The sequence below is a fragment of the Candoia aspera genome, chromosome 3 (assembly GCF_035149785.1).
Source record: "Candoia aspera isolate rCanAsp1 chromosome 3, rCanAsp1.hap2, whole genome shotgun sequence".
Classification (NCBI taxonomy): domain Eukaryota; kingdom Metazoa; phylum Chordata; class Lepidosauria; order Squamata; family Boidae; genus Candoia; species Candoia aspera.
Genome location: NC_086155.1, coordinates 9412 through 250957, shown reverse-complemented (window position 1 = coordinate 250957; position 241546 = coordinate 9412). Strand labels below are relative to the sequence as shown.

Here is a 241546-nt window from a genome sequence, read left to right as displayed (position 1 = left end):
TTTGGAGACCCCCGCCCTATATCTTAAGTTACTACTTGCTCGCATACACTTAGTTACTAAGCTGGTTACTGTCTCAAAGAAAAGAGTGGGCTTTGGCTGCACTTTCCTGACCATTTTCAGAGGCAGCTCTGGCTACAATATGTCTTAGTGGAGTTCACCAGAATATAGTCCTGTGGCCCAGCTTTAGCTTTAGCTGGAGAGAGGCGATAGTGACCCCCCTTGCCTCTTCAGAAATGAGTGGTCCTGGGTTGTTCTCCAGCAGCCTCTCCTGCTTGTCAGGATTTAACCTTCCAAGCTGTCCCTGCCTCTGAAGGGAATTCGGTGCTGCTATTGCTGCCTCTAACTCTGGACAGAGACCAGATCGAGGGTTCTTTGCAGTTACGTTCCTGCTGACCTTGCACACCAATCTTCCAAGGATATGTAGGAGCCAGTGGGATTAAATATATGGGAGGTGTTCACCAAAGCAGCTAAAAGAAGAGGAGAAATTGCTGGGCTGTGTTCCTCCCATCTTCCCTTTGCTGAAGAAGTTATCCACCAAGGCATCTGCATCAGTTTCTGCTGGAACCAGCTCTGAAACCTGTTTGAAATGGGCTGAGATAATCATTTTCCTTCAAGGAAGTTTAGGGTTGCACCCAACTGCTCACTCAGGTACTTCCCAGAAAAGGCTATTTGTAATTGACCACTTATTATTAAATGTCCCAAGGTCCAGATAATTTGTTTTGGAATAACCTCACAATTAATTACCTGCATCAAGGTGAACAGAATGTCCTAGTCAGTCAACTTCCAAATGCTGACTTTAACAAGGCAACGGTTGTGAAAGCATAGGTGTGTAGCTCCTTGGCTAGGCTCCGTGTGACACCTGAATTCAAGAACCTGTGCCCAAGGGACGCTCCTAGCCATCACCCTTGGGCGCCCCATGCCCTCTTGGCTCCTCCCATGCCTTACCCTGGGGGACTGAACTGCCAGCTAATCCACCTGCCTTGCACCCAAACTTCAGGCAGGCACTCCAGTAGGACATGGAGAAGAGGGTTCTCCCTTCACCTGCTGCTCTCAGGGAGTGGACCCTCCATCTCCCGTCTTCGTTGCCCTGACACATGAATAAACTTTTTCTCATTTTAAGGCTTTGCCCCCTCTTCCCAAGACTCTTCAGATCTCTGGCTCCCCTTGTTATCTTCTCAGGTTGGCTCTCGTAGCCAAAGGCCTCCTCTTCTCATTCTTACTCATGGCTTCCAGGCTTGGTCTTCCTGGGTTGAGCTTGCCTGCATCACACAGAGGTGCACATACCTTCCTCCAAACGGTTTCTCCAGATCCTTGACCACAGTAATTGAAATGCACGCACAACCAAGACTATGTGGTTTCTGGACACAACTGCAGCCTGCAGGGCCCCTCTGCGTGGTGGAGTCTAGAGAGACTTCCAGGTAGGGAGGCTGTTCCTGGGAAAGCCCTTCATCTCAACCATATGAATTTTCTGGAGGGTAAGGATGATGCCACCTTCCAATTCTAACTTCCATGGTTGTCTTTTAATTTTTTCCACCCCCCACCCCACAAAGGAGGCCAAAACACAATGATAAATTTGCAGGCTCAAATTCTGTCACAGGCACTAATGAAAAACAACAGCTACTTGGCTGCTTTAATTCCACCAAATGGTGTGCAGAGGCAAGTGGCAATTAATCCTGGAGATGCTATAAAACTATTATGCATATTAGCCAGAGTTAGCCCCTTCACCCATAAGTTTCCCTTTGGAATTGATTCAGGATTGGTGACTATCACTGCATGTTGTGTTGCAGATTCAGGTGCTGAGGCCTTTTATTGCTCCTATTCAACTTTTTTGAATGATTTCAGATCCTATTTTTTCCTGAGGGGAAAAAAAATCTCCCTTTCTATAATCCTTTTTTCCAACTTTTTTTTTTTTCAGGGAAGATCGTTTTATTCCTGATTCTGTGGCCTTTCTCTGTCCCTTTCTTGGCCGTAACATCATCTTGGTGAAACTCTGAAACCCAAGGCAGGGCTGGAAGGGAGGGTTGCGCGCTGTGTGGCAGAGTGCTGGAAAGCGTTTAGCCCGAGAGATCAGAAAAAACACACACCAGGCATTTCTATAAAAATAAGTGTATTTACAGAAAGCATAAAACATAAGCAGTTTCCATATCCATAGGTGGATAGGCTCAAAAAGCTTCTTACATAAACATATTTACAACCTCATGTATTCACACGCTGAGCTGTGAGGGAACGAGGAGGTGCTGGAGCTGCTGCTACTGCGCTAAATAGACACTAAAAACTTTCTGGTGGCAAGCTTCCCCCCAGGCAAGTCAGCAGCTTTATCTTATATGGTCATCCTTTTCACACCCAAACCTGAGGACAATTAAGTCTGACCTGTTCACCCTGCAGATACTTAAGAAAGTATTCAATTACCATGGTAACCAGGCTACCTGGCCTCTCTGTGAATTGCTTCTTGCATAACGACCTGACATACCAATACGCTGAAGGGGCCAGTTCTGGCCCTGCGTGGTTCAATATATAGAGAAATGACTTGGAGGAGGGGTGGAAAATAGGCCATTAAAGATGACAGAGGGGGAACAGCAAAGCCTGAGAGGACATTATCAAGATTCAGGAGGATCTTGATTGCTGGAATATTGGGCAAAATGGCAAGATTAATATCAGCTGGGACAAATGGAAATTCTTATATTGGGGGAGGAAAAAAATGGTTGGGGAAAACCGTTCTAGGCAGCAGCACTTGCAGAAGGGGTCTGGGTGTCTTGGGGGATGGCAGGCTGAACATAAACCAGCAGCTGATGCAACTGCAAAAAAAGCAACTGCAATCCTAAACTACACCAGTAGAACTGTAGTGTCAAAATCAAGAAAAGGGATTATTTCTGCCTACTCCATGCTGGTCAGGCTGCACTCAGAATATTACCTTCCATGCCGGGCACTGCATTTTGGGAAGGAAGCGTGGTGGAAAACTCACCCAAAATTCTCTAACAACTTGAGAAGATCCAAAAGATCATTTTACTTTCCAAAGACAGCAGGTTTCATAGAGTCCCTGGTCCCTTCCACCCAGTCAAACCAAGATCAAGCACCCCAAAGCTGATAGGACTTGTGTAGAATGTCGACACCAGACAGTCTGAGCAGGTCTGTACATTAATGGGAGACTTCAGTAGAGAAGGAGTTGCTTTATAACTAACTGTTAAGGAGACAAAATCCTTCTAAGGGAAACACGGGCATTAGTCATGGGGTGAAGACGTTACTGATGCATTCTTTGGAGCGCAACACAGCTACTTTGATGTACGAGAGATGTCAAGGCTCTAACTGTTATTCCAACAAGCTGACCCAGTAAATCACTGCAGAAGGAGGGGGAGAAATAAGGAAGCACATGGATGCAGCCTTGAAGCTACTGCCTCTGCTTAAGGCATTAATTCTAGAGCCATTTAATAACAAAACCAGCATCATAATAGGAATTCCCTATTTAAACAAGTCATCAGAGAAACAACTGAAACTATTAAAAATGATTATAAACTACTATAATTAATTAAAGCTAAATTCTTACTCTACATCACCGCATGAGAGCAACCAAGGTAAGTAACTTTGAAGAAAAAATCTTATGAGAAATGATTGGAAGTTGCAGGTACTGGGTATGTTTAGCTTGGACAAGAGAAGACTGTAGGGAGACGTGATACCTGCCTCGAAGTATCTGGAGGGTTGCCATGTAGAAGAAGGGGCAGAATTGTTAATGTTCTTATAGAAGACAGGACAAGAAACAGTGGGTTTAAATTACAAGGAGGTAGATTTTGTCTGGACATCAGGAAGAATTTCCTAATTCTAAGAATTGTATACCAATGGATCAGACCTCCTTGGGAAATGATTGATTGATCTATTTAACTCAATTTAGGAGTTGCCCAACTCTAAGTAATTCTGGGTGATTCACAATTCGATACCATAAAAACCAATATAAACCAAAAACAAGATGGGCACAATATACAGACAAAAACAAAAATAACACACTATGCAAGAAGGGGTCCTTCCATCTCAGCCCAGGGCCTGGGAGAACCACCAGGTCTTCAAGCTTTATGGAATGCCAACAGGGTGGGAGCCACTTGGATTTCAATGGGAAATCTCAATCCAAGGGCAGATCTACAACAGAGAAGGCATGCTTCCTAGGTCCCAATAGATGACACTATTTAATTGAAGGGACCTGGAGCACATACTGGCCAGGCAGAAAGCATGGGAGATGGGCAATCCCTCAAACAACCTAGCAATGTGAGTCTGGATAGTCACCCATCAATTTCTTCATTTTCCTCTTCCCTTTGAGCCATTCATTCTTCCTTCATATCCCGTTTTCCAATTTGATCCTCATTCATTCTTACTATATGACCAAACCACCTCAACATACTTCTTTCATCCTAATCACTCACTTTCCTATTCTATCCACATTCATTCCTGAGCTTCTCTGTTCTTGCTTCACCACACACACTTCTGCATTCAGTTTACACTAATGTTGCTAACTGCATCCCAGAACCATGGTCTTCTATGCAGGCATTTTCACACATTCGGTCCTCACCACGCACCCCATGCTATCCACTTTTTTCTACCAGCATTTCCATGCCTTAATATTTCTCCATCCATTTACCATTTACCAATTTATTCTCAGAGCCGTTCCTTATGGTATCATACAGCCGTCACGGGACACGTGCAATCTTCCTGAGGCCCCATCCAGGGCATGGTGGGTGCCATTCAAGATGCTGGTTATTTCTTTGAGAGCCCTGTTGGTATTTCCTTGTTTTTTTGCAAGAAGCAAGCCACTAAGTTACTATGGTCACAAATCACTCTGGCAGAGTGAACAGGTCAAACTTAAGTATCCTCAGGTTTGGGTGTGAAAACAATGACCATATAAGAAAAAGCTGCTGATTTGCCTGTGAAAGGAATTTGTCTGGGCTTGTTACAGTTTCAGTTTCCTTTTACACAGCCTCTCCTTTCAGTCCTACTCAGAGCAGGTGTGCTTGTATCTGCACTTGTAAATATGAGCTTGTAAAGCTTTTGTGCCTATCCAGGATATCTGGGTATGAAATTGTTTGTTTTTGTGCTTTCTGTAAATACATTTATTTTTATAGAAATGCCTGATGTTTGTTTTTTCTGATCTCTCAGGCCAAACGCTTTCCAGCACTCTGTAACAAGCCCTACATGGCATGGGACCAGGCTACTTGCAGGGCTGCCTCTCCTTGAGGGTATCTGCCCGCCCCACCAGGTCAGATAGGGTGGGCACACTCCGGTCTCCTTCCCTTAAATGTGGCCATCTAGCACAACCAGGAAGCACACCTCCTCTGCAGCTGCCCTGGCCCCGTGGAGTGCCCTTCCCTGTGAGATCTGGCCAATTCCCCCCCAGCCTTCCAGAAGGCCCTGGAGGGCTGGCTCTTCCCACAAGCATTGGGGTAAGATGCGGCTGGAGCCCAGCAAAATGGGGCATGGGGAGAGGGGTGCCCTGAGGTGCATGAGGTTTTATGGAGTTTTTTGCTGATTTAATTTTTGGTTTGGGGGTTCTGTTGTTTTTATTGTTTTGTGCACTGCCCAGTGTTCTTACAATATGGGCGGCTATATACATCTTTTAAAATAAATGAATACATAAATACATAAATACATAAATAAACGGTAGAATGACAACAAAGTCTCATCACATTTATTTATTTATTTATTTATTTATTTATTTATTTATCTATGTAACACAGTTTCACTGCTGCCCCAAGGTTAATTCTGGGGCAACCACAGGGAGCCCCAAGATCCTGGGCCTGGCTCCCTTAGCTGCATGGTGGTAGGGATGCCTAGCACGTTTTCTTGATTCAAACGTGCAGGTCTTCAAGGGCAGCCCCACGCAGAGAACATTGCAGTAGTCAAGCCATGAGGTGACTAGGACACAAGCGTTATCTGATCAGCCCCCCCGATCTAGGAAAGGGTGCACCTGGCTCACCAGATGAAGCTGGGCAAAGGCCTTCCTGGCCACAGCTGACACCTGCTCTTCAAGCAGGAACTGCGAGTCCAGGAAGATCCCCAGGTGACATATCAAGCTTGAAGGGGGAAGTGCTACCCCTTCCAAGCAGCCCAAGCACCCACAGCCCCTCCGTCTTGGCAGGAGTGAGTCAGAGATGGTCCTCCCCATCCAGACCCGCGCAGCCTCCAGGCACCGGGGCAGAACCTCAGCAGCCTCGCTTGGCTGGCCCAGGGTTGAAAGGTGCAGTTGGGTGCCATCTGCGCACTGATACCTGCAAGCCCCAAAATGGTGGATGAACTCACCCAGCCGTTTTTAAAATCAAACAATTTTTATTGAAGACATTTTTTACAGAATAAAAACAATACACACATCAAGAAAAGGGAAAGTAAAAAGTAAAAGAAAAGAAAAGGGATAAGTAAATAAGAAAGAAATAAAAGAAAAAGGACAGAAAAGAGAGAGAGAAAAGAAAAAAAGGGTAAAGGAATGGCTTCCGATCTTCTTTGCAGCAGTTACGAATGTGTTTATATTCTATCCTCTCTCTCAAGGTTGCATCGTGGCTCCCTCCTGTCCATATTCTACCCTTTGCAATCATCAAACCCATAAATCGCAAGTTCATTTTTTTCCATTTTTAGCAAAAAAGTCCATAAAGGGTTTCCAGGCACTGACCAATGTAGTTTTTGTCTTCTCCCTAATCAAGCAAGTCAATTTTGCCCTCTCTGCCAATTCCGTCATCTGCACCAACCGTTCCTCCATTCGGGGTATTTCAGAGTCTTTCTGTTGTTGTGGCCCAAACCTGGCTCATCTAAAGCAACCAAACCAGGTTGAAGATACAACATAATTTTATTTGCATGCCTACAAGCAATAATACAGTATATCACGGACCCCCAGCAAAGCTTTGACATTTTCCTGAGCGGCCCTGAGCAGAAGCAGAACCAGCGCTTATGTATCTTTGGGCCACTGCATTGCAGAGGCAGGACAAATTAAAAGGCAGACGCAGGGGCAATTACAGCGTGACGTTGGAATGTTTTGGGTAAGTGCATTCGAGTGACCGTATTATTATTCATCCCTTCCTACTAGGTCAGCCTGCTGGCCAGACTCTCCTTGAGATATGGGCAGTGAATAGAAACAATTTGGTTTACTGGGCCAGAAGTTCCTGACTGTGAATGTTTTCTTACAAGGACACTTTAAGTAGTTCATGTGTGTGTGTGGGGTGGGGGTGGGGGTGGGGAAATCATAGGTTTGGCAGTGAATGCAGCCTACATGTGTACAGGGAGGGGACACCACACCATATCTGTGCATATAATAATCTCACTGCAGTTACCATGTACAAAATCTTCCATGAGTTCTTGCTGGTTTTCTGAACCAGCAAAGAAAGTTCTGGTTTCAATTGAATATTAATTTTAAAAATTCTTTGTATCGCTATATGTATCTGAACCCAATTTTTTCTAGCTTTTTTACAAGTCCACCAAGCATGATAAAATGACCCTTCATGTTTTCCACTTTTCCAGCATAGATCTGAAGTACCTTTATACATTATAGACATTTTTTCTGGTGTCATATATCAACAGCACATCATTTTATAAACATTTTCTTTTAATTTGTAACACAGTGTGAATTCAATCCTTTCAGCCACATATTTTACCATTGCTCCATCTGTTTGTTAAAACAAAGTTCTTAGTCCATTTCATCATACACTCTTCAACTTGTTCTTCTGTTTCAAATTTCAGTAAAAGTGTATACATTTTAACAATTAGATGTTCATGCACATAATTCAGTTTCAAAGTCTGTTTTATGTTGCTCAATTCCAAATGTCCTTTTGTCAATTTTAAATTTTTCTCTTAACTACATATGAAAACCACTGAAAACTAAATCCCTCTGCAGTCAATTTACTTTTGACTTCATCTTATATTTTCCATGTTCTTGTTCTAGCAACTCTTGATATATCAACCATTTCTCCTTGCCTGCTGTTTCTTTTCTATAAAATGCTTCTTGTGCTAGGACAAAACAAAGGTGTTTCAGGGCACTGCCTGGCTTTGTATCTATTCCATATTCTTCATATGGCACTTCTAACATTATTTTTATTTATTTATTTTTCAAATTTCTATCACTGCCCATCTCTCCCGAAAAGGGGACACTGGGCAGTTTACAATAAAAAATATTGATTTTTTAAAGTCTACATTAACCTTAACTTTGTCATACCATAAAAAACCATGCCATCCAAACCTCAGGCCATCCAAACCTCTTCTAATTCTAAAATTCTCTTATTTGTCAGTAACACCCACTCCTTCATCCAGACCAAACAGCAGGCTGCAAAGTACAATTTCAAATCAGGCAGTCCCAATCCTCCTCATTCCTTTGCATCTTGAAGAATTTTAAATTTAACTCTTGGTTTTTTCCTTTGCCATATAAACCTAGATATATCTTTCTGTCATTATTTAAATGGTGCATCAGTTGTCGAAATAGGTAGTTTGAAACAGAAACATCATTCTAGGTAGTACATTCATTTTTATCACAGAAATTCTCCCCAATAATGACAATTGTAATTGTGACATATCCTTCCTGATTTCATTCCATATCTTAACATAATTGTTCTGAAATAACATACAATTCATATTAGTCACAACAAGACCCAGAATAAAAATTACGTTTTTCTCAATCTTAAGACCAGTTTTTTCCGTCAATTGTATTTGGCCTTCCATTTTCATATTTTTTGATAACACCTTTGTCTCCTGACTATTAGTTTTAAATCCAGCTATCACACCAAAATGATTACTATTTCTATTAATATTTCTATTCCTTCCAAGCCAAGCATGGGCAAACCCCGAGGCACTGCAGCTCAAAAGGCTGGTACGGCTGGGGCTGCGCGACCAGAGCAGGGGAGGCAAGGCTTCCATCGCCCGCTGTGCTGGCCGGGCTGCACTCGGAAGCCTGAGTCCGCTTCTGGGTGCCAACACGCTTCCACGGGGACTCGGAGAAGGTGGAGTGGGTTCACCCTAACCCTAACCCTTGACGTGCCTTTCTGTGGCCCCTTATGGGTCATGGAGGGTCAGCCACTAATTGACACTCGGTCCCTGCAGACAGAGCAGCAGGGACAACAGTGGGGGTGGGCTTCTCTTCAGCAGCAGCAGCGGCAAAGATGGCAGTTCCATTGGCCAACAGATGAGGGTCCCCACTAACTTCAGCCATGTCAGCAGCATCGCCACCACCTTCCCAGGCCAGAGTTGGTGAAGGGGAGCCTAGGGCAGCTGAGCAGCCTAAGCATCCCAGAGGAGCGATGTGGTCTCTGTAAGAGCAGCAGCAGCAGACCTGGTCTGTTCCCTGGTCCACGATTCGCCTGCTCCTGCTCCTGCTCCTGGTCCTCTGGATGCTGGTGGAAGTATGGTGTGACTGTCGCCTCAGCTGACCGGCTGTCATGTTCACTGATTTAATGTAGTTTATACATCATAACGTTTCACATGCCATGGCGCTGACGCGCATTTCTGTTCGGGAGGGAGCTGCTGTGAGACCTTGTACCAAGCTCTGTATGTGGAATCAGTGCAATGGAATGTGTTTGGGTTATGTTCTCTGCTCAAGGCCTTTTCCCGCAGACCATCAGAGACCGTTAGGAGCACCTGGGATTGTGGACTTGAGAAGATTCTATGGGGGGACGGATTTCATTTGCACCGAGGGTTTTTAGTTTGAATTTGGCACGCTTTCATCATTCTCAGCTTTCTCTGTCATCCTGCATACTATTCTGTAATAAATCAGATATCTTTGAATTCCTACTTATGAGTCTGATGGTGTTTTAGAATAGGCAACCATTACATAAAGCTGAGAATGATGAAAGCGCACTAAATTCAAACTAAAAACTGGGCTTGGTTGCTGTCACTTGGAGCCAGACCCATGCGCAGGCACCCCTGCCCCCAGCACAGTCTGGGAAGCGGAAAGTGCAAGTTCCTTGTCAGTTACAGAAGGACTTTCTCCAGGCACTGAATTCTGATACTTGGTTGCTAGCTAATAGAGACAATGTTTCTTTTGAGGATGGTCTCGCTTGGGTGGAACACCACCTTTATGTGCCTGAAACTTTAAGAGCTGATGTTTTGCGGCGCCCCCATGATGATAAACTTGCTGGACACTTTGGTTTTGTTAAAACCTTGCATTTGGTTCGCCATCAATTTTGGTGGCCAACCTTAAGATGTGATGTAAAAGACTATGTTGCTTCCTGTCCTGTTTGTGCCATGTCTAAACGAAAAGGGGGGAAACCACAGGGGCTTCTACAGCCAGTGGCCAGCCCATCCCGCCCCTGGGACCAGATTTCCATGGATTTCATTGTAGACTTGCCTCCCAGTCAGAAGAAAACTGTCATTTGGGTGGTAAAGGATTTTTTTTCTAAACAAGCCCATTTTATTCCCTGTGCTTCGATACCTTCAGCCCCGCAATTAGCGCGCCTATTTCTCCACCACATCTACTGCCTCCACGGTAGCCCCTCCCACTTAATTTCTGACCACGGCACACAGTTTACTTCCCAATTTTGGAAATCATTTTTAAAATTGATTGGCACTAAACAAGCACTGTCCACATCGTCCCATCCACAGACTGATGGTTCTACTGAGATTTTAAATGCCACTCTTGAACAGTTCCTTAGAACATACATTAACTACCATCAGGACGATTGGGTGGAGTTGTTACCTTTTGCTGAAGTGGCTTACAACAATGCTGTGCATCAAAGTACCGGGCAAACCCCTTTTCGTGTGGTTTCTGGTCACGACTTTGTTCCCATCCCTGAACTGCCACAGCCCCCTTCTCAAACATGTTCTGCATCTGACTGGGCTGTTAAACTGGATGATTCCTGGCTGGTAATTCAACAAGCTTTGGCTGATGCCCAGGCTGCTTACAAGTCTCAAGCTGATAAGCATCGCTCTTTACAACACGACTTCAAAGTTGGGGATCAGGTGTATCTATCTACTAAATTTATCAAATCACCTCAACCCTCTAAAAAATTTGCTCCCAAATTCATTGGTCCTTTTCCTGTTGTTCATATTGTCAATCCAGTTACTGTTAAATTGGAACTGCCTCATAATTTGAAGTGCTTGCACCCTGTTTTCCATTGCAGCTTGCTTAAGCCTGTGCACCATTCGCCGCATTGGCACCCTCAACCTCCTCCTCCTGCTCCAATTATGATTGACGGCCAACAACACTTTGAAGTCAAGGGCATCGTTGATTCTCACAAGCTTCGAGGCACCCTGCAGTATCTGGTCCGATGGAAACACTTTCCTCATCCTGAATGGGTGTCTGCCCACCATGTTAACACTCCTGATTTAGTTAACCGTTTCCACCTTGCTTATCCTTTGAAGCCTGCTGCTTAATGTATTCTTCATTTTGGGGGGGCAGGATGTCATGTTCACTGATTCAATGTAGTTTATACATCGTAATGTTTCACATGCCATGGCGCTGACGCGCGTTTCTGTTTGGGAGGGAGCTGCTGTGAGACCTTGTACCAAGCTCTGTATGTGAAATCAGGACAATGGAATGTGTTTGGGTTATTTTCTCTGCTCAAGGACTTTTCCTGCAGACCATCAGAAACTGTTAGGAGCACCTGGGATTGTGGACTTGAGAAGATTCTACGGGGGGAGGGATTTCATTTGCACCGAGGGTTTTTAGTTTGAATTTGGCACGCTTTCATCATTCTCAGCTTTCTCTGTCATCCTGCATACTGTTCTTTAATAAATCAGATATCTTTGAATTCCTACTTATGAGTCTGATGGTGTTTTAGAAGAGGCAACCATTACACCGGCCTCCCTCCCTCCTGCCAAGACCCAACGCCCGGGAAGAATGGGTTGGTGTTCTAGAACCGCTTCCCAGATCCTGGAGGGGTTTTGCAGACTTTGCCCCTTGGAGAAGGGCTGCATGGCTCACGCGGGGTGGCGCTGCCTTGGGGAGACCAAGGATTGACCACAGGATGGTCCGTCAAGGACTCGCATCTGGGGCCCAAAAGCCTTAGGCAAGTGGGCTGGCATTTGCTTGGAGGGCTTGGACTCGGGGCACAAGGGAGAGGTAAGAGGCTGGTTAGGCTACCTTCTGAAGGTTGTCTCTGCACCTTTGTTAGCTTGCCTGTCTCCACCTTTTGGGGAGTGGGCAGTGCACACATAGGAGGGTTCTCATTTCCAAATAATAAAATGTTTCCTAAAGAAAATGCTGTGCCCAAACCCTAACCTGATGCATGGGTCAGGGGGAATGGGGTGGGGGTCAGGACTAAGGGGAGGGTCAGGGCACCTGAGTGGTGTTTTAGGGGCTTGGCTCACCTGTCTCCAGTTTTAGGGAGCGGGCATTGCGTTTGTAGCAGGGCTTCATTTCCCAATTTAAAAAATGTCTTTTCCTCCTACCCCTCCCCACACCAGCTTGCTTCAGAATTATTTATCTATTTATCTATCAAATTTATAAGGCTGCTGAATGCATGGCAACTCTGGGCAGAGTACAACAGCACTACAAAAATTACAGAAACAACCTAATTAGAAGAAAGAGCAATGATGCCAGAGCAGTAAAACCTACATATCCACATGAGAGGTCCATCGCTCGCCCGGGCCAAAGCTTGGGGGAAGGACATGTTTTTACACCCTGTTTGAACAAAGGCAGGGGAGGGGCCCTACACATCTCGGGGGTGTGTGCGCTCTGGCAGAGATCTGAAGCACCTACAGTAGCTCCTTCCAGGTAATGCATTCCATGATTCCTCTTCTGTCCTCCATTTTTTTCCTCACTGGCATTGTTGGCAATGGTGCTTTTAGTCTCTTTCTCTCTTCTCTCTTTCCCTGCTGCCCCCCCAGCAAATTAAGAAATCACAGTTTGGATCCCTTGGCCAAAGTGCAGGCAGGCCTTGGTGCAAGCTGTGCATCCCTCAGGAACTATGTGAAAAAGATGCATCACCATGCAGCACCACAGTCAACACGGTATGGACATGACGACATGCACACGTCACCTCCTCCCACCACATCCCCCAGCAGACCCCTGTGGGTGCAAACCCACTCACTCACCCCTGCCCTGTTTGCCTTTAATATTGTATCTACATGTTTTCCCCTGCTGTACTGAAGACTTTCATAAAATCCTCACCCTCCAGCATTTTTAAAAGACTGAGTGAAGCTGTGGCTGAGGAGGAGCTGGGTATTACGCCAGGGAGCAATTGGCACCGTCCTGAGGTGGAAACAGCCCCTTCCTCATTACAGTTTAGGAGGGGGTTGAAACATACTTGTTTGCCCAAGCTTTTTAATGTCTCAGTATCTATCTATAAACAAATAATGAATAAAGGGAGCGCACAACCCTTGCAGAGCTGAAGCTCTTGTCTGGTCAGCGTGGGAGAAGACAGGCTGGGCAGTGTTTGAGTCTTACCCACCAAGAGCTGTTTTGGGGTTTATGATGAAAAGGGACTCGGTTGTCTCTGGAGACTGTGCTGCGGGAGAAGCCTTTTCTATGCCATCAGAATACGACTGACTGTTGCACCCCTGCTAGGGAGAGGAAGCTACTGGCAAGAACTCAAATGCAGACTATACAGCCTGTAATAATAACAACCACTGACGGTGAGTTCGAGGCCGGCCTGAGGCATGAAAGCCGGCTGGGTGACTTTGGGCTGGTCCCTCCCTCTCAGCCCAACTCACCTCACAGGGTTGTTGTTGTGGGGAAAAGAGGAGGAGGATGGTGTATTACGGATGTTCCCCACCTTGAGTTATTTATAAAAAAAATAAGGTGGGATAAAAAATCTAAATAATAATAATAATGCTAATAAAAATGAGTTTGTACCCCACAGCCATTTGCAATCATTGGTTTGCCAGGAACAGCCACAGGAATAGAACAGACACTCAATGAGGAACCAAGACATTTAGGATTCGGGAAGAAAAGGTCTATTCAGCGTGTGCCACTCAGGCAGGATGTCCTTTGCTGCCCCTGAAGGATCTTCCTTCCTGGCTGCAGGCTCTCCACAGCCCCCCCTCTTGTGCCTGGACAGGGGCAGCTGGAGGGCCCAGATCAGTTGGCGGCCACCATGATGGTCTCAAAGGCCTTCACATCATGGAATTTGTTGCAGGAGAAGTTGATGAGCAGCTGCTTCGTTCCACTTTTGCTGGGGCTGATCTTGAAGGGGATGTGCACGTTCTCCTTGGCCCCCAAGGGGGGCACCCTGTGGAGAAGGGGCACGGAGGCCGGTCAATTTTGCTCTGGGCTGGGCCGAGAGGTCTCCTCAGTAGCCTGCCCTGCCTCTGGGCATCCCGTCTCAGGCGGCTCTCCCCCTTTCCCGGGGTGCTGAGCACAGCTGCTGCTGCTGAAGGGAGGCCCTGGAGCAGAGCCGGCGGTGCTCCAAGGTAGGCTGAAAGCCGGGGAGGGGGCCTGAGGGAGGACCGTCAGGGCAGCCTGAGGGCCTGTCCAGGCTGGGGAGCCTGGGTCCACTGCAGCTTCGGGCAGGGCGCAGCAAAGGCCTCTTCCACATAAGAGGGGCACCGGGGCTGGGCACGGGGGAAGCCACCTCGCTCCGAGGCCTGGCCAGGCCAGGGGGAGCTCTCTGGGTGTCCCCTCTCTACAGCCAAAGTGGTGGAATCTCAGCCAGGAAGGGAAGGCTGCAAGGAACCCTGGAGATCAACTAGTCCAACCCCCTGCCTGGCGGAAGAGTCTGCTTTGCAGCGTCCCTGACAGACAGCCGTCTGGCCTCTGCTTAAGCACCTCTGGCAAAGAAGAGCCCCCTCCGCAAGGCTGTTCATCCATCTGAGGAGAGGGGAGGTTTGGTCTGGAGAAGGAAGGCCGTGGGGGGGCATGCAAAAGAGTGCCACACAGAAGAAGTTCAAGGACTCTTTTCCATCGTCACACAAACCAGGACCAGAAATAATGGGCATAGATTGCAGCTACTTAAAGAGTTTGTGGAAGCAGAAGAATAACTTCCTGGTAGTAAGATCTGTTCCACTCGTGGAGGCTGTGGTTCCTCATCTTGGGGGTCCCCAGGGGAGGCTGGACAGCCACTTTCTCACGAGACCTTAACTGAATTTCCTGCCCATTGCTGAGGGAGGATGAGACGATCTGTGGGTTTCATTCCAATTCCACAATTCTATAACTTACTCCTGCCCCTCCTTTCACACAACATCCCCTTGGTACCAAGGACTCAAAATTCTGGTCCTGCCCGCTCACCACAAGCCCGCAGCAGGCAGGGATTCCCCACGGAATCAGGATCTGCGGGCACCGTTGCTTTCTCCTCTGCAAGCCGCCTTCTGCTGTCATATCTGCAGACCCACTTGGCTTTGTGAGTCTCTGGATTGGGGGGGGCCCTCTTTAACACACCCCGGGCTCAGTCTGAGCCACCACAGCCGTTCAGCCACTGGGGGACCTGGGGGACCAGGAGGACAGGCACTGCCCTGGAGCCAACCTGTTCCTTCCAGAGAAGCAGGTGTTCATCCTGCACTGGATGGCTCGCACCTCCCTTCTTCCTGACCCAAGTGGCTGGTGGGGGTCTCAGTCCGAGGGAGCACAAAGACCCCAGAGTCATCTTTGCCTCCGTGTAAGCTGTCTGGCAGATTCTTCGCTTGAGAGCCATATGTGGGGGAGACACCCCCTACCCACCCCCCATTGGGACCAATAAGTAAGCAAGCTGAAAGCAGGCCGTGAGCAGCCAGGGGTAAGCCAGAGCATCAGTCTCCATGTAGGTGCCGGTCCCTCCGCCTTGCGGTGCAGTGGGATAATCGGAAACTCCACCCTGGCAAAGCAGAGCAGTTGCCCTGGAGCCCCCCCTCGACCCCTCTCCCCGTGCCTCCCCCGGACTTACTTGAGCTGGAGCTTCTCTGCCAGCAGGTCGTTGCCCTCTGCCAGCAGGATGCAGTCCTTCAGCTCCTCGCCCAGGGGGTTGGTGAAGTTCACCTCCACTTCCACTGTCTGGCCCACCTTGGCCGGGCCCAGCACCTGGCCCAGAGCAAAGCCTGGGTGAGTCCCCGAAGGTGTGGCATGAGCTGGGGAGCCACACGGACACTCCTCATCTCCCCGCCCCTTCCCAAACGAAGCGGCCCCTTTCTGGCAGGGCCCACTTTGGTTGTGGCACTGGCCAGAGGGGGGTCCTGGCAAAAGCCCGCCCACATGCCCAGCCGAGCCAGCTCACCTCTATGACGATTGTGGGGTTGTCCAGAGTGATGTCTCTTTCCACCACAGTGTCTTTTCCCTCACCAATCTGGCAAAAGGCAGTTGCGCGGAGCATGTTGTCTGTTGTGAGGTGTTGCTGGTATTCCGTGTAGGGAATCTTGATGGGAAACGATTTTTCTGGGAGGAAACGTCAGGGACGTGACCCTCATTCACCAAGCTCTGCTCAGAGGGCCCAGACCCGGCTGGGTGCTCTGGCCCATCACCCCCCCACCCCCATGCTCCTCCTTTTGTGAGCGCGTGCACAAGGGCTCCCCAGAAGTGTGATCTGGAACTGCTGTGTGTGTGTGTGCAGCCTCTCTGTGGATTAAAGCTGCCACGTGGGGAGCATGAACACATTCTCCCGCACCCTCTTGAATTGTTTAGCTAAAGGGCACAGACCTTTTTAAACATCCTTTTTTTAGGCTGCAATTCTTGAAGCTCAAAAGTTCTTTCCAGCCCCATCTCTGGCAGGCTCGCCACCTGTATCTTTCAGGGCAGGGGTGGGGCCTGCCTGCCAGCCCACAGGAATGGGGGATCACCCACAAAGGAGCATTCTGAGGGACCCGAGGGACCGCCCTGATTCTGAGGCCTAGCAGTTGCCCACCTTCGGCAAGATGTGGTCTGATATCCTGCCCCCCAGGACAACTTTTGCACACCGTGGCCCTTCACTGGCAAAGAGCAGCTGCTTCATTCGGCCCAAGCACAGCGATGCCAACAGCATGAAAGGAGGACTTGGCAAGGCTGGTGCTGACCTGCAAAGATTCTGTAGATCTAAAGCTCTGGTATGATTTTCGTTACACCTGCACACACCCACAACTGCAAGTGGTGGACAAATGCACAGAAGTCCATCTCCACATGAGCCATCGTGCAGGGCAGGCCAAGGAGAAAGGCATGAGGAAAGGGCCCCCACACCGGTCAGAGTCTGAGGTGCTGCTTCCCTTCCTGTTCTGGGCTGTGCTGAGAATCGCCCTCTGGGGAACCAGGCCACGTGCTGCCACCTGGCACGAACTCCAGCTCTCTGACCTCTGTGGTGGAGGCTTGGATGTATTAACCAACACAGTTCTGGGGGGGGGGTGCTTTGTGCATGTGCCCTTCTCTTGTCCCAATGCACTGCAAGTGGTCAGTTGGGGGGCTCAGCCCTCCTGCAGCCTGGGGGCTGGGCATGGGCTGCAGGCCCAGCTGCGCTGCTTCTCTCCCCCGGGACAGGCAAGGCTTACCTTCTTGGGGCCCAAGGTCCACCTTGACGGTGTTCTTCCAGACCTCGTGGACTGGTTTTCCAGTATAGATGATGGTCCAGGCAGTCATGTTGGCTGTCAGCTTCCTGGCCTTCGAAGAGAGGTTGGTCAGCTGCAAGACCAAGTCGACATCCTTGCCAACCTCTGGGGGGTTCTCCACCTTGAACTTCCCTGAGATGGGTTTTTCTCCTTCGGGCAGCTTGGCAGATGTGGCTGAGAAGGTGTCGAGGTTCAGCTTGCCACGTGCCTTTTTGAAGATTTCCCTTTCCTTGGGTGAGCCTGAGAGGGAACAACAGAAAAGGGGGGCGGGGTAAAGAGAGGGTGCTTTGTGCCAAGAAGTCTTGATTATTCTCCTCGATTTCTGTGGGGCTGAGCTGCCCAGTTGCCTCTCTGGCCCACTGCAGGAACAAGGGCTGAGGACCAGTTGTTCTGGTGCGGGACCATGTGGCTCTCGCTCTGTGCAGCTAAGAAGGCCATCCTGCCTTTGCAGCTCTAGCCACCTTCTCAGGAATAACAGCCAGCATTCCTGAAAAGGTTTCGCTCTGTGGCTGCTTCTGCAGCCACTGGCTTGGTCTTGGATTGGCCATCAGCCCTCCATCAGCTCCAGTGGCAAAATCCATGATGCAAAGATTTGGTAACTCACCAAAGAGCATTAATTGCAGTAGGTGTGACTTTAATGCCTGGCATTAATCATGCAGTGTTCGGTCCACCAGATTTAGCCCCAAATTTCTGCAAAGCTGAAAAGGGAACTCCTACTTCATCTGTCTTACCTTCTGGATATTTATAATCGTTTGTGACATCCCGGCGGGCATAGCTGCCAATGGCTTTTGTGCTTGTGTACTGGCCAATCGATTTGGTCTCTGAGTAAATGTTCCTTTTTTCTCCGGTGGTGGTGTCATACAGCCAGGTGACCCGGTCAGCATTGACCTCTGCAAAGATGAATGGGCAGTCGAACACCAGGTTCACATCACCCTCCTTGATGGCTGTCAGGGATCCTGGGCCACACTGGAAGATGCCTGGAGAATGAAAGAGAAGGAAATGAGGTGCCATGCATGGGATTAGGAGAAGCGGAGAAGAAACCCCCACCAAAGGCATGGGGTGCAGAAAAGGGTGTTCCCCCATGCCATCCAGAGTGGGGCAACAGGAAACCCAAGGGAACTCCAGAGGTTGGCACTTACGCCAAAGGATGGACACTGCTGGCCACTAGCTTTGATGGTTTGGGCAGGGAGTAGCCTTTCTCCTTACAGGAAGGAGAATATTATCAGTTCATTCTCTGAACAGCTGAACATAGAATAAGGGAATGAATTACTACCTGTGATTGTTCAGTTCACAATCTTTCATAAAAGTATCCTGTACAAACTCAATTCTGGCTTTGCAGAAAGCCTTGAAGGCTTGGATCATTAGTTGAAGCCCATGGGGCTTTGTTTGATTTGGTTCTCATGATATGTACTGTGGTGTTATGTTATTTTATTATGATTTAAAGAGTTGTTAGCTGTGCAGAGTCGCCATGGTGAGATGGGCAGCCATCTAAACAGAATTAATGAATAATAAAATAAATGTCTGTTCTCTATGTAGCCAGGATGGCACCTCCTGCCCACCGAAGGGAAGCCTCATCACCAAGGGAGAGTCTTTGCAACTTTACAGTCAAAAAGCACAAAACACTCTACAGAAAAAAGGGCTTAAAGGGACCCCCCCCTCCAAGAGCTAAGGAGTACACTTAGCGCCACAGCATGTCAACTGGTTATTTGGGGAGACTGGAGAACCAATGGGGAGGAGCGATGCATCCCAAAGACCAGCCCGTTCACCCATTGCCTGGACCAGGCCTGCTCTCCCAAGCACTCCCCCCACCCGCCGAGGAGAATCCAAAGCAATTGTGAAAGCTTTGGGCCTGGCGGTTCCCTGCCCCGCCTCCCGGGGAAGGACGTCTGGCCTCCTCCCTGTTAATCTGCAGGCTGGGAGAGCAGAGCAACCGCAGCCCGCGCCTCGCCGTTGGCTGCGGACAGACGCTGGGCGGCCATGCCAGAGGCTCCCCGGATGATGGGGGAGCTGCCCTGGCACCGCAGGTCCTCCTCTGAGCAGGGAGCCTGACCTGGCAACCCGCCCAGTCCTCAGCCGTGGAGACAGAGGCTCCCCGTGTACCTGAACTCCTCTCCTGTGGAGTGGCATCCAAAATTTGCCAGCCACTGTAGGTGGCACCAAGATCAGAGCGCATAAACCAGCCTTCATTCCACACGTGGAAGTTCCTGCAACCGGGAGCAGCCCATTGGCAAGGAGGTGAGAGCAGACGCAGCCCCTCTTCCCCCCTCCCTGCCCCACTTCTCCAGAGGGGCGGGACTGGCTTCCAGGTAGGGCCTTCCTGTGCTGCCTCCTCCCACAAGGATTCCCAGCCCCTGGTGTGAGGCATGCCCAGTGGGCATAGAGATGGACAAGGGAACAGAAGGAAATTCATTGTGGGGGCAGGGAGTGGGGAGAGAAATGAGCTCCTCACTTTCAGGAAAGGGGGGGGGGGCTTCTGCAAAAACAAAAGATCCTGGTGCAAAGGATGACCTGAAAGGCCCAGGAGGGCTGCTTCCCTCTCTCTCTCGCTGCCACCTAGTGGCCATTTTTCAGAAGGGGGTTGCCCTTGCCTCTTCCTTCCCAGGGCTGGGAGAAAGTGACCGCCAGGGGTTGCCTAGCTGGCTTCCCGCCTAAGGTGGGGCTAGAACTCGGCCACCCAGTTTCTAGCCCGGTGCCTCCACCGCTAGAGCACACTGGCTTCCTAGTGGCCATTGGGACTTTGCAGTGCAGATACAGTTCCCCCGCCCCCTGAAAGTAGCTAAAGCCATTGCCTCACTAGTGTCTGTAGCACCTTCCAGCGGCAGCCAACCACTGTTGCATCACTACAGCAGCAGCAGCGAAGGCAGGCTGTGTTACACTGCTTCAACAATGGCTGCCTCTTCCTCCATGGCCAAGCTAAGGTGCTTGAGGAGGCGGCAATGTTTGCTGTTTAACCACTGCCCACTCTGGCCCCCAGCCTAGGCTGACTGGTCGGGGCCGGGCTGGTGCAACTACGGGGCGGGGGGGGGGTGTCACCTGTCTGCACCATTGATGGAGCAACCTGTGAAGGAGGACAGAAGATCTCTCGGATACCTGTGCTGGGGCAAGAGGACAGGATGCCTTAGGCTGCCTCTGGCACAGGCGGGCTGGGGATCGAGGGAGGTTTTCTCCTGCGGCCCCGGCAGGAGAAAGAGGCTTCCAGGCGGAGGCGTCCCTGGGTGGGAGGGCCCAGTGTAAAGACGGCCTCAGGTTGCCCTGTGGGGAGCTCATCCCTGGTGGTGCCTGCTTCGGAAAGCACAGCGTTCACTTGCCCCAGACCCCTGCAAAATCATGGCCACCACCTCTTACTGCAGGCAGGCAAACGTGCTGCATTTTTGTCATGCTGTGGGAAAGGGCCTCCCCTCTTCTGCTTCTCCCTCCCCCAGAAAGCCCTTTGCCAACCACTTGCTGGGAGATCCTCTTCCATTGGCTTGCCAACCCGCTTGCAGGGGAGGGAGCACTGCCCACAAGGCAGCGGGAAAGAAGCCACAGGGAGGAGGTGGGTAGCTGGGACATGGGAAGGGGGCCCAGAGAGGAGGCCTCCTCTGAGACCTTCTGTCCGTTTGCCCAGGACATGCAAACAGCAGGGGAGACTGAGATGCCAGGCTCGTTGCCTGCAGAGAGGAGGCTGATGCCAGGGCTGGGCGACGCAGGGAGGGCAATTACCAGACGCTGTCGGTGGCAATGTTCAGAGGATTCCCATCAGAATCATAGTACACGTCCACTGTCAGGCTCATGTCTGTGTCGTGGGCAGAGTTGAAGTTTGAGATTGTGCGACTGGGCATTCCCAGGCATCGGAGGACTGCAGGAAGGAGGAAGACAAGATGGGAAGGGTGGCCGCCCTCCTGGCCACCCTCTCCACGGCAGGCAGGTCTCCTGGAGCCAGGTCCTCCTTGTTAGGGAGCAGGAGCTGACCTGAGGACTGGTCTCTTGTCTCGGCTTCTGTGGTCCAAAGGGGCTGCTCGGCCTCCACCTTTCGTGGTTCCTGAGGTGGACCGGCAGAGGGACTGGCGAGCAGCCCCAGGGCTTGACTCAAAGGGATGTGGTCAGCTGAGAAGGGAAGCTCAGCCGTGTCTGGCCTTCCCATTGCGCTCGTGGCAGGATAGTGGGGATGGCACCCGCTCCGAGTCCCCACCCTGCCTGGGATCCGGAGGAGTGAACCAGGCACCCTCTCGGCTGGCTTGGGGCTGACTTACTGTCTTTCGTGCCTCCCAGCCTCTCTGCTGCTCACATTGAGCTCCTGTTCCCGCCCCCCCCCCCCCAATGGCTGCGACCAACTTTCCTCCCCGGCTCCGCCAGTCCTCCTTGCCCCTGCCCAGGCTCAACCACTGCCTGAATCTTGCTCCAGGCTTCCTTCCATCATTATTTGGGAGGCCAGGGGCGGGACCTGCTGGAGTTCAATTCTGCCCCTCCTCTCTGCGAAATGCCCCTCATCCCACTCACCAGACCACGATTCACAGCTCGATGAAACACCTGTCGGCCCCAAACCCCAAAGAGACGCAGACCCGGCAGCTCCTTCCACCGCAACCAAGGCCTGGGCTCCACCTGGGCAGCCGGGGGGAACAGCTCTGCTGCCCAGAGGCAAGCCGGGGGCCATGGGACCAGGGGGGCCAGTTCAGCGGTTCCTGGTGCCCTGCACTCACAGCTATGCTCGGAGGGCTGTCTAGTAGCCCCTCCTGCCTCTCTGCTGCCTTCCAGCTTCATACCTGGCACCTGCCGGGACGGACAGACTCCCGGGGCCCGCCGGTTCTCGGAGGACTTACCCGTGTTCAGCACTCCAGCGAAGACCCAGCACTGCCCATAGCGGACGGGCCTGAAGCCGGAGCTCTTCCACCTGCGCAGGATGTCCACGCTCCCCGTCCAGCTGCTGGGGCTTTCCCCTCCGCTGTAGTTCCCACTCCAGTTTCCCTGCAAGACGCCGCTGTCGTCGTTGCTGTTAACCTGGGGAAAGCCCGGAGGAGAAGCTGCTGTGGGGAAACACCTCTGCCCCGCGAGCTGCGCGGCTGGCCAGTCTGCCTCTGAGTGCCATTCAGGGCGCTGGCTTAACCCCTGGCGTCCCTCATGGCACGGGGGGGGGGGGCTGCTCAGAGGCCACCTCTCCCCAGCCACATCTGCCCGGCCTGTGGCATCTGGCAGAGGAGGCATGCTCGGGTGCTGCCTCTTAAGGGGTGTCCCCCGGCAGGCCCTAGAGGAGAGAGAGCCTCCTCTGCCGTGGTGCCCACTCTTTGGAATGTCACCCCCTCCCCGGAAGATGGGATTGGTCCCGGCCCTGTCAGGCTTCAGTAAGGCCTTAGAGGCCTGGCCCTGCCACCAGACCTGGGAGTCAGGAGGGGGGTTGACCCCCTGCATTGGCTGTGCTAATAGGTATGGATGGATCTGTTCATGCTCATGGTATCTCCCCTGCCAAGTAAGTTATGAATTACTTTTAAAACCTTTACAGGGTAAATATCCGCTAACCACTGTAAACACTGTACTATCCTGTCAATATCTCTTGAGAGATGTACCTGAAACTACCAGAATTGTTGCTAAATTCTTGGATGAAGTTCTTAAAAGTAAACGTAAACAAATTTCTCATTGAGTATGGTCTTCCCTGTGGTTAATCTCATGATATGTTAATGGGTTTTGTACTTCTTGCTCTTTTAATGCCAGTAAAGGTTTATGTATATTTGGATGGATCTCTTTTTAACCCGGCTGCTATTTTATGGGTTGGGGTGGGGGGTTGTCTTTCTGTTTTTTTATATATATATATATATATATATATAACATTCTTAGCTGCCCATCTTAGCTGCCCAGAGTCATTAACTTGAGATGGGCAGCCACATAAAGTGAATCAACAAACAACAAACTCTCCAGGTGGTCCAAGGCTTTCTGGTACAACCAGAGTGGGACTCATGCGGCGGTTCTGGAGCAGACTGAAATGTTTTCTTGCCACCTTTCTTCTGGAGATGCCTCCTGTCAGAGCACACTTTTGTGCAAAACAGGGAATCCCACCACAACTGGGGAAGCACTAATGGTGCACCCACAGTGGAAGGGGGCTTGTGCAATGCTCCCTCCCCAGTGAACAGTTTCGCCTGATCACAAACACACTTTCCCTGCAGAGAAAGCTGAAAGATGATCGACTGGAATCACCTGAAGCCAGAAGGTTCACCTGACAGAGGGACTTCTCAGACTCCCTTGGCCGACACTGGAGATGGGGCGGGGGGGCAGGCTCAAAGGAGTCCCAAAGGAATGAGAGAGACACCAGAGGGCTCATTTTCTCCCCCCTGATTTCCATAGAGGAGGGGGGCAGCCTGCAGAGATGTCAGGGGGGGGAATGCTTTGGCTCTTCAGCAGGGCAGATTCAGAAGGAGATCATTTTGTCCCAATGTGGACATCCAAATGTGCTCCAAGGAAGCCCACAGCAAGCAGGCATTTGTGTGGGCATCCAAACCACTGTGAAGCAGTGAAATGGCTGGGTTTACTGAGGATGCATTTTCAGGGTGCTAAATAAAACAAGGGATGAAAGAGGATCTCTTAGGGATGCAGTTCAACTCAGAGCAAATGCAACGTCAGGTCCTCTGGACCTGAAAATGGGATCTGAGCTGACTGTGAGCAGCCAAGAGGGGGATCTTGGCATCCAGGTGGGTCATCCTCACATCCTCCCAACTTCAGCATGAAGATGCCTGCTGACTGCTTTCAAATAATGCCACCAGAGGCTCTATATGTCACATGTTTTCCTCCTCACCTGGGGGAAAAGTGGGTGCCTTAAGTAATACCCTTGGTATTCCGCTAAAATCCCAACTGGAAAAATTGGACCAATGTGTTTGTGTGGGGGGGAAAGAAGATGGGGTCTTGAGCCTCTGCAAAGCATCCAGCTTGCCCCCTCCTGCCTTCACACTCCAATGGAGCTTCGTGTTTAATTGTTTTTGCCTCATTTCCTGGGCCACAGTGGAGGGCTGGAGGTGCAGAACACTTTCTTACAATCTCTGTTGGATGCAAGCACTCTCATACCATGGCAGTGAGCACCCGTCCAATGTATTTGGGGTCATTCCGGCGGCGCAGATCAGCAGTTGGATCCTTGCGGTGGCTTAAGCTCCGGTCCAGAATGATAAGACCAATGTCCAGAATGTCATCTTGAAACTGTTTGCAGAGGAAGTTATCAGGCAGGCAAAATACCACCCCCACCCCCTTTTAGTGGCAACAATTGCTGCAGCTGCTTGGCCACTGCCATCTGATTCTTGGTGTGGGTAGGCATTCTGGAACCACCTTCAGATGCCACCAGGAAGGAGTGCCAGCCATTTGAGGGTCTGGATTTCATGGGCAGGGTTGTCCATTTCAGCTTGGCCTTCCTTTTGGGGCAGGGGGGCATCTTGTCAGAAATTTCCCAAAATTCTCTAAAGGCTGCTAACAGCCTGGGGGATTCCTTCCTCTGCGGCCCAAGCTGCTTCTCTTCCCCCTCCCACCTGCCAGTTCCCTGAATGGAGAACTTGGGATGGCAGGGAGAGGGCCCTCCCACGTAGCCAGTGGGGGGTCCTTTCTTCCTGGTCAAGGGATCGGGAGGAGGCATGTTTGGCATGTTTTCATGTTTGGCATGTTTTTCAATGGTCCTTCTCTGCTGCTGCACAATCCCCTCCAGCAAAGGATTCGAGGCGGGGGTGGGGGGAGGTGCCCGGTAGTGGCTGTGGGATGACAGCTAATTGAAGAAGTGCTGCTGATGAGCAGCGACCAAGCAAAGGGAAATTGGGAAAAGGGTTAGATTGACTCGTAGCATGCTCAAAATGGTTCTGGATCCCACTTGAATTTACATCTAAATGCTATGTCCTTTCTGTTTACCTGGCCGTAGTTCCAGCCAAACTGAGAGATGCGGTTTGTGCTCCCCACAAAGATAACACCAAACTCCGAGAGGACGTATTCCTGGCATTCTGCATTGTCTGGCATGAACACTTCATCCTCTGAAAGCCAAATATCAGGCAGATATCGTGATGGTGGGGTTTTCTCCCCCTGGGGAAGCATGTGTGTGCTGAAAACCCTTCTGTTATGACCCCCAATACCTCTGGTCAAACCCTGTCCAGAAGGGCACAGAAGCATCTGTGTCCCCAGGACGGGCTTATTCTGAGCCTCCATTCCATGGATAAACACTTGCTTGGAGGTGAGAGTCTGGGCATTCAAGGGGTGTCTGAAGCCACCCGCAGACCAAGGGGTGCAGCCCCAGTTTTGCACCATAGCCCCCAGCCTCCATCCTCTTAAAGTTGGAAGGGGCTGAAAGGATCCAGAACCAAGAGGCCCAGCAATTTTCTGTCTTCGCTATGCCCACCAAAAAAGAAGTCATGGCCCCGGCCGGGCCCTTGGGGTGACAGAGCTTTGAGCCTTGCCCTCTCCGCCCCTCACTGGGTGGGCAGCAACATTCTCAAGGGTCAGACCGAGCACTCCCAGGACTGATTTTGTACCTTTCAGCCAAGGGTTGAACAGCAGCACGAAGGCGCCCAGGATGGAAAAGCTGCTGCTAGAGCTGCTCTTGATGCCCAGCCGGTAGCGTCCGATGGCAGCATTTGCCGGGCTGATGATGGAAATGTTCAAGGAGCCTGGAGAACCCGCAGTCTGCACTGCACCCCAGGAGCCCCTGCTGGGAGTGCTGGAGATGCCAAAGTCCACGCGGGTTTTGGCCTGCAGGGCAGGGGTTGAGCCTGGGGGGAGAAGCAGCCATGGCTCAGGGGGAGGCAGTGGGGCTGGTTCCACCCCACAACTGGACAGCCCTGCTGCTGCTCCTGCTGCTGGCCGGACCCAGCCAGTGAGCCCTGATGTAGGATGGCGGCGGTGGCGGCGGAGGGGCTGGCCATGGGGTCTGGTTGCCCTGCTGAGCCGAGAGGGACTCACCTGGCTGGGCCGGCACTCTTGTCCGTGGGGCCCACATCAGCTGGGGAAAAGGGGGGACCCGCTGATGGGGGGGGTGCTTCTTGGCAGGGCCGGGAAAAAGGACATATCCTTACCTCTGTCCACGGTGAAGGTGATGCCATTGTCGGCTGGAGCTCCGCTCACATAGTTCAACTTCATTTTAATCGCTTGGCCCCGTCGCAGCACTACTTCAGTGCCGCGGTACTGCTCGGTGTGGTGCTCGCGGGCATTCTCGTCCCGTCTCCAGTCGATGTTGACTGACGCTGTCAAGAAGGAGAGACGTCAGCAACTCAGCCATGACCGCAGCTTCCCCACAGCTCCTTGAGGGAGCAAGCATGGCCCCTCCCTGCTTGCCTGAGGGGCACCAATGGGGCTGGGGGGTTGTGGAACTGAGCTTGCCGTTTGCTTGGCTTCTTTGGCCCTGCGCGGTGGCTTTGCACAGGAAGGCGAGCCACCCCAGTCAGTCAGGGGACTTGAGTTCACTGGACACCTGACTCCTCAAGAAGAATCAAAGCCTGCTTAACAGCTGCTGCTGCGTTTTGCTTGGTGGGCTTTTGGACTTAGGGGCTTGGGTGAACTCTGAGGATCTTGGCTGCCTGAGCCTACCATAGAGTAGCAGGAGCCTCGTGGACCTCAGACTGGGGGCTGCTGGGCATCAGCTCAGGGTCACACTTTGAGCTTTGCTTGATGCTCGGGGCATTGTGGGGAAATCCTCATGATGGAGGCATCTCTCCTCGCCACAACAGGCAGGCAGTGACCGAAAACAAACCTCGATAAGAGGCAGCGCTCAGTGCGACAGGAGCCTGGAAGGTCTTGGAGGAGCCCGGAGCATATTTGGGCCAGCTGTGGTGGAGAAGGAGGAGAGCCACAGACAAGCACCGGCAGCCCCCGGACCTGCAGACAGGACTTGTCTGCCATTCCCCGAAGGGAACACTCCGTGCCGGCTCCCTTTAAGTGTTGGGGGTCAAGTCTAGGATGCAGATGCCCAGCAGCTCCTGTGGTCTCCAGCCCCGAAGGTCGTGATTCCCCAGGCCCTCAGTAAGGGTCTGGATTAATGGGGACCCACGACTAAAAGCTGGCAATGAATTGGGGGGGCAGCAGGCCCACAAGCACCCCAAGGCACCCCAGCACTGCCCAGGCAGGGGCCCTTTCCCAACAGTTCCAGACTCTTCTTGACTTAGACCAGGTGGGGAGGGGGAGGGGGAGGGGCTGCAAAGCGGGGAGAGCTGATCTCGCACGCCCAGCCCAGCCCAGCCCAGCCCAGCCCAGCCCAGCCCAGCCCAGCCCAGCCCAGCCCAGCCCAGCCCCGCCCATCCAGCAAGCGCTGGCTTGCTTGCAGGTGCTTTGCTGCTGCCGCCTGCTGCCTCCCCTCCTAATTATGGATCTTTCAAGGCGAAAAAGGCTACAATCCCTGCAGACAAGGTGCTCCCCTCTCCCCAGCTCAGTGTGCACGCACACACACACACACAGGCAGAATATCCTGCATAGACAGCAGCCCCGGGTCACAACCCAGGAGGCCTCTCAGAAGCTGTGGCTTGGGGCTCATTTCCTTAAGAGCTAGATTTCACTGCATACAAGCGCTTAGGGGCTGGTTGCGCAGCAGAGCTCGGGGAACACGTGCTGCTTTCCTTCTGCGACTATGGTAGACTTTGCTGTCCCCAAACAGTGTCCCCACCTCCTTCTCTCCCTTCTGTGCCAGCAGTGCAGGGGGCATTCAGGTGGTAGAAAGAGCCCTCTAGGTCCCAGGGTGGGGAAAGGCAGGGAGCTGGAGATGCCATGGGTGCCAGCTCCACCCCTGTGCTGAACAACCCTGGCACTCTGCCTGCTGGGTGACCCTCCAATTCTCAGAGATCTACTGGAGGGAAGCCCAGCTTCGAAAGAGCCTTGGTGTCCCCAGCCCAGCCTGCTGCTACTACTTACTGGCCATGGTCTCTCTCTCTCTCAGCTGTTTGTGGGACCCTGGATGTCTCTGAACAGTTTACTGGGATCAGATAAAGCTCCAGGGGGTTTGGGGATGATCTTATATAGGGCACAGCAGCTCCTCCTCCTCCTCCTCCTCCTCCTGCCCAGGGGGTGAGGCTCATGGGTCACCCCAGTGGTGCTGCAATGCTCCCTGGCTGTCTTGCCCTGATGCAAGAGGAGGGCAGGGGAGACACGGGCAGCTCTCCTCACTTGGGAGGCTGATGACTGAGTGGCTGGGAAAGAGTGCACGAAGGGAGTCACTTGCCAAGGAGGAAAAAGGAGCATGAGTCAGCCAGCTCTACCGATTGCCCTTGCCTGGTGCTGCAAAGGCTGCAGGCAGGCAGGAGGGGCCACACCAGGCTCCCCAGAGACTGCTTGGCCAGCCTGTTCCAGGAGCTCCCTGGCCTCCCCTCCTGGCAGCTGCTGCTGCTGTTCCTGTGCGGGGCAGAAGAGGCAGTGCGCGGTGGCTCCCTTTGGGAATGGGTGCCGAGAAATCCTGAGCAGAAGGGAAAGGCCTTCCGGGCCCCATTCCTTCCTGGACCAAGACTGGGGCCCTTTCAGCCCCATACACATTGCAGCAGGGGTTCTCAAGTGGCGGGTCTGCAGCTCTCTGGGGTCACAAGTAGGACAGAAGAGGGGCTGTTCCTTGTAAAGCCGACCAGCCTTTTGCAGGCCAAGTGAGGGTGCCGTCCAACATCCTCGTGTTGCTGATGGGAGCTAGCTTTGAGAGATGACTATACCTGTGAATTTGGCCGTCTGTCAAAATCACCCCCTAATCACAGCAGTTTATTATCTGACTTTCTGTGAGGGGTGAAGAAATTCATTTATCGTTTTAGGTGGTTATGGACTCCTTTATTACAGGCCTGTGTGTGTGACTTTGTCAGGGTTGACTCCGGGAGACTGCCTGGACAAGTCCCTGCAGTTTTCTTGGTGAGGAAGTGGGTTGCCCTTGCCTGCTTCTTCCCCAGGCTGGGAGAAAGTGATCTGCTCAAGGTCACCAGCTGGCTTCTTGCCCAAGACGGGACTAGAACTCATGGCCTCCCAGTGTTAGCCTGATGCCTCCACCACTAGACCAGACTGGCTCTCTATTACGGGACTGCAGTCATTCAAACCCTTCCAAAATTATTCCAGGAACAGTTAGTTGCCAGAGCAGAAGCTCAACCTTGCTCATACTGACAGACCTTAGGCATAAGCTAGGAAGATTCATGCACCATGTTTGCTTCTGCAAGGGCTGGTTATGTGTGCCGCGTTATGGCTTTTCTATGGTCAGTCTCCTCAGGCTGAAGAGACAGACAGACGGACAGACAGACTCTCAGCTGGCATTTTTTGGGGAGGAAACCCACAAGGGAGAATATTGGTATTACTTGCAGCTTTCCATCTATCCATTTCCCTCCACCAGAAGTTGGGCGCATTTCTACGGGGAGCCCTGAGGTGCAGTGGCTCAACACCTAGCCCCAGTCCCTGTTCCCAGCATCATACCCCCAGTGACCATGACAGACAGCCTTTCTGGGGTCATTCATCGCCTTTCTTTTAACCCACGGAGGCCTGTCTTAGGGATGGGAAAAGGGTCACTGCTTTCAAATAGCCGAATGTGCTGTATTTCCCAAGGTAGAACTCATGATTCCCCCTCCCCGATATTGTCTGAGCTGCTCGAGCCTCTGGTGGACTTTCCCGTGAGTCTAAAAAACTTCCAGAAGCATTTTTCATCTGGTGTGCTGGTGGCTGTCATGGGGTTGACCAAGAAAGTGCTTGTCCAGATGTGCACTGACCGGTGGGTCAGGCGAGGCTGTGAGGAGATACTCCTGCACTCGGGACAAACTCTTGGGCGTGGCTCATGAGCAAGGCAAAGAGCAGGTGCTGGCAGGCCTTCTTTTCCTCACCCCCTCTTGCTATTCTCTTCTGCTGCTTCCACCCAATAATTGTCCCAAACAGAAGCCCTCCAGATGAGCCCTGAGCACCTTCTGAGAGCCTCCTGGGATTTGCCTGCTCTGGCTTCCTTTGCCATACGGCAGGCAGCCAACTAAGTCACTGCAAGTCATTGGAAAGAGCCCGGAGACTATTATTTTCCCTCGATCAGTCTGTAGCCTAAATATGCAAGGAATCCATGCATGGAATTATAACATGCAGAGGAAGTTTATGAATATGGGACTCTACAGAGTAAAGCAATGAAGCCTCCAGATAGTCTGGATCACAATTACCACTAGCTTTGCCACCAGCATAGCTCGGTCACGCCCTGACCTGACTGCTCTCTTGCCCAGGAGGAACATCGAGTTCTGCATGTTCACAGGCCGCCACAGTGTTTTTCAGAGCTGCCTGGGGAAGTGTGGGAACAATCATTCCCCAAAAGTATGGCCTGGCTGACCGAGGGGAGGGAAGCGTGAGGGACTGCCTGGAGCCCAGTGCCCTTCTCCCCCTGGGGCTGCCGGGTCTCATGCCACACTTGGTAGGCAGTTTTGAGCCTGTCTTGCTCTGGCAGCCAAGGAGGAAGCTGCTTTTCTGGGCCACTGGTCAAGCCTTTGCTTCCCACCTCGCAGAGACCCTCCCAGCCCCACCCAACAGAATGGCCTGGCCTGCACTGCCCCCACTACTGTGCCCCCCCAAAGCAGGAACTGGGGGGGCATCTCTTAGCTATTGCTTCCCATACTGTGCCTTAGGGAGCCTGTCCTTGGGATCCACTCACACCGCTCCCCCAAGCCATGGAAAAATAGTCTGGGAGGCCTGCCAGCAAAGTGAGGGACCCCAGTATTGCTGCACTGCTGGGTGCCCTGTGACTGTGACACAAAGAGTTAGGAAAGTTGGGGAAATGCTGGAGCAATATGGCCCACAAAGTGAGCAAGAGTGAGGCAGGAAGGGCTGGGGCAATGCAGGGGTATTTGCCAACCTGCCAGTTCCTGTCTTCTGTTGCACTGCCGGGTTCAGCCTGCCAGCCACACACATGCCCAGGGGATGCTCCTTGGCCCAGGATTCCACCCCCAGATTGATCTAGGAGCCTGTATGTTAACACCGCTTTGACGAAATCTTTAACCACAGAAGAGTTTCAGTTGCAAAACAGCTGAAAGAAAGTGTGCCTGGTGTAAGGAAGTTGCCATGGGCCCGGCAGCCCCAGAGCTGTCCACAGTGCACCAGCTGGTTTCCAAAGAAGCCCCCCCCCGGGTGGTTTTTGAAGCAGGTGACCCTAAAAGAGATTGAGCCAGTGGACAAGGAGGCCTCTCCAGCAAAGAGCAGCCCTGCAGAAAAGGTCTAGTTAGGGCTTGCGCTGAATCCCAGCTGGGAAGGGAGTGAATGCTTCTCTTCCTGCCTTGTTTGGGGATTTCCAGAGACCTCTTCCTGGCTGGAGAGCTAGTCTGGTGTCATGGTGAAGACACCAGGTTAGAAACTGGGAGACGGTGAGCTCTAGTCCTGCCTTAGGCATGAAGCCAGCTGGGTGACCTTGGGCCAGGCCCTCTCTCTCAGCCCTAGGAAGAAGAAGGCAACCCACTTCTGAAAAACCATGCTGAGAAACCTGCAGGAGTCTACATTGACTTGAAGGCACATGTGCAACACACCCACACCCACACCCACACCCACACACACACCTTCCTGGCCACTGGAAGGATCAGGAGCTGCTGGACTTCTGAAGCCCTTTGCTTTGCCCCGCATGCCCTCAGCCTTTGGGCAGATGGGAGTACGTGCCTAGGATTCAGCAAGGGGGAAAACTGGGTATGCATTTCACTGCATGCATCCAGTGGAGAGTCACTGCCTTCAGCCCTTGGGAGGCTCTTTAGCAACACAGTTTGAACATTCTGCGCTGGGAGGCAGAGTGTTGGGAAAACACCTGCAACATCTTTCTCCAGAAGCATGGGAAAAGGGTGCATGCCAGGTGGAGGGATGGTTGCTCTTGACAACATGGAGCTCCAGGACTTGCTAGCATTCTGGGCTGAGAAGGGTTATCTAGGTCCTCTGGGCCCTGGACCTGGGAGAGATCAGCCCTACCCTGACAACCTGGTCCTAGAACTCTTGTGTTGCTTCGAAATTATTTATTTTGCTGCAGCAGGTGGAGAGAGGGAGTTAACAAAGTCCTCTGCAGGGACAGGCTCTTGAGCTTTGCTGCTGCTCGCTCTGCTATTATCGGGGGCTGGGGCCTCTCTCTCTTTGCCTTTCTCCAGTGCCTGGACATTCCCCTCAGGACTTAGGGCTTTCCAGGACTGCTGCTGAGTGCTTGAAGCTGAACAGATATTTAGGTGGTTGTTAAAAGCCTTCAGCCATTATGTTACTGTTTCTACCTCACGGTGCTCTGTAGTACATAATATCCAGGCAGTGTGGGTGTGTGGAATGGAACAAACTGCATGGGAGAGTGAGGTCATTCACCCTATCACACATCACTGATGCTTCACAGTCAAGAAGAAGGGCTATTTCTTCATAGCTCATTTTTAAATGACAAAAAAACATGGAAGCCAACCAGCTGTATATTAATCTCAGAATAAACCTCTATGGAAAATACAATCTTATACATGTCTTCCAAGATGTGAGTCCCCCTGAGTTCACTCCCTTTCTCAGAAAAGCGAGAGAAGGGCTAAGCCACTGAGATGGCAGGTGGAGTCAAGACTAACTCATCAAGGCCCTGCCGACAGTGATGGATTCCAGGCACCAGGGAAGTTTTATGGCAGTGCTGCAGCATGTTTACCCACCCAGTTCTGGAGACAGAAAACCATGGCTATTCGTATGGCCCTGCAGGTGCCAAACCTTTCTATGGAAGACCCAGAACAAGGCTTCCTCACCCCCAAAGTCTCTTCTCTGCCTGACAGAGAATCGTAGAGTCTGAAGGGGTCCTAGTCCAATCTCCTGCTCTGGCACAATCCAAATAAAAGTATTGCTGATACCACACCATCATTTTGGATCAAGGGTTCCACTGTTGAACTGCTCTTATGTTAGGAGGTTTTTCAGAACCCTCAGCTGGAATCTGCCTTCCTCAACGATCTTATCGCCTGCCATCATGCTCTGACAGAGAAAGCTATTGGCAAGACAGGCCAACATTTCCTGGAAGAACTATGCTTGGCAGAGTTTGTCTCCCAACAGATGTCTTGATAACCACCGCTACAACTGCTTCAGTATGCTTTGAAACATCTGCAATGGCTTTTTGAAGAATTATCTTCCACTGCAGTGGAAGTGACTGAGGCATATCCTATCTTGGTTATCTGGGAGGAGGTCAATCCTGTCAATCCTGAGGAAGTGGTGCTGTGAGCTCAGCCACCTGTATTCTGAACCTTGTCCCTCCTGGCTCATTAAGACCTCCTGGGATGTGGCATGGGGTTGGGTCCAAGCGGTGGTTAATGCCTCTTTGTGGGAGGGGATGGTATCTGCGTTGAAGGAGGCAGTGGTGCACCCCTTTCTCAAGACCATCAGTCCTGAATAACTTTTATCCAGTCTCCAACCTTCCTTTTCTAGGGAAGGTTGTTGAGAGATAGTAGGGTCCCAGCTGTGGATGATGCAGTTTATCTGGACCCTTTTGAGTATCAGTTCAGGCTAGGGTACAGAACTGAGACACCATTGTGACACTCATGGATGACCTCTGAAGAGCAAGGGAGGGGGTTGGTATGTCCATCCTGGACCTCCTGGATCTCTTGGTGGCTTTTGATGCCATCTACCATGGTATCTGTTGGCAGAGTGCTAGAAAGCATTTGGCCCAGGAGAGATCAGAAAAGTCACACAACAGGCATTCCTATAAAAATAAATTTATTTACAGAGAGCACAAAAACATATTGTCATGTTCACTGTTCCGATGTTTCTGCATCGTAACGGTTCGCTTGCCATGGTGCTGATACGTGTCCTGGCTGGGAGGGTGCTGCTGCGAGCCTTGTACTGAAGACGTGCTGATCTGTGCCAGGAGGAATGTGTTTAGACTATCTCTGAAATGTCAAGGTCTCTTTGCCCGTTGAGCAGCAGAGCTCGTTAGGAGCACCTGGGAATGTGGGGTGAACTGCATGTAAGGGAGGGGCTGGGCTGCTGTTTGTAAGATGCTATTTAGTTTGGGTTTAGGCGCACTTTTCTCATTCTCAGCTTTTTACCAGTTTGCACCCTTTTCTAAATAAACTCAGAACCTGAACTGTTCCTTTGAGTCTGAGTGTGTTATTGGAATTAAGGCAACCATCACATAAAGCTGAGAATCATTTTCCAAACCAACCTCGCTGCTCTTTACCGGAAAATTTTCTTGTGCAAGAGGATCCAGCGATGGCTGAAGGGGGAGAGGATCTCACAGAGTTCGATGAACAGGCGGAACAAGCTCCAGAGTTGACAACCACGAGCAGGGACCTGAGCCCTGTCCCCGCCTGAGCAACCTCTCAGTCGGGGGACTCCTATTCTACAGCAGGATCAAAGAAACCCCCACAGGACGACGGAGTGGGACAGGAGCAATTTCTATGGGATGCGCTGGTGGACCCTCAGCCCGGGCCATCCCGCTCGACATGGAAGCTCCACTGGCCAGACACTCCGCTGGGGGTGGGCCCCGAGGTGTCAAGGAGCCCTCTGCAGGAGGGACTGGGGCTGGAGGACTCCGCCACGCCAGACCGAATTAGGGTCCTGGAATCCAAGATCGAATCCATGGAACACGTCTTGCGCTCCATGTTGGCTGCATTTGGGGATCTTGTAAGAATCGTCAAAGGTCCCGGGGCGATGCAGCCGCCCAGCCTCCCGCCTTCCCCCTCACAAGCTCAGGGAGGGAGCACCCCACCACAGGGCTTGTTAGCGGGTCCGCGGGGATCCACTCCCATAGTGTAATGATTGCCCCAGCCCCAAATACTCAGACTCACAAGAGGATGCTAAATGAAATCTGATTTATTAGAGTACTAAAAGCAATTACAGAGAAAGCTGAGAATGAGCAAAAGCGCGCCAAATACAAACTTAAACCCTTGCTTCAAACGTATCCCGCCTCCCTCATAACAGCCCCGCCCGGCACAGGTGCTAGCAATCGTCAGAGTTGCTAGCCTGGGAAAGTAACCTTGAGCGCAGTAGATAACACAAACACATTCCAAAGCAAAGCCAAAATATAATCGTTCCCATCCTCCCTAGACAAATGCAACACGCATCCAATTAATGACATGCGAAACGTTACGATGCATCGAATACATTGAAACGGCGCACATGACATACCGCCCTCCAAAAATACCCCTAGGGACCTGGTTTCGAGGGATAAGCGGAGTGGAAACGGGCCACTAAAACCGGGGAAGCCACATCTGATGCAGCGACCCACTCAGGATGAGGGAAATGCTTCCAACGAACTAAATATTGCAAAGTATTGCGAAGGCGTCTAGAGTCCAAAATTTCTTTAACTTCAAAGTGTTGCTGACCATCAATCATGATGGGGGTGGGAGGTGGAGGTTGCCGATGCCAACGATCAGAAGGAATAGTCGGTTTGAGTAAGCTGCAATGAAAAACAGGGTGTAAGCGTTTCAGGTTATGAGGCAAATCAAGTTTAAAAGTCACAGGGTTGATCTGAGCTACAATTGGGAAAGGACCCACAAACTTAGGTGCAAGTTTCTTGGAAGGTTGTGATGACTTGATAAACTTGGTAGAAAGGTATACTGAGTCCCCAACCTGGAATGCAGGTTGGGGGGCCCGCTTCCGATCAGCATACAATTTATAATCCGCTTGAGCATCAGCCAATGCATTTTGAATCATTGGCCAAGAGTCAGCCAGTTGTGTTGACCAATCATCTGTAGTGACCGCACCTGCAGGAGGTTGTGGGAGATCAGTGATAGGAACAAAGTCTTTACCCAGAGTCACCCGAAACGGGGTCTGTCCAGTGCTTTGATGCACGGCATTGTTGTAAGCTACTTCAGCAAACGGTAGAAGGTCTACCCAATTGTCCTGCTGATAATTCACAAAAGCGCGCAGGTACTGCTCTAGAGTGGAGTTAACCGCCTCAGTGGCCCCGTCCGTTTGAGGATGCCAAGCCGTGGAGAGGGCTTGCTTCGTGCCTAACAGCTTGAGAAACGCCCGCCAAAACTGAGAGGTAAATTGTGTACCTCTGTCTGAAATCAAGCGGGAGGGACATCCGTGTAGCCTGTACACGTGTACAAGGAATAGGCGGGCTAATTGACGCGCTGACGGAATGGACACGCAGGGAATAAAGTGGGCTTGTTTGGAGAAATAATCTTTGACCACCCAAATGACCGTTTTGCGTTGGCTGGGTGGTAGCTCTACAATAAAATCCATGGAGATTTCTTCCCAAGGGGAAGAGGGGGCTGCTACCGGCTGCAACAGCCCCTGGGGCTTGCCCACCTTGCGTTTGGACATTGCACAAACAGAGCAGGAAGCAATGTAGTCTTTGACATCTTTACGTAATGTGGGCCACCAGAATTGCCTCCGAACGAGGTGCAAGGTTTTTACAAAACCGAAGTGACCCGCGAGTTTGTCATCGTGTGAACGTGTTAACACGTCTTTTCGGAGGCTTTCAGGAACGTAGAGGCGGTCGGACTTCCAAGCGAAGCCTCTGTCAAAAGTAACATTGTCTTTATTCGCCAGCAACCAAGTATCCGTTTTTAATTCTTTTAAAAACTTTTGTTGCAATTGGGAGGGAATTGACAAAGAGCTTGGCTGAGCAGCGCTTGTGGTGGGCGGTTGTTGCGCGCGCGTTTGGCTACGCGTCACAGCTTGCATGCCCAATTGGGGCGCCGACCATAGGGTGCTCACCACATCTGGCGCCGCCCCAGAGTCTTGAGGTTGCCTTGACAAGGCATCAGCCAAGAAGTTCTTTTTCCCTGGAATAAATTTGAACTGAAAATTGAATCGATTGAAAAATTGAGCCCAACGAACCTGTTTAGGGCTCAGTTTTCGAGGGGTACTAAGTGCCTCCAAGTTTTTATGATCAGTCCATACCTCAAAGGGGTGATTAGCCCCTTCCAGCAGATGCCGCCAAGCCTCTAATGCAGCTTTCACTGCAAATGCCTCCTTTTCCCAAACATGCCAACGCCTCTCAGTTTCGGAGAACTTGCGGGATAAATACGCACAGGGCTTGAGGCATCCTGCCTCGTCTTTTTGCATCAACAATGCGCCAATAGAATAATCGGAGGCATCAGCCTGTACAACAAAGGGCTTTGAAGGATCAGGGTGTTGTAAAATGGGCTCTTTGACGAAAGCTGCTTTCAGCCGCTCAAACGCCGTCTGACAAGCAGGCGTCCACCTCAACAACGCTCCTGGATTCTTGACTCGCCTAGTATCTCCCACCCCTTTCGTTCGAAGCAGGTCCGTTAGGGGCAAGGCAATCTCAGCGAACCCCCTTATGAATAATCTGTAATAGTTGCTGAACCCCAAGAAACTTTGAAGTTGCCTGCGGGTACGGGGACTCTCCCAGTCCATGATAGCCTGTACCTTGGCAGGGTCCATTTCTATACCTTTATCAGAAATCCTATACCCCAAGTAGTCAATTTGGGTCTGATGGAAGGCACATTTGGATAGCTTTGCATACAATTCAGCAGATCTGAGTTTACACAAGACTTTCTTTACCAGAGCTACATGCTCTTTCATGGTTTCCGTATAAATCAATACATCATCCAAATACACCAGTACACCTTTAAACAGATGTTCATGCAAAACTTCATTGATTAATTGCATAAATACCCCAGGGGCCCCAGCCAACCCAAACGGCAACACCTTATATTGGAAGGCTCCCAACGGGCAATTGAATGCAGTTTTCCACTCATCACCCTCCTTGATTCGTACACGATAGTAGGCTTCTCTTAAATCCAGTTTAGAGAAAATCTTGCCTTTGGCCAGATGTGACAACATGTCCTTTATCAATGGCAAGGGATATTTGTTGGAAATTGAGACGGCATTTAATCCGCGGAAGTCCGTACAAAGTCTCAATGTCCCATCCTTTTTTGGGCGGAAAAGAACCGGCGCCCCCACGGGTGAATTCGCCGGCTCAATGAATCCGCGCGCCAAATTTTTGTCCACAAATTCCCTCAACAAAGTCAGTTCCTTTTGCGTCATGGAATAAATTTTTGGTTTAGGCAATTGAGTGTTGGGCAGCAGTTCTATGGCACAGTCCGTCTTTCGATGGGGGGGCAACTGGTCAGCTTCCTTTTCACCGAATACATCAGCAAACATCCTGTACTCGGCCGGCAAGCCCTCCAGAGGAGAGGCCGGGTAAGGCGGAATCGCAGCTGCCGCAACCCCCACCATCTCCTCTGGGGCACCCTTCCCCTCTGCCGCTTGATAAAACCCATCCCTAAATGTGATGGTCCGGTAGACCCAGTTTATTTGGGGGTTTTGCTGCACCAACCATGGTACCCCCAACACCACCAATGGGCCCCCTACGGGAGCCACGACAAAAGACAACCCTTCCTGGTGACTGCCCAGTTGCAAGGCTACCCGCCCTGTAAAGTGGGTGACCGGTTTGCCCCCTGCCATGGACCCATCCAATTGAGTAAATGCGATGGGTCTTTGTAGGGGAAAAGTGGGGAGCTCCAAAGCCGCCACCACGTCGGGGTGCATCAGACACCGGGAACACCCCGAATCAATCATGGCCCATACTTCCACCGTCTTGTGAACCCAATTTCAATTTCACCATGAGTATGCGGTAAGTGCCACTCACCGCTGGAGGCTCGCGCCCGTCTTCTACCACCTGCCCAGCGGCGCCCTTTAGAGCAGGTGGCTGGCGTTTCCCGCCGGTTGCGGGATTTCGGTCTCCCCTTCAATTTCATAGAACATCACATCGTCTCCCTCGGTCTCAGCCACCGCAGCTTTCTGTTTCCTCGGCAACGCAGGGGACTTCGCCGGCGGTTTTCCGGGCCGTTCCTCCACCTTTGCCTTCGGGCATGCTGCCACTCTATGCCCCTCCTTACCGCATCTCAGGCACAATCCTTTGGCATACCGCTTCTCACGCTCCTCGTCCCAGGGTCGCTGTCCCGGTTTTCCCCCGGTGGTCGATGTGCGGCTGGGCTTCATCTCCCGCCCCGACTTGACGGTCTTCCGCTGGGCAAAGACCTCTTGGGCATGTTCAGCCCTTCCTGCTAGCAGGATCCACTCATACAGCGTGTATGGGTCGTCCCTCCCCAGGGACCAGCGCAGCACCTCGGTATTCAAGCCATCTTTGAAGAGCTCGATAATGGTTGCTTGGGACCAGTCATCCACCTTCCCAGCTAGCGCTTTAAACTCCAAAGCATAATCGGCCACTGATCGGAACCCCTGCTTGAGTTCCTTCAGGGCTCGCTTTGCTCTCTCCTTTGCTAAGGGGTCCTCGAAGTGTTGCTTCAACGCCCAGAGGAACTCCTCGAGATTTTCCAGTTCAGGCGCTTCCGACTGGCACATCTGGACATACCAGTCTGCCGCCCTCCCCTTCAGTTTGGTGGCAATGGTGATGATTCTTGCCTTCTCCGATTGGAAAACCCCCCCCCATTCTTCCATATAAGCTTTCGCATTAGTCAGGAAGAACGAGAGTTTGGTCGGGTCCCCATCAAACTTGACAGGGAAGTCTCGCATACCGCCTCCCGCCGGGCTGCGCCCCACCACCGGGGCTGCAGCGGCTGGTGCTTCCCTGACTCGGAGCGGCACGGGGCCCCGGGGCGATCGCCCGGGCGCTGCTGCGATTTCCATCTGGACCGACTGGTCCCCTTCGCGCCTCCGCACCACCCGTCGCCGTTCCGGGGTCAGCCCCTGGGAGGAAGGGGTTGAATGCCTCTGGCTGGATTCTTCCCGGAGCTCTCGCATCGAGGTTACATCCAAGCTCAGCTGTTTCAGAATAGCCTCCAACGAATCCATTTTCGACTCCAGCACTCTGATTCGATCCGGAGTGGGTGAGCCCTCCGTTGGCTGCACCTGCACCACGTTGGGGGATAAAGGGTATCTCTGCCTCCAGGATGGGCCCCCCGCTGCTGTGGCATCTCCTCGGGTCTCATCCCAGGTGAGCAGCTCACCCGGAGAATTCACGGTGGTCTCCGGGGCCGTTTTCAGCCCCCCGGCTTCGCTCTCCGACCCGGAGCTCGCCTCCTCTCTGATGGCGGACAGCTCCCCTCCTTGGGACGGTCGGCCGGACGGCCTCACGGTCGAGTCCGGTTCCCCTTCCTCCATCATCACGATTTCGGGCTCGGTCATCGCGGGCTCTCTCCCTCACAAGTTAGACGCTTGTCTTCCTTGGACAGGGGCCAGCGGAGTTAGGAACTGAGATTCTCAGCTTTATGTAATGATTGCCCCAGCCCCAAATACTCAGACTCACAAGAGGATGCTAAATGAAATCTGATTTATTAGAGTACTAAAAGCAATTACAGAGAAAGCTGAGAATGAGCAAAAGCGCGCCAAATACAAACTTAAACCCTTGCTTCAAACGTATCCCGCCTCCCTCATAACAGCCCCGCCCGGCACAGGTGCTAGCAATCGTCAGAGTTGCTAGCCTGGGAAAGTAACCTTGAGCGCAGTAGATAACACAAACACATTCCAAAGCAAAGCCAAAATATAATCGTTCCCATCCTCCCTAGACAAATGCAACACGCATCCAATTAATGACATGCGAAACGTTACGATGCATCGAATACATTGAAACGGCGCACATGACACATAGGGGTGGCTCCAAGGCAGCCACCCAGTGGGATTCAACAGATTGGGAGAACCCCCTGGGACTTCCCGGTGAAGTTTGATGGTGACCCTGCTAATCTGTCCTTCTTTCTCACCAATGCCGCCAGCTTCATGAGACGGCATGGCCACCTCTTCCCTTCGGAGGAAGAGAAGATAGCAGCGGTGGCCACAAAATTGAAAGGCAGAGCTGCTGACTGGTATGTCCAGCTGTCAGAAATTGGGGCTCCAGCCCTGGCCTCATTCGATGCCTTTTTGGCTGCCTTGAAGCACTACTTTGAAGATCCCTTGGCTAAAGAAAGAGCTAAGGACGCGCTTAAAGCACTTGTGCAGGGGCAAAAGCCTGTTGCTGACTATGCACTGGAATTCAAAGTTTTGGCAGGCAAAGTTCCCGAATGGTCCGAGGCCACCTTGATTGATTGCTTTAAGGATGGCCTCAATCGCGAAGTCTTGTGTTGGGCTCTTGGGTGAGATGATCCCAACTCATTACATGATTGGATCTGCCTCGCTGGTAAAGCAGAACATGCCCAGCGCACCTTCATGATGGCCACAAGAGAGGACAAGCCTGTCACCTCTGGCCGTGCTCCGGTTCTGCCGTCTACCTCGAGATGGGATACGGAGAAGCAGCGCTGCTTTGTCCGGGGGCAATGCATCACCTGTGGTAAGCCTGGTCTGTTGACTGCCCCAAAGCTAAGGTGGCAGAATGTCCTGCAAAAGTGCTTCAGAAGCCAACCAAGAAAGCCGTCAACCCTACTCATCAGGTGACAGGAGCGTTGGCTACTGCGGACGATGAAGACGTCTACACCCCAGGAGAAGAATTAGACACATTGGAGCAGTTGGCGGGAAACGCTTTCCACCTGTCTTAACCGGCGCCGCGGGGCAGGTGGTACAATCTGGGCGCAACTCTAACATGGTGAGTGCTGATTGCCCTATTCTTGCTGTCAAAATTGACTTGGGCTTTCAGGAGAAATCTGTTGAGGTCTGGGCTTTACTGGACTCCAGCTGTTCTAGGTGCTTGATCCATCCTGATTTAGTCAAGGCATTGGATTTACCCTGCTTCCCCCTCCCAAAGCCACTGCTTTTCAGCAGCTGGATGGCTCTACTGCGGGGGGGGGGGGCCGGCAACCCACTTTACGGGGGAAGTTGCATTGCGCATGGGGTCCCACTTCGAACTTATCCAGTTCATAGTGACCCCTGTGGGGAATCCTTTGGTGGTGTTAGGGATCCCATGGTTCGCTTCCCATAACCCCTACATCAATTGGCGCTCCCGCTTCATTACCTTTGAGGATGGCTTCTATCAAGCTCCTCTTCTGGGACGTGCCATGCCTCCAACGGCAGGGCAAGCAGAGATTGTGGCTTCCCTCCCTTCCCCGTCCCCCTTGGAAGGTCTTCCAGCCACGTACTCGGACTTTGCTGATGTTTTCAGGGAAGAGGAGGCTGACCAGTTACCCCCCCATTGCAAAATTGACTGTTCCATTGAACTTCTTCCTGGCGTTCCCTTGCCGAAACCAAAGATTTACCCTATGACTAAAAAGGAACTCTCTGCATTGCGGGAGTTCATTGACAAAAACCTCGCTTGAGGCTTCATTGAACCGGCGAATTCGCTGGTCGGAGCGCCCGTTTTGTTTCGAGAAAAGAAGGATGGCAGCCTAAGACTTTGCACGGACTACCGCGGGTTAAATTCTGCCTCCCTTTCCAACAAGTACCCTCTGCCTCTCATCAAAGACATGCTCTCACATCTGTCTACAGGCAGAGTTTTCTCGAAGTTGGATCTTCGCGAAGCCTACTATTGCATTCGCATTCGGGAGGGGGATGAATGGAAAACTGCTTTTAATTGCCCATTGGGTTCTTTCCAATATAAGGTTCTCCCATTTGGTTTGGCAGGGGCTCCGGGTGTGTTTATGCAACTGATCAATGAAGTTCTACATGACCACTTGTTTAAAGGTGTGTTGGTGTATTTGGATGATGTTCTCATTTACACTAAATCCTTAAAGGAGCACAAACGACTTCTGAAACAGGTTCTTACCAAGCTTAGAAATGCCAAGCTTTATGCTAAGCTGTCTAAATGTGAGTTTCACAAGTCTCGCTTGGATTACCTTGGTTACAGGATCTCAGCTAAGGGCATTGAAATGGATCCTGTCAAAATTCAAGCGGTGCTTTCTTGGGAACGCCCCAGAACCCAGCACCACCTTCAAAGTTTCCTGGGATTTGCCAATTTTTACAGATCCTTTGTCCAGGGGTTCGCTGAAATTGCTCTGCCCCTCACTGATTTGTTACGGACTAAAGGGGTGGGGGAGACCCGCAAGGTAAAAAACCTGGGGACCGTGCTCACTTAGACTCCTGCATGTCAGGCTGCTTTTGATCAGCTTAAAGCTCTTTTTACTGAGGAGCCCATCCTCTCCCACCCCGACCCAGACCTTCCCTTCATCGTTCAGGTTGACACTTCTGACTTCTCAATTGGGGCTGTGTTGTTGCAGAAAGATTCTGCTGGGGTTTTGAAACCCTGTGCTTATCTGTCCCATAAATTTTCGGAGACGGAAAGGCGTTGGCATGTTTGGGAAAAGGAAGCTTTTGCGGTCAAAGCTGCCTTGGAGGCTTGGAGACATCTTTTAGAAGGGGCTTCTTCCCCATTTGAGGTTTGGACGGATCACTGCAACCTCGAGGTGCTCCACGCGCCCAGACGCCTCACCCCGAAGCAGATTAGGTGGGCTCAATTTTTCAGCCGTTTTAATTTCCAACTCAAATTTCTCCCTGGAAAGAAGAATTTTATGGCTGACGCTCTTTCCTGATTGCCTCAGGATGAGAGCCCAGTCTCTGATGTCGTCGGCACTGTCCTATCAGGGCCGCAACTGGGTTTGGTGGCTGTCACCCGCAGCCGCACACGGGGCCAGCCGCCACCTCCTGCCTCACAGGTTCACAAACCACCTGCTTTGTCCACTGCATTGTGCTCTGCTTTTGTGTCGGCGCTGCACTCTGATCCCTGGTTTCTGGCTAACCCGGACAAGGTGTCCATTGAGCACAACCTCGCTTGGGTCAAGGGGCGATTGTATGTACCTGACTCGCAGCATTCCGCTGTGCTGGCACATTCTCATGACAGCAAACTGGCTGGTCATTTCGGTTTTCTGAAGTCCCTCCATCTCACCCATCAGCAATTCTGGTGGCCTACTCTCCGTAAGGATGTTAAAGCTTATGTAGCTTCTTGTCCTGTCTGTGCCATGTCCAAACATGCTGTGGGTAAGCCCCAGGGGCTGCTACAGCCGGTGGTTGACCCTGCACACCCTTGGGATGTGATTTCCATGGATTTCATTGTGGACCTACCCCCCAGTCAGAAGAAAACTGTCATTTGGGTGGTTAAGGACTACTTTTCTAAACAGACGCATTTTGTGCCCTGCGCTTCTATTCCCTCGGCTCAACAACTGGCAAAACTCTTTTTGGTACACGTGTACCGCCCACACGGATGCCCCTCTCGTTTGGTGACTGATAGGGGCACACAATTTACCTCCAGGTTTTGGCGGACTTTTTTGAAACTGATTGGCACTGAACAGGCGTTGTCTACCGCGTGGCATCCCCAGACTGACGGATCCACTGAGGTCCTTAATGCCACTTTGGAGCAATTCCTCCGCTCCTACATAAACTATCATCAAGATGATTGGGTTGACTTGCTTCCTTTCACTGAGGTGGCTTACAATAATGCTGTCCACCAAAGCACGGGTCAAACCCCATTTCGCATTGTTTCTGGTAGAGATTTTGTTCCCATCCCAGAATTTCCCCAGCCGCCTGCTCTGGCTGTTGCCGCCTGTGATTGGGGCTCCCGGCTGGCTGATTTCTGGCCAGTCATTCGCACAGCTCTTCGAGAGGCTCAGGAAACTTATAAAAAGCATGCGGATCAACACCGCTGCCACCAGCCGGCTTTTCAAGTTGGGGATTTGGTCTATCTTTCTACTCAATTTATAAAGTCCCCTCAGCCCTCTAAGAAGTTGGCTCCTAAGTTCATTGGTCCCTTCCCAATTACTGTAGTGATTAATCCTGTCACTGTTCGTTTGGACTTGCCTCATAATTTGAAGCGTTTGCATCCTGTTTTTCACTGCAGTTTGCTCAAGCCTGCTCAGGATTCGTCCCGCTGGCATCCTCGCTCTCCTCCCCCTCCACCGATCATGATTGATGGGCAGCAACACTTCGAAGTTAAGGAGGTGCTGGACTCTCGCAGGCTGCGGGGAGCTCTTCAATACTTGATCCGCTGGAAACACTTTCCCCATCCTGAATGGGTTGCTGCCCGAGATGTTCTTGCACCTGATTTGATACGTGCTTTTCATGTTGCTTACCCTTCTAAGCCCTCGGTTAAGTGATTTTTTTGGGGGGGGCGGTATGTCATGTTCACCGTTCCGATGTTTCTGCATTGTAACGGTTTGCTTGCCATGGTGCTGATACGTGTCCTGGCTGGGAGGGTGCTGCTGCGAGCCTTGTACTAAAAACGTGCTGATCTGTGCCAGAAGGAATGTGTTTAGACTATCTCTGAAATGTCAAGGTCTCTTTGCCCGTTGAGCAGCAGAGCTCGTTAGGAGCACCTGGGAATGTGGGGTGAACTGTGAGGGAGGGGCTGGGCTGCTGTTTGTAAGATGCTATTTAGTTTGAGTTTAGGCGCGCTTTTCTCATTCTCAGCTTTTTACCAGTTTGCACCCTTTTCTAAATAAACTCAGAACCTGAATTGTCATTTTGAGTCTGAGCATTTTATTGGAATTAAGGCAACCATCACACATATTTACAGGCTTCTGCATTCTCACACGCTCTCAAGGAGGAGATATTTCTCCCTCAGCTGCATACTCTCTACAAGCCTAAAGAGAAGGAACAAACTAACAAGCAAAACTGTCCTCCCTTCAGGCAATTCAACTATTAACACCTGAAAAGAGGATAATTAAATTCAACCTCTTCACCTGGCCAAAATGATTAGTTACCACAGTAACCTTAATCTGTAGCAGAAAACAACATACCAAACACTCCCCTTTTCATGCTACAGAATGAGACACAAACCAATTTTCTTTGTCAATTTGTCATGTTCACTGTTTCAATGCGCACTGTACATCATAACGTTTCACATGCCATGGTGCTGACATGCGTTTCTGTTGGGAGGGAGCTGCTGTGAAACCTTGTGCCAAGCTCTGTATCTATGTTCATTTCAATGGAATGTGTTTGGGTTATGTGCTCTGCTCAAGGACTTTTCCTGCGGACCATCAGAAGCCGTTAGGAGCACCTGGGATTGTGAGCCTGGGAAGATTCTACGGGGGGAGGGATCTCATTTGTACCGAGGGTTTTTTAGTTTGCATTTGGCGTGCGTTTTCCATTCTCAGCTTTCTTTGTGAACCTGTATACTATTCTTTAATAAATCAGATATCTTTGTGATCCTGCTTATGAGTCTGATGGTGTTTAGAATAGGCAATCATTACATAAAGCTGAGAATCACCAAAGTTGTACTGTTAGCTCCTACCAAGTTTGGTTTCTTGTGAGGGAAAACAGTTAACGATGGCCAAATCCAAACCCATGACTGGGAGACTTGAGGAGCCGACTGGCTTGATGCCTGAGTCAATGGTCGGGAGCAGAGAACTGAGCCTCACCCCAGAACCTTCAGGTTTATGGCAGGATTCGAGTTCCAGCCCTGAGGGAGAGGAATCTGAAGATGGGAGAGCACCAGAGCAACCGGCACCCAGCGAATCACCCGCAGAGTTGATCACCTGGGATGAAATGGGAGAACCCCAGCCAGGGACGTCCCAGGCGTCCTGGAAGTATCAGTTCCCACTGACCCCAAATGTAGAATCTACCATGGTATCAGCAGGGAGACAGCCTAACGCACGAGGGAGGGAGGAATCTCAAACCCCTGAAAGGCTAAGAGTGGTAGAGGCCAAATTAGAATCGATGGAGTACATGCTAAAAGCCCTGTCTCTGTCATGGGGGAGGGGGCAGCCAAGGCGTGAAGGAGATTCCAGCTCCACGCAATCATCCTCCATCCCCTCACCTCCCACTGGTGGAGTGGGGCCGGAAACGGCACCAGGATGAATCTCCACCCCGCAGAGTTTGTCCATCAGTGTCCCCACCCCGAGGAGGGAGAACTACTGTAACCTGGGGCCCAACCACTCAAGCAGCTGCTGATTCAGCTCCAACAGGAGCAGGGGTGAAAGACTTTTCTGTCAAGTTTGATGGGGATCCAACTAAGTTGTCTTTCTTTCTCACTAATGCTAAAGGTTATATGAAGCAGTTTGGACCATACTTCCCTTCCAAAGAGGCTAAAATAACTGCCATTGCCACCCAGCTGAAGGGACGAGTGGCTGACTGGTATGTTCAATTAAGTGAGACTGACTCCCCTGAGCTTGAGGATTTTGAGGAATTCATGTGGGTGTTAAAGCTGCATTTTGAGGTTCCTCTAGCCAAGGCAAGGGCTAAAAAGGCACTGAAGGATCTTACCCAGGGCCAACTGTCTGTAGCTGATTATGCCCTGGAGTTTAAGGCTTTAGCTGGGAAAATCCCCGACTGGTCTCAGTCAACCTTAATAGAACGGCTTAAAGAGGGACTCAACAGGAACGTCCTGCAGTGGGCGTTGTGTAGAGACGACCCAGAGACATTGTATGAATGGATCTGTCTGGCCAGCAAAGCTGAGCATGCCCAGCATACCTATGTGCAAACCAAATGACCTGAAAAACAACCAGCCACCATGAGGGGACCCCGAAGTGCTGCAACTGCTACCCAGCCAGGCTTTAGAGCCTGGGAAGAGGAGAGAGAGGCGCTATGCGAGGGGTCAGTATCTCTGATGCGGAAAGGAAGGGCACTGAGCAGTTGATTGCCCAAAAGCCAAGGCTGGAGACCGAGTAGGCAAACTGCCGGCCAAATTGCCGCCCCCAATGCGGCGGATGACAGCAGCCAAGGGGGTGGCCGACGCTGAAGAAGTACCCTACTTCTCGGGATAGGCTGAAGATGACTCTAAGGAGCTGGCGGGAAATGCCAGCCACCTGCCATGAAAAGCGCCTGCGGGCAGGTGGAGGAGGATGGGTGTGAGGATGCTATGGTGAGTGCTGACTGTCCCACTCTAGCAGTGAAAGTGAAATTGGGCTCCCGCACAAAGACTACAGAGGTCTGGGCTTTAGTTGACTCTGGGTGTTCCAGGTGTCTGATTCACCCTGATCTGGTTGCTGCTTTGGACCTGCCTAGCTTCCCCCTCCAGCAGCCTTTGATCTTCACACAGTTGGATGGTTCAATGGCGGGGGGGGGCAGTGACCCATTTCACTGGAACCGTCACAATGCAAGTGGGCAGCCACTGTGAGACTTTAAAATTTATAGTAGCACCTGTTGGCAACCCTTTGGTAATTCTGGGAATTCCCTGGTTGACTTATCGAAGCCCCCATATAAATTGGGAACACAGAACTCTGACTTTTAAGGATGGGTTTTACCAAGCCCCTACCGCGGAGAGGGCTTCAAGCGCGGGGGTTGGAAGGGCTGCAATTGCCACACCGCGCCCTAGTTTGGCACATTTAGAAGGCTTGCCCAATCGATACCAAGATTTTGCAGATGTTTTTGGAGAAATGGAAGCAGATCAGCTACCCCATCAGAAAACTGTGCCATAGAGTTGGTTCCTAACGCTCAATTGCCCAAGCCATAAATTTATCCAGTGACTCAGAAGGAGCTTGGGGCATTACGGGACTTTATCTACAAAAATCTGTCAAGGGGGTTTATTGAACCTGCAAATTCCCCAGTTGGGGCCCCTGTGCTATTCTGGGAAAAGAAAGATGGCACGCTTAGACTCTGTACGGACTATCGGGGGTTAAATTCCATCTCGATCTGCAACAAATACCCTCTACCACTAATGAAAGACATGTTAGCCCATTCGTCAAAGGGCAAGGTTTTCTCCAAGCTCGATCTTCATGAAGCCTATTTTCGCATCCGCATATGAGCTGGAGACGAGTGGAAAACTGCTTTTAATTGCCCATTGGGTTCATTTCAGTACAAAGTCCTCCCTTTTGGGTTAGCAGGGGCACCCGGAGTCTTCATGCAATTGATTAATGAAGTATTACATGATCATTTGTTTAAAGGAGTCCTGGTTTATTTGGACGATGTGCTCATTTACACTGAATCTGAGGAGGAACACGAACACCTTCTCAAACAAGTGTTAAGTAAGCTTAGAGATGCCAAGCTTTATGTCAAGCTTTCCAAATGTGAATTTCACAAAACCCAACTTGACTATCTAGGCTATAGGGTATCTGACAAAGGCATTGAGATGGACCCTGCAAAAATTCAGGTGATTTTAAGTTGGGAACGTCCCCGCACCCAGAGGCAATTACAAAGTTTCCTAGGGTTCAGTAATTATTATCGGCAGTTTATCCAGGGATTTGCTGAGATTGCTTTGCCCCTTACTGACTTGCTATGTACCAAGGGTTTGGGAGAGACACGCAAGGTAAAAAACCCTGGGGCAGTGCTGAATTGGACACCTGAATGCCAGGCAGCATTTGAGAAGTTAAAAACCCTCTTCACTGCTGAGCTATTCTACAGCACCCCGATCCTGAATGCCCCTTTGTGGTCCAAGTTGATGCTTCTGACTCCTCGATTGGGGCTATATTGTTACAGAGAGATTCTGAAAATCACTTGAAACCCTGCGCTTATTTGTCCAGAAAATTTTCTGAAACTGAACGCCAGTGGCATGTTTGGGAAAAGGAGGCTTTTGCCGTAAAAGCCGCTTTGGAAGCCTGGCGTCACCTCCTGGAAGGTGCTAAATGCCCTTTCGAAGTTTGGATGGATCACAGGAATTTGGAAGCCCTCCACACGCCCCGGCGTCTCAGTCCTAAACAAATTTGCTGGGCTCAATTTTTCAGTCGCTTTAACTTCCAGTTAAAATTTATTCTGGGAAAGAAAAACTTTCTGGCCGATGCTTTGTCACATTTACCTCAGGACTCTGACCACGTGGCAGATATAGTTGGGACTGTTCTCACTGAACCACAACTGGGCTTGGTTGCCGTCATTCGGAGCCAGACCCGTGTGCAGGCAACCCCGCCCCCAGCCCCGTCTGGGAAGTGGAAAATGCAAGTTCCTTGTCAGTTACAGAAGGACTTTCTCCAGGCACTGAAATCTGACACTTGGTTGCTAGCTAATAGAGACAATGTTTCTTTTGAAAATGGTCTTGCGTGGGTGGAACACCGCCTTTATGTGCCTGAGGCTTTGAGGGCTGATGTTTTGCAGCGTTCCCATGATGGCAAACTTGCTGGACACTTTGGTTTTGTCAAAACCTTGCATTTGGTTCGCCATCAATTTTGGTGGCCAACCTTAAGGCATGATGTAAAAGACTATGTTGCTTCCTGTCCTGTTTATGCCATGTCAAAGCGTAAAGGAGGTAAACCACAGGGGCTTCTGCAGCCAGTGGCCAGCCCGTCCCGTCCCTGGGATGAGATTTCTATGGATTTTATTGTGGACTTACCCCCCAGTCAGAAGAAAACTGTCATTTGGGTTGTAAAATATTTTTTCTCCAAACAAGCCCATTTCATTCCATGTGCGTCCATCCCGTCAGCCCCACAATTGGCCTGCCTATTTCTCATCCACATCTGCCGTCTCCATGGTAGCCCCTCCCGTTTGGCCAGTGACCGCGGGACACAGTTCACTTCCCAGTTTTGGAAATCATTTTTAAAATTGATTGGCACCAAACAGGCGCTGTCCACATCGTCACATCCTGAGACTGACGGATCAACAGAGGTTTTGAACTCTGCCCTTGAACAATTCCTTAGAGCATACATAAATTACCCTCAGGATAATTGGGTGGACTTGTTGCCCTTTGCTGAGGTGGCTTACAACAATGCTGTCCATCAGAGCACCGGGCAAGCCCCTTTTCGTGTGGTTTCTGGTCACAACTTTGTTCCCATCCCTGAGCTGCCACAGCCCCCTTCTGTCATGTTCACCATTTCAATGTGCTTGATACATCGTAATGTTTCGCATGTCATTTGCCTGATACGTGTTTGATCTCAGGAGAGAGGAGGATTCCTCGTCAGGGAGTTGTTATCTGTTGGCCGCTGGGTTGGAATGTATTTGGGTTATCTCATGTGTTCAAGGTTGCTTTCCCAGGATGTGTGGAAAATGGTTACCAGCACCTGGGAGGGGGGTGGTTGCTATGGCTGGTAGGGGGGAGGGATTACGTTTGGAGCCAAGGGTTTTTAGTTTGTATTTGGCGCGCTTTTAGTCATTCTCAGCTTTCTCTGTATCTGCCATAATTTCCCTAATAAATCAGATTTCATTTAAGTAACCTCTTGTGAGTCTGAGTGTTTGGGATAGGCAACCATTACACCTTCTCAAACATGTTCTGCATCTGACTGGGCTGTTAAGCTGGCTGATTCCTGGCCGGTGATTCAACAGGCTTTGGCTGATGCCCAGGCTGCTTACAAGTTTCAAGCCGATAAACGGCGTTCTTTGCAACACAATTTCAAAATTGGGGATCAGATATATCTTTCCACCAAATTCATCAAGTCCCCACAGCCCTCTAAAAAGCTTGCTCCCAAGTTCATTGGTCCTTTCCCTATTGTTGGTCTTATCAATCCAGTTACTGTTAAGTTGGACCTGCCTCACAATTTGAAACGCTTGCACCCTGTTTTCCATTGCAGCCTGCTCAAGCCTGTCCACCACTCTTCCCGCTGGCATCAACCTCCTCCTCCTGCTCTGATCATGATTGATGGGCAACAGCACTTTGAAGTCAAGGAGGTCATTGATTCTTGCAAGCTTCGGGGCACCCTCCAGTACCTGATCCGCTGGAAACACTTTCCTCATCCTGAATGGGTGCCTGCTCGCCACGTTAATGCTCCTGATTTAGTTAACCATTTCCACTTGGCTTACCCGTTAAAACCTTCCACTTAATGCTTTCTTTCTTTTGGGGGGCAGTATGTCATGTTCACTGTTTCAATGTGCACTGTACATCATAACGTTTCACATGCCATGGTGCTGATGTGCGTTTCTGTTGGGAGGGAGCTGCTGTGAAACCTTGTGCCAAGCTCTGTATCTATGTTCATTTCAATGGAATGTGTTTGGGTTATGTGCTCTGCTCAAGGACTTTTCCTGCGGACCATCAGAAGCCATTAGGAGCACCTGGGATTGTGAGCCTGGGAAGATTCTATGGGGGGAGGGATCTTGTTTGTACCGAGGGTTTTTTAGTTTGCATTTGGCGCGCTTTTTCCATTCTCAGCTTTCTTTGTGAACCTGTATACTATTCTTTAATAAATCAGATATCTTTGTGATCCTGCTTATGAGTCTGATGGTGTTTAGAATAGGCAATCATTACACAATTCTGTATGTCTTTCCATTCACAATATTTTAACATTATCTCCCCTTTGGTTTAACAGAAAGCTACCATCCTTCTCCCTGTGTATTTCCAAACCTAGGTAATTTGTTACTGTTCCAAGGCTTTTTTTTTTTAATGTGAAATGGCTTTTCATGCAGGCTTCAAAATCAAGCCTTTTTCTGTTGATGTGAACAGCAGCAAATTATCATCATAAATGCACAGATACATACAGCCTTGTTTGTCTTTCTTCATATATACACATGGATCTGCTTTTCCTTTTTCAAAACCAAAATTCTGCAGTTTTTCATCTAATTTTTGGTTCCAGGATCTAGCAGCTTGTTTTAACCCATAGATTGATTTCTGCAGTTCACAGACCAGATTCTCCCCTTTTTCATAGCCAGGGGGTTGCTTCATGTATAATTTGTGGTCTAAATCACCATAGAGAAATGCAGTTTGAATGGTGGTGAACTGACATTCCTTTGAGTGCAGCAATTTTTAACAGTAATCTAATTGATTCATCTTTAGTAACTGGTGCAAAAGTCTTGTCAAAGTCTAAATCTTTCCTTTGAGTGAACCCTTTTGCAACTAACCTTGCTTTATATTTTTGGATTTTGCCCTTAGCATCCCTTTTCAGTTTGAAAACCCACCTACAACCCAGACAGCGTTCATTGGCAGGTAGATTTACCAGTTTCCATGTTTTATTTTCTTTCAAGGATGCTAACTCGTTTCATGGCAGAATGCCAATTTTGTGCAATCTCAGGTGGTAAAGCATTCACTTGTTCTAAAGACTTTACTGTTTCAGCCTGAAAACGTGATGGAGGAACGCCTTTATTACTTTTCTGAGATCTGCGAGGTAATACAGGGCTTAAATTTTGACTCCTATCACTTTCCTGAGAAGCATCTGTCTCATCATACAGATCTTCAGTTTGCTTTTCTGGCTTAATGTCCTCATCAGGCAAAAGATCACTATCAGCAAGTCCTTGCTGTTCTCTTGTGGTGGTGAGATCAACTGGAGAGCTAGAATTTAATCTCCCCCAGTTTTGTTCAGCAAAAGAAGTGCTTTTGCTAATTATTAATTTCTCTCCCATTATGAACCTGTAGCTCTTTTCGCTTTGTTCATAGCCAACAAAGATGGCTTTCTTTGTTGTGGGGCCTCCTTTCCTTCTCTGTTGTTTTGGAATATGAACCCATGCAGTGCTACCAAACACTCTTAAGATGGTTTACCTTTGGTTTCACACCATAAAACAAATGGAATGGAGTGTCCTGAATCACAGAGTTATACAATTTGTTTTGTACATAACAGGCATTCCTTCTGCCCAATATCTGAATGATAACCTGGAATCTTTAAGCATGCATTCCATTGATTCTTGCAGTGTTCTGCCCTTTCTTTCAGCAACACCATTTTGCTGAGGGGTGTAAGGGTTAGAAAGAATTTGTTCTATCCCCTTTCCTGCTAGGAACCTTTTGAATTTGTGAGAAAAGTACTTTCCTCCTCTATCACATTGGAGTGCAAATACAGGCCTAGGGAATTTTCCATTTGCCCATGTCACAAAACCTTTAAATTTCTCAAATGCCTCATCTTTATGTTTTAAGATGTAGATAAATGTGTATCTTGAGAAATCATCAATGATGGTCATTGCATACCTTGCTTGTCCAAGACTTGGAGCAAAAGGACCAATAATGTCAGAGTGTACAATTTCCAAAGGTCTAGTTGTAACTCTGTCACTGTGCTTACTCACAGGAGCTTTTAGTGTTTTGCATTCTTTGCAAACTACACAGTCTAAGTATTTGTCACAGGGTTTTATCTTTAGGTCAGCACACAGCTGTGGCATTTGTGCTATATACCTGAAATTAGCATGACCAAATCTCCTGTGCATCAGGTGTACACATTGGTCATGAGTTGGAGTGTTGCCAACTGCAGCCTTGCTGCAGCTAATTGTGCCACAGATAAACGGTTTGATTGTAAATTTGGCACATACAACACACCTTTCACAGTTTCTCCCAAGCAGGATAAATACATGTCACCTTGTCCCATAATTCTGGTCACAGACCCATCAGCCAAAGATACACTTTGTCTTTCAGTTTTAGACAGTGACACAAAAGAGCTTTTACAATTACATAAATGACAATTGGCCCCAGAATCTAACACCCATACATCAGAATTACCCTTCTCAGCAACCTGTGCCATTTGGGTTGTCTGAAGAGCCTTCTTCTGTGTTGCCCTTGTGTTCTTCTTCTCTGTCTTTCTACCCTTGGGTCTCAAGGCACAGTCTTTCTGCAAATGTCCAGCTGAACCACAAGTGAGCATCGCTGGCTGGCTAGCACTGTGGCCTCAGCTTCTTTTCCCTTCAGTTTTCTGGTACTGCAGCTTTCCAGAAGAGATGGGGGGATCTTTCCTCTCTCTTCTCCCATTCAGCGAGTAAGCACTGTGTAACATATGATGGGGTGAGGTCTGCTTCAGGCACAGCCTCCAGGGTACAAATCAGTGTGTCCCACGTTTCATTCAGTGAAGACAGGAGGATATAGGATTTTGTGAGAGGTGTAAATTCCATTCCTCTCTCCTGCAGCTCAACAAACAGCTGCTGAATATAATGCAGGTGCTCAGGAAGGCTATCTCCTTCTGCAAGGTAGGCTTTGTACAGCTTTTTTGTCAGGGTAACTTTACTCCCTGCTGTTGCCTTTACATACAAGTCTCTCAAAGTGTCCCAAAGTTGCTTTGCAGACTGCATAACTCGCACGTGGACTAGCTGATTGTCCTCAACTCCCAGGATAATGGTGGCTCTAGCCCGCTCATCCTGTCTAAGCCATTCAGCACTGGGATTTTGGGGGGTTTTCTCACCAATTGGCAGCCAAAGATTCTCTCTGCGAAGATACATTTCCCTCTTCAGGGCCCAATTCAAATAGTTGGTCTCTGATAGGTGCTCCAGAGGCATCGCTGAAGGCTGGGAGGTAGCCATGGCTTCTTCCTTTGCAAGTCATCTCAGCTGGCTTCTTTGTCCTGTAGACCGGCAGTTGCTGGAAAATCTCCAGGCGGCTCCAAAGAAAATCTTCACAGGTCTTTGCTACCTGCCTTTAAATTGTGCATGAGGTGTGGAGCTGATCTCTCTATTCTCTCTGGGGTTTTACGGGGCCTACTAGGTTTACTGGGCTTACTAGGTTTACTGGGCTGCTTACTGGGCCCATAACCTGTTGGCAGAGTGCTAGAGAGCATTTGGCCCAGGAGAGATCAGAAAAGTCACACACCAGGCATTTCTATAAAAATAAATTTATTTACAGAAAGCACAAAAACATATTTACAGGCTTCTGCATTCTCACAGGCTCTCAGAGAGGAGAGATTTCTCCCTCAGCTGCATATTCTCTACAAGCCTAAAGAGAAGAGAACTGAAACCAAGCTAACTGCCCTTGTTTCAGGCTATTAACACCTGAAAAGAGGACAGTTAAATTCAATCTCTTCACCTGGCCAAAATGATTAGTCACCATAGTAACCTTAATCTGTAGCAGAAAACAATATACCAAACAATAGGACAGGAATACCATATGGATGGGAAGGGGAGTGACACACTTCGTGGGAAAGGGGACTAGCTAAGGGAATGTAGTTTAAAGTAGGTTTTGGTGGGAGGTCTTTATTCGCAGCTTGCCTTCTGTACCGTTCATTACGCTTCAATTTGTTGTTTATTCGTTTAGTCGCTTCTGACTCTTCGTGACTTCATGGACCAGCCCACGCCAGAGCTTCCTGTCGGTCGTCAACACCCCCAGCTCCCCCAGGGATGAGTCCATCACCTCTAGAATGTCATCCATCCACCTTGCCCTTGGTCGGCCCCTCTTCCTTTTGCCTTCCACTTTCCCTGGCATCAGCATCTTCTCCAGGGTGTCCTGTCTTCTCATTACGTGGCCAAAGTATTTCAGTTCTGCCTTTAATATCATTCCCTCAAGTGAGCAGTCTGGCTTTACTTCCTGGAGGATGGACTGGTTTGATCTTCTTGCAGTCCAAGGCACTCTCAGGATTTTCCTCCAACGCCACAGTTCCAAAGCATCTGTCTTCCTTCTCTTAGCCTTCCTTATGGTCCAGCTCTCGCAGCCATATGTTACTACTGGGAATACCATTCCTTTAACTATGCGGACCTTCATTGTCAGTGTGATGTCTCTGCTCTTAACTATTTTATCGAGATTTGTCATTGCTCTTCTCCCAAGGATTAAGTGTCTTCTGATTTCCTGACTGCAGTCAGCATCTGCAGTAATCTTACTGCTTCTACGTTTTCTCCCTCTATTTGCCAGTTATCAATCAAGCTGGTTGCCATAAACTTGGTTTTTTTGAGGTTTAGCTGCAAGCCAGCTTTTGCACTTTCTTCTTTCACCTTCATCATAAGGCTCCTCAGTTCCTCTTCGCTTTCAGCCATCAAAGTGGTATCATCTGCATATCTGTTTCTTCCAGCAATTTTAACTCCAGCCTTGGATTCCTCAAGCCCAGCATGTCGCATGATGTGTTCTGCATACAAGTTGAATACATAGGGTGAAAGTATACAGCCCTGCCGTACTCCTTTCCCAATCTTAAACCAGTCCGTTGTTCCATGGCCTGTTCTTACTGTTGCTACTTGATCATTATACAAATTCTTCAGGAGGCAGACAAGATGACTTGGTATCCCCATACCACTAAGAACTTGCCACAATTTGTTATGGTCCACACAGTCAAAGGCTTTAGAATAGTCAATAAAACAGAAATAGATGTTTTTCTGAAACTCTCTGGCTTTTTCCATTATCCAGCGGATATTGGCAATTTGGTCCCTAGTTCCTCTGCCTTTTCTAAACCCAGCTTGTACATCTGGCAATTCTCGCTCCATGAACTGCTGAAGTCTACCTTTCAGGATCTTGAGCATTACCTTACTGGCATGTGAAATGAGTGCCACTGTTCGATAGTTTGAACATTCTTTAGTGTTTCCCTTTTTTGGTATGGGGATATAAGTTGATTTTTTCCAATCTGATGGCCATTCTTGTGTTTTCCAAATTTGCTGGCATATAGCATGTATTACCTTGATAGCATCATCTCGCAAGATTTTGAACAGTTCAGCTGGGATGCCGTCATCTCCTGCTGCCTTGTTATTCGCAATGCTTCTTAAGGCTCACTCAACCTCACTCTTCAGGATGTCTGGCTCTAGCTCACTGACCACACCGTCAAAGCTATCCCCGATATTGTTATCCTTCCTATACAGGTCTTCTGTATATTCTTGCCACCTTTTCTTGATCTCTTCTTCTTCTGTTAGGTCCTTGCCATCTTTGTTTTTGATCATACCCATTTTGGCCTGGAATTTGCCTCCGATGTTTCTAATTTTCTGGAAGAGGTCTCTTGTCCTTCCTATTCTATTGTCTTCTTCCACTTCTGCGCATTGCTTGTTTAAAAACAATTCCTTATTACGCTTCAATAAAACAGTTCAAAGAAATCCAGTTTCTTGACTGTGTGTGTGAATGCTTGAATGAGCAGGGGCTGGCATTAAGCTGCAAATCCATAATTTGAAAACTCTTCCTGAGAAAGCAATCAGCTGAGAGTTGACAAACCATGCCTAAACACATGGAAAATCTCGGGCGAAGCAGCCATCGCCTCTGCTGTCTTCAGAGAGAATGGTGCTGTATGCTAAGGTGGCAGAAGAAAAAATTGAGACAGAGGAGAGTTTGGGGAGCGGAGACAGCGAGTGCGAGGTGGAAACCCAGCTCAACCAGACGGAGTTGGAAAGTGCCCTCCACTCCCTAAATTTTGTGACAGAACCCCGGACGCCGAGTGTTATTATTGAAGAACCACCGGCGGCACCTTCCCAGGTAGGTGCCAGGGAAGGCGAGGCAAGAGCTCCCCCACCTGTGGACACGCAAATAATAGTGTGAAGCCCGGGGTCACATGGAACCATTCCAGATCCTAATGGAACTCCCCAAGACCTCTGCAATCTGGAAGCCAGGATGTCTGCCATGGAAGTGGTCTTGCAGCAGGTATCGAGAACTCTGGAGACCATGGCATACCCATTGGCAGAAATCTCGACTCAGCTGTCGAAAGGAGAGTCGCCAATCAGGCGAGGGAGACGACGTACCCTAACCCAACCAGGGATTTCGAATCGCAAGACGCAGGCGGAATGGAGGCCACCCAGAGAGCCAAAGAGATGGAAGGAGAGCGCTAGCCAGCGGGGCAACCCAGGGCACAGCTCCAAAGGATATACAAGTCAAGTTTGATGGAGACCCAAGACAGTTGGCGTTTTCCCTGATCACCGTTTCCACATACATGAGAGAGTATGGTTCCTGTTTCCCCACGGAGTACAAGAAATTTAGCCAAGTGGGTGCCAGGCTCAGAGGGCCAGCTGCTGAGTGGTTTGTGCAGTTGCACGATGCAACTGGGTAACCTGCGGGAGTTCATGAAAGCCCTGAGGGACCGGTTTGAGGACCCACTGGATGGGATGAGAGCAAAACCCGGCATCCAACAGCTTAGGCAAGGGGGGTGAACTGTGGCGGAGTATGCCATGGAGTTCAAAGCCCTTGCTGGAAAAGTTATGGACTGGTCTGAAACCACTAAGATTGACTACTTGAAGGGGGGATTGCAGCCAGAAATCCTTAGGTGGGCGCTCTGCCGCAGAGACCCCCCCCCCTCTGAAAGACTGGATCTGCCTTGCAGGGGAGGTGGAGAACACCCAGTACCAGTTCCGCCAGCAGCTTCAAGCTCAAGCAATGGGAAAAAATACAGTGGCGCCAAGTCAATTTCCTTTTGCCCAGCAAAGACCTTTCTGCGAGAGAGAGGATCAAAAAGACAAAACCGGAAAGAAAAGAGCCTGTTTCAAGTGTGGGAAGGACACACACAGAGAAGCCGAATACCCAGAAGCCATAAAAGGAGCAACTAAACCAACTAAAACCCCATCGCCCAGACGCAAGGCAGCAGCTGCAAGCACAATGGCTCGCAAAGAACCCGAAATGGAAGCTCAACCGGACTCCGGAGAAGACTCCGAACAAGAAGTCCTGGAGTGGGCAGGAAACGAATTTCACCTGTTCTAAATCCCACCCGCAAGCAGGTGGCAACTCCAGGGCACAGCGCACCTACTTCTGACATTGATGACAAAGAAGACCCTTTGGTGAGTGATGATTGTCCCACCTTACTGGTGAAAGTAGAGTTAAAAAACTTAAGAACCAGGCACAAAGCCATTTTGACTGCAATGTTAGACTCTGGGTGCACTCACATTAGTGACAAGTCAATATGCTTGACTGAAGGTTCTTGACAGAACCTGCCATGGCCCCATGAAGAACAGAAGCAACAGGAAGAGAAGAGGGGTTATCTGTACCAAAGCAAAAGTCTAAGTGAATGAGCTTGGCAGTACTGCAGAGTTTGGTCTAGTGGTTAAGACAACCGGCTAGAAACCAGGAGGCTGTGAGTTCTAGTTCTGCCTTAGGCATGAAAGCTGGCTGGGTGACCTTGGGCCAGTCCCTCTCTCTCAGCCCAAGAGCCAATCAGGCATGGTAGGAGAGTTCTAGTCCTGCCTTAGGCATGAAAGTCGGCTGGGTGACCTTGGGTCAGTCACTCCCTCTCAGTCAGCCCAACTCACCTCACAGGGTTGTTGTTGTGGGGAAAGTAGGAGGAGGAAGGTGTATTTGGTATGTTCACCGCCTTGAGTTATTTATAAAAATAATAAAGGTGGGATTAAACAAACATCTGGGTTAAAATAAGTTGGAAAAACAAAAATATACTGTTGTTAGTATTCACTATTGCCCTCCCTACAGAGAACATTTATTGATTGATTGATTGGTTGTTTGGATTTATATGGCTGCCTACCTCCAGGCAGCTCACAACGAACAATAAAAGCAAAGATAAAAACAAAAATACCTTTCCCCTCAGATGCCAGTCCAAACAGCCTCCAGCTCAACCCCCATCCTAGCCCAATGCTTCGGGAAGAGCCAGGTTGTCATGAGTGCTGTTGAGCTGAAGGCATCAGCACAAGGGCACACATGACAATACCTAGGAAGCAGAGGAAGGGATTTAAGATAAGCAAAGCACGCACAACAACAGACACAGATCCCGAGGAGAAGGGAATGACCCCAGCCGGATGACCCAGCCATCAAGACACAAAAGAGGAAGAAGGAAAGACAAAGACAGGGCGGATCACGAGGCTCACCTGAAGCTGTCAGCAAAGCGCAACGGAGATCGCCCAGCTGACAGCAATCACCAGCCGGAGAAAGAAACCGATTATGGGAGAAGCCCGGGGCACCAGCAGGGGCCCTGCAACCCTTCACCTACCGGCACGGAAGCATGCAGGACAAAGGGGGAATGACACAACCCAAAGTGGGGGGGGGCGCTGACCGGCGCGGGCTATTTAAACCCCGCACCGGCGCGCTCCCTTCACTCTCAGCTTTTTTCCCGTTTAGCACTACGCTGTAATAAACCTGAACCTGCTCTTCCCTGAATCAGTGTCTGTGTTTCACTCAGCGGTAGGCAGCGCATGACATAAAGCTGAGAGTCTTAACCTCAGCCTTGCCAAGCCCCACCGGACAACAACGAGCCGCGGGAGGAACAGACGGCGAGAAGAACCCGAGCGGAGGGCGATGGGGCCGATGCGTCGCGGCCAGGGCGGCCGAGCCGCACCGCGAGAAGCGGAGGAGGACCGGCCGAGGCCAGAGGCAACGTGGAACCCAGGAGCCACGGACACCCTCCCGACCCACCCCGAGCCTCAGCTCCGACCCCAGAGGGAGGCGGAGGCGGCGGCGGCCCGGCCACGGGAGGGAGCAACATACCTCCCGAGACCCGCGGAGACCTCCCCGCCCCACATCGCACCCCAGCCACAGGCGTGGAGCTTCAGCCCAACTGCAGCAAGCAAGGTGGAGGACGGAGAGGCAAACCAGCTGATTCACTTCCCAATCGAGGAAGCCGACCAGCAGACGGGAATGCCTGAACCCCACCGGCGACTCAACCTTGCGGAAGCGCCGACAGGTCCGACCACAGCTGCGGCGCGGATCTCGGACCGAGAAACGCAAGCCAGACTCGCGGCCATGGAGGCCCAACTAAGGGACCTCAGGACCATGCTGCAGTCGCTGATGTCCTCCCTGCCTCACAACTACGTCCCCGTGCAGGTACACACCCCGATCCAAACCCCGAACGGGTCTTCGCAACCCCATAGGCCAAACGCTAACCAGCAAGCGTCCCAGGTGGACGAAGCCATGGGTCGGGAAGCGAGAAGAGGGGACTCACCGAACGCCCGGGCCCCAAAGGACTTCCCCATTTTCTTCGACGGGAACCCCGCGAAACTGTCGTTTTTCATCACAAACGCCAGGGAGTTCATGGGGCGGCACGGACACGCTTTTAACTCAGAAGCGGACAAGATTGCGCCGTGGCGATCAAACTACAAGACAGGGCGGCGGACTGGTACGTCCAAATGTACGAGTCCAACTCACCCGCCCTCTCTGACTTCCACGCCTTCATCACTGAGATGAAGCACTACTTTGAGGACCCGCTAGCCAAGGAGAGGGTTAAAAGCGCGCTCCAAGGCCTCAAACAGGGCGCACGAACTGTCCCGGACTACGCCCTCGAATTTAAAGCCCTCGCAGGGAGGATCAACGACTGGTCCGAGACCACCCTGCTAGAAATGTTCAAAAGGGGCCTCAACCGCGAGGTACTCCAATGGGCACTCTACCGGGACGACCCGGAGACTCTGCAAGGCTGGATCCACCTCGCGGGGAGAGCGGAACACGCGCACCGCACTTTCCTAATGGCGACGACAGAGGACAAAGGAAACACCAGCCCAAAGGTACCCGCACCACACTTGGGGCCGGCCGGTCCCACGTATCAAAAGAAGAAGTTTCCTCACGGGCCCTGCGGGAAGTGCGGTAAAATGGGGCACAAAATGGCAGATTGCTTCTCCAACCAAACACTAACTAGCACTCCCAAACCCGCACTGAAACCGATGCTCAAACCACCCAACCCTCCGCCGCCCCCCCACCGCCGGATGACCGGAGCCACAGCGACACCGGACGAAGGCTGGGACGCTTACTTTGGGGGGGAGGACGCCGAAGGCCCAGACCAGCCGGCGGGAAATGCTCCCCGCCTGCCTTAAAACGCGCCGCGAGGCAGGTGGTGGGACAGGGGCGCGAAACACATAGACAGAGTGACGAAAGCCCCGTAATAATGGGGGCAATCAGGCTCTCCGTGGGCAACAGAGCCACCACGGCCGCGGCACTAGTGGACTCAGGGTGCTCCAAGAACCTGATCCACCCCGACATAGTCGCCAAGCTCGACCTACCTTGCCTCCCCCTCCCCACGCCGCTGGCATTCCACCAGCTGGACGGCTCGACAGCGGGAGGGAAACCAGTCACGATGCAGACCGAGCCGCGGTCCAAATGGGCTCCCACACCGAACGAACATCGTTCGTGGTAACCCCCATAGGGCGGCCCATCGTAGTCTTGGGAATACCATGGCTCGCGACTAACAACCCACGCATTAACTGGAAGACCCGCACCTTCCAATTCGACGACAGCGCGTACCGGGCGCCAGTTCCGGCGGGCAGGATCAACCCCACAGTGGGACGGGCAGAGGCGGCAGCCCAGGACAACATAGCCACCCCAGAAGACCTACCTGAGCAATACGCTGACTTCTCAGAGGTCTTCGGAGAAGCGGAGGCAGATCAACTACCCCCCCACCGCAAGACGGACTGTAGGATTGACCTGCTTCCCGATGTCCCCTTACCCAGGCCGAAGATTTACTCGATGACCCCGAAGGAGATGACAACCCTCCGGGAGTTCATCGATAAAAACCTGGAAAGGGGTTTCATAGAGCCGGCATGCTCACCGGTCAGAGCGCCCGTCTTATTCCGGGAGAAAAAAGACGGCACCCTACGGCTCTGCACCGACTACCGGGGCCTCAACGCAGCGTCCCTATCCAATAAATACCCCCTACCCCTCGTGAAAGACATGCTCGCCCACCTATCCACGGGTAGAGTATTCTCCAAGCTGGACCTTCGCGAGGCGTACTACCGAATCCGAATCAGGGAGGGGGACGAATGGAAAACTGCGTTCAACTGCCCCCTAGGCGCCTTTCAGTACAAAGTGCTGCCATTCGGACTAGCAGGGGCCCCGGGGGTGTTCATGCAGCTCATCAATGAGGTACTGCATGAACACCTGTTCAAAGGAGTCCTGGTCTACATAGATGACGTCCTCATCTACACCCAGACGCACGAGGAACACGTAACCCTAGTCAGACAAGTCCTCGAGAAGCTAAAAAGGGCGAAACTCTATGCCAAACCCTCAAAGTGCGAATTCCATAAAGCACGCCTAGACTACCTGGGGTACCGAATCTCCGGGGAAGGCATAGAAATGGACCCCGCAAAAGTCGAGGCGGTGGTGAACTGGGAACGCCCACGTAACCGGTGCCAACTCCAAAGCTTCCTCGGCTTCGCGAATTTCTACAGGTCATTCGCACGGGGGTTCGCGGAGATAGCCCTCCCCCTAACAGACCTCCTCAAGACTAAAGGAGTGGGGGACACACGGCGCGCCAAGAACCCAGGGACAGTACTAAATTGGACTCCCGCGTGTCAAACCGCATTCAACAGGCTGAAAGCGCTGTTCACCACGGAGCCAATCCTCGCGCACCCGGACCCAGAACGGCCGTTCGTGGTCCAAGCCGACGCCTCAGACTTCTCCCTGGGGGCCATACTCCACCAAAAGGACCCCACAGGAATCCTGAAGCCATGCGCCTACCTGTCGAGGAAATTCTCGGAGACGGAAAGGCGCTGGCACGTGTGGGAGAAGGAAGCCTTCGCAGTAAAATCGGCGCTAGAAACATGGAGGCATCTACTGGAAGGAGCCACCCAACCATTCGAGGTCTGGACAGACCACCGGAACCTCGAGGCCCTCCGGACGCCCAGACGCCTCAGCCCGAAACAGGCCAGATGGGCCCAATTCTTCAGCCGCTTTAACTTTCAACTGAAGTTCATGCCGGGCAAAAAGAACTTCCTGGCTGATGCCCTCTCCCGACTGCCCCAAGACAAAGAGCCCGTCCCAGATATGATCGGGACGGTCCTATCCGCCTCCCAGCTGGGGATGGCTGTGACCACCCGGAGCGGCGCTCAGAAGCAGCCCAACCCCACGTCGCAACCAATGGCAGGGCAACCAGCGACCAGACGGCGCCACCCGCGACTGCCAGGAGGTATACGCGCGGACCTCACCGCCGCCCTCAAAACCGACCCCTGGCTACTAGCAAACCCCGACAAGATGGCACAGGACCTAGCATGGGGGGAAGGCAGAATATATGTCCCGGACTCGCAACGCCAGGCGATCTTGCGCAGATCACACAACATCAAGCAAGCAGGACACTTTGGGTTCCTAAAGACCCTGCATCTAACACGACGACAATTCTGGTGGCCCACGCTGAGACGGGACGTGAAGGCCTATGTAGCGTCCTGCCCGACATGCGCCATGGCCAAACGGGCACCAGGTAAGCCCCCGGGACTCCTACAAACGGTGGCGGAGCCCTCCCGCCCATGGGAGGAAATCTCCATGGATTTTATAGTAGACCTCCCACCCAGCCAGAAGAAAACGACCATTTGGGTGGTGAAGGACTACTTTTCGAAACAGGCCCACTTCATCTCCTGCTCATCGGTCCCGTCCGCCCAGCAACTGGCCAAACTCTTCCTTATACACGTGTACAGGTTACACGGATGTCCCGCACGTGTGGTGACCGACAGGGGCACACAATTCACCTCGAAATTCTGGCGGGCCTTCCTAAAACTGACTGGGACCCAACAGGCCCTATCCACGGCCTGGCATCCCCAGACGGACGGAGCCACAGAAATTCTCAATGCCACCCTGGAACAATTCATACGCTCATACACCAACTACCACCAAGACGACTGGGTTGAACTGCTTCCGTTCGCAGAAGTCGCATACAATAACGCCGTCCACACGAGCACGGGGAAAACCCCGTTCGAAGTAGTCTCTGGGCGTGATTTCGTACCCATACTGGAGCTACCGCAACCCCCGGGACCCCAAGTGGACGCTAGCGACTGGGGACGGAAGATAGCGGAATCGTGGCCAATAATCATGGCAGCGCTGAAGGAAGCACAGGCGGCCTACAAAGAACAGGCCGACAAGCACCGGCGCCAGCAACCAATGTTCCAGGCAGGGGATATGGTCTACCTATCCACCAAATTCCTGAAATCACCTCAACCCTCGAAGAAACTGGGGCCTAAGTATATCGGGCCGCTTCGAGTGACACAGATAGTGAACCCGGTGGCAGTACGCCTGGACCTCCCGCACAATCTAAGGAGACTCCACCCGGTATTTCACACCAGCCTCCTGAAACCTGCAACCACCTCTCGATGGCACCCAAGCACGCCGCGGCCCTCCCCGGTGATGATCGACGGCCAACAACACTTTGAAGTAAGAGAAATACTCGACTCTCGCCGTCAACGGGGAACACTACACTACCTGGTGAGGTGGAAACACTTCCCCCACCCAGAATGGGTGGTGGCGCAACACGTCAAGGCGCCAGACCTGACCCGGGCATTCCACAGGACGTACCCCGACAAGCCAAAGGGGCGCCAAGCCGAACCGGCCTCTTGAACGCCCTTCCCCCCTCGGGCCTCCCCCCCCCACCCGCCGCGCCCCCAGGGGAAAGGGCCCCCCAAGCCTGCGACTTGAGTAGACCTCCTCCCCCCCTGGACTCACCCTCCCCCCGCCCCGGGCCCACTAGGGAGGGACGATTGGTCACAAGCGCATCGCCAGGGGGCAAACGCCCAGGATGCACACATGACAAATACGAACGCACAATACAAAAAGATAAGGTTCCTACCTGGAGCTGATAAGCACCCGACCAGCCACGCCTCTACCCACGATGAACTGAGCACAAACAAGCAGGGTGTGGTCGAGGCATGCGCACTCGACACACACCCCAAGATGGACACGAGGTAGAGGGCGGAACAGGGGGAGGGGCGAAAACACTCCGGCGGGAAATTCAAAAAAAAAAAAAATTGTTTTGACAGCTCTCCCGGATTAAACCGGAATGCCGGGGGGGGGGCACTATTCGAAGGGGGGGCAGTATGTCATGAGTGCCGTTGAGCTGAAGGCATCAGCACAACGGCACACATGACAATACCTAGGAAGCAGAGGAAGGGATTTAAGATAAGCAAAGCACGCACAACAACAGACACAGATCCCGAGGAGAAGGGAATGACCCCGGCCGGATGACCCAGCCATCAAGACACAAAAGAGGAAGAAGGAAAGACCAAGACAAGGCAGATCACGAGGCTCACCTGAAGCTGTCAGCAAAGCGCAACGGAGATCGCCCAGCTGGCAGCAATCACCGGCCGGAGAAAGAAACCGATTATGGGAGAAGCCCGGGGCACCAGCAGGGGCCCTGCAACCCTTCACCTACCGGCACGGAAGCATGCAGGACAAAGGGGGAATGACACAACCCAAAGTGGGGGGGGCGCTGACCGGCGCGGGCTATTTAAACCCCGCACCGGCGCGCTCCCTTCACTCTCAGCTTTTTTCCCGTTTAGCACTACGCTGTAATAAACCTGAACCTTCTCTTCCCTGAATCAGTGTCTGTGTTTCACTCAGCGGTAGGCAGCGCATGACATAAAGCTGAGAGTCTTAACCTCAGCCTTGCCAAGCCCCACCGGACAACAACGAGCCGCGGGAGGAACAGACGGCGAGAAGAACCCGAGCGGAGGGCGATGGGGCCGATGCGTCGCGGCCAGGGCGGCCGAGCCGCACCGCGAGAAGCGGAGGAGGACCGGCCGAGGCCAGAGGCAACGTGGAACCCAGGAGCCACGGACACCCTCCCGACCCACCCCGAGCCTCAGCTCCGACCCCAGAGGGAGGCGGAGGCGGCGGCGGCCCGGCCACGGGAGGGAGCAACATACCTCCCGAGACCCGCGGAGACCTCCCCGCCCCACATCGCACCCCAGCCACAGGCGTGGAGCTTCAGCCCAACTGCAGCAAGCGAGGTGGAGGACGGAGAGGCAAACCAGCTGATTCACTTCCCAATCGAGGAAGCCGACCAGCAGACGGGAATGCCTGAACCCCACCGGCGACTCAACCTTGCGGAAGCGCCGACAGGTCCGACCACAGCTGCGGCGCGGATCTTGGACCGAGAAACGCAAGCCAGACTCGCGGCCATGGAGGCCCAACTAAGGGACCTCAGGACCATGCTGCAGTTGCTGATGTCCTCCCTGCCTCACAACTACGTCCCCGTGCAGGTACACACCCCGATCCAAACCCCGAACGGGTCTTCGCAACCCCATAGGCCAAACACTAACCAGCAAGCGTCCCAGGTGGACGAAGCCATGGGTCGGGAAGCGAGAAGAGGGGACTCACCAAACGCCCGGGCCCCAAAGGACTTCCCCATTTTCTTCGACGGGAACCCCGCGAAACTGTCGTTTTTCATCACAAACGCCAGGGAGTTCATGGGGCGGCACGGACACGCTTTTAACTCAGAAGCGGACAAGATTGCAGCCGTGGCGATCAAACTACAAGACAGGGCGGCGGACTGGTACGTCCAAATGTACGAGTCCAACTCACCCGCCCTCTCTGACTTCCACGCCTTCATCACTGAGATGAAGCACTACTTTGAGGACCCGCTAGCCAAGGAGAGGGTTAAAAGCGCGCTCCAAGGCCTCAAACAGGGCGCACGAACTGTCCCGGACTACGCCCTCGAATTTAAAGCCCTCGCAGGGAGGATCAACGACTGGTCCGAGACCACCCTGCTAGAAATGTTCAAAAGGGGCCTCAACCGCGAGGTACTCCAATGGGCACTCTACCGGGACGACCCGGAGACTCTGCAAGGCTGGATCCACCTCGCGGGGAGAGCGGAACACGCGCACCGCACTTTCCTAATGGCGACGACAGAGGACAAAGGAAACACCAGCCCAAAGGTACCCGCACCACACTTGGGGCCGGCCGGTCCCACGTATCAAAAGAAGAAGTTTCCTCACGGGCCCTGCGGGAAGTGCGGTAAAATGGGGCACAAAATGGCAGATTGCTTCTCCAACCAAACACTAACTAGCACTCCCAAACCCGCACTGAAACCGATGCTCAAACCACCCAACCCTCCGCCGCCCCCCCACCGCCGGATGACCGGAGCCACAGCGACACCGGACGAAGGCTGGGACGCTTACTTTGGGGGGGAGGACGCCGAAGGCCCAGACCAGCCGGCGGGAAATGCTCCCCGCCTGCCTTAAAACGCGCCGCGAGGCAGGTGGTGGGACAGGGGCGCGAAACACATAGACAGAGTGACGAAAGCCCCGTAATAATGGGGGCAATCAGGCTCTCCGTGGGCAACAGAGCCACCACGGCCGCGGCACTAGTGGACTCAGGGTGCTCCAAGAACCTGATCCACCCCGACATAGTCGCCAAGCTCGACCTACCTTGCCTCCCCCTCCCCACGCCGCTGGCATTCCACCAGCTGGACGGCTCGACAGCGGGAGGGAAACCAGTCACGATGCAGACCGAGCCGCGGTCCAAATGGGCTCCCACACCGAACGAACATCGTTCGTGGTAACCCCCATAGGGCGGCCCATCGTAGTCTTGGGAATACCATGGCTCGCGACTAACAACCCATGCATTAACTGGAAGACCCGCACCTTCCAATTCGACGACAGCGCGTACCGGGCGCCAGTTCCGGCGGGCAGGATCAACCCCACAGTGGGACGGGCAGAGGCGGCAGCCCAGGACAACATAGCCACCCCAGAAGACCTACCTGAGCAATACGCTGACTTCTCAGAGGTCTTCGGAGAAGCGGAGGCAGATCAACTACCCCCCCACCGCAAGACGGACTGTAGGATTGACCTGCTTCCCGATGTCCCCTTACCCAGGCCGAAGATTTACTCGATGACCCCGAAGGAGATGACAACCCTCCGGGAGTTCATCGATAAAAACCTGGAAAGGGGTTTCATAGAGCCGGCATGCTCACCGGTCAGAGCGCCCGTCTTATTCCGGGAGAAAAAAGACGGCACCCTACGGCTCTGCACCGACTACCGGGGCCTCAACGCAGCGTCCCTATCCAATAAATACCCCCTACCCCTCGTGAAAGACATGCTCGCCCACCTATCCACGGGTAGAGTATTCTCCAAGCTGGACCTTCGCGAGGCGTACTACCGAATCCGAATCAGGGAGGGGGACGAATGGAAAACTGCGTTCAACTGCCCCCTAGGCGCCTTTCAGTACAAAGTGCTGCCATTCGGACTAGCAGGGGCCCCGGGGGTGTTCATGCAGCTCATCAATGAGGTACTGCATGAACACCTGTTCAAAGGAGTCCTGGTCTACATAGATGACGTCCTCATCTACACCCAGACGCACGAGGAACACGTAACCCTAGTCAGACAAGTCCTCGAGAAGCTAAAAAGGGCGAAACTCTATGCCAAACCCTCAAAGTGCGAATTCCATAAAGCACGCCTAGACTACCTGGGGTACCGAATCTCCGGGGAAGGCATAGAAATGGACCCCGCAAAAGTCGAGGCGGTGGTGAACTGGGAACGCCCACGTAACCGGTGCCAACTCCAAAGCTTCCTCGGCTTCGCGAATTTCTACAGGTCATTCGCACGGGGGTTCGCGGAGATAGCCCTCCCCCTAACAGACCTCCTCAAGACTAAAGGAGTGGGGGACACACGGCGCGCCAAGAACCCAGGGACAGTACTAAATTGGACTCCCGCGTGTCAAACCGCATTCAACAGGCTGAAAGCGCTGTTCACCACGGAGCCAATCCTCGCGCACCCGGACCCAGAACGGCCGTTCGTGGTCCAAGCCGACGCCTCAGACTTCTCCCTGGGGGCCATACTCCACCAAAAGGACCCCACAGGAATCCTGAAGCCATGCGCCTACCTGTCGAGGAAATTCTCGGAGACGGAAAGGCGCTGGCACGTGTGGGAGAAGGAAGCCTTCGCAGTAAAATCGGCGCTAGAAACATGGAGGCATCTACTGGAAGGAGCCACCCAACCATTCGAGGTCTGGACAGACCACCGGAACCTCGAGGCCCTCCGGACGCCCAGACGCCTCAGCCCGAAACAGGCCAGATGGGCCCAATTCTTCAGCCGCTTTAACTTTCAACTGAAGTTCATGCCGGGCAAAAAGAACTTCCTGGCTGATGCCCTCTCCCGACTGCCCCAAGACAAAGAGCCCGTCCCAGATATGATCGGGACGGTCCTATCCGCCTCCCAGCTGGGGATGGCTGTGACCACCCGGAGCGGCGCTCAGAAGCAGCCCAACCCCACGTCGCAACCAATGGCAGGGCAACCAGCGACCAGACGGCGCCACCCGCGACTGCCAGGAGGTATACGCGCGGACCTCACCGCCGCCCTCAAAACCGACCCCTGGCTACTAGCAAACCCCGACAAGATGGCACAGGACCTAGCATGGGGGGAAGGCAGAATATATGTCCCGGACTCGCAACGCCAGGCGATCTTGCGCAGATCACACAACATCAAGCAAGCAGGACACTTTGGGTTCCTAAAGACCCTGCATCTAACACGACGACAATTCTGGTGGCCCACGCTGAGACGGGACGTGAAGGCCTATGTAGCGTCCTGCCCGACATGCGCCATGGCCAAACGGGCACCAGGTAAGCCCCCGGGACTCCTACAAACGGTGGCGGAGCCCTCCCGCCCATGGGAGGAAATCTCCATGGATTTTATAGTAGACCTCCCACCCAGCCAGAAGAAAACGACCATTTGGGTGGTGAAGGACTACTTTTCGAAACAGGCCCACTTCATCTCCTGCTCATCGGTCCCGTCCGCCCAGCAACTGGCCAAACTCTTCCTTATACACGTGTACAGGTTACACGGATGTCCCACACGTGTGGTGACCGACAGGGGCACACAATTCACCTCGAAATTCTGGCGGGCCTTCCTAAAACTGACTGGGACCCAACAGGCCCTATCCACGGCCTGGCATCCCCAGACGGACGGAGCCACAGAAATTCTCAATGCCACCCTGGAACAATTCATACGCTCATACACCAACTACCACCAAGACGACTGGGTCGAACTGCTTCCGTTCGCAGAAGTCGCATACAATAACGCCGTCCACACGAGCACGGGGAAAACCCCGTTCGAAGTAGTCTCTGGGCGTGATTTCGTACCCATACTGGAGCTACCACAACCCCCGGGACCCCAAGTGGACGCTAGCGACTGGGGACGGAAGATAGCGGAATCGTGGCCAATAATCATGGCAGCGCTGAAGGAAGCACAGGCGGCCTACAAAGAACAGGCCGACAAGCACCGGCGCCAGCAACCAATGTTCCAGGCAGGGGATATGGTCTACCTATCCACCAAATTCCTGAAATCACCTCAACCCTCGAAGAAACTGGGGCCTAAGTATATCGGGCCGCTTCGAGTGACACAGATAGTGAACCCGGTGGCAGTACGCCTGGACCTCCCGCACAATCTAAGGAGACTCCACCCGGTATTTCACACCAGCCTCCTGAAACCTGCAACCACCTCTCGATGGCACCCAAGCACGCCGCGGCCCTCCCCGGTGATGATCGACGGCCAACAACACTTTGAAGTAAGAGAAATACTCGACTCTCGCCGTCAACGGGGAACACTACACTACCTGGTGAGGTGGAAACACTTCCCCCACCCAGAATGGGTGGTGGCGCAACACGTCAAGGCGCCAGACCTGACCCGGGCATTCCACAGGACGTACCCCGACAAGCCAAAGGGGCGCCAAGCCGAACCGGCCTCTTGAACGCCCTTCCCCCCTCGGGCCTCCCCCCCCCACCCGCCGCGCCCCCAGGGGAAAGGGCCCCCCAAGCCTGCGACTTGAGTAGACCTCCTCCCCCCCTGGACTCACCCTCCCCCCGCCCCGGGCCCACTAGGGAGGGACGATTGGTCACAAGCGCATCGCCAGGGGGCAAACGCCCAGGATGCACACATGACAAATACGAACGCACAATACAAAAAGATAAGGTTCCTACCTGGAGCTGATAAGCACCCGACCAGCCACGCCTCTACCCACGATGAACTGAGCACAAACAAGCAGGGTGTGGTCGAGGCATGCGCACTCGACACACACCCCAAGATGGACACGAGGTAGAGGGCGGAACAGGGGGAGGGGCGAAAACACTCCGGCGGGAAATTCAAAAAAAAAAAAAATTGTTTTGACAGCTCTCCCGGATTAAACCGGAATGCCGGGGGGGGGGCACTATTCGAACGGGGGGCAGTATGTCATGAGTGCCGTTGAGCTGAAGGCATCAGCACAACGGCACACATGACAATACCTAGGAAGCAGAGGAAGGGATTTAAGATAAGCAAAGCACGCACAACAACAGACACAGATCCCGAGGAGAAGGGAATGACCCCGGCCGGATGACCCAGCCATCAAGACACAAAAGAGGAAGAAGGAAAGACCAAGACAAGGCAGATCACGAGGCTCACCTGAAGCTGTCAGCAAAGCGCAACGGAGATCGCCCAGCTGGCAGCAATCACCGGCCGGAGAAAGAAACCGATTATGGGAGAAGCCCGGGGCACCAGCAGGGGCCCTGCAACCCTTCACCTACCGGCACGGAAGCATGCAGGACAAAGGGGGGATGACGCAACCCAAAGTGGGGGGGGGGCGCTGACCGGCGCGGGCTATTTAAACCCCGCACCGGCGCGCTCCCTTCACTCTCAGCTTTTTTCCCGTTTAGCACTACGCTGTAATAAACCTGAACCTTCTCTTCCCTGAATCAGTGTCTGTGTTTCACTCAGCGGTAGGCAGCGCATGACACAGGTCTTCACGGCCTTCCAGAAGGCTAAAAGGGTAGGAATCCCTCAGATCTCAGGTGGGAGGCTGTCCCAAAGGGCAGGGGCAGCCACCGAGAAGTGCACCTCCAAGGTGCGCTTCTGGGAATCAGGTAACAATATTTAAGGGAGGGGACCTGCAATATGCACGCCCTGTTTAAGCTAGTAAGATGGGCAGATATCCTCAGGGAGAAGTGGCCCCACAAATACCCTGGCCCTGTGCCATGGAGGGCTTTAAAGGTGATAACCAGCATCTTGAATTGCACCTAGAAGCAACTGGGAGCCAGTGCAGCTCACACAGCAGTGGGGTTACTTGGGCGAATTGCTGGGTACACAAAATTGCACATGCTGCCACATTCTGGGCCAGTTGCAGCTTCCAGAGGGTCTTCAATGGTAGACCGCATCACAGTAATCCAAACAGGTGGTGACTAAGGCATGAGTGACCGTGAGTAAGGCCTCTTGGTCCAGGAATGGCTGCAATTGGCACACAAGATGAATTTGTGCAAAGGCACCACTGGTCACAGGTGCCACCTGCTCTTCCAGCAGAAGCTGCAAGTCTAGGAAACCCCCAAATTGTTCACCAATTCTATCTGGGGGAATGTTGTCCCATCCAGAGTCAGAGATGCCAACTCCCCTAACCCCAGGGGCCAAAATCCCACAACCATTCCATCTTGCTAAGATTGAGTCACAGCTGATTTCTGCCCAACCATTTCTTACAACCCTTACATACTCCAGTCACTGAGCCAGCACCTGAACAGCATCACTTGCCTGGCATGGGACAGAGATCTGTAATTGGGCTTCATCAGCATCCTGAATACCAAATCCCATGCCACCAAATGACCTCTCCCAGGAGAAGAGAGAGACTCCAGCCCAGAGGGCCTAAGGCTGGACCTCTCCTCCCCTGCCAGCACTGGCTGGTACTGGCCATGGAGAAAGGAGGAAAACCGCCACAAAACAGTGGCCCCCTCCACTCCCAGCCCGCAGAGCCAGTCCAGCAAGATATTGTTTGGTATATTGTTTTCTGCTACAGATTAAGGTTACTGTGGTAACTAATCATTTTGGCCAGGTGAAGAGGTTGAATTTAATTGTCCTCTTTTCAGGTGTTAATAGCCTGAAGCAAGGGCAGTTAGCTTGGTTTCAGTTCCCTTCTCTTTAGGCTTGTAGAGAATATGCAGCTGAGGGAGAAATCTCTCCTCTCTGAGAGCCTGTGAGAATGCAGAAGCCTGTAAATATGTTTTTGTGCTTTCTGTAAATAAATTTATTTTTATAGAAATGCCTGGTGTGTGACTTTTCTGATTTCTCCTGGGCCAAATGCTTTCTACCACTCTGCCAACACGTATCTCAACCTCGCATCCTTGATGTGCTTATAGCCAAAACAACTCCTTACATTCCAATTTACACACCCCCTCCCATCCTGCAAGGTGTGAGAACGACACGATGGGAGATGCCCTGATAAGGGTTTCTGTGAAACCCTTAATCAGGGAATCTGACACTAACCACCCTTTGCAACAGGTTCATTTTCTGGCCACTCTTTTGAAATTTCCCATGGACATATAAGCACTCCTTTATATCAGAAACTGACTTCCACACATGCTTACATCTCCCAGTTTCTATCCAGGAACACAGCATAAGCATCCATCTAGAACACACTGTTTCTAGGCAATACCTCCACATGTGTTCAAATCACTCCAATTAGATTGTTCAAAGTATAATACCGCTGAAGTTGAAAAGTACATCATCAGGGCTACACCAGTTTTCAGGAATAAACATAAGGGAAAAAGGGAGAAAACGGCACCAAGAAGACAGGAGACAATAAGGGAGCCTCCCACCTACAATCACTACAGTGCCATCATTCAGAAATGACTACAACCCACCCTGGAAAAGGACCATTCCTTCTCATTTGCCTTGGTCAGCAATCCATCTTAGCTGACATACCGATGCAGGAAGAAGAGAGCCCAGGTCAACAGCCGGCCCAGGGGTTGCCTGTGCCTGCCTTTGCTCCGCAACCAAACGTGTGTTCCCTCATTCCCCAGGGTGGAAGTTGTCATCATCTGTCAGCCCCACCACACTTTACTTGGGCACATGAGCACAAAACTAACAAGCATATAATCTGTCAGCAGAAATGGCCGTATCCCAAATGTGTGCAGGGACATTCCTTATTCTGCCACAGGTCTGAACTTGAAAGCTAAGGACCAGCATTGTGCCAATATTTATTAATGGTTCTGATCTGCAGATTTTCACTACTTCTCCCTTCACCTTTTACTTCTTTACACATTTACGGCTTGACATCGATACCTAGAAATCCTAGAAAATATGATAACACAGTGGGCTTACAAGCACTTAGAAAGGGACAAGGTGATTCCTGGAAGCCAGATGGATATAGTATTAGAAACAGGTCAGGCCAGACAAATCATATTGCTTTCTTTGACATTGTGACTCAACTGGTGGACCAAGGGAATGAGGGGGAAGTAGCGTACTTATTATTCAATACGGTAGTCCTCACAATTGGGACTGGCAACTCTGTTGCTAAGCACCATGGTTGCTAAGTAAAATATCACGTGACCACTCACTTCTGCTTCAGCTATTAAGCAAATCACTGTGGTCGTTAGGCGAGACATCAGAAGACCATGACTTATGCATTCTTCATTAACTCTGCTTGTTAGAAGCCAGTTGTGAAGCATAACGATGGCGATCATATGACCGTGGGACATTGTGATGGTCGTAAATGTGTGCTGGTTGCTAAGTGCAATCACGTGACTACAGGATGCTGGGTCTAGGTCTACATGGAGGGAGGTATGCAGTGGGTCTCCTCAGAGTTCTGCCCTGGGTCGGGTACTGTTCAACATCTTCACCCACAAAATTTATGAGCGTGCTTTCTATTACCTCATCTAACAGGAATAGAAGGCACGCTCATGAAATTTGCTGATGACACGAAATTGGGGGGAACTGCTAACACCTCAGAACACAGGTTCAAGGTTCAAAGGACTCTCGATAGACGGGGCCTTATTTGCCAAATATTGGTCAATGGTGAGAAATGAAAGGTTCTGCACTTAGCAGGAAAAACCAAACGCACAGGTACAAGATAGTACAAGAGAGTAATACTTGGCTTAGTAGAAGTATTTGGAGAAGGATCTGAATGTCTTGGTAGATCATAAATTAAGCATGAGCCAGCAATGTGCTGCAACTGCCAAAAGACCCAATGTAGTCTTGGGCTGTATCAACAGAGGTTAAAATGCCAAGATGAAGGGCAGTGACTGTTTTGTTCTCAGCTGCTGAAATCCTGTGTCCAGTTCGGGTTGCCACAATACAAAAAGGATGCTGAGGAACTGGAAAGAGTGCAGAGAAGAGTGACAGATTGGCTGAAGTCTTGGAGTCTAAATCCCATGAAGAGCAGTTAAAGGAACATGGTCAGTTTAGCCTAACAAGAGAAGGCCAAGGGGAAACATGATCGCAGTCTTCCAGTACTTGAAGGTCTATCCCAGGGAAGAGGGGGTGGAGCTATTCTCCAGACACCAGATGGTAAGACCAGATCCAGTGGGTGGAAGCTTTACACAGAGAGCTCAAAATACTATAAAGTATATAGTATATACTTTAATATACTATAAAGAGGAATTTCCTGACCGTGAGAGCTATAAAGCAGTGGAACAGCCGGACTCCTGAAGTCACGGGGGCGCCATCATTGGAGGTTTCAAGAAAAGATTGGACAGCCAGTTGTCTAGGATAGACTGAGGATCCTGTGCTGGGCAGGCGGTTGGACTAGATGACCCCGAAGGATCCTTCCAACTCTTAAGGATTCTATGATTATCCCACCCCTCCTCCTCCTCCTCTTCCTGGGATGTGTTTTCTGAAGAGTGTACTCCAGACAGGTGGTGGTGGGCTGCCGTTCAACCTTCTTCTCAGGACAGCAACCCGAGAGAGAGCCTCCCGGATCAGACCAAAGGCTGGTCCAGCACCTTTAACTACTACACCGACCTGCCGCCTTCTCAGCCCTCTTCCCTTCAGGCAAATCTGCCACCCTGGGATGATTAAGAAGAGGCCCTTTGCTGGTGACAAGACCCTTCCACGGGGTCCTTTGTAAGGAGCGCCTCACACGCTGCGAGGCAGTGCTTTAACGGTTCCCCGAGGCCTGCCTCTCATTAGGCTGTGGCCAAGCGTGATACCCCACCCCCACCCCCAGAAGAGGGGCTCCGCCACTTCCCTTCCATGCAATGGCCTGCCCCGGCTTTTCGCAAGACCGCGGTGAGGAAAGCTGCCAGCGCCGAGGAGGCGCTGCTCCCCGCCCCCCCCCTTCCCCCTCTTCCCTGAACGGGCGGCCGGGCGCCTCCCGGGTACAGCAAAGCGGCCGCGGCTGAATCACCGGCCAGCAGAAGGCAGGCAGGCAGGCAGGCGGGCGGGCGGGCGGGCGGGCGGGCGGGCGAGGGATGCTCCTCGGCTCCGCTTGCGGCTTCCTGCCCTCCGCCCCGCCCTGAGGTTTCTGTGCCCCGGGCGGGGCTGCCGGCTTGCGCAAGTTGCGGTTCCGTTCCCCCTCCGCCAACAGCTTAGGGTACTTCCGCGCAGACCGGGCCGCTCCCTCGGATTTGCCTTTCTGAAGCATCAACCAGCGTAGAGGACCCGCGGAAGGGAGGGCGGAAAGGGGAGGGGGCGCGGGGGAGCTGCTGCCTTCCTTGACCGCCAGCCGGAGTGCCGCTGCAGTCCCGCCTGGCCCAAGGCTGCGGCCCAGTATGGACTTGAGGCGTCTATGGGCGAAGCAGGGGCTGTGTGGCTGGGGACGATGGGGGTGGTCAGGCCACGCATCTGGAGGGCCCACCCCCGAATTACTGCAGGGCCTGACATATCAACAGCCCGCTCACCAAAAAAGAAAATGCTTTCTCTCTCTCCCTTGCGCCCCCCCCCCCCGCGTTTTGGAACAGGTGTGCATGCCTTCTCTGGAGCAAGGGAAAATTCCCTGGGTTGCAACACCACCATTTTTCTTGCTTTTAATGTCCCTCTGGAACAACCTTGCTGAAGTAGCAAGAGGTGTCTGCCCACCATGCAGTTGAAACGCACCTGCCCTGGCCTGGTCACCTGTCCTCTGGTGGAGGGAAGATCCTCTGGTCTTCCGGCAGGTAGATTTAAAGGCGAACCAAAGGCTGCAGGGGGGAGACTGGCAGGCAGGAGGGGCTGGGGGGGGGCTGCTTGTGCCCGAGTGGGGCAGCAAGGGAGGCCCAGCCATTCCAGGCTGGGAGGGCGGTGGTGGCGGCAGCTGCTGCTGAGGCGCCCCCCTCTCCTTCCCTGGCTGCCCCTTCATGCCCTTGCTCTCGATCTGCCCTGGCACAGCCAGATCCCCATGGAGGCTGATCAGCTGGGACTGGGGGCAGGATGGGGGAGGCAAGAGAAAAGGCTCTGCTGGCCAACTTCAAAGGTCCAGCATTGCTTCATGTTCAGGTAAACCGGCAGGGAGCCAGAAATAGCTTAGCCCTTGAATCGTGCCCAGGTCATGTGGACCTGCAGGCCTGGGTCTGTGGAGAGATGCTGGGGAGGGGGGCATTAAAAGTATCAGGCTTTTGGTCAGGTTGCAACTCTGTGCACACTCAAGTTCCATGCAGGAAAACTGGCTGAGAGTTCTTTTTCTGTAATTTGGGGGGCTTCGGGCACCCCCTTTCAACCCTTTCTCTCTCGAGACGGCTGCATTGTGGAATTGCATATCTTCAGTGAGCTGCTGTATGCACCAGGAGAAGAAGGGGATCAGCTACCGGCCAGCCGCTGCGTGACCAGGGTGACTGCTGAATCCAAGGAACGCTCGCCCAGTCGGAGGGAAGTGCGTGGTGTGCAAGGGGAAAGTGCCCCGAGGGGGAGGCGCTAGGCTTGTCTTCCCTTCGTGGGAAGCGCGTCTGCTCTTCCTACCAGTCTGGCATGAAGTTCTCACCCAAAGGTATGGAAAGACTCAGCTCTGTTAGCGCTCTTGTTTCCACGGCTAATGATTTCACAAGCCCCGTGAGATGCGGTTGAGGGACCTGGGTAGGTTTCGTCCGCAGAAGGGAAGTCTGAGGGGAAACATGGAAGGTGGGTCCAGAACCAGCGGATCCAGTCGATTTGGGTGGATGTTAGGAGGGGCCGCCTTCAAGCTAAAGAATTGGTTGCCCCACAAAGGGGTTAGGGCTGCCCTCTGTGATTCTGAGATTCTTTTCTTGATCAATTGCTGCCAGTTAAAATCGATTAATAATATATGTGAACCTCAGGTTATTTTTTTCTGTGCCAGTGCACATCTCTTTGCATTTGCTTAACTGAACGCCATTCTGATGCCTCTTCAACCAATTTGGAGACCCCCTCGGGGGGCTCTTTGCAATTCTTGAAGCATTAACCAACCTGCACAGAAGGGCACCTTGCTGCTTGCTCCCACCTCCAATAGTCGTCTCTGCCGACAGCATTCTAACCCTCTCTCCAGCTTAAAAAAGGTCCTTTGCTCCTCCCCTCCGTTTCGTGGCCCCAAGAGCATCTGCCTTCTCATCATCCTGCGGGTGCTGGGTTGGCCCAAGCATCTTTACTGAGGGAGCTGGGTTCCTTGAAGGTGTACCCCTTCCTGCTCCAGGGGGTCCCAGCACTGTTCTGCTGACCACTACTCTACTTAGCTACCATAATCAGCGAGCAAAAGACTTTCTTTCTCCCTGGTGGGACGGGTGGGTTAGAATGCAGTGTGATAGGAATGGCTGATTCAGTGGATGGAGGCCCTGGGATTCATGGAAGGCCCTCCTGGGTCTGGAGGCATGGCAGAGAGATCGAACCCTAGTGCTCTCAAATGGGGTGATCTGATCTGGTACCCAAGCCTGCCAGGCACATACACTGTTCTCCCCCTTCTCAGTCCACGCTCTTGGGACAAGAGGTAGACCCTTTTAGGCCAGCCCTGCTGAAGTTGCAGTGCTGGAACTACTGCAGCTTCCTCCTGTGGGAAACATTGTCATTTCTAGCCCTGGGTCCAGGGCTGACCGGCCACCAGCCCGTGGAGCTGCCCAGGCCAGCAAGGTCAGGCAGCAGAGGGAGAGCGGGCTGGGGGGCTGTGCCAGGTGCTGTCCAACCAAGCCTGCTTCGTGTATGGCTGTCTTGTAATGGGGGAGGCAAAGGCATCCAGAGCCCTCTGGAACTGCTGCTGGCTGGAATGCTGTCCAGCGATCGCGGTCAGTGGCCTTAGGCTGGTCCCGTAGCCTCTCTCCTTGCAGGCACATCATTCCTCGAAGATCCTTCAACTTGCCTGGACTGGTACCTGGAGTCACGGGCCTCAGGTCAGACTGCCTCCCCAGACCTTTGCAGAGCCAACACCCCACCTACCTATAGGTCTTGGGGCAAGACCTGGCAACGGTAACTCACTTTACCCAAATCAATGCACGCTTCAGAGGAGGAAGAAGTGTCTCTTCCAACTAGTGGAAAACATGTTGAAAACACTGCAGGCAAGAATGTTTATGTGACAGTTGACTGCACCTTGCCTCAGAGCCACACAAGCCATAATTAAGGGCAAGAACAAGAAGGAAATGCTGTTTCTCCTGAATTTCTAGAAGGCAAAGTCCCATCTTGCAGCAACCAAAACGTTTTGCCAGTCATCCCAGCAGCAGGGATTTCCTCTCTTTCCCAAGGACTTCTCCTTAAAAACTGACTAGGCCAGTGTGGTTACAGCTCTACTCTGCCTGGCTCAACACGACTGTTTACCATCAGAGGGGGGCCCTGAGCCCCGGCTCCCTCCTAAAGCAAGGCAGCCAGTGCCTTCCTCCCAGGCCTACGTGGTGCCCAGAGACTGAGGATATTGCTGGGTTATATCCCTCCTTATGTCTGCACAACTCCTCCTGCGTTCCTCACCTGGCCTGTACACGACAGGCATTTTGGCAGCCCTCCAAATTCTGCTGAGCTTTTGGTTGCTGACAAACTGGCTATGGCTCTGCCAGAAGAGGAAATGGCACAGCCCTGATTTCAAGCATTGACTTCGGAGATGGCTGTAGCTGGAGGTTCAAGAGAGGAACAGCTCCCAGGTCCTCCTCTGTACCCACGGCGCCTGCCCATCACACTAGGCTGGGGCATGCACAACACACCGGTGAGGCTGAAACAGGAGCAGGCAGCCTACTCTACGCTATTTCCTAAACACGCGTGTCTGCTGCTGCCACAATAAAAAGCGGCTCTGGGCAGCTGTAGCGGAGACCCTTGCAGGCAGAGCGGTGGGGACCAGACTGGCAGGCAACAGAAAGTGAGCCCTGGACTCCCCAAGACGTAGAAAGCCTGCTGGAGTTTATTTTCCCCAACCCTTGGCTATCCAGGGATGGGGTCGACAAAAACAGACTCTTTGGAGTCTCGGCAGTACGAACCGAGAACTCAGACTAGCTCTCAAAATAAAGCATCTCGCCATGGAAGTCACTGGGCCTGGTGGCAGCAGCCATTTGAGGCCTGTTCTCCCGTCTCCCACAAAGCCTCATTAAGCCTCCCAGCCTCAGCTGTGGGCATGTGAGCAACTCCTCACTTGAGTTGACTGTGCCCCCTTCCTTCCCTCTGAGTGAGGCTCCCCAAAACGGGGAGCCGGCCCTCTTGGCTGCCCCGGCACTGAGCTCAGTCCAGGCAGGCAGCACAGAAGGGTGGGGAGCTTGTTCATCCAGGCCTGGTCAGGGTAATCCAGGGAGGGTTTTTCTCGGCAGGGTCCTCCTCCCTCAATCTTCTTCTCTACCACCACCCTGCCCCTGCCTCAAAAGCAGCCTTTATGCTGGGTGAGCAGCACGTCTTCAGGCCCTCATCCTCTGGGGCTGGGCTTGCTCACAAGGAGGCTGGTGTCTCCCCTTCAGCACAGTGGCTCACATTGGTCTATCTGTGCAGTCGTGTCCGACTCTCGGTCACTCTGTGGATCATTGCTCTCCATGCCTTTCTATCTCTTACAGCTTCCTTTAGTTCCATCAAAGTCATTCCAGTGTCCCTTCTGATGGTGTCAAGCTCACATAGAACAATCAATAAAATCTCATACACATTACAAGAATACAAAGAATAAAAGATGACTACAACCAGTGTGTGGTTCAGTGTGTTGTGAGAACCCAGCCACCAGCTTAGCATCTTGTGTTTTGATAGCCCACCCATTAATTAATTAATTAATTAATTAAACATTTATAAGGCCGCCCAACTCACACATGGTGACTGGGTGGCTTACAGAATTCAGAACCATAAAAACACAATAGACACCCCCCATTGGCAGTAAACACATTCGTATCAGCCACTTGATTGGCTCCGAAGCAGCCTGAGGTCCCCAGGCCTGCTGATGGAACCATGTCTTCAGGGCCTTCTGGAACAGGAGCAAGGAGGGGGCCGATCTTATATCTGGGGGGATGATGTTCCACAGGGAGGGAGCCACCACGGAGAAGGCCCTTTTCCTTGGTACCACTAGATGCACCTCCCTAACAAGGGTCCTGCAACGTGCCCTGCCTCCCTGCTGTGGTGGGCCGGGTGGATGTAACTGGGGAAAGGCGGTCCTGCCTGAAGACTAAGAACCCACCCCTCAGATCCCGCCATGGGGCAGCGCAACCACCTTGCACAGAAATGAGGCAACAAGGTTAAGCTCCTGAGTGGACAGGGAAGGCAATTCTGATATTCCAAATAAATCCATGTGAGCAGGGGATGTCAACAAGATGATGCCCCATAGATTCCCAAATGACATCCCTCCCCAAGTAATTCTTTTCTCCCCAAACTCAGGTGTTCACAAAATATCAGAAAAAAACGATAAAAGACTTTTTAAAAAGACTGGAAGCTTTTTTAAAAATATTTTTTATTGAAAGAAGAAAATACTGAATTGATAATTTATGAATGTGGGGATTAAAATGGGTTAAAGAGGAAGGGGAAAAATTAAGATGGTAATTACTCGACAGAAAGAAGGGCGGAAGTCATAATTCTATGTTTCTTTTTTCACTTCTTTTTTTCCTATCTTTTAAATTTTTTCTTTAATGTTTTTACACATGTATTGAAAAGTTCTAATAAAAAACAAAAAAGCAGTTCACAAAATCATGCACAATCCTCCATGAGCCCCTGCAGAATCACTGAACTCATATAACGTAAATGGGTTGATTTTCACACGCACATGCACAATCCCCTCATGGCTGGGTTGCCACAACGTGCTAAGTCCTGACTATGCAATGACCTCTGAGTACTCGGGTTACCTTCAAAAAGGATTCAGAAGGTACAGTTGCTGAAAGGTCCAGGGGTCCATGTGCTGCCCATCCCGAGTGACCTGCAGTGGTGGTCGGTGTCTGCTGGACACTACCTAACAAGCCTTTAAGGACTGGCTATTCAGGGGCCACCTCTCCCTCCCCACCTGGACCTGACCCAGATCTGCCAGAGAGGCCTTCAGAAGCTCCCACCGCAGAGGCCCGTGCTTGCGGTGTGTGGCAGGAGAGGGCCTGCTGCCACGCTGCGCCCAGGCTGGGGAACGCGCTCCCTCGGGAACCGGCGCATCCGAGAGCCACTCTCTTCACGTTTAGAAGATCAGCAAGGGTGCCTCTCCCGCTCCAGGCTCTTAACTGTTACATGCTTTTAATCTTCCTTTTGCTGCTGAAGCAGTATTTTAAGTTTTTGAAGCAGTATTTTAACTTTCTGTATTGTTTGTGTTAAAGAGTTCTCACTAGAAGAGAAAAGTAGGGCAGGAACCTGATAAATCAATCAATGGAGCATTCAATAGCGTGCAGCTCAGCATGCTGTGGGAAGCTAGCTGCTGTGTAAGCATTGTGACCAAGGCTGGACTTTGTCTGTTTCGCTCAAGCGAGTGGCCTGGGATTCGACTCGGGGATAATCTGCGTATCCCTGGAGTATTCTGGAAAACGAGCAGCTCACCACAAGTGGCAGAGAAGTCGGGTTTTGTCTGATCAGCTCAAGTGGGCAACCTGCGTGCCTAGTAGCATGCAAAACTTAACAAGTGTACTAGCTTCCCTCCTCCTCTCTATTTTCAGAGGTGCAGTGTCAAGATCACAGGGAGGAACGTTTCTGCTGTACGCTGCGCTGGCCAGACCACACCTGGGGCACTGTGTCCAAAGCTGGTGGGGGGCTTGGAGACTAAGTCCTAGGAAGAACGGCCCCGTTTAGCCCAAAAGCTGAGGGAAGAATGACTGCAGTTTTCTGATCCTTCTCGCAGAGAAGAGGGCGTGGGTTTACTTTCTGTAGCGTCCAAGGACAGAGCATGAGCCAACAGATGGAAGCTTTGTGGAATCCGGAAGCTTGTGGAATCCTCGGTGCCCTCTCAGCTGGGTCGTTTTCTTGCAGACGTTTCATTGCCCGGCTAGGCAACATCTTCAGTGCTGGGGTTAGGGTTGATGCTAGATGGAAGCTTTACGGAGAGAGATCCAAACTCGAAATGAGGAGGAACGTCCCGATGGGAGGGGTTTTAAAGAGCAGAAACAGAGAAGCATCCAAGTATCTTTTCAATGGTCTCTTGAAGTCAAACAGCTCCTTAAGGAAGAATAAAGGCCACCAAAAAGATACTTGGACTCTCATACTACAGAAAGGCCAGAGGCTTATCAGGGTTATTTGTGCTCTCCAAAGACTCACAGGGGGCATTTCTCGACCTTGGGGGCCCCTTCCGCTGGAGCATGTAGGAAGAGCCCTCCTACTTTGCCAGTAGAGCTGAAAGGTCATGGCTTGAACTGCACCTGACAGTTGATTTTTCATACTTTAAGTATAAAACAAGAAACCCTCTCACTCCCCCCCACCCCCACCCCCAATCTTTCTTTGGAGGATGCTTTGAGTCAGTTTTCCTCGTGGGGCCAATCCCTGGGGTCCTGGCTCAATGCGCTTGCTAAGCAGCCTCAGGATGGACAACCCAGAACAATCTTGATGGGTTAGAAAAACAAGATCGGAGAACAGTTTAGCAGAAAATGCACTTAAGGGCAAAACTGACCTGTTTGGTCAGGGATAAAATGATAAGCACTTTTATAAAAGACTGGAAACCTTTTTTGGGCTTTTTGCTGAAAATGGAAAAAAGTGAAATGGTGATTTGTGGATTTGCTGATTGAAAAAGGGGTTGAATATGGGACAGAAGGGATCTCTGTAATGTAATGTGAAAGGGAGGAGGGATAATAACTATTTGTAACTGCCACAAAGAAGATTGGAAGTTGCTTCTTTAATTGTCTTTTTTTTCTTTCTTTAATTGCATTTCTTTCTTCACTTTTTCTTTTATCTTTTATCTTACTCTTTTCCTTATATATTTTCATGTTTATCTTTTATCTGTGTAAAAAGTTTCAGTAACACACACACACACAGCAAGAGAGAGAGAGAGAGAGAGAGAGAGAGAGTGGAGATGGATAGAACAGTCCTTTTCAAATACCTGGGAGGTCATCAACCCTGGATGGAGGGCAAGACCTCCATAAGGTAGGATATAGAATAGTGGATTCAAGTTACAGGAAGACAGATTCCCTTGGGTGTTGCAAGGGACTTCTTAAGGGTAAGAGCAATCCAGTGTGGCAATCATTGAATACCAGAGATGAGCTCCTCTTTGTGCATTTCTGGATTTGTGGCTGTTGCATCTGGCACTTGTACAGCAAAAGGATTCTGTGGTATTTCATAGGGGACCTGCTTTTTCAGTGATTCAAAGTTCAATTTGCAATGTAGATTGTTGCTGGCCTGGGGACCCTCAGGTGACGGTGCCTTCAGCAACTCCCATTGAATGCTGGGTTGGGAAAGGTGGAGGCTGTTCCCCGGACATGAAGATGCAATACTGTTTTATGAACGTGTCTGCCTTTTGCTCTGTAGGACCAGTAGCCCCATCTGCTGCCCTTGAAACGATCGATTTGGAGACCAGGACTCTCACCAAGTAATCTACTGCAGGTGCAGCCATTCAATCCATAGGTGCCCAGGACAAGAGATCAAACTTGTCAGACAATGGCAGTCTTGTTGGTTCTTCTTTGATTATCTCAGCAAACAATTCTGGAAGCAGCTGCCTCTGGCACAGCTTATATGTCACCAGAGAAACAGATGGGTCACTCCTAGTCTTTCTGGAGCCAGTGGTATCACCTTCCTATCACTGAATCCAGGTTCAGGCTCTTGACAAATTTCTCTCTATTATACCACACAGGTTTGCACTAAACAATCTTTAAAACTTCAGTGCTGGAGCAGTTTCAGCATCCTTTTCCTTGGACAGCCGACCCCCTTCCCATTTGGAATCCTCTGGCAGGGAATCTTCTGATTAATCCCCAGATCTCTGGACCTAACATTGGACTGTGCAAGCCTTTATTGCTTAAAGCGCAGGATGTTTATGATGCTGTGTGAAAATTTCTACCCCACCCTCCACTTTTCTTATTCAGTCCTTTGCTGGGAGGGCTTATGCATCTCTTTAGGTCCTTCTAGTCTAGTGCCAAGGAGGAAAAGTGCTTGATTCCTCAGACAAGGAACAAGGCTAGCAGGGGCAACTGGCAGCTCACTCTGATTTGCCTCAGGCCAACCCAAAACTGGCTAAGTGTTGGAAAGACTTTCATGCCTGCTCCTGGCTACCCAGAGGGAGGCAGCCCTGCCAAGGGAGAATGAGCTGGTCCCACTATCCTGCCACCTCTCCCCCCTGAACCTGGGCAGTCTTTGCATGCTTGTTGAAACCTACGTGGCCCTTATCTGACCGCGTTCCAGATCCATCGCTCTCCCTCTCTAGTCCGCTCACCATTCTCATCCCTTGTGGTGGGGAGAGCCACAAACAAGCTTTTATCAGAGGAATTAACTTCTGTAGAAGTAGACTCAAGAAGGATCTACTCAATTCAAAAAGCAACTGATCCTGTTCAATTATTGCTGACAAATCTTTTTCATTAGTGTTCTGCAAGCAACCTCTCCCATGGTTTATTCTTATGGCCTGTAAGGTCCTTACAGTCCTCAGGTTACAATGGCAACTGGGACCAGAATTTCTATCGCTAAGCAATGCGGTCGTAAAGTGCAACATCACGTGATGGCATAACTTAGCAATGGCAATCCCGGCAGTCCCCATTGCCGTCGTTCAGTGAGGACCCCGTGGGTTGTTAAGCAAGTATCTCACATGACCACATGGGAAGAAGTGCTGAAACCACGTCCCAGGCCAGCGGGCGCTATGGAGTACAGGCGGGCAGGTGCTGCAAACAGGTGCTACGGAGTGCAGGTAGGTGGGTGGGCACCAGGGGAGGGCACTACAGAGTGTGGGTGGGTGCTATGGAGTAAAGATGGGCAGAGACTACAGACTACAAGATCCCCATGCTGCCCGGGGGCACCTCAGGAGAAAAAGTGGCAGGAGCAGGAGCGACTTGAGACCTCCTGCCAGCTTCCCTATTGACTTTGCTTGTGGGAAACCGGCAGGGAAGGTCACAAATGGCGATCATGTGACTGCGGGATGCTGCAATGACCACAACTTTAAGGATCAGTTGTAAGTCCCCCCCGCTTTCAGTGCCATCGTTAGTTTGAACAGTCACTGAACAAGTGGTCATAACTTTAGGACTACCTGTACTAAGTAAATATCTCATTTCCTCCATCTTTTGTTGTAAACCACCCAGAGTCCCTCCTTTGTGAGGGGGATGGGCGGCGATAAAATTTGATAAATAAATAGTCGGAAGTGAATGAACGAATAAACAACAAAGCTGACCATTACATGGGCACTAGGCAAGGAGAAGGTAATTTCTGAAGAAGTGAATGTTCCAGTCACCTCCTGGTTGGTGAGGGTTATGTCCAGGGTGGCAGGATCCCACATTCCATTCTTTCTTCCACTTTCTGACAAATTTAGTGTGACTCTTAAGAAACCTCCAGCTGATTTTGGGATAGTTGGGATTTCCCATTGTGACTACTACAAGCCTCTTTTAAAGTTTGGTCAGCTGACACAGAAAGGCCTCATTTGTATCTCTTAATAAACTCCCACAATGATACCACTTTTATTGCTTCCCAAACACTCAACAGGATTTCCATTTTTCCATCTGTGAATTATTGTGCAAGTGAATGCTTTCCACGTGGATAGAGTACCTCTTACTGTTGAGTCTTTTCATTTTGACACATGTAGCCTTCCAAGGCTCTCTTCTGGTCACGTGTGTCAGTCTGCCAAGTTCTAGTGATGCCGATGACATGTACATCTTCCTGTGTCAGGATTTCAAGTTCTCTCCATTTTTTTCCCCATACTGGGTATTCAGGCACAGAACCATACCATTGCGTGTGGCGCTCTCTACTGGCTTCCGTGCTACAGTGAGTACGTAAGCTATGCGTGGCAAAACAAAGAGGAATATGGTTAGGAATCAATGGGTGCTGGATAAACCTGGATTGCAGCATACAACATTAGTTGAAGTGTATGATGCAACAAGGAACCATAAAGACAAGGCCTAAAGACAAAGGGATCACAAACAAACTTAAGTGCATTTGACAAGGAAATCTCCACAAGGTTACATAGTGCATCATACATAGTGAAGCAGGTATAGTGGTACATTAAGGTTTGTGAACTCTTTTGAACGTCCAGTAATAATTCTAAAACTAGATAAAAAGAACCCAATTAAACAAATGAGTTGGAAACATTATACTTGTTCATTTATTTATTGAAGGAAACGAGCCAAAGCGCTCTGCGTGTGTGTCAAAAGTACACAAGTATAACGTTTGGGTAGGGCAAGAGACATAAAAGGGAGTGGGGGAAGCAGAAGCACTAACGGTGCGATCTCCCAAAGGAAAGGGCGGGGGGGGGGGGCAGAGCAGAGCTGTCTGGTTCCGGAAAAGGGCTGACCCGCCCGGACGCAGGAACAGGCTTTTCGGCCGGGCTCGGCAAGCAGGCAAAGCTGCCCCCAGCGCCCCCAACCCAGCTCCAGGGTCGCAGCCACTCCCGCCCGCAGGAATGCCGGACCCTCCGGGCAGCCCCGCCCTGGGCAGCAGCGAAGGCCGCCGCCGCCGCGGCCGCCGCCGCCGCCCCCACCCCCACCTCCCGGTCTCACCCCAGGCGGCGCGTGCGCAAAGCGGGAGAGCTCGCGTGCCGGGCAGGCGGCGCCCGCATCGCGCGCTTCGGGTCACGTGAGCCGGCCTGGCGGGTTCGCGCTCGCCCCCCGCTGCCGCCGCCATGGGTCTGCCGTCGATGGGGCTGAGGCGCCGGCCTGCCCCTCGCCTCCCGGCCGCCGCTGCCGCCGCGTCCTCGTCCTCCTCTCCCGGGAGCGAGGCGGCGTCGGGCGAGCCGGGGCGAGCTGCGGCGTGGGACGCGGGCAGCGACTTCGAGGCGGAGGCGGCGGTCGGCCGGCGCGCCAAGCGGCAGGCCCGGCGCCACAGCTGCCCGGTAGGCAGGCGGGTGGGAGGGCGAGGGCGGCGGCGATGATGACCCGGGCATGACCGCGGCTGTGCTAACCGCCTGGCGCAGGTGCCGAAGCGGGCGAGGCCGCGAGCGGCGGGCGAGGCCGGATCCCGCGGCGGCCCAGGCCTCTTCGAAGCGGTGACGGCGGGCAAGAGCGCCCTGGAGGTGAGACGGCGGCGGCGGCCGCGCCCTGCCCCCGCCACGTGCTCGGCGCCTCTCCTCCCTCGACGGGGGGAACCGCGGCCTCCGCCGGGGGCCCCTTCCCTCCGGGCCGCCGCGGGCCCTGAGTTCCGGCGAGGGGCGGGTCCGAGCGCCCTCTCCACCGCCGGCGCGAGCCCCGGGCGTCCCCGCCTCGAGCCTTCCTTCTCTTCTCTTTCCCCCCCCCGGCCTCCCCCCTTCTCGCCCGACGCCGCAGCCCCTGGTGGACGACTGGCTGGAGGGCTACCAGAAGGACCGAGCCTCGGGCTTCCTGGAGCTGGTGAACTTTATCGTGCGCTCCTGCGGCTGCAGAGGTGGGTGGCGGGGGCCGGCCGGGCCGGGCCCCCCGTTTCTGGTCCGGGCGGAGCGGAGGAGGCCTTGGGGGACTCTGGCCGACGGGGGACCCTGGCCGACGGGTTCTCCGGTTTCCGGGGCGAACGTCTTTAGCTCGTTAACTATTCGTGGGAGGAGGATGGATTGGCCCCGTCAATTGTTTCTGTCCGGCAGGCGTGGTGACTCTGGAGATGCTTCACAGTCTCCAGAACTCAGAGATCATCAAACGTCTGACTGAATCCTTCCACGAGGTGAGAACCTGGGGGCCGAGGGGAGGGCTAGGAAGACGGGAAAGAGGGAGGGAGTCTCATTCTCCATAGACCGTGGGCGGCAGAGGCACCCTAGCTAACTTGGGTGGATCTTTCTCTCCACCCACCCCTCACCCCCCACCCCCCAGGATTCAGCAGAGTACCCACTGTTACTGACCACTCCTGCATGGCGGCGTTTCCGTGCTGGATTCTGTGAGTTTATAGCGGTGCTTGTGCGCCGTGCCCAGCATAATGTTGTTTATGATGAGTATTTGATGGACAGTCTTATTGCCTTGCTGACTGGCATGTCTGATTCTCAAGTGCGTGCCTTCCGTCACACCAGCACCCTGGCAGGTAGGACGCTCTTCGGGCTAAAGGAGAGGCAACTGTGGCTTCCCTGGGTGATAGGGAATGGTGTGCTGGGTGGCCCTTTCTCCTGTTCTAGCTATGAAGCTGATGACGGCCTTGGTGTACGTGGCGTTGAGTGTAAGCTTGCAAAAAGACAGTGCTCGGCGACAATATGAGACTGAGCGGGCCAAGGGACCAGGCTGCTGGGCCCCAGGGAAGCTGGAGGGGCTGCTGGAGCAGCATAAGGAGGTGAGTATCTGGCAGGGAGGCTGATAAAGACAACTTTTGGCTGCATCTTGTGCAGTCACAGAATCATAAAGTGAAAAGGGACCTCAAAGACCACTGAGTCTAATCACCTTCTCAGTACAGCATGCACTAGAGTGTTTCTGACGGAGAACCGTAAAGCGGCACCTATGTTTGAAGATCTCTAGCAAAGGAGAACTCGCCGTGTCACGCGGCAGTCTTTTCCACTGGCTGACAGTTTGCGTAGTCAGGAAGCTCTTCCTGATGTCTAACTTGAAACTTATTTAACCTACTGTTTGGATCCTACCGTCTTGGGAAAGGGAGAGTACACACTTGTCTTGAATGACAGGTTTTCAGGTAATTGAAGACTGCTCCCATTTATTTATTTATTTTATTTTTCAAATTTCTATTATTGCCCAGCTCTCCCAAAAGGGAGACTGGGTGGTTTACAATAAAATCAAAAATTAAAAGCATATAAATTACAATGTAACAAACCAATAAATAAAGATAAAATAGATATAAAATCCAAGTGGTGAAGATCTTACTCATTGGGGAGAGTTCTATGGTTCTAGCCACCCCCAAGAAGAACTGATGCCCTTCCCACGCCAGGCGAGGTGGCAGAACCAGGTTTTCAAGTTCTTCCGGAAGGCCGGGAGTGAAGGGGCCTGCCTCACCTCCAGGGGCAGAATGTTCCAGAGGGCGGGTGCCACTGCAGAGAAGGCCCACCTCCTGGACCCCGCCAGATGGAGTTCTCTTGCAGATGGGATCCGTAGCATGCTCTCTCTACATGACTGGGTGGGACGGGTTGATGTTAAGGGGATGAGATGGTCCCTCAGGTAACCTGGTCCTGTGCCATGTAGGGCTTTAAAGGTCATAACCAACACTGAATTGGACCCGGAAGCAAACTGGTACCCAGTGCAGCTCACGCAGCAGTGGTGTTACATGTGCCAATCTTGGGGCACCAATAACTGCTCGTGCAGCTGCATTCTGGACCAGTTGAAGGTTCCGGATACTCTTCGAGGGTAGCCCCATGTAGAGCGCATTGCAGTAGTCTATGTGGGAGATGACCAGGGCATGAGTGACTGTTCAGAGGGCCTCTCAATCCAGGAAAGGGCGTAACATGCACAACACAGAGTTGTGCAAAGGCCCTCCTGGCCATGACTGCCACCTGCTCTTTAAGCAGGAGTCGTGAGTCCAGAAGGATCCTCAAGCTACGCATTGGGTCTGAAGGGGGCAGTGCAACCCCATCCAGAACTAAAGATGATAACTTCCTGGATACAGAGGAGCTGTCAACCTACAGCCACTTCATCTTACTAGGGTTCAGTTGAAGCCTGTTGTTCCTCATCCAGACCCCCACAGCCCCCAGGCACTGAGAGAGGGCAGCCACTGCATCACTTACTTCACCCGGGATGGAGATATATAACTGAGTAGCATCCGCATGTTGGTGATACCTCATCCTGTGGTGACGGATGATCTCACCCAGTAGTTTCATGTAGGTGTTGAATAGGAGAGGGGAGGGAACCGAGCCCTGTGGGACCCCGCACAAGAGGGGCCGAGGGTCAGATCTCTCATCTATCACCACTGATTGGAACCGGCCCTGGAAGAAGGCAGTGAACCAGCATAAGACTACACTACCCACCCCCAACTCCCCGAGTCGCCCCAAAAAGATACCATGTTTGATGGTATCGAAAGCTGCTGAGAGGTCAAGAAGAGCCAGGATGGATGCACTCCCTCCATCCCGCTCTCGCCAGAGATCATACGTAAGTGCAACCAATGCAGTCTCTGTCCCGTATCTTGGCCTGAAACCTGACTGAAAGGGGTCCAGGTAATATGTTCCTTCCAGAATCCTCTGGAGCTGCAATGCAACCACTTTCTCAACCACCTTTCCCAAAATGGGAAGGTGGGAGACACAGGGTGAAAATTGCCCAGTATAGTAGGGTCCAGGGATGGCTTCTTGATGAGGGGGTGTACCAGTGCCTCCTTGAAGACAGCCGGAAAGGTAGTCTGGAGACTTTTGTCTAGTCTCCAACCTCCCCTTTTTAGGGTTTGTTGAGAAAGTGGTTGCAGGGCAGCTTCGAAGGGCTCTGGATGAAGCAGATTATCTGGACCTCTTTCAGTCAGGATTCAGGCCAGGATATGGGACTGAGATGGCATTGGTCACACTCTTGGATGGCCTGGTGGGAGCGGGATGGGGGCAGTGCATCTGCCCTTGCTCTTGACCTCTCTGCTCTTCAATATCATAGATTATGGTATCCTTCTGGACCAGCTTGGGGAGTTGGGGGTGGCAGCACAGTGTTGTGCTGGTTCTCCTCCTTTCTCCTAGGTTGATTCCAGTCAGTGTTGATGGGGGGAGAGGTCCAGCCCGTGCCCCCTACTTTGTGGGGTGTGACAGGGCTTAGTGCTCTCTCCCCTCTTATTTAACATCTACATGAGCCCGCTGGTTGAGGTGATCCGACAGTTTGGGGTGAGGTATCATCAGTACGCCGATGATACCCAACTTCATATCTCTGCCCTGAGCTGTCAGTGATGCCGTGGATGTCCTATCTCAGTGCCTGAAGGCTGTAGGGGCCTGGATGGGGTGCAGTGGGCTTGGTACTGGAAGGCCCAAACACCCAAGCAAGACTGAGTGGCTTTGGGTGTTTGGGCCTTCCAGTACCAAGGTTTTCTCATCTTTGGTCCTGGACGGGGTGGCACTGCCCCAGACAGACGCAGTGTGCAATCTGGGGGTCCTCTTGGACTCACAGCTCCTGCTGGAGGAGCAGGTGGCAGCCGTGGCTAAGAGGGCTTTTTCACACCTTCGGGTTGTGCGCCAGTTGCTCCCATTCCTGGATCGGGAGCCTTTACTCACTGTCACTCAAGCCCTTGTGACCTCCTGTTTGGACTACTGCAATGCGCTCTACACGGGGCTGCTCTTGAAGAGCATTCGGAAGCTTCAGCTGGTGCAGAATGCAGCTGCCCAGGTTGTAAATAGTGTTGGCTATTCAGCAGATGTAACAGTACTGCTTTGTGGGCTACATCGGTTGCCAGTGTGTTGCCGGGTACATTTCAAGGTGCTGGTTGTCACCTTTAAAGACCTTCATGGTTTGGGATCGGGTTACCTGAGGGACCACCTTTTCCCAGTTGTCTCTACCCGTCCAATTTGGTCAGGCAGGATGGGCGTGCTCTGGGTCCTGTCAGCCAAGGGATGCTGGCTGGTGGGGACCAGGAGATGTGCCCTTTCCTGCCGTGGAGCCTGCCCTCTGGAACATCCTCCCTCCTGAGATTAGAATGGCCCTGACCCTTTTGGCTTTCGGAAGGCCTTGAAGACCTGGCTATGTGCCCAGGCCTGGGGTCCTGAGTGTGCGAAGGGTCCTGTTTTCTGGTTGTGCTGACACTGGCAGATTTTAATGTTTCTGGGCTGCTATTTATATTTATTTTTTTTGGTATTGTTTTAATAGTTTTACTGTTTTTTATGATTGTTAGCCACCCAGAGTCACTGGTTTGAGATGGACAGCTATATAAATTGAAGGAGCGAACGAATGAATGAACAAATTAAATGTGGGCTGGACTGTGTCATCGTTAAACGAATACAGAGTTGGTGGAACAGTCTACCCAGCAAGTGTATAGTTAGTCCTCACTTAACAAATGGTCACTTAATGACAGTTCAAAACAAGGACAGCCTTGGAAAGTGTGCTTTATGGCCTGTAAAGCACAGCCATTGTGAAACACTGCGCCCCCCCCTTGCGATCACATGACTGCATTTCAGGCACTTGGCAACCAGCTTCCATTTACGACTGGTTGCCAAACGCCCCATGATGCCGGCTTCCCCAGAAAGTCAATGGGGAAGCCGGCAAGGAAGGGTGCAAGCGGGGAGAGGGGTGGACAAAGGGGAGGGGGACCGTTCATGGAGCTGCAGGAACGAAGCTTAGATCCTGAAGATCTCTGCTTCTGAAGATTTTCGCTTTGCTCTTGCAGCCCCACCAAGGTTTTCCCCGCTGTTCACGGAGGGGAGGGGAAACCCTTTGGCAGGCTGAAGGAACAAAGCTCATCTCTCTTCACTGAAGCATTCCCCATCCCCTCCTGCACCTTTTTAGTGAAGAGTTATGTGCTGGGGGCATAAGCCTTCTGTATGTGTTCTTAGTTCCTTTTTTAATATATAATTTTTATTAAATATATTTTGAAAGGAAGATAAAAAACTGATACAAACTAATATAGAGTAAGAAAAAGAGGAATAAAGAGAAAGCTAAAAGTGCAGGAAAGAAAAAAAACAAAAGAAAAAAATATAAGTACCTTCCAATTTTCTTTATAGCAGTTATTACAATTTTACCTCTTACTCTGTGGTTACAACATAACTCTCTTTTTTCTATAATCTATTCTGTCTAATCAAAACCATAAATCATAAGATCATTTTTTTTCTGATCCACGCAAAAAGTCCATAAGGGGTTTCCAGTCAGCAATAAATGTAGATACTGTCTTTTCTCTGATCAAAAAGGTCAAGTTAAAAGAAGTCAATTTAGCCATCTCAGCAAGTTCCATCATCTTCACCAGCCATTCCTCCATTGTGGGTAGTGCTGAATCTTTCCATTTTTGTGCATATAATAATCTTGCTGGGCTTATCATATACAAAAATAAAGTTCCTTGACTTTTTTCCAACTGTTTGTCTATCAGTCCCAAAATAAATTTGGGAGTGCCTTTATACATTTTAGATAATTTCTTTGGTGATATACCAATGGTACATCATTTTATAAAAATTCTCTTTAAGATGATAACATAATGTAAATTTCAATCTTTTCAGCCACATATTTTCCTATTGTTCCATCTGTATAGTATAACCAAAATTTTTAGCCCACTTGATCTTCTGTTTCAAATTTCAGTAAAAGTTTATACATTTTAACAATTACTTGTTCATCATTTATATACAGTGCTTTTTCAAGCTCAATCTTACAGTGTTCAAAACCATAAATTATTTTGTCTGCTTTAAACCTTTCTAATAATTATAAGTAAGAGAACCATTGACAGCTGGATCCCTCTGCCACCAGTCCATGTGTTTTTAGTTCCAGGAGAAGCAAGAAGAGCTAGAGACCTTGATGAATGCTCTCTTCAAGGGAGTCTTTGTTCATCGTTACCGGTGAGTGATATTAGGGCGTGTGTGAATGGAGTAGGTTCAGAATCTGGAGTCTGATTGCTGTCATTGTTGTTTGCTTGCTAAGGGACCTCATACCTGAAATCCGTGCCATTTGCATTGAGGAGATGGGTCAGTGGATACAACATTACACTGCCTCCTTCCTAACTGATGGTTACCTCAAGTACATTGGCTGGACTCTGCATGACAAGGTGGGTCACCTGGGCACTTACAGAAAAATATGCATAGGGCATTTGGGAATTTAAAGTTTCTGCGAGATACTAAAGGCATTATCGTTACCTAGTTCTTGTTTCCAAGATTATGAGTGTGCTTGTTTGAGTACAGCTATGCAAAACGTTTGAACAAGATGCTTTATAACAAATATACGGGAGCATGTCCATAGCACTTGTTTTTGAAGTGCTAAAGCAGTCAGATCTTTTGCAAGGCTTGCACTTCTTCCCAGCCATCTCTGCTTTGCAAAAGACATGGCTGCTTTAATGATTTGAAAAGGTGTTTTGTATGTGCTCTTTGTACATGTTGTGAAAGACCTTTTTCAGGTGCTCTGCACAGCTAGGCTGCTGTCATCTACTAAGGTGGTGGTGCTAATTCAATACAGTGGATGTGTCATAGTGGGCATGAACGGTCTCTTTAAATTGATAGGAAGACATTCTTGGATTTGCAACAGAAGCCCTATGCAGCAGTTACTCCTCCTTGCCCCTCTTACCCATAGATCTGTGCAGTTCTTCCACATTAGCAGCTATGCCCTTTTGCATATTCAGAGAAGTGGTGCTCCCAAAAACTAGTTGTAATAACAGGCTGATGCAGGAAGGGGAAGTGTAGCACTGTTGTTGTTTTTACCCAACAGTCAGTCTGGGTACCCAATAAACTAGTTTTCTGGGTTACCAGAATGCTAATGTAATGGATGGAGCCACAAAAAGCTTGGCCAACATTAACCCTAATTAAGCTTGACAGATGTATCTGCTTATTAACAAGCCAGTTAAGTATGGCAAAATACCATGGCAATGTTGTGGCCAAAACCTGGTTCACCTAAAGCAACCAGATCACTCTGAAGATACAGCATAATTTTATTAGCATACAAATGATGAAACAGTGTGCTGGGTTCCCAGCAAGGCATTGACAGCTTGTTGGGCAGCCTTTAGCAGAGGCAGAACTGTAGCTTATATACCCTTGGCCTACTACATTGCAGAGGCAGACACAGTGTAAATTACAACATGATGTTGGAATGTTTTTGATAAACCCATCTGGGTGACGTTGTTTATCCCTTCGTATTAGGTTGGCATGTCAGCTATATTATCTCAGATGTGGTCAGTTAATGTAAACAATTTGGTTTACTGGGCCACAGATTCTTCCCCCTGTCGTCATTTAGGGTCACTTCAGCTTGCTTTAAACGTTTTCTTGCAAGGGCACTTTAAGCAGTTCACATGTATTGTTGGGGGGTAAGGGGGGAATTGCATAGGTTTGGTAGTGAATGTAGGTCACAAGCATGTGTGGGGGTACTGTTTACTGCCACAATACCTTACCGACTTGAAAATCATGCTCAAAGACTGTTTGTAAATTCTTCAGAAAATAAGTATTAATTAGGTTTCCACAAGGATCAGTCTTGGGTCTGCCACTCTTCTTTGTTTTTGTTAACAATTTAGATGAAGGGAGGGAACACTTATCAGATATGCAGATGACCCAAAACTGAGATGGGTAATACTCTAAAGAACAGAAGCAAGATTCAGATCTTAATATGTTAGAGCAAGAGGTCTGAAAGTAAACAAATTTAACAAACGAGTACAGAATTTTTCACTTGGGAACAAAAATGAAATATACAGGTAGAGGATGAGTTTTGTAATGGTACTTGGGAAAAATACCTTGGAATAGTAATTGATGGTAGACTGAGCCAGTAGTGCAACATGGCTGCAAAAAAAAAAAAAAAGGAAAATGCAATTTTAGGTTGCTTCAACAGAAATAGAAATTGTAACTCACAGGAAGGAAAGCAACTTTATTCTGCTTGTTCAGATCTCCTTGAGTCTTAATGTCCAGAAGCTAAAGGGGTGCGATCTTGGAAATCCGTCTTTTCGGTTGCTGTCTCTTTCTTATAGAATAGTATGTCCCACATGGTAAGGGTGACCTCCTTCCGGTTGGTACTCAGAAGAAAACAATTCTGTTCACCAGGATTTGGGATCTTAATACTGGATGTGTTCAGGGAAAGGCTAGGTATCCATTTGTCTGAGATGTTTTAATTTGAATTTCTGCACTAAGCAGAAAACCAGGCTTGATGGCCTGTAAAGGCTTTTCTAGTTCTGTGGGTCTGTTTAGTGTACAGTATATTGGTTCATGTATTTGGATTGTTACAACAATACTATGCTAATGCCCCTGTTTTATATATTGATTGTGATGATTAACAGAAGAAAGGCTTACCTAAGTAAGTTCAAACAGAGATGAGTTCTTGAACCTAGGAGTTCATACAGTCATAAAATTGGAAAGTGCCCCCGTGTCTCTGAGTTCAATCCCTTATAGAACTGAATGCAGGAATCCGAATTACAGTGCTGCTGGTGGAGGGCTGCCTACTGCCTTCTGCCCATTAAGGAGCTTGTATTCTCCCTTTTGCTGGGCCCGAATAGGTCATGCAGTAACATGGGGCTGTTACTCTGTGTCGTGCATTGTGTAGTGATAAAGAACAACTTACGATGGGGCCGTTTAGGTCATCGTGTCTCAGTCTTCACTTCTTGAGGGTTAAATATCTCTTGAGGTCTCTCTCTTGATGGGACAGTTTCTCGTCTCTGACCTTTTTTGTTGCTCTTGCCATTCTCTGAACCTGATCATGGTTGGGTTACCTGACTCAGAACTGGCAAAAATAAATTCAGTACAAAGGGGAAGGCTTGGCGTTTCTCACTATTTGCAGCTTTTAGGCACATTATTTAGTTTTGGCTATAGTCCTTTGCAGTTCTCTTACATGGGCTCTGTCTTGCAGCAGGGGGAGGTCCGACTCAAGTGCCTGCTTGCTCTGCAAGGGTTATATTGCAGCGGGGAGACTGCATCGCAGATGGAGCTTTTCACCAGTCGCTTCAAGGTAAACAGCCACAATATCTCCCATTAGCACTGACTAGCAGACCCGGCTTGAAAAGGTGGCAGGAGCTTTTTTAATGAGGTTGAAGATTGTTCTAAGAGCCTGTCCTCAGTTGCACTTAACAGCAAACACACTCTGAAAAACCTGCTTTTCTCCTTGCTGTTATCCCAAGTTCATGAATGAAACCTCAAAGAGCTGTTGGGAGTTGGGCGATATATAAACTAACTAACTAAATCTTTAAGAAATAAACAAATGAAGCAAAATAAATAAATAAATAAATAAAGCTTTAAGATGCCCTCAGTTGTACTTGCGTGTGTGGCATTTATGCCCTTAATCTACACCATTCAAGGACAGCTTCAAAGTGTCTTAAATCCGTCATGCTTTGTCAGCCATTACTTTGGAGCAAAGTCAGGTGACCAGTAGGAGATGTGATTGAAGGTGTATTTTTGGAGTAACTGGAGGCCAGATGTACCCCATTCCTTGTCACTGTCCACCTTCAATTGTTACTTTTTTCTTTCAAGTTTCTCTCCAACAGCACCTTGTTTCCTCGGTTCCTTTCAGACCAGTCACACCAGGTTTCCAGGGCAGGGGAGGAAAGTGATCCTCCATTGTTCCATTTTAGGGAGAAAGGGGTCTGTATGTGTGTGGGAGGGGGTGTCCCAAGCCATTTAAAGACTACCCTGAAATGTGTCTTTACTTTTAAGATGGAGCAGCTCCGCTTTTGCAGGATCTGGAAAACAATGAGGGATGTTGAACTTCACTTTGTTGCTTATCTGGCAGTTTCTCTCTTTTTGCTGATGACAGTAAACGTGATGGGGTGGGAGTTGTGAAGCCTTCTTTGCAGAGATGTTGGTTACGTCAACTCATCCAGGTTCAAGGCTGAGAAGCACAGGGCAGAAAGGGTGGGAGAAAGGTGTGCTTTTCATAACCGCAGTGGTTATGAAAAAAAAAAAAAGAATGTATTTGCATCAACAGAGGGCAATCACCTGTTTTGGTTGCTTTTTGTAGTACTCCAGAAAGATTCTTTCCTTATCGTGCCATATTGTCTGTCTGAGAACCTTAAGCTGAGTTTTGTCCTAGAGCATGGGTGTCCAACCTTTTGGCTTCCCTGGGCCACATTGAGTGAAGAGGAATTGTCTTGGGCCACACATAAAATATATAATATAGTTAATGTGTATAAGTAATAAAACTTCATTTATTTTTTTATATTTTTTATTACAAAATTTAGAAAAAGAAGGCAGCATAAAACTAGTGGGATATTTGACCTTGTTTTTGTGAAACTAACGGATCAGTGTCTGGTTTGATGAAAGTGGTTGCAATTCTCAGTGAGTTCTCAAGGTGCTTGTCAAAAATTTTAATTGCAATTTTTCTCTTTGTGTGCTTCATCCTCGGGGCCACATTACTAGCTGTTCAGGGCTGCGTGTGGCCTGTGGGCCGTAGGTAGGACATGCCTGTTCTAGAGCCTAGTGGTGATTGTGTGGGAATTTCTGCTGAGGCCGTGTCCGTAGTGTCAGAGGTTGCTGAGCAGCTAGGAAGCGTCAGTCCTCTGTGTCAACAGAACCTGGTTAATTGCACAGTCATGGCAGGGTCTGCCGCCTTCGTGTCAGGGACAGGTTCTCCCTTGAAGCCTTTCCATAGGCTCATTTCCCGCTTTTTTAACTTGAGAGGTGCCAAATGGGATGCGAGAAGAGCAGAAGAACTAGCCTCTTACTCTGCCTTGATCGGATGTTTTCCCCACTGGGTGGAGACATGCTGAAAGGGGATTGATGCAGAGCTGGAGGAGAAAAACTAGTTGTCTTGCCTGTAATGAGTGATAAATTTGAAGACTCAGCAGTGATTTAGAAGAAACAGAGACAAAATAGGTATTAGCAATGGGAACTTCAAATCTCATAGAACCATAGAATGTCAGGGTTGGAAGGGATCTTGGAGATGTTCTAGTCCAACCAGCTGTGCACTGCAGGAATCCTTTACTACAGTATTCCTGAAAGATGGTCATCCTGCTTGTAAACACCTCCAGTAGAGGAATGTCACTGCCTCCTGATGCAATTTGTTCTGATTACCAGCTTTTACTTTATGGTAAACCCTAATTGAATCCTGATATTCAATTAAAGAAAATTTCCTTATAATTTATAGCTTGTTTTGTGTCCTATCTTCTGAACATTTCTGTGCTGTCTTTGATAGTCCTTCAGATGCTTGAAGACAGCTATCGTGTATCTCCATAGTCTTGCCTTGTCCAGGCTAAACGTACCCCATGGCTCCAGTTGTCCCTCATAAATTTTTCCATCCAGGGCACTTACCATCTTGGTTGTTCTTCTCCAGACACATTCTGGTTGTCAACGTCAAACACATACTGTAGCAGGAGGCCTCTCCGTTCCTAACAATTCCACACCCGGTGATTTTTGGAACAGCAAGGTTTTACGGCTTTCCAGAAGTTTTAACAGGGTAGCAGCCAACCTGATCTTGAATGAAATAATATATTCCATGTATACATGAAATAATATATTCCATGTAAATAATATATTCCATGTATATTCCATGTATATTATATACCACCCACGTCTTAGGAGTGGATCAGGCTATGAAGACTAAAGTAAATATCTAAAATTACGGAAGTTTTGTCTGTATATGTCAGTCACTCATGGTTTAATTACGTCCTGTTTTGATTACTGCCATGTGCTCTACATGGGCTGCCTTTGAAGACCATCCAGAAACTGCAGCTGGCCCCAAATTCATAACACGAATAGCATTCACCCAAGTAACCCCACTGCTGTGTGAGCTGCACTGGCTCCCAGTTGCTTCTAGGTGCAATTCAAGATACTGGTTATCACCTTTAAAGCCCTCCATGGCACAGGGCCAGGGTATTTGTGGGGCCACTTCTCCCTGAGGATATCTGCCCATTTTACTAGCTTAAACAGGGCGTGCATATTCCAGGTCCCCTCCCTTAAATATTGTTACCTGGTTCCCAGAAGCGCACCTTGGAGGTGCACTTCTCGGTGGCTGCCCCTGCCCTTTGGGACAGCCTCCCACCTGAGATCTGAGGGATTCCTACCCTTTTAGCCTTCTGGAAGGCCGTGAAGACCTGGCTCTTCCCGAAGCATTGGGCTAGGATGGGGGTTGAGCTGGAGGCTGTTTGGACTGGCATCTGAGGGGAAAGGTATTTTTGTTTTTATCTTTGCTTTTATTGTTCGTTGTGAGCTGCCTAGAGGTAGGCAGCCATATAAATTCTGTAAAGAAAATAAGTATAAATGTGTATACAGTATAACCTATCCTTCATTTGCTTACTTATTACAACTCACTTGCCACTCCATATGAGTAGCTTTACTTATGTGTGTTAATAAATAAGATTTTTAAAAAGATTTAAAAAATTAATACAGATATAATCAATCAGCTGCACCACCATTTAGAAAGGGCATGGTATCACTTATGGTGTCAGTATTCCCAAGAGCCATGTTCTTACAGTTCTTTGAAAAAGTTGTAATCAGAGATATCTTGGAGGTCTCAGAATTGTAGAACAGTAGTGTTGGAAGGGAACACAAAAATTATCTACTTTAACTGTGCAGTGTGCAGGAAAACCATTTAAACCATCCATGAGAGATTGCTGTCTAGCCTTAAAACTCAAAGACATAGCCCCTGTAGGTAAATTTTTCCACTGTGAAGCAAATCTTCCCAGCAGAAAGTTTTTCCTTATATTTAAATGAAATCCAGAGAGCTGCAATTTAAAAATCCTGTTTCCAGCCCTAGTTTCTATGTGCATGGAAAATATTTAATGACCATCTTCCTTATAACTCCTTTTTTTGTACCTGAACATGACTATTATGTCTCTCCTAAGGCTTCTTCAGACTGAACATCCTTCAGCATCTCCTCAAGTCTGTTATCTTTGTCACCCTTGACTGAACCCTCTTTACCCTGTAATACCTTTCTGGAAGTGGGATGCCCAAAATGATACACGTTATTCCAGGTGTGGCCTCATCAGTGTTGAGTGGAGGGGAATAAGGACTTCATGTGTCTTTGATGTAATGCTTCTTCTAATGCAGTCCAGAAGTAAGCCCTTCTAGCAGTTGTCTCATACTGCTGACTCATGTTCAGCTTGTTGTCAATGACCACACCTAAGATGCAGTGTTTCTAAGCCACAAATCCCCCATCTTGTTACGTGTCTGTTTTTTTCCCTCCCTAAATAGCTTGCTTGCTTATTTATTTATTTGATTTATATAGGCGCCCATCTCAGCAAGTGATTCTGGGCGGCTTCCAACAATAAAACTATAAAACAGTTAAAACAATTACAATTAAAACAATTAAAATATAAAATAAATACAAAATAAATATACATGGCTGCCAAGTAAGCAGTGTATGGATGTTAATACAGCCAAGAGGCGGGACCATCCACATGCTCGAGGCCCCAGGCCCGGGCACAAAGCCAGGTCTTCGTGGCCTTATGAAAGGCCAACAGGGTTGGGGACATCCTAATTTCTGGAGGGAGAATGTTCCAGAGTGCAGGCGCTATGGAAGAGAAAGCACACCTTCTAGTTCCCGCCAACCGACACTCCCTGGCTGACGGGACCTGTAACATACCCAACCTGCTAGATTGAATTGGACGAGTAGAAACAACTGGGAGAAGATGGTCCCTTAGGTAACCCGGTCCCAAGCCACAAAGGGCTTTAAAGGTGACAACCAGCACCTTGAATTGCACCCGGAAGCACACCGGCAACCAATGCAGCTCATGTAACAATGGTCACCTGAGTATCTTAGATAGAATATCTTAGATTTCTCCCTATTAAATTACATCTTGTTCTTCTCTGTCAAGTTTCCAACCCGTACAGAGACTGTAATCTGGTTCTGTCATCCTGGGTATTGGCTACATCTTCCAATTTTGCATCATTTCATTTGGAAATCAGATAAGCAGCCCATCACCGATCATCATCAAGATAATTAACGAAAATGTTGAATAATACTGCCCCCAAGACTAATGTCTGCAGAACCCCACTTGTTACTGCTCTCAATTCAACGTAGAGCCATTAATCCAGATTCTCTGAGTGACCCAGCCAGTTGTGGACCAACCTTGATGTAGTGCTATCCAAACCACACTTTAATGGCTTGTTAAAGAGAGTGTCCTGTAGAACCTCGTCAAAAGGTGTGCTGAAATCAACAAAGATTGCATTCCCGTTACATCAATGAGTCCCACCCGCTCATGCAGAGAGGGCATGCTGTGGACCCCGTCTGCAAGAGAACTCCATCTGGTGGGGTCCAGGAGGTGGGCCTTCTCTGCAGCAGCTCCCGCCCTTTGGAACACCCTTCCCCCGGAAGTGAGGCTAGCCTCCTCTCTTTTGGACTTCAGGAAACGATTGAAGACCTGGTTTTGCCACCATGCCTGGAGTGGGGAGAGGAAGAGCCACTCTTGGGGTTGGTTGGCTCCCTAGTCCTATCGAGGCCGGTCTTGTTCCCCTTTGGGTGGTATTAGATCTGCCATTACTTGGATCTCGTTACATTTTATATTTATTTATTGATATTGATGTTTATGGATTAACAATATTGTTGTTTATTCGTTAAGTCGCTTCCGACTCTTCGTGACTTCATGGACCAGCCCACGCCAGAATTTCCTGTCGGTCGTCAACACCCCCAGCTCCCCCAGGGATGAGTCCGTCACCTCTAGAATATCATCCATCCACCTTGCCCTTGGTCGGCCCCTCTTCCTTTTGCCCTCCACTCTCCCTAGCATCAGCATCTTCTCCAGGGTGTCCTGCCTTCTCTATGTGGCCAAAGTATTTCAGTTTTGCCTTTAATATCATTCCCTCAAGTGAGCAGTCTGGCTTTATTTCCCGGAGGATGGACTGGTTTGATCTTCTTGCAGTCCAAGGCACTCTCAGAATTTTCCTCCAACACCACAGTTCCAAAGCATCTGTCTTCCTTCTCTCAGCCTTCCTTATGGTCCAGCTCTCGCAGCCATATGTTACTACTGGGAACACCATTGCTTTAACTATGCCGACCTTTGTTTTCAGTGTGATGTCTCCGCTCTTAACTATTTTATTGAGATTTGTCATTGCTCTCCTCCCAAGAATTAAATGTCTTCTGATTTCCTGACTGCAGTCAGCATCTGCAGTAATCTTCGCACCTAGAAATACAAAGTCTTTCACTGCTTCTACGTTTTCTCCCTCTATTTGCCAGTTATCAATCAAGCTGGTTGCCTTAATCTTGGTTTTTTTGAGGTTTAGCTGCAAACCAGCTTTTGCACTTTCTTCTTTCACCTTCATCATAAGGCTCCTCAGTTCTTTTTCGCTTTCAGCCATCAAAGTGGTATCATCTGCATATCTGAGATTTAATGATATTATTTATGATTTTACTGAATTTTAAACTGTTTTATTGTGAACCACCCAGAGTCCCTCATATGAGGGAGATGGGAGGTGATAAAAATATGATAAATAAAATAAAATAACTTCCCTTTATCTACCATTTGCCCTAGTGATGATGTTTGTCTCCCCTAACTTATTTTCAACAAAGCCGTATTGGCTATTAGTAATCACAGGCTTATCTTCAAAATGCTTACAAATACTCTGTTTCATTACTAGCTCTAGCACTTTTGAGGAATCTATATTACTGTAGGGTTACTCTTTTTTTTCCCTGAAGAGAAAGACCACATTTACTGTTCTCCAGTCCTCTGGTACCTCCAGGACTCCTGAAAGATGATTGACTGAGGCCCCAACAGGTCGTCTGCCAGTTCCTTCAGCATTCTAGGGTGTATTTCATCAGATCTGAAGGCATTTGACTTAGCTAGAGGTGCCTTTACGGCATCTTTGCTGAACAGAATCCTCTCCTGTGGTGTTCATTCCCAATCTGGGCTACTCAATCCATCATTCTTCTGGATTTATTTATAAGATTTAGGGGCTGCCCACTTGCATGAGATTCTAGGCAGCTTACAGCATTGATAATACTTAAAAAGAAAAATACACAAACCGTGTGTCTCTGGAAAAAAAAATCCTCAAACAAATATGCCTTCTGGACCAATTGTAGCTTCTAAATGGTCTTCAAGGGCAGCCCCATATGGAGTGTATTGCAGTAGGCAACTTGTGATTAGGGCATGAGTGATTACGTGGAGGGCCTCCCAATCCAGCAGTGGGTGCAACTGGTGCACAGGGTGAATCTCTGCAAAAGCCTCTTGGCCATAGCTGCCATTTGCTCTTTGAGCAGGAGGTATGAGTAGAAGAAACCCCCCAAGGTTGTGCACCAGTATTGAATGGGGAAGTGCTACCTCATCCAGAAGCAAAGGTGGAAAGTTCCTTGGTGGGAAGGGCCCAAATGCCCGTGGCCCATCTGTGAGGGCTGAGCCTGAGTCTGTTTCTCACTGTCAGACCCTGGGGCAAGATGCTGACAGCTTCTCTCGGGTAGCCCTGGGTTGCGATGCATAATTGCATATCAGCAGCATACAGGTAGTCCTTGACTTACAACCATTTGTTTAGCGATTGTTCAAACGTGCTGGAAAAGACAGCAGGTGCCCGAAGTTATGGCTGTTGCAGCCCTGCTGCGGTCATATGAACAAAATTTGGGCGCTTGGCAGCCACCTGCACTTACACTGCAGGGTGCTGCAACTCCTCCCACTTGTCTGTCTCCCCCTACCTGTGCCCTTTTGCCACCCTGTGCTCCAGTGCCTTAACTGACCTTTGCTGCCATCTTGCTCCCGCTGTTGATGAGGCCCGCCCGGCCAGGCCACTGGACCAGACAGGCTTTGGCTGAGGGGAAAAAAGCCAAAAGCAGCCCCATACCAGCCATGAACCAAGACACCCCTTTGTGCCGCATGCCTGGGTAGGGTGGGGCTTCTGGCTTTTTTTCTTTCACAGCCAAAGCCCCACCTGGCCCAGCAGCCTGGCTGGGCACGCCTTGTCAGCATTGGGAGCAAGAAGATGGCGAAGGTCGGCTGGGGAGGCAGAGTGCAGGTGGTGAGGGCGGCTGGAACTGGGCAGGGGCAGCTGTGGCTTCCTAGGGCGCGGCAAGCATCCCCAGAGCCGAGTGAGTGCAGGGCGGCCAGAAGGGAAGATATGGGGGAGAGGCAGGTGGGAGGAATTGGAGGCAGTCCCTCACCTTCCCGAGGCTCGGGCCTGGGAGGGACTAGGCCAGGAACGGCTTGGTTTGGGGTGGGTACTCGCCTGACCCACAGTTCTTGGTTAACAGTGGCAACTGGGACTGCTGGGGTTGTGGTCGCTAAGCGATGTGATCACGTGGTGTCTCACTTTATGACAGCATCACTTAGTGATGGAAATTCTGGTCCCAATTGTTGTAATTTGAGGACTACCTTTACTGACGATACCAGACCCCAAACTAACAGATAAAACTAACAGCAGTTTCACATAGATATTAAACCAAAGGGGTGAGAATGTTGAGCCCTGAGGCACCCCACAAGTGAGAAATGTGAGCTGGATCTCTCCCCTGTCAGCACCGACTGGAGCTGACCACAGAAAAAGAAGTAACGTTGATGAAATGTGGTGCAAAATTTATTTCTTAATAAATTTATTAAATTTATAAGATTTATATGAATACATTTATAATATTAATATTAAATCAATGAATTTAATTTAAATAGTTTACATTTAATTTACTTTAAATTAAGAAATTTAAAGATTTATGTTAATACATTTATTAGATTTACCAGTTGCCCAGAGTCACTGGGAGCTGGGCGGCATATAAATTTAATAAATTATTATTGTTATTAAAACGGGAGTTAGGTTTCTCTGCTTTTTCTTGGTTATCTGTTAAAATTTCTCCATCTGAGGTAAGCAGCGAGCCTACCACCTCCATTGTGGTTTTCTTGCGGCTGACATATCTGAAGGAATTATTCTTTGGAGTCTTTGGTGCTCTCTGAGCCTTGTTTTCTTGCAGACGTTTCATTGCCAGACTAGGCAACATCTTCAGTGCAAACAGGGAGAGGGCCTTGCTCTCAGTTGACATACCGTGGTTTGCCCTGCTTGTGTTGGTGGGGGTGTTGTTCTCTCCTTGGGAATTCTTTGATTGGGCCGTTGTTTGCTGCTTGGTTGATTGACTGAATTAATAGTTCCTTGATTAGGGTGTATTGAGCTGTTTGATGGTTCATCTGGTGTTAATCCTAGTGTTGATTTTTGCATATCTGGGTGTTGATTGCTGGCGAGGAGGTGTACTGGTCTTTCAGCAACTTCCATTCGCGCAGCCTGCGAAGTATACTAGGGCCAATAGTAGAAATGACTCAGACGCATTAGCCAGTGTTAAGAGTCTATTTACATACATACAGCTTTGTATAGAAGTCTTCTGCTAAGCAGCATACAGATGGTTTCCACAACGCAGTTCAATGAGAGAAAATAACAGCATCCAGGTGAAAGGTGAAGAGAGGTGAAGAGAGAGAATACACAGACCATAGTATACTCTTATACAATCTATTGTCCAATAGAATCATACATTGCATCATCTCATTACACCATGCAACCATATTACACATTTCATCATCTTATTTCATCAGTTTCCTCCTATTTCATCAGCTTCCTGCTCAGCCATAATGACACAGTGTCATGATCACTGTTGCGATGATTATGACAGCGCAATGACTCACATAACAATATAAGGAAAGGGGTGCTGAGGGATTAAGGGATAAGCAACTGATTAACAAAAGAGAGCAACAGACACCGGCGACAAAGTAACGACTCCAGCCAGAAAGCAGATAGGAAAGATACAATGTTGCAAAGAATGAAATTGACAACGCCCGACCACGAGGCACGCCCGAATTGTCAAAAGAAGCACGGACATCATCGCCCCGCTTAAACTCATCACCGGCCGGGGGAAACGATTAAGGAAACGCCCGGGGCACCAGAGGGGCTCTGCGACCCCTCACCCACTGGCAACAGGACACTCGGGGCTCGGGGCACACCCAGGGTAAGGAGGGGTGGAGCGCTGACCGGCGTGGGCTATTTAAATCCCGTTCCAGCACGCTCCACTCTCAGCTTTTTACATAAGGCATGCATTCTATGCCCAAATAAAATCAGAACCTAAACCCCAAATTAGCATCTGTGTTTTATTGGGTAGCAGGCAGAGCCTGACATAAAGCTGAGAGTCACCAAACCCACCTCGCCAAGCCCCACCGGACAAAAACTTTCCGCGGGAGGAAACAAACGGCGAGAATCGGAACCGGGAACAGCGATGGAGCCAGCAACCCGCACCCGAAGCGTGAGGGACGGCCCGCAAGCGGCAGAGGAGACCCGACGACGGCCGGAGACAACGCACTCCACAGGAGCCACGGACACCCTTCCTGCCCACACCGCACCCCAGTTCCAGACCTGGAGCCCCAGCCCAGACGAGGGAATCCCGATGGAGGACGAGGTCGCGGATCAACGACTCCTAGACTGGGCCGACAGAGCAGGATACCGGACGGGACCGCCCTACCCCAGCTGGGAGCTCCCCTACCCCGAAACGCCAACCGGACAACACCTGGCAGCGCCACCGCCAGCTGACCAGGACACGCTCGACAGGGTCACGGCCCTAGAAGCCCGGGTACGTGACCTGGAATACATGCTCCAGTCCCTGATAGTCAACGGGCGGTACAAGACTGAGGCGGCACAGGTACCCACCCCAGCCACAACCCCGAGCGGGAGGGGCCAAGCTCGAGCCTTCACCGCAAGGGCCCACGCCTCCACACCAGTGGGAGCCATTCTTCAACACCCACGGGGGGGGGGGGGACCCGCAGTATGCAAGGTTTGCAAAAGACTTCACCGTGAACTTCGACGGGAACCCCACGAAATTGTCATTTTTTCTAACCAACGTGAGGGACTACATAGCCCAATACGGACATTACTTTAGTTCAGAAGCCGTCAAAATCTTAGTGGTGGCCACCAGACTTCAAGATAGGGCTGCAGACTGGTACGTCCAGCTGTACGAATCCGGAGCCTCAGCCTTAACTAACTTTCAAGCCTTCCTCGCTGAACTAAAACAATACTTTGAGGACCCACTGGTGAAGGAAAGGGCAAAGTGCACACTTATAGCGCTACGGCAGGGCAAAAGAACGGTGGCCGACTACGCCCTGGAATTCAAAGTCCTCGCGGGGAAAATCACCGAATGGTCAGAGGCCACCCTGATTGATATGTTCAAAAGGGGCCTCAACCGAGAGGTGCTCCAATGGGCACTCTACAGGGACGACCCAACCTCCCTTCATGGGTGGATTTGTCTAGCCGGCAAAGCAGAGCACGCACAGCGCACATTCCTGCTCATGACCGCGGATGACAAAACCCCGCTCAACAAATCGCATGACAGCAAGCAGGCAGGACATTTTGGCTTCTTAAAGACCCTGCACCTGACTCAGAGGCAATTCTGGTGGCCCTCACTGAGAAGGGACGTCAAGGCATACGTGGCATCCTGCCCAGTGTGCGCGATGGCCAAACGACCGACGAGCAAACCCCAGGGACTGCTGCAACCCGTAGCGGAGCCCTCCCGCCCTTGGGAGGAAATCTCCATGGACTTCATAGTCGACTTATCGCCCAGCCAAAAGAAAACAACCATTTGGGTGGTAAAAGACTATTTTTCTAAACAGGCGCATTTCATCCCCTGCGCATCAATCCCGTCAGCCCAACAGCTGGCAAAACTGTTCCTAGTACACGTGTACAGATTACACGGATGCCCCTCCCGCTTGGTGACCGATAGGGGCACACAATTCACCTCGAGATTTTGGTGGGCTTTTTTAAAACTGATCGGTACCCAGCAAGCCCTATCAACAGCCTGGCATCCCCAGACGGACGGCGCCACAGAGATCCTTAATGCCACGCTGGAACAATTCCTCCGCTCCTACATCAACTATCACCAAGACGACTGAGTCGACCTACTCCCGTTTGCAGAGGTCGCCTACAACAACGCAATACACACAAGCACGGGGAAAACCCCATTCGAGGTAGTGTCAGGTCGCGAGTTCGTCCCCATCCCGGAACTGCCACAACCCCCGTCCCCAACAACGGCCGCATGTGATTGGGGCAAGAGGATCGCAGACTCCTGGCCGGTCATCACAGACGCGCTTAAAGAAGCACAAACAGCCTACAAAGCACAAGCAGACAAGCACCGGTGACAGCAACCAACATTCCAGGTAGGAGATACGGTATATCTCTCTACCAAATTCATAAAATCACCGCAACCCTCAAAGAAACTGGGCCCCAAGTATATTGGGCCACTCCGGGTGACACAAATAGTTAACCCAGTCACGGTACGCCTGGACCTGCCACACAATTTAAAGAGGCTGCACCCAGTATTTCATTGCAGCCTACTAAAGCTGGCAAGTAATCCCTCCCGGTGGCACCCACGCACGCCCCACCCCCCCAGTGATGATAGACGGACAGCAACACTTTGAAGTTAAAGAGGTGTTCGACTCTCGCAAGCAGCGGGGCTCCCTTCACTACCTCGTGAAGTGGAAACACTTCCCACACCCTGAATGGGTCACTGCCCACCACATCAAGGCACCTGACCTGGTTCGTGCATTCCACACTGCTTACCCCACTAAACCCGCGGCTTAACCTTCCGAAAGGGGGGCAGTATGTCATGATCACCGTTGCGATGATTATGACAGCGCAATGCTCACATAACAATACAAGGAAAGGGGTGCCGAGGGATTAAGGGATAAGCAACTGATTAACAAAAGAGAGCAACAGACACCGGCAACAAAGTAACGACTCCAGCCGGAAAAGCAGATAGGAAAGATACAATGCTGCAAAGAATGAAATTGACAACGCCCGACCACGAGGCACGCCCGAACTGTCAAAAGAAGCACGGACATCATCGCCCGGCTTAAACTCATCACCGGCCTGGGGAAACGATTAAGGAAACGCCCGGGGCACCAGAGGGGCTCCCCGATCCCTCACCCACCGGCAACAGGACACTCGGGGCTCGGGGCACACCCAGGGTAAGGAGGGGTGGAGCGCTGACCGGCGTGGGCTATTTAAATCCCGTTCCAGCGCGCTCCACTCTCATCTTTTTACGTAAGGCATGCATTCTATGCCCAAATAAAATCAGAACCTAAACCCCAAATTAGCATCTGTGTTTTATTGGGTAGCAGGCAGAGCCTGATACACAGCTAAATTGCAGATCAAATGACTCAGCAATTTCTATCATAACGGTTTCTGTTCTGTTGTGTAAGTTCTGATGTATATTTTTACAAACATCTACACCCCTCTAATTTACACCAGAATATCGTAATATTTCCAACATGAATTACATGGATATTAAACCTAGTTTCTCAACATGTGTTCTCTGTCTTTCTGCACATAATGGTTTCGTCATATCAGCTGTATTCTCTTCAGATGGGCAGTAACTTAATTAGTTTTTCTTTAACTGCTTCTTTAACGTGATAATACTTAATGTCAACATGTTTACTTCTGCCCTTAACTCACTCGCTTGTTGCCATCTGGATACAAGCCTTACTATCCTCTTAACATTGGAATTGGCCGTTCCACTTTAATATGTAAGTCTTGCAGTAGCTGTTTGTACCGTACAATCTCAGAACGTAACTCTGATAATGCTGCATATTCAGCTTCAGCCGTTGACAATGCGATCGATGTTTGCTTTCTGGATTTCCATCCAACTAGGGCATCTCCTAATTTAATTACTAGCCCTGTCATAGACTTTCTATCTTGAACATAATTGCCCCAGTCGCTGTCAACGGAACACTTTAATTCTAATGGTTCAGAGTAACTTAAGAGTAAACATTTGTTAATTGTTCCTTTTAGGTACCTAAATATACGCTTAATACCTAGCCAATGTCTCTGTGTAGGTTGCGCAGTATATCTGCCTAAAATATTGACAGCAGTTCCAATATCTGGTCTTGACCATTGGGCAAGATACAGTAAACTTCCAATCGCTGATTGGTATATATCCTTATCCATCGTTTTGTTTTCATCATTTTCATCTACCTTTAGAAAATCAACGACCGTAGGAGTAAAAACCTCTTTATAGTTTTCCATGTTGTAATTCCTGAGCAGTTGTTCTATTTTTTTCTTTTGGCTTAGAACATATCCTTTTCCTTCTATTTTTCTAATTTCTACTCCTAAATAATTCCTTATTTCTCCCGAATTGTTCAGTTTAAATTCTTGATTCAGTTGCTTCACAAATGCATCTATTCTGCTTTGTTCTTCTGCTATAAGACTTAAATAATCTACAAATGCCAAGAGTATCATTTGTTCATCGCCATATCCTTTTGTATATAAACATGGGTCAGCTAAGCTGCCCTGAAATCCTATATTCCTTAATGTAGAATCTAGACACTGATTCCAGTTTCTTGCAGATTGTCTCAGTCCATAGATTGCCTTGTTTAATCTGTATACTTTGCCTGCCTTTCCGGATTCATACCCTGGAGCCTCCATCGTATAAAATTCTTCCTTAAGATTAGCATTTAGGTAGGCAGTCGTTATATCAAAATGATGTACTACACATTCCTTTGCTGCAGCTAAGGTTAACGCTACCCTTAACGTTTCACCTCTAAGATTGGGTGCAAAAACTTCATCATATGTGAGATTTTTTATTTGTGAATAACCACGAGCTACTAGTCTAGCTTTATGTTTTATATCTAAGTTAACTATTTTTTTTTATATACCCACTTACATCCAACTGATTTTTGTCCTATAGGCAAAGTTACAGGAGTGAAAACATTATGATCATACATAGATTTCATTTCGTTATGCATAGTGTCAGACCCTCCTGATCAAAGGTTTTACAGAAACTCTTATTGGAGCATCTACCATCATTTCCTTCTCCAAGGAATGGAATCCGTGTCACCGGATGGGAGGGGGTGTGAAGTTGGAGTGTGAAGTGGTTTATTATGGCCATGGAGGACATCAAGGACACGGGGTTGAGATACGCCAGGAATGCCATCTGGAGGGGAGGGGGGGTGACATGGTTTCATGGGAAAGGGGACTAACTAAGGGAATGTAGTTTTTAAGTTAGGTTTGAGCGGGAAATCTTTATTCGCAGCTTGCTTTCTATACTGTTCATTACACTTCATTAAAACAGTTAAAGGAATCCCAGCCTCCTGACAGTGATTGTGTGAATGCTCGAATGATCAGGTGCTGATAATAGCCTCTCTCCATTCCATTTGCTCAGACCTTGGGAGCTCCAATACTTCTTGGTAATTTTGTGGTTCATAATTTATGTAATATACCTTCACATCACCCGGTGTGAATCTTTGGGGTGGAATTCTTTTAGTACTCCTTTCAGACCTGCATACAAGTGCAGGTTCCTCCTGTACTTGCACTTCTGGGGTTAATTCTTCTAACTTAATCTGTCCTTGGGCATTCGGTTGCTGTAGCAATGGTTCAGCCTGTTCTTGGCTTGGAAGATATACTTCAGAGTTTTCATGCAACTTCCTCCAGTTGCTGTGCTCACAAAAATTTGCTGATCCCGAAATAATAACCTTTCTTCCATCAGTGGACCTGTACCCTTTTGATCCCTGTTCATATCCCACAAACACAAGCTTTTTTGCTTTTGCCTATCCTTTTCTCCTGATTGTTTTTGGTATATTTACGCACGCATGAGACCCAAATACTCTCAAATGAGATAAGGATGGTTTCTTTCCATACAAAAGAAAACAGGGTATTTCATTTATCGCTGTGCTCCACAGCCTGTTAACTAGATAATTTGCTGTTAAAATTGCCTCACCCCAATACCCATTGGATAAACCTGAGTCAGACAACAGTGAATCTTTCATTGTTTGCAATACGCCATTTCTTTGTTCAACAATCTGATTTCTGGCTGGCGAATACGGGTTAGTTTTTCTATGTTTAATGCCCCTCCTATTCAGCCATTGCTGGAAACTCCCAGCCATAAACTCACTTCCTCTGTCTGTCTAACTCACATACTTTCATGTTATAACGCCTTTCCACAAAATTTATCCACTGCTTAAACTGCACAAATACTTCACTTTTGTGTTTCATTAAATAACATGAATAGTCATCTATTATTACTAACAGAAATCTGGCACCCCCTAGTGTTTTTGACATAGGGCCAATTACATCAGCATGTACTAATTGGAAACACCTGTCTGACACCCTGTTACTTTTTCTGCTTACAGGATATGCTTTTGATTTTGTCATTTTACAGGTTGAACAATCCAGAAAATTCTGGCATGGTTTCATATTTATTCCTGTCAGTACATCGGGCATTTGTTCCACTACTCTAAAGTTTGCATGTCCCAGCCTTCGGTGCCATAAATGGACACACTGATCATGATATGGCTTATTACTAATAGCAGTGTTTGCTTCTGTGCTCACTTCCTTTGTCTTCATTATATACAAATTGTCTTGTAATATGCCCTCCCCGCATATTCGCCCATTTTTCCTTATGTGGCATTTACCATTTGCAAACGTAACATCATATCCCTTATGATCTAAATGAGACACGCTAATTATATTATGCTCTAAGTTCAGGACGCAGAACACAATCAAATTGTCATTTAAACAGGGCACATATACAGTGCCTTGCCTGATTACAGAAGCACAATTTCCATTTGCCAGGCTTACATGATCTTGTGCAGCCGGTCCTAGATCAGTAAACAGATCAGGATCATTTGAGATGTGTTCACTGACTCCGCTGTCCAGTAGCCATCTGCCCCTTGAATTCCTTTCTGTCACTTTAACAACAGAAAGTTGGGCATCGCTCCTCAGCTGAGCTGGTTTCTTTTTGCTTTTTTCCTTCTTTACAACACAGTCTTGTTGCAAGTGTTTAGTGGATCCGCACGTGTAGCAGCGCTTAACAGCATTCACCTTCTCTTCTGCTGTTGCAGCAGCTCCTTGCATCATCGTCCCTCTCTGCCGAGGTATGCTGCCTCTCCCTGTGTCACGGACGTGCTCTTGTCGCCTCTGCTCCTCCTCCAACAACCTTCCAGTTAGATAACTGGTAGTCAAGTCCTTCTCTGCCATAGAGCCAAGACTTGTTGCTAATACATCCTAGGATTCATCCAAAGAGCTTAAAAGGACATAAGCTTTATGTGCCTCTGCAAAATGCATCCCACGCTCCTCTAATTCCAGAAAAATGTTCATCATAAATTTTATGTGCTCAGCCACCTTGTCGCCATCACGCAACCTTGCTCTATATAATTTCCTAGTTAGAGCAACTTTACTACTGGCTGTTTCTCTTACATACAGTTCACGAAGTGTATTCCAGCATTCTTGGGCTAAAGTACACCCCCTCACATGTATCAATTGGCTGTCTTCCAAACATAATGTTATACTTGCCAATGCTCTCTTGTTCAGCCGTTGTTCATCCTCCTCCAAGTCATCCGGAGGGTCACTTACTATTTGCCATAAATCTCTCCGTAGAAACATTTCCATTTTCAAGGACCAAGAGAGATAATTTGTCTCAGCCTGGAGAGAGGAAATCCTCCCCCGATAGTTGACTGCATACTTGCTGTTAGCACGCTGTCTTCAGTCCCTTCCAAGCACGACAGTGAAGAAAACAGCCTCACCAGAGTTCAGGACTGTCTCAATTCTTGATCAGCGACAGGATCTGGGCCCATAACCTTTCAGCAATTTCCATTCGCACAGCCTGTGAAGTATACTAGGGCCAATAGTAGAAATGACTCAGACGCATTAGCCAGTGTTAAGAGTCTCTTTACATACATACAGCTTTGTGCAGAAGTTTTCTGCTAAGCAGCATACAGACGGTTTCCACAGCGCAGGTCAAAGAGAAAGTAACAGCATCCAGGTGAAAGGTCATTTCATTACACCATGCAACCATATTACTTGAAGAGCAGGTGGCAGTCATGGCTAGGAGGGCCTTTGCACAACTTCAGGTTGTGCGCCAGTTACGCCCTTTCCTGGATCGAGATGCCCTCCGCACAGTCACTCATGCCCTGGTCATCTCCCATATAGACTACTGCAATGTGCTCTACTCTACCCTTGAAGAGTATCCGGAAGTTTCAGTTGGTCCAAAATGCGGCTGCACGAACAGTGATGAGTGCTCCAAGATCAGCACATGTAACTCCTCTACTGCGTGAGCTGCATTGGGTACTGGTCTGCTTCCGGGTCCAATTCAAGGTGTTGGTTATCACCTTTAAAGCCCTACATGGCATGGGGCCAGGCTACCTGAGGGACCGTCTCAGCCCTATAACATCAACTCGTCCCACCTGATCATGCAGAGAGGGCATGTTGCGGACCCCATCTGTAAGAGAATTTCATCTGGCGGGGTCCAGGAGGCATGCCTTCTCTGCAGTGGCGCCCGCCCTGTGGAACATTCTACCCCCCGAGGTGAGGCAGGCCTCTTCGCTCCTGACCTTCCGGAGGGGCTTGAAGACCTGGTTTTGCCGCCTTGCCTGGGATGGGAAGGGCAATAGCTTTTTCTGGGGGTGGCTGGTGATGTAGAGTTCTCCCGACGGAATGGAAACCTCCCACTTGGATTTTATATTTATATTTTTATTATATTAATATTGGTGATTTTATGATGTTAGGTTTTAAGGTGAATTTTATTGTAAACCGCCCAGAGTCCCCCTTTTAGGGGGAGATGGGGGGTGATAGAAATGTGAATAATAAATAAATAAACAAATAAACATTACACATTTCATCATCTTACTTCATCAGTTTCTTCCTATTTCATTAGCTTCCTGCTCAGCCATAATGACACAGCTAAATTGCAGATCAAATGACTCAGCAATTTCTATCATAATGGTTTCTATTCTGTTGTGTAAATTCTGATGTATATTTTTACAAACATCAACATGCCAGACTAGGCAACATCTTCAGTGCAAACAGGGAGAGGGCCTTGCTCTCTGTTTATATACAGTGGCTTACCCTGCTTGTGTTGGTGGGAGTGTTGTTCTCTCCTTGGGAGTTCTTTGATTGGGCTGTTGTTTGCTGCTGGGTTGATTGACTGAGTTAATAGTTCCTTGATTAGGGTGTATTGTGCTGTTTGGTTGTTCATCTGGTGTTAATCCTAGCGTTGATTTTTGCATATCTGGGTGTTGATTGCTGGCGAGGAGGTGTACTGGTCTTTTGGCTTTTATTTTGTCCCTTTTGAATGGTATGTAAATGTTGTTTACCTCTATGTGTCTGTTGATGGCTGCTTTGTCTGAGTGCCAGGCTTCCAGGAATTCTCTGGTGTTTTTGGATTTGGCTTGGTTTTGGATGCTTTCAGTTTCCCAGTTGAAACTATGGTTGAGTCTGTCCATGTGTTCTGAGATTAAGGAGTTCTCAACGTGTCTTCTGACTGCTAGTTGGTGTTCGTGGATGCGCTCTGCCAGTCTTCTGCCTGTCTGTCCTCCGTAGTGGCTGTTACAGTCTCTGCGCTGTATGTTGTAAATAACTCCTGTTTTTTCTTCTTGGGCTAGTGGGTCTTTTGGGTTACTTAGGATGTTTTGAAGAGTTTTAGTTGGTTTATGTGGTACGGTGATGCCATGCGGTTGTAACAGTCTGTTGGTAGTTTCTGAGATGTTGCTGAGGTACAACGGACTGTTACAACCGCATGGCATCACCGTACCACATAAACCAACTAAAATTGTATATAAACAGAGAGGAAGGCCCTCTCCCTGTTTGCACTGAAGATGCTGCCTGGCCTGGCAATGAAACGTCTGCAAGGAAACAACAAGGCTCAGAGAGCACCAGGGACTCCACACTTCAACCCTGAGCTACAAATATTCGCTTCGATTGGAATTATTCTTGCTGGATTTTGCCTCCTTTGTTAGCCTTGGCTCTTTTTCTGCCTTTGTCTTCCTGACTCATTTCTCCATTTCTGGGTTGAAGCTTTGTAGATTTGTCATAAGCCAATCCTTCCATTTCCAGGGATCTGATCCACAGATGGCAGAGCTAACAACATGGAAGACTGTGTCTACTGCCTTAGGATTGACAGGTTCAAACCAGTCCCAGATAATTCCACAAGATGAAGCTTCTGTCATTTTAGCTGAATTTTTCCACATCTCCCCACTCCGAGAGACGTTGACGTGGGGGTGCTTCTTAGCAGTTGCCTTACTGTTGGAGTAGGGACATAGCTAGGTGTGTAAAATTACTATTATAGTGGAGTAAAGTGCAATAGAGAAAGACCCCAGCCCAGAAGGGTTTTTCACCGAAAGGGAATAGCAGCTGTTTTCTTTGGCTAAAATATTGATTGTAATAGTTCCTAATTCTTCTCATTTCAGTCACTTTTGCTGTAATAAAAGAGGAACTTTTAAGGGCAAATAGAGATGAAATCCAGTAGACTCTTGACAGAAATGAAATACATATCCTAATACAAAAAGTACAAAAAAGTGATAAAATGTAAGTTAAAAATATGTGCAGGACAGGATGTGCATAGTAGAGTTCACTGCCTGGTCTACCTAACAGCGTCTTGATTGCAACAGGGCCTTTGACCACAAGTAGCCATTTTTGCCCCGTTCGGTGGTTGCCTCAGGAAGAATTAAACTCGGGGGTAGAATGTGAGCTTGTGATGTGAACTGCCTGGTGCTTGTTGGATCAAAAGAAGTGTGGCAGGGCAGGCTGCTTGAAAAAAATGCAGGCCCCTGGGCTGCCTCCTTCCCCTCCCGTTTGAGCCTTTCCCCCAGCGCCAGGTCGGCAGCTGTCCAGGGTCCAGTGGTTTTGTGTGTCTCTTGAGTCTGGGTCAATCTAATTGGGTACGGTTTAAAAAAGAAGCCACGGCTCTTTGGCATCCGTTGTTAGGGAATTGGAATAGTTGGGGTAATTGTTCACAGCTGCTGAACCGTTTGGGGCCCCTGACTGGAAGTTTTCCCTTCTAAATTTCTTTCTTTTCATGCACACTTCTATTGATATCATTGCACAAGTATAATTTAACAACTTAATTTTTGCAACTTACCACCTGACCACCATACAGCCACTGTATGCTACACCAGCATGGTGTATGCGGGGCTGCCTTTGAGGACAACTAACACAAAGCGTAGCTGTTAGACTGCTTGCAGGAAAATCCACTCCTGCTGTTAAACTGTTTTGCAGTGGCTGTCAGTCAGCTTCTGGACCCAATTCATTTTTTTTCTTTTTTTAATTTAATTTTTACTAATTAGTAATTGTTCAATTCAGAGGGCTGATTATCCCATGAAGCGTGGCATCGGGTCCTGTGATGTATTGCCCCCTGCGGGATAGAACATGCTGTTGCTAGAGGCACGCTCGGCTCCTTTGCTTCTGGTGTTCCAGAAGGCACCGAGAAGTGTACTTTTTCAATAAGGTTTTGTCTCATAGTGAGTAACCAATGGGTAGCCTTTTAAAATCCAAATTAAAACTCATGCTTCAGTGATTTTCACGAAGTCTGTGGGAGTGGTTTTTTTTTTTTGGTAGATATGTTTTATTTACAGTTTTATTGTGCACCAACCAAAGTCAATATAAAAATTATGGTAAAATAAATATTTTTATGTGCTGAGCTCAGCATTAGGTATCATTGTACCCAGGAATCCTCTCTTTAGTGCCTGCTGAAGCCTGTTGATCTGAGTTAGGCTGAATTTGAAACAATGTATGTAGCTTAAAATTAGCCCCAGTCTAGCTGCTGTTCACCTCTTTTTTCCCAGCATGGGTCCAGAACATTTTTCAGAAAGAAAGCATTGCTGGGCACTAGACATCATATCTTTATTGTTTCTCCTTGAATGAGAATAGTCAATCCCCTGACCTAGTGACCATTATTTATTTATTTATTTATTAATCAAATTTATCACCACCCACCTCCCAAAAGGGACTCTGGTGGAAGCAGTATTTGCTGAGCTGGAGTATAATAAAAGTATATTTATTATATTCCAAAAAATTTATTCTAACAACCATTTCAGAAATACAAACCAAGAAGACAATCAGCTTTTATACAATAGATTAAAATTCAGCACTCAAAATTCAAAACGTTAAGTCAAATCAGTCACCATACCTAAAGCAGGCAGATTAAAATAAAGCGAAATTTAAAGGAATTAAGCACACTGTTTAAAGTTCCAAGTTTATTCCTCATGTTTCTGGAGTGACCTTATCAGGCCCAATTCTTAAACGATCTGATATATGTTACACTCTTTACAGACTCTGTCCCTAACCCAGTTCTGACTAAATCAGCTGGCGTACATCCTGTTACCCCCTTGCTTTATTTCATGTGGGAAATTTGCAGAACACTTCCAGAAATGCTTAGAACAGCCCTTACTGCTCTTGAAATGTCAAAACAAAGTACTTTGCACAACCCCCCCCCCCCATTAGGCAGCTCATATCTTGGCTGTGTCCCATAGAAGGCAGTGTTGTGGGGAAAACACTCACTTAAGTAAGGAACCAAAGCTATTGGAGACAGAAGATGCAGCAGTCTTTTATGGGGATGCACAATGACAGTGATCACTGGGCTTCTTGCCAGAAGAACACAGAAGAACCCCGAAGCCCACAAGGCTACAGGTTATATACCTTCTGAAATGATACATTTTTAAAATATTTTTTTATCCTGCCTTTATAAGTAACTCAAGGCAGTGGACATAGCTAATACTCCTTCCTCCTCCTATTTTCCCCACAACAACACTGTGAGGTGGGTTGGGCTGATAGGGTGACCTTATTAGTCTTAAGTTCTGCATTTCTAAGGAGGCTCCAAGTCTGCCTTTTCCACCAATATTAGCCTCTTTTAACATCAACAGTGTCTTTTATTATACCCTTATCCCTGCACACTAAGGAAAGGACCACAACCTGGTTCTTGTAGTCCAGCTCCTTCCCCTCCAGGGTCATCCAGCAGTTTCCGCTTGCTCTTTCAGGGTTCTGGATCCTTGATGGCAATTATCTGTGTACAAAGGAAAAGCTTTGTTTGTCCTCCATAGCGTCCTGCCCGAGGAGACGGGTCTTTGCTCGAGGCAGGTTCATAGCGTCATGCACTTTGGTAGTGGAGGATTGGGGCTCCTATGGCAGCTTTCATAAATTATGAAACGTTGACAACAAGGAAAATACGTAGTGAGCAAATAAAAGAATAGAATAAGCCAACAATCAGAAGTATACTTAACTTTAAGTACTGAAATATATGTCTGATGCATTTTCAAGGAGATATTTAACCATTCCTAAAAAGTGAGGGTGTTGGTATTCCCCACCCCTCCAGTACTTCTGTTGCTTTCGGCAGGAACGGATTGTGTCCATGGTGCTGGATAAAGAGCCCCAAGTAGCAGTGGAAGCCGTTAGGCTGCTTATCCTCATCCTTCAGTAAGTAATGCCAGAGTAATCTGGAGGCATTGTTAGCATTTGAATCACTCCTTGAATTCAGTGTTCTCTGCACAGGCTGGCAGAGGGTCTCTTGGGTTTTGGGTCTGTCCTTTCTGCCCTTACTTAGAAGTGCTGGTGATCGGTGTTTTTACGTGCACTGAAGATTGGTCTCTGTGCAGGAATATGGATGGTATGCTCACAGATGCTGACTGTGAAAGGGTCTTCCCACTTGTATATGCTTCCAGTCGTCCTGTAGCTGCTGCTGCAGGTGAATTTTTATACAAAAAGTGAGTAAGGTGGACTCCCTCCTCCCCAATGCAGTGCAGCATTCTGAGAAAACGTTCTTCTGTTGTCCAAAGGAATGCAATTTCCTATTTCTTCCCAGATTTCTGACTTGGGTTCCTTTTCCTAATGATTGTGGCTTGGCTTGTAGGTTGTTAGCACCCAAAGTGAATGCCAGGAGAGAATCGGGGGAGTGCCATGAGGGCACTCGTGTCTTCTTTCAGTTGCTTTTGGTGTTCTTCATTGAAAGCGAGGTAAGCTAAGTGTTTGTACAACAGAGAGTGAGATTCCTGGGGAGGCTTGCCCATGTTGGTTTCACTATTTTGTTCTCCACCCACAGTTCCATGACCATGCAGCCTATTTGGTAGATAGCCTGTGGGACTGTGCGTCTGCCCTGCTGAAGGATTGGCAGGTGCTGACAGGCATTCTGCTGGAGGACTCTATAGAAGGTGAGCATTGATTGATGGGCTTTGGTTCACATCAGCTATTTGCTGCTCAAATGGATTTAAAAAATGTGCCCTCAGAGTTCCTTAAATCCCACCCAGAATTTCAGGGCTTACGTTGGAAGGGCAAAGTGTAAATGGAATAATGGACTGGCTCCCAGTTGCTTTCCAGGTACAGTTCAAGGTGCAGCTTATCTACTTTAAAGCCTTACATGGCACAGGACCAGGGTATTTGTGGGACCACCTCTCCCTGAGGGTATCTGCCCATCCTACTAGGTTAGATAGGGTGGGTGTCCTCCAAGTCCTCTCCCTTAAATGTTGTCACCTGATGGACCTTGGAGGCATGCCTTCTTGATTGCCACCCCAGCCCTTTGGAATAGCCTCCAACCTAAGATCCAAGGGATCCCTGCTGTTTTAGCCTTCCGGGAGTGCAATTCAAGATGCTGGTTATTACCTATAAATCTCCATAGGGCATAGGGCCCATATGGTATAGGGCCTAGGACATGACTGGAGAGAAACATAGGGTTTGTCTCCGTCATTTCTGCCTTCCTGGTATGTTCTGGCAGAGTGGGTATGCTCCACATTCCCCCCAATTAAACATCGTCATCTTGCAGGGCCAAGGAAATATGCTTTCTTTGTTGTGGCCCCACCCTCTGGAACAACATCCCCTCCCAGAAATAAGGACAGTGCTCTCTCTCCAAGGGTTCTGGAAAGCTCTGAAAACTCGGCTTTGGTCCTAGGCCTGTTGTGTTTGCTTTGTGTTGCTTTAAAGATCATTTTACTCTGGGCTGTTGGTGTGGTTTTACCTTTTATCTGTTTTCATGGATTTGTTTGGTTTTGTATGGTGTCCAGAGTCCATTGGAGTTGGTAGGATTAAATGACTTTGAATAAATAAATGAACAATAAACAAACAAGGCAGAATTTCCTAAATATGAGTGCTCTTAAGCAGTAGAACAGCCTGTCCCCTGTAGTTGTAGAGGCTCCATCACTAGAGGGTTTCTGTAATGATTGCCTATTCTAACGGACTCAGTCTCACAAGCAAGGGCTTAAGGATAACTGATTTATTGAAAGAATAGTATGCAAATACAAAGAAAGCTGAGAATGAGCAAAAGCGCACCAAATACAAACTAAAAACCCTCGCTTCAAATCCAGTCCCGCCCTCGCTCCCTCTTAGCAACCACCCCCTCCCCAGGTGTTAGCAACCGTTACCCACATTGGCCTGGGAAAGTAACCTTGGACAGAGGCAATAACCCAAACATACATTCCACAGTGCAGTAAACAGATTACAGCCTGGCATGGCTGGAAATTTCCCTCCAGCAAACCCGAGTCAGGAAAATGACATGCGAAACGTTACGATGTATTCAGAACATTGAAACGGTGAACATGACAGTTTCAGTCAAAGGTTGGACAGCCATTGGTCTGGGATGGCCTGAAGTTTTTTGCCTCCAAGATGCTTTCCAACCCTATGATTTTGTTTGATTCCTGTTCCTCACAGGGTGTAATGACTGCCTATTCAAATCAACAACCAGACTCACATAGAGTTCTATGGAAATCCAATTTAATGATGAATAGTATGCAGAATCACAGGCAAAGCTGAGAATACTAAAAGCGTGCGATTTCTCCCAATCAAACCACGAGCAGTCCCAGACCCCTCCCTCCATTGTCAGTATAATTCCATTCCTGTGCAGGTGTTCAAAACGGTTGCTGGCAATCTTCGGGTAACAACCTTGGTCAGGCAGCTTTAGTCCAATCATGAATTCCTTTGCACTCGCATCATCAGCCTTCCTGCCTGGTATGAACTAACAGCAGCAGCCCCCTCCTGCCCAGCAACACGCCTCAGCACCAGCATGGCATGGGAACTTGTTACGATGTTTCAGGAACATTGGAACAGGAACCATGACATTCTGCCCTCCTAAAAAAAAAAAGCTAAAAAGAAGAGACAGGGTTAATATGTGGAGAAAATGTTAATCATGCGGTTTATCAGGATGGGCCGTGTGAAACTGTTGATAAAAACAGGAGCATTAACATGAGCGGGCACCCATTCAGGATCAGGAAAATGTTTCCATCGGATCAGATATTGAAGAGAGCCCCGTATCTTGCGAGAATCCAAAATGTCTTTTGCTTCAAAATGTTGATGACATCAGTCATGATGGGGGATGGTGGGGGTGATGCAGGATGCCAGCGTTGGGATTCTCGGTATGGTTTCAACAAACTGCAGTGGAAAACAGGATGGATGCGTTACAAATTATGTGGAAGTTGGAGTTTGACAGTCAAAGGATTGATAATATCCACAATAGGAAAGACACCAATACATTTTGGAGCAAGCTTTTTGGTTGGTTGAGAGGATTTGATGAATTTTTTAGAAAGATAAACTTTATCTCCAATATTGAATTTCCACTCTGGGGAATGGTGGGCAACAGCATACTTTTTATAAGTGGCTTGTGCATCTGCCAAGGCTTGCTGAATAATTGGCCATGACTGTGAAATTTAATAGCCTATTCAGCAGCAGAACATGGTTCAGGTGGTGGTGTTGGCAACTCAGGAATGGATACAAAATCTTGTCCATTGACTCCTTGGAACAGGGTTTTGTCAGTGCTTTGATGTACAGCATTGTTATATGCAACTTCAGCAAAGGGAAGTAAATCTACCAAATCATCCTGATGGTAGTTAACATATGATCTGAGGAATTGCTCAAGAGTACAATTCAAAATCTCAGTCGCTTCATCTGTCTGGGGATGCGACACGGTTGACAACCCTTGGTGCCAATCAACTTTAGAAACGATTTCCAAAATTTAGAGGTAAATTGCACACCTGTGTAAGAGATAATTCTTGTAGGTGTACCATGTAAACGGTAAACATGACTTAGAAACATTTTGGCTAACTGCTGGGCAGTGGGCACAGAAGTGCAAGGGATAAAATGGGCTTTTTTAGAGAACAAGTCCTTAACAGTCAAGATAACTGTTTTCCTTTGGCTGTCAGGTAAATCCACTATAAAATCCATAGAAATTTGTTCCCAGGGTTGTGAGGGTTCAGCCACTTTTTGCAGCAAGCCTTGCGGTTTGCCATCTTTACATTTCGACATGGCACAAATGGAACAGCTAGCCACATAGTCTTTCACATCCTTGCGCAAAGTGGGCCACCAAAATTGCCATCTAATAAGGTGCAAAGTTTTTAAAAAGCCAAAATGTCCTGCTGTTTTGTCATCATGGGATCTTTGCAAGATTTTTCGGCGTAAAACATTGGGCATGTAGAGTTTATTGTCAACCCAGCACAAGCCGTTTGATTTAATTACATTGTCTCTCTGAGTTTGCAACCAAGTATCAGATTTCAGCGTGTCAGTGAGCTCAGCTTGTAACTCGGAAATTACTTTCGCTTTCTGTGGTTTTCTGACTTGCTGTTGTGATTGAGCATGACTCGTAGTTACTGCTGCCAAGCCAAGCTGGGGTTTTGTTAAAAGTGTGTCACTTATTTCAGGTTGCTGGCTATAATCTTGAGGCAAGCAAGACAATGCATCAGCTAGAAAAATTTTCTTGCCAGGGAAATATTTCAATTGGAAATTAAAGTGAATAAAAAACTGCACCCACCAAACTTGCTTAGGGCTGTTTCCTGGGTGTGCGAAGTGCTTCTAAATTTTTGTGATCAGTCCATACTTCAAAAGGGAAATTTGCTCCTTCCAGTAAGTGGCGCCAGCTCTCCAAAGCTGCTTTGACAGCGAAAGCTTCTTTTTCCCATACATGCCAGTGGTGCTCAGTGTCAGAAAACTTTCTAGACAAGTAAGCACAGGGACGCAACTTCCCCTGGGAGTCCTTTTGAAATAAAATGGCCCCTATAGATGTGTCTTAGGCATCTACCTGTACCACGTAGAGGTGATCAGGGTCAGGATGCTGTAAGACAGGTTCGGCAGTAAACAATTGTTTGAGCCTGTCGAAAGCAGGTTGGCAACTGTCAGTCCATTGTAAAATAGTGCCCGGGTTTTTTTCTTTCTGGGTTTCTCCCTGGCCTTTGGTTTTTAACAAATCAGTGAGAGGCAATGCAATATCCGTGAACCCTGGGATGAACTGGTGATAGAAATTGGCGAACCCGAGGAAACTCTGCAACTGCTGCCTGGTATGTGGGCGTTCCCAAGCCACCACTGCTTGTACTTTAGCCGGATCCATTTCTATGCCATGAACAGACACCCGATAACTCAAATAATCCAACTGAGTCTTATGAAATTAACACTTGCACAATTAGGCATATAGCTTCGCCTCCCAAAGCTTGGTCAGTACCTTTTTCACTAATTGTTCATGTTCCTTCTCAGTTTCAGTGTAGATGAAGACATCATCTAGGTAGTCCAGTACCCCTTTGAATAAATGTTCATGTAGCACTTCATTTAAACTGCATGAAGACCCCAGGAGCCCCTGAAAGACTGAATGGGAGGACTTTATATTGGAAAGATCCCATGGGGCAATTGAAAGCAGTTTTCTACTCATCTTTAATGTGAATGTGAACATATGCCTCCCGCAAGACTAATTTGGAAAAAAAAATGCCTTTGGAAAGATGTGCAAACATGTCCTTCATCAAAGTCGTGGAGATCGCATTGAAAGCCCGATAATCGGTACAACGTCTTAATGTCCCATCCTTTTTTGCGTGGAATAGCACAGGCGCGCCCAACGGGGAATTGGCAGGCTCGATGAATCCGCGCACCAGATTCTTATCTATGAACTCCCTCAACTCTTCCATCTCCTTTTGAGTTATGGAATATATTTTTGGTTTGGGTAATTTAGCATTTGGGTCCAATTTGATTGCACAGTCTATTTTTTTACCCTGTGGGGGTAATTGATCTGCTTTCATTTCTCGAAAGACATCAAATTCTTTATATTGAGGGGGAACCCCTCTGGCACCCCTGGTGCTGGAAGTATTTGACATACACCTACACTGCCAATTTTCTTAGGTGTCACTATATGTAACGATTGCCTAAACCCAAATACTCAGTCTCACAAGCTCGGGCTTAAAGATAACTGATTTATTAAAGGAATAGTATGCAAATACAGAGAAAGCTGAGAATGAGCAAAAGCGCGCCAAATACAAACTTAAAAGCCTTGCTTGTGAGCAGGTCCCGCCCCGTCGCCCGTCAGGACGCTCCCCCTCCCAGGTGCTGGAAGCCGTTAGACGCGCCTGGGAAAGTAACCTTGAACAGGAGCGCAAACCCAAACATGCATTCCAAGCCCTCAAAACAAGGGAGGGCGAAAGAATGGAAAAACCCCGGGTGAAGGAACACGGAACAGAGAATGACATGTGAAACGTTACAATGTTAACCATACATTAGAATGAGAACATGACATATTGCCCCCCCAAAAGAAATTAGGGAGCCGGTTTGTCAGGATAGGCAGAGTGAAATTGGGCTACGAGACGAGGAGAATGCACGTCTGGAGCAGCAACCCATTCAGGATGAGGGAAATGTTTCCAGCGGATGAGGTATTGTAGAGTGGAGCGCTGGCGTCTGGAATCGAGGATAGATGCCACCTCGAAGTGTTGCTGGTTGTCAATCATGAGGGGAGGTGGAGGAGTGGGTTGTGGATGCCAACGGTCCGACGACAGGCAGGGTTTGAGTAAACTACAATGGAAAACAGGATGCAAACGTTTAAGGTTGTGAGGTAAATCAAGTTTAAACGTAACAGGGTTGAGTTGAGCAACAATTGGAAAAGGACCGACAAATTTAGGACCAAGTTTTTTAGAGGGTTGTGGGGACTTGATAAACTTAGTTGACAAGTAGACTTTATCTCCGACCGCAAAAGATGGTTCTGGGGAACGCTTTGCATCGGCATGGCGTTTGTAGGTAGCCTGGGCATGGTGGAGAGCGAGTAGAATATTAGACCATGAGTCTTTGAGAGAGTCTGCCCAGCCAGCGAGGGTGGCTGGGAGCGGTTGAGGATGAGGAAGTTCAGGAATCGGAACGAATTCACGTCCAAAAACTGTTTTAAAGGGAACTTGACCAGTGGTTTGATGAATGGAATTGTTGTAAGCGACCTCAGCAAATGGGAGTAAATCGACCCAGTTGTCTTGCTGGTAGTTAACAAAAGCTCTGAGGTATTGTTCCAATGTAGAATTAACCGCCTCTGTAGATCCGTCCGTTTCCGGATGCCAGGCGGTAGAAAGCGATTGTTTTGTACCCAAAAGTTTCAAAAATGCCCGCCAAAATTGTGACGTAAATTGTGTGCCTCTGTCACTTACCAAACGGGCGGGGATACCGTGGAGGCGGTACACGTGGATGAGGAAGAGGCGTGCCAGCTGTTGTGCGGTGGGGATAGAAGCGCATGGGATAAAGTGGGCTTGTTTGGAGAAAAAGTCTTTGACGACCCAAATGACAGTTTTGCGTTGACTAGGGGGTAGATCAACGATAAAATCCATGGAGATATCCTGCCAAGGGACAGATGGAGTGGCCACGGGTTGAAGGAGACCTTGGGGCTTGCCCGGTTTGCGCTTTATCGCCGCACATACAGGGCACGCAGTGACATATTCCTTCAAGTCTTTGAGTAAAGTTGGCCACCAGAATTGGCGGCGAACGAGGTGCAAAGTTTTCACGTAGCCGAAATGTCCAGCTAGCTTGTCATCGTGGCAGCGCTGGAGTATGGTTTTTCGCATTGCTTCGGGTACATAGAGACGATCGTTGCGCCAGGCAAGATCATCGGTGAAAGTTAACATGTGTCTATTGGCTTGCAACCAAGTATCTGTTTTAAGGTGGGAGAGCAACTGTTGTTGCAAATCGGAGGGAATTGACAAGGGAGGCGGGTGGCTGAAAGGCGGAGCGGCTGGAGGCGGAGTTGATTGCGCTCGGGTCTGGCTGCGAGTCACTGCTGCCAAACCTAATTGTTTGTCGGTCCAGACGGTACCTTGGACCGTTGGCCCTGGGCCAGCATCTTGGGGTCTGCGCGAGAGTGCATCAGCTAAGAAATTTTTTCTGCCTGGTATAAATTTAAGGGTGAAGTCAAAGCGGCTGAAAAACTCAGCCCAGCGCAGCTGTTTGGGACTGAGTTTCCGACTGGTGCTTAAAGCTTCCAGGTTTTTATGGTCAGTCCAGACTTCAAAAGGGTTTGACGTGCCTTCCAATAGGTGTCGCCATGTCTCTAACGCTGTTTTTACAGCAAAAGCCTCTTTTTCCCAAACATGCCATCTTCTCTCTGTTTCCGTGAATTTGCGAGAGAGGTAGGCACAGGGTTTTAAAACGCCCGATTGGTCAGATTGTAATAGAATTGCTCCTATGGAAAAATCAGAAGCATCGACTTGTACCACGAAGGGTTTAGAGGGGTTTGGATGCTGTAAAATCGGTTCTGTGGTGAAGATTTGTTTGAGCGCTTCAAACGCTTGCTGACAGGCTGGAGTCCATTTAAGGAGCGCGCCTGGGTTCTTTGAACGTCGCGTATCCCCCTGTGCTTTAGTTTTTAACAGTTCAGTAAGGGGGAGGGCGATTTCCGCAAAATTTTGGGCGAATGCCCGATAGAAATTAGAGAATCCAAGGAAACTCTGTAATTGTCTCCTGGTACGGGGAGGTTCCCATGCCACGATGGCTTCTACTTTTGCAGGGTCCATTTCAATGCCCTGAGCTGAAATCCGGTACCCTAGGTAATCAATTTGCGACTGATGAAAGGCACATTTTGACAGTTTCGCGTACAGTTGTGCTTTTTTCAATTTAGCCAGTACCTGACGCACCAGGTGGATATGTTCTGACATGGTTTCAGTATAAATCAATACATCATCCAAATATACCAGTACCCCCTTAAATAGGTGGTCATGCAAGACCTCATTGATCAGTTGCATAAAAACCCCAGGTGCCCCAGATAAACCGAATGGTAAGACTTTATATTGGAAAGCCCCAAGAGGACAGTTGAACGCTGTCTTCCACTCATCCCCTTCCCTTATGCGAATGCGAAAGTAGGCTTCTCTCAAATCCAGTTTTGAAAAAATTTTGCCTCTGGCCAGATGTGATAACATATCTTTGATCAGGGGCAAAGGATATTTATTTAATATTGAGACCGCATTGAGCCCGCGGAAATCGGTACAAAGCCTTAATGACCCATCCTTTTTTGGCCTGAAGAGGACAGGCGCTCCTACCGGGGAATTTGCCGGCTCAATGAAACCTCTAGCCAGATTTTTGTCAATGAACTCCCTTAGCGTGGTAAGCTCTTTGGGAGACATGGGGTATATTTTTGGGTGAGGCAATTTTACATTTGGTAAAAACTCAATGGCACAGTCCGTTTTTCGGTGGGGTGGCAAGCGATCCGCTTCCTTTTCCCCAAATACTTCAGCAAAATCTTGGTACTGATTGGGTAGCCCCTCAAGAGGTTGAAGCGTTTGCACAGTGGTATACGCTACCCCTCCACCCTCCATGTCCTCCAGTAGGTCCTTTTCGGGTACTTTGTAAAATCCATCTGCAAACGTCACAGTTCTATGCAGCCAGTTGATAAAAGGGTTTTGTTGCACAAACCAAGGCATCCCCAAGATTACCAGAGGACCCCCCACTGGAGCTACCACAAATGGCAGCTTTTCCTGATGGGAGCCCATCTGCAAGGCGACCAGTCCCGTGGAAAGATTGACTGCTTTCCCTCCCGCCATAGTTCCATCCAATTGGGTGAAAATCATGGGTCTTGGCAAAGGGAACGTGGGCAGTTCCAGAGCCGCTACGACATCAGGGTGCATCAGGGAACGGGAGCAACCCGAGTCTAGCATGGCCCACACTTCCACCGTTTTGGTTTTTGAGCTTAGTTTAACTTTAACAGTCAGTGTGGGGAAGTTTCCACTCACCGAATCATGGTTACGCCCGGTTTCTTCCACCTGCCCTAGGGCGCCCTTCAGGGCAGGTGGTAGGCTTTTCCCGCCGGCTGCTCGAATTGCAACTCTTCCTCCTCTTCACCGAAGGGAAGGTCTGGGGGGTCCAGTTCCGCGAGGGCTGCCTTCAGTTTTCGCGGTGGAGCAGGAGCAGGCGTCTTTACCGTGGGTTTCGTCTGTCGTTCCTCTGGACGGCGTCTTGGGCACGAAGTGGCTCGATGTCCTTCTTTCCCACATCTGAGGCACTGACCCTTGGAGAACCGTTGCTCCCTCTCTTCTTCCCAGGTTTTTGGTTTGGGGCGGCTGGCAAGTCCAGATGTGCGCGCTCCTCTAGCGAGACGTGTTTGTCTAAGCTCTTTGGTATGGGCATAGGTTCGTAGGGCATTTTCTGCGCTTCCCGCCAACTGAATCCACCCATATAGCGTTTTAGGATCATCTCTGCCCAAAGCCCATCGAAGGATTTCGGGTTCAAGCCCCTGCTTGAACAATTCGATGATTGTTGGCTCAGACCAGTCTTCCACTTTTCCTGCCAAAGCTTTAAACTCCAACGCATATTTGGCAACTGAGAGGGACCCTTGGTAAAGTTTCCGCAGGTCATTTTTGGCTGTTTCTTGAGCTAGGGGGTCTTCGAAATGCTCTTTAAGTGCCCACAAAAAGTCATCGAAGTCCTCTAACTCAGTTGCCTCAGCTTGGCATAGTTGCACATACCAATCCGCTGCCTTTCCTCTCAGCTTGTTGGCAATGAAATTGACCTTGCCATGTTCAGACCGAAAATTTCGACCCCAATCTTCTATATAGTGCTTGGCATTAGTAATAAAGAAGGAGAGCGTGGTGGGATCCCCATCGAACTTCACTCCAAATGGTGGGAAGGACCTTGCCGGCTCAGCTGGCTGTGGCGGTGCCGCTAATGTCAGCGTGCGCCGAGCCCCCATGGGTGGTCGATCCCTAGGAGGTCTTGCCTCTCGCTCCCCCCCTTGACGGGCTGATCGAGTCTTGCTTCTCCCCCGGGTCAACATGGTACTCTGCCTGGGGTACTGTGACGGCTCTTCCTCCCAATCCTCCGGGGTGGGCTCTGCCTCTCCGGGTGGATCCTCTTTGGGTAGATCCTTGAGGATCGTCACTATTAACTCCATTTTATCTTCTAATGCCCTCATACGGGCCGGAGTGACCGGCTCCTCCGAGGGTTGGTTGGTTACCACCACCCTCGGTGACAAGGGGACTTCGTGCTCCCAGGTCAATTGTGGAGACCCCCTCCCCTGTGCTCTTTCCATGACAGTTCTATGTTCACTCCTGAGACTCTCCTGCATGGATATCAGCAGCTCGTCCAATTGGATATCTCGCAACTCCCGACGTGCTGCTCTTTGCGCTCTCGAAGTTAGCACTGGCCGGCTTTTGACCGCCTCCCGCTCTTCTTCGCTTCCCTCACTTGCGCGGGGTTGAGGTTCTGTCATCGCTAGCGTTCCCTCTTATCCAATGATTGGATGGGGCTAGCGGAAAATGGATAGAATGATTCTCAGCTTTATGTAACGATTGCCTAAACCCAAATACTCAGTCTCACAAGCTCGGGCTTAAAGATAACTGATTTATTAAAGGAATAGTATGCAAATACAGAGAAAGCTGAGAATGAGCAAAAGCGCGCCAAATACAAACTTAAAAGCCTTGCTTGTGAGCAGGTCCCGCCCCGTCGCCCGTCAGGACGCTCCCCCTCCCAGGTGCTGGAAGCCGTTAGACGCGCCTGGGAAAGTAACCTTGAACAGGAGCGCAAACCCAAACATGCATTCCAAGCCCTCAAAACAAGGGAGGGCGAAAGAATGGAAAAACCCCGGGTGAAGGAACACGGAACAGAGAATGACATGTGAAACGTTACAATGTTAACCATACATTAGAATGAGAACATGACACTATAGGAAACATCTCAGTGGGTCCATCGTAAAGTCCATCCTTAAAAGTCACAGTTTTGTGGTCCCAATCTATGAGGGGATTTCTGCATTTAAGCCATGGCTGTTATGTTCACTGTTTCAATGTATTTCAAACATCGTAACGTTTCTCATGCCATGGTGCTGACGCGTGTTTCTGTATGGGAGGGGGCTGCTGTGAAACCTTGTACCAAGCTCTGTATGTGGAATCAGGAGAATGGAATGTGTTTGGGTTATTTTCTCTGTTGAAGGACTTTTCCCGCAGACCATCAGAAACTGTTAGGAGCACCTGGGATTGTGGACTAGAGAAGATTCTAAGGGGGGAGGGATTTTGTTTTCACCGAGGGTTTTTAGTTTGAATTGCCTGCGCTTTTCCCATTCTCAGCTTTCTTTGTGATCCTGCATGCTGTTCTTTAATAAATCAGATATCTTTGAATTCCTTCTTATGAGTCTGATGCTGTTTTAGAATAGGCAATCATTACATAAAGCTGAGAATCCAAATTTGTACCGTTAACTCCTGCCAAGATCAGTTTCTTGTGAGGGAATATAGTTAACGATGGCTGAGTCAAAATCCACGACCGGTGGACTCGAGGAACCGACCAGCTCGATGCCCGAGTCGACGGTCAAAAGCGGAGAACTAAATGTCACTATAGAGCCATAGGAATCCTGAGACCTTTTGAAGGAGGGATCAGACTCCGACTCAGATTCAGAAGAATCCGATAATGGGGGGGAACCAAAGCCACTGCCACCAAGTGAATCGCTCACCGAATTGATTACCTTGGATGAAGTGGGGGACCCACAACCAGGGACATCGGGGATGTCCTGGAAGTATCGGTTCCCACTAACCCCCGACAATCTACCACGGTGTCGACCGAGAGAAAATCAAGCACCTGAAGAAGAGACTCTCAGACCCCTGAGAGGCTACGAGTGATGGAAGCAAAGATGGAATCGATAGTGTACATGTTAAAAAACTTTTCTTTGACAATGGAGGGACAGGGGAAACGCGGAGGGGATCCCAGCCTTCCGCAACCATCCCGCATTCTCCCATCTAGACCAACAGCAGAACTGGGCCGGAGACGGTTCAGGGACGAGTCTCCATCCCGCAGAACCAGGCCATCGGTATCCCCACCTCGTAAAGGTAAAGCTACAGTAACCTGGGGCCAAAGCCCTCAGGCACCTACTGGGTCCACTCCAGCGAGAGGCAGAATGAGAGACTTTTCTGTCAAATTTGATGGGGATCCGACAAAGTTATTATTTTTTTTACTAATGCTAAGAGTTATATGTGAGAATTTGGGGCATGCTTTCCTTCTGAAGAGTCTAAAATAACTGCCATTGCCACCAAGTTGAAGGGCCGAGCAGCTGACTGGTATGTCCGATTACATGACACTGGCTCCCCTGCACTAGACTATTTTGATGATTTCATCTGGGCGTTAGAATTGGATTTTGAAGATCCTCTGGCCAAGGCACGAGCCAAGAAGGCATTGAAGGATCTTACCCAGGGCCAAATGTCAGTAGCTGATTATGCTCTGGAGTTCAGAGCTCTGGCTGGTAAAATTACTGACTGGTCTGAGTCGACTTTAATAGAGCTTTTTAAAGAGGGGCTCAACCGAGATGTCCTCCGCTGGGCGTTAGGTTGAGACGACCCCGAGTCGCTGTATGACTGGATCTGTCTGGCAGGGAAGGCTGAGAACGCCAAGCATACCTTCCTGCAAACCAGATAACCCAAAAAAGCACACCCAGTCATGAGAGGCCCCCGAAGTACTGCAGCTGCTGTCCAGCAAAGCCACAGAGCTTGGGATGAAGAGAGAGATTGGTGCTACGCGAGAGGTCAATGTCTTCAGTGTGGGAAGGAGGGCCACCGAGTGGCTGATTGCCTGAAAGCCAAAGCCGGAGATTGGGCGGGGAAGCCGCCGGGCAAGTCGCCACCTGCTTCGCGACGAATGACAGCCACCAAGGGAACAGCCGACTCTGAAGAGTTAATTTACTTTTTGGGAGAGGCTGAAGACGAAATTAAGGAGCCGGCGGGAAACGCTAGCCACCTGCCATGATGGGTGCCAGCTGGCAGGTGGGAGAAGATGGGAGTGAAGATGCTATGGTGAGTGATGACTGTCCCACTTTAACAGTAAAAGTGAAGTTGAGTTCCCACACAAAATCTACAGAGGTGTGGGCTTTAGTTGATTCTGGGTGTTCCAGATGTTTAATTCACCCTGATTTGGTTGCCGCTTTGGAACTGCCGAGTTTCCCCCTCCAGCGTCCTTTGATCTTTACCCAGCTTGATGGTTCAGCAGCGGGGGGGGGGGGGGGCTGCAACCCATTTTACCGGAACTGTTGCAATGCAAATGGGCAGCCACCTTGAGACTTTGAAATTTGTCATAGCCCCAGTTGGCAACCCCTTGGTCATCTTGGGGATACCATGGCTGACACATCGCAGTCCCTATATAAGCTGGGAGCGTAGGACTGTGACGTTTAAAGATGGATTTTACCACACTCCTGCTGCAGAGATTGTTGCCTGGGCTGGGGTTGGAAGGGTGGTGATTGACACGCTGCGCCTTAACTTGCCACATTTGAAAGGTTTACCCGTTCAATACCAAGAATTTGCGGATGTCTTTGGGGAGATGGAAGCAGATCAGCTACCCCCACACAGGAAAACTGACTGTGCAATTGAATTGGTCCCCAATGCTCAGTTGCCCAAACCAAAAATTTATCCCATGACTCAGAAGGAGCTCGAAGCACTACGGGACTTCATTGATAAAAATCTGGTGAGGGGATTCATTGAACTCACCAATTCTCCAGTTGGGACTCCTGTGTTATTCCGGGAAAAGAAGGATGGCACGCTTTGACTCTGCACCGATTATCGGGGGTTAAATTCTGTCTCAATAGTCAACAAGTACCCTCTTCCCCTCATGAAGGACATGTTAGCCCATTTGTCAAAAGGCAAAATCTTTTCCAAGCTCGATCTTCGCAAAGCCTATTTTCGCATTCGCATCAAAGCTGGGGATGAGTGGAAAACTGCTTTTAATTGCCCACTGGGATCGTTCCAATACAAAGTTCTCCCTTTCGGGTTGGTGGGGGCACCCGGAGTGTTTATGCAATTAATCAACAAAGTATTGCATGATCATTTATTCAAAGGGGTCTTAGTTTATTTAGATGATGTTCTGATCTATGCTGAAACTGAGGAGGAACACGAACGTCTCCTCAGACAGGTGTTATGCAAGCTTAGAGCTGCCAAACTCTTTGCCAAACTTTCCAAGTGTGAGTTTCACAAAACCCAACTTGACTATTTGGGCTATTGAGTATCTGACTGTGGTATAGAAATGGATCCAGTGAAAATCCAGGCGATTTTGAGTTGGGAGCATCCCCATACCCGCAGGCAATTACAAAGTTTTCTAGGGTTCAATAATTTCTATAGGCAATTTATCCCGGGGTTCGATGAAATTGCTCTGCCCCTCACTGATTTACTCCGTACCAAGGGCTTAGGCAAAACACGTAGAGTTAAGAATCCTGGGGCGGTGTTGAATTGGACAACTGAATGCCAAGCGGCTTTTGATAAACTCAAACTCCTTTTCACTGCTGAGCCCATTCTACAGCATCCTGATCCTGAGCGCCCTTTGTGGTCCAAGTCGATGCTTCTGACTCTTCGATTGGGGCTATTTTGTTGCAAAGGGATTCGGAAAATCATTTAAAACCTTGTGCATACTTCTCTCGCAAATTTTCTGAGGCAGAGTGCCACTGGGATGTTTGGGAAAAGGAGGCTTTTGCAGTTAAGGCGGCTTTAGAAACCTGGCGACATCTTGAAAGCGCTAAATGTCCTTTTGAGGTTTGGACTGATCACAGGAACTTGGAAACTCTTCGCACGCCACGACGTCTCTGCCCTAAACAGATTCGCTGGGCTCAATTTTTCAGTCGATTTAACTTCCAGTTAAAATACATTCCTGGTCGGAAAAACTTTGTAGCTGATGTGCTGTCACGTTTACCTCAGAATCACGACCAGGTGGCTGATGTGTTTGATACGGTTCTCACTAGACCACAATTAGGCTTGGCTGCTGTCACTCGCAGTCAAACCAGGGCGCAGTCCTTCTTGCCGCCAGCGTGCCCTGGGAAGCAGAAAGTGCAAGTTCCTTGTCAGTTACAAAAGGACTTTCTCCAGGCACTGAATTCTGATACTTGGTTGCTAGCTAATAGAGACAATGTTTCTTTTGAGGACGGTCTCGCTTGGGTGGAACACCGCCTTTATGTGCCTGAAACTTTAAGAGCTGATGTTTTGCGGCGTTCCCATGATGATAAACTTGCTGGACACTTTGGCTTTGTTAAAACTTTGCATTTGGTTCGCCGCCAATTTTGGTGGCCAACCTTAAGAAGTGATGTAAAAGACTGTGTTGCTTCCTGTCCTGTTTGTGCCATGTCTAAACGAAAAGGAGGGAAACCTCAAGGGCTTTTACAGCCAGTTGCCAACCCATCCCGTCCCTGGGACCAGATTTCCATGGATTTCATTGTAGACTTGCCTCCCAGTCAGAAGAAAACTGTCATTTGAGTGGTAAAGGATTTTTTTTCTAAACAAGCCCATTTTATTCCCTGTGCTTCAATACCTTCAGCCCCGCAATTGGCTCACCTATTTTTCCACCACATCTACCGGCTCCACAGTAGCCCCTCCCGCATAATTTCAGATCCATGCTTGATGGTTCAGCAGCGGGGGGGGGGGGGGCTGCAACCCATTTTACTGGAACTGTCACATTGCAAATGGGCAGCCCACTTGCATTGATACAGTCTCAGTAAATTGTTTAGCAGGACCATCCCCAGCCTCAGAACCATCCAGCTGGGTGAAAATTACAGGATGTCTCAATGGGGAGACCTTGAGCTCTGAGGTTGAGACAACATCACGATAAATTAAACATTGTGAACAGCCAGAATCGATTAAAGCCTAAACTTCAGTATTTTTTGTTTGGGATCTAAGTTTAACTTTTAGAATTAATGTGGGGCAATCATCACTTACCATGGAGTCTTCGCGCCCATCATCCACCGCCTGCTTGCTGGTGCCTTTCACAGGCTGGCGTTTCCCGCCAGCTCTTTCAATTTGCCTTCCGATTCTTCGGAGAAATACAGGGGATCCTCTGGCTCTATCTCCCCTTTTGCTGCACTGGCCTTATGCATCACAGGTGGTGACTTGGTAGACTTCTTTCCATGCCTAGGATTGGATTTGGGTTTTGAGCACTCAAAAGCTCTATGTTCTTTTTTTCCACAACATAAACAGTCCTTTGGAGTAGCGGTGCACTCTCTCATCCCACAATTTGGACAACCGCCTGGCTGCTGTAAATTCGCTTCTGGTACTTTTCACACCTATTGAACTTTCTGGCTTACATGTTTGTTGGAAGGTGTATCTGGCATTTTCAGCTTTCCCGGCTAAGCAAATCCACTCGTATAGGGTGCTAGGATCATCTCTGCCTAATGCCCACCTTAAAATATCTCTTTGAAGACCCTCTTTAAAATAATCAACCAGGATAGACTCTGATCAGTCAGTGATTTTACTAGCCAAAGCTTTATAAATACCATAGCATAATCAGCAACAGACACCTGTCCTTGGGAAAGCTCTCTTAAAGCCTTTTTAGCCCGTTCTTTGGCCAGTGGATCTTCAAAATGCATTTTTAAAGCTCAAAGAAAATCTTCAAAAGTATCTAAAGCAGGGGAATCAGCGTCATGCAGCTGGATATACCAATCGGCAGCCCTATCCTTGAGCTTGGTGGCTACCACATTCTGGACTCATCATTGGGAAAATACGCCCCAAATTCCTTCATGTAGCTTCTCACATTGGTTAGGAAAAATGATAACTTGGTGGGGTCCCTGTTAAATTTTATTGAAAATTCTCAGATTCCCCCTCTCTGCATACTGAATCCTGACTGTCCTGTAAGGTGTCCCCCCAAGTTACTGACGGTCTACCCCTGCAGGTTGGGGACCCATCCCTTTCATGTCTCCGGCCCTGGTCCACTGACGGACTCGCCAGGGAAATGGGAGAGGTTTGCTGATAAGTACTACCCTCTTGCTTCCCCGATTTCTCTAAAGACATGGATATGTTCTTCATCAAACGCTCTAAGGATTCCATTTTAGCTTCTGTTACCCTCAGTCTCTGAGGGGTGGGTGAGTCATCTCTCACCTGCTCCTCACGCAGCCCACTTTTTGAAATCTTTGTGGATTCTCCCTCTGGAGTAATCAATGCTTGATATTTCCATGATGGCCCCGGTTGTGAATCGTCGATGTCATCCAAAACAATGAGTTCACCTGTTGATTATACAGGAGCTGTCCCCTCTCCCGGTGCCTCGCTGGACCCAGATTTGTCCAAGTCAGACTCCGCATCTGTAGCCTCGCAAGGGGTTTTCGTGATACCGGACAGTTCTGTGGAAATGTCATAACTTTTACTCCCTCTTATAGGTTCAGGAGCTGTGCCAGTAGGTTTCCCAGAAACTTTGGTACCTTGTTCCACATCAGCCATCGCTAACTGTAATCCTTCGCAAGAATCGGTTCTTGGTAGGAGTTAGACTTTTGAGGATTCTCAGCTTTATGTAATGACTGCCTATTCAAATCAACAACCACACACACAGAGTTCTATGGAAATCCAATTTAATGATGAATAGTATGCAGAATCACAGGCAAAGTTGAGAATTTATTTATTTATTATTCAAATTTAGCCACTGCCTATCTCCCCCAAAAGAGAATACTAAAAGCGCGGGATTTCTCCCAATTAAAACACAAGCAATCCCAGACCCCTCCCCCCACTGTCAGTATAATTCCATTCCTGTGCAGGTGTTCAAAACAGTTGCTGGCAATCTGGGTAATGACCTTGGTCAGGCAGCTTTAGTCCAAACATGAATTCCTTCACGCTCGCATCATCAGCCTTCCTGCCTGGTACAAACTAACAGCAGCAGCAGCCCCCTCCTGCCCAGCAACACGTGTCAGCACGAGCATTTGTTTATTTATATATTTATCTTTCAAATTTCTATCACTGCCCATCTCCCCCAAAAAGAGGACTCTGGGCAGTTTACAATCAGAATTAAAAGACATAAATTGCAATATAAATAACTCTATAAAAATAAAATCAATATATAAAATATAACATCCAGCAGTGCAGATCTTGTTAGTTGGGGAGAGATCTATAATAGCCATCCCCAAGATGAACTGGTGCCCCTCCCACCCCAAGCGAGGCGGCAGAACCAGGTTTTTAGGTTCTTCTGGAAGTCTGGGAGCAAATGGGCCTGTCTCACCTCCGTGGGCAGAATATTCCAGAGGGCGGGTGCCGCTGCGGAGAAGGCCCGCCTCCTGGACCCTGCCAGGTGAAATTCCTTTACTGGCGGGGTTCATAGCATGCTCTCTCTGCCTGACCGGGTGGGGTGGGTCGATGTTAGGGGGATGAGGCGGTCCCTCAGGTAATCTGGCCCCATGCCATGTAGGGCTTGAAAGGTGATAACCAACACCTTGAATTGGACCGGGAAGCAAAGTGGTACCCAGTGCAGCTCGCGCAGCAGTGGTGTTACATGTGCTGGTCTTGGGGTACCAATAACTGCTCACGTGGCCGCATTATGGACCAGTTGAAGCTTCCGGAAACTCTTCAAGGGTAGCCCCATATAGAGTGCATTGTAGTAGTCTATGTGGGAGATGACCAGGGCATGAGTGACTGTTTGGAGGGCCTCTCGATCCAGGAAAGGGCGTAACTGGCGCACAACACGAAGTTGCGCAAAGGCCCTTCTGGCCACGACTGCCACCTGCTCATTGAGCAGGAGTGTGAGTCCAGGAGGACCCCCAAGTTACGCATCGGGTCTGAATGGGGCAGTGCAACCCCATCCAGAATTAAAGATGATAAGTTCCCGGATACAGAGGAACTATCAACCCACAGCCACTCCGTCTTACTAGGGTTCAGTTGAAGCCTGTTGTTCCCCATCCAGACCCCCACAGCCCACAGGCACCTGGAGAGGGCAGTTACCGCATCACTTACTTCACCGGGGATGGAGATACATAACTGACTATCATCAGCATACTGATGATGCCTCATCCCGTGGTGACGGATGATCTCACCCAGCGGTTTCATGTAGATGTTGAACAGGAGAGGAGACAGAACTGAACCCTGAGGCACCCCGCAATGGAGGGGTCGAGGGGCAGATCTCTCCTATTACCACTGATTGGGACTGGCCCTGGAGGAAGGAGGTGAACCAGCGCAAGACTATGCCACCCACCCCCAACTCTCTGAGACAACCCAAAAGGATACCATGTTTGATGGTATCAAAAGCCGCTGAGAGGTCAAGAAGAGCCAGGATGGATGCACTCCTTCCATCCTGCTCTCGCCAGAGATCATCCATAAGTGTGACCAATGCAGTGAGCATGGCATGAGAACTTGTTATGATGTTTCAGGAATGTTGGAACAGGAACCATGACATTAGGGGTTGGTTTCTAGATCCTTCTCCATGTTGGTAATTGTCCTCTGAACTTGATCTAATTGTTACTGTCCTTTTTGAACGATGGTGTCCATAATGGGACACATACTCACAATGAGATCTGATCAATAGAATGGAATAATTCCCTTAATCAGCATTCTTAACTCATGGTACAGGTAGTCCTCACTTAACCAGAATTGGGACTGGCAGCTCTGTTGCTAAGCAACACAGTTAAGTGAACAACATATATTTCAGTACTTAAAGATAAGTATACTTCTATCACTAACCCTTCTTAACAGGGTTAGTGATTTTACTGCCAGCTTGAGTTAGTTTTCTCATAATGATGACCAGCTAGGGCTCCATTTCTGTTCTGAGAAAAAACATACACAAAGGAGTTAAGACAGTGTTTCTTCCTGTCCTGTTACTCAGTGACTGCTCTCTCCTTGTGTACCTCGTATGGTTTTTTAAAAAAAATTCTCACTCCCCCAAGCACTCTTTTTTCAATAGAAGAGAATTTCGGTAGCTCAGGGTTGAACTGTGGAATCCCTGGTGGTCTCTGAGCTGGGTTGTTGGCTTGCAGACGTTTCATTACCCAACTAGGGAACATCATCAGTGATAGTGAGTGCAGGGTTTGCTCCAGCTAAAGCCCTCCAAAACATCTTTAAGTAAACCAAAAGACCCAGGAGCCCAAGAAAAAAACAGGAGTCATCTACAGCATACAGTGCAAGGACTGTCACTGCCACCATGTAGTCAGACAGGCAGAAGACTAGCAGAGCACATCCATGAACACCATCTAGCAGCCAGAAGGCACAATGAAAACTCCTAAATCTCACACACATGGACAGACTCCTCAGGATCAGCTCTGAGGAGACAAGGATGCATGATGACCCCTTATTTATTAAATGTATGGAGAAATACGTAAGAGAATTATTCAGGATTTTTCAAGAATGCTTGGCAATTTATATTTTAAAAATTCTGCTTATTGAATCTAATTAAAAATTAGTTAAATTGGTGTTCCTTTATGGACACTGCAGTATAGTACTCCTGCACGGTTAGGGAACTGTGGTTTAGCCACGCTTTTAGGACTAGGTTGTGATGGATGTGTAATATGGATGCATTCTGTGTGCTAGACACTCCATAGCTAAAGTGTTGCTCAGCAGGTTTGGGTGATGTAAAGGAGAGCAGCCTCATTTTGATCTTGGTGGCCAGCATGCGGCAAGCCTCAGAAGGACATCCACCTATTGGCAGATTCTCTGGAAAGAAGGTATCCTCTTAGGTTTTTCCTCTCCCTTCTTAATCCACAAGGACCTGTTCCTGTCTTCTCCTCCTCCTCCTCTTTCTGCTTTGTCAGGTATTTTCTGCTCGGGAATGCAAAGTGCGGGCTGAAGACCGTTTAAGGCTCACGCAGCATTTTATCCCCCTACTGCCCCAGCTGCTAGCTAAGGTGAATGCCTTCAGAGGATCTCTTGCTAAATGGGAGGAGAAATCAAAGCATTCTGTTCTGGTTGGTGTGTGGTGGTGTTCGTGTTGGTTCTAGATGGTTGATACACTTGGCTTTTCTCCAGAGCAGTATGCCCTACTTGTGCCCTCTGGTGGCTAGTCAGCAGCCTGAAGCTCTTCTCTGCTCTCTTCTGGCAGTTCTCAGCTGATGCCGAGAAAGTAGGACCTCTCCTGGAGGCTTTGCGTTATTTTGACCTAACCCATTACAGCACAGGCCGCCTAGAGAAGGTAGGAGACTCTTGGCATTTCTTTCTCTCTCACTCTCTCTACCTGTACCTTGTTTCTCCTCCTAAGTAGGTTCTGCTTCCTGTTTCCCAAAAAAGTCTAAATCTGCCCCTCCAAGGCTTGCCTTTGGATGCTGCTGTAACTCTCTGTCTCTTCCACCCAGTACTTAGAATTGCTGCTGGCCCAGCTAAAGGAAGTGGTGGAAAAGCACACAAACAGTGAAGTGCTGGAGTTGGCTTCCCAGACCCTCCATCTGCTCTGCCGTACAGAATTTGCTTTCTATAGCCGTGCAGATTTTGCTCGAAGCTGTATTATGGACTATCTGGCGGATAAATTCCAACATGAGGCTACTGAACTACTCCAGGTAGGAGAAGTGTATCATGGCGGGTGTCTAGGCATGGATGAGTTTTGAGAGTGAGAGCAGCTTGATAGGGATTCTGGGCTGAAGTAAGTGATGAGCTGCCTTGGAATGTGGGCCTGGAGGGTGCCTAGTTCAGGTATGAGGATTCTGGTGCCTTCCAGATGTTTTGAACTCCCATTCATTAGTCTCAGTTGACATGATCGTAGTAAAGGATTCTGGGAGCTGCAGTCTACTCTAGCCTAGCCTCTAAATGCTAAGAGTATGAGGGGTAAAGGAGTGTCCTGGGTAAGTTTGTCTTCCAGCTTGCTCAATTGATAGGACCATGTTAATCTTTGCAGGCTTTTGGCCTTCTCAGGAGGATGCTTGTTCAGGTCCATCTTGAGGTGCCCAAGAGTCACCCTCAAACGATGGCGGTGAGAGAAGAGCCCACTTTGCTCTTGAATGAATATCCGTATTCGATATCAACTTACAGTGAATTAATGCATTTGGAATGTTCGGTTATTAATTGATCTATTATAGCTTTTCCTTAATTATCTTGGTTATTGAATTTAAGCATTTGCTTCTATCTATCTATCTATCTATCTATCTATCTATCTATCTATCTATCTATCTCTATCTATCATGGCTGATGTTTATATGGCCGCCCATCTCACACAAGATGACTCTGGGTGGCATACAACAATTCATTGTCCTGTCCACTTTTGCTGACCCTGAAATTATTGTGATTGGATACCCCTGCTTTGATTTTTTAAAGGGTCTCGTCTTAATTGAGCCGCCTCACCTTTTCTCCCAGTCTTGCTGATTGGAAAAGTGGGTGTTGGCAGTGATCGTTAGCCACACTTGCCTGTCTTTCCCTGTCTTGCCTTACTATGGCTGGTTGTGATAGGAGCGGCTGCACTTGCAAGCCAGAGAAGCCATCAGTGAGCGAAGCAGCCTGGAGAGAGAGTTGGGGCCAAAAAGGATGCTGGGTGGGGGGGGGGGGGGGAACCAGGAGCTTCCAGTCAAGGGGTTCCAGACGGAGCCCTTTCCTACATATACATTGGTGGTGCTGGCTCTTTGGTGGGGAAGTTTTAATTCCCTGCATCCTCCCGCCAGCACAAATGCCAAGCTGGTGTGTGTGTGTGTGTGTGTGTGTACGTACGTAAACTAGCTAGAGTTGTGTTTGTTGCCCTGTCCTCAATGTTTGCTTTCCGTACTATCTACAGAGTCATTGCTGACTCTTCGGTTGCTGCTGTCAGTCTTTGGTATCTTAGCTGAAAGAAAATAACACACAGCCAATTAAAATCTACCAAAAACAGCTAAAATAAATGATCACTTAATTCAGAGTGAAAAGACTTAAGAGGAAGGTCTTGACTCCTTTTGTTAAGGAGAAAGGGCAGTGGCTCCTGAGAGAACACATCCCATAGCAGAGCAGTACAGAAAACCTGCTCCTGTAAGATCAGCAGAACCAAAGATGCCCATACTTTCTGAAGACCACTTTTTGGGCAAAAGGTGGTTTTCAGAAAGTATGGACATCTTTGGTTCTGCTGATCTATGGTTGGATAGGTTCGTTTGGAGAGGAGCAGGCCATCAAAAACTTGGGCTCTGATTGTTAAGAGTTTAAATGGTCCCCAAGAAATAATTGGCAACCGGGGCTGGTCCCAGAGCTGAGTCTCCCACTGACCCAATAGTACCTCAGTCTCATCTGTATATAATTTCAGTTATTTCATCTTCATTCAATCCATTATGAAACTTAGGTATTGATCAGGAGAATCAGAGTGCAGCTGACCACAGATGCTGGCTGTACAGGTTGGAGAAGTCACCTCTGATCCTTCTCAGTTCAAGACCTGTGGTCCTTACCAAAGGCCCTTGGTGCTGAACAGTTGATTGAAGCTGAGGGTTAGGACTTAGAGCTCCTGATATGTAGACAGACAGTATGAGAACAAAGACTTATATCAATCACTGGGGGAACCTCTCTATCTCAGTATCTGCTGTCTGGAACGATGTTCCCCAGAGATCTGAGTGGTTTCAGGAAGCTATCAAAGACCCAGCTCTTCTCCCAGCTTTTGGGGCAGCATGATGGTTGAACCTCTGTTGGATGGTTGTTTTTTTCAGTTTTATGTTTTTGGGGGCACTTATGATTTCTTTTTTGTCTTGTAATTTTTTGTTCTTAATTATAAGCCACCCAGAGTTTTAGGGGTCAGGCAGCCTGTAAATCAGTAAGTCAAACAAAAAGTTCAAAGGAAGTTGGAATGGAGGTAGACCAGCTAATCAGGTAGGTGGAGACCTTGCCTGTCTTTGGTTGTGGCAGTAGATAAAGGGCTCCCTGAACACAATGGTGGACAGGATCAGCCACCAGAGTGTGCTTCATCCAGGATTTCCTTATTGGATGTCTGTAAGGCAGCCACATGGCCCAAATGGTCTAGCTTTATTAAACATTACAGGATAGACCTCGGCCAGTCTGGAGTCAACCAGAGTCCTGCCCTAGTAGTCCACTTTCCCGCCAGCTCTACCTTTTGGTGATTGAAAATGGCACTTGGACTTTCCATGAGGTGCCTTTCTGGTAGTTGAAGATGGGCCTGGCTGCCCTACCCTAGCAAGAGGTGGTTTGAGGTCTGTGTGCCGTTGAATACTGAATCACCTGTTTTCCTCTGCTTAGTGGAAATGCTTTATTTTTCATGATTCTCTGTGACTTGTGAGTTTGGAGTAATAAACTTTTTAAGGTATGCTACTTTTCAATTGAAGTTAGGGTGACTGAAGTGAAAGAGTTTATCTCCACTGGACGAAAAGCAGGGTAGCCCTGCTGTTTGCCAGAAAAGGAGAGTTAACCCTTTTGTGTCAGGTTTATCTTCCTTGACCAGAAGGAAATTGAACAAAGTCTAGGAATGTTTGTAAAGCCACGTTAAGTTCTTTTGCTGTCCTCCAGTTTTTCTCTTTAGTGGATTTTTTTGCAGTTGTATTTTGGTATCTTTAGGAACTCCTACCTCTCCTGGGTCCCTGTAATGGGATCCTGTTTATCATTGCCTGAATTTATTAAAATCTGCTTTTATGAAATCCAAGATATATTTAATATCCTTATATGGTTGAACTGTTATGTGTCCTCTTGGCTTTCCAGAAGGCCATAAAGGCCTGGCTCTTCCCCTAGGTGTTGGGCCAGGATGTGAGTTGAGCCCAGCAGATGTGTAGTTGGTATGAGGTTATGGTGCCCTGGCCCAGGGTGCAATGGTGTTTAATTTTGTGGGGTTTCTGTCTGCATCTTTTAGTATGTTGATACTGTTCAATCGCTGTTAGCCACCCATGGTTACATTGTGTAAGACGGGCAACTATATAAATCTGTCAAATAAATAAATAAGGTTATTTTTAAAATTAAATTATTCTAGTGTTGATAATGTGTTTAATATTACTGCTTAATGAATCACAGTGTCATAACAATTGAAGCAGCCCAGACACGAATGCAATGGAATGGAATGAATTCCATCACTGGTGAAATATGCTGCCTACCAAGAGCATGGATGAGGGATGTGGCAGAACAGTTTCCAAGATGTAAAACTATCCAAGCAAATGCTGATGAAATGTCAGAGCCCCAGTGAAAACAATGAATATTCCCTTATAAGCTGCAATGAGGAGGACTCAGAAGTTACGGATCTTTGGGAAGAAAAGATGAGAGCCATTCATTTGCTCATTAAATAAAATAAGCTGGAACATCAGGACCAGCAAGAAATTTGAGTACTCTAACTTCTTATTTCCTTTATCTTGTCCAGCTGTGGGACTTGACATCAACTTTGGTTTCCACCTATGTTTATACAGGTAGTCTTCGTTTAGCAACCACAATTGGGACTGGCAACTCTGTTGCTAAGTGGAAGAATCACATGACTGCAACGGGCTTATGGTGTCACTTCCCATTCAGTCGTTAAGTGAATCACCATGGTCATTAAATGAGACATGTGACTGTGACTTACGATTTTCTGCACTCTACATTGACTCTGCTGTCTCTTCATAACATTCTGACTCTGTCAGAAGCCAGTTACGAAGCATGCAAATGGCAATCATGTGACCACAGGGCACTGCAACGGTCGTAAATGTGCACCGATTGCGAAGTGCCTGAATGGCAATCAGGTGACTGCGGGATGCTGCGAGGACAAGTCACAAAGCTTTTTTTACACCATTGTAACTTTGAACAGTTGCTAAACGAGGCAGTCGGTAAGTGAGGATTACCTGTGGTGAGTTTATAGTGATTTCATTAAGGGTGAGTCTCTTGAAATGATTTGAAAGACTTCTCCTCAGGCTTCTTGCCACCTGGGCTGAGTTGCCATCTGTGAGATAAACCTTCAGTGGGCTCACCTTTTCACTTCTGATTGTTTCCATCTCTCTCCTTCCATTTCTTTCCCAGCCTTCCTATAATCTCTCACGAGGTCTTCTGGTTAGAATTTTGTCTAAATCTGGAGGGGAAGAGCAACAGTTATGTGGAACCCCTCCCAAAACAGAAGATCAAAGGCAGTAACCCTTAATGACAAGGAAGAGAGGTGTAAGAAGGAAGGAATACTCAAGAATACGCCATGAGAGATGCAGTAGGCAAAAGAGTACTAAAGGGCTCAGATGCCCATACACCAGTGCTCAGGGTATACTTAGACCAAGCAGGCAGAATTTGAAGGCCTAGTATGGGAAGGCAAATATGATGATGTAGGCATTACTGAAGCTTGATGGGATGGATTTCATGATTGGAAACTGGCACTGGAAGGGTATAATTTGTTCAAGAAGTCCCAGAACAGGCCCAACAAAAGAAGTAGAGTCACATTATATGTAAAGAATTACTACACCTGTATGGAAATTCATGACACCAGGGATGGAAACCCTGCTGAAAGTGTCTGGGTGCATATTAAGGAAAAAAACAAAAATGACGTTGTGGTGTGCACTATAGGCCAATTCACGCCTCCTGGACTGGGTGGATTACATCCCGGAGTGTCCTAGGAACTGATGGATGCCTTCTCAGAGCAACTGCCTGGAATCCTTGAGGATTCTGGAGAAGCACCAGAAGACTGGAGAAGAGCCAGTCTTGTTCCAATAGTTTAGAAAGGGAGAAGAGTGGACCCTGGCAACGAAGACCAATCAGCTTGACATCCATACCTGGGAAAATCCTAGAAAATATAATGAAGCAGTGGGTTTGCAAGCACGAACAGAAGTATCCAGATTCTTTACCTATTTTAGGAGATTTTAATAGTACTAATCTTACACACGAGTTGCCCAGATATATACAACATGTTAGTTGTCCTACTAGAGGCAAGAACATATTGGACCATTGTTACACTATACTAAAAGGAGCTTACCGCTCTATACCACATGCAGCAATTGGATTGTCTGATCATTGTATGATCCATCTCATCTCCACCTTTAGGCAGAGACTTAGAACTGCAAAGCCTGTGATAAAATCGGTGAAGATATGGTCTGATAACGCTAAGTTAAATCTGCAGGCCTGCTTAGAGTGCACAGTCTGGAATGTTTTTGAAGCTGCCTCAGCAGATCTGGATGAGTATACTGATACTGTGACATCATACATTAGCTTCTGTGAGGGCATATGTGTGCCCACCAAGAACATACGCATATATAACAACAATAAGCTGTGGTTTACAGCAAAGCTTAAGCAGCTGCGCCGTGACGAGGAGGAGGCCTATAGGAATGGGGATAGGATTATGTATAATCGGGCCAGAAATGTACTTACAAGAGAGATTAAGGCAGCAAAGAGGAATTATTCAGAAAAGCTGAAAATCAGTTTTCAGCAAATGATCCTGCAACTGTATGGAAAAGCCTGAAGAATATCATTGGCTTTAATAATCCATCTTTCCTGAATAATGAGAGTCGACCTTAATATGTTTTATTGTAGGTTTGAGAAGGAACAACTGTTATCTGCTGTTACCAACTGTACTTCAGACACATTTGCTGCTACCAACTGTATTTCAGCATCCAACCTCTGTATACCCATTCCCAATTCCTTAGGCTCCTCACCTCTGGTGATCTTGGAAAAAGAAGTGCGAGATTTGTTTCAAAAACGAAAGATCAGAAAAGCTCCAGGCCCAGATGGTGTGACTCCCTCCTGTCTGAGAGCTTGTGTGGAACAACTGGCCCCTATTTTTACACATATTTTTAATAAATTGTTGGAGGTGTGTTACGTTCCTTCTTGTTTTAAAAGCTCTACAATTATTCCAGTTCCTAAGAAATCTTCCATCAGTGACTTGAATGACTACAGACCTGTTGCATTGATGTCTGTAGTTATGAAGATCTTTGAGAGGTTAGTGCCGGCTCATCGGAAAGCTATCATGGATCCTCTGTTAGATCCATTGCAGTTCGCTTATAGAGGAAACAGGTCAGCAGATAATGCTGTCAACATGACTTTACGGTATATTCTGCAACATCTTGAATCTCTGGAGTCTTATGTACGAATCCTTTTTGTGGACTTTAGCTCAGCATTCCTTCAGCAAAGGATCGTTACCTTGTCGTGGTGCTGGAGCTTGAGCACCTCAATGATGCCATGAGCTAAACCGTGAAGGGCCACCCAAGACGGGAAGGTCATGACAGAGAGGTCAGACTAAATGCGATCCCTGGGGAAGGTAATGGCAACCCACCTCAGTATTCTGCCGTGAAAACTAAATGGATCAGTACAACCAGAGATATGTCGGTATACCATCGGAAGATGAGACCCCCAGGTCGGAAGATGGTCAAAATGCTACTGGGGAGGAACAGAGGATGAGCTCAACTAGCCCCAGACGTGATGACGCAGCTAGCTCAAAGCCGAAAGGACGGCTAGCGGCCGACGGTGCTGGTGGTGAACGGCGAATCCGATGTTCTAAGGATCAACACACCATCGGAACCTGGAATGTAAGATCTATGAGCCAGGGCAAATTGGATGTGGTTATTGGTGAGATGTCAAGATTAAAGATAGACATTCTGGGCGTCAGTGAACTGAAATGGACTGGAATGGGCCACTTCACATCAAATGACCACCAGATCTACTACTGTGGACAAGAGGACCACAGAAGAAATGGAGTAGCCTTCATAATTAATAGTAAAGTGGCTAAAGCAGTGCTTGGATACAACCCAAAAAACGACAGAATGATCTCAATTCGAATTCAGGGCAAGCCATCTAACATCACAGTGATCCAAATATACGCCCCAACCACAAATGCTGAAGAAGCTGAAGTAGAGCAGTTCTATGAGGATCTGCAGCACCTACTGGACAACACGCCTAAAAGAGATGTTATTTTCATCACAGGAGACTGGAATGCTAAGGTGGGCAGTCAAATGACACCTCGAATTACAGGTAAGTATGGCCTGGGAGAACAAAACGAAGCAGGACACAGGCTGATAGAATTTTGCCAAGACAATTCACTCTGCATAACAAACACTCTCTTCCAACAACCTAAGAGACGGCTTTATACATGGACTTCACCAGATGGACAACACCGAAATCAGATTGATTACATCCTTTGCAGCCAAAGGTGGCGGACATCTGTACAGTCGGTAAAAACAAGGCCTGGAGCTGACTGTAGTTCAGATCACGAACTTCTTCTTGCACAATTTAGGATCAGACTAAAGAGATTAGGGAAGACCCACAGATCAGCTAGATATGAGCTCACTAATATTCCTAAGGAATATGCAGTGGAGGTGAAGAATAGATTTAAGGGACTGGACTTAGTAGATAGGGTCCCGGAAGAACTCTGGACAGAAGTTGGCAGCATTGTTCAGGAGGCGGCAACAAAATACATCCCAAAGAAAGAGAAAACCAAGAAGGCAAAATGGCTGTCTGCTGAGACACTAGAAGTAGCCCAAGAAAGAAGGAAAGCAAAAGGCAACAGTGATAGGGGGAGATATGCCCAATTAAATGCAAAATTCCAGAGGTTAGCCAGAAGAGATAAGGAATTATTTTTAAACAAGCAATGCGCGGAAGTGGAAGAAGACAATAGAATAGGAAGGACAAGAGACCTCTTCCAGAAAATTAGAAACATTGGAGGTAAATTCCAGGCTAAAATGGGTATGATCAAAAACAAAGATGGCAAGGACCTAACAGAAGAAGAAGAGATCAAGAAAAGGTGGCAAGAATATACAGAAAACCTGTATAGGAAGGATAACAATATCGGGGATAGCTTTGACGGTGTGGTCGGTGAGCTAGAGCCAGACATCCTGAAGAGTGAGGTTGAGTGGGCCTTAAGAAGCATTGCTAATAACAAGGCAACAGGAGACGACGGCATCCCAGCTGAACTGTTCAAAATCTTGCAAGATGATGCTGTCAAGGTAATGCATGCTATATGTCAGCAAATTTGGAAAACACAAGAATGGCCATCAGACTGGAAAAAATCAACTTATATCCCCATACCAAAAAAGGGAAACACTAAAGAATGTTCAAACTATCGAACAGTGGCACTCATTTCACATGCCAGCAAGGTAATGCTCAAGATCCTGCAAGGTAGACTTCAGCAGTTCATGGAGCGAGAATTGCCAGATGTACAAGCTGGGTTTAGAAAAGGCAGAGGAACTAGAGACCAAATTGCCAATATCCGCTGGATAATGGAAAAAGCCAGGGAGTTTCAGAAAAACATCTATTTCTGTTTTATTGACTATTCTAAAGCCTTTGACTGTGTGGACCATAACAAATTGTGGCAAGTTCTTAGTGGTATGGGGATACCAAGTCATCTTGTATGCCTCCTGAAGAATCTGTATAACGACCAAGTAGCAACAGTAAGAACAGACCACGGAACAACAGACTGGTTTAAGATTGGGAAAGGAGTACGGCAGGGCTGTATACTCTCACCCTACCTATTCAACTTGTATGCAGAACACATCATGCGACAAGCTGGCCTTGAGGAATCCAAGGCTGGAGTTAAAATCTCTGGAAGAAACATTAACAATCTCAGATATGCAGATGATACCACTTTGATGGCTGAAAGTGAAGAGGAACTGAGGAGCCTTATGATGAAGGTGAAAGAAGAAAGTGCAAAAGCTGGTTTGCAGCTAAACCTCAAAAAAACCAAGATTATGGCAACCAGCTTGATTGATAACTGGCAAATAGAGGGAGAAAATGTAGAAGCAGTGAAAGACTTTGTATTCCTAGGTGCAAAGATTACTGCAGATGCTGACTGCAGTCAGGAAATCAGAAGACGCTTAATCCTTGGAAGAAGAGCAATGACAAATCTCGATAAAATAGTTAAGAGCAGAGACATCACACTGACAACAAAGGCCCGCATAGTTAAAGCAATGGTGTTCCCTGTAGTAACATATGGCTGCGAGAGCTGGACCATAAGGAAGGCTGAGCGAAGGAAGATCGATGCTTTTGAACTGTGGTGTTGGAGGAAAATTCTGAGAGTGCCTTGGACTGCAAGAAGATCCAACCAGTCCATCCTCCAGGAAATAAAGCCAGACTGCTCACTTGAGGGAATGATATTAAAGGCAAAACTGAAATACTTTGGCCACATAATGAGAAGACAGGACACCCTGGAGAAGATGCTGATGCTAGGGAGAGTGGAAGGCAAAAGGAAGAGGGGCCGACCAAGGGCAAGATGGATGGATGATATTCTAGAGGTGACGGACTCGTCCCTGGGGGAGCTGGGGGTGTTGACGACCGACAGGAAGCTCTGGCGTGGGCTGGTCCATGAAGTCACGAAGAGTCGGAAGCGACTAAACGAATAAACAACAAAAGCTCAGCATTCAATACTATTATTCCAGGAATTCTTTATAACAAACTGATCCAGCTTATTGTGCCTGACCTTACCTGTAGGTGGATAATCAGTTTTCTAACAGATAGGAAACAGCATGTGAGGTTAGGCAAAACTATATCCAGTATTTGGTCAATTTTTATTGTTGTAAGCCGCCCAGAGTCACTCGCTGAGATGGGCGGCTATAGAAATCAATCAATCAAATAAATAAATAAAATTAGCAGAGGTGCCCCTCAGGGATGTGTGCTCTCCCCATTGCTTTTCTCCCTCTATACCAGTGACTGTATTTCAAAAGATTCTTCTGTAAAAGTTCTGAAATTTGCAGATGACACAACTGTTATTGGTCTCATTCAGAATGGTGATGAGTCAGCATATAGACGGGAGGTACAACAACTGGCCCTGCGGTGTAGTTATAACAACTTGAAACTGAATACACTCAAAACTGTAGAGATGGTTGTGGATTTTAGAAAGAATCCTTCTAACTCCCCTCTTCTTACCATATTCAATAGTCCAGTATTAGTGGTGGAGTCCTTTAAGTTTCTGGGCTCCATAATTTCTCAAGACCTGAAATGGATGCTTAACATCAGGACTGTCATCAAAAAGGCACAACAAAGGATGTTCTTCCTGCGTCAACTCAGGAAGTTTAATCTATCTCAGGAGCTTTTGGTACAGTTCTACAGAGGAACTATTGAATCTGTTATCTGTTCTTCTGTAACTGTCTGGTTTGGTTCCGCAACCAAGCAGGACAAATATAGACTTCAAAGGATAGTTAAGTCTGCAGAAAGAATTATTGCAATCCGCCTGCCTTCTACAGAAGACCTGTATATTGCAAGGGTCAAAAGGAGGAGGGAGAAGATATCTGCAGACCCTTTGCATCCTGGACATGAACTGTTTCAACTTCTGCCATCAGGACGGTGCTACAGAGTACCGTATGTCAAAGCATCTAGACAGTTTTTTTCCTCGTGCCATTGCTCTGTTGAACTAATTAATGTAGCATGATATAATGATTGACAGTGTATGGTAAGACATGACTGCTAAGATGTGACCGATAATGCTCTGTTAAATGTGGACATATGTTGGACAACAGATGCAGGATGCTGTCCATAAATTCTCCTTTTAAATATGAGTGTGTGTTGGTTGATAGCCGTAGTGTTACTTCCTTCAATTTTTCTTTCTTTCTTTATTGTATGGTTTTAGTAAATAACATTGTTGCTTTACTATTGTTTGTTTTTGATGTTGTGTAGATATGTTGAGAGCTCTTTCACCGAAGTCAAATTCCTTGTATGTTTGATCATACTTGGCCAATAAAGTAGTCAGTCCGTCCGTCCGTCCGTCCGTCCGTCCATCCATCCATCCATCCATCCATCCATCCATCTATCTATCTATCTTAGAAAGGGACAAGGTGGTTACTAGAAGCCAGCAAGGAGACTTTAAGAACAGGTCATGCCAGACAAATTGTATTGCTTTCTTGGACAGTGTGACTTGATTGGTGGACCAAGGGAATGAAGGGGAAGCGCTGTACTTAGAATTAAGTAAGGCATTTGATAAAGTAGACCACAGCTGCCTCCTTGATAAACTGGAACAGTGTGAGATGGATAGTCTCATTTCCAGACAGATTCACAGCTGGCTGAACAACCATAGCCAATGTGTGGTCCTTAATGGGTCTACTTGGAAGGAGGTATGTAGTGGGGTACCTCAGGGTTCTGTCTTGGGCCCAGGAGCCTTCAATATCTTCATAAGTGACTTAGATGAGGGAATGTAAGAGGTGCTCATAATATTTGTGGGGGATTGCTAACAAAGCTGGAGCAGGGGAGGATTGCTAACACTCCAGAAGACAGGCTCACGGTTCAGAAAGATCCTGACAGACTTGGACACTGGGACCTATCCATCAAAGGTGGTTCAGTGGTGAGAAACGTAAAAATCATATGCACAGATACAAGATAGAGGGTACCTGGCTCCACTAATATTTGTGAGAAGAATCCCTGATAGTTTTCAGATTAAGCATGAGCCAGCAATGTGCCACAGCTGCCAAAAGAGTGAATGCAGTTTTGGCCTGTGGAGTTGGAAAGGGTGCAGAGAAGAGCGACAAGGGTGGTAAGAGGCTTGGAGTCTAAATGTTATGAAGAGCACTTAAAGGAACCTGGTGTGTTTAGCCTAGAGAAGAGAAAGCTGAGGGGAGACACGACAGCAATCTTCCAATACATGAAGGGAAGTCACAGGGCAGACTGTGTGGATTTATTCTCTGTAAAGCCTGAGGGCTAGACAAGAGCCAACAGGTGGAAGCTTACAAAGGGAGATCCAAACTTGAAATAAGGAGGATTTACCTGCCTGTGAGACTATTAAGCAGCAGAACAGGTTGCTTTCTGAAGTTGTGGGTGCTCCATCACTGGAGGTTTTCAAGAAAATATTGGACAACCTTTGTCAGGGATAGTATGAGGACTCCTGCACTAAGTGTGGGGTTGGACCTCCAGGTACCTTCCAAGTCTATGATTCTCCCGTCTCTGTGTAGGAAAAGCACCTTGCATTGTGTCTCTGTTTCTTTTGTTTGTTTCTATGCAGTCCTCATTTTTTGAGAAGGAGGAGGTGTACAGCATGGCTACCACTTTAAAACGCATTGCCTTCTTCCACAGGTGAGTGGAAAGTATTCAGTTTCACCATTTCCTTGCAATTTTGTCCAACATCTCTGCTCCATTGTATAGCTCTGGAAGAAAGTCCCTAGCTTTCAGAAGTCTTCCTCCTCTGGACCAGCCATAAACACAAGCATGTGGTCATTGGTGAACTTCAAGGAATTCACCCTTGCTTCTTGTGCTCTTTTATCTGCAGTGCTCACGACCTCACTCCATGGAGGTTTTTTGAGCCGTGTGTCCATCTCCTGCGCCACCTGCTGAACATAGGCGAGGCCCACCAACAGGTACTGATGGAGGAGTACAGTCCCAACTGACCTGGGCCTAGACAGTTGGATGCCTCTCTCCTTGTACCACATTCTTCCTTGGTAGCACTTCCATCCCCCCATTTCTTGGGAGGCCTCCAAGTGGGAGTTTTCCTTCTTTTGGCAGGCATCCAGGGTGGTCACGTGCTGACTGCTTCCCTCCCTCTTTTCCTTGCAGATGGTGATCTCTGCCATGACTTGCTCCTACTTCTCACTGCTCTGGGAACTGTCTCACCATTCAGCTGGGGCCCCTCCTGGCCAGGTGAGCAGGTGTTTGCGTCCTTTAGGGATAGTCCTATTCTGCCATGCCTTCATGATCCCCTTCTTTCCTCCAGCAGCAGTTGCTCAGCCTCAAGGAAAAAGTGGCTTCCTTTTGCTCCCTCTGTCAGAGCTGTCTTGTGGATGTGGATCACTGTGTCCAGGAGCAGGTGAGAGACATCAGGGCTTCAGCTGTGGGAATGTCTGCTTGCTTTCACCGTAGTCCAGCATCGCCTTGCAGATGCCTTGAGTCTTTCATATTGTCCACATACCTCCACAATATAATGCACCTTAAAGTCATCAGTGAATGGAAGGTGGGAGAAGGGGCTTGTAAGCTACAGTGTACTTCATTATATGCCCCAAGCAGTAACTTTAATTAGTGTGTGTGTGGTGTGTGTGTCTGTGAGTATGTCAGGAAAATATATTTTTATTTTATTTATTTATCAAATTTTATCACCGCCCATCCCCCTCACAAAGGAGGGACTCTGGGTGGTTTACAACAAAAGATGGAGGAAATGAGATATTTACTTAGTACAGGTAGTCCTAAAGTTATGACCACTTGTTCAGTGACTGTTCAAACTAATGATGGCACTGAAAGCGGGGGGGACTTACAACTGATCCTTAAAGTTGTGGTCATTGCAGCATCCCGCAGTCACATGATCGCCATTTGTGACCTTCCCTGCCAGTTTCCCACAAGCAAAGTCAATAGGGAAGCTGGCAGGAGGTCTCAAGTCGCTCCTGCTCCTGCCACTTTTTCTCCTGAGGTGCCCCCGGGCAGCATGGGGATCTTGTAGTCTGTAGTCTCTGCCCATCTTTACTCCATAGCACCCACCCACACTCTGTAGTGCCCTCCCCTGGTGCCCACCCACCTACCTGCACTCCGTAGCACCTGTTTGCAGCACCTGCCCGCCTGTACTCCATAGCGCCCGCTGGCCTGGGACGTGGTTTCAGCACTTCTTCCCATGTGGTCATGTGAGATACTTGCTTAACAACCCACGGGGTCCTCACTGAACGACGGCAATGGGGACTGCCGGGATTGCCATTGCTAAGTTATGCCATCACGTGATGTTGCACTTTACGACCGCATTGCTTAGCGATAGAAATTCTGGTCCCAGTTGCCATTGTAACCTGAGGACTGTAAGGCCATAAGAATAAACCATGGGAGAGGTTGCTTGCAGAACACTAATGAAAAAGAAGATTTATCAGCAATAATTGAACAGGATCAGTTGCTTTTTGAATTGAGTAGATCCTTCTTGAGTCTACTTCTACAGAAGTTAATTCTTAAAAATATTTCGGATGCTTCTAAGGGTAATTCTCCCCTTTATGCTATAAAAGTTGATGATGATAAAATAGCCAAACCAAAAAATACTGAATTTTATCTTTTATTTAAATAATTTGTATGGCTGCCATCTCACAACAGTGACTGTGGGCAGTGTACGGGAATTAAATAACAACTATAGCATCCGCATGTGACCAGTGATTTGTTGTTTATTCGTTCAGTCGCTTCTGACTCTTGGTGACTTCATGGGCCAGCCCACGCCAGAGTTTCCTGTCAGTCGTCAACACCCCCAGCTCCCCCAGGGACAAGTCCGTCACCTCTAGAATATCATCTGTTCATCTTGCCCTTGGTCGGCCCCTCTTCCTTTTGCCTTCCACTTTCCCTGGCATCAGCATCTTCTCCAGGGCGTCCTGTCTTCTCATTATGTGGCCAAAGTATTTCAGTTCTGCCTTTAATATCATTCCCTCAAGTGAGCAGTCTGGCTTTACTTCCTGGAGGATGGACTGGTTTGATCTTCTTGCAGTCCAAGGCACTCTCAGAATTTTCCTCCAACACCACAGTTCCAAAGCATCTGTCTTCCTTCTCTCAGCCTTCCTTATGGTCCAGCTCTCGCAGCCATATGTTACTACTGGGAATACCATTCCTTTAACTATGCGGACCTTCATTGTCAGTGTGATGTCTCTGCTCTTAACTATTTTGTCGAGATTTGTCATTGCTCTTCTCCCAAGGATTAAGCGTCTTCTGATTTCCTGACTGCAGTCAGCATCTGCAGTAATCTTACTGCTTCTACGTTTTCTCCCTCTATTTGCCAGTTATCAATCAAGCTGGTTGCCATAATCTTGGTTTTTTTGAGGTTTAGCTGCAAGCCAGCTTTTGCACTTTCTTCTTTCACCTTCATCATAAGGCTCCTCAGTTCCTCTTCGCTTTCAGCCATCAAAGTGGTATCATCTGCATATCTGAGATTGTTAATGTTTCTTCCAGCGATTTTAACTCCAGCCTTGGATTCCTCAAGCCCAGCTTGTCGCATGATGTGTTCTGCGTACAAGTTGAATAGGTAGGGTGAGAGTATACAGCCCTGCCGTACTCCTTTCCCAATCTTAAACCAGTCGGTTGTTCCGTGGTCTGTTCTTACTGTTGCTACTTGGTCGTTATACAGATTTCTCAGGAGGCATACAAGATGACTTGGTATCCCCATACCACTAAGAACTTGCCACAATTTGTTATGGTCCACACAGTCAAAGGCTTTAGAATAGTCAAGAAAACAGAAATAGATGTTTTTCTGAAACTCCCTGGCTTTTTCCATTATCCAGCGGATATTGGCAATTTGGTCCCTAGTTCCTCTGCCTTTTCTAAACCCAGCTTGCACATCTGGCAATTCTCACTCCATGAATTGCTGAAGTCTACCTTGCAGGATCTTGAGCATTACCTTACTGGCATGTGAAATAAGTGCCACTGTTCGATAGTTTGAACATGCTTTAGTGTTTCCCTTTTTTGGTATGGGGATATATGTTGATTTTTTCCAGTCTGATGGCCATTCTTGTGTTTTCCAAATTTGCTGGCATATAGCATGCATTACCTTGACAGCATCATCTTGCAAGATTTTGAACAGTTCAGCTGGGATGCCGTCATCTGCTGCTGCCTTCTTATTAGCAATGCTTCTTAAGGCCCACTCAACCTCACTCTTCAGGGTGTCTGGCTCTAGCTCACTGACCACACCGTCAAAGCTATCCCCGATATTGTTATCCTTCCTATACAGGTCTTCTGTATATTCTTGCCACCTTTTCTTGATCTCTTCTTCTTCTGTTAGGTCCTTGCCATCTTTGTTTTTGATCATACCCATTTTTGCCTGGAATTTGCCTCTGATGTTTCTAATTTTCTGGAAGAGGTCTCTTGTCTTTCCTATTCTATTGTCTTCTTCCACTTCCACGCATTGCTTGTTTAAAAATAATTCCTTATCTCTTCTGGCTAACCTCTGGAATTTTGCATTTAATTGGGCATATCTCCCCCTATCACTGTTGCCTTTTGCTTTCCTTCTTTCTTGGGCTACTTCTAGTGTCTCAGCAGACAGCCACTTTGCCTTCTTGGTTTTCTCTTTCTTTGGGATGTATTTTGTCGCCGCCTCCTGGACAATGTTGGGAACTTCTGTCTATAGTTCTTCCGGGATCCTATCTACTAAGTCCAGTCCCTTAAATCTATTCTTCACCTCCACTGCATATTCCTTAGGAATATTAGTGAGCTCATTATCTAGCTGATCTGTGGGTCTTCCCTAATCTGTAGTCTGATCCTAAATTGTGCAAGAAGAAGTTCGTGATCTGAACTACAGTCAGCTCCAGGTCTTGTTTTTACCAACTGTATAGATGTCCGCCACCTTTGGCTGCAAAGGATGTAGTCAATCTGATTTCAGTGTTGTCCATCTGGTGAAGTCCATGTATAAAGCCGTCTCTTAGGTTGTTGGAAGAGAGTGTTTGTTAGGCAGAGTGAGTTGTCTTGGCAAAATTCTATCAGCCTATGTCCTGCTTCGTTTTGTTCTCCCAGGCCATGCTTACCTGTAATTCCAGGTGTCATTTGACTGCTCACCTTAGCATTCCAGTCTCCCGTGATGAAAACAGCATCTCTTTTAGGTTTGTTGTCCAGTAGGTGCTGCAGATCCTCACAGAACTGCTCTACTTCAGCTTCAGCATCTGTGGTTGGGGCATATATTTGGATCACTGTGATGTTAGATGGCTTGCCCTGAATTCAAATTGAGATCATTCTATCGTTTTTTGGATTGTATCCAAGCCCTCAGTTTGCTGAACTGTCCCTCCCAATTTTTCTTTTTGTTTTCATGGCTGCTTCCATGGACTAATGAGATCAGTCTAAGACAGTAAGAGTTCAGAGGATGCTGCTTCTGCTTTTGTAGCTTTTTGACTGTTAGTCTAGTTGTGACTGCTGGTCCTTTTTCTTCCTGATGGTGTTACAGTATTTATTTATTGTCAAATTTGTATAGCTGCCCATCTCACGAGAAGTACAGTACAGGCCCTTTGGCTTCCTGTTATGCACATAAGAGCAGGTTGGTACCATTGATTGCTTCATATGGCCACCCTAATCTTTACACAGTACTGGCAGTGATTATCTGCTCTTGCTTTGTGATTTGAACCTGGGCATCAACCATCAGATTTTTCTCGTTTGCCCAGAGATAACCAACAATGGCTTCTGAACCCATTCGGTGTGTATTTCTGACTAAACATCTCTTCCTGCCAGCGTCCAAGAGCCCTTGTAGTTCCCAGCCATTGATTTCTAGGGACACTATTCCCACCTTCTGTGGGCAGCTGGGCTGGAGAGCTGAGGGTAGTGACTTTTGGCATTTTCTTGGGATGGACTTAGACCATGATGGTAACCAACATTTCATTTTGCTCTCCTTTGCTTCCTCTGGGGCTTCCTTTTTAAGAGGTTTTGCCTTTTGAGCTTTGACATTCTCCTTTGGAGTTACCCCCCCCGCCCAACTGATATTTGCCCAACTCAGAAATCCTTCAGGCATCTTCTGCTCTCTTGGCTGCCAAGTAATCTTCCACCAGTTCTACCACCCTCTTTCCTGAGATAATAGGGTGTTCTTAAATGCAAGACTTGGCTGGACTTGGCACAATTTGCAAGAATTGTTCAAGGACTGCTACTTGCACAACCTGTTTAAGAGTTGTGGCATCAGGTTACAGCCATTAACTCTGATCAGCTTTGTTGTCATGGTCACCTCTTGGAAAATCAGAAGGGCAGCGCTTTGTTTGAAGATCCAGAAAGATTAAGCTGGAGCAAAAGTCTTAAGGAGCATTCTCCTCAGCTAGCTTTTTGGCAAATGGGTAGTTAGAAGGAAGGCGGCCATGTTTTCATTAGGTGCTTCTCCATGCACCAACTGGCCCTCAACGTTGGGTGGTTCCGTAACCAGTAGAAGCAGAAATGGGCCATGTAACTGATGTAGGAGCAATTCCAGTGTACGCACTATCTCTTACGTCAGTCTTGGGGGGGAAATTAGTCTTCAGTGTGCAATTCTCTTCTGTCCCTTTTTCTTTGCAGGCCTTTGTGCTGTTGAGTGATTTGCTCCTGATCTTCGGTCCACAGCTGACTGACGGAGGGCACCATGTCCTGCTGGAGTTGGTGTATCATCCAGAGTCTGCTCTGCAGTCACAGCTGGCTGGCTTTCTAATGGACCATGTCTTCAACCACAGCCAAGCTCAGGATGATGGTGTGCATTATTCTTGAAGTTGGAATTTGAAAGGTTTTGAGCAGGATTTTTTGAGTGGACAAGTGCGCTAATACTCCCCCCACCTTTTTTTATTGGCTGCTGAACTCAGATAGTGAAAATGAGCTTCAGGTTGAACAACTGCACCGTCGCCGTAATTTGCTGGCTGGATTCTGCAAACTTGTTGTCTATGGAGTTCTGGAACTGAGTGCTGCTTCAGATGTCTTCAAGTATTACTCCAAGGTATGTGAGGAAGGATGGGGAGGCACAGGGAATTCAGTTTGTGCAAAAGTTGTTGGATGCCAGTCATAATTCCAGCCTAGCTTCTCCCTGCCTTGCCTCAGTCCCTTCAATCCTTTCTAGAATGTCTAGTCTCACGTCTTCAGCTATCCAAAGAGGTGTCACAGAGCAGAAGGAAAGGACTTATTTTCTGTGGCCCTTGAGTGGAGAATTGTGGCAGTGGGTTAAAACTATACGGAGGTAGGTCCAAGCAAGATATCAGGAGGAATTTGTGACAGTATGAGCTGTCAGTTAGTGGAATGGGCTGCTCCATGAAGGGGTGAGTTCTTTGCTGGAGGCCTTGAAAAAGAGCCTGGATGACCATCTATCAGAGATGAGGGTGATGTTACATTTTTATCTCACCTTTTTTTTTTTTAATATTTGGTTACCTCAAAGTGGCAAACACACCTAATAGTCCTGCCTTCTGTTTTCCCCACAACAACCACCCTGTGAGTCACCCAACCGGCTTTCATTCCTAAGGAAGGCCTAGAACTCACTGTCTCCTGGTTTCTAGCCCAGCAGCTGAACCACTACACCAAACTGGCTCTCTAAACACCAAACTGGAGACAATCTAGAGTGGATCTTGCAGCAGACAGAAGGGGTGCACTAGGTGTAGACCTCTATGGCGCCTTCCAACTCTGTGATTCCATGTCCTTGTACATTTACAACATGTACCTGACTTATGTAAGAAAGTTTCTTGCTGTATTTTTTGTCTTGATGGATGGTGGATACCCCTTTTTTTCTGCTGTGCCTGGAAAGTTTTGGCTTCTTTTTTAATTGTGGATTCTTCCACCATCTGAATGGTTTTGTTGCTGTTCCACTCATAGCAACTCTTCTTGCTGTCCTGGTTCTCTGTTTCATATAAAGGAGTTACCCAGTAGCGGGTTGACTTCTATCAACTAGAAAAGACAAGGATCACAAGGCCTCAGTTTTTACTCTGGTTAAACCCCTCTGCTTCCCAATTTTCCTTTGCCTTTTTCTTAGGACAGATTTTTTTGGCATAGTCATTGTGCCTTATAAATTCTTTTGAAAAGGACACTCGTTTTCCCCTCTTTTTCCTTTTTTTTCTTTAAAGCTTTTCTTCCTTGTCTCTTCCTTCATGGCTACTCTAGTTTTGACAGAACAGCAAGCCCAAGCCTGTGATTAATGTGGGAATTAATCCCACATTATGAGCCATGTTATGAGGAACAGAGAGTAATGTCGGCTTCCCCATTTACAGGCTCCATTTGAGAATGTCCTCAGAGGAAAACTTAGTTGCCCTAAGGGAAACACAGGATATTATACATCTTTTTATCTGTTCCAGGTAAATTGACAGAAATAGTAAGTAAAAATAACACAGAGGAACAAGCCATTCTGAAGGAAAATCAGCAAGGTCATTTGTGTTCTTATTTCCATTTCTTGCAGGAATCCTCCTTCACTTTTACAGCTTCATGGACACCACTTGAAAGCCATGATAGCCTCTTCTTCACCTTGGCTGTTTCCTTACCTTACTTTGTAGAATACTTTCCAGTTAAATCTCGGTTTTTGAGGAGGAAATGGGCAAGATGAGAAGAGGGGCCCTTTGTACATGCTTGGCTAGTGGCTGTACAGAAAATCCTGAGAAGAGAGTGGTTTGGGTCTAAAGTCAGGAGATAGAAGCACAGGATTTAAAACCTTAGCATATACCTATATAAACAGCAAGATTGTTAGATTCTGTAGAGTGATGAAGGGCCAGTTGTATCTGCAATAAATGACTGTTTGATACATGCCACAGCTTTGGCTTCCTTTGAAAGCTGGAGAATGAGGGATTTATTGCAGTGTCCTAATAATAATATTCAAAATAATGTTTTTAATAACCTCCAGGCATTATATAGATTTAGGCTTTTGACTTTTTCTTCCAGTCTTTTTTTTTCTCACCAGTCTTCTTACTTTTGATAAATTCTTCTGCTGAAGTTAAATAAGACTGTGTTGGACCCGTCTGACCATTTCCTGTTTGCATGAGTAGTAAATGTAATAGCAGGGTAATTACAGATTCCTACGATGGATTGATACAATCACCGCAACAATGGATGCAAACATTGGAACAGTTGGGCATATGGCACAAGACCGAACAGCATTTCGTTCTGTTATATGGAGGGTCTCCATGAGTCGTAAACGACTCAACGGTAACTAACAACAACCAATTCTCTAAGACTTACGTCTCACACCAGATAATGACCATGATTTAGGATTAAATCTAGGATTGCTTCTCCTCTTGGTTGCAAGACCAATGTTATAAGGCACAGTTACAGTCATTTAGCATACCTACCTACCTGCCTACTCATCAAATATTTGCTTTGGGGTGGAGTTTGTTTGTTCGTCTGTTTATTTATTAATTAAATTTTTATCACTGCCCATCTCCCCCACATGGGGGACCCTGGGCAGTTCACAATAAAAACAATTAAAATTTCAATAAAATCATAAATACAACCATCAATCAGCATAGAATGCAATAAAATCCAAGCCATGGAGGATGTAATTCAAACCATAAGGACACAAAACTGGTTCCCGCAGAACTAGGGAATCAACCAGCCCCAAGAATGGCTCTTCCCCTCCCTGTTCCAGGCAGGGCAACAAAACCAGGTCTTCAGCTGTTTCCTGAAGTCCAGGCGGGAGGGGGCCAGCCTCACTTCCGGGGGAAGGGTGTTCCAGAGGGTGGGAGCCGCTGCCGAGAAGGCCCGCCTCCTGGGCCCCGCCTGATGGAGTTCTCTTGCGGACGGGGCCCACAACATGCCCTCTCTGCACGACCGGGTGGGACGGGCCGATGTAATGGGGGTGAGACGGTCCCGTAGGTTCAGAGAAAAGAGTGATGTTGAGCAAAAGAAATTGAAGGTGGAAAGTAGGGGAAAAGGAAACGAAACCCACCAAGTCTAATTTACTCCAACATCATTTGGGGCTGTAGAATCTTTGGGAGACTTACAGACGTGGACAAGGAGGCAAGTACCATGGCGACACCTAAGGTACGTGCCATGTTTTTGTTCCTGCTTCAGGAGGACTTGTTATACATGCACCAGGTAAAAACTGTTACATTGTTGGAGGAGAAAATAGAAAGGCCACACTGAATTCATCAGTGTAATGATTACCCCAGCCCAAATACTCAGACTCACAAGAGGCTGCTATATGAAATCTGATTTATTAAGGAACTAAAGGCAAATACAGAGAAAGCTGAGAATGAGCAAAAGCGCGCCAAATACAAACTTAAACCCTTGGTGCAAACGTATCCCGCCTCCCTCGTAACAGCCCCGCCCGTCACAGGTGCTAGCAATCGTCAGAGCTGCTAGCCTGGGAAAGTAACCTTGAACGCAGTAGATAATGCAAATACATTCCAGAGCAAAGCCAAAAGATAAATACTCCCATCCTCCCGAGAAAGATGAAACACGCATCCAGCTAATGACATGCGAAACGTTACGATGTATCAAAGACATTGAAACGGCGAACATGACATACCGCCCCCCTAAAAATACCCCTAGGGACCCGGCTTAGTGGGATAAGCAGAGTGGAAACGGGCAACTAGGACAGGGGAAGCCACATCTGGTGCAGCGACCCACTCTGGATGAGGGAAATGTTTCCAACGAACTAAGTATTGCAGAGTATTGCGAAGGCGTCTAGAGTCCAAAATTTCTTTAACTTCAAAGTGTTGCTGACCGTCAATCATGATGGGGGTTGGAGGTGGAGGTTGGTGATGCCAGCGGTCAGAAGGAATAGTCGGTTTGAGCAAACTGCAATGAAAAACAGGGTGTAAGCGTTTGAGGTTATGAGGCAAGTCAAGTTTAAAAGTCACAGGGTTAATTTGAGCGGTAATTGGGAAAGGACCCACAAATTTAGGAGCCAGTTTCTTGGAAGGTTGTGAGGACTTTATGAACTTAGTGGAAAGGTAAACCGAGTCCCCGACTTGAAATGCCGGCTGAGGGGCACGCTTCCGATCAGCATACTGTTTATAATCCAATTGTGCATCAGCTAGTGCCTTTTGAATCATCGGCCAGGAGTCTGCCAGTTGTGTTGCCCAATCACCCGGAGTGGTTGATCCGCCTGGAGGTTGCGGTAGATCTGGGATAGGTACAAAGTCTTTACCTTGGGCCACACGAAATGGGGTTTGGCCAGTGCTTTGATGAACCGCATTGTTGTAAGCCACTTCAGCAAAAGGGAGGAGGTCTACCCAGTTGTCCTGCTGGTAATTCACAAAAGCTCGAAGGTACTGCTCCAGAGTAGAATTTAAAGCCTCTGTGGCCCCGTCCGTCTGGGGATGCCACGCCGTGGACAGGGCTTGCTTCGTTCCTAACAATTTGAGGAATGCCCGCCAAAATTGTGAGGTAAATTGTGTGCCCCTGTCCGAAATCAAGCGGGAGGGACATCCGTGTAGCCTGTACACGTGTACCAGAAATAGGCGGGCCAATTGACGTGCCGACGGAATGGACACGCAAGGGATGAAGTGGGCTTGTTTTAAGAAATAGTCTTTGACCACCCAAATAACAGTTTTGCGTTGGGTGGTAATTCAACAATAAAGTCCATGGAAATTTCATCCCAGGGGCAAGAAGGGGCAGCCACCGGCTGCAGCAGCCCCTGAGGCTTCCCCACCTTGCGCTTAGACATCGCACAAACAGTGCAGGAGGCAATATAGTCCTTGACATCTTTGCGTAATGTGGGCCACCAGAACTGCCTCCGAACAAGGTGTAAGGTTTTAACAAACCCGAAGTGACCTGCTAGTTTGTCATCGTGTGAACGTAGTAACACCTTTTTTCTTAGGCTTTCAGGGACGTAGAGGCGGTTAGATTTCCAAGCGAAGCCTTGGTCAAAAGTAACATTGTCTTTATTTGCAAGCAACCAAGTATCAGTTTTCAGCTCTTTTAGAAACTTTTGTTGCAACTGAGAAGGAATTGACAAAGCGCTCGGCTGGGCGGCGTCTGCAGCGGGTGGCTGCTGCGCGCGCGTTTGGCTACGCGTCACAGCCTGCATACCCAATTGGGGCGCCGTCCACAGGGTGCTAACCACTTCTGGCGCTGCCCCAGAGTCCTGAGGTTGCCTTGACAACGCATCAGCCAGGAAATTCTTTTTCCCCGGAATAAACTTCAATTGAAAATTGAACCGATTAAAAAATTGAGCCCAACGGACTTGTTTCAGGCTCAGTTTTCGAGGGGTGCTAAGAGCCTCCAAATTTTTATGGTCAGTCCACACCTCAAAGGGATGATTCGCCCCCTCTAACAGATGCCGCCAAGCTTCTAACGCGGCTTTTACCGCGAATGCCTCTTTCTCCCATACATGCCAACGTCGTTCAGTCTCGGAGAACTTGCGGGACAGGTAGGCACATGGCTTGAGGCATCCTGTCCCGTCTTGTTGCATCAACAATGCCCCAATGGAATAATCGGAGGCATCAGCCTGAACCACAAAAGGTTTTGAGGGATCAGGATGTTGCAAAATGGGCTCTTTGATAAAAGCTGCCTTAAGCCGCTCAAACGCCGTTTGACAAGCAGGCGTCCAGCGCAACAGCGCCCCTGGATTCTTTACTCTCCGAGTGTCTCCCAAACCCTTGGTTCGGAGCAAGTCGGTTAGTGGCAAGGCAATTTCAGCGAATCCCCTTATGAATAATCTGTAGTAGTTACTGAACCCCAGGACACTTTGAAGTTGCCTGCGGGTGCGGGGACTTTCCCAGTCCATGATAGCCTGCACCTTGGCAGGGTCCATTTCAATGCCTTTATCTGAAATTCTATACCCCAAATAGTCAATTTGTGTCTGGTGAAATGCACATTTAGACAGTTTGGCATACAATTCTGCTGATCTGAGTTTACTCAGCACCCTTTTCACCAGAGACACATGCTCTTCCATGGTTTCAGTATAAATCAATACATCATCCAAATACACCAATACCCCCTTAAACAGATGCTCATGCAGTACTTCATTGATCAATTGCATAAATACCCCAGGGGCCCCGGCCAAACCAAAAGGTAACACCTTATACTGGAATGCTCCCAACGGGCAATTGAAGGCAGTTTTCCACTCATCGCCTTCCTTGATTCGTACACGATAGTAGGCTTCTCTTAAGTTTAGAGAAGATTTTTCCCTTAGCCAGATGTGACAACATGTCCTTGATCAATGGCAGGGGATATTTATTGGAAACTGAGACGGCATTTAATCCGCGGAAATCGGTACAAAGTCTCAATGTCCCATCCTTTTTTGGGCGAAAGAGAACCGGTGCCCCCACCGGTGAATTCGCTGGCTCAATGAATCCGCGCGCCAAATTTTTGTCCACAAGGTCTCTCAACAGAGTCAGTTCCTTTTGTGTCATGGATTAAATCTTTGGCTTGGGCAATTGGGTGTTGGGCACCAGTTCAATGGCACAGTCCGTTTTTCGATGAGGGGGCAATTGGTCGGCTTCCTTTTTGCCAAACACATCCGCAAACATCCGGTACTCCAGCGGCAAGCCTTCCAGAGGAAGGGCCGGGAGATGCGGAGTCGCAGCTGCCGCAACCCCCACCATCTCCTCTGGGGTACCCTTCCCCTCTGTCGCTTGGTAAAACCCATCCCTAAACGTCATAGTCCGGTAAACCCAGTTTATTTGGGGATTTTGCTGAACCAACCAGGGCACCCCCAACACCACCAAGGGGCCCCCTACTGGAGCCACGACAAAAGACAAACCTTCCCGATGGCTGCCCAGCTGCAAGGCTACCCGCCCTGTGAAATGGGTGACCGGTTTGCCCCCTGCCATGGACCCATCCAGCTGTGTAAAGGCGATGGGTCGCTGTAAAGGGAAAGTAGGTAGCTCCAGAGCCGCTACCACATCGGGGTGCATTAGACACCGGGAACACCCCGAATCAATCATGGCCCATACTTCTACAGTCTTGGATCGGGAGCCCAACTTCAACTTCACCGTGAGAATGCGGTAACTGCCACTCACCGATGAAGGCTCGCGCCCTTCTTCCACCACCTGCCCTGCGGCGCCCTTTAAAGCAGGTGGCTGGCGTTTCCCGCCGGCTGCAGTAGTTCGGGCTCACCCTCAACCTCGTAGAACATCACATCGTCTCCCTCGCTTTCAGCCACCGCGGCTTTCTGCTTCCTCGGCAGGGCAGGGGACTTCGTCGGCGGCTTGCCGAGCCGTTCCTCTCCCTTTGCCTTCGGGCACGCCGCCACTCGATGCCCCTCCTTACCACATCTCAGACACAGGCCTTTTGCATACCGCTTCTCTCGCTCCTCGTCCCAGGGTCGTTGTCCTGGTCGCCCCCCGGTGCTCGGTGGGCGGCTGGGCTTCACCTCCCGCCCCGATTTGGCGGTCTTTCGATGGGTGAAGATCTCATGGGCATGCTCAGCCCTTCCCGCCAGCTGGATCCATTCGTACAGCGTATATGGGTCGTCCCTCCCCAAGGACCAGCGCAGCACCTCTGTGTTCAGGCCATCCTTGAATAACTCGATGATGGTGGCTTGGGACCAGTCATCCACCTTCCCAGCAAGCGCTTTAAACTCTAGCGCATAATCAGCCACGGATCTTGACCCCTGCTTAAGTTCTTTCAGAGCTCGCTTGGCCCTCTCTTTCGCCAGGGGATCCTCAAAGTGTTGCCTCAATGCCCAGAGAAACTCGTTGAATTTCTCCAGTTCAGGCGCTTCCAACTGGCACATCTGGACATACCAGTCTGCCGCCCTCCCTTTCAGTTTGGTGGCAATGGTGATGATCTTTGCCTTTTCCGATTGAAAAAGCGACCCCCATTCTTCCATGTAGGCTTTAGCATTCGTCAGGAAAAATGAGAGTTTGGTCGGGTCCCCATCAAACTTGACAGGGAAGTCTCTCATCCCGCCCCCCGCCGGGCTGTGCCCCGCCACCGGGGCTACAGGGGTGTGGGCTTCCCGGGCTCGCAGCGGCGCGGGGCCCTGGGGCGGCCGCACCGGCGATGCTGCTATTTCCATCTGGACCGTCTGGTCCCCCTCGCGCATCCGCGCCGGCCGTCGCCGCTCCGGGGACTGCCCATGGGATGAAGGGGTTGAATGCCGTTGGCTTGATCCTTCCCGGGTTTCTCTCAACGAGGTCACATCTAGACTCAGCTGCTTCAGTATAGTTTCTAACGAGTCCATTTTTGACTCCAGCACTCGGATACGATCCGGGGTGGGGGAGCCCTCCGTTGGCTGCACCTGAACCACGGTGGGGGATAATGGGTATCTCTGCCTCCAGGATGGGCCCCCCGCCACCGTGACATCCCCTTGGGTCTCATCCCAGGTGACCAGCTCACCCGGAGAAGTTACGGTAGTCTCCGGGGCAGTTTTCATGCCCCCGGCTTCACCCTCCGACTCGGAGCTCGCCTCTTCTAGGATGGCTGACAGCTCCCCCCCTTGGGACGGTCGGTCGGGTTGCCTCACGGTCGAGTCCGGTTCCCCTTCTTCCATCATCACGATGTCGGGTTCGGTCATCGCTGGCGCTCTCCCTCACAGGGTTAGACAACTTTTCTTTTCCTGGACAGGGGCCAGCGGAATTGGGATCTTAGATTCTCAGCTTTATGTAATGATTACCCCAGCCCAAATACTCAGACTCACAAGAGGCTGCTATATGAAATCTGATTTATTAAGGAACTAAAGGCAAATACAGAGAAAGCTGAGAATGAGCAAAAGCGCGCCAAATACAAACTTAAACCCTTGGTGCAAACGTATCCCGCCTCCCTCGTAACAGCCCCGCCCGGCACAGGTGCTAGCAATCGTCAGAGCGCTAGCCTGGGAAAGTAACCTTGAACGCAGTAGATAATGCAAATACATTCCAGAGCAAAGCCAAAAGATAAATACTCCCATCCTCCCGAGAAAGATGAAACACGCATCCAGCTAATGACATGCAAAACATTACGATGTATCAAAGACATTGAAACGGCGAACATGACAATCAGGGACGTTGGGTTCCTGCACAAGGCAAAAGGATATCTCCAAAAACAGCACAGGAAGGAAGGGACCACTACCAAGGAAAGAGGACCCTGGGGGATGAAGGTGAATGGAACGTGACACAGAGGGTCAAGAGAGTTGGGAGGCGCCTCTGTGACAGGAGCCATGCAGCCAGTTCCAGTTCCTCTCCACTGAGGAGGACTACAGATTTCTGAGGGAGAGTTTTCTCCCAGCACTGCAGGGATGGGAAGGCGATAAGCTTGGACATCCAGCAAGGCGAGGAATCCAGCGGCTGTTCCAAAGAAGGAAGTGGCGTGGTGGTGGTGGATGACTCACTGCTGAGAGGAATAGAGTCAGCGGTCTGCAGATCCGACTCGGCATCAAGGGAAGTGGCTTGTCTCAAGCAAAGGTCCAGGACGTGATGGAGAGAGCCAGCTAGTCTGACTTACGGACGACTGTTTCTGGCTTCTCTTTCACGCTGGAACAGAAGACGCTGCCAGGAAGAGCCTGGAAAGACCATTGAAAGAGACTAGAAGGAGCTAAGCAGGAAGGCGGGAAGATTGGAGCACAGGTATCATATTTATCCATGTTCAGACCTGTAGGAAGGGTGGCGTCTGGCAAGAGATGAGGCATGCTTCACAAAGGTTGGGGAGAACGGAAGGCATCTTCCTAAAGTTACCTGGCAGTCTTAACTAAATCTGGAGAGGAAGGGAGACCTTTACGTGGAAGCGTACCCAGAACAGAGGCCCCCAACAAGCCATCCACAGGTTTCCATTTCATTCTGTCCCAGCACTTGGGGGAAGAGCTAGTTCTTTATGGACTTCTGGAAGGCTAAAAGGGTGGGAGCCTGCCAGATGGTTGGGGGAAAGGCGTTCCACAGGGTAGGGGCCACTACAGAAAAGGCGTGCTTCCTGGGTCCCCCTAGATGGCAAGATTTAAGGGAAGGGGCCTGGAGCGTGCCCATTCTATTTGACCTGGTGGGTTGGGCGGATACCCTCAGGGACAGGCGGTCCTGAAAATAACCTGGCCCCATGCCATGTAGGGCTTTAAAAGTGACAACCAGCACCTTGAATTGCGCCCAGAAAGAAATTGGGAGTCACTGCAGCTTGTGCAACAGTGGTGTGATATAGGCAAAACAAAGGGGTGTGCAAAGCTGCCTATGCTGCTGTATTCTGGATCAGTTTTAACTTTAGGGTAGTCTTCAAGGGCAGCCCTATATAGGGCATCTTGTAACAGTTTTGGGAAGTTACCGAGTCATGAGTGATCATGAGCAAGTACTCCCTGTTGAGGAATTGGGGCAATTGGGGCACAAGATTAATCTGTGCAAATGCTCCCCTGATCATGCTGCCACCTGCTTCTCGGGCAGGAGCTGTAAGTCCAGGAGGACCCCAAATTGTGCACCAACTCTATCCAGGGAAGTGCAACCCCATAGAGGATCAAAGGGGACACTTCACCTGGCGGCCCAAAACCCGTCACCCCATCTTGTTTAGGGTTGAATCGGAACTAGTTCTTCCCCATCTAGACCCTCACAGCCTCACCAGCTAGGGCTGTCCAACTGAGTATCGTCAGTGTACTGGTGATTCTACACCCTATGTCATCAATGACCTTGTGCAGCGGTTTCATGTAGATCTGAACGAGGGGGTGAGATCTGTGCCCTGAGGCTCCCCATGCTGGACCCCTTTCTCCCCTCCCCAAACACTGATTGGAATGGCCATGGAGAAAGGCGAACCACTGTAAAACAGTGCCTCCCACTCCCAGTCCTCAAAGCTGGCCCAGAAGGATACCATGATTGATGGTATTGAAACCACTGAGAGGTCCAGGAGGGCCGTATCAGTTGCACGACCTCCGTTCCAGGCCCTCCAAAGGTCATCCACAGGTGTGACCAGTCCCGTCTCATTTCTGTACCCCAGCCTGAAAAGGGTCCAGATAATCTGCTTCATCCAGGGCCCTCTGCAGCTGAGTGCCAACCACTCTCTCCACATGACTGCAAAGAGGCATTAACCACCGCTTGGACCCAGCCACGTGCCACTTCCTAGGAGGCCTTGACCAGCCAGGAGGGGCAGGGGTCCAGAACACAGGATGCTGAGCTCACAACTGTGAGGACCCTGCCCGCTTCCTCAGGATCAACCGGCTTCAAGCTCCTCCCAGAAAACCAAGCCCAGACGTGTCTCGGTCACTTCTAAAGGACCTGTCCAGCCAGTGTCCAACTCCAGAAGTTGAGCAACTTTGTCTAACAGATGCTGAGAATATTCCTCATGCTGGCCCTGTAAGGGTTTCCCCCTTACCCAGGAGGTGCCTGGTCACCCAAAGCGGGGCCGCTGGGCAGCAGACATGGTAAGAGTGGAGAAGTTGGTTCACTTCTCTGCCCTAAGTGCCACAAGGTGTGTCCTGGCACAGGCTCTGACTTGTGCTTGGTCGACTCTGCTTGTTGCCTCCCTTCAGCCAAGGTCTAAAAGCCTCTTGTACTGCTTTATCTCTCAGGGCTCCTCAGTAAATCGAGGCGCCTGACGAGATCTGAGGCCATGGACGGTTCGTGCTGCACGATCCGCTCCAAGGCTCCCCTCGCGTGCCTGTTCCAAGCTGTGACAGGGCTGTGGCTGAGTTGTGCGCCAAAGCTTTGTGGAAAGCCCCAAGCTCCCTTTATCAAAAGCTGCAGCATGGGGGGTGGCGGGGTGGGCAGAAGAGCAGTGCAGGTCAAAATGGGGAAGAAATGGCTGCTTTGAAGGAATTCAGGTTTCCTGGGCTGGGTGGATTAAATTCCAGGGTGTTAAAGGAGCTGATGGAGGCCGCCTCACTGAGCACTAAGCGGGAAACAAGGTGATTACCAGAAGCAAGCATGGTGTTTTTAAAATACAGGTCATACCAGTGTTGTGGTAAAAAATATAGCGATCCCCTATAATACCAACCAAAGCAGTGGAAATCCAAACCAAGTTTCTTTATTAAAATACCCTGTAACAATGATCACTGGGTTCCCAGCCAAACCAACTGAGAGCAGTGAATTTGCAGATAATCAAACTGCAAATAATTACATAGGAGATAGAAAAGATGCATCAACAGTCAAGAATAATTAATTACCTTGCATAGACAGGAAAAGCCCCAAGTTCTCTTGGCAATAAGGTAGTCAGACCTACCCTTGAGGCTGGCGCTTTGGTCTGGTCAACCCTGATCCACATTACATTCTGCTTTATGACAAGGTGACCCTTTCCCAAACTTTTCCCCAAAATGCAAGTCTGTGCCTAATAGTTCGCCTTCTGCCTCATTTCTCAGGGTCACTTTAAACCAGGGGCTCCTAAACTTTTTGCCATTACACCTCCCTTTAGTGTAATCTTAATGTAGACACCTCCCCTAAAAATCCAAACACCAAAGCGAACACAAATGAACAACGAAAACAATAAAATGAAATTTTGGGAAAGTTGGATTTATTGTAACAATGTAACTAAAAGGTTCTTTACACCTCCCCTGGACTCTTTCTGCACCTCCCCAAGGGAAGCATACCTCACGGTTAGGGTATGTCCTTGGACATACGGTTTGTCCTTGGACAAAGACCCCCTAATGCTTCACCTGCCTACCTCAAATATGAGAGTGACATGAACTAAGAGAGTCATGCTGGCTTGGACGTCGCCTAGATTAACAAGGTCTGCGCCAGATGTTGGGGAACCAGGACAATCTGAGGATAAGTGGGCTACTGGAACAAACCATACATGGATGAAGCAAGAGAACCTGCAATTGATGGAATGCTACAATAGCAGACCTAATGAGAGGAGATATATGAAACGCATGAGGGTACTATGGATGGACAGAAGACCAGCATCCACACTAACTGAGAAACAGCTAACCCCATGCTTCAATGTAGTTAAGAGGAAGCTGCTCTCACAACTTGAGATAGATCAACTACACAGAACAGGAACCAGTCACCATCACAGTAGCAGACATCCAACAGCGGGTCAAGAAAGTGAGCTGGACAGCACCTGGCCCGGACATGATCCACACCTACTGGCTAAAGAAACTGACAGCAGTGCATGAACACCTAGCAGCACAGATGAACCAGCTGTTAGCAGCAGGCTCCCACCCAGACTGGCTAACACAGGGTAGGACAGTGCTGATCATGAAAGACCCCAACAAGGGAACAGCTCCATCCAACTGCTGGCCAATAACCTGCCTCCCCACAACATGGAAAGTCCTGTCAGACATCATAGCCACCAAGCTGCAGGGCCATATAGGCCAGTACATGAGCACAGCTCAGAAGGGCATTGGGAACAACACCAGAGGCTCCAAACACCAGTTGCTCATAGATAGAGCAGTCGCCCAAGACTCAAGGTCTAGACAAACCAAAGAGCAGTCGCCCAAGACTCAAGGTCTAGACAAACCAATCTGTGCACAGCCTGGATTGACTATAGGAAAGCCTATGACTCAATGCCACATACATGGATCTGTGAATGCCTGGCACTATGCAAAGTCAACAGGACACTCAGGACCTTCCTCAAGAACTCAGTGGGACTGGAAGAAACACTGGAAGTCAACTCAAGGCAGCTTGCAGAAGTGACCATTAAGTGTGGCATATACCAAGGTGATGCACTGTCCTCACTGCTGTTCTGCATGGGCTTGAACCTCCTCAGGCAGATTATCACAAGAAGTGGATACTGATACAAGTTCAAGAGTGGAACTACTGTCAGCTACCTCCTCTAGGTGGATGACATCAAGCTGTATGTTAAGAGCGAACGAGACATCGATTCACTAATCCACCTGACACAAATCTACAGTGAGGACATTGGGATGTCATTCGGACTGGAGAAGTGTGGCCGGATGGTAGTAAAGAAGGAAGGTAGTTAAGACTGATGGGGTGGAACTATCAGCAGGCCACATAGCAGACATACAGACCAGCTACAAGTACCTTGGTATCCCACAGACACATGGGAACCACAATGAGGAGGCAAGGAAGATAGCATCCAAGTACCACCAAAGGATAAGACAGGCCCTAAAGAGCCAGCTCAATGGGAAGAACAAGATCCATGCCATCAACATGTATGCCCTGCCAGTCATCAGATACCCTGGTATAGTGAGCTGGCCAAAGGAGGACATGGAGGCTGCTGATGTGAAGACCTGGAAGCTCCTCACAATATATGGAGGCTTCCACCCCAAGTCCAACACCAGAGACTGTACACCAGCCAGAAAGAGGGCAGGCGGGGTCTGGTGAGTGTCCAAGCCACTGTCCTGGATGAGACCCAGAGCATCCAGGAGTACATCAGTAAGGTGGCACCTAAAGATGAGGTGTTGAGAGAATGCCTGAAGCAGCAGCAGACATGGAAGGAAGATCAAACAGAGTAAGTGCCATGGCAAGACAAGTCCCTGCATGGGATGTACCATTGACAGATAGCTGAGGTGGCTGACACTGGGAAATCCTACCAGTGGCTGGAAAGGGCTGGACTAAAAGACAGCACCGAGGCACTGATCATAGCAGCACAAGAACAGGCACTAAGCACCAGATCCATAGAAGCAGGGGTCTACCACACTAGATAGGACCCGAGGTGCAGACTGTGCAGAGAGGCCTCAGAGACAGTCCAACACATAGTGGCAGGGTGTAAGATGCAGGCAGGCACAGCATACACTGAACGGCACAACCAAGTAGCTGGCATTGTGTACGGGAACATCTGCATAGCATACGGGCTAGGCCCTCCCAAGTCCAGATGGGAGATTCCACAGAAGGTTGTGGAGAATGACAGGGCTAAGATCCTGTGGGACTTCCAGATCCAGACAGACAGGCAGGTACTGGCCAATCAACCGGACATTGTGGTAGTAGACAGGGACCAGAAGACAGCAGTGGTGATAGATGTAGCGGTGCCAAGTGACAGCAACATCAGGAAGGAGGAGTATGAAAAGCTGGAGAAGTACCAGGGCCTGAAGGAAGAACTAGAGCAAATGTGGAAAGTGAAGGCCACAGTGGTCCCAGTGGTGGTAGGGGCATTTGGGGCTGTGACCCCCAAGCTGGGAGAGTGGCTCCAGCAGATCCCAGGAGCAACATCGGAGCTCTCTGTCCAGAAGAGTGCAGTGCTAGGAACAGCTAAGATACTCCGCAAACTCCCAGGCCTCTGGTAGAGGACCTGAGGTTGAAGAAGACACACACCACCCACGGAGGTGAGAAGGGAATTTTTTTTATATATATTCTTTTTTACAAATTGACTGGATTAGTAGACTGAGAATGTTACGGATGTAGTGTGATTAGAGTTCAGTAAGGCATGTAAGAAAGTTGACTGTAACTGCTTTCTTGATAAAATGGAAAAATGTGGGATGGATGGTCCCACTAACAGATGGATTCTCAGCTGAACAATGTATACAATGTGTGGCTTTTAATAAATCTACAGTATGCCTAGATACAGACATGCAGTTGGATACTTCAAGGTTCTGTCCTGGGCCCAGTGTTCCTCAGCATTTTCATAAATGACTTAGATGAGGGGATAAAATGGATACCGATAAAATTTGCAGATGATACAAAGCTGGTGGGGTGGCGGTGGTATTACTAGCACCTCTGAAGATACGCTGAAGTATATTGATTAGATTTGAACATTGGGTTCTATCCAAGAAAATGCAGTTAATGGCAAGAAATGTAAGTTCTGCATCTCCACTTGGCAGGGTGGCAGGAAGAAAAAAAGCAATTTCTTTAGGCAAGCTCTCCTGTGCCTGACCCGTTTTTTTCTCCCTCTCCCACCGCACAGTGCAGAGATTGGAAAGGAAGGGATCACGGGAGAGTAAGACACACAGTGGGGAATATGCTGAGCTGTTGCGTAGAACGCTCATGGCTGTGTGTGTTCCCTGTTGTGTGCCTGCTTACTCTCTTGTAATCTCTTCCTTTCCAATGAATGTAAATACAAACGTTAATTCTCTTCTTTTTAATTATTCCAGCACCAGGTTGAGCGTATCAAAGGGTGGGGGCGTGGTTTGGAGGCAAACAAAAGCTGAAGGGGTGAAACTGATTAGTCGGTTTTGAGCTGGAAAGCACAGTTGTGGTCACGTAATTTCCCACTTAGTGACCACATCGCTTAGTGGTGGAGTTGCTAGTCCCAATTGTGGTTGCTAAATGAGGACTACCCATATATGCCACACTGCATTCTCAAGGAGAACCAGTCTGATATAGTGATTAAAGGCACCAGGCTAGAAGCTGGAAGTCAGTGAGTTGTTGTACTGCTTAGGCACAAAGCGAGATGGGTGGTGGTGGGCCAGTCACTGTCTCTCAGCCATAGGAAGAAGGCAGTGGTAAACCAGTTCCAAAAAGGTGGCCAAGGAAACTGTAGGGACTTGCCAGGAATAAAGACTGACTTGAAGGCATACATTTCTTTTCTGTATTGCCTTCTTAAGCCAGATAGATAATTTTGCTTCTGACCCTAGCCTCATGCTTGGGGAAGAATACCTCAGGTCGCATAATTGCCACATGGATCTACACGCCTTAGTAATTTTACAGCGATTAAAAAATTGCAGTTGCAGTCCACTTCAGGACAGGGGAGGCAGTATCTGCACTGTGAACAGAGACAGGAGTTTGCCTGGGGAGTATCGGAACGAACACTGACGGGTGGACCAGAGGAAGTATGTGCTGAACTGTGGTAATCTGAATAGCTTCTGACTGTGCGTTATAGGTAATTGGGTGGTTAACTGCTTCTGCAAAGTACGAAAAGGCTACAAGGAAAATGTAAGCCTGGTTCCTGCATTTACTGTAGTTGAATGATTTTGCAAACAGTAACGGGGAGAGATTTGGGTTTTGGCACCCTAGTCTGAGATTGGAGTATTATATTGTTGACAGAAGATGCTTTCAGATCATATGAACTGTTAAAAAAAGGTATCTATATCTATCTGTATTAAAAGCACCGTTCCATAGAGAGAGGGCAACAGAAACAGCCCATGTAATTACACAGAAAATACTTTTGTTTCAGCATAAGACTTATTTTACATAAGTATATGTATTCCTTCCTCTTTACTTTGCTTTTGCTTTTTTGTTTGTTTTATGTGATTAATAAAACATAAAACAAAGGAATTCGGCATTCCATTTTTTTCACCAGTTCTACAATGACTATGGGGACATCATCAAGGAAACCCTGAATCAGACCCGCCAGATTGACCGAATTGAATGGGCTCGCACACTGCTACTCAGCCTGCAGCAGGTAGTGGGAGCTGCTGTGGTGGAGCTGTTGGAGGATGGGGCATTGGCACAGCTGGTGGCTGGCAAGGTCTCTCTTTGCTCCTAGTTGCTGACCGAACTGTTCTTAGAACAGGGACCGCGAGGCACAGACTCCACTGCGTTCCTGGAGATCCGAGACTTGGCACGGCGGTTCTCTCTGTTGTTTGGGCTGCACCAGCTGCAGAACCGCCCAGCCCTTGTTGCTTTGCACAAGTGAGGATGCTGTGGAGGTTGCCGGGGAAAGGGCTTGGGTTGGATGCCTGTTGGAAAGCCAGCTCGGTGGGGAAGGATTCCCAGACATGACAGGGAGGATTGGAGATAACTGAACCATTGTCACAGCCTGTCCCTTTATTTTAGGGATGGTATAAAGTTTGCCTTCGAAAAGCCAGCATCCCCAAACACCAAGCTGGGTCTCATCAACTTGCCCTTCTTGGAACTGCTAAGTGAATTTTCTCCAAGGCTGTTGCCTCCTGATAAGGCTCTGCTGTGAGTATATTGGTGGGGGACCTCTTGGGGAGCATCTTTCCCAGCTGAAAACATCTGATGTGTTCCTTCTGCACAGCTTCACCTACTTGAAGAAGATGTGTCAGCCTCATTTCTCAGAGTACAAAGATGAACCCTGCTGGTCCTCGCTCCTAGTCTATCGGCATTCCCTGAGCCCTCAGAGACGTGCAGCCTTCCAACCTGACTCTGCTGCCAAGAAGAAACGTCTGAATGGTGGGTGCGGAGCTCACAGAATTGTGGGTAGAGGGATTCAGGGTGGTGAGTGGGAACTCTGCAAGAAAGATACTCTTGTGGGGTTGGAAGAGAACCGGTTGTACTTCTGTAGAGTTGAGGATGGAAACTAGTCCATCTGATGTTCTGTTTTGCCAGAGTCCTCTGAGCACAGTGGCAGTGCCAGCCTCGCCTCCAGCAGCCGCCTGCAGACACCACTGCTGACTTCCACCACCCTGAGAGCCAAGCACAAGCTGCCTGGGCCTCTGCTGGGAGAGGAGAATTCAGGCAGCGGATCAGAGTTTGCACAGAGGTGAGATGTCAGCGGGTCACAGGAATGGAGTGACTCCTTGCACCCCACCTCGGCTTGAGTTGCCTCTTTGTGAGAAACTAAGCTGTGTTGCCAGCAGCCCTGCGAGATGGGGAGGCTGTGGTGACCCTAGCTGGGCAGAAAGCTGGCATGGTAAGGATATCTGGGCCGGTATGGACGTGCTGCAAAGTGCTCCAGTAAAAACTGTGTTGAGCACTGAACTGTGTAGGCCGAAGGAGCTGTTTTGTGGTTATTCCAGGTAGGAAATATTTTGAATGCTGTGTTCTGTTTAGATGGTACGATTGGAGACAAGTCACCTCTGAATTGTCCCGCCCAAGCCAGGGCAGGAGGGACCAGCCACATCCATGCTGCTGACTGGAGTAGTTTTGGAGTGAAGCAGCAAGCTTTTAAGGAGCATTGTGGGAACCATTCTGGGAACTGGAGGAGAGAGCTGCAGAGGAAAAAAAAGTGCTGAAGGGACCACTAGTTCTAAGCTGGGGGTTTCTGCGGGGGTGGTAGCTACTTGAGAGGCTCATAGATATCTGTGTAGTTCCAGTCCTGTTTTATTTCAGTTTTATTCTCTGTGACGGGGCAGGTGGAGGCATTCCTCTAACTGTTCCACTCTGGCCTCTCAGATCAGTTAGTTTCAGTTTAAAAGAACATTCAGGCTGGATGCAGAACTGAGATGGCATTGGTGACACTCATGGATAATCTCTAGGGGGATCGCAGTGGGGTTGGCGTGTCCATCTTGGCCTTCCTGGTTCTCTTGCTGGCGGGGGGAAGAGGTCCAGCCCTAGGCCTGTGTTACACAGGGTGCCTCTGAGCTTGACTCTCTCCCCTCCTGCTTAACATCTATATGAAGCTTGTGGATTGTATCACAAGACACAGCCAGTGTGGGTGCAGACCTGAGCAATTTTGCAGGCAGGCAAAGTGCAGCCTGTTTTCGGGAACCCAACAGCACCTAGAAGGTACATGCACACCCACCCAAACAGGAAGCCATGATCAATATATCATTTTCCCCAGATGATCAGTACTGATGGTTTGCTTTTGTTAGCTGGCTTTTGTAGAGTTTTGACCTGAATGCTTTTGAGAAGGAGTAACTTATTGGCTTGAGGGTTTTTGGGTGTCGTTCGCTTTTGCCTTCTGGTTTGCTGAAACTTCAGGGAACATTTAAAAATGCAGAAGGATTTGCAGTGGTTGGCCTGGCACACTTAGTTTTGTGTGCAAGATCTTGTTGATGAAAGTGGTGGTGAGTTTTGCTGAAAAGGCAGAACCTTTTGGTTGGAGACTACGGCTTTTCATTCTTGCTCTTTTGCACTTCCAATTTAACAAAACAAGGGCATGTGCGTGACTTAGATTACAGGTAGTCCTCACTTAATGACAATAGGGACCAGAAAACTGGTTGTTAAGCAGTGTGATTGTCATCGTGTGACCGGACCTGATTTTATGACCAATTTTACAACTGTCATTAAGTGAATCCAGCTTCCCCGATGGGGAAACTGGCAAAAAAGGCTGCAAATCACGATCTCATGACCACAGGACACTGCAACCGGCTGTAAATGTGAGCCAGCTGCCAAGTGCCTGAATTGCGATCATGTGACTGCAGGGGTGGTGTGACATTTTGCGACAGTCGTGAGAGTACAGGCCTTAAAGCACTTTTTCCGAGGCCATCTTAACTTCGGACTGTCGTTAAGCGAGGACTACCTGTGCTGCTTCTGTTAACCAATTCACATTTACACTTAGAATGTAAAACTGGCAACCATGGCATCTCCTAGGCACTAGCACTTATTTCTTTCCCAGCAGGCAGAAATGGCCATTCTTTGGTTTTTTGGCAGCCACCATAAAGAGAATATTAATTTTGCCCTCAGAGGGAGTGCATGTGTGCAGCCTCTGTTCCTCCCAATAAAAGCAAAGGTTGAATCTTGTGGCTAGGAGAGAAGTAAGGGCAGAGAGCTTGTTGGCATGCTTCTGTGGAAAAGGGACTTGCCATAGAGGCTGCGGTGCCCAGAGTCCAATTTGTTTTTTGTGCTGCCAAGCCACCTGTCAGTTAGGGTGACAGCTGGCACCTGCTGAATAGCCCCAAAGAGGTGCAAAATGATGGGGCCTGGGAGGGCCAACCGGTAATGGAGAAAAGGCAAGAACCCCCCCGGCAGTTTTAGCCCTGGAACGGAGGCGCACTCTGAAAGCCTCCCTTGGTTTATGTCTTCACAGGCTGCACCTGATTGAAGAGCCAGAGAACAGTGAGGAGAGGGAGGTAATTTGCCTGGTTTTCCTGCGCGGGGAGGCTGCAACATTTGGGACTCTTTGGCTGGGTAAAAAAGCAGCTTGAAGATGAATAACGTTGTGCAGCATGAAGAAAGCGGATAGGGATTGTCCAGAGCAGCCGAGGGGGGAGGGATTTAAAGCTGGCAAAAAAGCAGCACTCCTTCAAGCACAGCATAACTAACACATGGAACCCACTGCCTGCAGGATACGGTGATGGCTGCTAATGCGGGCAGCTTTAGAATGGGTGGTATAAATGTGTGTAAATGTATACCTCTCTCTGAAAATTGGAGGATGGGATCCTTTTCTTGGGATAACTGCTAGATCAAGCCAGTGTTCCTTGACCGCAGTATTGTTTCTGATAACAGGTAGGCCCTTCTTTGCCTTGGGTTATACTCTGAAGTAGAGAGGCAGCTTCTATGCCAACTGTTCTTTTCAGCACTCATGGCTAATGGGGAGTTTTGTGCACCAAGAACATTCCTAAAGCCTTCTCAGAGCATCAAATTTAGCAGCAGAGCAAAGGCTGCTATTGATCTCTTCCCCCACCCCTTGCAGGTTTCCTGAAGTTCTTTCGCAGTGGTATCTCACAGAGGTCTTCCTCACATCCACCCTGGAGCTGCCGGTCCCAACAGAAGAAAGTTTTAGGCACAGATTCCCTGCTGGGTATCTTCATTATGTGCCTAGTTTTTTTCAGGAATGTTTTCTGCTGCATAGAATTTGCTTTCTTGCTTGGTCTGCACTGTTTAATGGGGTTTGTGTAAGATGTTCCCCAGTTATCCATTTTCATGGTTTTGGCTGTTAATGCTCAGTGGTTAAAAAATAAAGCTGTTTAATTTGGAATAACAAGGAAGTAGCCTATCCTGCATTGAGTCGGACCACGTAGGATTCGCTGTGGGTCACATACCTCACCCAGCGGTGAGGAAGAGCAGGCTGTGGTCCTGTGAAACGCAGGAAGCGGATTTGTAGCCCAGAACAGGTGTGGGCTGGTATCTCAAAAGATAGGTTGATGGGGCCAAGCTCACGCAGTCCTGCCTGGGTCAGTCCTGGAACCTCCAGCTGCCGAAGGAGAGATCAGACAGTCTCAGGACAAGGAGGGGGTGCCCAGTCCTTGGAACTTGGCTGTGGCACTGGCTTCCCTCACGGGGCAATGTTGTGCTGCTGAAATTTGATTGCTGTTTACCTTGAGCATGGCAGAAAGTTGTGAGCCTCCTTGGATCCGGGGGACAATCCACTCAATAGACTTGGTGGTGGGCTGCAAGATGGCTGTCTGTTCAGGGCTGCTGAGCTCCTGGGAAAAGCTGGAGAGAAAGCCAAGAAGACCCAGCTAAGTCCATGACTGGGTACCAGTGGGGGCCAGGCCTCGCCTTGCATTGACAGCAGGCCAGTGGCCGACTCACCTCAGCGTAGTTTTGGGCACAGGAAGGTGGATGTGAATGTTGACAGCGTGGCTGCAAAAATTAGAGTTTGAAGCTGAGAGAAAGAGGCTTATACCTGTTCCCCCACTTAGAACACAATAAAGAGCTTTTTACCTTTTGGGAAGTAAGTCACAGCGAAGCTTGAGATAAACTTGCACCCTGCAAAGGGAAAAAAGGTGGAAGGGGGATGATGAGCCTACGCTGGCTCAGCGTTTTGGGAAGCCCTGCAGGCAGAGCACACCGTCACTCACCGGCCGCAGGAATTACGCCTGATGGTAGGAAACACGTGGAAGGGCAGGGCTGTGGGGATGTCATCAGCCAGCTGGTACTGCATCAAAGTCAGCTGCCCCAAAAAAGCAATTTTGCTGATGAGATTTTCTGAGCAGGTTTTAAGGGCAAACCCCCATCTAAGGTACTTTAAACAGTCAAATCCCAAGGAATAAAAACCAAAAGTGCTTAAATGGCTGCCCTCTGAACTTTACCAGATACCCAACTCAGATGGTGTTTCAACACTAAAACTACATCCAGTAATGTAGAGAAAGACCAGCGATGGGTGGGGCTGCTAAGCTGGACATGAGTCAGCAGTGGAAGATTCCTGCTAGGAGGGTTATCGTAGCCCTTGACTGCATTAGAAGAAGTACAGCATAAAGAGATGCGAAACCATGACGTGGCTCTACTTGACACTGGGGAGCAGTCGGGTCTTCGTGTTCATGGATTCATGTTTTCTGAGGGTGGTCACAAAAATTATCGTACTAATGTTTGGCTGCTGCTCCTGCATTCACCCTGAGTGATGGTGGAAGCCTTGTGTTCAATCTTGCAGCAAGTGACATCCAAGTAGGATGGCTTGCGTAGTGTAGGCATACCTAGAAAACACCAAGGCCTACTTGGGGGGTGGTACAGATTTTTGTGGAATTTCACATTTTTGCCAGAAGCGTGGACATGAAACCTCCGCAAACATGGAGACTTGTCTGTACTATGTATGATTCTGAGCTCTCCATTTCCAGAGCATATTGACAGGTTGGAGACAGTTCAGAAGAGGGCAACAAAGATAACATAGGGACTTGAGGAGAATCTGAAGGGTTGGGATATTCAGTCTAGGAAAGAAGACAGAGGGGAAATAGGTATATAGAGAGAAGCTACAGGAAGGTCAAGAATTATTTTCTAGTCACAGAAACTAGGACCAGAAATAAAATGCTGTATGTAAGTTAGCTATTTATATTTTGTTTAAGGGAAAACCTCTACATGAGAAGATCCATACAAGAGTGAAACAGTCTACCTACAGAGGTTGCATTGGTTTTCCTACATGTTACAGAGTGTAAAGACAGTCCCTTCCAACTTCAAAATTCGTTTCCATGATGTCTCAACTTAAAATAGTAATGGGGCATAAGGATCCTTTTCTGTCACTTGCATTTTACTAAACACTCATCAGAACAAATCTTTTACCTGATTGTCTCAGACAATATCCTGTGCTAGAAGCATTTCATATTAAAAGCCAGCAGACGAAAAGGATCTCCTGTGCAAGGAGACTGATCAAGCATTAAGGGTTTTTCCTAATCTGGGATAGAAACTTGGGTCTGAAAACATCTTATCGGTTATGTTGGTTGCAATACCTGAGGCAGGCCTATACCTAACAGTCCACCCATGATCTGTACTGATCTCGACTGTTGCCTTGAATGAAAACAATATTCTTTAAACCACTGTTGGCGTTTCCCCCCCCCAGATCAAACCTTTTAGGCACTGCTAGACGGCAGGCAGGTGGCAGATTGGAACTCAATCCTGGCTCAGGTCCCAAATACCAATACAGTCAGAATGGGTGATCAGCCGATGAAATTGATAGGACTGTTACAGAGTTGCGATACAGATTAATGCCATATTGTGTTAATTGGTATTGCAATGTGGGGGGGGGAGGGTTGTGAAACTCTGAACAACTGCCAGCTGCTCCAGCCAGCAAGGCTAATGAGGGACACCTGGAAGGGCTCTGGTGTCCCCGTCTTTCTAGTTGACCTTGAGACACAACATGACAAAACGCCCAGTAGATCTCCTCACCCAGCCAAATCAGAGATGCTCAGGAATAACTAATCCACTCCTCCAGCCATGCCACACTGTCCCTATGCCTTTACCTCCCCTTGGCTGGGGCTGACACGGAGGATGCGACTGCACTCAAATTCATCCAGTTTAACAGAACTGTGGAAGGAACACTCATCCACGCGGACAGCTGTGCCGTAACCTGGGGACAAGAGAGCAATCAAGGTGGCAGCTTACAAGCTCTGTTTGGATACGATGGCCGATTGGCCAGCTGCTATTCTGGGGGAAGTGCCCAAGAACTGGCAGTGTATGACCATGGACGCCCCTGCCAGACAGGGATAGCCACGATAGCCTAGCAGCTGCTGTAACAGGTAGCCCAATTAGGGGTGGTGCAACCATGGCAGCTGCAGGAGGGAGACTGGGAATGGCTACCAGGGTAACCTGGTTTTACAGCTTGCTGTAGGGTTTCATCTCTCACAGCGCTGTTGCCTTGGGAAGGCCATTTGGGGCTAGGACTCCCACCGCTGTTGATGGGGCAATAATCCAGCCACATTCATTCAGCCACAACGAAGGGGGCTATGCACCTCGAAGCTCAGCCTTGCCGATGCAGAACTCCTCCACAAGGCCAATCCGCATCTCTGTAAGGGAAGCCGCAACCCAGTGAAATCTCTGGCTCTTCTCTGTTAGCTGTGTTCTTTAGGCTCCCACCAGGTACTGCGCAGACCATCCTCCAAGCCCCGTACCACATGATATTTCTAGAGACGACATACAAGGCCCCAACCTGGGCAATGCTTGGACTGGTGGTGGGTAAACATTTTCCTCCCAGGAAGTTGCTCCTTTTTCTCAAGAATGTAAGTAAAAATTAGGAAGCAGATCTAGGCCTCTTTGCCTGGGTCCTGTGATTGACCCGCATTTTATAATTGCCTGGGGGAGATGCTTAGACAGGCTAGCTATTTCTACGTTTTCTCACGAGTTGTGAGATAATAAACTTCCTGCTCTAACTCCAAGTAGATAATTATTTCCCCCCTTTGTCTTAGCTAGACAAATAGCTGCTAGACACTTAACCCTCATTGATATGTACCCTTCCTTGCTGGTTTATAAACTAAGCAACGTGTGTGTAATCCTAACCCTAACCCAATGAAAGCAGTCCCTTTGCGAGTTGATGAAAATTCTTCCCTAATGCTATGGCTTACTGTGGGAGTTGCAGAAGGAATCTCTTTGTCCCTGAAAGTACTGGATTTTCATTAATAAACTCGTTAATATTAATTGTAATCATCCTGGTGTCTTTTTCCTGCGTACACCCTCTTCGATATCTGACCTGCAAATTCTAAATTAGCTGGCAATCCTGTGCTTCCTTCAGCTAAGGAAATGTCCCCCATGCCAGGGTGAATCTCCAAATGAGCAGTCGTCTAACGGGACTTTTCCTCGAAGCGTATAAAAATCAATAGCAGAATTGAAATTAATTCCAGAGAGAATTCTGCCCCATGAATTGCCAGACTGGGGATGGTGAATACAGTAGAAAAATGACTTGAGGACCAAACATGGAGATAGCAACCTTACTAAATCTTGAGTCTAACAGCAGCGCTTACTGATATGTAACACAGGACCTAAAATAAACTATGATTTCCCTGTTTCTGGTCCCCCAGAAACCAGCACATACATATGGCAGCCTCCACCCACCAGAGCAACCAGGAAAGAAGCTCTTGAGTCGTATTTCCCCTTGGATGTCAGTTTTCATGGGAGTGCCCTGGAAAAGAAAAAGACAAACCTCAGCCTCTCCATCCTGAAAAGGTCCTTGGATTTTAAAGGAAACAAGAAGGTTCTCCAGGTACTTCGACTTACGTTGGCAGCAATGATAACTGTGAGTCGTTCTACCACATCCAGGAATACCTCAGGCTGTGAAACCTGGTGAAAAAAAAGGCACCATCTCATTCTCTAAACCAGGGGCCAGCAACCCTCTTATGCATAGGGGCCCAAGGCCATGCTGCCACCATTTCCAGGGGACTTGTTGCTCTGCCCACGCTGAGGCAAATGGTGAAGCTGTCACCCAAATGGCTGCTCGAGGTGGTGAGCACGCACTCACTCTTACAGAGTGGGTGAATATCTTTATATTATAAATATAATGGGCCAGATGCTTTTGGGTGGTGGGCTCTAAACTGATTGCAGAGTGTAGATCACAACCCCTTTCTGTTCCTCATCAAGAGGTCTGATGATGGAGCAGGATGGAGCCATTCTTTTCTGAAGTTTTTGATTCTATGAACTGTTTTTAAGGCAAGGGCCACATAGGGCATTTGTGAAGATGCCCCCAAATTGGTAGGTTTGGGACAGTTTTGAAATTAAATACAGTTTATGTAATTCTCCATAATTTCTGTGGCTCATATCCTCTTCCACCCTAACCCGTGACACAATCTGCCTAGTGCCTCCTTCAACCAACACCTCTGGAGGATATATGGGACTGACTACAGACTGGGAGCTAGAAGATCAAGGGTGGAGAAGATCTTACCTGCTCCCCCCGCAGTGCTAGGACTGGGCGAGCAGCTGCACAACTGGGGGCCACTCTGCTCTGTTGCGTATCTGCCCCAAACTGTAACCACATAAAACAGTAGAAATATAGGGCTACTGGAGAAAAAATATTAAGAACGGGGGCAGAATACAGATAAAATAATCTTTGTACTATATCTAAAGTTGATACGGCCAAGCGTATCAACTTTATGATAGCGTGTTCCTTGATTACTATCACAGAATGAAAAACAAATATCCTGTTTCCCTAAAGAGTAACTGAAATGAACCGGAAAAACAGTGCTGTACGTACTCAGGCTCTTGGAGATGGGCTCGAGAGGAAGAAACCCTAGAAGGTAACTTGGAGGTCAGTGCGTTCTGAAGTAGTCTTACCTCACCTTTCTACCTATAGAACACTGAACGCAACTAGCAATCTAAAACCATATAAATCACTCTTACTAGGTAGAAGGAATGTAATTATAATACCTCAAATGGCTTGACTGAAGAAAATCTTGGCTTTACTGACAACAGGAAAACATGGCTATACACAACTACTAAGGAAGCACATTGCACAGCTGAGGATCAATGAACAAATGCAAGAGTGCAAGATCAGATCATGACCAACCTGTCTTCCTTCTGCGGGAGAGTCCAAATGCATGATGCAAGAATCACCTCAACCAGTGTGTCTGCTGATGGTTTCAAAGGACTCTAGATGGTTGGCTGATAAGGTGGGACCTTTTTCATGGACCTCCCAGAATATGTGTATAAATGGAGGACGGGTCACTCAAGGCAAAACTAGGGCATGCCAGCGAGAGGCCAAGGCTGGGCTTGTGCCCCCCAACTATTTGCCGTTTCTCCCAGGGTAAATCAGATGGGTTCAAGCAAGAAACCTTCCTGGACCCCCGGCCCTTTCAGGAGGCCCCTAGCCCCCACTCACCAAGCCCACAGTGCTGAGGTCAAAGAGGCTGAAGGGTTGGCTGAGCACCGGGTCCATCTGGATGAAGCTTCTCAGGACGTCCGGGGCCGTGGTTTGGATGTAACCGTAATCCTGGAAGGGGCCGCCGGCAAATTGCGGCCGGGAGGGTTAGCCACCCAGTGCCAACGCAGTGGCCCGACACCCCCCGCCCCCGACGGCGACCCACCAGCAGCTCGTCCAGCACTTCGGAGATAAGGGCGAAGTTCAGGCCGACGGTCTTCTCGTCCAGGCGGCCGCAGTAGTCCCGCAGCAGAGCCACCAGTCTGCGCAGAACGCAGAGGGCGTCAGTCCCAGGAGCAATCGGCCGGCGCCCGCCCACCCGCCCGCCTGCCCGCCTACCTGGTGAGGAACTCCACGGCGACGAAGGGCGAGGTGCTGGGCGGGAGGGTGCCCACGAAGTAGAGCCCTGCGTGGCGCACGTGGGCGAAGTGGAGCCCCGGGCCGGCCTCCTACGGGGGGGGAAGGCGGGTGACACCGAGCCTGTAAGACCAGCTCGCAGACGGGGAGGCGGGACGTGGCCCCTGCCCTGCCCGCCACGTACCATGAAAACGGGTGCCTGGTCGGCGGGCAGCGCCGCGATCCTCCTGGCGAAGGTCTCCACCAGGTCGGCGCTCCCGTCGCCGCGGACCGCGGGCACCCAGTTAAGGACCACCGCACTGCAGCTGACCCTCCCCTCCCCTCCCCCCCCTCCCCCCCCTCCCCCCCTCCCTTCCCCAGGCGGCGGCGGCGGCGGCGGCGGATACAGTCCTTGTAGAGGAGCCGGTCGCCCTTGGAGGAGAGCACGAACACCTGCGGTAGCATCGCGTCGCCGCTCGGGGAGAGAGACCGAGAAGCGCTGGCGCAGCCCGTCGGCAGTGCGCATGAGCGCGGACTCCCCTCCCTCTTTCGGCGCGTGCGCTGATCGGCGGGCGGCGGCTGGCGCGGCGATTGGCCGGGCGGCCTGGGGGCGGGCGGGACGATCCGCTTTGGCGCCATTTCTGAGGCGGCGGGACGGTGAGGTCGACGTGATGGCGGACAAGGGCCGTGACTACGCGGCGGAGCGCGGTGAGGCGGGCAGCCTTCCTCCCCCCGTCTCTCCCCACTTCCCTCCTCCCGGCGCCGCTGACCCTCTTTCCCCTCTTCCCGCAGAGAGGGCGCAGGCGTTCCTGGAGGGCTTCCGGCGGCAGGGCCCGGGCAAGAGGTTCCCGTACCGGGAGCAGCTGGTGAGTCGCCGGAGGGAGGCCGGGCGGGGGCTCGGAGGGAGGCCGGGCGGGGGCCGCCCCCCCAGCCCCTCACGCCGTCCTTCCTTCCCTCCCTCGGGGCCCCCGCAGGAGCGGCTGGCGCAGCGCGAGCAGACGGCCCTCTACGTGGACCTGGACGACGTGGCCGAGGAGGACCCGGCGCTGCTGGACGCCGCCTGCGAGAACGCCAAGCGCTACGAGCGCGTCTTCGCCGACGCCGTCTGGGAGCTGCTGCCGCGCTACCGCCGGCGCGAGGTGAGGGCCGGGGGGCCGGGGGGCGTCGGCCGGGATCGCCCCGCTTCCCGCGGCTAACCGGGCCCCTCCCCCCTCCCGCAGGTGGCGCCCCGGGACGCGCTGGACGTCTACCTCGAGCACCGGCTGCTGATGGAGGGGCGCGCGCGGGAGCCCGGGCAGCCCCGCGACGCGCAGAACCAGTTCCCGGCGGAGCTCCTGCGCAGATTGTGAGTGCTTCCCGCGGGAGGGGAGGGGAGGGGAGGGAAGAGGGGCTCGGCTGCCCGGCTGCGACCCGTAGCCCCGGGAAGGGCAGCCTGAAGAGGACTTGCTCTGGGGAGAAGGCGAGGCCTCTGGGTTGGCGAATGCCAGTTCCGGCTGGCAGGTAGGGCAAGGGGGCTGGGGCGGGCCGGGCTTAGGCTGCCGTTCTGGCTGGAGCTGTCCAGGCTCATTTTCACTTTTGCTCCACAGTGAGCTATACTTCAAAGCGCCCTCTAGTGCCAAGGCTCGGGTGATCCGGGAGGTGAAGGCTGATGCCATCGGAAAGCTGGTGACCGTCCGGGGCATCATCACTCGCGTCTCTGAGGTGAAGCCTCGTATGGTGGTGGCCACCTACAGCTGCGATCAGTGTGGTGCGGAGACCTACCAGCCAGTGAGTCGCTTATTTTGCAGGACCCCTGGGGTTTCCAGTACCTTGCCTGCCTGGGCTTCCTTTTATTCTTTGCGCCTTCTTTTCAGATACAGTCATCCAGTTTCATGCCTCTGCTGATGTGCCCTAGCCGGGAATGCCAGACCAACCGAGCTGGCGGCCGCCTCTATCTGCAGAGCAGGGGCTCCAAGTTCATCAAATATCAGGAGCTGAAAATACAGGAGCATGTGAGTTTGGGAGGGGTTTGATAATTGGTTTGGGTACTTTTGTGGATTTGCACCAAGAGGAGGTGTTGTTCTTAGCATTTGTCTGACTTGGTTGCAGAGTTCTCTTCTTTGCACCATGCTTGCTGCAGTTCACATACTAAACCTATGGGTGCCTGGTGCAATTGGTGGGGGAAGTGTTTATCGGCCAATTTATTGCAGAGCCTTATGCTGATTAAGACTGGGTGCAAGTGACTGGCCTGAGTCACAGAGCAGGCTTCTGTGCCTAAGGGAGGATTAAAATCTGGCTTCCCAGTTCTTAGTGCAGCACCATAATCACTGGCCTGTGACTGGCTCCCCTGATAAGAAGTATCAACCCTCTAAAACAGACAGCATGGTTTGCATGGTTTTTGGCAGCACCTCTGAAGAGATTTTAGGGCCAGAGTTAAAAACATGTCTACCCAACTCCAAGTTATTGGTGGTAGTTTGTAATGAATTTGAAAAGTAATTCGCGTTTGAACTTCCATTATTCCATAATGAGCCCAGGAAACATGCCTTTTCCACCTCAGCAATGACTTCTGGAACAACAGCCCCCCAGAGACTTGTTTAAAAGGGCCCTTAAAATTTCATTCTCCACCCAGGCTGTAAGCTAGAATGGGTGGCAGGCTCCTTGTGTGTTATGTGGCTCTGCTTAAAGATTGGCACAAGTGGTAGATTTGTAACTACTGTTCTTTTGTTTATATTTTTTAAATTGCTTTAGTACTGTATGTGGCTCAGAATCACAATGGAGTTAGGCAGTCTTAATGTTTAATTAATAATTTGTCAAATAAGTTAAAGTGTTAGATTGATGTGTTGCAATGCATGTCCATATTGGGATGCATGAAAAGGTTTTAGGAGGGAAGCAGAAAGGTTGAATAGGTTAGCTCATACTATCATTCTCATGTCAGTTCTGGTACCACCATGACAATTTTGCTACTTGACAATATGATCTATATTTAGCAGCAGTGATTTCTTATTTTACAACATATACTTCCTGCTTCCAGACATGTAATTCTTTTAGTTTTTTTCAGTCAGCCATGATCAATGATTAATGGTATCTTTTACCAACCAAAAACAAACTATCACTGGCTTAGAGCTTAATAAAAAATGGAGTTTATGTATGTATTTATTTAGAGCCAGTTTGGTGTAGTGTAAGGCACTGTTAGAAACTGGGAGACGGTGAGTTGTAATCCTGCTTTAGGCGCAAAGCCAGCTGGGTGACCTTAGGCCAGTCACACGTTCTCAGCCGTAGGAAGGAGGCAATGGCAAACCACTTCTGAAATCTTGCCAAGAAAACTGCAGGGGCTCATCCAGGCAGTTGTCAGGAGCCAAAAATGACTCAAAGGTACCAATAAATAAATAATAAAGTTGGTAAAGTTACATAGCCGCTCATCTCACATATGTGACTCTTGATGGCATACAAGAGTTAAAAGCACAAAACTAAGTAACCAAAAAACAACAAAAATAATTAAAAACATTACAAGCAATAAAAACATTAAAAAATACCCCTCCAATCTGTGGGAGAGTGTCCTCAATTTTCCTAGCAATACAGCCACTTGGCTGGCTCAAAACCCAAATAACCAGATCCCGAGGCCAGATGGCAAGGCCATGTTTTCAGGCCCTTCCAGAAGGCTGGCAAGGTTGGGGCCAATCTGACCTCGGGGAATTATATTCCAAAGGGTAGGTACCATGGCAGAAAAGGCTCTCTCCCTGTGTCCTGTCAGATGACATTCCTTTGTGGATGGGACCCACAACATGCCCTTCCTGCTGGACCTGATGGGACAGGTACATGTGATTGGGGAGAGGTGGTCCCTCAAATAACCTGGCCCCGTGCCATGCAGGCAGGATGTTGTTGTTTCTGGGTAATTTCATCTGTGAGAAGCAAAAGCAAGATGTTGGTTTGGCCTTACTCTTCAGGTAAAGCTTGCAGAAGATGCTTCCAGTTGCACTTTGCAGGATTAGCTTAGACTTGGTGGACTAGTGTCTTGCAGAAAGGTGCCTATTTTTGGGTTCCTTCTCCTTTTTTTGAATGTAACTAGCAAATAATTCCTGAAAATTATCAAAATGTAGAGTTGGGGCACGGAGATCTCTCATACTGATTACAGCTTAAACATACCGAATGCAAGGTGAGATAACCAGTTGTAGGTTGTGCAGATTTGCCTTTTCCCAACTGCTAGCTGTATGGGAGGAACATCTTGACATCTGGAGGGACTTTGATCCTTGATTTGCTGAGTGGCACATGCATCATTCTATGTTATATGAAATACCATTTTTAGAATTTACCTGGAACATTGCTTATTTATTTTCAGTTTACCAATATGGTACATAGTAGTGTGTCCTGTTCTCTTATGTGGAGCCTGTTTGGTGCTCCCAAGTAGCCTGGGATTTGCTAAAAACTAAGGGCAGAAAAAGTTAGAGTGGTTTGGGGATGGAGCCTTACATTTTGCCTTTACTGCTTACAGAGTGACCAAGTGCCAGTGGGGAACTTGCCACGCTCCATCAGTGTCAGCGTGCAAGGCGAGAACACGCGTCTCGTACAGCCAGGCGACCACGTTAGTGTCACTGGCATCTTTCTTCCTGTGCGGCAGACTGGCTTCCGGCAGCTCTTGCAGGCAGGTAGTTCAGCTGGGACTGCGGGGGTGGGGCAGGACGCGGTCTGGGCTCTGGGCTGAGTGTATTGCTTGCTGTGCCCAGGGCCTTCTCTCAGACACGTACCTGGAGGCCCATCACATTATTTGTATGAGCAAGAGTGAGCAGGAGGTGCTGGGGGAAGCAGAACTCACTGAAGAAGAACTGCAGCAGATTGCAGGTATGATTCTTTGTTTTTTCTCTTTTTTTCTTCCTCCCCTTGAAAAAAGTTTCTTAGTAAATGGTTTTAAGGCTATCACTTGTTCTGTACTTCAAACCATACCTAGTGATTTGATTATTCTATATACTTGTTTGTTAGTTGTACATTCTTCCTTCCTTCCAGGACCTCACACTCGTACAACTTTTCCCACAATAACAGCCCTGCCCTGTGAGGTTGGTTGGGCTGAGAGGGACTGACTGGCCCAAAGTCACCCTGATAGCTTCTGTGGCTGACAATGGACTTAAACCCGGTCTACCTGGTCATAGTCTAATACCTTAGCCATCATAGTCCAACATCTAGCTGTATGCTGCCTAGCACCTGAAGGAATCTTGCTTATGTTTTTGACCCTGATTGAAACAATTGTTGAAGCATATCTTTGTATTTGACAATATCTGCATTTTGTCTCCTGGACTCTTCTGTTGTCTGTTTGGCATTGTGAAAACTGGACTTAAAAGCTGCTCAAAGGACCTGCCGTACATTCAGTGCCCTCTTGTCTGTCCAATGACCTTGCCTGGGTAGCAGTGGGGTGATTGTGGTGCTAAGAGTAGCTTTAATGACATCCTGAAGACTTTGAGCCCCTACTGAAGACCGGGAGCTATATTTAAGAACCCCTGTGTGAGCTTCTGGAATGTCTGCCTGCCTGCAGTTGGAGGCTGGACGCTCATCGCCTCAGCATCTGCTGAATTGTTTACAAGGCTGATCCTCTAGAAGAGGAATAAGCTGTCCATCTCCCTTCTGTATCAGCCTTGTATACCGCCATATGCATGTGCATACGGTCATCTGTTTCTTACAGAGGAGGATTTCTACGATAAACTGGCAGGCTCCATTGCCCCTGAGATCTATGGCCACGAGGATGTGAAAAAGGCCCTGCTGCTGCTGCTGGTGGGAGGTGTAGACCAGAATCCACGGGGCATGAAGATCCGGGGTAAGTTCTGTGGCTAAGTGCAGCGCAGAGAAGCGGAAAACCAGTCCTGCTTCCCTGCTCTCAGGCACCTTTCCTGTGCTTTCCCACTGTTTATGTTCTTTAGCTTTGATTTCAACGCTAATAATATCATTCCAGAAAAGTGATGGGGAGAAGGGAGGCAGTTCAGTTTTTCCTCCAAAGTTTCTTTTTAACCTGTGATGCTTTCGGGGATTGGCCCAAATAACGCCCCTACTTTTTCTCTGCTTTACCTAGGGAACATCAACATTTGCCTCATGGGAGATCCTGGTGTAGCCAAGTCTCAGTTGCTGTCTTATATCACCCGGCTAGCACCACGCAGTGAGTTTTTAATAAGGAGATGTGATCTGCTGGCTGATTGCTGGGATGTGCAGAGCTGATCAGCTGGCTGTGGCATCTGTTGGGTGGTCATCCTCTAGTACAAATGGGTGCCAGAGTTGTTTAGCTTCTGCCAAGGAAGAAGATAGGCTACCCTTGGGGAGCAGGGAGATTTTGCTGAGGCTCTGACTTAAAGAAAAAAAAACCTATGGAAATACTTACTGGTTCACACATGCACATGCATGTGTGTATCCAGTATCCAAATGCCTAGGTCAGCCGGGGTCCTTTGGAAATTCCTGAGGGGCATAAATATAAAGCCGCTCCGCTCAGCATCAGTGGTGGGGCAGGAGAGGAGGAAGTGAGATGATCAGCTTTGTCACAATTTGCTCCCTAAGCGGGGCTGTTGTGCCAGTCTCTGTATTCAAAGTTTTCTGCCCCATCCCTACAGGTCAATATACAACAGGTCGAGGGTCCTCTGGTGTGGGGCTGACTGCTGCTGTTCTGCGTGACCCACTGACTGGGGAGCTTACCTTGGAAGGCGGAGCCCTGGTATTGGCTGACCAGGGTGTCTGCTGCATTGATGAGTTTGATAAGATGCTGGAGTCTGATCGCACAGCTATCCATGAAGTGATGGAACAGCAAACCCTCTCCATTGCAAAGGCAGGCATCCTGACCACGCTGAACGCCCGCTGTGCCATCTTGGCAGCTGCTAACCCTGCCTATGGACGTTATAATCCCAAACGCAGCTTGGAGCAGAATATCCAGCTGCCTGCAGCCCTGCTCTCTCGCTTTGATTTACTTTGGCTGATCCAAGATAGGCCTGACCGGGACAATGACCTACGGTAAGAGCGTCGCTAGCCACTTGGGCAGCCCCTCCCCTCCCTCAACCCTATCCGTCTGGTCTGTTAAGAGGGGTTTGTTTCCACAGTCTGGCCCAGCACATCACTTATGTACACCAGCACAGCCGGCAGCCGCCTTGCCAGTTCCAGCAGCTTGACATGGGCCTGATGAGGTGAGTAGGTGAAGACTTGCTTTCCAGACTTGGGAAGCTGTTGCTGCCAGAAGACTGGGGAGGTGGGGCTGTAACAGTGAACCCAAATCAGGTTCTTTTCCCTTGATCTCCTCACAGGCGATACATAGCCACATGCAAGCGAAAGCAGCCAGCTGTGCCAGAATCCCTGGCAGATTATATCACGGCAGCCTATGTGGAGATGCGGAAGGAGGCCCGGGCCAGCAGGGATACCACTTACACCTCAGCCCGCACCTTACTGGGGATCCTCCGTCTGGCCACAGCCCTGGTGAGCAATGTGGGGAGAAGGAATTGGTAGCTCTCCATTTCAGAACAGAGATTGGGAGCTAGCTTCCTACTGTGGAGGAGGCATGGAAATGGTGTGGATAGACTGGGTCTTGAAGAAGACTCAGCACAGATGGTTGCCTAAAATGGTGGTGGTATGGCCCTCCATGTGGCAGGGCTATGCAAAGCCGATTCTGGAGGGGCAGCTGCAAAGTTGTTCTGCAGGGAAAAACAGCGCAATCCCAAGAATCTGTTACCAACAGTTCTTTTGAAAACTGTCTGGATGCAAAGCACCTGTTCCTCAAAGACTACATGGACTAATACCATGCAGATGGTTTGGGTGTAAACTTAGGCAGCACAAGTACTGACAGTGGATTGTGGGAGTTGTAGTTCAAATATATTTGAAAGGCATCAGGTTGCTATTTCTCTTCCAAGTGAATTCTCCTTGGTTGCTAATTGGATTCTGTTGCCATTTAAATTTCAGCTTTTGCATCCCTTTCTTCTGTGGGTGTGTGCATAGCCATTGAGGATTGTACTCTGCAAATGTGAAGTATGAGCTGTTCCTTAAAACCTGAGGCCATTGTGAAATTATGTTTTGTGCCCAAAGTCTCATTGTAAAGAAGATAGGCTTTGAAGATGGAACTTGCTTCATTTCACTTCAAGCTTTAATGGTTAAGCTATGTATTTCATACCTCACGGAGTGAGCAACTGTATGGGTCCTGGCTGCTGTTCCTTAGATTGAATTTCAGTGTAGTAAAGGCTGTCTTGAACATTTTCCTTTCTTACCTGAGCTTTTTCAGCTTAGCACCATGCTTAAGACGGTACAGGAGTAGCCAGACCTTTTAGCTTCATTGAGTTAGCTCTTTACTTGTACAAAATATTTGTCTTTTATATATAAAATTAGGACTGCAACCAAGAGAATTTCTATTTTATTTATTTTATATTCTGCCTTTATTATTTTTATAAATAATTCAAGGCTGCGAACATACCAAATACTCCTTCCTCCTCCTATTTTCCCCACAACAACAACCCTGTCAGGTGAGTTGGGCTGAGAGAGACTGGCTGGCCCAAGGTCACCCAGCCAGCTTTCGTGCCTAAGGCAGGACTAGAACTCACAGCCTCCTGGTTTCTAGCCCATTGCCTTAACCACTAGAACATATGAGTAAAATCAACTACAGGTAGTCCTTGCTCAGCGACCACTTGTTCAGTGACCATTTGAAGTTACAACGGCACTGAATGAGATGACACATGACTGGTTATTGTAGCTGTGGCCATCACAGCGTTTCTGTGGTCATGTGATTGCAGTTGGGTGCTTGGCAACTGGCATGAAATCACAGTTGCAACATCCCACGGACACATGATTGCCATTTGTGATTTTCATTGCTGGCTTCTGGCATGCAGAGTCAATGGAGAAGCCGGCAGGAGGTCACAGATGGTGATCACGTGACGTCACGTCTAATGACTGTGTGGGATTTGGTTAAAGGTGGCAACTGGAACTGCCAGAACTGCCATCGTAAGTTGGTTCAGTCATGTGACATCACGCATTACAACTATGTCAGTGATGGAGTGCCTGATCCCAATTACCATTGTTAACCAAGGCCTACCTGTATCAAGTACAAATTCCAGACATTAAGAACTGAAGAAATTGTTACTTGACAACAGCATCTCTCCTTGGCTTCTTTCCTAGTGTGGAGTGATCCACCATAATCCAAATTGCTTCCCTTTCCTTGAATCCATGCATTTGAATTGATCTACTGTGTCAGTTTGCTTATAAATGAAATTGCAGGTTCCTAACCACGTTTCAAAACTGTTGCTATCAGTGTATTAGAATACGATTAGCAACGACTTCCAGCCCTGGACAGATAAGAGGTTGATTTCAACTTGGGTTGAAATGATCTAATGCCATACTGGGACAGTGATGAGCTATAGGGATATCATGTTTATCTGAACAATTAGAGCCGTCTTGGTGAAGCTGGACTCTGAATTGACAGTGTTGCAATTCCTCCCCTTGTTCAGGCACGGCTGAGGCGTGTGGACATGGTTGAGAAGGAGGATGTCAATGAGGCAATGCGCCTGATGGAGATGTCTAAAGATTCCCTTTTGGTAGACAAGGGACAACCAAACCGGTGAGGGGGGGCCTTTGCCCTCTAAAAATCCTTGTAATCACTGGTAATCTGTTGCATGGGGAGAAGGGGACACAGGAATAATCTGTTCTTTCACTCCCACAGGATGCAGCGTCCCTCTGAGTTGATTTTTGCAGCCATCCGAGAACTGGTTCCTCCTGGAGGTGCTCACTCCGTCCAGCTCACGGAGGCTGAACAGCACTGTGTGTCAAAGGGCTTCACCCCCACCCAGTTTCAGGCTGCTCTGAGCGAATATGAGGAACTCAACATCTGGCATGTGAACCAGAAAAAGACCCGCCTCACTTTTATTTGATATGGGTGCCTGGTGGCAGCTGCTACTCCAACTCTTCTGAAATTGAAGCCATTATTCTCTCAATAAATTGTCTGTATCTTTGGGGGTGTCTTTTTAGAGGTGGTCTGGGGAAGATAGCTGCTGCACATGCTTAGGATGGCAGGTGCCAAAACAATGACTACTGTTATGGACTCTCTGAAGTCAGGAGCCCAAAAAGAGCTTCAGGGAAATGGGTGGGTGGGCCGGTGGGGGGCAAACAAAGAGCAAAGGAACCAAGGAATGTGGCCTTGTGAAGAGAGTGAGCGGGTGACCAGCTGAAACAGACCTGCGGGAAAGCCATCAGCTAGGTGGAAATTGTACATCAAGCAAGGGTTAGGGTTGCAAGGCACAGCTAAGGTGGAAAATATTGCTACAAAAGAGGACTGGGCCTTGATAGTACATCATGTTGGTCATGCAGTGCAAAGGATACACTAGACTGTTTTAAGGGAGAGTGTACAGAAGCATATTTGGTACATCAAATCTAGTCATGTGATAGTGTCTACATGGAGCATACAAGGGACTTAACAAAGAAAATGGCATCCCCTTGGTTTTCTCCCTCTCAGCAACTTCCATTCAAGGATTTGCTTCAACTTCAAATGCAAGAAAGGCTTTCGTGTGTGCGCATAACCAAATTCCCCTTACATTGAGTTGGCCAACTTAGATTTGATGAGAACAGAAGTAGATGAACCCCCCCTTCCCCCCGTATTCTCTCTGGATGCAGAATATGCCTTTAAGATAAATACAATGGAGTCATCAAATTGGAAGCTTTTGAGACCAATCCTGCCTCAGTGCAGGAACTCAAATCATCCTAGCCAGATAGCTGCCCAGACGCCACTGAATACATCCAATGGAGGGAAACCCACTGCCTGAGCAATTGGATCACTCTTACGCTTAGAAAGGTTTTCCTAATGTTTAATTGGAATCTGCCATGGAAAGCACATAAGGGTTTTTAATCCATTGCTCATTGTTGCCTCTCTCTGAACCTTCTGATTCTGATCTGATCTGAAACTCTCTGATTCCTACTGTTTAAAATGTCCAGAGCTATGGAGGTCTGACCAAAGCACAACAGACTATAACAATTATTCCCCGTGACTTGGAAATCATATTTAAGTTTATGCAGCCTAAACTGCAATTTGCCTCCCTTGCAATCCTGTCATACTGCTGGCTTATTCAGTTTGCAGTGAGTTACTCCAAGCTCTTTTTCCCCAAGTGCCATCGCTGGGCTGTGTATCTCCTCTCCTGTTCTTATGCATTTGGTTTTTGTTTACTCAGTGATAAACTCTGCACACAGATGGAATTCAAAAAGCGTAAGTCAGAACATTATACTCAAAACTATCCCCGGTTGTGCCTCAGCGAGAACGCAGGACTTGGTAGGCTTTTCATGGGAAGAAACAACACAGCACTTGGATTGTGGACGCTCCCTGTCAACACGCACAACATCTCAGTCAGCACAACCACTTTATTAGGGAGCACCAAATCTTAGAAGAAAAGTCCTCGCATGCGGCGCCCAATGCTCTGACGGTCATAGAGGATGTTGAACTTGTTCACAAACTGGTTCATGGTGTTGCAGGTCTTGGTGATGGTGCCCAGATAGGTCATGAGGCCCACATCATTGCATTGCTAGGAAGGAGACAAAACATGCATCAGAAAGCTGGGGGAGGTTAGGGCCTGCATTGCACACAGCTCTGAAGCAGCCGTGGGTTTCTTTCAGTGCCATCAGCTTGAGGAAAACTTGTGAATCATTTTTGTTTCCCCATGTTTCACTTGGTTGGCTGCCACATTCCCTTTGCCTCTCCCCCATGTTCCATTTGTGTCTGCTTCAAGCATGGCAGCTTTTCTGGGTGGAGGATACAGTAGTCCCCGCTTCCTCTGTGAACAACTCCATTCTGCATTTAGTCAGCTGCAAGCTAGAGCTCTTCCCCTCCCAAGAACTCACATCATAAAAATCTGTCTTGAATTTGTCCGTGCTCAGTACAGGCAGGCAGTGGCAAAGGGCATAGGCTTCTCGCAAGATCTCATGGTTGAAAGGTACCTCACCTGTATGGGAAGGAAATACATTGTGAGATTGGCGCTGGCTGCCCATTTGGGCATGGGACATCCATTGGGCTTGCTGTTGCATTCCTGCCGCTCTGTCTCACCTGCTTCTGAGGCTTTAACATATTCCAAAATAAGTTTGACACGGCTGTGGAGCATCTTTATGGCACTGTGCTGCGCAATGAGGTGTTCAGCGACTGGAGACAAACAAGGAGAAAAAGAGTTGTGCCCCTAGTAGTTGCCTGGAAGCATGAAGCGTCAAAAGGGTTTAAATGCAGTAAGGGGTGACAGCTCATCACACCACAATATGGATGGTAAGTTATGCCCCTCCCAGCCAAACTATGTCCATATTCAGCAACAGCTGCAGGAGGTTCATCGCATGCCAACCCTCAACATGCTCACCCTAACTCACCTGTGGAGTTTTCCCCACTGCCTGTTGCTGTCATCCGTGCCACGTGATCAACTCCAATGCGCTCTGCCTCCTCTGTGGCTAGCGTGTATGTCAACTCAGCAAATAACATTGTGGCCTTGGAGCAAAGGGAGAGGAGAAATGAACAGAGTTCCTAGGTGACGGAATGGATGCCCACTTATAGTCAGGCTGCACAAGAATGCCCCTTTCGATCCCCCAGCTTGAAAGCAGCTCACGGAACAGAACGTGTGAACTGAGGTTTTCCAGGACTCTGGACTGCCAGGAACACTGAAATGGACAGGCAGCAGAAATTGCAGCAGTGAGAATTACCTCTCCGTTGATGATGTCAATCACCGACTCAAAGACACTGACTGGCAGCTACGGGAAAAGAGTGCACACAGCTCACCACATAGCTCACCGTTGGGCCCTTGCTTAACATGGAGGGGCAGCTGCTGGAGGGTTCGGGGGCGGGCAGGGAAGAGGTGTAAGTACTCACGTCGGTGTGCTTGGTCATGGGGTTCAGCTTGAGGAACAGGGGGCTTTCAATGATCTCACAAACCTGTAGAAGAGGAAAGGGCGCATTCAGGACTGCCCACACGAAGGGCCACCTCTCTGTGCCACAATCGGTAGGGAACCTTCCCAGCCCTCTCTCTTTTCAGATTGAAAAACGGGGGCTCACCTGTTTGTGGACATGGATGTCAGACTGATCGGGGGGGCCACCAGTGGTATACCAACCTAGGAACTCCAGGTCCTTGAACACTTGCTTAACTGCAGGGGAGGGAAAGGGAAGTCAGACGAGCCTCTGCCCAGCAGCTCCCAAGCCTGCCTCGCCGCCGGATCGCCCTGCTTACACTGCTCTTCCTTGGTGTAATAATACTCCTTGTCGATCACCACGTTCTCCTCCACGGCGTGCGACAGCAGTTCGAAGGAGTTCATCACCTCGATGTTGCGGCCCTCCTGGCAGCCGATCAGGGCCCCGATCACTGGCAAGGGCGGGAAGGGGTGTCAGGCCGTCCGTCCGTCCGGCTTCGCGGCTTCCCATCCGCCCGGGGCCCCCCCGCCGCGGCCCGCTCACCTTGGACGGGGCGGCCCTCCTGCGAGCGCATTCGGATCCAGTGGTCGCTGATGTTGAGGATGACCAGCGGGTGCAGCGCCACCGACACGCTGCCCGTCACGCCCGACGCCATCACCGCCGGCGCCGCTGCAGCCAGAGGGGGGCGGGGAAGAGCGCGAGCGGTCAGGGCGGTCGCCGCGGCCGCGCCTCCCCGCCCAGGAGCGCCCCGGCCCCGCCTTACCCGCCGCGTCCACCTCCATGCCAGCCCCGTTGCTGCTGCCCGTCCCGGCCAGAGAAGAGCCGCCGCCGCCGCCGCCGGCCGGAGTCATAACAGCACCAGCCGGCGCCGCCATCTTGGCCGCGGAGGTCCCGCCGAGGCTCCGTAGAGACGCGCGCACGCGCACGCGCGCGCGAGGGGCCGAGCGGGGCGGAAGCGGAAGCGGAAGCGGAAGCGGAAGCTGAGGCTAGAGGGAGCCCGGGTTCGGGGCCGAGGGTGGGCAGTGCCGCCCGGCGCCGAGCGAGGGCTCCTCCTGATGGGACCGGCAGCGCGGTGGCGGCGAACGGGCAGGCGAGCCGGCGAGGCCCCTGATGTCGGGCGGGCGGTTGCTTTGGGCCTCTCGGTGCGTCGCTCGTTCCCCGAAAGGACGCGGCTTGGCCCCGAGCCTTCCGGCTCCCTCCCTCCGTCCCCCTGTTGCTTCTCCTGCGGGCCCGCAGCCGTTTTGCCCCCCGTCTCGCTCCTCGCTTTCTCTCACCCTCCTCAAGTAGCGTTTGCCTCCCTACCTCGCAGGACCGCATTTTCTGGAGAGAAAAGCTGCTATCTCTGACGCACGTGTACGTGCAAACACACCCATCGCATTTTTTCAGTTAAATATTATGCATGACTGAAAAGTATTACCACTATAGATACGGGGAACCTGTAAGAAACTTGGAATAAAGAATTGGAATATCCTGTTTTAACGAATCACTGGGATGGAGATTTAAAGAATGTTAAGTTTGGATCCTTTCATTCGCTCATTCATTAAATGTATACACCGCCCATCTCGCTATAAAAGTGACTGGGAGGTTTGCAAATAAAGTCATAAAAAACATTATAAAAATAAGAAAAATTCAAAAGGTAAAAGAGGGAAACTAAAAGGCAGAGAGAGCGTCTTCAAGCCACCAACCACCCCCAGGTGGCTTGTACACAAGATGTGCTGGACTGTGCCAGGGAGGAATGTGTTTGGGCTATCTCTTAAATGTCAAGGTCTTTTTACCTGTTGATCAGCAGAGCTCGTTAGGAGCACCTGGGAATGTCGGATTGTACTGTATGCGAAGGAGGGGGTGGGCTGATGTTTGAAACGATGATATTTAGAGTTTAGGTGCGCTTTTCTCATTCTCAACTTTTTACCTGTTTGCACTCTTTTCTAAATAAACCCAGAACTTGAATTGTGATTTTGAGTCTGAGAGTTTTATTTGGATTAAGGCAATCATCACAATCCTTCCTTAATCCCAATTTACCTCTTGTGAGCTGCTTGTTCAACCACATCTGCTTATTTTGATACCTCCAGCTCTTCTTCTTCATTGATATTGTTTGATGCTGTGCTATCCTTAATTCCCTTTTCAAAAAGTCCAAACAGGCCACAACACCTTTGCTTTTAAAGTTTTTTTCTCAGAATACCTTACTTACTATTTATCTTAGTTTATTGAAATTTGCCTTCCTAAAATCTTATTTTCTACCAAGCTTTTCTTGAAAATCAGGAGTTCTAAGAATGTGTTGCACTCATGAGAAGAAAAGACACAGGAAACAGGTGAGGGACGTCTGATGGGGTGGGAAGCTGGTGGGGAGGAGAAAGGCTGCTGCTGCTACTGCTGATGGGTCTTCCTTTTACTTTTTTCTTTTTCTTTTTCTTCTTTTTCTTTCTTTCTTCCGTCCCTCCCTCCCTCCTGCTTGTTCTGGACTTCCCTCTTTAAGTTGAAGGAGAAAACTTGCAAGGGCACACAGACCTCTTGCACAATTCTGGGCATTTCCTGTTCACCAGAGCAGCAGAACGGGGCAGGGGTGTATGGGAGGAGTGCATGAGAAGGGGGTGTTAGCTGGTGCCTTGTTTTCTCCAACCTTCAGAAGACACAGCACAGGTCAGCATGTACTTGAGGTTGGAGACGAAAGGGCCACTGCAGGGGAATTAGAAGCGGCTGGGGACTGAGACCTCCCCTCCCCCTCCCCTGGCAGCCAGGCAAGGAACAGGGAAGGGGCTGGCCGGGGAACTGTCTGGGCTTTCCCCCTCCTGGAGCCACAAGGGGGCAGGTCCAGAAAGAGCCTTCCTGGAATGTGCGGGGTGGGAGGAGGGGTTGGGTGTTGGGGTTACGCCAGCGGAGCGGGAGGCAACTCCTGGGGCTGGCAGTCCTGGTGCAGCACCACAACAGAAGCAGTCACCTCCATGGAGCTCCCAAAGGTACGGGCAGGTGGGAAGGAGGGTGGTAACAATGGGGGTCACCTGCCAGGACCCCGAGTTCTTTGTGGAAGAAGTGGAGGGTGGCCTTGGGAGGGTTCCAGGCCAGGCTTCATCTCTGTCAACCACTTGATGCCTGTTCTCTGGATGAGACGGTTCTCAGAGCACAGAGGGCCATCAGCACTCTGGACAGCTGAGGGGAAGAGGAGCAGGAGGAGGAAGGTCCAGCTGGCCACTTTATCCTCTTGGGAAAAAAAAGCAATGCCCTTCGTGACCCCTTGGCCAGCCTTCTGCTGTCCAGCTTTATAGCAAAAAGCTCCCCCCCACCCCACCCTTCAGTGGGAAGGCAAGATGACTCGCAGCTGCCAGAGTTTGGAGGTGGGCTAGCAAGAGCGTCTTATAACCTTCCCCAGATCCGAACTCTTTCCCATTTGCTGGCTCTGGGGGACTGACCTGCTTCTTCACTTGGAAAGTTCATGCTGTTGCCAGGATGCAGCTGCCAAAAAAGCTTAAGGGTTCGCGATTTTCTGTATCTGAAAAAACAGCAACAGCCAAATTTTCCTCTGTAAAGTCATAAGTTTGGGAGAAGCTTCAAAAGTTGGATATGGCTTATCTTTTCCTGGTGTCTGGAACTTCTGTCAGGTGAAGCCCAAAGCATTCACGTTTTTCCCAAACATCTGAGCTTTGTCATAGCTTTGCAAGCCCTTGGCAGCATTTCTAGGCTCACAGAGTTAATTCACCATGCTGAATGACAATGTTGTATTTCCAGAAGCAAAATCCTGTGCCTTTCAAAGAGTACCTGTAAAATACCCACCCTGAGTCAAAGATTATACACTGCCTCCTCCCTGCTCAGATCCATCCAGGTTGATCTCATTACAAAGTGTTTGTGTTGCCAAACAACTACATATTTGTGGTAATGGAGGGAGAAGGATACTTCTTTTATTTTCTGTTTCTGGACTTCCTTTGCCAAAAGCTGTGTAGGCACACCATCTGACCTTGCTCAGATGGCAGGCCGAGTGGCTTGCAGGGCAAGGACAGTCCTTTCTTTCAATTAATCAGGTCTGGACCAGTTGAGATGTACTTTCTGCAAGCATCTTCCTTCTAGTCTGGATAAAATAAAGTGAGGCGTTGATCGGGTGATAGTAATGGTACAGCCAAATCATTCCCCAATTTTTAAAAAACTGCTGCAGGTAGTGTTGGGTGGTGGTTGAGGATGTTCATGCAAAAAAAGCCACAATGGACTGGAGCACAGATGGGTAAGGAGATGATGATGAGGAAGGGAACCAATTCATATGAGGAATGGCTGAAAGAACTGTGTATGTGTAACCTGGGCAAGATGTCCCTGACTGTGTCCAGTATTTGAAAGACTGCAAGAAAAAAAGAACCACAATTGCTCCTGGGTAGAAATCCAAGTATCAGAAAGGTTCAATAGTCTTGAATCAGCTCCTGGAGACTTAAGCTCATTCATGATGGCTATGTGTGTGCTAATATCTCTACTTATCTTGATTGCCCCTCCCTCCTTGTGTCAATTGTTTGCTTAGATCCATTTGAACACAGTTCTCCTTTGGGGAGAAGATTGAAGCAAAGTAGGAACTGGGGAGCTCTGCCCTATCCTCATCACTCCATCTACCATCTTCTACTAGTAGCAGACCCACCCTACCTTTTGTAGGAGGTCCCAGCAAATCAACATGCCTCGTGAGCATGTGGATGAGTTTGTTCTAGGATGCAATTCTCTATGTGCTTCTGGAGGAGGCTGTTTGTTGTCCCTCCCACATTCCCTAGTCCTACCTTCTTGTTGGAATTATCAGGTATCAACTCAGCATTGTCTCATAAGCATAAGGGGGTCTCTCTAGCAAATGCATCTCTATTGTGCTTGTGGGATGTCACATGGGTCACCTGATTTCTACTTCCTCCTTCTTCTTGGTCTCCATTACTCTTCTGGCACACATGAAAGCAGGAGGTGCCGCAGGAATGCAGCCCTCCCCCAACCATCCTCTGCTACCAAGAACCAGTGATGATTAAGTGCTTTCTACTATGAACCTACCTGTATCCAGATTTACTGAATAAAAATAAGCTATCTCTATTTTTCTTCATCTAACTACAGTGTGAAGACTGAATTTATTTCTGAACGTAATTAAGCTTAATGTGCAAGTTCCTTTTTTGGTTCACTACTCTTCTACTCTGCAAAATTGCTGTTTGCTGCTTGGAGTTCTTTTATTAACATTTAAAAACTCCATCACTTCTACCATCTGAGAAAGAAGCATGCTGCTGCTCCTCCTTCCATCTGGGGGCCATGCATGGGCCTAGAGTCAGGAGGTTCCCCTTTTCTGCATGCAGCCTTTAGCAGCAACAAGGGCTAAGGGTTAATTCAGTTCAGGGAAAGAAAGAAGAACAAGAAGAACAAGAATCATTTTTCTTGAATGGTTGTAACTGGACCAAATAAATGAGTAAGACCTTTTTTGCTTACTTTTGAACCTACTTTGTCCAAGCATGTAATTCTTTATGCTTGGGTGGGCTAAGTGTGTAAGATCAATAACCTATATTTCTCTAATGTGCTCATTAATGCTATTTTAGATCATATTCTTTTCTGTGTGCGTCTTTTCACTATATTAAGCTCTGCTCCATTCAGTGGTCCTAGCTGTTCACTGATGGCTTTACCTTTATCTTCCATTTAATTAATCTATTTATTTATTTATTCAATTTGTATAGCTGCCCATCTCAAACAAGTGTCTGTGGGTGGCAAACAATCATAAAATCAATTAAACCAATTAAAAACACAGTACAAAAAGAAAAAATAAATACATATAGCAGCTGAGAAATATTATAATCCATAGAAGTTAGCATAACAAGGAAACGGGGCCCTTCACACACTTGGGACCCTAGACCTGGGCACAAAGCCAGGTCTTCAAGCCCTTCCAAAAGGCCAAGAGGGCCGGGGCCATCCTAATCTCAGGAGGGAAAATGTTCCAGAGGGCAGGTGCTATGGCAGAGGAGGCATTTCTCCTGGTCCCTGCCAGCTGACATTCCTTGGCTGATGAGACCTGGAGCATGCCCATCCTGCTGGACCAGTTTGGATTGGTAGAAACAACTGGGAGAAGACTGTCCCTCAGGTAACCCAGTCCCAAGCTGTGAAGGGCTTTAAAGGTGACAACCAGCACCTTGAATTGTACCCGGCAACACACTGGCAACCGATGTAGCCCACAAAGCAGTAGTGTTACATCTGCCGAATAGCCAACAATATTTACAACTTTGGCAGCTGCATTCTGTACCAGCTGAAGCTTCCGAATGCTCTTCAAGAGTAGCCCCATGTAGAGTATGTTGCAGTAGTCCAGACAGGAGATCACAAAGGCATGAGTGCAGTGAGCAGAGCCTCTCGGTCCAGGAATGGACACAACTGGCACACAACCCACAAAGTGCAAGGGCCCTTTTGCTACATACACAGTGAGGGAAATGTTACTTTTAGCTTGCCTTACCATCTTTAATTTTTCTAACTCTGCAGATATCAGGGACTATTTGCTGGTACACCTCCTTGGAAATTACATCCATCTTCCAGTTCCTACAGATGTTCCTTTTAACTTGTAGCTTTATTAAGAGCTCCTTATGTATACACAATGGGTTTCTAACCTGACCCCCCCCCCCTTTTTTTCTCACTGGAATGATGTGTGATTGTATTTCTATTATCTTATTTTTGAGAAATTTTCATCTCTTCTGATTTGAGGATTTTTGCCCATGGGATCCCGTCTAGTACTGCTTTAAGCTTACTGAAACTGGCTCTCCTGAAGTCTAGTATGCATGTATGTTCCAATTTCCCTTTCTGTAGTATCCTGAACCTCAGGATGACATGGTTACTTTCTCCTAGGCTTCCCTCTGCATTTCCCATTTTAAGCAGCAATTCCCTATTGGTTAGGATAAGAACTAGGAGTTCCAATCCCTTGCTCCTTTTTCAACCTTCTGGAAAGTGAAACCATCAGCAGGACCATTGAAGAAGACCTTGCAGTCTTGGCTGAGTTAGTTTTCCAACAAGGGTCCCAATAATTGAAGTTTCCCATTTAGGCTAAGTCTTTCCTCCCTAAGAGTTCTGTAATCAGGTCCAGGAAAGCATTAATTAGATCTTCTGCCTGGCTGGACAACCTATGGCATATTGCGACAATAAAACATTTGTTTCCTCCCCTTCTCTGTATTCTACCCAAATGTTCTTGACTAAACCCTTGTGCTCAGATTCACGGATTTTGATACACATGTGTACTTCCCTCACTTAGAATGCCATTCCTCCTCCCCTTTTGCCTGTTTTGTTCCTTTTGTTGTTCTCTTCAGTCCTTGCTTTCACTGGTGGGTTTCATCCCAAAGGTTCCAAAAATGCCTACATGGTCATATTTGTCTTCTGCATAGCTTTGGTCAATGAGGCTTTCACATCATGTGTACTAGAAACAGAAGATATAAACTAGTTTACCAGCCTCAGTCAAGCCCATGCCAGTTGCAATATACCCCTCTAACAGCAGGGATAATACTAGACAGTTTTTGCCCATTTTGGCCAGAATGCCACAAATGCAATCAAAGTTGATTTTTTGACTTCCTAGGAAGGAAACAAAATAGATTGGTTGGGTTGCAAACCCCACCAATAGGAATATTTTACTATGTAAAGTTATTTATTTGTCTGGTTATTTCTTTGTTGATTTAATCTTGCTTATGTATGGTAGGATTGTAAGCTACTCAGAGTTAGTTAACTATTGGAGCTGCATATAAGCATATAATATACTTATAATATGCATATATAATATATTAATAAGCATATAAGCGTATTTTCAGCAGCCAAATTTACCCCCACTTCTGTGAACTCCAGCCTGCGAGGTTTAAATTCTTCTATAGGGCAATTCCCCCTTGAAGGGTGTGACATCCTACTTCTGTTGATTTAATGGGCACGTACATTTCAATAGATATGACATGTTAGTCTGATCATTGGAGGGTGAGGCCCTTGGTGCTTGCAGGGGGCAATGTGAGAAATAAAACCCCAGGGTTCAGGCTGGAGGATGGGTGTAAGGGCTGAAGAAAGGCTTGTCTCTCAGGGCCTGAGACATGTTCAAGGCAGGAACTGAAGAAAAGGCTCCAGCTTCTAGAGGAGAAGCTCAGGCTGAGGAAATAGAGGCACTCAGAAAGAAAGAGGAAACTGGTAGATCTCCAGTCTGAGACAGGAAGGAAGAAGGCTGATAAAGGAAAGTACATGTAAAAAAGCAAGGCTATTGCCAGAAGAACAACATGCAAGGATCTGATAGGAGCAAATTTGCCACTATTGACACTGAGGACAGCACCATGGTTCTGGAGCAAATCCAACAGCCATTGGCTCCCATCTCCCTGCAGTCAGTGGTAGACTGCATCTCTTCCAGGATACCATTGGCTGTCACTCTATCTCCCTGGACAAAAAAGCTTTTTTGTTGTTCATTGTATATAAGGTTTTTATCCACCCATCAATAGTTTCCTCTGTACACTACTATAACTAAAAGAATGCATATAGGACTTTCTGATATTAAAATCAAAATAATCCATTAGAAATATTAACAACCACAATGGCATTTTAAGATTAACACATGTATTAATGCCTAGACTTTGAGGCCTGAATGGACGTTTTTTTAAAAAAATTGTTAATCTTTTAAAAAAAAAAAAAGCAAACAAGCAAGCAAAAAGAAAAAGAAAAAGAAAAAAATATTGGTATGGGTGTGGGTTGGTGGCTTCTCTACATCCAGGAAGTTGTAATCTTTAGTTCTGGATGGGGTCGCACTGCCCCATTCAGACCTGGTGTGGAACCTGGGTATCCTCTTGGACTCACGACTCCTGCTTGAAGAGCAGGTGGCAGTTGTGACCAGAAGGGCCTTTGCACAACTTCGTGTTGTGCGCCAGCTACGCCCTTTCATGGAGCAAGAGGCCCTCCGAACAGTCACTCATGCCCTGCTCATCTCCCACATAGACTACTACAATGCGCTCTACATGGGGCTACCCTTGAAGAGTATCCAGAAGCTTCAACTGGTCCAGAATGTGGCCACGTGAGCAGTTATTGGTGCCTCTAGATCAGCACATGTGACACCACTCCTGCATGAGCTGCACTGGGTGCGTCTGCTTCTGGGTTCAGTTCAAGGTGTTGGTTATCACCTTTAAAGCCTACATGCCATGGGGCCAGGGTACCTGAGGGACCGTCTCTGAAGCTAATTCAGGGGCCTGCTAGAACCACCGAAATGGAGCAGAGCTTAACACAGCTTAGAAGCTGGCACAGAAAAAGAAAATTATCTTAGGGTTAGGATTCAGTGAGCATGCCAGAGAAACACAGGTTATGGATCTTACACACTCAGCCCTCCCAAGCATAAAGAATCACACGCTTAGACAGATTAGGTTAAGAAGAAAAAGAATTTCGTACTGACTTTATTGTTGCTTCTGCTACATCCATCTTGGTGGAAAAGATGAAGTTCCTTTATTCTTCTTTCCTTTCTAAATACTTAGTTTTGCCCTAAACTCTCAGCCCTACAGCTGCCAAGAGCTATGTGGAAGAAAGGGGAATTCCAGGCCCACCACTTGGTGCCCAGAATGGAGGAGAGCAGCACACATCCCTGTGCTTGCTTCTGGTGGAGAAGAAGGAAGTGGGAGTGGTAACAGACAGCTTCCTCAGAGTTGCATTGTGGGGCAACTTGTCATGTTCACTGTTTCAATGTGCACTGTACATTGTAACATTTCACATGCCATGGCGCTGATGCGCGTTTCTGTTTGGGAGGGAGCTGCTGTGAAACCTTGTACCAAGCTCTGTATCTGTGTTCATTTCAATGGAATGTGTTTGGGTTATGTGCTCTGTTCAAGGACTTTTCCTGCAGACCATCAGAAGCCATTAGGAGCACCTGGGATTGTGAGCTTGGGAAGATTCTATGGGGGGAGTGATCTTGTTTGTACCGAGGGTTTTTAGTTTGCATTTGGCGTGCTTTTATCATTCTCCGCTTTCTTTGTGATCCTGCATACTATTCTTTAATAAATCAGATATCTTTGCATTCCTGCTTATGAGTCTGAGAGTGTTTTAGAATAGGCATTCATTACACAACTTAATTTACATGTTAATTCACATGCAAATGAGGCATGCTGGATTTGCCAGAACTTCCAACAGTCTCATCCACAGTACATCATCCTGTGCTACCTGATCATGCAGAGAGGGCATGCTACAGACCCTGTCAGTGAGGGAATTCCATCTAGTGGGGTCTAGGAGGTGAGCCTTCTCTGCAGTGACACCCTCCCTTTGTAATATTCTACCCTGGAGGTGAGGCAGGCACCTTTGGTCCTGGCCTTCTGGAAGAATTTGAAACCTGGTTCTGCCACCTTTCTTGGGATGGGAAGGGCAACAGCTCTTCCTGGGGGTGGTTGGCATTGTGGTGCCATCCCCATTGAATGAGAGCTTTTCACTACAAGGATCTTATATTTATCTATTTATAATGATAGTCTGTATTGTAATTTATATTTTATGGTTTTAATTTATTTTATTGTAAACCACCCAGAGTCCCACTTTGGGGGAGATGGGCAGTGACAGAAATTTGAAATATAAATAAATAAAATAAACTGGTATAGAAATACACTATTGACAAGTGGACAAAAATTACCAAGATTGTATAGTTACTGCTCAGTGTATCTTTGATTAGAAATTAATCATAGAAAACATTAAATTATATTTAAGTACATTAAATTGTTTTTTAACAATGTCAATAAGAATTAAATCCCTGAGCTAAGTGCCAAAATCACTATTCTTTGTTGTTTAAAAATACAAGTGAGAAAGTGTAATGGTTGCCTAATCGCAAATACTCAGTCTCACAAGCCCGGGCTTAAAGATAACTGATTTATTAAAGGAATAGTATGCAAATACAGAGAAAGCTGAGAATGAGCAAAAGCGTGCCAAATACAAACTTAAAAGCCTTGCTTCCAACCCAGTCCCGCCCCGAGCGCTCGTTAGCAACCACCCCCTCCCAGGTGCTAGCAACCGTTACATCTGCCTGGGAAAGTAACCTTGAACAGAGTTGCAAACCCAAACATACATTCCAAAGTAGCAAAATAAAGAACACAGCAATAATGGAAAATACCAGCAAACGTTCAAGCATGTAAGACGGATTAACGGTTTGACATGTGAAACGTTACGATGTTAACAGAACATTGAAATGGTGAACATGACATATCGCCCCCCTAAAAAAAAATGCTAAGGAGCCGGCTTGTCCGGATAAGCAGAGTGAAAACGAGCAACAAGGTCGGGAGAGCGAACATCGTGAGCAGAAACCCACTCAGGATGAGAAAAATGTTTCCAATGGATGAGATACTGCAAAGTGGAGCACTGGCGGCATGAGTCAAGGATTTCCTTAACTTTGAAGTGTTGTTGATTATCGATCATGATGGGAGGTGGTGGGGTCAGCTGGGGATGCCAGCAGTCCGACTGCAGGTATGGTTTGAGTAAGCTGCAATGGAAAACAGGATGCAAACATTTAAGATTATGGGGGAGATCAAGTTTAAAAGTAACAGGGTTAATTTGTGCAACAATAGGGAAAGGACCAACAAACTTAGGACCAAGTTTTTTGGAGGGTTGTGGTGATTTGATGAATTTTGTGGATAGACTTTATCCCCCACAGCAAACGTAGGTTGGGGGGAGCGTTTGGCATCGGCATGTCTTTTATAGGTGGTTTGGGCATGGCAAAGGGCTCGTTGAATGTTTTGCCATGAGTCTTTTAGAGTTTCAGCCCAGTCCGTGAGAGAGGCTGGCAGTGATTGCGGATGCGGGAGTTCGGGTATCGGGACGAACTCATGGCCAAAGACAGCCTTAAAGGGAACTTGTCCAGTGCTTTGATGGACGGCGTTGTTATAGGCAACTTCAGCAAATGGGAGTAGGTCTACCCAGTTGTCCTGTTGATAATTGACGAATGCCCGCAAGTATTGTTTGAGTGTGGAATTAGCCTCAGTAGATCCATCCATCTCCAGATGCCACGCGGTGGAGAGGGCTTGTTTGGTGCCAATCAGTTTTAAAAATGCCCGCCAAAATTGTGACGTAAATTGTGAGCCCCTGTCACTCACCAAACGGGCGGGGATTCCGTGAAGGTGGTACACGTGTACAAGGAAGAGGCGTGCCAGCTGTTGTGCGGTGGGGATGGAAGTGCATGGGATAAAATGCGCTTATTTTGAGAAAAAGTCTTTTACCACCCAAATGACTGTTTTACGTTGACTGGGCGGGAGGTCGACAATAAAATCCATGGATATGTCCTGCCATGGGTAGGACGGGGTTGCCACAGGTTGCAGAAAGCCTTGAGGCTTGCCAGTTTTGCGCTTGGTGGTTGCACACACAGGGCAAGCAGTCACATAAGCTTTAAGGTCTTTTAGCAGAGTTGGCCACCAGAATTGACGTTTGATAAGGTGAAGGGTTTTAAGGTACCCAAAATGTCCGGCCAACTTATCGTCATGGCAGCGCTGGAGGATTGCCTTTCGTAAAGCCTCAGGGATATACAGACGATCGTTTCGCCAGGCAAAGTCGTCAGTAAAAGTTACAGTGTGTAAGTTCACCTGTAACCAAGTGTCAGATTTCAGGTGGAAAAGCAACTGTTGTTTCAAATCTGATGGAATTGGCAAATGCGCCGTACAGGAGGGAGGCAGAGCGGTCTGGTGTTGAGCCTGTTGCGCTCGCGTCTGACTGCATGTCACAGCTGCCAAACTCAATTGCTTTCCGGTCCATACAGTACCCTGTACCGTTGGCCCCGGCCAGCGTCTTGGGGTCTGCGTGATAAAGCATCTGCTAAAAAGTTTTTCCTGCCTGGTATAAATTTGAGTGTGAAATCAAAGCGACTGAAAAATTCAGCCCATCGGAGTTGCTTGGGGCTGAGTTTGCGACTGGTGCTTAATGCTTCCAGGTTCTTATGATCAGTCCACACTTCGAAAGGGTGGGAAGCCCCTTCTAATAAGTGTCGCCAGGTTTCCAGGGCTGATTTGACAGCAAAAGTCTCTTTCTCCCAAACATGCCACCTTCTCTCTGTTTCTGTGAACTTGCGAGAGAGGTAGGCACAAGGTTTTAAAGTGTCAGATTGGTCTGCCTGGAGCAGAAGTGCTCCGATGGAGAAATCCGAGGCATCAACCTGCACTACGAAAGGTTTAGTTGGGTCAGGATGCTGCAAAATCAGTTCGGTGGTGAAAATCTGTTTGAGCGCATCGAATGCTTGTTGACAAGCTGGGGTCCATTTCAGGAGCGCTCCTGGGTTCTTTGAACATCGCGTATCCCCCTGAGCTTTAGTTTTTAATAGCTCAGTAAGGGGAAGGGCAGTTTCAGCAAAATTTTGGGCAAATGCCCTATAGAAATTGGCGAATCCAAGGAAACTTTGTAATTGCCGCCTGGTACGAGGAGTCTCCCATGCCAAAATGGCTTCAACTTTGGCAGGGTCCATCTCAATGCCCTTTGCCGAAATTCTATATCTGAGGTAATCTATTTGTGATTGATGAAAGGCACACTTAGACAGTTTCACATACAACTCTGCTTTCCTCAGTTTAGCAAGCACTTGACGCACCAAGTGAATATGTTCTGTCATGGTCTCAGTATAAATCAATACATCATCCAAATACACTAATACCCCTTTAAATAGGTGGTCATGCAAGACCTCATTGATGAGTTGCATAAAAACCCCAGGTGCCCCAGACAGACCAAAAGGCAACACTTTGTATTGGAAAGCCCCAAGAGGACAGTTAAATGCTGTTTTCCACTCATCCCCTTCCCTTATGCGAATGCGAAAATAGGCTTCCCTTAAATCTAACTTTGAGAAGATTTTGCCTCTGGCCAGATGTGATAACATATCTTTGATGAGGGGTAAAGGATATTTATTTAATATTGATACTGCATTGAGCCCGCAGAAATCGGTACATAGTCTCAAAGAACCATCCTTTTTTGGTTTTTGTCAATGAATTCCCTCAGCGTGGCCAGCTCTTTAGGAGACATGGGATAGATTTTTGGGTGAGGTAATTTCACATTGGGCAGAAATTCAATGGCACAGTCTGTCTTTCGGTGAGGTGGTAAGCGATCTGCTTCCTTCTCTCCAAACACATCTACCAGATCTTGGTATTGCTTAGGCAGTCCTTCTAGGGGTTGAAGTGTCTGTACAGTAGTGGTAGCCACCCGTCCACCCTCAATGTCCTCCAACAAGTCTTTTTCTGGTGCTTTATAAAACCCATCAGCAAACATTACAGTTCTATGCAGCCAGTTGATAAAAGGATTTTGTTGTACGAACCAAGGCATTCCCAAAATAACTAAAGGACCCCCCACTGGAGCTATGACAAAAGGCAATTTCTCCCAATGGGTACCCATTTGCAAAGCTACAAGTCCTGTGGAGTGGGTGACCGCTTTTCCCCCAGCCATAGTTCCATCCAATTGCGTGAAGATCATTGGCCATTGCAAAGGGAACGTGGGCAGTTCTAAGGCAGCTACAACATCGGGATGCATTAGTGAACGTGAACAACCCGAATCTAGCATAGCCCAGACTTCAACAGTTTTGGTTCTAGATCCCAATTTCACTTTGACAGTCAGCGTAGGAAAATTCCCACTCACCGAATCGTGGTCACGCCTGGTTTCTTCCACCTGCCCAACGGCGCCCTTCAGAGCAGGTGGTAGCCTTTTCCTGCCGGCTGGTCGAAGTGTAATTCCTCCTCCTCTTCCCCAAATGGGAGGTCTGAAGGGTCGACTTCTGCACAGGCAGCCCTCATCTTACGCGGTAATGATGGCGATTTTCCTGACGCTTTCCCTGGCCGTTCCTCCGGTCTGCCTCTTGGGCACGAAGTGGCACGATGCCCTTCCTTCCCGCATCTCAGGCACTGACCTTTCGCAAATCGTTGTTCTCTTTCTTCCTCCCAACTTTTCGTTTTAGGGCGGCTTGAAAATCCAAGGGCACAAGCCCCCTTACTAACTGGTTTGCCTCAGTTCCTTGCTATGGGCGAACGTTTGTAGAGCGTTTTCCACGCTGCCTGCCAACTGAATCCACCCATACAACGTTTTGGGATCGTCCCGACACAAAGCCCACCGGAGGACTTCCGTCTCCAGTCCTTGTTTAAACATTTCCACTAAAGTTGACTGGGACCAATCCTCCACCTTTCCCACCAGGGCTTTAAATTCCAAAGCGTAGTCTGCGACGGAGAGGGTTCCTTGATAAAGTTTTTTCAGGGCACTTTTCACTCTCTCTTGGGCCAAGGGGTCTTCAAAGTGCTGTTTTAGTGCCCACAGAAACTCATCAAAGTCCTCTAACTCTGTGGCTTCTGTTTGGCATAACTGCACATACCAATCCGCTGCCCTCCCCTTCAACTTGTTGGCAATAAAATTAATTTTGCCCTGCTCTGAACGAAAACATCACCCCCAATCATCCATATAATGTCTAGCATTGGTAATGAAAAAAGAGAGCATGGTAGGGTTGCCATCAAACTTTACCCCAAATGGTGGAAAGGTTCTTATCGGCTCCGCCAGCTGTGATGGCTCCGCAAACGTCAACGCACGTCGAGCCCCCAGTGGTGGCCGATCCCTGGTTGTTCTCGACTCCCTTCCCCTCGATTGTCGGGAAGCCCAAGTCCTACTTCTTCCCCTGAGTGACGGGGACCTCTCTCTCAGGTAAGCCAGCTGGGAGGGGTCTTCTTCCCAATCTTCCTGTAGGGACCCCAACCCTCTGGGAATATCCTTCAGGAGGGCCACTATCATGTCCATTTTATCCTCTATTGCCTTCATGCGGGCAGGGGTGACAGGCTCTTCTAAGGGTCTAGTTGTCACCACCACCCTCGGTGATAAGGGGATTTCATGTTCCCAGGATGGCTGTGGTGATTCCCTCCCCGTTCTTGCTTCCACCTCGGGTTGGAGTTCACCCCTTGTAGCACCCTGCACCGCCAACAATAGGTCATCCAATTGGGCATCCCGCTTCTCTCGACGTGCTGCCCTTTGGGCTCGCGAACTCGGAGCTACCAGGGTCTTTGTCGAGTCCGGCTCTTCTTCGCTCTCCTCACTCTCGTGTAGTTGAGGTTCTGTCATCGCTAGCGCTCCCCTTTACCCAAAACTTGGATGGGGCTAGCGGAAGATGGTTTAAATGATTCTCAGCTTTATGTAATGGTTGCCTAATCCCAATACTCAGTCTCACAAGCCCGGGCTTAAAGATAACTGATTTATTAAAGGAATAGTATGCAAATACAGAGAAAGCTGAGAATGAGCAAAAGCGTGCCAAATACAAACTTAAAAGCCTTGCTTCCAACCCAGTCCCGCCCCGAGCGCTCGTTAGCAACCACCCCCTCCCAGGTGCTAGCAACCGTTACATCTGCCTGGGAAAGTAACCTTGAACAGAGTTGCAAACCCAAACATACATTCCAAAGTAGCAAAATAAGGAGCACAGCAATAATGGAAAATACCAGCAAACGTTCAAGCATGTAAGACGGATTAACGGTTTGACATGTGAAACGTTACGATGTTAACAGAACATTGAAATGGTGAACATGACAGAAAGAGAGGTGAGAAGGAGGAAGGAGGAAGGAGGAGGGGGAGAAACTAAAATATTCTAGATAAATATTACTTTCTAACTTCCCTTTGACCACAGTGAGAACAGACCACTAAACTAAATGGGCCCAAGGTTCTATCCAGCAGGGCACTGCTTATATTTTTATTGCATTTATTTATTTCTAAATCAAATTTCGTCACCATCCATCTCCCTCAAAAGAGGGACTCTGGGAGGTTTACAGTAAAGCTAAAAAGGGATTAAAATATAATAAAACCAAAATATCTTAAATAATATAAATATAAATATAAAATAGCATCCAGGATGGTAATGTTAAAAGTTCTGATTTAAATTCATAAAAACACTGTAACCACTTTAAGGCACTAGCCACCCCCAGGATTGACTACCTCCCCCTTCCCGCCCCAAGCAAGTTGGCTGAGCAGGTCTTTAACCCTTTCCGGAAGGCCAGGAGAGAAAGGGCCTGCCTCACCTCTGGGGGGGTGGGGTAATGTTTTCCACAGGGCAGGGGCCATGGCAGAGAAGGCTCACTTCCTGGGCCCTGCCAATTGACAATCTCTCATTGACAGGGTCCATAACATGCCTTCTCTGCCTGACCAGGTATTATTACAATAAAAATCTGGAAGTAAGTTCCATTGAATTCAGTGATGTTTACTTTGGGTTGTTGTTGTTGTTTATTCATTCAGTCGCTTCTGACTCTTTGTGACTTCATGGATCAGCCCACGCCAGAGCTTCCTGTCGGTCATCAACAACCCCAGCTACCCCAGGGAGGAGTCCGTCACCTCTAGAATATCATCCATCCACCTTGCCCTTGGTCAGTCCCTCTTCCTTTTGCCTTCCACTTTCCCTAGCATCAGCATCTTCTCCAGGGTGTCCTGTCTTCTCATTATGTGGCCAAAGTATTTCAGTTTTGCCTTTAATATCATTCCCTCAAGTGAGCAGTCTGGCTTTATTTCCTGGAGTATGGACTGGTTTGATCTTGCAGTCCAAGGCACTCTCAGAATTTTCCTCTAACAGCACAGTTCCAAGGCATCTATCTTCCTTCTCTCAGCCTTCCTTATGGTCCAGCTCTCGCAGCCATATGTTACCATGGGGAACACCATTGCTTTAACTATGCGGACCTTTGTTGTCAGCGTGATGTCTCTGCTCTTAACTATTTTATCGAGATTTGTCATTGCTCTTCTCCCAAGGATTAAACGTCTTCTGATTTCCTGACTGCAGTCAGCATCTGCAGTAATCTTTGCACCTAGAAATACAAAGTCTTTCACTGTATAAGTACATTCATCCCCCTGTCCCATCCAGAGTCTCTGGCACCCTGCTCCCTTCCCCTGTCTCACACTTCTCTGTGCGATTACACTGACAGCGTGATGGCGGACTTTCATCTGTTCAGGGTGCTGAGTACCAGCGAATCCCTATCTGAGTACCAGTGAATCCACAAGGCTAGTCTGCTGTGTTTTGCATGTTTGTCCCTTCTTGTTGTTGATTTCTATTAATGGGCTGATGGGTGCTTCTCCTTCAGCACTGCGCCAAGATGCCCTGACGGCAGAAGCCAATGGCAGGATGGCAGGATGGCAGGATGGCACCGTGGGGGGGGGGACATCTTGACATGCCACCCCTCTGAAGAAACTCCCCCCCTTTTTATTTTTGGAGGAAAGCTCCCTTGCTATCAGCTGATACCTGCAGTCTCCCTCCCTCCTTCAGTTTTGCTGGGAATCTTTTGTGGAATTGTTTTGTCAGGCTGGGTGCCCTTACATCACAGCTGTCCACCCATTCACTCTGTGATTTGGGGAAGTGTTTCCACTGTATTAAATATTGTAGTCTTCCCCTGTGTAGTCTGGAGTCTAATATCTCTTGCACTTCAAAGTGTTCCTCCCCATTAACCATTACTGGTGCCTTTCGCCCTGGGTGCCAGTGCTCTTTGCCAGTTTTAACAGGCTGCAGTGAAAAACAGGGTGGATTTTCCTTAATTTTTTTTGGTAATTGCAATTACACTGTGACATTGTTGATCACCTTTGTGGTATGGAAAGGTCCTATGTATTTCAGCCCTAGTTTTTTGGAGGGCTGCATGGATTTTAGGAATGTTGTTGACAAGTACACCTCCATGGAGTCCTTGGTGCTCTCTGAGCCTTGTTGTTTTCTTGCAGATGTTTCATTGCCAGACTAGGCAACATCTTCAGTGCAAACAGGGAGAGGGCCTTGCTTGTGTTGGTGGGAGTGTTGTTCTCTCCTTGGGAGTTCTTTGGTTAGGCTGTTGTTTGCCACTTGGTTGACTGAGTTAATAGTTCCTTGATTAGGGTGTATTGTGCTGTTTGGTTCTTCATCTGGTGTTAATCCTAGTGATTTTTGCATATCTGGATGTTGATTGCTGGCGAGGAGGTGTACTGGTCTTTTGACTTTTCTATTGTCTCTTTTGAATGGTATGTAAATGTTGTTTACCTCTATGTGTCTGTTGATGGCTGCTTTGAGTGCCAGGCTTCCAGGAATTCTCTGGCGTTTTTGGATTTGGCTTGGTTTAGGATGCTCACTGTTTCCCAGTTGAAACTATGGTTGAGTCTGTCCATGTGTTCTGAGATTAAGGAGTTCTCATCGTGTCTTCTGACTGCTAGTTGGTGTTCGTGGATGTGCTCTGCTAGTCTTCTGCCTGTCTGTCCTACATAGTGGCTGTTGCAGTCTTTGCATTATATGTTGTAAATAACTCCTGTTTTTTCTTCTTGGGCTATTGGGTCTTTTGGGTTGCTTAATATGTTTTGAAGAGTTTTAGTTGGTTTATGTGCTACGGTGATGCCATGTGGTTGTAACAGTCTGTTGGTGGTTTCTGAGATGTTTCTGATGTATCGCAGTGTTATCCTTTTCATAGTTTCCATTGGTTGGGTCGTAGTGGGTTGGGTGGTGAGGCACTTTTTGATAAAGTTCAGCGGGTATCCATTTTGTTGGAAGATGCTGTGCAGATGTTCTTTTTCTTTTTTCTGGTGTTCTGGGTTGCTGCAGTGTGTAAGTGCTCATCTGAATAATGTTCTTACACAGCTTCTCTTATGGGAGGTTGGATTGTTACTTTGGTAGTGGAGCACTTGGTTGGTGTGGGTAGCTTTCCTGTAGAGTACACCTCCTCCCCCACTTTCAGTTCCCATTCCACAGCTCTTTTGAGGTCAGCGTATTCCTTGTATGTGTCTTTTGCGTGCTTGCTATATTGCTGGCCATCCCTCAGCTATGTGCTTTAGCCATTTGTCTAGCATTAGTATTTGGGGCCCACTTTCAGGCAGCTCCAGGAATGCTGCAAATTTCTGTCCATTTACTACTTTGAGTGGGCTGAATTCTGTACTCTGGTGCACCAAATCATTGTAGGCTACTTCTGCAAAAGGGAGGAGGTCCACCCAGCCATGCTGCTGGTAACTGATGTAGCATCTAAGGTACAGTTCTAACACCTGATTGGATCATTCAGAACCCCCATTTGTGGCAGGGTGGTGACTAGAACTTAACCCCCGTTCCACGCCAATCATTTTTAGGAAAGCCTTCCAGAATTTGGAGGTGAACTGGATGCCCTGATCTGTGATTATTCTCTCGGGGGTTCCATGTAGCCCATAGATGTGCTGTATGAACAGCTTGGCTAGCTGTCTGGCTGTTGGAATGCTAGCGCAGGGGACAAAGTGAACTTGCTTTGAGAATAGGTCAGTCACTACCCAAATCACTGTCTTTTTGTGGCTCTCAGGTAGATCTACTATGAAATCCATGGATATCTGCTTCCAAGGCTGCATGGGGTTAGCTACATTTTGTAGTAGTCCCCTAGGCTTACCTCCCATGCATTTAGCCATTGCACAAGTCAGGCAGCTGCTCATGTATTCCTCTACATCTTTGTGGAGCATTGGCCACCAGAACTGTCTCCTCACTAGGTGCATGGTTTTTAGGAACCCGAAATGCCCAGCTGACTTTGTGTCATGGCACCTCTCTAGAATTTTCTTCCTCATGGGGTCTGGGATGTAAAGCCTCTCCCCACTCCACCATAACCCCTGACCCTCTCTTAGTTAGGTTTTGTTGCTCAACCATGTGTCGGATTTTAATGCTTCACGTAGTTTGTCCTGCACCCCCTCCTCTACCTTTGGGATAGACTTGGCTTTTTGGGTTACTGCTGCCCCCCTCCACCTGTCAGGTTGGAATGATTGAGCTTCCCTTTGTGTTGTGTTGTGTTGGGGCAATCAGGATAAAGCATCAGCCAGGAAGTTTTTCCCTCGGGCAGATATTTGAGGGTGAAATCGAACTGGCTAAAGAACTGAGCCCATCTAATCTGCTTGGGGTTCAACTTCCTCAGGAGGTGCAGCACCTCCAAGTTTTTATGGTTGGTCCAGACCTCGAATGGGTGGGTTGCCCCTTCCAGCAAGTGCCTCCAGTGCATTAGTGCCCATTACACTGCAAATGCTTCCTTCTCCCACACGTGCCAGCAGCATTCCATGTCAGTAAACTTGCAGGAGAGGTACGCACATGGTCTAAGCTTCCCTTCTCCATCTCTCTGTAAGAGGGGACAGGGGAAGTTGTGACGTCTGATGCATTGACTTGCACAACTAGAGGTTTGGTGAGGTCAGAATGTTTGAGCACTGGCTCTGAAGTGAACAGTGATTTTAATCACCCAAATTCCTCTTGGCACTCTGTGTCCCATTGCAGGGGCACTCTGGGCTTCTTGACTGCCTTTGCCTCCGCTTTCCCTTTTGTTTTTAATAAGTCTGTGAGAGGCAGGGCCTCCTGGGCGAAGTTGAGAATGAACTGATGATAGAAGTTAGCAAACCCTAGAAAGCTCTGGAGTTGCCTCTTAGTTCAGGGTGGTCCCCAATTTACCATGTCTCATACCTTCTCTGTATTCATTTCAATCCCCTTGCTCGAGACCTGGTACCCCAGGTGGTCTAGCTGCTCCTTATGAAATTCACATTTTGGTAGCTTAGCATACAACTGGTTCTTCAATAGCCTTATCAGCACCTCCCTCACCAAGTGCACATGCTCCTCCATTGTTTCTGACTGTATTTGGATATCATTTAAATAGATGAGGACCCCTGGTACAAGAGATTTATTTATTTATCACTCATATTTAGCCACCACCCATCTCCCCCAGAAGAGGGACTCATGCAATAACTGATTAATTAAATGCATAAAGACCCCTGGTGCCCCTTTTTCACCTGAATGTCATGTTCATCATTCCAATGTTACCGCTGCATCGTAACATTTCGCATGTCATTTGGCTGATGCGTGTTTCATTTGGGAGGGGAGGCGGATTCTATCTCGTGGGATTGTTATATGTTGGCAGCTGGATTGGAATGCGTTTGGGTTATCTCATGTGTTCAAGGTTTCTTTCCCAGGACATCAGCAGAAACGGTTACCAGCACCTGGGGGTGGGGAGTTTGCAACGGCCAGGCGAGGGGAGGGATTACATTTGTGCCGAGGGTTTTTAGTTTGTATTTGGCACGCTTTTGTTCATTCTCAGCTTTCTCTGTATTTGCATACTATTCTTTAATAAATCAGATATCATTAAGTTCCTGCTTGTGAGTCTGAGTCTATTAGGGTAGGCAATCCTTACACTGAAGGGCATTATCAAATACTGAAATGATCCCAGTTGGCAATTGAATGCTGTTTCTCACTCATCCCCATCCCGAATTCACACCTGAAAGTATGCTTCCCTCAAGTCCAGTTTAGTGAAAATCTTCTAAAAATGTGTTAGCATGTCTTTCATCAATGGCAGGGGGTACTTACTGGATGTGCAGATGGCATTTAGCCCCTAGTAGTTGGTGCATAATCTTAGTGATCCATCCTTTTTAGTTCTGAACAGGACAGGGGCAACCATTGGGGAGGTGACTGGTTGGATGAACCCTCGCTCTAACTTTTTGTTGAATTCTTACAGCACTTCTCACTCCTTGGGGATCATGGGGTACAATCATGTTTTGGGCAGCACTGTCCCCAGTTCTATTTCTATGGTGCAGTCTAATTTCCTGTGGGGTGGGAGCTGGTTTGACTCCTCTTCCTGGAACACCTCTTTAAGGTCCTGATACTGCTCAGGGATGAGCTCATCCCCTTCCCCCATGGTCTCTCTTTCCCACTGGAGGCACTACCAGCTGGTTCGTGCTCTTTTGGCCATTTCTGGGGGTTTGGTTCCTTGGCTTGCCCTTCCCCAAAAGTCAGGTTCCCTGTAGCCCAATCCACCTGTGGGTTCCAGGCTCATAGCCATGCAAGCCCTAGCACTACAGGTTGGTCAGAGATAGGGGCTACTATGAATTGCAAGACTTCCTCGTGGCCCCCCAACTGCATCTGAACTGGTTTGGTGCAGTATTTTTCCAGGCCACCCTTCATCTCTGTCCTGTCGAGCTGCACAAAATTGATGGGTTTCTTCAGCTTCTTCACTTTTAATTTTAACTCAGTCACTGAACTGGGGTGTATGAGGCTTTGGGTATACCCCAAGTCCTGAAGCCCAGTAAGGCTCATCTTGCTATTACCCCCCAGTGTCTCTAACAGCATTTTCACTAGCATTGCTGGGCAGTCTCCATTTACCATCTAATCCATGTGCCCCTCTCACTCAGCCTGCCCCTTGGAGCAGTTTAGAACAGGCTTCTGTAATTTCCTGCCTGCTGGAACTCTTCGTCTGTTCACTCTCCCTCCTCCAAGGTGGCATCGCAAGGTCGTCCCCTCTTAGTGGTGGTTGGGGCCCCTTTTGGTTTGGCAATTGGGGTTTTGGGACCACTCTTTCCAGCTGGGGTCCCCACCAGGGTTGTGAGTTGGGGGCAGCTGGTGACATGGTGCCCTTCTTTGCCACATTTGAAACATAGCCTCTTTCACACTCAACGCTCCTTCTCCACCTCCCACAATTGGTGGGTTCCCTTTCTCTTGGGTGCGGCTGCTGATGTGGCGGGTCACTCCCCTTTCGCCTCTCCTTGCAGCTGCTTTCTGATCCAGGCTCACATGTCCTCCACCTCCCCAGCCAGGCAAATCCACTCCTTCAGGGTTCTAGGGTTCCCCTTCACTAGGGGCCACTCCAAAATCTCTGCTTGCAGCCCTCCCTGGAAGCACTCAATGTTTAACAATTCCAGCCAGTCTGTCATCTTGCTGGCCAGCCCCCTGAACTCTAGGGAGCATTCCAAGACTGACCTAGTCCCTTGCTTAATATTCTGTAGGCTGGTCTTGGCTCTCAGCTTGGACAATGTCCTCAAATCTCTCCCTCAGGGCACTCATGAACCCATCAAAGTTTTCTAGCTTTGGAGAGTCTGCATCATGTAGCTCAACCAGCCAGTCTGCCTCCTCCCCTGTGAGGCAAGCCAACATGTATCTCACCTTAGATTCATCCAAGTGGAAGAATCCCCCACATTTTCTCATGAAACCCCTTACATTGGTTAGGAAGCAAGCCAGCTCCTGTAATGGTTGCCTATCTCAAATTGTACTCAGACTCACAAGCAAGTGCTTGAATCAAATCTGGTTTATTTAAGAATAGTGTGCAAGTACAAAGAAAGCTGAGAATGAGCAAAAGCGTGCCAAATACAAACTAAAAACCCTCGGTGCAAAAGTAAGCCCTCCCCCCGTACAACCATTTCAAATTCCCCATCCCAGGTGCTCCTAACAAGTTCTGCTAATCAACGGGTAAAAAGACCTTGAACATGAACGATAACCTAAACACATTCCATCCCCATGAAAACAGATATACAGCCTGGTACAAGGTCTCCCAGCAGCTCCCTCCCAACTGGAATGCGCACCATGGCATGCGAAACATTATGATGTACATCAAACATTGCAACGGTGAACATGACATACCGCCCCCCCAAAAGAAAGAAAAGCCCACTAAGATGAATGGTGAAAGGAACAGTTAAGCCGCCGGCTTTAAAGGATAAGCTAGGTGAAAGCGGTGAACTACATCAGGAGCATTGACATGGCGAGCAGGCACCCACTCAGGGTGGGGGAAGTGCTTCCAGCGAACCAGGTACTGCAGGGAGTTGCAAAGCTTCTGGGAGTTGACGACCTCTTTGATTTCAAAGTGTTGCTGGCCATCAATCATGATCGGAGCAGGCAGAGGAGGTTGGGGATGCCAGTGAGCGGAGGAGTGAGCTGGTTTGAGCAAGCTGCAATGGAAAACAGGGTGCAAACGTTTTAAATTGTGAGGCAACTTGAGTTTGACAGTAACAGGATTGATAAGAGCCACAATGGGGAATGGCCCAATGAATTTAGGGGCAAGCTTCTTTGAAGGCTGAGGGGATTTGATGAACTTTGTGGAGAGATAAACCTGATCCCCAATTTTGAAGGTGTGTTGGGGAGAATGGTGTTTGTCAGCGTGGCATTTGTAGGAAGCCTGGGCATCGGTCAGAGCCTGCCAAATGATTGGCTAGGAGTCAGCCAGCTGTGCAGCCCAATCATAAGCCGAGCAGGAGGTAGATGGGGGCTGGGGTAATTCAGGAATGGGAACAAAGTCCTTGCCGAAAACAACCCGAAAAGGGGTCTGCCCAGTACTTTGGTGAACGGCGTTGTTGTAAGCCACTTCTGCAAAGGGCAGGAGTTCAACCCAATTGTCCTGATGGTAGTTGGTGTAGGAGTGAAGAAATTGCTCCAGGGTGGAGTTAAGAATCTCAGTAGATCCATCCATCTCCGGATGCGACACCATTGACAACGCCTGTTCGGTGCCAATCAGTTTCAAAAAAGCCCGCCAAAATTGGGAGGTAAACTGTGTCCCGCGGTTGGTCACCAAATGGGAGGAGCAGCCATGGAGATGGTAGATGTGGCATAGAAAGAGGCGAGCCAGCTGCTGAGCAGACAGCAAGGAGGCACATGGAATAAAATGTGCTTGTTTGGAGACAAAGTCCTTTACAACCCAAATGACAGTTTTCTTTTGACTGGGTGGGAGGTCAACGATAAAGTCCATAGAGATCTCGGCCCAGGGATGAGATGGGTTAGCAACAGGTTGGAGAAGCCCTTGTGGTTTCCCCACTTTTCTTTTTGACATGGCACAGACAGGGCAAGAGGCAACATAGTCTTTGACATCACGCCGTAGTGAGGGCCACCAAAATTGGCGGCGCACTAAATGTAGGGTCTTGACGAAACCAAAATGGCCCGCCAATTTATCATCATGGGAGTGTTGTAACACTGAAGCTTGCAAAGTTTCAGGTACATAAAGGCGGTGGCCGACCCATGCGAGATCATCCTTAAAGGAAACTGTCTTGATTAGCCAGCAACCAAGTGTCAGATTTCACTGCCTGCAGAAAGCCTGATTGTAATTGACAAGGGAGCGGCTGTCTGCGGGTTGGGGTTGGGGTGGTGCTCTGCACTGGCAGAGCACGGGTTTGGCTTCGGGTGACAGCAACCAGTCCCAATTGTGGTGAAGAGAGAACAGTACCAATCACTTGAGGGGTTTGGTCAAAGACTTGCGGCAAGCGGGACAAAGCGTCCGTGAGAAAATTTTTCTTGCCCAGTATGAACTTCAGTTGGAAGTTAAACCGACTAAAAAATTGAGCCCAACGAATTTGTTTGGGGCTGGGGCAGCGGGGGGTGCGGAGAGCCTCCAAATTCCTGTGGTCCGTCCAAACCTCGAATGGGCAGGCAGCCCCCTCAAGGAGGTGGCGCCAAGTCTCTAAAGCAGCTTTCACAGCAAAAGCCTCCTTTTCCCAAACATGACATTGGCGCTCAGTCTCAGAAAATTTCCTGGACAGATAAGCACAGGGTTTCAGCATGTTGTCAGAGTCTTTTTGCAGCAATATAGCCCCAATAGAAAAGTCAGAGGCGTCTACTTGGACAACAAAGGGGCGTTCAGGATCAGGGTGCTGCAGAATGGGTTCTGCAGTAAAGGAAGTCTTTAGTTTTTTGAATGCAGCCTGGCATTCTGGAGTCCAATTCAACACTGCCCCAGAGTGTTTTACTTTATGTGTTTCCCCCAACCCTTTTGTGCAAAGCAGGTCAGTGAGGGGCAAGGCAATTTCAGCGAACCCCTGGATGAACTGGCGGTAATAGTTGCTGAACCCCAGAAAACTTTGCAGCTGCCATCGGGTGTGAGGGTGTTCCCAATTTAAGATGGCCCTAATTTTCTCAGGGTCCATCTTGATTCCCTTGTCAGAGACTTGATAGCCCAAATAGTCTAGTTGGGTTTTGTGAAATTCACATTTGGACAGCTTGGCATACAGCTTGGCTGCCCTCAGTTTTTCTAACACTTGCCTAAGAAGGTGTTCATGCTCCTCCTTGGTTTCAGAATAGATAAGTACATTGTCCAAATAGACCAAGACCCCCTTAAATAAGTGATCATGTAACACTTCATTAATCAATTGCATGAAAATGCCAGGTGCGCTGGCTAAGCTGAACGGGAGGACCTTGTACTGGAATGAGCCCAAGGGGCAATTAAAAGTGGTTTTCCACTCGTCTCTGGCCTGTATGCATATGCGAAAGTAGGCTTCACGGAGGTTGAGTTTAGAGAAAATTTTCCCTTTTGATAGGTGGGCTAACATGTCTTTCATTAGAGGCAAAGGATATTTGTTACATAGGGAGACTGAATTTAACCCCTGATAGTCCGTACAGAGTCTGAGTGTGCCGTCTTTCTTTTCCCGGAAGAGCACAGGTGCGCCAACAGGGGAATTGGCAGTTTCAATGAACCCCTGTGCCAGGTTTTTGTCAATGAGCTCCCGCAATGCCTCAAGTTCTTTCTTAGTCATTGGGTAAATTTTCAGTTTAGGCAGTTGCGTGTTGGGGAGCAATTCGATTGCACAGTCAGTTTTATGGTGGGGTGGCAGTTGGTCTGCCTCCATTTCCCCAAAAACATCTGCAAAGTCTCGGTAGTGGTCCGGCAGCCCTTCGAGCTGCTGTAAGTTGGGGTGGGGTGCTGCGATTGCAGCCCTGGCTCCACCCCCACTGAAGAATCTCCCCACTGGAGGGGCTTGGTAGAACTCATCACTAAAGGTAATGGTTCGGTGCTGCCAGTTTATGTAGGGGTTTCGCCAAGTTAACCAAGGGATCCCTAGAATTACCATGGGATTGCCAACAGGTGCAACAATGAATTTTAAAGCCTCTTTATGGCTGCCCATTTGCATTGCTACAGTCCCAGTGAAATGAGTTGCTGGACCCCCCCCCCCCTCGCTGTTGACCTGTGTAATGATTGCCTATTCTAACAGAGTCAGACTCACAAGCAGGTACTTAATGATATATGATTTATTGTAAGAATAGTATGCAAATACAGAGAAAGCTGAGAATGAGTAAAAGTGCACCAAATACAAACTAAAAACCCTCAGCTCAAAACGTAATCCCTCCCCTCGCCTGGCCATAGCAACCTCCCCCCCCCCCAGGTGCTGGTAACCGTTTTCTACTGATCCTGGGAAAGTAACCTTGAACACAATGAGATAACCCAAACACATTCCAAACCAGCAGCCAACAGATAACGACTCTCCGAGATGGAATCCTCCTCCCTTCCCAGATCAAACACGTATCAGATAAATGACATGCAAAATGTTACGATGTACCAGGAACATTGGAACGGTGAACATGACATACCGCCCCCCAAAAAAATATTAAGGAGCAGGCTTCATAGGATAAGCAACATGAAAGTGTCTAACTAAAACAGGAGAGTTGTCAGGCTCTGCCTGCTACCCAGTAAAACACAGACGCTAGTGTAGGCTTAGGTTCTGGTTTTATTTGAGTATAGAATGCATGCCCTTAGAAAAGCTGAGAGTGAGTGGAGCGTGCCAGAATGGGATTTAAATAGCCCGCGCTGGTCAGTGCTCCACCCCTCCTTACTCTGGGTGTGCCCTGAGCCCCGTTGGTTCCATTGCTGGTAGGTGAGGGGTCGTGGAGACCCTCCTGTGCCTTGGGCATTTCCTTGACTGTTTTTCCCGGCCGGTGATGGGTCATTGCCGGGTGATCAGGTTCGTAATCTTTCTGACAGCTTGAGCGTGCCTCGTGGTCTGGTCTTGTCAATTACCTTCTTTACAACATTGTATCTCTTTCTTCCACGCCTCCGGCTAGAGTCGATACTTTGTTGCCAGCACCTGTTGCTCTCTTTTGTTAGCTAGTCGCCTTTTCCCTTAATCCGCCCGGTACCCATTTCCCTGTATTGTTATGTGAGCCGTTGCGATGTCATAAGCATTGCAACGGTGATCATGACATACTGCCCCCCTTTGGGAAGGTTAAGCTGCAGGTTTGGAGGGGTAGGCGGTGTGGAAGGTGTGGATCAGGTCGGGAGCCTGGACATCACGGGCAGTGGCCCACTCAGGGTGTGGAAAGTGTTTCCACTTTATGAGGTATTGGAGGGAGCCCCGCCGCTTGCGGGAGTCAAGCACCTCCTTTACTTCAAAGTGTTGCTGCCCATCTATCATCACTGGTGGGGGGAGGGCGTGCGTGGGTGCCACCGGGAGGGATCACTTGCTGGCTTGAGTACGCTGCAGTGAAATACCAGGTGCAGTCTCTTTAGATTATGGGGCAGGTCCAAGCGCATCGTGACTGGGTTCACTATTTGTGTCACCCAGAATGGTCCAATAAACTTGGGGCCCAGCTTCTTTGATGGTTGCGGCGACCATGTCTCCCACCTGAAATGTTGGTTGCTGGCGCCGGTGTTTGTCCGCTTGTGATTTGTATGCTGTTTGTGCCTCTTTAAGCGCGTCCTTGATGACTGGCCAGGAATCTGTGATTTTCTCACCCCAATCACAGGTGGCCACTGTTGGGGATGGAAGCTGAGGTAGTTCAGGGATGGGGATGAACTCCCGATCCGACACCACCCCAAAGGGGTTTTTTCCAGTGCTTTGGTGTATCGTGTTGTTGTATGCGACTTCTGCAAATGGGAGGAGGTCTACCCAGTTGTCTTGGTGATAGTTTATGTAGGAGCGGAGGAATTGCTCCAGTGTGGCATTAAGGATCTCTGTGGATCCGTCCGTCTGGGGATGCCAGGAGGTTGACAGGGCTTGCTGGGTACCTATCAGTTTCAAAAAAGCCCTCCAAAACCTCAAGGTAAATTGTGTGCCCCTATCGGTCACCAAGTGGGAGGGGCATCCATGTAGGTGGTACACATGGACTAGGAACAGTTTTGCCAGCTGTTGGGATGACGGGATCGAGGCGCAGGGGATGAAATGTGCTTGTTTTGAAAAGTAGTATTTTACCACCCAAATGACCATTTTCTTTTGGCTGGGCGGTAAGTCGACTATGAAGTCCATTGAGATTTCATCCCAAGGGCAGGAGGGTTCAGCCACGGGTTGCAGCAGCCCCTGGGGTTTGCCAGCCGGTCGCTTGGCCATAGCGCACACTGGGCAGGATGCCACATACGTCTTGACGTCCTTCCTCAGTGAGGGCCACCAAAACTGCCTCTGAGTCAGGTGTAGGGTTTTCAAGAACCCGAAGTGACCAGCCTGTTTGCTGTCATGCGATCTGTTGAGGATCGCCTGCCATTGTGAGTCAGGTACATATAGCCTTCCCTCTGCCCATGTGAGGTCCTGGTCCATGGTGACCTTGTTGGGGTTGGCGAGGAGCCAGGGGTCAGATTTCAATGCCGTTATGAAGTCTGCCCATAGCCCACCTGGTATTTGAGGCTGCCTGCGTCTGGGGGCGGGTTGCATTGTAGTTGTTTGGGGGGGGCAGGCTGTCCACGAGCACGACCCCGGGTGACCGTTGCCATACCCAGCTGGGAATCGGAAAGCACTGTCCCTACAATGTCGGAGATAGGCTCCGCATCCTGGGGCAGTCGGGAGAGTGCGTCTGCCGGGAAGTTCTTTTTGCCTGGTATGAACTTCAGCTGGAAGTTGAACTGGCTGAAGAACTGAGCCCATTGTATTTGCTTGGGGCTGAGGCGTCGGGGCGTACGGAGCGCCTCGAGGTTGCGGTGGTCTGTCCAGACCTCAAACGGGCAAGTTGTCCCTTCCAAAAGGTGACACCAAGCCTCCAGTGCTGCTTTAACCGCAAACGCTTCCTTTTCCCATACGTGCCAGCGCCTCTCTGTCTCCGAGAATTTCCTCGAGAGGTAGGCGCATGGCTTCAGGATTCCTGTGGAATCCTTTTGCAGCAGGATGGCACCTATTGAGAAGTCAGAGGCGTCCACCTGCACCACAAAAGGTCATTCGGGGTCCGGGTGAGCTAGGATTGGCTCCACTGTGAACAGTGTTTTCAGCCTGTCAAACGCAGTTTGACAGGCAGGAGTCCAATTAAGTATGGCCCCTGGGTTTTTTACCTTGCGTGTCTCCCCGATGCCCTTGGTCTTAAGCAAATCGGTTAAGGGTAGGGCGATTTCCGCGAACCCCCTCGCGAAGGACCTATAGAAATTCGCAAACCTGAGGAAGCTTTGAAGCTGGCGCCTGGTGCGTGGGCGTTCCCAGCTCAAAACTGCCTGGACCTTCGCAGGGTCCATTTCTATGCCTTTGTCAGAGATTCTGTACCCTAGGTAGTCCAAGCGCAATTTGTGGAATTTGCACTTGGACAGCTTAGTGTAGAGTTTGGCTTTTCGTAGCTTAGTGAGGACTTGCCTCACCAACCTCTCGTGTTCCCTCTGCGTCCTCGTGTAGATGAGGACATCATCCAGGTAAACCAGTATGCCCTTGAATAGGTGTTCATGCAGCACCTCATTGATGAGTTGCATGAAGACCCCCGGAGCCCCCGCAAGACCGAATGGCAGTATCTTGTATTGGAAGGAGCCCAAGTGGCAGTTGAATGCCATTTTCCACTCCCCCTCCCTGTTGCAGATTCTGTAATATGCTTCGCGGATGTCGAGTTTGGAAAACACCCTTCCCTTTGACAGGTGTGCTAGCATGTCCTTTACGAGGGGTAGTGGGTATTTGTTGGATAGGGAAGCGGAATTTAGTCTGCGGTAATCAGTGCATAGTCTCAGGGTGCCATCCTTTTCCTGAAATAGGATGGGTGCTCCAACCGGCAAGTTTGCTGGTTCTATGAAGCCCCTGGAGAGGTTTTTATCCAAGAATTCCTGCAGCGCCGCTAATTCTCTCTGGGTCATGGAGTAGATCTTGGGTTTGGGTAATGGGGCGTCTGGGAGCAGTTCAATTGTGCAGTCCGTCTTGCGGTGGGGGGGTAATTGGTCCGCCTCCTCTTCTCCGAAGACATCTGCAAAGTCTGCATATTGCTCCGGTAGTCCTTCTGGGGTGGGGGTCGTGGGTGTGGATGACGACTTCTGCCCTCCCCACCATCGGAGCAGATGGTTTGTCCAGTGTCGGTGCCTGGTAGACCCCATCTTTGAACTTGATGGAGCGTGTCCTCCAGTCTATGTGTGGGTTGTTGCGTGCTAGCCAGGTGATCCCCAGCACTATTATGGGTTTCCCTATCTGGGTCACCACAAAGTTTATTGATTCCTTGTGGGTGCCCATTGTCAGGGTGACCATTCCAGTCCTCTGGGTGGCCAGTCTCCCCCCCGCTGTAGAACCGTCTAGTTGATGGAACGCCAGGGTTTAGGGAGGGGGAAACAGGGCAGTTTTAGTGCGGCGACAATGTCTGGGTGGATCAGATTTCTGGAGCACCCAGAATCCACCATAGCTTTGGCCACAATGGCTCTAGGGCTGTAAGAGAGTTCAATTGTCCCTGCCAGGATGGAACAATCATCACTCACCCTGAGGTTGTTGTGCCCCTTCTTCACCACCTGCCCAGCGGCGCTGCTTAGAGCAGGTGGGGAGCATTTTCCGCCGGCTTTTCTTGGGCGTCGATTGCATCCCCTGTGAGGTAGGCGTCCGCATCCTCATCCAGGGTTGCTAACGCTCCTGTCAGCCATCTGCGGGTTAGGGTTGGATGGTTTGTGCGGCGTCTTCGGTGTGGGTCTGGGTGGGCGATCCGTTGTTCTGTTTGTGAAACAGTCCGCCGCTCAGTGGCCCGTTTTCCTGCACCTGGTACACTGCCCGCGGGCAAGCCTCTGTTGTTGGTCTGCGTGCCAGGTTGGCCCCAGCTGTGGGACTGGTCCTCTTGTGCTGGGCGGGATTTTGTCATCTGCGGTTGCGAGCAGGAACGTGCGCTGAGTGTGCTCCGCTTTACCGGCTAGGCAAATCCACCCATGAAGGGAGGCTGGGTTGTCCCTGTAGAGTGCCTATTGAAGCACCTCCTGGTTGAGGCCATGCTTGAACATGTCAATCAGGGTGGCCTCAGACCATTCCGTGATTTTGCCTGCGAGGACCTTGAACTCGAGGGAATAGTCGGCCACCATTTTTCTTTCCTGCCGCAGCACTTGGAGTGTGCACTTGGCCCTTTCCTTCGCCAGGGTGTCCTCAAAGTAATGCTTCAACTCGGCGAGGAAGTCATGGAAATTGGCCAAGGCTGGGGCTCCAGACTCGGACATCTGCACGTACCAGTCCGCAGCCCTGTCTTGGAGCTTGGTGGCCACTGCCGAGATTTTGGCAGCTTCTGTGTTGAAGCAATGGCCGTATTGGGCCATGTAGTCCCTCGCATTAGAGAGAAGGACAGTTTCGTGGGGTTCCCGTCAAATTGTACGGGGAAGTCTTTGGCGAACCTCCCAATTTGCGGGTCCCCTACCTGTGGGTGGTGAGGGATGGCTCCCACTGGCCTGGGGCCGTGAATCCCTGCGACAGAGTCTCATGCTTGGCCCCTTCCGCTTGGGGTTGTTGGCGGGGTGGGTATGTTGCCCCGATCCCCTCTTACCCCCTGTGCCACCTCAGTCTTGGAGCGCTTGCTGATGATTGTTGCTATGGACTGGAACATATGTTCCAGGTCTCATACCTTGGCTTTCAGGGTCGTGTCATCTGCCAATGGCGGGGACAGGAGCAGGTACTCAAGGTATCGTACCCTGGCTTCCAGGGCCGTGACCCTGTCTGGCGTGCCCTGGTCGTCTGACGTCGGTGCTGCCAGATGCTGTCCGGTATGTAGTCTTGCGCCTTCCTGCTCGGGTGTTTGGGGGTAGCGGAGCCTCCAGGTGGAGTAGGGTGTTCCCATCCAGGATCCTGCTCCACCAGCCTAAGCGAGAAGTTGCTGGTCCCCGACTTCGTCTTCCGTCAGGGTTCTCCCATCTGGGTTGGAGCTCCAGGTCTGGAACTGGGGTGCGGTGTGGGCAGGGAGGGTGTCCGTGTCCCCTTTCAGGTGTGCTGCCTCCAGCCGCTGTCGGGTCACCTCTGCCTCTTGCAGGCTGTCCTTCACGCCTGTGGTGCGAAGTGCTGGCTCCATCGCTGTCCCCGGTTCTGTTTTTCGCCAGTTGGTCTCTCCCACGGAAAAATTTTCATCCGGTGGAGCTTGGCGATTTTGGTTTGGTGACTCTCAGCTTTATGTCAGGCTCTGCCTGCTACCCAGTAAAACACAGATGCTAGTGTAGGCTTAGGTTCTGGTTTTATTTGAGTATAGAATGCATGCCCTTAGAAAAGCTGAGAGTGAGTGGAGCGCGCCGGAATGGGATTTAAATAGCCCGCGCCGGTCAGCGCTCCACCCCTCCTTACTCCGGGTGTGCCCCGAGCCCCGTTGGTTCCATTGCCGGTAGGTGAGGGGTCGTGGAGCCCCTCCTGTGCCTCGGGTATTTCCTTGACTGTTTTTCCCAGCCGGTGATGGGTCATTGCCGGGCGATCAGGTTCGTAATCTTTCTGATAGTTCGGGCGTGCCTTGTGGTCTGGTCTTGTCAGTTACCTTCTTTGCAACATTGTATCTCTTTCTTCTTTGCCTCTGGCTAGAGTCGATACTTTGTTGCCAGCACCTGTTGCTCTCTTTTGTTAGCTAGTTGCCTTTTCCCTTAATCCGCCTGGTACCCATTTTCCTGTATTGTTATGTGAGCTGTTGCGATGTCATAAGCATCACAACGGTGATCATGACAAGAGTTAACATCGTGGGCAGCCACCCGCTCAGGGTGGGGGAAATGCTTCCATCGAATTAGGTACTGCAAAGTGCCACGAAGCCAGCGAGAATCGAGGACCTCCTTCACCTCAAAATGTTGTTGTCCATCAATCATAATCGGCGTAGGAGGTGTAGGTTGGAGATGCCAGCGATCGGAGTGGTTGACAGGCTTGAGCAAGCTGCAATGAAAAACAGGATGTAAACATCTAAGATTGTGTGGCAAATCCAATTTAAACGTGACAGGGTTTACGACTGCCACAATGGGAAAAGGACCAACAAATTTAGGAGCTAATTTCTTCGAGGGTTGAGGAGACTTAATGAACTTGGTGGAAAGGTAGACCTTATCACCAACTTTAAAGGCAGGTTGAAGGGCTCGTCTCTTATCAGCATGCAGTTTATAGGTGGACTGGGCATCTGCCAACGCTTGTTGAATTACTGGCCAGGAATCGGCCAGGTGCGCAGCCCAATCTGAAGCAGAACAGGGCGGTGTAGTGGGCTGAGGCAAATCAGGAATGGGCACAAAATCCCGGCCAAAAACAGTACAGAAAGGGGTGTGTCCTGTGCTCTGATGGACAGCGTTGTTGTAAGCCACTTCATTGAAAGGCAGGAGATCAACCCAATTGTCCTGCTGATAGTTAACAAATGCTCGCAAAAATTGTTCAAGGGTCGAATTAAGAGCCTCTGTAGATCCGTCAGTCTCCAGATGCGACGCAGTGGACAATGCCTGTTTGGTGCCCACCAGCTTTAAAAATGCCCTCCAAAACTGGGAAGTAAACTGTGTCCCGTGGTCTGTGACCAAGCGGGAGGGGCTCCCGTGAATCCTGCAGATGTGGACTAGGAAGAGGCGGGCTAATTGCTGAGCAGATGGAATGGAGGCACAGGGAATGAAATGGGCTTGTTTAGAAAAGTAGTCCTTCACCACCCAAATCACAGTCTTTCTCTGACTAGGAGGCAAATCAACAATAAAATCCATGGAGATCTCCTCCCAAGGACGGGAGGGACTGGCCACTGGCTGCAACAAGCCTTGCGGTTTGCCCCCCTTCTGTTTTGACATGGCACAGACAGGACAAGAAGCAACATAGTCTTTGACATCACATCTCAATGTAGGCCATCAGAATTGCTGGTGTACCAGGTGTAAGGTTTTCACAAAGCCAAAATGACCAGCCACTTTATCATCATGAGATCTACTCAAAATCTCCCTTCGCAAACTGTCAGGGACATAGAGGCGGTTCTGCTTCCATGCGAAGCCTCGGTCAAATGCAACATTGTCTCTATTTGCTTGCAACCAAGTGTCAGATTTCAGTTTGGAGAGAAACTGTTGTTGCAATTGCGAAGGAATCGACAGCCTTCCCTCTCGGTGTCAGGTCCTACTCCTTTCCTCTGGGGAAGGTGGGGGCGAAGAAGGAGTCGAGTACCTATGACCGGACTTCTCTCTCCTCCTCTCTTGCGGACCCCAGTCCATGGACATTTTTTGGAACATAAATTCTAAGGACTCCAATTTAGCCTCCAGCAGTTTTATACGATCAGGGGTTTGGGATCCCTCCTGTTTCTCTTGCCTCACCACGGTTGGGGACAACGGCTACCGCTGCTTCCAAGACGTTCTTGACGTCCCGGGTAGGGGTCCCTGTGTCTCATCCCAGGTGATCAACTCACCTGGTGACTTGCTGGTCGGTTCAGGGGCTCTCTTGGCTCCAGCCTCCTCATCCCCTAGGCTGAAGCTCGACCCCTCCCGAACTTCTGAAGTCTCTCTAGGGGGGACTCTCTCCGTTCTTACCACTGTAGAATCAGGTTCCCCCTCGCTTGACTCCTCGCTTTCCATAGCTTGTGGATTTGGTTTGCTCATCGCTAGCACTTCCCCTCACAAAATAAATCTGGAAAGGGGCTAACGGAAAAAGTTTTTAGATTCTCAGCTTTATGTAATGATTGCCTATCCTAACAGAGTCAGACTCACAAGCAGGTACTTAATGATATATGATTTATTGTAAGAATAGTATGCAAATACAGAGAAAGCTGAGAATGAGTAAAAGCACGCCAAATACAAACTAAAAACCCTCGGCTCAAAACGTAATCCCTCCCCTCACCCGGCCATAGCAACCTCTCCCCACCCCTAGGTGCTGGTAACCGTTTTCTACTGATCCTGGGAAAGTAACCTTGAACACAATGAGATAACCCAAACACATTCCAAACCAGCAGCCAACAGATAATGACTCCCCGAGATGGAATCCTCCTCCCTTCCCAGATCAAACACGTATTAGGTAAATGACATGCAAAACGTTATGACGTACCAGGAACATTGGAACGGTGAACATGACAACCTGTCTAGCTGAGTAAAGATCAAAGACTGCTGGAGAGGGAAACTGGGCAGGTCTAGTGCAGTCACTAGATCCGGGTGGATGAGGCATCTCGAACACCCAGAGTCAACCAAAGCCCAAACTTCCGTGGTTCGGGTGTGGGATCCTAGCTTCACTTTTACTGCCAGGGTGGGGCAATCAGCACTCACCATAGCGTCCTCACACCCATCATCCTCCACCTGCCCCAGGGTGCAATTCAGGGCAGGTGGCTGGCATTTCCCGCTGGCTCTTTTGCAGCCTCCTCAACCTCTGCATAGAGATACAGGTCTTCTTCCAAGTCAGTGGCACCTTTGGCTGCGGTTGTTCGGCATGACAGCTGGGGCAATTTGGCCGGGGCTTTCATTGCTTGCTCTCCGGACTTGAGTTTCGGGCACTCAGCAGCTTGATGGCCTCCTTTCCCACAATGGAGGCACTGCCTGTGTGCATAGCGGCAATCCTTCTCCTCATCTCCTGCTCGGTGGCTCGGTGGGGCAGCTGTTGCTCCGCTCCGGGGTCCCTGTGTCAGGGCTGTTGTTTTCTCAGTTCAACGGGTCTGCATGTAGGTGTGCTGGGCGTGCTCAGCCTTTCTGGCCAAACAGATCCACTCGTACAGTGACTCCGGGTCATCTCTGCCCAGCGCCCATCTGAGGACGTCTCGGTTAAGTTCTTCTTTAAACCTTTCGATGAGGGTTGATTGGGACTAGTCAGGAACCTTGCCCGCCAAAGCTTTAAATTCTAGGGCATAGTCGGCAACTGACCTGGGTCCCTGGGTGAGTTCCTTGAGTGCCTCCTTAGCCCTGGCTTTGGCTAGGGGGTCTTCAAAGAACAGCTTCAAGGCGAACATGAAGTCATCGAACAACCCGAGCTCAGGAGCGTCAGCTTCTGTCAGTTGGACATACCAGTCTGCTGCTCTGCCTTTCAGCTTAGGGGTGATGGCCGATATCTTAGCCTCTTCAGAGGTGAAACACGACCCATATTGCTTCATGTAGTTCTTCGTGTTGGTTATGAAAAAGGAAAGTTTGGTGGGGTCCCCATCAAATTTGACAGCAAAGTCCTTTGCGACCTTCCCGGTTGGAGGGGACCCAACTGCGGGTTGAGCTGTAGGGCCCAGGACACCCCCAAGGACCCTCTTCATGGTGAGGCTCCATTGCGATGTCATCTCTGGCCACGGACCAGTTGCAGTCCGCTAGGAGGGGGGGGGAAGGCTGCGGGGAGCGAGGACTCTCGTCGCAGCTTCCCTGGTCACCCATCACAATTGACAGGGTTTTTTTCCATCGACTCCACCTTTGCCTCCAACCTTCTTATCCTCTCAGGGGTCACTGATTCCTCCCTCGTCTGGTGTCGGGTCGTTTCTCTGGGGCCACTTTGGTCGATTCCCCCTCAGGGGTCAATGGGAACCGATACTTCCAGGAAGTCCCAGCCGCCTCTTTCTTAGGTTCTCCCTCATCACTGGATCCCCCCAGCTCAGGGCTTGAGCTGGAGCCCCTTGGGTAGAACGAAAGGTTGGGGGGAAGGGGGCTCTTCGGTGCTGGACCAGCTTGCGATTCCAGCTCTCTGGATGTTGGTTTTGGTTTGGTCATCGTTAACTAATTTCCTCACAAGGAATATACTTGGAAGGAGTTAACGGGAATTACAAAGATTCTCAGCTTTATGTAATGGTTGCCTATCTCAAATTGTACTCAGACTCACAAGCAAGTGCTTGAATCAAATCTGGTTTATTTAAGAATAGTGTGCAAGTACAAAGAAAGCTGAGAATGAGCAAAAGCACGCCAAATACAAACTAAAAACCCTCGGTGCAAAAGTAAGCCCTCCCCCCCGTACAACCATTTCAAATTCCCCATCCCAGGTGCTCCTAACGAGTTCTGCTAATCAACGGGTAAAAAGACCTTGAACACAAACGATAACCCAAACACATTCCATCCCCATGAAAACAGATATACAGCCTGGTACAAGGTCTCCCAGCAGCTCCCTCCCAACTGGAACACGCATCAGCACCATGGCATGCAAAATGTTACGATGTACATCAAACATTGCAATGGAGAACATGACAGCTCCTTGGGGTCCCTGGTGAATTTTACTTTCAGGTCTCTTACCCCCATGGGCTCATCCACCCTCTGTGCCTGAGTCATTGCTCCAGCTGGGACCCGGTAGTGAGGGGGGCTTGTGGTGTCCCTCCTGCCTGCTCCTTGCCTTCTGTCTGCCTCAGGGTTGTTGGGTTTCTTTCCTGATGTCACTCAATTCCTTGCTGCTGCATCATCTGTTGTCCCCGTGCTCATTCCCCTCAGGATCTGGTTGATTGTTTCCTGTAGCCAGTCCAGATGCTCTTCCACTCGGTCATGCCAGTGGTCCACTTCCTGCCCCAGTGGCTGTCTAGAATCAGTG

The 241546-nt window shown here is 49.0% G+C and overlaps 5 protein-coding genes across 5 annotated transcripts; 2 read left to right on the top strand and 3 right to left on the bottom strand.

Moving 5' to 3' along the window:
* Positions 1-13966: 13966 nt before the first annotated feature.
* On the bottom strand, positions 13967-27189 carry LOC134493095 (protein-glutamine gamma-glutamyltransferase E-like). The gene is made up of 13 exons (XM_063297370.1): positions 27041-27189; positions 26367-26542; positions 25827-26063; positions 25213-25331; positions 24391-24519; positions 22164-22341; positions 21067-21202; positions 19465-19568; positions 18096-18341; positions 17308-17604; positions 16071-16228; positions 15744-15877; positions 13967-14117 (listed from the first exon to the last, which is right to left on the bottom strand). Exons 1-13 carry the CDS (start codon positions 27187-27189, stop codon positions 13967-13969), a joined length of 2214 nt encoding a protein of 737 aa, XP_063153440.1.
* Positions 27190-88755: 61566 nt separating this feature from the next.
* STAG3 (STAG3 cohesin complex component) lies at positions 88756-183405 on the top strand. Its single transcript, XM_063296765.1, has 30 exons — positions 88756-89008; positions 89090-89188; positions 89439-89535; positions 89729-89805; positions 89952-90156; positions 90248-90399; positions 95427-95500; positions 95583-95706; positions 98475-98573; positions 121587-121666; positions 121846-121953; positions 122100-122202; positions 122289-122397; positions 142684-142790; positions 142878-142970; positions 143165-143254; positions 143415-143615; positions 155852-155922; positions 156116-156203; positions 156400-156483; positions 156557-156649; positions 161803-161971; positions 162081-162211; positions 179155-179256; positions 179341-179486; positions 179631-179759; positions 179836-179990; positions 180147-180300; positions 182509-182551; positions 183115-183405. The coding sequence occupies exons 1-30, from the start codon at positions 88799-88801 to the stop codon at positions 183121-183123; spliced, it is 3402 nt and encodes a 1133-aa protein (XP_063152835.1). The 5' UTR covers positions 88756-88798; the 3' UTR covers positions 183124-183405.
* AP4M1 (adaptor related protein complex 4 subunit mu 1) lies at positions 183372-190317 on the bottom strand. Its single transcript, XM_063296763.1, has 15 exons — positions 190218-190317; positions 190016-190101; positions 189814-189923; positions 189641-189737; positions 189436-189546; positions 188503-188583; positions 187842-187904; positions 187680-187746; positions 186584-186637; positions 186095-186201; positions 184226-184317; positions 184089-184133; positions 183957-184007; positions 183740-183857; positions 183372-183615 (listed from the first exon to the last, which is right to left on the bottom strand). Exons 1-15 carry the CDS (start codon positions 190273-190275, stop codon positions 183415-183417), a joined length of 1341 nt encoding a protein of 446 aa, XP_063152833.1. The 5' UTR covers positions 190276-190317; the 3' UTR covers positions 183372-183414.
* Positions 190318-190395: 78 nt separating this feature from the next.
* On the top strand, positions 190396-199732 carry MCM7 (minichromosome maintenance complex component 7). The gene is made up of 15 exons (XM_063296766.1): positions 190396-190518; positions 190603-190676; positions 190785-190949; positions 191031-191155; positions 191397-191577; positions 191664-191801; positions 194279-194428; positions 194511-194625; positions 195458-195589; positions 195842-195925; positions 196371-196764; positions 196851-196934; positions 197052-197220; positions 199233-199342; positions 199445-199732. Exons 1-15 carry the CDS (start codon positions 190482-190484, stop codon positions 199650-199652), a joined length of 2166 nt encoding a protein of 721 aa, XP_063152836.1. The 5' UTR covers positions 190396-190481; the 3' UTR covers positions 199653-199732.
* A 1377-nt stretch (positions 199733-201109) lies between these two features.
* On the bottom strand, positions 201110-203554 carry COPS6 (COP9 signalosome subunit 6). The gene is made up of 10 exons (XM_063296762.1): positions 203409-203554; positions 203189-203314; positions 202965-203096; positions 202793-202881; positions 202610-202672; positions 202444-202491; positions 202117-202231; positions 201809-201901; positions 201607-201707; positions 201110-201290 (listed from the first exon to the last, which is right to left on the bottom strand). Exons 1-10 carry the CDS (start codon positions 203518-203520, stop codon positions 201150-201152), a joined length of 1020 nt encoding a protein of 339 aa, XP_063152832.1. The 5' UTR covers positions 203521-203554; the 3' UTR covers positions 201110-201149.
* Between the last annotated feature and the right edge of the window lie 37992 nt (positions 203555-241546).

What these genes read in the sequence shown, in the direction of transcription:
- COPS6 (XM_063296762.1), bottom strand. Translation starts at nt 203,520, where the DNA reads ATGGCGGCGCCGGCTGGTGCTGTTATGACTCCGGCCGGCGGCGGCGGC. An exon ending in GGAGGGCCGCCCCGTCCAAG is followed by an intron (nt 203,097 to 203,188) that starts GTGAGCGGGCCG and finishes CGCCCTTGCCAG; the next exon opens with TGATCGGGGCCCTGATCGGC. An exon ending in TTACACCAAGGAAGAGCAGT is followed by an intron (nt 202,882 to 202,964) that starts GTAAGCAGGGCG and finishes CCTCCCCTGCAG; the next exon opens with TTAAGCAAGTGTTCAAGGAC.
- STAG3 (XM_063296765.1), top strand. Translation starts at nt 88,799, where the DNA reads ATGGGTCTGCCGTCGATGGGGCTGAGGCGCCGGCCTGCCCCTCGCCTC. An exon ending in TCACACCAGCACCCTGGCAG is followed by an intron (nt 90,157 to 90,247) that starts GTAGGACGCTCT and finishes CTCCTGTTCTAG; the next exon opens with CTATGAAGCTGATGACGGCC. An exon ending in ATCACTGTGTCCAGGAGCAG is followed by an intron (nt 156,650 to 161,802) that starts GTGAGAGACATC and finishes TTTTCTTTGCAG; the next exon opens with GCCTTTGTGCTGTTGAGTGA.
- MCM7 (XM_063296766.1), top strand. Translation starts at nt 190,482, where the DNA reads ATGGCGGACAAGGGCCGTGACTACGCGGCGGAGCGCG. An exon ending in TGACTACGCGGCGGAGCGCG is followed by an intron (nt 190,519 to 190,602) that starts GTGAGGCGGGCA and finishes CTCTTCCCGCAG; the next exon opens with AGAGGGCGCAGGCGTTCCTG. An exon ending in AGCTGAAAATACAGGAGCAT is followed by an intron (nt 191,802 to 194,278) that starts GTGAGTTTGGGA and finishes TACTGCTTACAG; the next exon opens with AGTGACCAAGTGCCAGTGGG.
- LOC134493095 (XM_063297370.1), bottom strand. Translation starts at nt 27,189, where the DNA reads ATGGCAGACAAGTCCTGTCTGCAGGTCCGGGGGCTGCCGGTGCTTGTC. An exon ending in TCCACAGGAGAGGAGTTCAG is followed by an intron (nt 18,342 to 19,464) that starts GTACACGGGGAG and finishes TTCATTCTCCAG; the next exon opens with GCATCTTCCAGTGTGGCCCA. An exon ending in ACCCCACAATCGTCATAGAG is followed by an intron (nt 15,878 to 16,070) that starts GTGAGCTGGCTC and finishes GCTCTGGGCCAG; the next exon opens with GTGCTGGGCCCGGCCAAGGT.
- AP4M1 (XM_063296763.1), bottom strand. Translation starts at nt 190,275, where the DNA reads ATGCTACCGCAGGTGTTCGTGCTCTCCTCCAAGGGCGACCGGCTCCTC. An exon ending in AAGTGCTGGACGAGCTGCTG is followed by an intron (nt 189,547 to 189,640) that starts GTGGGTCGCCGT and finishes GGCCCCTTCCAG; the next exon opens with GATTACGGTTACATCCAAAC. An exon ending in GTGCCCAAAACTACGCTGAG is followed by an intron (nt 183,858 to 183,956) that starts GTGAGTCGGCCA and finishes CTTTCTCTCCAG; the next exon opens with CTTTTCCCAGGAGCTCAGCA.